We start from the raw sequence: 288358 nt of genomic DNA on the forward strand, positions 1-288358 counted from the left end.
CTATCGGCCAACACCATCCCAGCAAGACTTCATTGTCATTGCCAGTGGGAGGACGGAGCCCAGCCACTGCTCCCTTCCTTTTGAGCTAGGGAGATTAGCCATCCCAGGCCTTCCCTGCTATGGGCCTGGCTTTTCAGCTGCTCCCAGCCACCCCAGGAGAGCACAGAGAGCTGGGGTACAGTGTCTCAAGAATTTCACTCCTTTTTAAAAAGTTATTGCAAAAAACCAAGAGAAGGCTTTGGCTTGCTTCTGGCGTTCCTTTGAATGAAACTGGTATTTTGGAGGGATGGCAATATGCAAAGAACTAACACCCAGACAAGATGCAGTATGAAACTCTGATGTGCTTTCTCTGATGGAAATAAAACCTTGCCAAAGACTGAGTTGCCAAGTGAAACTCTTTCAAAAGACTAATGACCAGCCTGCATACTGTTACCCCTGACAATACAGTAGGACATCCATCCAGAGATTTTTCAGGGGGCTGAGGAGCATACCAGGATCTGACAAACTCAGCAAGCCTAAAGAAATTCTCCTTGCACATAGTTTTGGAAACAGGGACTAGGTATTTGGTGTATATACCAAAAAAACCCACATGAAAGCTGACATTAGAGCAGACAGGATTTCGGGAGTGAGTATCTGATGGGAGAAATGACCTGTGGCCCCAGGTCACTGGTTACTGCTGAGGCCAGTAGGCAGAGGGGACATGACTGAATAGCTCTGCACACATGGAACCACTATTCCCATACCCCCATCTAGCTGAGTTAAAAGAATTTACCCTTTCAAAACCATCTAATAGAAACAGCTCATTAGCAGCACCCAACTGCAGCCTCAGCTCCCAGCAGCCACATAAAGGACAAAACCCCGAATTTTAACAGAGAGGTTGGTTTGTTCTCCCATCAGCAAATCAGATCCGTCAAGGATTCACACTTGGCAAGAAAGGCGGGACCACTGTGAGCCCCATCTCTGCGGCATGGAGAGGACAAAGGAAAAAACGTCATGCTGTGGCAAAATATATTTATTTTGACATATTCCCGAAAGGAACATGCATTTTACATTGTTAAATCACATGCTATAACCAGTAGTTACCTGGCAGCTGGATGGATGATGACCAGGCAAAGACCATCAGTGTGAAAGATAAGAATTTGTTAATGTGAATGGGGCAGAAAGTGGAGGGAAACTTGAGAAATTAATTGAAGCACTCAAAACTCTGCTAAAACATCACTTCACATTCCCAAAACATCTGGCTGAGCACGACCTATGGTTTTTTTGCCTTGTTGTTGCAGTGTCAGGTTTCTCCCATTATTCTCACTCACCCTGAGCAGAGGCACAATGCTCCTACATTTCAGCAGGTGGAGGAGGAGAGCCACACAGTCTCACCAGCGGCCACTCTGTACTGAAGGGTCATGGAAACCTTCTCACAGACAGGATGTGGCTGGAACACTTTAAAAACACTTTGGATACAGCTATGGCTCCTCACCAGCATTTCTTCCTTGAAAGCAGCAGAGGTTTCTCTCTTCTCTTCCTGGAGCTCTATATACAACAATTCATGTTGCTTAGCAACAGGGATTCCTTTTAAGATGCTCTTTTGTCATTTCAAAGCCTCCATGCCAGAAGTTCTTTAAATAGTCTGAACTCACACCAGCTTCCTCAGCTTGGCTCTTTTCCTTTATCTCTGCCTAGTTTCCTTCCACTGCAAGGTTAGCATCTGTCCAGCCAAATCAAATCCAACAAAAATGCAACTTCCAGTGATCAGTCCAGCCTCACTGTGCAAGGGCTAAGAATTCACTTTCCCCAAAGCCACATCAAGCAACACCCAAGAGAGCCCAGTGAGGAAAAGGGAAGCTTAAAAGGGTTTTAGCTCCGATTTTTTGCTTGCTAGTCAAGTCAGAACTGTTGCAATTAATAGATTTATCTATTGTTTGTTTAAAATCTAGGATTTAATACTTGTGCAGCTCAGTTTGTCAGATTTCGTATCGTTTGGAGAGAAGAATAATGGCTTGTTAATAATCATTGAAATCTGCATTTTATCTTGGCTTTATAGTGCTTATACAGTACTACAAAATACTCATTCCCATGGGGAGCAAGAACACTGAGTATTTTGCTTGCTTAGCAAGGAACAGAGGCTGAATTTTTTGAGACAGAGAAAAGTCTTACAACTGTTTCACAGAGTAACAGGGAACACAAGCACTGCGATCCTCAAGACATCTTTTGAATTTTTGAAAAAACACAAGCTACTCAAGGAGGGTAACACAGCAGCATTAGCTATACAGAAGCAGTGTCTGCAGGGAGAGCATAGGAGTTATTTCCCCTTTGAAGAGGAAGCATGGATGAACACAACACCAGTAATTAATCTGTTGCCAATTAATCTTGTCAGCAATTTCCTTCCTACTTAGTGCCTTTGTCCTGGACATTTTCAGTCTGCATTTGATAGGACTCCATGCAGCTCCACATGCCCCAGCCATGGCCAACTTGCCCTGCTGGCCAGCAGCAGGGTTCAGGATGAAGAAACGGGGTCCAGGAAGCCCTGTGTTCCTTGGCCTCTAGCAAGCTGCAGTCATCATGTGGAAGTTTGTTAATCCTGTCTGCTAAAAGAATAGTCCTGCCGCCCCCTCTGGAGCCAGGGGTTCCCGGGCATGGCTCAGCAGTAGAACCCTGGCTAAGCACCTGCACCATCAATCCTTTTGGAAGTTACCACAAGTAAAATCCACTAGAGAACAATCCTTCAATAGAGCGGCAACCAGAGGAGTGCTCACTCTATTTGTTTGGAATATTTCTACACAAAGTGCTCACATCATGTCCCTGGTCACACTGTCCCTTTCTTCCAAGGGGCATCCAGGTCACTTTCTATGCAAATGGTTTTCTTAAGTCAGGGAAATTTTGGATTGAAGCTGTGGCATGTCTTCAGCACTAACCTCAACCATCAGTACCAGAGAAAGAAGCTGGTGTGTTGTAGTCTCCAGGTTTAGTTTAGCGAGCTGCAGCTTTCCTGAGAGCTCAGCGGGGATGCTTAGGGCAGTGAGACCATTGTCGCCCTCCCACAGCCCATTTCGGATGGCTCTGCGGTTTTGCTCCAGCTAGCTATCAGCCTTACAACACAGTGATGGCGAAGGAGGCGAGAAGGGTCTCTACATGAGGATTTGAGAGGACTTCAATCACATCTCGTCCCAGTGATCCCCAGAGGCAGAGAGACCTCGTGATCCAGTCACAGGGAGCTTTTCTCAGGGGCTCAGGGGCGGTCCATGGGCAGGGTTGGGGTACAGGAACCAATAGGGAGAACCCAAGGGAGTGGCCAGGACTAAGGGCAGGGGAGAGCTGGGTAGGGAACATGGCATCAGAAAAGCAGTCGGTAAACAGATCACCACACTGGTGGTTTGGTCACCCACCAAGGAGTGGTGGCAACCAGAGGAAGAGGAATCCCTGGGGAAGGGGCATACTGCAGCCTGGTCCCTGGTTGCCTGAAAGAACCACTGGGCAAACTGATGTGCAGCTGGGAGGGCATCACCGGTGCAGTCCTGCACCTCTTGTCCCACTTGTGTCCCTACCACCCTCAAGGCCAGGTAAAGGGACGTTGCTGGAGAGCACATCTGGCTGTTATCTCCTTCCCTTGTTTAGGATTTCAGAAAGATCAATTGCTGCAGGATGAAGCAAAGGAATTTCACATAAAGTCTGGTAAAGTCTGACATGTTTTACCGCAGCTGTCTGTTCTTGACAGTGATTTATGCTCATGCTTCATCACTTTGTTTTAGGCTTTTCCTTAGAGTGCAGCCTGCAGCCTGAGCCTGCAGCACCTGCTGCACTGGCAGCAGAGCCCGTGCAGGTTTTCCTGCTGGGAAATGCAGGTTTGAGTTAGGGCAGGTGGTCCTGGTCCTCCCCAGCTGCTTTGTTTCACCCTTTTGTGGTACCATACGGCCACAGCAGGGAAGCAGTCACAGCCCAAATCCCACAGCTCCAAGGCAAATCCTGAGTTCTTAACATCCAGCATTCAATCATTTGGATTCCTATCTCATTTGCAATACCAAAGAAAACAACAAATGAGGAAAATCTTGAAAGCCATATGGGAAGGAAATAGCTGAAAACTATTTTAATCCTTTGATCCTGTATAGGATTTACAGGTATTTGGAAGCCTTGCTGTATTGGGTTGCCAATCCCTTTCTCTTCAGAGCTATGGAAGGCCCAGAGATCGACATGATTTATCTTTTTAAAAAGAAAAAATTAACATCTCCTAGGGATTCTGAAGGTACTAAAGTCTTTTTAATATATATACACAATTCAATGCACTTTTTTTTTTTTTTTTTAACTTCTTAGATTGATTCTCACTTATTCCTACAGCCATAACACACTTTTTTCAGGTTCATTCCACTTGGAGCATCCCTCGGTGCCTAGGTTTTTTGGAGGTGTGGCACTCAGTGATCTGGGAGCCCTTCCTTACATAAGGGCCAGGCTAGCCACAGGGTCAGCCAGGTGGATTTGACTTTACGCAGGATTCCCCTTCAACACTGCCAGCCATACCCCTACTCGGAGAGACTTCTGCAGGACACAGGATCCCACCAGAAATAGGACCCACCTTTCTCTGCTGGGGGTGGGAATTGGCACACTGTGTCTCCGACATTGTGCCAGCAGCCCACACGATTCCTGAGTCTGTGCCCTGGGCTGAGCTGAGGGACATCCCAGCACTCCACAGCCACAGCCTCTGCTCGGAGTGACACTGTATCCCTGACGGTTTTCAGGAGGGGGAAGATCCATCACCTGTGGGCAGACACTGTGTGTGACTCACTGCATTTTGGTGACTTTTGTGAGTTGTTCCTCCTGTCCAGTTCAGGATATCAGCTTAGAATAGGGAACCCTGGGGTGTACCACCCTCTCTGGGGGACTCTCTGACTGCAGGGCAGACTGGGGTGCCACAGCACTGGACGGGCAGTGTGGAGGGAGCAGTGTGCTCTGCAGCATGCAGCATCTCACGAGCATTCATTGGCAAGTACCGAGGTCAATTATTACTCCTGGTGTTTGCATGCTCCTAAATTTTCCCCATCATCAATAGTGGAAAGAGTTTTAACCAAGCACAGAGGAAGTTAAATTAGGAGCAGCAACTTACTTTTGAAGGGACTGTCCCAGCAACCCCTGTGGTCTGACAGCCACCCTGAATGCAGTGGTGGAAAAAAAATCTACCCAGCACTTTGGAACAGCTAACAGCATCATGCAGAAGAGGAGCAATACTGAGCATGTGAAGTGAATCAGCCTGCAACAGTCCTGACTGTGGCTGTCACAGAGGGTCTGCAACCTGCCTGAGACCATGGTGAGTATCCATAGCAAAGCCCCCTGCCAACACCAAAACCCACTCCCACTAACTACTACCATAAGTTCTTACCCCTCCCCATTTTGCTTAAAAGCACAAAGATCCAAATTAATCTGACAAGCACACATAATGAATAATTCAAATATCCATAATCATTAGATAGTTTTACTAAGCTCAACAATTACTTGAACACATGGCCAAGAAGAGGAACTTCAGCCACCCAATACTAATAGTTTTGGGAGCCTCAACATAAGATGTAAAGCCACTAGAGAGTGTGCAAAGCAGGGCAACAAAAATGGTGAAGGGCCTTGAAGGGAGGCCATATGAGGAGCAGCTGAGGTCACTTGGTCTGTTCAGCCTGGAGGAGACTGAGGGGAGACCTCACTGCAGTTACAACTGCCTTGAGAGGGGAAGAGAACGGACAAACATTGATTTCTTATCTCTGGTGAGCAGTGACAGGACTGAGGGAATGGCCTGAACTTGTGTCAGGGGAGATTTAGGTTGGATATCAGGAAAAGTTTCTTCACCCAAGGGTGAAGAAGTCTTCCCAGGGACGTTGTCACAGCACTAAGCCTGACAGAGCTCAGGAAGTGTTCAGACAACACTGTCAGGCACATGGTGTGATTCTTGGGGTGTCCTGTGCATGGCCAAGAGTTGGGCTTTAAGATGCTTTTGCATCACTTTCCACTGAGGTTATTCTCTGATTCTATGAAATTGAGTTAGGCCCCAGAATTCATTATTTAAATAGTAAATCCTCCCATTTTCTCAACAAGCCCTCACCTTCTCCCCCCTGCCCCCCCCAACAAAAAAAAAAAACAAACAACAAAACCAAAACTAACTAAAAAAAACCCCCATCTCTGGAGTTATTCCTGCTTTTTTTTTATATGACACATAAGTTCCATGACACATAATAGGCTTCACTGGACTGCAGAATGAGACAGGATTAGCTTTGGCTGATGCCCCTCTTGATTCAGAGGACTTTTCTTACAAAATACCTCATTCATTTTAAATTTGAGGGTTTTGGTATGGGTGGTTTGAGGAAGTATCTGTGCCACCAGGGCTCACAGTCTGCAAAAAATTAAGTCATGGGGTGCAAGCATGAGTCCAAGCTGCTGCACTCCAGAAGAGGACAGCAGGGATTGCAGGGTGTAGAGGTTTGACCCTGGATTCCAGGCACCCATCACTCCCTCTATCACTCCCTTCCCCAGCTGGACAGGGGGAAGAAAAGATGACAAATGTTCATGAGCTGAGATAAGGACAGAGAGAGACTGCTCAACAAATACCATTATGGCCTAGACAGACTGAACATGGGGATATTAACTAAATTTATTACCAACTAAATCAGAATGGATAATAAGAAGTAAAATATATCTTAAAAACATCTTCCCCCTACCACTCCCTCCTTCTCAGACTCTACTTCCTCCCCCTCAGTGGTGCAGGGAGTGGGGGTTATGGTCAGTTCATCACAGATTGTTCTTGCAGCTGCTCAGGGAGGGGAGTCCTTCTCCTGCTCCAGCGTGGGATTCCTCCCACAGGAGACAGTTCTTCATTAACTTCTCCAATGTAAGTCCAACCCACAAACACAGTTCTCCATGAACTGCTGCAACATGGGTTATTCTTCCATGGGGAGCAATCCTTCAGGCACAGCCTGCTCCAGTGTGGGTTCCCCACGGGGTCACAACTCCTATCAGGAAACTTGCTCCACCATGGGCTCCTCTCTCCATGGGTCTGCAGGTCCCTGCCAAGACCCTGCTCCAGCACAGGCCTCCCATGGGATCACAGCCTCCTCGCAGGCCTCCACCTGCTCCAGCGTGGGTCTGCTTCAGGGGCTGCGGGTGGATCTCTGCATCCTTGTGGATCTCCGTGGGCTCAGGGGCACAGCTGCCTCACCATGGTCTGCTCCAGGGGCTGCAGGGGAACCTCATCTCCAGTGCCTGGAGCACCTCCTGCCCCTCCTTCTGCACTGACCTTGGTGTCTGCAGGGCTGTTCCTTGCACATATTCTCACCCAGCTCTTCTCTGGTTGCAATTATATATGAATGGTAATTTTTTTTTCCTTCTTAAATCTGTTATCACAGAGGTGTTACCACCCTTTCTAATTGGCTTAGCTTTGGCCAGCAGCACCTCCATTCTGGAGCCTGCCCTGGATCTGCTGGGCATGGAGGAAGCTTCTGGCAGCTTCTCACAGAAGCCACCCCATAGCACCCCCACTAGCAAAACCAGACCATACAAATCCAATACACAGGGATACACCAAACCTTAGCTTTTGAGTGTTAACACAGAAAATGGCACATAAACAAGGAGCAAACATGCCAATCAAATTCCTCAGACCTTTTTGTGACCTGCTGTAGGGTTTCCAGCAAACACAGAAATGGCTGCAGAAGAGGCAGAGCTGTTAGTAGAATGTGGAGTGTTTTTCAGCTTGTATTGAGAGAATTTATTTTCTTTTGTACACTATAAATTAAAGAGGAGGAGAAAAGCCCCAGCCAATCAGTTCAGCACAGAAGCATCCTAGTAGCAGACAAATACAGCAGCAGGGCACTGGTTCTATGGCCTCTTGGTGCCTGCCAGCCCCAACAGTCCACCCAACAGGTTTAGGCAAGCATGCACAGCGGAGTGAACTCTGCACTTCTGGCAGCTTCCCTCCTGCATTGTTGACTCCTCCCCTCTCCCCACCTGCCTGCAGGAATGAGCACATCACAGCTCAGGTGAACCCTGAAATCAGCTCCAGCTGCTGTGGCCGTCATTCACTGTTTCAGAGCCAAAGCCACTGATTTCATGTGTGTCCTTAGCACCAGAGAAGTTCAGGTGTCTTCTTCCTGGGTGCTGACCTTCATGCACTCCAAATGGCATCTTGATTACTTGAAGCTTCCCCAATTGAGTAGAGGGTCTGTATCTGCTCCATCGGGCTGAGACACGTTTGCTGAGCCCAGTAAAATTTCATCATGCCTTTTTCTCCTAGGTGATGAAGAAAGAGTGCCACTTAAGGCAACAAATGTCAAGCAAATAACTCAGTCATTTAAGAAAGGAAAGAAAATGACAGGTTGAGCTTTTGGCTAGAGTTAGTACTCAGCTCTGCCCTGGGCAGTCAGAACCTGACACCTCTGGCTGGCTGGCACAAGAACCCCTCCTGCCTGCAGCTGCCACACACACACTCATCTTAGAGATGGCTAGAAATACTGTCCCCCTCCAAAAAAGTGATCGTTCTTTGTAATTCAAATACAAGAGGAAGAGTGTTAATTTTTCAGATTGAAATACTGCTTTCTAGCTTTACTGTTTCTATTGCAATAGTCATGCATCAGCAACACAATCCTTTTTGCAAAAGTGTAGGCAGAGATCTTAGAGCTGTGGAGTGGTTTAAGCTCGATCTGTAAGATCGAGTCCTCTGTAAAACTAACACTGCTAAGTCCACCACTGCCACCAGCCCCCAAAGCACAGCTCTGACTTCCAGCTGGTTTACAAGATTTTGTGTGTTTTCTAAGTGATGTATCAAATTTTGTTCAACCCAAACTTCCCATTGCATTCAATTCCCCTTTGGTAGGGTGCTACGGTTTCATCTGTACTATCCTGTATTTAGCAGAGACATTTCAGTCCACATGAGCATGAAGACCAATTTTGCTCAGTTTCCACTTTTTAAAAGTCTGTTCTGCCTCAGAAAAGCATCAGTGCACAGTAACCTGACTATATTTAAAGCAGGCAAGTTCCTCTTTCACTCTGAAACTCCTGTGTTGCTCACACTGAGTTCAGTTGCAACCTTTTCCTTGCAACCTGCTTTCCAGCCAACTCCCCCAGTTTGTCTGACCTCTCTGCTCAGTCTCACTTTCATTCAGAGAAGACAGCACAAGATCATCCACTGCAGCAGCCTGCCTCTCTCCATAATGGCCTGTGATTCATATCTTCTGGTTTTCACAGCGGTCACCTGTGCCAGCTGCAGAGCACCCAGCACCACAGAGACGATGTGCGTGGAGGGGAGTGACAGCCACCATCCCTCTGGATGGGCAGACATATGGGGTAAACACTTGCCTGCTAATGTCTGAATGTTTCCAGTTCCCACGGAATTTATCCTAGGGCAATCTGAATAAATAAGACAGGTGTCTCAATACATGCTTAGGGACATCAGCCACTGTCCCTCTTCCTCCTCCTCCTCCTCACACCTGTGCATCTGTGCACCCTCACACCCTGTCCTACCACTGATGGGGACTTTGGGGCCCATCAATCCATGGGCATGATAAAGTTTCCCAGGGGTGTTTAAAAGGTATGAGAGTTAGACAGAGGAGAGGTATAAGGATTTTACCTCTTGTACTGTGCTCTTCATAGAGGAATTTGTACACAGTATGATGATATCTCTATTTGCTATTTGGTTGGTGTGCAATACCACATGAGAATAGTAAGAAAGTACCAGGGCTTTTCCAGGGGCAGGAGAAAAGACTGACCCAATAAGCTTTTCCTTTTACTTGATATTTTCTTTTATCTTTGCTTTTCTTCTCTTTTTTTCTTTTCTTTTATCTTCCCCCCCCCCAACCCCCCCCTTCCAAGTGGGAGACAACAGAAAAAAAGGCAAGGTTTTTGATTCAGGGAAGAAGCACAATGGAAAAGCAGCCCTGTGCAGTGCATACCTGGGGCCAATAGCAAATTCTTCATTGAATTAAATCTACAAATCTCTGAGCACTCAAGAGCTGCACAACAGGATTCCCCTAGGGATAGTTTCTCCTCAGTTCATTGTGAAAGCCACTCCATGCCCTGAAGCATATGGAGAGAGCTTACTTACTGTTTTATTTGAATGGCAAAACATAGGCACTCTTCTCATTTACAGTGACAGTTAAATTATTGTTATCTGTCTAAACTACACATGGTATCAGTTGGTTCCACAGGTTCTCCTTTTCTTACCAGTATTGAAAGCATCAACTTTTCTCAGTCAGTATTTTGTCATTTTTGTAGATACTAACACTGTATCAGTGCTTCTAGGCTGGGCCCGAGTCCCTGTGCTATCACAAGAGTTATCACAGCAGGTACTGGGCTGGCTTTCTGCCCCCCACATCATGTCAAGCACCTACAGGTGGGGGGCTCAGCCATGGCCAGCCCTGGTTCAACCCTCCCTGCTGATGCTGTCCCTGGGTGCTGGCACTGAACTCCAGCTGGGACCCTGCATGCCAGAGGGAGCTGGGCAGTGGAGGAGCTGTGCTCCCCACCCAGATTGGGAATTTTGCAATGAGAGCCCCTCTCTACTTTCTCCCACTCCACCACGCTACTGCCAACATCCCTCTGCCCCTGCATGCCTATCTGCAGCAGTGGAGGCCTGTGTTGCTTCCCTGATACTCCCTGGCATCCTTCAGTTAGAGGATTTGTGCTTCAAGGAAATAAAGAAAAGTGTTCAACAAACCCAGCCTGTGGTTTGCATCAAACACTACTGCTCTTCCCCTTCTCCTGAGGCTACTGAGTGCAGACACAGCCCACCTACCTCTTCTAAGCCAGAAACGGGCAGAGATGTGGTTTAGGCTCAAATACTCATGGCTGTGTCAACAGAAAGACCTGAGCCCCATGCACCACTCCCCAGGGCCCAACACGTGCACCTCAACAAACCCTGACACAGCCCGTGCTCCCACCCAGAGGGCACACACCTGCACTGTCCTCTACCTGTCACGGGTTCCAGCGCATTTCTCTATGGACACACAACTGCTGCCTGCGCCTATTTTCTTCCACTGGCACAATAGCTTTGTGTCAAATTAAAGTGCTCATGTTGGCCAACTGTGCCATACTTGTGTTTACTTCCCCACAAGCTGAACGTCTGCAAGGCTACTAGGCAGGGAACTGCCAGAGCTGCAGCTCTCACACAGCCCTGGGTACCCCACCTCTCTGAGGCTGGCCCTGGGACCACCCAGGACAGGCCATTCCTCTGTCCTTTGGGAGGGGAAGTGGCTGTGGAGGAGGCTGGTGCTCCCCATTGCAGTTGGCAGCTGGGATGAGTGCAATGCTCTGAGCATTCCCACACCTCGACAGCACAGCAGGCTATTTCGGGGTGCCCGTAACCTAGGTCTGGTTGACTTTCATGTAGTCAGCAGGCAAAGGCAGGTCAGGCATGCTCAACTGTAGAGGGATTCCTTGTGGAACAGGGGCATATGATACCCCAGGACAGTCCGGGCAACCCAGGGCTGCTAGGGAAGAACCCCTGAAGGGGCCTCAGGCTGCAGACAGGTTTGAAAGACACCTGGCAGCAGGCAGCCTTGAACATCCTTGGCAAAGTTATACACTGGTCGGCTCCCCCATGGATTAGAGGCTGTCTTGTAGGAATAGGGTGTGAATCTGTAAAGTAGATGTAAGTTGGTGTAAGTAAACAATAAAGCGGAGCACAATGCTCAAATCGTATCAGTGTTCATGTTGTTACTCTGGCCGGCTCCCCTGCACTCGGGACCCCCCCCCCCCCCCCCGCTAAACCTGGCACCTGAGCAGGGACCCGAGTGATTGTTTTGCTTACATGCAGTGTGTTTTTCACTTAAATGCGGCATCGCTTGAATGCGGCAAGACTCCGAATCATCGCATCGGTGTTGGAGCCTTTGGGAGCCAGATGTGGGAAAGGTCTCAAAGCGGAGTGATGCTATGGGGTATGAGGCTGGAACTTGCCTCCTAGCCAGTATCCTCTCTAAGAGAGGCGAGACTATAAAAGATGGAGATCTTAATGCCCTCGTTATGCGGGCCCAGGAACAAGGGTGTTTGAAATGCACTTCGCTTTTGTTTTCGACCAAAGCGTGGTGGGAAGTTGGGAACAAGCTGTGGCTGTCCACGATTGAGGGTGGAAGGGAAGGTAAAGAAGCTAAAACTCTCAGATTAACTTGGAGAGCCCTGATTAACACCCTCGCAGAAATGAAAGCTGAGAGGAAGGTGGCTGTGGCAGCCATGGAAGCTTTAGGGGGTGGTGGCTCTGGGAAGGAAACAGACAGGGTTCTTACGGAGTGGTGGCCGGAGACCAGGGCGGAGTCCAGGGTTGCGCGATTCTTCGGGCTGACCGCGGGCAGACCGATTAAGGGAACAGCAGCACCCGTGCGTTCCCTGCGAGAGTTGCTGGACGCGGCGGGGAAGGAAGTTACCCCTCCGAAGTCTGAGGGAGAAATGGCTGCGAACGCGGAAGCAGAGCCGCCCGACTCAGGGGGCGGGGCACAGGCAGGCGAACGAGAAACAAGCAGTCCTAATGCCCAGCCGAAAGCGGCAGAGCGCAACCCCCCTCTGCCAGACAGCGGAGCAAGGTCTGACGGCGAAGGAGCTTCTGCGGTTTTGTCACCTGCAGAGCCAGCGCCAGCGCCAGCCAGGGCTGCCGGGGGTCAACCCCTAGAGGAGGAGAAGCACTGAGAGATGATGCATGAATTAATGAAGAAGCTTGCTGAATTGTCTACACGTCAGGACGCGCTGGAGTCTAGGGCTTGCGAAACCACACCATCAGCACCGTGGCGTCCCGTGGACCCACCGGTCAAAACAGCCCCCAGAACTCCTGCGTTCCCGTCAGGAGAACTGGGCACAGTGCCTACAGCCCCTCCCTTCCCGCGAGGGGAGGTGCAGCCGTCGCCTCCATCAGCCCCGACAGTGAGGACTGACCCATTGCCAGATGTCCTGTGTCCTAATGATTGCATCAGCATCGCACAATTGTTGTTAACCCCTTCACAGTTCCTGCTTTGGGAGCTAACATTAGAAAGTGGGTGGTGTACGTGCCTGCCTTGTGTGGACCGTGATTAAAGGCAGAATCAAGAAAGGGAGTTGCGTAAATTCTTGGGTATAGCACCAGACACAGAGGTAGAGTGGGGAATTGTTTTTGACTGTCTTGAGACAAGGGCATTGGCAGATATCTTCACTTGGCTGTCCGCCCATTTAGATCGAGTGAAGGCAGTAGGGAGTGTGGCAGTGTTAGGGTGAGAGAGTAGCAACACTGGTTTGTGTCCCACGGCAGCATGTGGTGGTCCCTGAGCGCTGGGAAGTGACAAAGCAGCGCTGGGTCCACAAACATTCTGAGAGATTTGCTTCTCATAAGCATCCTAACCGGGTCCCATGCAATGTTGACAGCAATCCAAAAGAGACAAAACATGTGGGTCACCCTAGCTGAATTAACGGGGCAAGACTCCATGTGTCTAAGCCTGGTCGCGCCAGGGGACCCATTTCGCACCTGCTTAATTGGGGTCCCATATTTTAACCCGCAAGACTTCCGAGGGATGCTAGACAACAGCTCACTGATAGGGAACGCCACAAACAATGGCAATTGTTCAGGGCTGATCGGACTCAAGCCTGTGCAGCAGCGTGCCTGCTGGCAAGGTGCGTTCTTGAAAAGCATCAATGTCACCATGGGACCACCAGAAGAGCTAGATCTAGTGGGTTCCACAAACCAAACTGGGGATGGTTATGTGACATTCGAGCCGCCCACTACTAGTCAGTTAAATGTTAATAGGTGCCTGGGCCACTGTTGACCCTCTTGCAGACTGGTTTCTGAGAAACTACGAGTCCGAAGCAATGTACTACCGAATCAACCTCACGGGTCAAGCCCCGAAACACCTCCCCAGTGGTACGTTCTTAATATGCAGGGACCACGCATGGAAAGGGGTTCCAGCCAGCCCACATGGGGGACCATGCTACTTAGGGAAACTCACCCTGTTCCACCCAAACCTGCATCAACTCTTAAATATCACCCACCGCACTGAAACCAGGGTGCGACGTTCAGTCCATGAACTCAAATGTGAAAGGACTGAAGAGCCTGTCTTTTGGAGTCATAGTACAATTTGGCTAGCATCTATGTTCTTATCTGGTGCTTCAGCAGCCAGGGCACACGCAACATTACACAAACTTGCTTGCTGGGCGAGGGATGAACTAAACATAACTTCGCAGATGCTTGATGTGCTAAGCACAGATGTTACTAGTGTTAGGCATGCAGTATTACAAAATCGGGCAGCCATTGATTTTCTACTACTAGCCCGTGGCCACGGCTGTGAAGAGTTCCAGGGTATGTGCTGTATGAATCTTTCTGACCACTCTGTCTCAATTCACAAGCACCTCTCTGACCTCCAGAGGGGCCTACACAACCTTCAGGAGACAGATGACCCTATAGGAGATTGGTTTAAGGGTCTGGGTATCACCAGATAGCTATGTACCTTGGTAGTAGAAGGCTGCCAATTGCTATTTGTAGTTATATTAGGCTTAATAGTATATGGGTGCATTTTTTCTTGCATTAAAGCGGGGCTGCGAAAGATCATCGGCCAGGCCTGGGTTGCCCAAAAAGAAAACGGGGGATGTGTAGAGGGATTCCTTGTGGAACAGGGGCATATGATACCCCAGGACAGTCTGGGCAACCCAGGGCTGCTAGGGAAGAACCCCTGAAGGGGCCTCAGGCTGCAGACAGGCTTGAAAGACACCTGGCAGCAGGCAGCCTTGAACATCCTTGGCAAAGTTATACACTGGTCGGCTCCCCCATGGATTAGAGGCTGTCTTGTGGGAATAGGGTGTGAATCTTTGTAAAGTAGATGTAAGTTGGTGTAAGTAAACAGTAAAGTGGAGAACGATGCTCAAATCGTATCGGTGTTCGTATTGTGACTCTGGCCGGCTCCCCTGCACTCGGAACCCCCTCCCCCGCTAAACTCAACAAATTTCCCTGGTATCCACAAAGTTGACTTCCCTATGTAATAGATGGATTTATTTTCACTTAAAACTGAAAAGCCTTTTAAAGACTTAGTGTATCAGGCATGATCTTTGTCTAGTCTGAACTGAACATTCCTGCTGTCTCTTGACTTCAGTGTGTAACTGAAGTTCATATCCAATTAATTTGGCCACATTCCTCCTAGGAACATTTTCCAGACCTGCTCTTTTTTACTTCCCCTCTGTAAGGTTTACTTAAGACTTCTCTTAGATTAAGTTTTGTGACAAGACTCATGACATTCACAATTTAAAACTACCTTGTGGGGATCCTTTTTTAAGGATCGATGGTTCATCCAGAAGAGTAAACAATCCTCACATGTGCTAAGTTTGACAAGAAAGTACTGCAGATGAGACACTTCAAATTAATACAAGAGAGATTCAAGGCATTTGTTTTAAAAACACACTCCCCAAAACCCCAGAGCTATGCAGTGCAAGCCTGTGCTGAGGCTGTCTAGAGTTCTGGCTGCTGCATTTTAAATAATTCAAAATTCTCCTTGGGTTATTTTGTGGGTTGTGTTAGTTTGGGGAGGGATTTTCCAAGTGCCATGTTTTCCCATGTATATTCACAGTACATAACTCTTTCAGCTTCACTGTGTATTTCCCACAGATTACAGAAAATAAAAGCTACAGCTGGGACGGTTTAGGACTAAGATTCCTGTGACTACTTGCCACAACAGAAATCTTTGATTTCAGCTTCAATGTGCTCCCCTCCCTCCAGAATTCAACCTTCTCTGATCTGAATTCTCTTCTCTACTTGGACTTAACGAGGTATGGAAGGAGCATCCTCACTTCTGCTCATCACATTCACAGGGGTGAAACCCCCTGCCCCTGTCAGAGACAGAGACTTCTGGAGCACACCACTGCAGCATCTTCCTGGCTTCACAGGGAAACCACTACCAGCACCTTCAGACAGCTGCTGAATTTTTTTGCTAAGCAGAGATTGATCCACTTGGGCAATATTGAGACTTCCTTCTAAGGACAATCATTTACAGTACAGTGGGTGAAATATGCATTTTCCAGTGGTAGCAAAGTCACTACGGCAGTTATTAATTTTTCAGTATTGTTCCCTAAAAACTGAAGAAAGACATGTTTGGCCCTTGGAAATGACCAGGTTTTTTTATAGGAAAAGAGATTTTCCTGTTAAGTTAGACATTAAATACCTCATGTCTCCTGACTCCCACAAATGCCTCCTCACACCCATCATTTCAGGACAGGTTTTTCTTCTCAGGAATACCCTGTAATTAAATGTGAACTTAAAAAGTACCAGGCAAGTATCACTGGAAAAGACAGACACTTCTATCTTGGTGAAGGCAAGAGATCATGGGTTTTTACAGATATGAGGTGCAGTTTGAGTAATCACATTACTAGGAGTTTGTGAGACTGGCCACAGATGCTGTTTTCTATTGTTTTCTCAAGGTGTCAGATCAGCTGGGTGTATGATGGTGCCTTTTACAGCAACAGGCAGCAGAAGAGAGTCATGCTGATGGTAAACCTGCTCATATTTCTGTCTGACACAGCATTTGCTGGCCCACGTTTGCTGGAGCATCTCAACACAGACAGGAATAACAAGTACATCCTTCATTCCAGTGATAAATGTTGACAGCTTAGATATCCTCATCTTGGGCAACCACATCTCTTTACTGCAGCTTCCCTGCAACTTTCCCACTCAAAACCTCAAATGCCTCAATTTTCAAATGAACAACATACGAGCAGTCACAGCAGAAGATGCCCAAGCTCTGCAGGAGACCAGCAATGTAACTCTCATCCTTAAAGGCAATGACATTACATACACTGAACCTGGAGCCTTTCAATCCCATTTCTACAGTTTGGACTTGGTGAGCTATGCTGACATCCCTGGGGTCCTGGAGGGGATACAGAACTCCACAGCCATGACACTTTGGCTGGGAACATTTTACGGCATGGAAAAGGAGCCCTACATAAGCCCAGATGTTTTACAAGGCCTCTGTAGCATCTCTGTCAAGGATCTCTATCTGCAGTTACAGCACTTTAGAAATCTAAATGCTGACACATTTCAGTGCTTAACCAGGCTCCGAAAGCTGGACCTAACCCAAACCCACATCCATTCACTGGCCCGTGGCATCAGTGGCATGAGCTCACTAGAGGAGATGGTTCTCAATGCAAACTGCTTTGAGACAGCAACACCAGCTCTGCTGCCTTCCCATCCCTCACCCGCCTCCACATCAAGGGTAACCCACAGGTTCTGCAGCTGGGCTCTGGCTGTTTGGAGAAACTGGCAAAGCTCCAACATCTTGATTTAAGTCAGAGTCACATTGAAAGCTCTGACTGCTGTAGCAAAGCACTGAGAGCTTTGAGCAGATTTTGTTACCTGAATCTGAGCCACAATACACACCTCCATCTCCAGGATGTGCTCATTTGGGACAGTACTAGCCTAGAGCTGCTGAACTTACCCTTCACTCCCATCCACATCAACACATCACAGAACCCTTTCCAAAATCTGCATCTCTTGCAAGTGCTGAATCTTTCGTCCTCCAACATTAATACTAGCATTCAGCATCTCTTTCAAGGTTTGAAAAACCTCATGTTCTTGGACCTTAGTCAAAATAACTTTGAGTTGGGAATCATGCCAAAGGACAAATGGTTCCCTATCCAATTTAGAGGTGCTAATATTGTCATCCTGTGAACAGACAGCAATAGGTAACCAAGTATTTCACAACCTCAGGAAGCTACAGCATGTTGATCCAAGTTACAACAAATTTACTGCATTCAGCAGAGATGCATTTTCAAATCTCAAGAGCATCTATCTCAGTTGTGCCCATAACATGGGTAAATCCATGTTGTACCAGGTGACCGGCTAGTGCCCCCAGATGGCCAGTGTATAATCAATTTATGCTACAGCCTTCTGGACTGCACCTGCTCTAATATTGGTTTAATCACCTGATACAAGCAAAATCTGGATAAAAAGACCCTGAAGGAACAAGGTGCTCTGAACCCAAATTACTAACTGGGTTCACCTGGCCACCTTCTCACTCTCCTGTGGGAAGAACACATCAGGAATCATTGCCGTTGTCCTGGCTGGTTTATCCTGTAGTGCCATCTTCACTTGGGGTGCTCACTATTTCAAGCAAAATTACCAATGACTGTAAGTCCAGGATGGGGACACAGAAAATACCTACAGCAACTGTATTAAGTTGAAAGGTATCTCACTGTTTTTATTTGTGACAAGTATTTTCTTAACTTTTGTAATATTCTCTCTACCTCTCAATTACAACTTCTAGAAAAATAATGAAAAAATTAAGAGTTGAAAAAAACCTATGACCTGAATCTTGAAAATATTTAAATAACTTACAGAGAAATCCCAATTTAACTCAATGGTAGCCCTGTTATACTAGTACTATGGCTAATGTACTCGTAAAGGGAAAATCCAACAGCCAAAATACAAACTTCCTTCTCTTTAAAAAAGAAAACCTAACCACCACCACTTCCAAAAAGGAAACAATAAACCAACCAAACAACCCAACCAAAACTCAACCAAACAAAAAAAAAAACCCAACAAAAACCCCCAACCAAATTCCACCCTCTATCAAATACCCTTATAAAGCAATGTTTTTTAAGAGCTGGCAGTAGTGTACCCCACTCTGCTAAAGAGAAAAAAACTACCTGTGAAGAACAGACACATTTACAGTCGCATAAGAAACAGCATGTATCACCTCTGTGATTTTTAAAAATTACTTCTTTTAAATACTTTTGATCCTTAGAGAACTTCTGGCCACTGAAATTCTGTCTACCCATCTTTCAGCCTGGGGCAGGCCCTGCTCCTGTGCTATTTTCTAGATTCCACAGCAAGTAAAGACAGTATCTTTTACTATGAAATTGTAGATTTGGTCAAGAATCTGTGGGTGCAATACTCTGCTTGCTTGCACAGGGCAAAACCCCTCAATGCTGACAGATATGAGCCATTCCTTTTCCAGCCTGGAGTGGCCTGTTCCTTTCAGCCACAGCCCAGGTGAGAAAACCAGAGGCTGCAAAGGGGGCAGCACTGTGGACAACCTCATCCCACAGGAGCTCCTGGTGTCAACAGCTACTTCACGCTGCTTCTGGTGTGCATCCCTGGAGTAAAATCAGAGATGATGATCCCTGCTTCAGTTGGATATGCAACGGTAGGCAGGAATAAAGACTTATTATTTATGTAACACCGAATTGTCTTCTCTGCCATCACATGTGAATAAACCCAGCGCAAGGCAGAGTATGGGCATTTGACCAAGGATCTAATGGGAGCTTGTCAGGCCTACTCATCTGCCTTGGATCACCATAAAGTCACTTATGTTTATTTAGCGCTTTAATAACAGGCTTACCCTGATGGATAGACACAACTCTCCTGGTGGTATGACCCTCCTGTCTCCTGGAGCATGCACCATGGGGAAGCTTGCCCAGTACCACTCCCTGCCATGTTAGGCTGGAGCTGTGGTTGCTCTCCGAGATGTGGAAGGCCAACTCTCAACCCTTCCCACGCAGGACTCCACATTCAGCTTCAGCTCCTGTCCAAAGCATTTCCTCAACATTTTCCTCTCTAACACGCTGACTAGCTAAACTTTCAAAGATTCAAAGATTCCCGCTGGATCAGAAAGTTTTTGCTCATTTCTGACAAGAACCCGGTTGATCTTCTCCAGTAAGAAATACCTCTCATTTGGAAAGCCGCTTTTACCATCTGTTAGCAGACCAGACTCATGCAATGTGTATTTTTGCAGCTTTCATCTGCCTTTACATCATATACGTCACTGCCCTACCCCCCAGCTTCTCCTCCTCCTGCCTTTGTAGCCATGTGCTGCCTAAGGGCAAGCAGGGAGAGATGTTTGACATTCCTCCTCCAGCTGCCCACAAACACTCCCAGATCTTGCACCCTACAGTGTTGCCTCTCTGTATTGCTGGTCCATGTTCCCTGTTCCTGTGGCTGCTGAAGGCTCCTCCTGATGCCATTGGCAGGCACTGTGCTCCAGCTGCTCAACACTGAAGCTGCATGGGCTGCCTGCCCTTCTGCAAGGGCTCGGCTACAGGAGAGAACTGTCCCCGAGCAAACCACGCTGCCCAAGCTGAGCACACCCTGGCTTGTCCTTGGGAGCAAGGCAGGGACATTCCTGAACTCAGCTCAAAGTTCAAGGTACATTTTCCTCTCACTCTGCAAATCCAATTGGTTAAATGAGCAACCTCCAATATCTTAACAATCCAGGATGATTGCCAGTGTGTGTACCACCTAAGAAAGACTTGCTTCTTCCATCGTTTCACTCTTGAAATTGTGGGTTCAGGAAGGTGTTACACAAATACTGACATCAAAAGGGAGCATAACACACTCCACAGACACCAAAAAAACCTGCTGCAAGTATCATAGTAACAGATCCACTATAGTAGTGACTGGAGGGAAAACTGCATGTTAGGCTGAAAGATATTCTGAAATGCCCTTTTATTTGGAGAGAATACCACAGGATTTCACCACCACCAGTTTCTGAAATGCTATCCTGTGTCACGGTGTAGACTCAGGTGTAAACTTCACTTGGTGAAAACTCAAAGATGTTTGAGAAGGTGAAATGTGTTTTGCACACCAAGTATTAAAGCTTTCTTGCAATCCATCCCTTTCCCCCTACACAACTTGTTCTAGGTGACCATACCTGCAAGTGTTCTAATTTTACTCTTTGATTTTCTTTACAGTGTCATCTCTGCTCTATTTGCCTGCAAAAATGCCATTCCTGAGACACTGCAAACCATGCTGGAACAGCATACGCTGTATGTTTCAGGATACACAAACCCTAAATACAGGGACTGACTATTCTGAAGGAAATTAATCTCTGGATATAATACACTAAAATGTCCAGATTATGTATTAAGACTTTGTTAAGTGCAAAGATTTAGTCTTCTGGGATTACTTAGTAAAGATATACATGGAAAGAGGCAACAGGTTCTTACAGAATTGTGTACCTAGTCAAGCTCTAATATGATACACTCTTTCAGCTTCCAGTCAGGCCTTTTAGCTCTCATTTTTTCAAATATGGCTATGAAGCCAGCACACAGAGAGAACAAGGGAATTGCCTGAGGTGAATGGTGCCTAACAAGATTTAGCTCACACCACCCTAGCTCCTGGACTCCGCGTTCCTGAAGTCCCAATACAACTCAACACCACAACACAGAATTTAGCAGTGTTTACAGAGAGAAGGAACTTGAGCGTATCTTCATTATTTCACAGATCGGTAAGCACTTAGCTTTATTTCACCAGGACAAACAAAAACTCAGAGCCAAGTTCTTCTTTCCTTAACTGTGCTTAAGCAAGGTCTCTCAGTAAGATCCAAGTCAATTTTCGGAGGAGGATTTTACCCTGAACAAGATGGTTAAATGGGCCAATTTCTATGTATCTTGACTTCAAAAAACACACCCTGATGTCAATGAAACATCTTTTAAGAACTTTCATTCACCAGTCTTGTCTGTACCTGGATAAAGAGCAGGAGAGGTCCCTCCCAAACAATCTATACTATACCTCCCTGATCAGACAAAACCAATGGTAATTCTTCTCCCCCACTAGAAGACATCCTTCCCTACCAAGTCCCTTGGACATCCTCTTCCCCTTCACACCTGCATTTTTTAGGGCTTGATGTCTACTAGAACACAACTACACCATTACTGTCTTCTTACTCTGCAGTCATCTCAGCTCCTCCTGATGCTCACAACTTTTTGCCTCTTGAACTATAACCTCTAGCATTGCTTCCTACCCATGGTGGTTGGAACTTCAGGTCCCTTCCAGCCCAAACCATTCTATGATTCCTAAACTCAGTTCATTCAAATACATCCTTGGCAGATATCTGGGAGATTGATCTAGTCAGTTCTAGTCAGCTACTATACTACAGATACAGTCAGTGGAAAGAAAAACTGTTGCTAACCTAAAGCATGCAGTGGGACATGCATCCATACACCCTCCAGTATCCTCCTGTCCTGTGATCTTTTCCTTCTGATCTGCCTGCTGAGTTCTGATCCAAATCAAGCTGGATGTCCCTACAAAGTCTTGCATGCTACGTAAGACTACAATAAGGAGCAAACGGGGGTTTAGCAAACTGAGAGTTCAGTGCTGAGGAAGGGAGCTCACAGTCCCTTTCATACCACAGAAGCATTCCCATCTCAGGTAAGAAGCAAAATGAAGGTGACAGACCATGCCAGATATAACAGTGATAACCCATCTCTCCCAACTTCCTCCTAAACACAAACTCCACATACCACCCCCTTCCTCTGGCCCACAACACTCTGGAGGCTCACTCTGGGCATGCAGGTTTCTATGCCTCCCCTGGCAGAGATGACTGTGCTGTCCACAGCCAGGGACAGCACAGCAGAAGAGGCATGAGACTCAGTCAACTCTCAACTCTTGTAATTTCCTTTGCCTCAGCTGCTGGATCCTGCTCTTCTCTCCTCAACACATCACCCCTCATCAGCACACCAGATTTGCAAGACTATCTGCCTTCTGGTGGGCTGCAGCAAATTGGAAAATTTGGGGGTGAACTGCAGCTTCCCCTCTCCTGTATTTTTCACACAGAGAGAAAAGCAGCAAAAGTGATGCTATAACACTGCTCCACTTAGTTCTGTACAGAGGAAAAATGCAGAGAAAACAATGCAATAATAAAAGGTGAACACAAATTCCCACCTGCTGGGCAGCTCTGCAGTTACAAGCAGGGGAACAGTAAAGAGGTGTGTACTTCAATATATCCTGCTCCTGTAGTAATGCATGATGATACATGTTTTGCAGAAAGTATTTAAATGTCACATTCCAGGCTACTGCCCATAGAAGCAGCAGTCAGGCTGTGTCATCCACCACCACACCACACCACACCACACCCATCTATCCAGTACAGAGCAGAGGTTCCAGACATAGCTTGAGATGAGATGCTCAGCCATGCACACCTTCTCTGTCCCCAGACCAAATTGCATTCCCTCATGCAAAACCCTCCACCAGCACATGCCTTAAGGGGTGCACTGAGCTAGCCCCAAAAAACCCCAAAACTGCCAACCTCTGAGTACAGCAGAGATGTGCCTTACATTACAGCACTGAAAGCAGTCCAAGAAAAAATGCTAACACAACAGTTTCATGCTAATTTTTATTTCAATGTTATGCAACTGCATAAGTATAAATAATCATGTTCAATATATAACAATTATGACATCCATAAGGAGTTTCTCAGAGAAAATAAGACTGCAAACACTTTATTGCACAGACCCTAACATTTTTTTTTTAAATTTTTTTTTGTAAGCTGAGAAATCTACTGCAGGAAGTCTACAAAAGAACACATCAGATCTACAATCACATTAAGACTGACCAAGAAGAACACAGGCAGGAGGATCTCTAACAGCTCACTGATAAGGTAAACACCAACAAACAGGTACTACATAAACACAAGCTTATGCACTGTTACACTTCCAAAATGCAAAGAACTTATTTGTCAGAAGTGATAATACAAAATATTCATAAAGGTATACTGTAAACAAAAGCTAGATGTGTTTTAAAGGAAACAGAGCATAGTCGAAAAAATGCAGAGACTGTAAACTAGGAAGTATCTCCCAGACAGAAATGTTATTTTGAAGTGCATTAGCATTCATTTGTATTAACTGCCAAAGCACAGATGAACTGTAAATGTCGAGACCATTTTATTTTTAAAACTTCTCAAAAATTATTATCCACTGCTTACTAGCTCCTTTCTGAATGCATCAAAGGCAGTATGAATGTACTAGTGCCACATGAAAAATCAGGAGTTGTTTGTGATATTGGCTTTTCCTTACAGGTTTGCTGTAATTCAACTCAATCAGTGTAATAAAGTTTTCAGCAGAGGGAAATTAATTCTGCACACTGTCTGTTGTCACACAAGTCTCCAAGTCAAGATTACACTGTGCTTTTATGAAAAATTTTCTAGCTTTTGAGACAGAAAAACAAACCATAAGCATTGGTGAAAAAGGTAGGGGCCTAGCTCTACTGTGGTTACAGAAAACAGAAATAAGCAAAACGACCATTCTATTGATCCCCAATTATTAAAACCCATGCGCCTGCAAGGGTATTTCGTAGTGCTTCTGTACATGTTTCAAATTTTACCTTTCATCCCTCAAAACAAGCTAAATACACCACACAAAAATGATCAAAGTCTACATGTTCCACAGTATATAAAATTTAAATAAGGCTTAGCAAAAGTAAAAAGACAGTAACATTCTAGCACCAAATAGCTCCAACAAGTTCCTTTGTTAAAAAATGCTTCTTTTGTAATTACAGTATTGAACTTTTTTTTGCATACAAATAAAAAGATTATGTTATGAAATGTATGGAGCTACTCAATGCATTTCAAAATGAATATGAAACCCAGGATTACCTGCTAAAAACAGCAAGTTAAGTCTACAACATAAGGCCCCAGCTAGGTATTAAAATGAGTCAGATAGCCTAAACTTTTTTGAAGATACGATACTGAAGTGTTTTTTTCCTTTTTACCTTATTTGTCATAAAGTAGAAAAGAGCTACCAGCTGTATGACACTAGTTAAACAGACCGATATGCCGTAATATGTATTCTCTAAATGTATTAAGAAGAGGGATGAACATACTAGTACTACAAGTCATGTGCTTATACTTGTGCCTCACGCTGTAAGGGCCTGAATTTAAAAAAGCTCAAGGAACTCTGAGGATTGCAGCAAAAACTAAGCACATGGCATGTGCTTCAGAATTTCAGCCTTGTCTGAGGTTAAAGTCACAGAATACACTCCCAAGAGACAGGACAAGAACCATCATTTCACCAGAGAACACGGCTCTTGCTGGTATGCCCTGGTAATTAAGTGGTTTTCCCATAGCCTTAAGGACATCTATTCTAATCAGACTTCGCGCAGTAGGGAGATGCAGTTATGTCTTGTGTTAGATCTGGTGAAGCAGTCAGCCAAGTACAGTACTATCAAAATCAGATTATTAAAAATACATGTAAAAACTCACAATAGGTCATCGTATTATTCTGTACTAGTATTTTTTAGCCTCTATCTAGGATTTTTAGTAAGTAAAAATGTGGCCTGTTTTTTTTTTTTTCCAGTCAGACCAGTGCTTGTGCATGTCCATGCCAGGTCTGAATTTTAATAATTTGGTTTCATATTCGAGTATGGCAAATACGTGGCAAAGCAACTATCTTAAAAAGGGAAAGAGTAAACAACGCAACCAGCAGCAAAGTATATATGCTACATTCAAACCCCAAACACATTGCTAAGTATTTACAGAAGAAATATTTTCAACAGCTCTTGGCTGTAAAGGTATTTTTGTACAAATACTATATGGTAACAGTTTTACCGGTTACAATTGGAAAGGCATTTTGAAAAAAAGTCCTCTCTTTACATATCCCCTTGTATTGTTTCTTCAGTGACATGAAAGCTTTGCCGCACAAAGACACGACACAGTGCTGGTTTAAAGGCAGTACAACATTTTGAAATTGTTTCAGCTAGTGTTGAATTCACACTTGCCAGGTCTTAGAGTTAACACATTTTTTTGTGAGCACTGCTCCGTGAAACTTCCTTTCCTCGACGCTGCCGAGCTGAGTCTTTGTCATCTGAAAGTGCGTTAGGGCGGTCAGGTGTGGCTGCTGACCTAGATACATCTTTACCTACATTCTGTTTTCTTGAAGCAGACTGCTGAGTCAGAACAGCGTCTTTTCCCTTTACATCCACAGTGTTAACGAAAAGAGGCTTTTCTTGACTTCCAGGCTTCCCCCCAAGGTTTGAAGCAGGGTGGTGGGCTTCTGCTACAATAGTGGCACTGTGCAAGGCCACCAGTGAAACACTCTTAGTCATTTCTGCCTTACTGCTCCCTGTGGAAGAGGTGCTTTTCTTATTTAGTTCCTTGCAAGTTGCAGGAAGCTCTGATGAGCCTGGTTTAACCTTTGCTGAAGATGCATCACTTTTGGCTGAAGATAAAACAGATACCTCCTGTCTACATTCAGAGAAAGTGGATGAACAAGTCAGTGGCTTTCCTGGTGTTGCAGCCACACGACAAGAACTTTGCCCACCGGCAGCTGGCAGATGTTTTACTGCAGTCTGCTTGTTTGCATCCTCTGGCTGTTTCTGATTAACTTGTCCCTTCCCTTTTGTATCTTGACAGGTTTTGCTACTTGCGGTCGGTTTTTCTGCTCCCTTCCCTCTGACATCACAGTTTGTGAGACAAAGGGTAGGCTCCACTTTCCCACTGTCAAGCTGAACATAAAGTGCGTCAGTGCATATTTTTCCTTCAGGTCTTTTGTCTGCAGAGATCATCTCATTACTAGGACTTCTGTCTGCCTCTTTGTTAAGCAAGAGACAGTCTTTCACAGCGGAAAACTTTGGAGCAGTGGTTTGTTTTTCACTGAAGCGAAGTTGCTTTTGATCAGTAGATTCCCCCAAGCCCACTGCATCTTGCCTCTGCATTTGCTTAGAACTCTCTGGACCTGCTGGTAGTGGGCCCACAGCAGAGGATTTGGGTTTAGTGTCAGGGGCTGTGCTGCTCATTTGGAGGGTGGTGACTGAGCCATGATCCAAATTCACAGGCCTTTCAGCCTGCACATTTTCATTGTTTGTTCTTCTTGAAGAGCCTGGAACAGGCGAAAAGTAATCTAGGACACTTCTACTGGCATGCTTTCCGTCCTTTCGGGAGCTGGTAGACAAATGAGTAACAGTTTCTTTTTCTTTTATGGTTGGAGTATATGGTTTTTGTGACAATGTCTGTTTATCCATGGACTTAGCCTTGGAGGAACTTGTATCAGAGGCTGGCCTGGGTCTATTACTGATGCTTTCCACACAGGTGGCAGCAGGCTTCACATGTTCTTGAACCCCCACATGAACTTCTGCAGTGCTGTGTCTGCTTACTGTGTCTTTCACAGCAGGGGAGCCTGAAGCACTAAGCTGCTGCCGAGGAACTTGGCTGGCCTGCTCTCTCTCAGTAGTTTGAAGTTTTGTATCAGTTAGTGATTTCTGATCTTTCTTTCCCGTATCTTTAGCACTGTCCTTCTGCACAGAGGAAACCGGTGCAGACTTCTCAGTTTTATGATCACAATCTCTTGAGGGTTGCACGGGCCATTTGGATGGAAAAGCTTCACTCTTTGCCTCTGTGGCAACTTTCTTAGACTCAGCTTTCTGCTTGGTTATGTCCCTTTCCACAAAACTTTTAGAAACACCACTGTCATCTTTGCCTAGCTGTTTCAGTGATTCGCTACCATCCTTAGATTGTGCCTTGGGGCCAGCTGACTGCATTTTTCCTTGCATCTGAGGTGGAATGGCAAAATCAGCACAATTTTTTTCACTGCTCTTGGAGCAGGCTGTTATCAGGACGTCTGAGACAGATACCTTCAGAGATGACTCCCGGATCACTTCCACCTTTGCAGGGATAGGCTCACAACCTTTCTGGGCTACTGGCTGTTTGACAAGCAACTCTTTTTGTATTTGTTTCTCTTTTCCTACAACTTTTTCAGGAGTGCTTTGGCCAGCGGAAGGCTTGGAATATGTTTGAGTAGTTTTAACACTCTGACTTTGAGTAACACAAGACTTTGCCTCCACTGAATTGTCCTTTTGTTTTGAAGGGGAGGTATCTTTCTTCTGAACAGCTTCAATAACAGAAATACTGCCTTTAGTAGCTGGACTAGAAACCTTTTTCTCTGTCACTGCTTCTGCAGCCATAGAGATGAGTGGCGGATTTGGAGAACTCTTGCCTACTTGTAGAACCTGAGGGTCTGCTATGTTGACTTTGCCAGATTTTGGGTAGCTTAATAACTGCTCTTTCTGAGAGACCATTTCTACCTTCCCACCACTCCCTTGTGGCACTGGGGGTTTAGGAGATCCCCCATCACTGCTGGTGCTCTGTGCTTCTGGCACCACACACAAAGGCAGTTCAGTCTTCGAAGCCTGTGGCCCAGAAAGTAACGCAATGTCTAGTGTGCCTTCTATAGGCTTCAGACAGGAAACAGACCTCCCATCAAGTTTATATTCTGATGGACTTTTTCTGACAGGAGACTCAGTGGAAATAAGGGCTGATTTTTCCACACTCATGTCCGTTCGGCCACTCAGGGTCTTGAGAGGAACAAAAGAAACTGAGTTAATCTGAGCAGCATGTGCATTGCCAAGAAATGCTCTACTATCTGCAGCTGCAGTGGAGTCCTGCTGTATGTTTACGGGTCTGCCTGCACTAAGTTGAAGGCATTCGTGAACATTAGACATCATCTTAGGTTTTAGGACTGGACAGACACTGTCATCTTTTTCGTCAATAGACATTTTCTTTCTGAGATAATCAATATTTGCAATTTTACCATCTAATCTTTCAAATTTGACAAATTCTTTTGTTGGTACAATTTTATCTGTGTTTTCTCCCTTTCCATTTAGCATCCTGTCAGAGGACTGAGGTAGTACATCTTGCAGGGTACATGAAGGGGAAACTCTTTTGAAATCATAAGAAATATGACTGAGTTCATTAGGGGGAGGGCCATGACACAACATCTGTACATCTAAAGCAACACCATCATTTGATCTCAAGTTTGCATTTTTTTGAAGGGTGTCTTTGAGTATGCCACCAGCTGATTGGGTCTCCACAGTAACAATTTTCGTTTCAAACTGGTTTGATCTTTCTAAAACCTTCTGGAATGCTTTTTTGTCTCTTTCTTCCAATCTTAAGGTATTGGGATTTTCTGTTTCACTGCTAGGTTCATGTATAGCAGGATTCGCTTTTTCAGCAAAATCTTGCTTTTTCATAACTACCTTGACCTTCAGCTTCTCTCTGTCTAGCTCATCAATGGATTCTTGTCTACCTAATTTTCGGGAGATGGGTCTTTTCAAGCAGCCCTGCTCTGCAGGCCTGACTCGTGTGAGCGATGGCACATCACATACATTCTCCTCCAAGCTCTGAAGAGTTACTTCTCTTTGAGACAGTTCTCTATTCACTTCTTCCTGGGTCACTTCCAGACTGTGTTTTCGTGAACATAGGTGTTTTTTATCACTGCCATAAGAAGGTGCAAGTTTCTCTTCAGACTGGACTCTCTTTAACAGTGGAGATCTTGGTGGCTCGGCACTCTTTGGCCTGACAATATGCCTTACAATAGTTGGAGGTGAGTGCATTTTGCTAGGAAAAGACTGAGCTATTTTTGTATTTCCAATTGAATGTCCCAGCAATGGTGATGGAGACCGCTGAGGAGATGTTGGCTGGGGTGTCGGAGAAGGTGTCCGTGCTAGAGGAGAGAGGGGAATGCTGCCAGCGGATTTGCGTCTTCCTGATCTGTATCTTTGCCCACCAAGCTTTGGACCCAAGCCATGAAGAGTGCTGGGTCTTATGTGTCCTGAACCAGCTGGAGAATTGGGAGCACTTGAACTAGGGGAGCTACTTTGGGAAGAGTTAGTACCTACAAAAAGAACAAAAACCCCAAGCAAACAAACGTGAGATTAGCAAGACTTTTTCAATTTGTCTAAATGTTCAGTGAGAAACAGAACAAAAGCCCTATGCTGTCTCCCACCACAATGTTTCAAAATCTGGAACGTTTTAAGTGCAAAAGGTTACAGGCTGCATAACCTGCACCATTCCAATTACATTTGCTGTTTCTCCCATTCTCTCTCTTCCGTCATCCCCTTTAAGTTATCTCTTGCTCCTACTTAAACAGAATAACTAATGCTTTCTGACACTTCAAAGCAACGAGTAAGGCTTTCCAGATAATTTACCTTGCCACAGGATTGTACAACAGCAGTCAAGTCTAGTACACGCTACAATTGTGACAGAAGTAAAAGAGGAAAAAGGAGCAGGGTTTTAGAAGTCAGAAAGATGCGTATTTCAGCACTCGGCTAATCTTTTCAGCAGTAAATCTGCATTCATAAGTGCCATGATAGTTCCATTATACAGCAACTTTTACCTCAGTTTCACTCTTTTATCATGTGGCATCTTCTAGGCAAAATTCTCTCTTTTGCTGCAAATTGGGACTGTTTATTACTCAACTTACAGCCACTGGACTGAGATTTAAACACTCGGACAAACTTTACAGACAACTGCTTTTTAGGTGCTTTTGTATCATAAAAACACTTTTTGTTTTGCATCAGGAATCTGTTTCCCTATTCCAGACAGAAAACAGCTGTTCTGTGATTACGCTTGTCAGAGCTGACTGTTCTTAGCAGTGTTATCAGATCTGTGCGGGCTCACAAAAAGTAGAGTACCCTTCAAGTCCTTTTCCTCTGCCCTCCACTGCTTCACACTCACCTGATGGAAAATCAGGAGTGGAACGGTAGCTTGGGGTAGGAGATCTAGGAGATAAGCTGTGGGTCGGAGACCCAGGCAAGCTCTCCCCTGAAGAAAGTGATCGGTTCAGGCACGAAAAACTTCTGCTTGTATGAAGAAGAGGCGAGGGTTGCTTTGCCAGCTTTTTAAAGAGAGATCTTCTCCTTGTGTGAGAAAAGCACAGCATTAATCATAAATTAAAATGCACAGAAGATACTACTACCACAGGCAAAACTCTTGCAAGTTGATATTACGAGAATAGTAAATCAATCTTTTCATGAAAGCAAACTACACTGCACATCACGAAGTTTAGAAAACATCCTGATTTGTTAGCAGGTGTGATAGACACTGTAGCTGATTTTATTCACACTAAAATTACTCACTGTATTTCAGAAGAACAATTACCTCCTTATGAGTATAAATCTTTTATTTTCTTAATTTAGCAACCCATCAAAACTGAAGAAGTATCTATAAAGTATTAGCAACATATTTACAAATGAACTTATCAAATCATATCATATTTATCATAACTTATCATATCATATTTACATGAACTTATCCAATTAAAAGTGCTCATAAGCATAAGCAGTCAGAAGTTTAATTAACAAGTGCAAAAAGATATAGTTAAGCCAAATTAAGGTGCAACCTCAGTTATTCACTATTTTTAGAGGTTATTTTAGCAGATTTAGTTTAGGCAAAACAAGATTTGGAAGGCCACAGAATCCCAGAAAAGAAGGCAGAAATACAGAAGATGGGAGAAAACTGTATTAACTTCCTATTTTAAATTTATTGCTGTGTATACACACACACACACACAAACAAGGAAATGCCTTGACTATGAAAGCAAAGCATTATTTACCTCTCTAAACTCTCTTTCTTCTTGGTCTTCTTACTGCGCCTAACCATTCGGCTCCTGTAGCTGTTTCGCCTGGCAGGTCCTGTCTTGATGGAAGTGTTTTCAAAAGGAGTTGTCATTACTGAGACTTTGTTGCCACTCTGCCAAAATGAAGGAAGATGCATTAAGTGTGCATAATGCAAGTAACACAAGACGACTTTGCCTTAAACTGAATCTACACCATTAAAGCAAACACAATGAGAAAGAACTCCAAAATAAGAGGTGTTTCTGCAGGGAACCCTATGCAGACATTCCCAGGCATGGTAAGTAAATAAGGATTGGGAAGTTCTCAAACTCTGCCTTATTTCCTAACTTCCTCCATTCAAGCTCCAGGACAAGGAGTAATTCCAGTAATTGTAGCTAGGCAGGAGGACACCAAGAATTAACAGCAAATTTCAGGATAAAAGCATCTACAGAAACACCTGATTTTCCCATAAAGAACAGCTGTAACTGCACAGTGGTCCACCCACATCTCAGGACATCAACTGTTACAATGATGAAACAGAGGAGAAAAATGGAATCTTTGTTGTCAATCCCAAAACATCTTTTTAACTTGTTCAAAAGGGTTAACAAGTATAACTAACGTAAGTTCTTTAGCACTGATTGCACAAAGATGACTCAATAAAATAAACAGGTATTTCCTGCTGATTTTATGTTTTAAAAATCTATACCTCCTGCTCAGCACTGTATACCACTACAGTGAACTTCCTTTCAAAGAAGTTGCAATAGCCCAAATTAATTTATGATACAGCCCAACAAATTAAGCTATAGGATAAACAATAATATCTTGTTTTGAGTTTACTCTTGTAAGTAGTGAGCAGGGTTGTCATGTTTGTCTTTTTCTGACCTAGAAAAGGAGTGCACAGCTGACTGCCTTAAGTCACAGAATTTTCTCTTACATGTTTCTTGAAAACTTGGAGAACTTGGAAGTTCCTCCTGATTTCAGAGAAAGAAAATAAAGACTTAAGAAAAGTATATTTTGTGTCTTTCTTAAGCTTTTATATGCTTAAGAAAGAAATGCTTTTTATATTTCCCAATTACCTCACTGCTTGCCAGTGCTCTTTTTTGACTTCTTTTATAACTGACTACTCACTCTCACAAGCAGAGCTCTGCATGTAACACCATAAATTGTTAATAATACAGGAAGTAAATATACTGCTGTCTAAAGTAATTCTGACCTAGATTAGCTACATTAAAAAGATTACATGAAAAATGACATAAGATGAGCTACAGAGAAAACAAAAGTTGGGGGATTTTTGTTTGTTTTCAAGGAAAAACATTAATTTTCTAATAGGAGAGACTTCAGAAAACTCCGCAAGCAAAATATGTGACAAATTATTCATAAAAGTCCAGCTGCAGGATGAGAATTTCATTAATCAAAGAAGTTCTGTCAGACATGCCTGGCTATACATGAGACAAAAACCTTTTGGGCTCTAATATGAAAGGCAAGCTCCTGTACAGTAGGCAAAGAAATATTTCACATTCTTTTTTACTTTTCCTCACTGATTTCACTTTTAATGAAGAAAAATGAGAAGTATCATCATCGTCAAAAGCCATAATTATCTGATGAAGATGTAGGCATTAGAGAAGGTACTGGAAAATGTCAATTTTCTTGAGACACAGAGACATCTCTTTGTGTCATTGCCTCGAATCTACTTCAGCTATCTCTGCATCAGTGCCAGTTTATGGCAGAGAAACTAAAATCATAGCAGGATAGATGAAAGCCATTGGCCTTTCTCCATATCTGTGGCAATAGCAGCTTAGAGTTTGTACTTCTAACAACAATAAAATCTAGTAACTAATCTCAAGAAACAAACATAACCCCATCATCATTGGTGAAAACAGCAATCACTTTTGTATTCCAACTGTCCAAGAGTTACCTTTAACAACAATTCAATTACTTCTGTATGAACAAGACCGTGCACTGGCTCTCCATTGATATGAGTAATCAGGTCTCCAGCTTTTAAACCTGCTTGGTAAGCTGCACCTCCTTCTTCCACGTTCTGAAAAAGACAGAGGAAGAGAATATACACAAAATAAACTCCAAATCAGTTGGCAATGAAGAAACTTACAGATACTAAGTTACATAAAGGAAGGAAAGAAGCAAAATATGTCCAGCTCTTTCACCATCCTCTACTTACTAAAACCTTATATTTAGGTGGGGCCTGGAATGGTTTCAAAGCTCACTGAAACACTGCTGGTTGCTACTGGTAGTAAGATAGCTCTGTAAAACAGGGAGTTTTCATGCATGATAAGAAGGAGTGGTTCACTATCCACTGCAAAATTCCAGAACTGAGTGAAGATTTTTAGTGTCTGACAATGAGAAACACTAATGTAATTAAGGTAATGGTCACATGCAGTACTCTAATCACAATAAAAATTAACTCTACCATATGGTTAAGGATTGTTTCCGTTTGGCTCAAATTCACCAGGCTTCCCATTAGAGGGGCTGGTGCAGCACAAGAGTGACAAAGGACCAAAACAAACTGAACTGAAAAGTATTTTGAAGGTGATTTAAATAATTTATTATATTTTTAATGAGTTTTTTAAGTCATGCAGACACTACTGAAGCCTACATTGCTAACAGAGCTAAACAACAAACCTACAGTACTTTGAAAAAAACCCCAAGGTTTTACTGCAAGGTACCATTTTTTCCCTTCCTTTCACTGGTGTGATGTTCCGCCAGTGGCAAGAAATCTTTTTTTTTTAAATTTATTCCATTACCCACCAAATGTACCCAATTTTCCAGATTCAATGTTCTTGATGGATTAATAGGTCTAAACAGTAAACAATACCAATATAAAATGAGAAACACACTACATTAGCACTACTACTTCAGAATCTACAATACATATTTAAAGCAGTGGCCGAAACTTAGTCTTTTGATAAATTTGTAGTAATTTTTTAGGGTAGTTGAAATAATTTATATACACATACTATTTATGTATGTGTAATTTATAAAATATATAAAATCGTAAGTTTTATCAACATAAATGATGAAATAAATGCATATATATGTACATAAGTATATAATTATTTTACAATTAAGGAGGCTGACAACCAAAGAAATGCAAAAGCTGCTGTCTTTTCCTTTAGCCTCTCTCCCACTGTGTAGTGCAGAGAGGATGAAAAATACATTATTTATTCAAGACACTCAATCTTCTTCCTGTGCCATACAAACTTCAAAGGTATTCCAAATGATCTGCACATTTCTACACAACAGAAAGTCAGTGCTTGAGATCAGCTTACTTGTGTCTAGTAAAATACTGCTGACTTTCATGAATCCCTTAATTGATGCAGTTTAATAAACTCCACCTATTTTTCAACAACATCTGTTTACAGTCTCCTAGATTTGCAGATCCTGGCCCCAATCAAAGAAGGTCTGCACCAACCCTTTGGTTTGCTAAGCCACAGTACTCTGAACTCGAGACACTATTTTTCAAAACTGACAAACTTGCCAGAAGTCAAAGTGAAGTTGCAGAAGTTCAACATCACATGTAGGTAATGCTTCTACCAAAGATGGCTTGTTGTAGTCCCTACAGGCAACACTGCTCTTGAAACTGCTTAGCATATCATTGTAATTTACACAGTAACTGTCAACAGAGAGATACCACGGGTACAAAAAAGCAAATCCATCATTACAGTACTCTGTGGCCATGTATCAGCAAGAAAACATGTATTATCTTACCCAAACAATGTGGTGCACAGTGTAGATATCGCTGTCACCCACGTAAACCCTGATTGCTCGAATGGTGAAGCCGTACTTTTTTCCTGAACTGTGAATTACAATCGGCTGATGAGGACTTGCAGCAGCAATTGATGAATCACGACTGGGAGATGAATCTCGGGATGATGACAGGTCAGATGATAGGGAATGAGGAGACATAGGACTTCCCAAAGGAGAGACACCAAACACATCTGGAAAAAAAAATCTGCCTATTAGAGTACATTCTGAGCACACACAAATTTTGTTTAGCTTGATGATATCTTGGTGCTAAAACATATCATTGTCTTTGTATAAACAACTTCTCCTCCTCCTCCTCCCCTGGTGTGCATACTAGTGAATAAGAACTTCAACAACCAGATACTAGAACTTAATTCTTTTCCCTGGAGTGTAAACTGTATTGTTTAATGCAAGGGTTAATTTGTTAGATATAAACTGCTTTTCCTTGTGCACAGGAAACACACTCATTGCAAACTTTTCCAGAACAATTCTCAGCCTTTACGTAACAAAACACTGATGAAAAGAAAATTAGAGTAGGGGAGTAGGGTAGCAGATGTTATTATGAGTACACCCAAAAATCATTCCCCAAGACATCCAGCAGTGCTTAATAAATTGATAGCTGTTTTCTTGGTTTCATTTATACATAGAAACAGATAAAGACTACTGCAATTAAATCACAATATCTACTTGGTACCTAGGGCAGTAACTCAATGTTTGTACCAAGGCTGCATTGCTACATTCTGCTACATCACGTAAGACAACAAGAGTTTCTTGCAACAATACCAATTCCAACTTCATTTTATTTTATTGTTTTGAATGCACTATGTGCTCATGCTTGTACAAATGTGAATACAATTGCAGCAGTTTGGACTTCAGTTCTGAACGCCAAGAAAGCAAAGTACCAATCCTTCATGTGAAAACACTCAGTATTACTGTTACACATCCATTTACTTACAGCATTATTTCTAGCTCCAAATTTTGAGCACTTGATACAAGTCAGTGTAGTACAAGTAGGAGCCTACATGCTATTTCTATTTTGTGACACTGCTGTCCTGTTTATCAGCTTTTCTTATGGGGGATGAGAGGGAACTAGCCATGTGCTGCTTTAACAAACATCTGTTTTTGTGAGCTAGTTTAATCTGCAACCCTACTGTCAGATGGACCAAGGATTGAAGTCGCATCCTGCTGTGCATGCACAAGGTCAAACAAAGTAGTCACCACTATGTTACATTTTTGCCTGTCATAGAAGGGCCCTCAGCTGTAGTGTGAGCACTATAACTTGCTGACAAGATTGCACCATCTAGTCATGCAAGAGAAACAAAAGAGAGTGACACAGAATCTATTCTGGACTATACTAAATCTTGCATTTGTGTTATAAGCCCTTCATAACATTACATAAATCATTAACATTTCAACTGAAAGTATTTACCTCCTGGGATCATGAGGGACAAAGCACTTGCAGAAAGGGACTTTGTGACTTTTCCAGAGATCTTCTTTTTCTCTGTGCTTTCCAATCGCTGTCGAGCCATGTGAGATGGAACTTCACCAGCTGGCTTTGAGGAGTTATCTGTACTGTCCACACTCTCACTTCTTCCATTTACTTGATCCAAGTGTTCTGAGAAACTGCCAACTGTACAAAGAAGGGATAAAGACAATGAGGGAAAACTGAATATCCTTTTGCTAATGGACCAGAGAAAAAAATAAATTACTCTTAAGTGTAACTGGTTAAGTGTAAGAAGAGGATCACATGGTCTGAGTTATCACTGCAACTGCTGTGTTAATGCCAGCACCACTACATGGGGCCTGGGGGATATTAAGCAAGACTCGGGATATAGCACAATCAGTGTCAAGGTTTTAGACAAGGTAAGGAGACGGATGACCCTGAGGAAAATTTTTTCTCTCCAGAAACAGAAAGGACGGAGGGGGAGGAAAATGTGGACTACATGGGAAATCAAGGGTTTGGGAATAGAAGGGTGACTACTGAAAAAACTCAGTGACGTACAAAAGAGAAATAAGCTGAAGATTGGTAGATGTGTAGATTAAGACACTATGGCCCTGGAGCCTACTGAAATGCAACAAGTACTTCAGCAGGTAGATGATGCATAAAGCAAATAAATTAATTAAATAGAGAATGGTTTGCAACACTTCCTCCTAGATTTGTAATGACCAAAGTGACTTCCACAAGTCAAAGAAAATCCTCTCAACTCTGAAAGGTGTACATCATAGATATGTCTTATATAAAAACATACAATGCATAGTACAGAGTGTTAGAAAGCAACAGAATCCATGATGATCAAACATCACAAACCTCAGTGAGGAAAGATGCACAGGTGCTCAAGGGATCTATCACAGGAGAATGCTGCAAAATCCTGGTCAACTGTTTGTAGAGGGATTCCTTGTGGAACAGGGGCATATGATACCCCTGGAAAGATTGGACAACCCAGGGTTGCTGAGGAAAAACCCCTGAACTGGCCCCTGGCTGCAGGCAAGCCTCGAAAGCACCTGGCTGCAGGCAGCCCTGAAAGTCCTTGTCGAAGTTTTACACTGGTCGGCTCCCCCGCGGATTAGAGGCCGTCTAGAGGGACTGGGAGGGAATCTTTGCAAAAGTAGATATAAGCTTGTATAGGTAAACAATAAAGGGGAGAACGATGCTCAAATCGTATCGGTGCATGGGTCGTTACTCTGCCAGCTCTTCAGCACTCAGTCCCTAAAACTGTTTTATTCACTTGCCTAGCAACTCTCTAGAGTCAGTGGGGCAACACCAAATCATGGTGTTTCCAAAGACGTTGACATTTTCCCGTATTTTCATGGAATTTTATTAGCTTAAGCCTGATCTCAAACCAGATCCCTGTTGCGATATCTGTTTTTAAAACCAGTTCTGAAATACATGTCTTCTAAATCTATGAATGCTACTGCCAAAAGAAGGTGGTCTGCAACTGTTTGTAGTATCATCAGTCAAGACACCCCCTGCAAATTACCTGATAGTGTGGAGCTGCTGATTGTACTTGCTGGAGTGGTTACTTCAGGTTCATCTTGCACTATTTCATCGCTCACAAATGCAGACTTTTCCTGTTCCTCCTGGGGCCCCCCTGAGCTGGTGGAATCATCGTGTTCTCCTTCGGCTGACACGGACAATTTTGGAAGCAAACCAGAACTGCGTTGCTGCCGGCTACTCTCAGTCTCAGACGAGATGGACGTAGATATTTGTTGTCTGCATGAAAAATAAGCAAACTTCATGCAGTTACTGAAATGAGGAGGCCTGCTATCTGGCAAGCAGGATTTAGACAACTTGCAGTACATCCTTCTACTTACATTTCGGAATATTCTGAACTCCAGCTTAAAGATTCCACAGAAGGCAATGTTACAGTTTTTGTTTTGTCTCCTGCATCTTCCTTTTCTTCACCTTGAATTTGAGTAACTCGATCTATACTACTAAAAACCTATTATAGAAAAGACCCCCCCCCAAAAAATTGAGTCATCACTGACATATTTGATATAAAAATATGATATGCAGGATCTACAGTTCCACAATTCTAAATGCTTATATAGTATTTCAGATTGCAAACTTCAAACCTCTTGAACCTTTTCAAATTTCCAGTAGTTTGTGTTCTTAAAATGATTTATTGGTTCCTTATGTAGGGGTACACAAATACAGCCTGTTCTCATTATGAATGTATCAGTTTTCTCCTCATTTCACAGTGTGAACCAAGACAGTAAAAACTAAACCAATAGCTCTGGGTGTTCTCCTCCATTATTTCCTGCCAATTCATCCTCCACTGTATTTCCTGAGCACATCCACTCTGCTCCTACTACAGCTCTCTGATCAGCAATAATTAGCTCTCATCTCTACCAGAGTATACTACCTTTTGGGCAGTTTTACCTTCAATTCAGAGCATGCAGATCACTCCCTCAGATCTGCATTTCTCCATGACTGGAACACATGCTAACTATTACCTTGCTTTTTCCTTTAGTCTAATGTCATTAAATTAATAGCTAGCACATGGTAGTACCAGAATCTTTGTTATGCTATCACCTGCAAGATACCCAGGACACAACTGGAGCCACATGAAAACCATATATAAGGAAACCAATTTAAAGAAGATGTATTAGCATTTAACAGAACACTTCCCTGACACTTTCTGTTATGCTGTCATGGGTCTTCTACAACATAATATTTATATAATTTTCCATTAGTATCTTAGAGATTCAAGAAGTAACTTTTCTACACAATCTTCCCATATTTTGATTTAATGGTATTCATTGTATTCTTGCTCAATTTCAGTTAACTTCATAGTTTCTTGAGAAAACGAGGCCCTATATATCTGTTCTTTATTTAACACTTCCAAAATTTGCAGAAGTAGAACAATACATACTAAGATTACAGAACTTTTTACTTACTTTTGAAAATCTGTGTGAACATGAGGAAAACTGTCTTATCTCTAAATTAAAATCTTCATCATTGGTATCATCTTCTTCCTCAGTTTCCATATGGTGGTATTTCTCAGAACGAGCTACAGACAAGGGAAATAAAGATCTGAACTGATCAGGAAGAATGGATACCACGCTTTAACATTATATAAAAATCTAGTTTTATTCTTAAGATTATTTCTGCTGAAATGTCAATTCACCAAACTGCAAGCTGCCAGCAATTCTGATAAAGGAGATTTTAAAAGCAGAAAGCAAGAGTCACAGACAGTGATTATTTAAACAAGGTGTTTGTCACTTTTATTTAATACCGTAAAACACCTACTGTCAAAATAACTTGTGTCATCTTCAGACTCCAACTGTGGAATAAATTCTGCTTTCTGCCTCAGCAGACTATTCCAGTCAAGGCTCCTGAAGAACTGATGCTGCTTTACTTCATAGGCACCACCTGGAGGAGCCAGAGAAAAACACTGAGCAAACTGTATCAAATCCTCTGACATTAAATGAAGTAAACCCCGAGCCAATAATGTAAATAATCATGGAAAGGCATAGTCATTGGTGTACACATGAACACCTACTACCCATTCCCATTAGAATATCCTAAACCTGTCAGAGAGATACTCCCTGCCCCTGTTTTGTTGTGGCCATTTCTTTTAACAGTTTATTGCTTTATCATCTCCCCCTTGTAAGATTTTTCTGCATCTACTAATTATAATTTGTTAGCTACACATTAGTCAGAATCATCATATGTAGTTATGAAATACAAACGTGCACTAGGTAAGTACAAGTTATCAAGTAATGCAGAATGATTCTTAATAGTTCCTCAATAGAAATCTGATTGCTGACTTAAGAGATCCTTTCAGTATTTTATGGCAGTAATACAAAGTTCTATAGGAAATACCCTATCATTTATCTTATTTATTACTACCTGCTTGTTTAATGTGTGTTAAATGATTACACTAGTTTCAAGTTAAAAAACAACTATAAGAACAAAATTAAATACTGGAAATTTTGTCCTGGAAAGGTGGACGATGATGTCATTAATAAACATACATCTAACTCTAAAACCTGAACAAGTAACCGGCAGCAACAAGACCTGCTGCCAGCTTGGTTGTATTGGGTTTATGTGGCATGGTTTTGGCAGTGGGAAGGCTACAGGGGTGGCTTCTGTGAGAAGCTGTCAGAAAGTTCCTCTATATTCAGCAGAGCTAATGCCAGCTGGCTCCAAGATGGACTCACTGTCAACCCATCAGCATTATCTGGAATAATGTATTTAAGAAGGGGAAAGACTGCTGCTCAACAGCAGCCAGAAGAGAGGAGTGAGAACAGGTGAGAACAACTCTGCAGATATCGAAGTCAGTGCAGAAGGAGCTCCAGGCACCAGAGCTGAGGTTCCCCTGCAGCCCATGGTGCAGACCATGGTGAGGCAGCTGTGCCCCTGCAGCCCATGGAGAATCACGGTGGAGCAGGGATCCACCTGCAGCCCATGGAGGACCCCACAGTGGAGCAGGTGGAGGCCTGAAGGAGACTGTGATCCCATGCAAAAGCCTGTGCTGGAGCAGGCCCTGACAGGACCTGTGGCCCTGTGCAGAGAGGAGCCCAAGATGGAGAAGGTTTGCTGGCAGAACTTGTGACTCCACAGGGGATCCATGCTGGAGCACTCTGTTCCTGAAGACTGCACCCCATGGAAGGGACCCACACAGGACCAGGGCAAGAGCATGGGCAGGAAGGAGCAGCAGGGGCAGCATGTGATGCACTGACGACAAACTGCATTTCCCACCCTCCCATGCTGCTTGGAAGGAGGAAGTAAAGCAGTAGTGTTAATTAGTAATAAATCAACTTCCTTGAGTCTAGTATGCTTTGCCACGATGGCAGCTCCCTGTCCTTATCTCAACCCAAGAGCCTTTGGCATATTTTTGCCTCCCATCCAGCTGAGGAGGGAGGTACAGAGCATTTGATGGGTACCTAGTGGTCAGCCAAGGCCAACTCAGCACACGGATACAGCATATATACTTCTCTGTATCAAGGCTACAGAGAGAAAAAAATGGTATCTCCGGGACTGGTTTCTAAGTTGGTGTTAAGATTTCTTGACTTGGTTCTTTGCTTTTCATACTGCACCAGGGAAAAATTCAAAGAAGCCAAATCTTCCCAAAGGAGACCAAAATCACATCTCATCATAAGTCACCAGCTAAGCAGTGAATATTTCTCTGAGCACAGTAATGGGATATCACATCAGAATTGTATAATTCTTGATTGGTATCAGACACTTCAAACCCAAGAAATGCTTTTTACTGCTTTTTTCCTTCTTCAAAGTAAGTATAGTACCTATCTCTCTTCTTTCAACTTGCCTTTGCCCCTCAGGTCTTCTGAGCAAATAAGCAATTATGATTTTCATGAAGTGTTATGCAGTTTGCTAATATATATTAAACAGATAGGACTGTCATTTGAAATGGATGGTGAAGCCTGGGATAAACCGTGGTATTTTTCAGTGCCTATGTGGGACCTGTCACACTGCAGCCTCCATTTCTGTTTGCTGACTCTAATAAAGATCCTACAACTTTGTTGTGGTTTCTGAACCCCCTGCTTCAAAGAATCAGTTGTCTTATTTCCTTCTTCAGACTGCCAACTCTTAAAGAGACCAGAGGCTTTAGAGATGTCAGTTCTTAAATGAGCACCACAGGTGCTTCATGTTATGGCACGGACCATTCAGTAGTTAAGCCAGCCTCATTCCACCCAATTCACATTCTCCACCAGCTGTAGAGCAACAGACACAGAATTTGGAATCCACTTCTGATCCAGCCTCTGACAGGGCAACAGTCTTGAATTAACACTGTGTTTCACCAGGAAAAAGCATCCTGGCAATGAAACACTAATGCCTGGAAAGAGTGTACTTAAAACAAGGGAATAAAACTAGTTGCAGATTTTCATTTTGCCTTCAGCAGTGGTGCCCTCTGCAGCAGATGAAGCAGGCAACAAGTGGAGAAGCTACTGGGACATGACATCTTCCTCACTCGTAACTTGTTCAACATGGAGCAAGGGACAGCAATGAACTCTGCTGGATGCCACTTAGTCCAGACCATCAGTTACACCGAAGTCTAAGGGTTACTCACACAGATCCCAGACATTCAGGCTGTGAGGGACATACAGTTCATTAATATCAGTCACATCATCGTGCCTTGAAGGAAGCTGAGGGAAGACATGTCATTTGGGACCATGTCAGTAGTGCTCAGGGTTTGGGTTATAAGCACATTTCTCCCGAGCAGCTGTGATAAGGTCAGTTATGAACTGATTCCTAAAGCTTCTTTTAATTAGACCTAAAAATATGTAGCACAATTAGACTCAGTTCTGTGAGGAGTTTTCCAAACACTCTCATGCTGACTCAACCTGCCACTTGGTTTCCTCAGCATCCCTAATGTGTTTCTGTCCATGGCATATGAGGTTCACTGTAAATAAGACTGTACCTTTATATTTGGGCTCTTTTATGTAGGAGGCTTTTTTTAGCTGTGTTTACCCAGTGGTTTGCCTAAAGGGATAGCAGACAGTGACTAGGGCTCCCATACACTAACACTTAAAAATCATATGCAATATTCTTCATTACCCCCTCTCACAGAAACTCCCAAATAAATCCCGGTCCATCAATCAACAAAAAAACTCTTACTACATAAATGCACATAAGTGCTTTCATTAGCCTATGCAGGCTCACTGGTCTTAATACTTCCTTAACATTCACAGTTTTAAATCTCTTTCATACAAGGCAGTAGCGCTTGATGAATGAGAATGACTTTTCACCACACAACCTCAGACAGTCATTTCTAAATAAGCAGTTTGAGTACTCATCACCCACCCTAACACCTGGAGGAAATTATCTGCCAGGCTAAGATACTTCTGAAAAACTAAGTTGTGTCTTGATTCCCCTTCTAGACTTCTGTATTTAGTCATTTAATACTGCATTCATGAAGAAACCCCATTCACTGGCTAACAGGGTATTTGAGAAATTTCTGTTATATTTATCAAATTAGGAGAAAAGTAAATGCAAATGAGCACATGTAAGTCTCACAAAAAGCCAGGACAGACATCAACATATTAAGTTCATATTACTGGTCTGAATCTATAAATTATCATGACATGCTGTCATACTGTGTGTCATGACAGATGTTTCCCAAGCAAAACAAATAGGTGAACAAAAGCTCCCAATGCTGAATAAAGAAGCTATTTCTAAAACATTAACAATTTAAAATTACTGCCTCCTAACCTGTTCCCAGTCTTTCCAAAGGATTCTGCCTAAGTAGCAGAGTAATCAGATCCTGGGCATCTGGAGGTGGTGCTTCATCCTTTTCAGGCCAGTTGATTTCATCTGAAAAAAGAAAAAAAAAAAAAAGTTGTTTGATGTTGCTGAAGTCTGATCCCAGCACAAACTGTGTGAATGCTCTTACAGTGACCTACCAGCAAAGCAGAGTTAAAGCAACTTTTTCAACTTACTCTTCTGCATACCAATTACTTCCAATTTTTATACTCTCTATACAGACTACATAAACATATTATGTTCCCATTTCCTTCAGAAGTCCTCTTTAACACAAAACTGTGCTTAGCAGCAGAATACAGAATGCTTGCCTCATGGAAAACTTTCAAAATACTAGCACAACTTCTATGCTCTCTCTTCTCTCTTTCCCCACCAAATCATGGTTTAAATTGTAGTTATGTTCCATGGAAACTATTGTTAAGATGGACACTGCTGACCTGAGCCGGCAGGTGCTGCTCACATCTGTGTTCCTTCTCTACTGCCAGTAGACGCCCTGAAGTCACTACTCCCATGACTAAGGGTCAAGGTGTCACTGTGCTCTGGAGACATACATGACAACGGAGCTTTTCTCCAAGAGTCTCATACTTCCATACTGCCTCACTTTACTGACTCTTAAGCTACTATGGCTTTAGCACTTCATGGCAAGCCAGACTTAAACCATGCAATCAAGACAGGATACGTTGTGCATGAACATGAACTTTCTAACAGCCTACACACAGAAAGTTTTGCCTGATTTTTAGTGGAAGCTGCCTCCACAGATGTAATACAGTGCAGGTTTAGACAAAACTCTGCCAAAGTTTCTTGGGAGGTACAAGGATGTGGGCATCAAGAAAAAGAACACTTGGAGCTCCGGAAATACAGAAAGCTGTTAAGGATTTTATTGTCATTTTATGATCTAGACTTCTTCAACAAAATAATTGTAACTGGAGAAATAATCATCAGAAGCTTCACACAGGTTTAACCTTTGTATTTCAGAGTTTAAGGAAACTTACTGATACAAACAGACACGAAGTGTAACCTGGTTCTGGAGCAGTATTTTAAATTCTTATGACTTTAGGTATCTAAGTTTACACTGAGGCCTCTCACAGCTGTCCTTGCAGCTTGAGGGCAGGAAATGCAACCTACAACGAAGAAGGAGGCAGCAAGATTTTAAAGTAAAATTTTAAGGAGAATGTTGATTCTGCTCACGGAAACTAGTGAAAGATCTAGGCTACAGTTTGGTTCTTTAATATGGCTTTTACAGTCAAATACAAGGGGATAATTTATTTTAGCATAGGAAACATCCAACTAGAGTTCTTCTAGAGATACTAAGAATTATTTCAGTAAGTAAAGATATTTAAAATAGAAGAGAAGCAACTGACAAATCAAGATCAAAACATGAAATTGAGCTGACCAATGGTCATGAAAGGTGAGTGGGAATAGATCAGGTTTACAAATAGACTTCTATAAATAATTTCTGTAAGAAAAATTGACACATTCAAACAGATAATTACAAAAGTATCAGCTAGATTGTAACACATGACAACATGTTTTACAAAAGGTAAAATTAATGCCACATGCAAAATAAAGCCTGAAGTACAAATTTTGTCATTAGGACTATTCCCTCCTCTTCTCCCAGTCAGAGAGTATAAGGATAAAAACAGGTGCATGTGTCTGGAAATGCAATAAAAATATGAGTTATTTCCATGTTTGCCTGCCTACAGCTTCCACTGCAGTTTAAATCTGATTTGGAAAATAAAGCATGAATATGCATTACAGCCATGAGGCACCCAGAAAACAGACAGCATTTTGCTGCTTGTGTTAATTAAACAGTTGATTCTTCTTGCCACTCGGGCATCAGTATCACATCAGAAAACAACATGGTTAAAAATCCATGAACACACAGAATGTTACAAGCATTTTAATACAGTTTACAAACAAGTCTGGCTTTTGGCTTCAGAGACAGATGATGACAGAGTGTCTCCTTAAGTACAAAAGGGGATTTCTTGCATTCTCAGAGAATGAGGAACCAGAAGTGCGTTCTTAGCTACTGGACCTTTTAAGCAGACCATAAAACAGACTGGGAAATACTTAGTAACAGAGGTGCCGTTTTGTTAACCTTGTGTCATAAATAGAGATTCTCTACATCTATGCACCTGGGAAATTTATGGAAACAGCAGGTAGGATAGTAAACAATTCTGTTTAATTATTATTCAGTTTTGTCACAAGATACATAACAATACTTAGGGTCAGTTTGCAGGTTAAGATCTAAAAGGTTATTGAATTTTGAATGGAAGAAGAACAGCTGCTACAGAAATAACATTACACTCCAACAATCACCAATGAAATCATTAACAATCTGTGAATTGAACTAGTTTCCTTCTTTTTCTCATTATTTATTATTTGGGAGACATTTGTTTTAGAGTTTTATTACATCTTTGTAATTTCTTTTTTGTGCCATGAGGCATTTTCCCATTTACACAATTTTATTTTAACTGTTTCTTCTCTGGTATAATTTCTTTACCAAAGACAGAAAACACTATTGCATAGTGGCACTACTTTTTTAGTAACATGGCTTCTCTCTTCCAAACAGTGCAGCTTAACTCCTCTAGTCTGTATCAATGAATTTCTGTACTTAGCAACAATATACAGTAAGTTCAGTTTTTAATCTAAATTTATTGTTACTGCTTTGATAGCAAATTGTGCAGTCTATCAGTGAAGTTGTAATATATTTACTGTTAACAGAAATAGAATCCTTTTTGGTTTTTTTTAGTGATGTTCCTCACCACTGATTACTTGTCCAAAGAGCTCTTCTGGTGTATCTCCAAAGAATGGCACACATCCAACAAGAAATTCATACAGAATAATTCCCATAGCCCACCAGTCCACTGGTTTTCCATAACCCTGTCTCAGTATCACTTCAGGAGCTATGTATTCAGGTGTACCACAGACCTGAAAGAAAGAAAACACGCACAATGGTAAAACAAGTCTTACTGAGCTATGTCACATTATTTATAATTCCTGAAATGTAAATGAAAGTGAAAACATGGAAAAAAATGGAATTCAGTTGGGTTTAATCTGCTGAGTATGCATAACAACTAATGTTTTTAGAACAACCTACCTACATTAAGAGGCATCATAATAAACATTTGGGTATCTCTCATGCAAAGGACAGTTTGTGCTTTGTACACAGGAGTCCAGCATGGCAAGTATTTTATTTAACTTAAAACGTATCATTATCTTTATATGAAAGTTGTGATGGTTTTATCTTAAGTAACTTTTACAGTGAACAGATTGTGAGCAACGGTAATGAGGCATGCTTAAAGGGAAATGGGCCATAGCACAGATTTTAGCACCCTTGGTTGTGCAACACATAATGAGCTCCACAAGTACTCTGCTGAGATTTCTGAATTCTTCATAAAACAGTATTCCATTTGTCTCTCTCACACATTCACTTGCACACAATTAGGTTGTTCATCTTACTAACAGATCCTAATGTAGAAAGGAAAAAGCCTAGAATAATCTTCGAAGTACTTGACATACTCCATTGGAACACCAATGCAGAAATAAGTACACTTTATTCAGTATTATAGTATGCTCTCCTGGCAAAACATTACTTCATGTGAACACTCAATGTAGAAATGAAAAATGCTGTTTCTTACTTGTTTGTCGAGGAATTCTCTGGCATCTTTCTCAATGTGACCCTCGTACAGATTGGTAGTCAAACTCATAAGCCCCACTTTTGACAGGCCGAAGTCTGTAAGCTTTATATGGCCCATGGATGTTACCAACAGACTGAAAAATAGAAAGATTTTAAGTCACTGTGATATAATTCAACATTATGTGCTTATCATTGTTAGTACTATTACAACTATAATATTTAGAGGAAAATGGTTCATTAGCACTGTAAAATTATAAATACAGCTTAAAAAGTAACTGGTACAGAATAAACAGGTTAAAAATCTTGTATTTGTTACTATTATTATCAGAAGTAAACAAACTTTTTATGTGCAACTGCACAACATCTCATAGAACTATACAAGTCTTGAGAGCTGAGCACTAGAAGCTTTGAAGAAACAATTATCATCTGAAAGACCTAAAACAGAATACATATCATTTTTGAAGTGAGGTGAGCATTTTCAGTCTGTAACAAGCTGGATCAGTCTTGCATTTGGAAAAAATCTCAGGGTATTAAGTTAGTAACTAATACTACACTGTCCTAAGGTATCATGCTATGAAGGTATTGTCAATTAACACCCATGACTTAAATTATTCTTCTTTTTTCTTATTGTGAAACAGGAAGAAGATGAATGGAGTTGCAACAGCCATACTTTGTATTTCAGCACCTTGCTGTAATGTTAATTTACTTATATAAGAGCAACACTGTATTTTCAAATATTGAAATTAAAAACCCTAACCCCCTCAAAAAACAAAATAACCCCCAAAAATCATGCAACAGGAGATATTTCCACATCTGGTCAATCTTGTCTTCAAACATGCAAGTATCTGCAAGTTGATGATATTTTGTATTTAACAGTGGTTTAAGTATGTAAACCACTTACATATACACTTCAAAAAAAACTTTTGAAAAAACTTTTCCTTAATGACTAAAATGTGTTCCCCTTCATTCTAACCAGAAGAGTAAATACTTTTTCCTTTTTAGCTACTCTGATAGCCTGTTCCATCTTAAACAGAAGCTGAAAATTCTTAACAGCTCTTTTAGGAAAAAAAATGCATTTTCTGTAACCGCAAGTAATGAAAATCCAAATATTGTGAAGGAATTGCGACTCTACGTAACATTTACCAAAAAAAAAAAATTCCAAGAAGTTTAAACCTTCCACACTTTATCTAAAAATTTCAAACTCCTCTTTCAGTTATATTCTTTGTACATACTTGTCAGGTTTCAAATCCCTATGTACAATTCCATAATTATGAAGGTATTCCAAGGCCAGAACAGTCTCTGCAAAGTACATCCTTGCCATGTCTACAGGTAAGGGACCCATATTCTTCATCAAAGTAGCACAGTCTCCACCTGTGAAACAGGACAAATGTTACAGATGACTCTATAAGTTGTGAGGTGTATCAGTATAATCCATACATGATGCAGAAAGGGACAGAAACTGCAGTAATAAATTTTTATTTTCTAGTCAGATGATTCAACTGAACATGTAACCCCCTCAAATACTATACCGGAAGTAGTGTAAAGCAGGGAGAGAGCACTACAAGGATTCAATTGAAAACCAATAAAGTATGTACTGCTACCTAAGCAGAAAACAAACAAACAATAAAATAAACTGGGGGACTAGGGGGTGGTGGAAGCCCACAGAACCATACCTGGGTATCTCTTTAGTACTGCTTCTGTCCACTGTTCTCCTTCAGCATCAGCACCTTTTGAAAACTGTCTCCTCTCTCCTCTTTCTTCGTAAACAACTACTACAAATCCCCCAGCACTTGCTAATGAAAATTTCAGCTCCAGAAAAAAGCAAACATTTCCACATGAACTTTGAATGCTAGCACACTTTCGATTACGATCTATAAGGAATTTACTCTAAGAGCAGTTATTTCCCATTATAGCTGGAACACAAGTGTTTTACAAGCTGTTTACTGGGAGATAATGACTGGTGAAAAAAAAGAACCACCTTGCTGTTGGATCTGGTTCCTAAATCTGAATTGCCAGAGTATGGAGGAGACACAGGGGGCCCCTTCTAATTCAAGTACCATATGGGTTATTTTTCTTTGGTGGTGTAAGGAAATTCTCTTCTTCCTCTATAAAACAGAAGAGCAATTTTACCTTCTACATATTCCATGACCATGCATAAATGACGTCTTGTTTCAAAGGAGCAGTACATGCTGACAACAAAAGGATTTTCTGCAAATGTCAGGATATCACGCTCAACAAAGGCCTGTTGGATCTGGTTTCGGAGGATGAGATTCTGCTTATTAATTTTCTTCATGGCAAATCTTTGTCTGGTTTCTTTGTGTCTCACAAAATAAACCGCACTGAAAGTTCAAACGGGAGAGAAAAAGAAAGAAGTCTGATTAACTGCTAAAAATGCATTTTTTAAAAAACTGTATATATGTTATACAAAAGACTTGTTTTCAATTCAATGTAGTCCTTCACATTAAAGAATGGTTACAAATCTCATTTTGTTTAAAAACCAGGATGAATCTCAGTCAACATGAATTAGTACTCAAACTAAAACAAACAACTCTCCTGCCCTTCCCTCTCCCTCCTTCCCAATCAAACAACAGATATAACAGCAAATGCTTTCAGCCCAGGCAGATTTCAGGCATCCCATCAACAAAGGATTACATACAAAATCCAGCTATGGCACAGTGTTATAAATCATTGTGACAAATGCTTATTCTTTAGGTGTGCTGTAAGGAAATTATGACTCAGACTCAGTCCAGGATATCTTAAAACATATCCTAGGTTTTGTATGAAGGTTGCTTAGAAGTTGCTCCAAGGGGTGGCTCCCTCATAACCAGGTGCGAAATCTCCCGCTCCTGTTCAGTCCCTGACATCAGCACTGATCCGCATCAGAGGAAGGTCACCAGTTGGTAACCCGAAACAAAGATCACTGTGTTAACTACGTAGTAGTATGCGACTATGGTGTATCTTGACATGCAGAATTTCCACTGGGGTGTTGGGTACAAGGTTTCCTGTAAATTTGGTTAGGTAAAGTCAAGGCAGCGAGGGAAGCAAAGGAAAAGAAAACCTCACTTGGGCAAGTCTTCTCTCTTTCAGGGCTAAGGAGAAGGAATTACCCTGCTGTGAAACACTGACAAGGACTTTAAAGGACTTTACTGCTGCATTTCTCAAAATCCCTTGAGGCAAATCCTGAAAATTTTTGCCTTGTTTGAAATCTCCTTTGTACCATTTAATGCTTATACCTTCTCCAGTACATACTTATCACACTGTTTATGGAAAGAAAGCACTTACAGGAGAATTGGGGGGACAGAGGGGGAAATGGGATTCAATTATGAAGTTTTTTTCATTCAATTAATTGGCCCATCAGGTCCAACTATCAGCATACACTTGTTTATATAAACACAAAAAGTAACACTTGCCTTACTATTTCTATAAACATCTTCACACAGCTACCAAAGTTATAGGCACTGAAAAAAGTCAGTACTTCTTTCTTTTGTGAAGGAAATCTTTCTAGACAGCACAGTTTCTCTTACTGATTCTGAAAGCTTTCATTAATCCCTCATTCTTGTCTGAGCATGGGGCAGATAAAAGACATTACACAATTATGAAAGTAGGTAAAAACTACCTTGGGGCAAAACCCCATGACAAACCCCACCCTTTGTGCCTCCTAAGTCTCACTCCCTTCTGCCCCTCCCAAGCTGGAACACAGACTGAGTTACTCACCTCCAGTACTCCTCCCTGCTGACTTTATGCCTTTTGTCCTGTACCTCTTCCTACTGCTCCCCTCATAGTCACTTCTCTCTCCAACTCTTACTCTTATAACCCTTTCCCTTGTTTTTCTTTCCCTTGCATTTTGGTTTTCCTCTCTCATTTGTTGCTTTCTTCTGTCAGTTTCATAATCTCCTGTAATATCTTTTCTTTTACCTGTTTAAGTCTCTTTCTGCATTCCTGGAATGTAAAAAATTAAAGCCTGAAGCCTCCATCCTTCAAAAAAAACCTAGTTACTTGAATGAACTAAGGACTGACTGAGGATTTGGCGTACAAATATTTCTCTAGTTTTAAAATGGACAGTGTGCCAAGATGGACTCTTAAAAGGCAAACAGAAACCAGAGCGTATTAATAAATCCTCCTTTCAGATCATACACATCTGTAATATCATTACTAACATATTTGAAAATGATTAGACTGTAAGTTCCAAGGACTATCTAGTCCAGTAAATATCTGGGACATGCTGCTATGTTTTCCCAGCTGTCTAAATTGCACCTTCAGTCTTAAAATCACAAGCAGGTAACTTTCCACTAGGATTCTGTTATTTCTCAGAAAAAAAGCTGTTTAGATCAAATGTACCAGACTCACGAGACAGCTGCAACACAACAGTCTCTCCTGCTTTTACAACTACATACACTGTTTATGCTATACGATGTGCTTTCAAATGATCTTCAACGTACAAAAACGTCTTAACATCCCTCACATCCTCATGTCACAATAACCCCAGCGAGCAACATTTATGCTTTATGAAGAAAACTATACCCCAGCCAGCAGCATGTCGATCATCAAATGGTGCCCATGATCTTCACTATATTATAAAGACAATTTCAAATTTAAGGATTCTGTGACACAAAAGCAGGATAGGAAGAGAACCCAGACTGTCCTGCCGATCCACTGAATGACAGCAGCATGCCCTGTCACCCTGCAAAGCCACAACCAGAGTGGTACTGTTGCATCCTCCTATTGTCTGAAATGAAGAATTTGATTTCCTATCTCCCCTCAGCTTTCTGTTCTCATAACAGAGCAACAAGAGTTTCCAAAGCATCCTCTGATTTCACTATGCGAATTTCAACAGGTATGCAAGCGCTCTGCATTTTACTAACGCTGTAGCGCAACACAGCAAAAAAGCTTACTTTTCAAGGAAAGTAAGAACATTCATAAAAAACAAAGAACATTCATTTGGCAATGTCCAAACATTATCTTATTTCACTTACAACATGAATCTCAGTCTGAAAAGGTATCTCTGTAATACCTGTAGTTAGGCACAATTATAAAACACTGCAAAAGCGGTAAGATGACAAAAGCATGCTAAAGTATTTAACTGGGCTCCTGAATTAGTCCAACCTAAATATCATGCCATCTATCACTTCAATCGTACAGTCATGATTCCTGTTTTTTCTCTAAACTGAAAGATCTCTGATTACCAAAATAATCCACATAGAATGGTTTCAGGCCTGGTTTACAGCTCTCCAATAACTCCAACTTTTAGAGCATTTTACAATCTAATCTACATTCAGGGCTTAAGGCTGACCTGATTTTCTCATCTGTCAAAGGACCTTGAACTCCTTGTGGAGACACAGGTATTGTACTCACTGCTTTAAAATTGTACCTGCAGACCAGGAACTTTGTTTCATTTTTACAAGCCATTTCCTGAGAAGAGACTGCTAAATTCTGTTCTGCGCTGAAATTATGTCTGATGTTGTCTCCAGTGAAGAGAAGCTACTGGTGAGGCTGTGGCTTATATTATTTGGTAAAATTTATAGACCGTTACTTAAGATTAGAATTTAAAAGCAGCACTGCACCACCTCCGAATGAGGCAATGCCTGTGACCAGATCAGTTACTTGGTTAAAGCACTGAAGCTCTTGGACAATGCACCCAGACTTCTCCCTGCAGTATTTCAGACTTATCCTAGTGTGCCTAGAAGGAAATGAGAAGCTGGCCACATGACAAAGAGAACATGATGACTTTGATGCTTCTCTCACAACTGGTACTAGTCCTGCTTGTTCTAGTATGTCATCAATTTTGAATAATAAAACCACCTCTCCATACCTAACAGCACCAATACCTTCTATCTTTACAGCAGCTAGTAAACACAGATTCAAAGTGACAAAACTGCAGTCCAAAATTCTGATGGGTAAACTGTCTTTTGCTACTTTAGTGAACCTAGAAAGTCACACTTCTGCATGTCCCCCTCCACTTCTGAATCAGTGGCCACTAGGCTGATGATGAATTAACCTGATAGATGGTGTTTTATTCTACAGCTGGTAACTTTCTTAATCCTGTTCCAAATACAACTATACATGAGCAAGTACTGTCAACAGAGTGGAGATGGGACAGAATGAGTATTCGCAAGTTACATGCAGCAGCTGCTCAAGACACACTGCTTCCAAGTTTTTAAATTTATCAAGCAACACCATTGGCCAGTATGTCATGTACGTACTGACATTACCATCCCTGCAAAAAGTAAAAGCATTCCAGGCATGAGCAAAAGTCGTATCATGTATTTGCTTTAAACTGATACAGTTATACATTGAAGAGACAGTGAACCAACATCACTTGCTTCCCTGAAATTAAATGTAATTTTTATTTTCTTGAGCTGTTTCAGGAAACCAAGCTGATGCTTACTTGAAAAGACTATTACCTGTTACCCACATCTCACAAGCTGGAATATGGAAAAAATGTTGTGACTGCAGTAAAAATTTAAAATTTGGAAAATACGAAAAGTTTGGTCTGGCTGAAAAAAGTCAGATAGCTTGTGAAAACATTAATGACTTGGCCAGAATCCTACATATTTACTGATTCACAGCTTGTTTAACTTCCTGTATATTCCCAGCCATTCCCAAAAGCCTCATTTACTCATCTACTACACCTCATGTACTATACAGTCATTTAATTGCACTACAAATGAGTTTACCCAATCAATTAAAAGCAGAGAACTGCTAAGATATTTACTCAAACCTTCACAAAACCAATAGTTTATATTTAAACTCATCAAATTTAACATATATGACAAATCTCTGCTACAGCATGCCAAGACCAACAACTAACCTGTCAAGTAATCAAAGCTTTTCATTTCACTGATAAAGGCAAAAACACCACAGCAAAGGAAAAGAATGATACAGGGTTTTCTTTAATTAGTTCAGATTTAAACCCTCCATTACAGCCTCAGAATAAGCAAAATAATACAACAGCATACTGCAGCTTTAGTAAGCCAGAGCATAAAATATGCCCAGTGACATATTTTAGAGAATCAATCAACAAAGCACAGGCAGAATTCACATATACTTAAGATTATTCTAAAAAATTAATGGCCTGGAAAAACAAAGGAAGGAAAATACAATCGTTGTAGCATAACAACGATAACTTTTGTTTCAGCTACATAGACTCGTAAATAAACTGCAATAAATGCCTTCAGGATAGTTTCTTGCTTTATATTCACAAGAAATCGGTATTATTGGTTTATTACACTCCATTTCATAGATGGGTTACACAGCATTTAGGTTATCTTGATGCATTCCCCTTTAAACTTGACCATAACTTTTGAGTAAATTAACCATCAACTGTATTGATGCCAACAGAAAAAAGAAAAACCCACTTTAATAAAGACTAGAAAAATGGTTTGTTGATTTTACAGTCTCTCCCACTTATCTGACATAGTAAAAATTTTCAAGCAGATAGTTTTGAAAAAGTGATATCCTAGAGAATTTAGGAGCGCAAGCCTCCTCAATTTACAGTATTGAATAGGTGCTAAAACCACTTTTAAAGGTGAGTAAATACTTTTAGAAGTTTATTGTCTCACATTTCACTATGTTCCTTTCGCTCTCTATGTATTGAGTTTGTATAGCAAGGTGTTACAGGAGCCCACACTGGAGGAGGTTTCCTGGCAGGACTTGTGACCCTGGCGGGGGCCCACACCAGAATGGGCTGTGTGTGAAGAACTGCACACCGTGGAAGAGTGACCTGTGGCTGCAGCACTCTGGGGAGGTCTGTTGCTCATGGGATGGACTCACTTTGGAGGAGTTCATGGAGAACCGTCTCCCGTGGGAAGGACCCCACACTGCGGCAGAGGAAAGACTCCTCCCCCTGAGCAGCAGCAGGAACCAGGTGTGACGAACTGATCACAATCCCCATTCCCTGTCTCCCTGCTCCTGGGGGGAGGAGGCAGACCTGGGAAGAATGGAGTGGTGGAGGAAGGGGTTTTTTTAAGGTCTCATTTTACTTCTCATTATCCTGCTCCGATTTTGTTAGCGATACATTCAATTAATATCCTCAATTCAAATCTGTTTTGCCCGTGATGGTATTCAATGACTGATCTCTCCCAGTCCTTATCTCAACTCATGAAGCCTTCATTGTATTTTCTCTCCCCCATCCAGTTGTGGTGGGGAGCCATAGAGTAGCGTTGGTGAGTGCTGGGAATGGAGCTAGAGTCAACCCACTACAGGCCGTTTTGTTTTCTCACTTTCAGTTTTTCTTCTAAAAAGTAACCATTTAAAAGAAAAACCCAAACCAACAAAATCTACTTTGTTATTACTTCCTTAAAGATGGAAGTAATATCACTCTACTAAAGTGATGAGCTTTTCATACACTTGCTAAAGAAAATGATTCATGAAGAATCTGGATATACTCCAAGCTGTTACTCTCTAGCACCTCTTCTTTTCTTCACATATTTGTAAGGGTCTCATCCAATTTTTACAGCATTACATTGCTAATTTTTTTGTATTATTGGCATTGAAGAGATATTAAGTAAGTCTTGGTTTTCCCTGACACAAACATGAGGAAAAAAAATAGTGTGTGCTATAGAAGGGCATGGCTTTTCATCCGTTCTTTTCCAGCTTTGTAGATCCCTATTTGACTCTGGTTTCAGGGACAGTTGTCTCCAGTCTGCATTTCTTAATGGCTCTCTGAGGCTCCTTCTGGCTGTAACACCTATGGAGCAAGAGGCACAGGTAGGTCTACTGAACCTCTGACTTCAGGAGCCAGGCCTCACTCTGCTGACCACAGCATGCCGTGCTGCTGCTCCTTCCTCTCCCCATCCCTCAGCATCTGAAAATTGCTTGGAAGTGGGAAAGGTTCAGTGACTCCTGACACCCCTTTCTCCAACAGAGGCCTACCCCACACAGTTCCTTTTATCCTCCTCCAGTAAGAAAAACAGGTGAAAGGAGGAATGGAGGGGACTTAACATATGCCAGGGAGAGGAGAAGGGGGTGCAGCTAGGGAGGGGAGCAGCATCTACTGCTAACTGCTGAGAGGCAGGCAGGCTTTTGAGGTACTGGGGTAATTGGGAGAAGGTGAGATATGGCAAGCAGCAAGTTTGTCTATGAAGAAATTCTGAGAAAATTAATTTAACAGAGATTGACTAGTCAGAAATTGTATTTGAATATTTATGTAACTTTAATGCAAATTATACTATTTCGATTAGGATTTTACTGAGTTATGAAAAAATGTCTGGACACAAGTAGCCTCCACACAAGCTACCATGGCCAACAGTCTTAGGCAGTACTAAATGTCCCCTGTTCCAGAACTCACAGATACCTTTAATTAAATTTCATCAGAGAGAGCCCACCAGCCTCAAGCCATCCAGCAGGCATACAAAACTCCAGTGGGTAGACTGCAGGTGCTTTTTGTCCTATGTCCAAGATCCCCTCACTGAGTGCTCAGTCCTGTCAGCTCACTGCCACTTCCCACCTCAAGCAGAGTCAGTCTAATGGGGTCTATGCTGGAAAGAAGCACAGCCCTCCTCCTCTGCCAGGCTGTGACATTGGCTCATTCAGCAGTGGGCTCCTCACCTCAAGATGGAAACCTCTCTTTTCTGAGCCATTTTACATCACTCCTGCTCCTGCAAGTTACACAGACCAACACTTCATGTCTTGATACATTTCAGTGCAGAGGAGGAGCCAAACAAGGGTCTAACAGTACAGGATCAGAAGAGGGGACTGAAGACAGACACCATCACTGCACAGTACTTTCAGAAAATATTTTGTGTTCGTTTAGAGGCTCAGGTTACCAAAATTTTCTCTTGGTCTTCTAGGATATCTTCAGATGACTTATATATCACTAGGCAGTAAGTTGTGCACTCTCCAATTACCCAGAAACAAAGCAAGAAATAGCAATTCCTTAAAAGCTAATTGGTTAAAATCTGAGAATCAGAACAGCATCCACAAAGTAACAAAGCACTGCTGCCCTACTTCAGGGAATTTGTTCCTATTGCAACAATATTTTTAGGTCAAGTAAGCACTCATTTTTATCAATCTGTCTCCATATAGACGACATATAATTCTCTCTCACATCTGCATAAACACAGACTTTTTGCAGTATTATAAAGGTGAGCTTAAATCTGCCCTCTGATTTATTCAGATTTCATCTCTGGCATGCTATCTGCTTCTAAAAAATCCTTCTGATGTAATATTCAGTATTTTAATATACTGCAGCACAGACTAATTCATTATCACCTAGCAAACTTTCCAAAACCTTGTGAACTTAAAATATTAGTAACGAAACAAAAATGCAAAATGAAAAAAGCAGGGTGCAAGCTACTCCCTCACATTAAGACCCCTGAAATAAGAAATAATGGGAAATTAAGCAAAAATAAAATGCGAAAGAGCTGTCACAGTCAAGGATTACTCACCCATAAGCTCCATTACTAATCAGTTTAATTGTTTCAAAATCACTTTCCCGAGGTTTCCTCTGCAGCTTCAGTGAGGTATTAGAGCTCTTCAAAGTAAGAGATGAAAATAAACAAAGTGAATACAATACTTTTTTTCAGAATCAGGGGGGGGAAAAAAAACGGAACAAAAACCCAACTATCACCAAGCTGTCACACTGATGAACCAGGTGAAAGCTCTGGACAGCGAGACAGACAGTCAGCACAGAGAGGGACCAAGGGGCTCCTGAAACAAAGCTGCTTTTTCATCTAACTGGTATCTACTGCACCACAGCAAACAGTCCGCTTCTCTCCACACACAGGTTACAGCCACAAAAGCTTCTGGTAAAGTAGTTACTGGCAATTCTTATCTGGAGTCACGGACTTCTGTGAATTCCACATGGCACTCGCTGGACACTGCCTTCCCATTTTACTAAATCTGACTTTCGTATTACAGCCTGGTAGTAACAAACTATTGATGAGCCCTTCTTCACTCAAATAAACTTTGGCACACTTCAAATTAATGTTAGGGTAGAGTGTGATATAACAGGGAGGACAATGAAAAGAGACAAAATGAAAGAGAAAAAGATGGAAAATAAAAATGCATTCATTCTACCTCTGGAGTGGTGACTTTTATTGACTTCTTTGTCAGAACTTTTTGAAAACCAAGTTGCCTTGAGTATGGCAAAATCTTTTTTCTAGTTTGAATTTTTAGTTAATTTTAAAGATGTGTGAGTTAGAATTGGGGTACAGGGAGAAAAGATGAAGGCACAGGACTCCAAATTCAGACTTCTAAACCCATAAGATCTTTTTCAAATGTCTTCTGAATCTCTAAGAAATTCCATGACCCCTATCCAGGCAGTTTGGAAATAGTTAAAATTTGAAAGTAGACCTGGCTGAAATATTTTCAATTAAATGCTTGCTGAAGAAAATTCAGTGCAAGACCAGTGAAAATGTTAATATAATGAACTACACAGGAGCTGACAGAGAGGACTTACTAAATTGTTCAGGCCACTTGTCTGCCAGTACAGGATTCTTCCTAACTGCCATTTATGATGACTGTGAGCAGTCCTGTACTTGAAAGTTATGCTTCCTGTCACTTCCCATGTGTGTTTTTTCCACAGCTACATTTTGAGATGTTTCCAAATATTCCCTCCATATTTTTATTTACTGATTTCATCATCTCCCCTATTTAAATTCCTTTATTACACTACATTATCCTTTCTGTACTTCTTCAGCATTTGCACAACATAAATAACTTTACAGTTTCAATTGCTTAGCTAATGCTAAGCCACTTTGCACCTTAGATTCAGTTAAGTACTTCAGCACTTTCTTCTAATTATTCTGTCTTTTCTCCAATTTGTCAGTACTACTTTTCTCCAATTTGTCCTTCCACTAAATGCTACTCAGGTCTAATACAGTACTTTAAATGCAGAGAATGAAAGCAGAAGAATAAGAAACACCTTTTCTGTCAATTACAGAATCCTTTGTAAGTGGCACTTCGCTAAATGTTAGAAAATACCCCAATATAACACAACATGTACCAGAGAATGATGTCTTTTCTGTTATGTATCAGAACTAGTATAACAGATAATCCATGCCTGCTAAGATTTGTAAATACTTGTAAAGTACCACTGAATTATCTAGACATCCCCTAAAACTGCTCTTTTTCGCCATCCACTTGCATTGAAAATCAAGGCCAAATTGTTAGAACTTCATCTGCCCTGCTGACTGAAATCCAAGGTGTAAGAACCAACTTCTAAAAACAAGACCTTAAAATAGGAGCATTTAAGCCCACAACATTCAGCCCAATCAACATGTCCAACTTGCTTTTCTTTTTCCATCCTGTGCAAACATCTCACAAAATATTACTGTAAGATACCCATTGCTGTAGGCACATATTTTCAAACAGGTTCGGAAGAATTATGCACAACCTTTCAAACTGTAAACTAACTTTCTGACTCCAGGCTATTTGCTAACTTACTCATTTCTTCCTTGTCTCTTCACTGGATCTGTTCAGGATCTGAACAGAAACCAAAATTTGATCATGAGCTGCCTCTGTGAATGGACTGTTTTAAAATCTCTTTAAAATACTCTGTTTTATTAAACAGTTTATCAATACTTCTAAAAGAAAAAGAAATACATTGACTGAATAGAAAAAAGGATGGTAGTGGTGGATTTTGTGGTAAAGTTATAGCCACATGGTATACACCACCTTGGTGGAAGATGAAGACACTGAAATGTCTAGGAAAATAGGTGGAAAGCTTGGTTATACATTTTGAAAGACGTCTGCCTGCAGAGCTTCACAGTTAGTGTTCTTAGTATTAACCAATGTTTATTCAATCTGTTTACACATACCAGGAGAAAACAGAACAGGCAGGGTTGCGGGAACATACCAGAATTTCCTTGCTCACATTCAGCAAAAGCAGCAACATAACAGGAAAACTTACACTTATTGATTCATCCGTTTCCAGAGTTTCTGCTGTCCCACTGTCACAATTAGCTAGCTGAGCTATTTCTGAAAAGAAGAATTAAGAACTTCATTTTAAACTATGGAACATACAAAACTAAATTAAGCACAGAAAACATGAGAAGTGACACCTTAATGGAATACTTAATAGAAAATGGTGTCCTACCTGTAGCACTTGACAAGCAACCTTCAGGGCATCTCCAAGCATATAGGAAAAAATCCACCCAGAAAATGAAGACTTGCTATTCAGTGCCTATGTAATAATCTTCCACTGAAGCAATGAAGATTAGCCATGAAGCAATGAAGAGCAATACTGTTTTCACTGCTGAGACCTGGGAATTCCAAGAGCTGTGTGCAAACTGAGTACTAGGGGAAAGACAGCACTAATCTGCTAAAACTCCTGAGGATCGCAGCCCCTGTGGAGTTAACAGTAGGCCCCATCCTTCTTGGGCTCCTTCACAGTTACAGCAGAAGTTTCTAGTTTAGACCTAAGATGGACTCCAAATAGTTTGCTCCTTCTACACAGAAATGCTGATAAGCCTAGCAGAATAACCTAAAAGTCATTTTTGTAGAAGCTTATAATTTACAGAGTCACTAAGACAGGTGACTTCTCTGGGAAAGTAAGATTTTGGGAGACTACAACTTGATCAGATTGTCCCTGCCAGGGTCAACCTATGCTGCAGAGGTCCTAAGCCCAGCCTGTTCTTCAGCAGGCGTAGTAACCAAGAATTCTTCTGGGTAAAAAAAGCTAAACAGGACAGCCAGTAGCTAAAAGACTCCAGCAATCATATACAAATTCAATTATATATTCTACACAGCCAAAGATGCAAATCTTATCACAATTATGTGCTGGGAATCAGAAATAAGACCACCTAAAATTTGCAAGACGCATTTTTATCTCAGGACTGTTAACTGAATTTATGACTACAAAATGTAACTGAATATTCACAGAGAATATCTAAACTGGATTCTTCTATATAAAAATAAGTGATTATTACAACTGAAATGCTGCACAATACTTACTGCAATTTTTAAAGGCAAATTAACCACATAGATTAATTTTCTGTTGGAACAGATAAAGATTTAAGGAGTAATTCTCATCTGTAACCACTATGCAAACCAAAATATGTGTTAAGTGTAAGAAACAGAAGAAATCAGAATATAAAATATGTCACTTCAAAAGCCAAAGAGATCTTTCAAGTGTTAAAGAAGCTAAAAGCATTCCAAAAATGGAGTCAATATACACTGAAAAATACCCCCACTGAGAACAAACAAAATCTTAAAGAAAAGAAAATCATATAGGCTGAACCTGAAGCAGATTTTCCAGGCAAAAGTCACAGTTTTGGAACATGGGGGTTTTAGAATAGAAGTGTTGATGAAACCTTTACTCTATGGGCAAGAACCAAGCTAGCTGGAGTAATATACTTTGACAGCCTTCTCAACTGAAATTACTTTCATAAATAGCAAATTAAAACAATCCTTTCTGGAACAAAACTTTTGCAAAATAACCATTATCTGAGAAATCCATATTATTTGCAAGCAGTAGCTACTAATGGAATGGAACCAAAAGTCAGCTTTCAAAACAGGGAGCTATGGAACCATTTTGCAATGCCTGAAGAGATTTTTCAAACTCATCTAAATACCATTAAACATCTGTCCTTTTTCTCTCATTGATTTAAACCATTTCTGAAGACTCATGACTCAAAAAGGTAAAGATGGTAATTTAAAAAACATGGGGAAAAATTCCTCCCCAGGGAACTCTTCAGAAATGCAGCCACCAGTCTCTGCTAAGTGATGAATTTGTTGTGGTAATGCTTTGAGTACAGTATAAACTTATCTAGCATTATCTCCAAATAATGCAAGAGTCATTTCACTCAAAGAAAGGACACTACAGTTAGGCACCAAACAAAGGAGGTAGGTAGAGAAAGGTCTAAAGTAGGTTGCTTTTCTCTGCAGATGAAATAAAATCCTTTGCATGAACATTTATGAACATTGAAGACATAAATTAACATCTTGGTTGAAAATACAATTCTGTGTTACGGGATGAGTAGTGCTACTGAGGTGCACTTCGTTTGTTTTGAAGAACTTGGTTCTGCGTTTTGAAAATTTTCTGGTTTTACATAAAAGGGCTTTAAACTTCTTGAGGATGATCTTCCCATAATATTTATATAGTAATGAATACAGTGCTCCCAATAGCTCTCTCTGTAAACCATTAATTCCAGGGCATAAACCCATAGTGCCCTTCTTTTATTTTTGCTCAAGAAGAGTCCCTGTATACAGAGACACCAATTAACATCAAAACCAGACCACTTAAGAAGTCATTGCACAGTGATTTATACTGCTTATAAATATTATTTTTCTTGGAGCTTGGGAGGAAAGCATTAACACAAATCAGATGGCCTAAATTACCTATTACAATTACACATACACATTAATCTGTAAAACAAAACACTAAATAATCAATTGCTCAAATCTCCAACTGAACCAAGAATCAGTAATCCATATATCATACACCCCTCAGTATTTACTGACAAACCACGTGTCCATTTTCTCCTTCAGAAAAAAACCCCAAACCCCAACATTTCAATTATCCTTTGAATGCTTCAAAGTTTGTTATATTAATTTTCAGCTTATGAAATACAGTAAGATGCATCCTAGATGATGTACACTCCCATAAAACAAATATTTAGTTAAAGAAAACAGTATTCCTTATTTGTATATAGGCATTTGTTTCTAGACCTCTCTCACAATAAACTGTTCCAAAAAAATTCAAAGATGTTATTAAACTTAGTTAGTGACAGATTTTTGACTCCTGCTGAAGAACACTTTTATCCAAATGGCCAGGAAGAGTCAATGAGAAAGATAAGGTTCAACTGGAAGAACCAGGGTCAATGATACAAAACCCTCAACCCACACTCCAAATTAAATCTTGCATACTTGTTCAGTGAAGAATTGGTGAATTGTCAGTTTAGGACAGACCAACAGCTCACGAAATCTAGAAGACAATGCTTTATCTTGAAGAGAATTTCAATACTTCTTGATCTTTTCCAAAACCAAAGAGAAAGAAATACTTATGTATATTTTCCCAATTTGTCTGGCTTCCTTGCTGCACTCCAAATACAAACAAAAAGCATCAAAGCTGTTAATCTGTATCTCTGACAGAAAAGAATACTAAATTTGGATGAGGAAGTCCTGTGAAGATAGGAAGGATAGGAAGTGGAAATAATAGGCTTGACTTTCTTTAGATCTGTTAATATAACATTAATGTCATCTGTAACAATACTCAATCTAACTGAATTAGAACTAACCAAACAGCTGACACAACTGGCAGCACTGAACTTCACAAACTGCTTTAGTTCAGCAAAAAGGTTTTAACACACAATATACTACTTCTTTGATTTAACAACATGTGATCCTTCATAATGGAAAAAAAGGTTTATCATAGTTTTTTCCTATTATTTTGTGTTATCAAGCCCTCTCCTAGTCCTGGTTAGTAACACAGTAGACAAACTAATTGGCATCAGCTAGATTCATTTTTCCATGACGGCACTTCTGCCGATTTCTTCCAAATTGCAGAACTAGCACTGAACACAATGAACCAATTTCTATTTGTCACCAGTGATAGAACTTGGTCTCAGGGCAGCAAAGATGATGATCTGGCTAGGACAGAGAAGAAATTTTAGTTTTTTCAAGATGTCCTTAAAAGGACCATAGAATGCCTTGAGCTAGAAAGGACATTGAAGATCATCCTGTTCTAAACCTTCTACCATGGGCTGGGACACAGAATGACAGAATACACTGAGTTGGAACAGACCCAAAAGGATCATAAAGTCCAACTCCTTCAGATCCTGTCACTGGTCACCACAGAGAAGAGAGTGGTGTCTGCCCCTCTCTCTGCTTCCCCTTGTGAGGAAGTTGCAGACTGCAGTGAGATCTCCCCTCCAGTCTCTTCTTCTCCAGGGTGAACAGACCAAGTGACCTCAGCTTCCCCTCAAGGAGCTTCACCATCTTTGTTACCCTCCTTGGGATGCTGTCTAGAGTTTAATGTCTTTCTTATACTGTGGCACCCAAAACTGCCCCCAGCACTGGAGGTGAAGCTGCCCCAATGCAGAGCAGAGCAGGACAATCCCCTCCCCTGCCCCGCTGGCGATGCTGTGCCTGATGCCCCCCCAGGCCCTCCTGGCTGCCAGGGCACTGCTGACTTGCATTCAACTTGCCATCCACCAGGACCCCCAGCTCCCTTTCCATGGCACTGCTCTCCAGCCTCTCATTCCCCAGTCTGTCTGTACATCCAGGGTTGCTCCATCCCAGGCACAGAACCCAGCACTTTCCCTTGCTGAACTTCACATGGCTGGTGATTGCCCGGTCCTCTAATTTGTCAAGGTCTCCCTGCAGGGCTGCCCGGCCTGGAGAGAGTCAACAGCTCCTCACAGTTTTGTATATCTGCAAACTTGTTTCATATCCCTTTAAGTTCTGCACCCAAGTCACCTATGAAGATGTTGAAGAGCACAGGGCCAAGGATGGAGCCCTGGGGAACCCCTCCAGTGACAGGTCCCCAGTCTGATGTCACCCCATTCACTGTAACCCTTTGTGCCTGACCCATGAGCCAGTTGCTCACCCATCACATGATGCGTTTATCCAGCTGTGGGCTGGACATTTTGTCCAGAATGATGCTGTGAGAGACAGTATTGAAAGCTTTACTGAAATCCAAAAAGATGACATCAACTGGCTTCCCTTGACCAGCTAGGTGGGCTACCTCGCCACCTCCCACTAGACCAGGTTGCTCAGAGCCCCATTCTGTCTGGTCTTAAACACTTCCAAGGATGGCACCCATCACTTCTTTGGGCAACATGTTCCAGTGCCTCGCACTCTCACAGTAAAGACGACTTCTGCAGTGACAATACCTCCCCTAGAACCTAAGTTCTCCCTACAGAAGTTCTAAACATGGACTGAAATTACAGAGAAAAATTAATGGGCTGGAAGACAGTCTTCTCAGAGACTCCAAGATGCAGGAACCTGGGGGCACTGAAAGGCAAACAAAAGCTCAATCAAGTTGCCTTTGTAACTGTGCTTAGATAACCGTTACCATCAAATTATCCCAGGAAATTTCATTTAGAGCTGAAATGAGAAAGTTGCATTGTCAGGATGAAAGATGATGAGTGGTATCATGGATACGGTGTATTTGTGAATGATAAATTTTGCAACAAAAAAAATCCTATTCACAAGAGATGGCCCTTTTAATGTGTTTGAAGTTGTGAGAGTACTGTAAGAGTCAGCGAACACTTGCTCTGCTACCATCTTCACCTTGACCCTTTTCAGGTACACACAGATTATAAGGATGATAAAACACATTGAGAAGAAAGAACCTAGGAACCTATAGCTATACCAGGAGATTCACTTACCTTCCAGAGGATCCTTATTTAAGCCCAGCTGGCTAATAATGTATCGAGGGATGTCTGTTTTAATGCCCTGCCCCTCTTTAGCATGGCCTTCAGCTGCTTCCAAAAGATAGTAAAACTCTTCAGGATCAAATTCCTAGAGGAAAAATAACCACCATCATTTTCTCTGTTGAAACTGGTTCCTTAGGGTCTAACATAAAGACTTACTTTGCTCCTTCTAACTCCACATATATGGCATTTTCCTACTAAAAACAGTACCTCTTTATTCTACTACTAATAGTCTATTAATCTATTCCAATTCTTATACAGTGTAACATGATGCAAACAATGGAATTGCATGCCATTATTTCAGAGCACCACTTTATATGAGTAGTATGTTCTTTGCCCTCAAAACTTTACGTAATACTGAGTGAAATGACTTATACCCAGCAAAAATAAGATTTCAAATAAGAGAAGATATCTCCCTGCATGTGCTTGATTATAAAAATCCACTACAACTATATAAATATATTGCACTACAATCTTTACTTCTGAAGTATTTGTAATCAATATATATGCACTGTTTTATGGAAAATACAATTAAATAAATCACTAACTTTAGAATGACGATAAAACTGAAACTTGATTTAAAAAATTTGAGTTTCATTGATCCAATTGTTTCAAATCCAGAAATGAAATATTCTCCTGTGGGAACTAACTATATTGCAACTATCAAGTATAATGTACCAAAAACGCAAGCCTCAACAAGGAACAAAAAGGAACAGAAAGAATAGAAACTCAAAACTCTACCTATTCCCAAGTCCCTTGGAAATACATTTATTTTACTACCTTTATGGACTATAAAAGGAGAAATACATTGAAAGAAGCAAAGGAAGATTATTAAAACAATGCTTGGGGGTTTTTTTAATGCAATTTCTCTCTCTACTGGCATGAATTCATACCAAAACATCTGTCCATGGTTACTGCATTCTCCAAGGCACTTGTGGCTATAGGTGCAATGCTTAACAAAGTGATAGCCATTAGTCATTAATGTAACAAAATACATTTTTTCCTCAAGTAGGTCAGCTCTGTCACAAACACCTGTAGAAGCCAAGCAGACTGCTGAGCTAGCTAATTTCCCGACTGTTTTGCGGCCCAACATAACTCCATGGGGTTTTACTCTACATGTTGAGTCACAAGGGTCCTGTCCTAGATCCTCAGGCTACTCAGGACTTGGGAAGTCAACATCCCAACCCAGAAGGCAGCTTCAGAAATTCAGTATCATGCTTCCTTTTGGAAGCATCAAAACTGCAGCAGCTAACAGGAGGAGCTGCAGCATGTCTGAAATAAAGTATCTTTGGAATTTTCAGTCTTATGGAAACAATCTTGGTTTTACATTTGTCATGAAACAATTTGCATCATGTACAGCCTACTGCAAAGGACTTACCACAAACCAATGAACTGTCCAAGCGGTCTTAGTTTAGCTCCAGGTCTCAGGATGCTGCTAACCTGCCCAAAAATCTGAACCGATAACTAAACAGTACATGCTGTCTCAGACTTACTCTCCTCATCTTACATGCCATCCCCAGCAGTTATTTCTTACGTGCTACTTCTTGGTACTAAAGAAGTCAACAGCATGATGTTGTGTTCCAAGATTTCTATCTACTTTTGTCATGAAAATGTTATCATATCCTTACCTGCTGCAGTGGCAGATATACAGCTTCTCCTCCACTTACCAGCAAGACAAGACAATTTCAAAACAGGTAATTTTAATCATATGAATGTGTGTGTGTACATCTATCACAACACACACATAATGCATATACAGGTGTGAATAACGAGAAGCAATGAATTTATTTTCTGATCTTCACTTCCAACTCTGCATTTCATTTTACATGTACAAATGGAGAAATATCTTTAAATAATTGGCAGTAGCTCTTATCACATATGAAACCATAAAACCTTTATTCATATGATTATCAAGTAAACTAAAATAGGAATTCACATGCTATGAATACCCAAGACAAGACTACCATCAGATAACTGACAGCTTTACTGCATGGTATCTGAAATGTCTCATGACCACGAAGCTGGATTTACAATTTTATGAACTTTCTTACAGAGGGTGAAGTTTTCCAGATCTAGTATGTATTTCAGACAGATATTCTAAAATATCAGCCAGTAATATTAAAAATCTTCCAGAGGGATACTACAGAAAAAGAATACTGTTTCTGTAAGTTTACAATTATGTTTACGGTCTAGGCTTAACACCTTCTTGCATGAAAAATGTATTGTTTTATGACTGTACACCTAAATTTGTTCAAGCTACTGTATCCGTAAAAATGTATGTTGCAGGACTGTTGCAATCCAGTTTAAACCTCCTGAAGGTCCTTGTCTGAAGTGAGAACACTTGAAACAAGCTGTGCTGGCTTTCCCTGCCACTGCTGCTCTTGAAACTCAACTACAAGACACAGTCACACCGGCCTTTGCACCACTGTTCTTCCACTCCAGCAGGCCCAGCAGAAGGAGGGGTGCAGGATGCACATCACTCTGCTTGAAGGATAAGGCAGAGAAAGCAGCCTAGGATAAAATCCCAGAGGCAGAAAGTGGGAACTAAGTGAATAGAGATTTGGACCAGATCCCACTAAAACTTTGCACTTAGGGGGAATGAACTAATGGGCAAATAGACCACCAGGAGAGAACTTGAATTAGAACCACAGAATCATCATGGTTCCAAGAGACCTTTAAGATCATTCAGTCCAACCATCCATCCAGCACCACCACTGCAACCACTAAACCATCACCCAGCACAAGATCAAAACACCTCTTGAACACCTCCAGGTAACTCCACCACCTCCCTGGGCAACCTGTTCCAATGCCTGACCACCCTAACAGTGAGAATAATTTTTCAAATATGTAATCTGAATCTCTCCTGTCTCTGGCACTTTCCTTTCAGGGAGCTGTAAGAGAGATAAGGTCCCCCCTGAGCCTCCTCTTCTTGAGACTGAACAATCCCAGCTCCCTCAGCTGCCCCCAGCCACATTTTCTAGACCCTCCATGAGTCTTGTTGCCCTTCACTGGACACACTCCAGCTCAATTAGAAAGTTAATAGAAAATGATGATGATGGGGGCAAGGGTTGGCAGAAGAAAGGCAGCAAGCCTGTAAAGGAAGGATATAAAGTATCATTAACAAGTCTTGGTCTGACTGCCTACAGGACGTGCTTAAGAGCATTTTTGGATGTGTGATAATAGAGAAGGATGCAAAATAGAGAGGGAAAAAATGAGGATATGAGAAACTGGATGATGTGGAGAAAGATAATATGAACCCTCTGAACAGAGCAGGGAACATCACACTAGACATGGAATGAGCTTCTTGGCAAGAAGGAATAAATCAAGTTTGGATTTAATGGCAGAAGCAGGACATGCTAAGGTGTTCTTCTCTCTAAAGCCTTCCTTTTTGTTTTGATTGTTTTTTTAAACATCTCTTTCATGCTGATTCAGAGCACATATCTTATTTTTAGATTCCTTCTGAACTGCAAATCATGAACAAAAAGCAACTGGGAACACTGAGACTCGATATTTCTAAAACAAAATAGAGGCAGCTCTCAAAATGCCCATGGCAGAATGAGCCAGGGTGTGTATTAACTGTGCCACAGATGAAGGGACACAGCACAGAGCCAGAGTCAGACTGGAAAGACTGACTAGCTCAGATTTAGTACCATGCAAATGCAGTTATGACAATTTCAGGCATAACTTGAGTCTAGCAGCAGGCTGGCTCCCACATAAGCCCTGCCAGCCTCAAATAGCTGTATACAGCATCAACACTGATCTTGGTACTGGCAAGCAGAGTGGCTCAAAGTCAGCTCAGGCTGCCTGCCAGGCCTTTTGGACTCAGGCTGGCTCTGGCATGGTATTTGGGTGTCTACACCAACCTCCTGTGTACACTGTGTTCCACAAGTGTTTATTAGTTCCACTGAACAACTGAAGCACACTGGCTCTGTATGTAGGAGCAACTTCCTGCACCTGAGCCATCCCAGCTCCTACAGCACGGGTAAGAAAAGCAGAAACACGCCCACACAGGCTCGCACAAACTAACCCAGTCTGGCAACATTGCTGCTATGCTCATGCATAAATGAATTAACTCTTCTGCTCCTTCTGGTCCCCAGTATAATGCCAACTGCCTGTGTATCTGGACAGCCTAATCCTTGTGCTGCTCCTATCATCAGATCAGGTACTGCAGAGCTGACCTCAAACTGTTTATAGTTCTGGCAGCTGTTGAGTGCAATAAAATTATGAAACTGTTAAGAAATGAGAAAACCACCAAGCAATTACAATTCCGGAACAGTCTTCCCAAGAAATGGAAAGTCAACAAAACAACAGAAAAAGCCAACTGGTTTTAAAAAGCAGCTTCCTCAGCTGATGGAAAGGATTCTATACCATAGTACCTGCAACAGCAGGGAACCAAACAAAACTGCAGGAGGGTCCTGCCAGTATACTACATTCAATAATAGAAGTGGAAAGGATCCCACTAACAATGAAGCTCTACCACACTGTTTGACATGTTCCAAGAATCAATTGTAAAGAGCCTTGAATACTAAATTGGAGAATTTCCTACACTACACTAAGTGAAAAGCACTACTCAGAGTAAGCATGACCTTACCAGGCATTCCAGTAAGCGAGCAGGACGAGCAATAACTATCAGGATTTTTCGAACAAGTTGTTTAATAAATGCCATTTCTCCACTCTCTGACCGCTCTTGTGCCTAAAAGATAAAAATAATGTCATATCAAACAAAATCACATTCAATGCACTGCTTAGGAAAGTACGTATGATATTTAGGACACCTTTGGGGTTTGAAGTGTGTACTTGATACAAATGGCACATCAATTTCATGATCCCAGCAGAGATAACAAAGATCTGAGCAACACTTCTGATTCAAGTAATTCCAGTTTTAAAATTCTAACACTGTAACAACAAAAGTGCCTACCTTTTTTTTTCTGCTTGTTTCTTAAGCTTACACAGTATTATTAACACCAGTTTTGCAAAAGGATACAACATATCAACACAGATCTATACATGCACGTTGTTCCTCAATTTATTAATAATGTTAGGCTGAAATGAAAACTAACGTAACTAATAGTAATAGATACAAGCAACATCCATCCCAAATTCATACTGATGTCTTTTGGTCAGTCATAGTAAAATGACAACTTATACACAGATATACACATAAAAAACCTATACTTGCAGAGAGGCCTCATAAAAAGGAACATGTAGAAGGGAAGATAATGAAAATTTGAGTTCTACAAGCATTACAATAGAGAGGAGGAAACGCTATAGAAGAATACATATGGAAAAAAAACTTCTAGAAGGTCTGATAACATCTGCACAATGGTCTGAGCTGTATTTCAAATTCCTTTTTAATGTTCCCCTCTAAGAACAAATTATGTGATTTAAGGATGTTAGTGAATGCAAAGAAACTGTGTAATTCTCCTTCTGATTAAAATATACGAATAGCCCTTCACTCAAATATCAAAGCATTTCCTTGTTCTGAACAGTAGAACTCACAGACTGAAGTTTCTCAGTGTGTTGGTTCATCATCTCTTGCTTATTCAAAACCACAAAATTAAAGTAAGAAACTAAAAAAATTATTACTATGGACAAGTAAGTACTTCTCCTATAGCATGTTATATTTTTGAAAAAGGACTCTATGAAAACAGGAAGCTATGCATATTGCTCTTAATGTAAGCACCACCATTTTAAAAATCGTCAAATATATGAGAGGAATTAATTTGTGGAGTTTAAAAAAGGAAAAAAAAAAAGAAAAAGGCACAAATATCATCTAGCAGTCTGCAACAGGTTTCAGAAGAACCTTAACTGGACAGAAGCTTAATTCTGAACATTATCAACTAAGCCCAAGTAAAACTTTTGTAAACCAAACACCTCCCTATTTTAACCACCACCAGAATTTAAAACACCTTTGCAGAGTTTCGTGAACACTCAGCTGCCTAAGTGAACAAAAGATTCAGTACACATCACATTTAAGGGTGATGAAGCAGGAAAGCATTCAGGCCCACTTGAACTTAAAATTACAAAAATTTTGGCTGAACCAAGCCTCAACCCTCAAGGGAGTCTTCCCCTAGTTAGAGTAACTGCACAGTGCCAAGTAGCAGCAGGGAATGCAGCTTTCTACTGAAGATTGCAGCTGGGAATTGACAACAAATGAATTATGTGAATCCAAAATACAACTAAGTTCCCATAATCGAGCTGTGGAAAGAAAGTGTTTTCATGCTGCCATATCATGGTATTAACAAGAAGTAAGCAGTGGTCTCAAAAGTTAAGTCTGAATTTTTTAAGGTATAATGTCTTTGCAGAACAGGAATCTTTTTCATAATAAAGAATTAGCATCATAGAACATGACAAAATTAGTGTTGTGATTTTTTAAACAAAGCATTGCTTTACATGCAGATTGAAGAATAATTTTCTGGCATAGTTTTTTAGCGGGTTTTGGAAGAGGTGTTAGTCAGTGAACACATCGTCTAAACTCTACTTAATGTATAGCCATTTTAAGGTATATATTGTAAACAGTGTTAACTGCGGTTCAGTGAGTCCTGGCTCAGACATGTTTTCTTGTATTTTGACGTTATCAACTAGCCAATTCTGCCTGCACTTTGGCATGGTAGAACCATCATAATTTCATAAGAAGGTTACTGGTTCAAAACTTCCTCCTGACCAGCAAGCAAACTCTTAAGTATTTTCAATGTTTAAAAAACAGGATTTCAACAATCCAGAGTAAATTTACTCATGTCTTAAGTTTTGCATTGCTGTATGAAGAGAAAACGTTCAAAAAACAGTAGTGTCAGACATCCTACTTGCTGAACAGAAATAAACAAAAAAGCAGCACAGCAAAAACAAATTAAAAAAAAAACCCAACCAAAACTGCTTGTGCATTCAAAAGAAAGCAGAAGACAAATTAAGACAGGCATAGCAATGTAACAAATCAGCTGGAAAAAATTTCAAATTAATTTCAGATCTGCTGCTTTATCAGTTTACTTTTGACTCATAATGTACTATCAAATACCACACAAATAAATGAGTACATTACATGCTGCATTCATTCTTTTAAAAATTATACATTAATAAACTACGGCAACTTATGTAACAGCGTGTTTATTTGTCAACTTTCAAGTTCTTCTTAATTATTTTAGCTGATTATTTATGAAACTTTTGACACATTTAGAATAGACATTATTTCTGTTAATGAATATTTCAGCTATGAGGGGAACGTTACAAATAAAGAAATAATAAATAATCTCTCATTAATGGAAAGCTAAAGGTTGCTGTCTGCTTTCTCAACACAGTAGGGTTGATAAAAGGGAAGTGCATGCGTTACTTCATTTATTTAAAGTAAATGGAATAGCCAGCCCTGTCTGGGGCTTACGCACACACTTCTGTAAACAATCTGTAACTTGAACTGCAGGACATAATGCTGTTGTTTCTGAAATCTTTACTACCCGTCCATTCCAGACCAATATGTTAGTGTGCCTTATAGTTTTTGTAGGGGTCATTATGTAGACTAAAGCATCTTATGAATATCATTTGACAATTACTTGAGTAAACAGTCATAATTTGAGACAACATTCAAGACAACTCTTAGGCAAACAAATTTAAACAATTTTTCAGGCAAACACACAGTCTCACGGCTCATACCTCCTGTAGCAATTTGTCCAATTTCTGCTGTAATTCAAGGAAGTATCGTGATGTGATGAGGCCCTGGTGAGATTTATCCAAACAATCTCGAGCCAGTTCTGTGATCTGATGGTGGGTAAAACTGAGCACTCCATCTGCCAGAGGAAGGATGTTCTCTGGAGAATGATTTGTTATAATGTCCTGAAGCCTCTCTTCCATCTGAGCTGTGGCCTACAGAAAAGTAGTCATTCAACACATTAAATCAGCTCTACATGAAACTAACAGCCTCAAAGTTATTTCTGACTCCAGAACATTTCTAAGAATTTACCTAGCTGGAATGGATGAAATGACTGAAGCCAAAAGGCAAGTTCACATAGGCGAAGTGGCAGATGTCATTTCCCCACACTACCAGTACAGAAAAGCAATAGCCTTAACAGCTATTGCACAGCTCCCTCCACCTTGTCTGCCACTGGTGATTAACTGTGCACTAATCTTGTGATAATCACTAAACAGAACTAAAACGCTTTTAAGTCAAAGCCAAAGTGGAAATAAATAAAAATAAAAAAGAGAACTCGTGGGGGTCTGCTTTGTTCTGCTAAAACTGCAGATACTACAAAGCAGAATATAGTCATTGCTTTCGCAAAGGTTATTCCATAAAAATGTTTCACTGGGCAGAGTTTGAATGAGGCTCATTTGACTAATTAAAAGCACCACAGGCTCACAGGTCCTGCCAAACGTGTCTGCAGGTTTCGAGATGAATTTGTTTTACAGAACCACCTGTCTGGTTCTCACAGAACTGCAGATGCTTAAAAAAACCCTTGGAGATACTCTTATTATTAAAAGTAATCCCACACATCTTAGTTCACATCTCAAACACTAAGATAAGTGAGTTCTTCACACTTCATATTGTTGCTCGATTGCTCTGCAAATCCTGACAAATCTTTCTTCATATTTATATGAAGAAATGCAATGAAATTTCTCCCTTCTTTACCCACTTTTTAGGAACAGTACCTTGTTTTGTTTTCCAAGGGTAACCAAAATCCTAGAAGCAACCAAGAACATAGTGCTTCAAGCTGTACACACACACCTGCACCTAGGAACTGACCCATGTCTCAAGATCTGTGGACAGGAGAGCAAAATGTCCTCATATCTCACAGTCAAACCCCACCTCTGTGTACTGATCCTCACCATTAAATCAGTGCATGTAATATATATGTATGTGAAGTATATAATGAAGAAATGGCACTAAATGAAGGAATCTGCTGCTATATCACAGCAGATGCCACTCGAGACTTAGCACTAGAAACTGGTTTTGATTTACTAATTCAGTATGCATTTGCCCCAAGTACACACCACCTATTGAAATCCAATGTATCATCAGATTCCAATCAGCAGAGTGTATTACCAGCATGATTCATGTCAAAACCAGTCTGGCAGCTTTGGCAAATGAATGTCCAGTTCTCAGCCACAATTTTCTTTATTGTGATTTTATCGTTACAGTAGGAGCTTGGTGATGCTTTATGGTAGCCATTACAGGGCTGGATCATTACTTCCCATAACAAAAGCACCGCTTACTTAGAACCTATGTTGCCTATCAGTTTAGATACTGGGTATCTTAAATATAATTCATTACCTTTGGGAACCTTTCTTTGTAGACATGGTTCATCATAATTATTTCATTGTCACAGCAGGCAGGAGAACGTCCAGGGCTGCAAGCAAAGCAAATTATCCCTTTACACTTGTCCCAGCATGAACTACAGTTAGTTATTATATTTTTGTATGACTTATTTGCAACAAAAAGTCAGCACAGACTTCACTGGAAAGGTACAGTCTGTCATCAGTGGTACACTTGGTTCCCTTCTGCTATATTCTGTTTAAGTCCTCATGATTATTTAATGTACTTGACATCTAACTGCTAACCATGTTATTCTCCTAGTTTGCACCTACATTTCAAGGCAGATGAAGCCTTGTGAACATTATCTTTTTCTCAGAAGGGCAATGGAGATCTGTGTAACTGCTACTTAAGGTTATACCCATACCTTTGAAGATTAGATACAATCAAAACAGCAAGATCTGATCAATAACTCTGGTAGCTGCAAGTGAAAAAGTAAAAAATGAGTTTGTTTGAGTTTTGTTTGTTCTTCTAAATGGATAATTGGAAAAAAGGTATCAAAACAACGTTTTCAATCTGACCAGCAGAAAAAGGCAGTAACTTCCTACAAATAATGTCATATCTATGCATGTGCCAAACAAAACTGGAGCACTGTGTCTGTAAAAAAAAGCACCAGACTTTGAGGAAAAGAATTCATAAAAGATACCCACAGACCTTACAAAACTACCAAACTACTTTCTGCTATCATGAGCCTCACTGTCCACTACAAAGCCCTTAAAAAAAATCTCAATATGAATTTCCTGTGTTGGTGATTCTGGTCCATTCAATCTGTCTAAAAGACCTGGACTAGGAAAGACTCCATACAGGGGGTAATCCTCTAAGACCATCTTTATCGCGTGTATAGAAGTTTCCTGCATTAGCAGGAAAACAAAAGTTTTGCGTGAAGATGAACATCAATCCACCCCACTTCTATTGGTCTAATACCAGGGCCAGCAAGAGATGCCCAGAACCTGAAGAGAGATCACAAGTCAGCAAGAGAGCACATGAATAGCAGCAAAAAGAACTCTAGCCACTTCAAGCAGTACCTAAGTTTCATAAAGGCTCAACTTCAATTCCTCTGTGCAAATGCACACAGCACAGCAAATAAACCACAGGTATTAAAGACATACGTACACACCTGCAGGGCTATGGTCTTCTTGACATCATGGAGGTGTGGTGAAATGCCTCCTATGACTGGAGGGTTGGAATGGAAGGATACAGGTTCTTTTGAAAGGACAAGCAGGGGAGATGAGGAGGGAATGTTGCCTACAAAGTCAGTTGGACTCTAACTGGTTGCACTCCATGCACTCTAACCCCTTGCAGTGCATAGAGCTCTGCCTGTGGACAAATGAGGAGCTGACGAAGAGCTCTCGAGCACACAGCAGGAAACAATCCAAGATGTTTCTGGAATGTGTTGATGATAATTTCCTTCTCCAAGTAATAGAAGGGTCAATGAGGAGAGGTGCTATGCTGGACACCATTCTCACCAACGAAGAGGGACTGCTGAGGAATGTGAAGCTCAGGGGCAGCCTGGCCTGCTGTGACTATGGAGAGTGGAGTTTGCGATCCTTAGGGCAGCAAGGAGGGTGCAGAGACAGCTCACAGCTCACGGCTTCAGGACCAGGCTTTTGTCTCTTCAGGAATCTGCTTTGTAGAGTACCTTGGGATGAAAAACTGGACAAAAGAGGGGCCCAAGAGAGCTGGATTATATTCAGGGGTCAACTCCTCCACACTCAGGAGTTATGTACCCCAACGAAGAGGAATTCAGGCAGAAATGCCATGAGGCCCGCATGGATGTACAAGGAACTCCTGGACAAATTCAAACATGAAAAAGGAAACCTACAGAGGATGGAAGCAAGGACTGGTAGCCTGGGAGGAATGCAGGAAGAATGTCTGAGCAGCCAGGGATCAGGTTAGGAAGTCTAAAGACCTGACAGAATTAAATCTGACCAGAGAAGTCAACAGCAACAAGAAAAGCTCTATAGCTACATCAGTGACAGAAGACTAACGAAAATGTGGGCCCTTTGGAAGGAAACGGGAGACCTGATTACTGGAACATGAAGAAGTCTGAGGTACACTGTGACCTCCTTGCCTCGTTCTTCACTGACAAGTGCTCCAGCCACATCACCCAAATTACAAAAGGCAAAGGCAGGGACTGGGAGAATGTAAAATCACCAGCTTTAAAAGATCAGGTTCAGGTTAAGGAACTTGAAGGTGCACAGGTCTATGGGACCCGGTATAATACATCCACAGGTTGTGAGAAAACTGGTGGAGGAAGTGGCTGAGCTATTATCCATCATATTTGAGAAGCTGTGGCAGTTGAGTGAAGTTACAGTGACTGGAGAAGGGAAAACATAACCTTCATTTTTAAAAAGAGATATAAGGAAGACTTGGGGAACTACAAGCTGTTCATTCTCACCTCCGTGCCTGGTAAGATCAAGGAGCAAATGCTCCTGAAAACTGTGCTGAGTTACATGGAAAATAAGGAGGCCATCAGTGAAAAGACAACTGCCTTCACTAAGGGCAAACTGTGCTGGACCAATCTGGTGGTCCTCTATAGTGGATTGCAGTGTGGGTGAAGAAGGAAAGAGAGACTGAGGTCATTTACCTAGACTTGTGCAAAGCATTTGGCGCTGTTCCACATGACTCCCTTGTCTATAAACAGGGGAGACACGGATTTGATGGACAGACCACTGGGTGGATAAGGAACTAGCTGGATGGTGACATTCAAACAGTTGTGAACAGCTCAATGTCCAAGTGGAGACCAGTGACAAGTGGCATTCCTCAGGGGTCAGTATTGGGACTGGCACTCTGTAACATCTTTGGCAGGGACATGGACAGAAGAATCAAGGGCACCCTCAGCAAGTTCACTGACAGCACCAGGCTGTGTGGGGCAGTCGACAGACTGGAGGGAAGCGATGGCATCCAGAGGGACCTAGAAATGGTGAGGAGATTGAGAGGTGGGCCAGTGCAAACCTCATGGAGCTCAACAAGGCAGTGTGTAAGGTCCTACACCTAGGCCGGGGCAATCCTAAACACATATATAGGCTGGGCAAACAACAGACTGAGAGCAGCCCTGAAGAAAAGGACTTGGGTGTGTTGATGGGTGAGAAGTTCTACGAGACCTGGCAACGTGCACTCACAGCCCACGAAGCCAACCAAATCATGGCGGCATCAGAAGAAGCACAGCCAGCAGTTGATTCTTCTCCTGTATTCTGATCTCAAAAGACACCATGTAAAGTTTTGTTTCCAGCCTCTGGAGTCCTCAACACAGGAAAAACATGGACCTGCTGGAGCAAAGTCCAGAACACAGCCACAAAGATGATCAGAGGGATGTAAGGCCTCTCCCTATGATGACAGGCTGGGAGAGTTGGGGTTGTTTATCCTGGAGAAGAGAATACTTTAGGGAAACCTTATAGTAGCCTTCCAGTACCTACAAGGTAAGACACAAGTGGGCCTACAAGAAAGCAGGAGAGGTACTTTTACAAGAGTGGGCAGTAAGAGGACAAAGGGTAATGCTTCAAACTGAAAGAAATGAGGTTTAGATTAGATATTAGGAAGACAATCTTTACTGTAGGGGTGGTGAGACACTGGAACAGGTTGCCCAGAGAAGTTGTAGATGCCCCATACCTTGGAAGTGTTTAGGGCTAGGCCAGATGGAGCTCTTAACAACTTCATCTAGTGGAACTGTCCCTGCCCACACCAGGGGAGTGGAAATGAGATGATATTTAAGGTCCCTTCCATCTTAAACCATTCTGTGATTCTAAATGTGGCTTCTGTCTTTCTTAAAGGTCAAAACTGAATACTAAACTTTGTCTCAAGACATCACAATGGCGAGTCCTTGAACTGATACAGACAATTCACAGGCTAATACAGACGTTCACAGGCTAATCTACCAAAGACGGAGGAGGTACATAGATTCAGAAAGGGAATACTGCAATTAGATCATTAATGACTAGGTCCTCAAGACAGCATCTGGAGGTTATTTGCCTTCACAATAAGGCAACATTCACTTACCACTGAAGTAAGTCGTGATCAGAACCAGAACAAGTATTTAAAAGGACTATTCTTAATTCAGCCTCAGTTGTGTACCTCTTGCACTATATTTCAGCCATTTCAAAACCAGTACCCATCCCCAATGTACACCACCATGATTCTCCCCAAAGTATGTGTAATTTAGATCCAAGCCCTGTTTTCAGATACATAAACTCACCTGAGACTTCGGGACCGAGGGCGCATTGCAGTGGTCCTGCACCTGCTATCACTGGCAATGCTCTCAGTGGTACAGAAATGTTTAGACAAAAAATGTAGTTCATCAGGTGTTGGTTGGTACGGTAACTGGTGTAGCTTCTCTTGGGATGAGCAGGATGACTACAAGAGCACAAGAGAACGCACAAGCTTCCATCAGAATGAAAAAAAACATTTTCAAGACCATGTTTGGTGCTCATGAATAGTGATTCAAATTAAAAATTATAGTTACTGTGTCTCATGCCTGAATTCCAATTTAAAGAAGAAAATAAATAATTAGTCTCAAACCCATGAGCTAAGTATAGAGTAAATATTAAAAAAAAGAACCCCTTCAGTTCCCGAAGACACACTGCATTTCAAAAATTTGAATTTCCTAAGGCAAAAGTACTGTCTGTACGTCAACAGTACATAAGAATAGCTAAAATGGAATCTGCTGAAAATTAATTATTGGAGAAGGATGGCCTAAGTATGGTAACTGTAAAGTACAACTTACTGTCACAATGCCAGCTATAAATCGTCATAAGAAAGGTACTTCATTATCTATATTTATGACACTAGTAATGCTCTTAAAATTAAATACTATCTAAAATCTTGCTGAAAAAAATAATATGCTAATCTCTTATAAAAACTGTACATTGAAAATAAAGTGAGAGAACTCAATACATTTATCAGGACAGGTTATACGGCTGACAAAAAGTGAAAGGAATTACACTCAAACCATCCACTTAGTATAGAACTGGAAGATACAGACAGGTATGAAATTGAAAGTGCTACCATGATAACTACCCTTGCAAGATTTTGTGTATAGAGCTGCATTACAAAAGCTGTGCAAATGACCATACTATCATATTTTACGGGCTTTTATGCAGCTCTACCTGAGCCATGCTAGGTGCTTGAAGGTAGAACTTTGAACTTTTCCGTGAGCCTAGATCTTTTACCCTTTTTAAAGAACACATACATAGTTCAAAGTATTAACAACCAGCCTTGCTAATGTGGTCTGACAAACATAGAGAAATGCTCTACCGTTTCTGGTACCAAAACTGTTTTCAAGTTAGATGATTCATAAATATTCTTGTATAATTGCACAAAGCTGCTTGGTACCATGCAGACATTCTTTATATTTTATCTGCAGAAGGGAAGAAGTTGAAAAACTTGGATGTCTTTCTGGAGCTCTTCAGTTTCTAGCTGGATTTCTCAATAAAATGAATTTCTTCTGTGTATCAATTTACATGTGCACATTACTGTTATTATCTGGCTTATATTGAACACCAAAGGCCCCCACCTGGGTGCTCTTTTAATGGAGGCAAACACAGTAAAGAGTTTCTTTATTACGTAATTTCTAGCAAGGCAAATCAGTAAACTTTTGTACTGTACAAATATCGGCCCTGCATTGCTAAGGTCAGCAGACAATAACCAGAAACTAAGAAGTCTTTTTAACCTCCTGGCAACTTGTGTGGTAAAGGCTAATATCCTAACTCTTAGAAGCTCAAGAAAAGCTTTCTTATCGCACTAGATCTCATGAAGTCATCTCCTAAAAGCAAAGAAGAAGAAAACCCACTGGCAGAAAAGGCTAAGAAGGACTGGTCTACATGGGAATGCTGCACCACATCAGAACAAGCTGAAGTTAGCAAGACTGTGTTACCTTGCTTTGCTGTGGGCTAGGAGGCATGCACACCAAGAATTTACCACAGTTCACATGATAGGTAGTAACTTGTTGAGCTACAATAACTCACGCATGGAATTCTGCCTTAGCACATTACCATGCATGATTCAGCATACAGCATAGGTAAGTTCTTTCTTACCTCACACTATAGCAGCTAGCTGCTGTTAACCTCACAGTGTATTTCCTACAGCCATGCTCTGTAAAATAAAAGATACTCTAGCCCAGGAGAATTTCCCAATACAGAGCATCACAGATGGCTATTCCTATAAAATCATTCTCTACCTCTTTCTTCAGTTTCAGGGGACTATGGGATCAGTGGTGAAATAACTCATGTCACACTTCTCCTCATATAAGGTGTCACAGAGTTTAGATTCAACACAACTGAAGTGAGCATTTTCCTAATGGTAACCACTCTCAGCTCTATCAGGATCATCACAGGCACAAACTACATTTTTTTGGTGATCTAAATTCTGATTTCAGTGGAAATCTGAAAATTCTCACAACAAAATTCCTAAAAAAAATTAGTTCTCCTGACATTCTAGAATTAATTCTCCAGAAATCACACAAGAGTTAAAGTACTTTTAATATGTTCAACCATAGTGCATTATGGAAATGCAAATGGTTCTTCGGAGACAGAAAAGCAGATTTGAAAAATATGCAGCTGTGTATTATCTCACTTCATCATTTTTATAAGGCCTGCTCTCCTAGAAGACACAATCATGTCAACTGCATCTTCTAACTGCCAAGATCTGATCCAGCTGTGCTAAAATACGACACACCAAGAGCTTCTTTACAACTGAATAATCTAGCAGAAGGTATTTTAATTTTGATTTTGTTGTGAGAACAACAAAGGTATATGTGGTACTTACACCGCTTCTAAACCCATGAGCTTCCATTAAATAGGTAATTCCATCACTTTCAATATTAAAAAACAAATGAACAAAAAAACCCCAGGCTAACAAGAAACAGCGAGCTGTGCTCGCCTCAGTGTAACTGTGGTAACTACAGACACTTCAGCCTCGGCTTTGACTTTCAGTTGCTTGTAAGGCCAAAGTTGTGCTCTATTGTGATGTATAAAAACTCTTTCTGCTTGCTGGTTGATACACGTCTGGATTAATGTGAATTTTATTTATCCATCACTGAAAAGGGAGTGCTCCATATGTACATTTAGGGTGTTGTATGAACTGGTCTCACACTGCCTCTAACAATTAGTAATAATGTGGAGGAGGAGGCTGCACTGTGCTAGCTCTTTCAGATTCTGAAAAAGTACATGAAATCAATTAGATGCCTACACTCCTAGTTTTGGTTTTGTGATTCACATGTATTATCCAGTGGGTGAAAGAAGAAAGTGAAAAACACCCCTACTAGGAAGTGAAGAAACAGTGATTAGATTTAGAATTCAAAGGCTGTCCAACTGCTTTTGCAGGGCTGATCAGCAATAGCAAATTCCTTGGCAAAACAGAACAAGAAACTAACAATGGGATACTGCAGAAGCCAAGATGGTAAAGGCTGACATGTCTCAAAACACCAACAGCAGGGTGTCTGTGGCACCAACCAAGGACTGCAGGTAACAACAGACAAGGACTGTTGGCAGTGATACCCTGTGAGAAAGAACAAGATGTGACTGGACCAGGGGCCATAAGGAGGTAGGACAGCACTTTTCTGGGACAAAGGTCTTTTCTCTACCTCTTGGAGATAAGCACAACTCAGTACACCAAACACAAAAATTAGGTGGAGAAGCAGGCATAGACTGTAGAACGGGAGGGAATCAAGACCACCAAAGACCCCTGAAGCCCTCTGACCCATTTCCAGAAAGGCCTGGAAGAATGGACTGTGAGTGATAACTAATTTGCATAGAAAATGAGAAACCCACCTTCAGGATGGGACAACTTCTATATAAAATGGTACCTCCCTTGCAAGCCTGGGGCACTCCCAGGACCCTAGAAACCCCCTCAGCTGGACTAATGCTGGAACCAGGACTGGTGACCTCCTTCCCCTCTTTTTTTTTCTTTTTGTCTTTCCTTCTCACCCCACCCCTTTATCCAAAACCCACTGGAGTGTGCTTATATAGCAGGTCAGAGACTAACATACTGTATTGGGTTGACCCTGAGTTGATGGACAGTCTTTAAGACCGATTACGCTTCTCACAATTTACATATTTAAACTGCACAGACAGGCGGGACTTCCCCTTTTGTCGGAGCTCACCTGCTGGAAGGTGGGGGGGGGCTCTGAGCCTCCCGGCCCCGCCGGGCCGGGGCCACTGCCCCTTTCCCCCTTTCCCAACGCTGCGGCACAGACCCTGGGTGGCTGGGGGGGACTGTCCCAGAGCCGCAGGCAGCTCAAACCAGCCATGGACTGCTCACAGCTAAACCCATCCAGCGCGGCTTCTGGGGACCGGCGGGTCCCTCTCCTCTCCATGCGGAGCCGGCGGAGCCAACGGGAGCCAGCAGAGCCTCCTGTCTGCAGCCAGCACACTTCGTGCTGAACTGAAGAAGACACCACGCAGCCAGCAGCACAAAGGGAGCGAGGCTTTCCCCACCGTAAAGCCTGAACAAGAACACCCTTCAGCATGGCGGCGTCAGAGTCAGAGAGAAAGAGAAGTGAGTCCCGTGGGACGGAGCTGGAAATGGCGGTGGGAGAAAAGAGGGCGGTGCCGCGATTCTGGCGCGCAGCTTAAAAGAAACCTTCTTGCATGCTGTGGTAAGAAACTGTAATACCACAAACTGTTTGTCTCTTTAATCCATTTGAAGAACATGGGGGGATGGAGAATTCATGTGTGGCCCATGAAGATTGTGAAGAGTGCCTATGCCAGGCTATATAGAAGTAGTAAGAGGCTGTTAGAGACTTGTGGCAAAGAAGAGCCTTCGTGTGCAGGCCAAAATAACTTATCTTTAAAAAGATGAATAACCCCATGTGATGGCCCATGTTTTGTAGTGTGAAGGAACTGTGAGATTTTTCATGGAAGAGATGTTCTACACACAGCAGATTGTTTGTTTCCGGGGGGGTCTGCTGTTGGTGGCAGTTTGGGAACCATGTGCAACTGAAGGAAAACTTTTTTTTTTCCTTAAGCGTAAGAGAGAGACTCTTCAAGAACTGGAACACTGACTAACATCCCATGTTCTGTTATCCTTGTGTGAGCTGGGTAAAAGGAGAGAAGTGCTGGAAAGAGGGGGGTGGGGGGGGAAATTTGCTTTAATTTTGTTTTGTTATTTTCTCTTTACTTTTAATTCTATTAGTAATAAAGCTCTTTCATTGTACTGCAACTGTTTAAGGTTTGTGCCTGCTTTGCTTTTTCGCCTAATTCTTATCTCACAGAAGGAAAATAAGTAAGTAATGAATATTTTGAACCAAACCCACTACATTTAATTGGTGTTTCCGCCCGGTTTCGAACTCAACCCGCTACACATACCAATTGCTATGCCAGGTGTGTAATTTACTAATAAAACTCAGTGAGTTTTTGTGGATTGTCTGACTTCTGTCACTTCTTTCGACCACAAGTATTCACCAATCCTGGATGCTCCCTTACTCTTAAGTGGGACACCACAGATATTTATGACATGAATTCTCTACCGATATTTTCTTCAACAAAATTAAAATGTATTTATTGGAAAAACAGGTTTATTTCCACAAGAAAGAAACTGTTTACTCAGTGCTAGGGAAGACATAGAAATATTTTAATATTTATGCATTCTAGTCAGAAATAATCATGGGGTAAGTCAATAATGGTCTATTACAGAAGTTAAGACATCTAAGTCCATAAGTATATGGACAGCATATGCAAATACCATGTAAAACTTCTCACATTCCAGAATGCCTAGAGTAGCTAGTGAACCTAAATGGGAAAAAAGTATATGAATTAGAATTACCATTTTAAAATTGAAGATATCAAAGAAATGAATATGGACAGAAAATTAAAACTGTGTTTTGATCTGTTTTGGACACAGCATTTAATCTCCTTTCTAGCACAAGCCTGTTTCTTGTAACAGTGACGGTGTTTCTATGGCAATTACTTCTATCTGATATAAACTCCTTATGTCAATATATTTCAGGTGATGAGCAAAGCATATTTGATCTAGCTCCAGTAAGAGGTATACGAACATGCCCTATGGAAAAGTGCTTAGGGAATTAATGTGAAACCAAGGAATTTACTTGGCAAAAGTAACATCTACACAGAAAAGAAAGCAGAGGTCAAAATTAGTGCTTTAGAAGAAAAGTTCTTAAGATACATGAAATTGCTCAACATGGTTTAAGACACATAGAACTGCCCTTCCAGAAGTCTTTGTGGACAAAAATAAAGAGTTGATTATAACACAAAATGGTCGTATTTCATTATTGTACAGAATGTGAAACTCAGTTGTTTCACAAGAAAAACCGAACAAACCCACTGGAAGAGAAAGCCTACTTTATTTGTAAAAGAAACAGCTTAAAAAAATCAGTTATCACCCTGATATCACTAAAATGTGTTACTCACAAAAGGTAAAAAACCTGTTACAGGCATGTAAGGCATACAACATTGAAGAGCCATAGTTGGGTCTACAGACCAAGTCCTTTGCTGCAGCAGATGTGCTCTAACTGTCAAGGTGTCAACTATCTGCTATTTCCAAAGCAGGCTTCCTCTACAACTCTATCTCTGCAGCCTCTCAGGTGTGACCATTGCAACCAAGAGCTTTGTCCCAGGTTGTAATGCGAGACAGTCCTTCCTCTCCAGTATGGAGATGTGCAAGATGTACGAAGTAGAGGCTGGTATTTCTCCCACTGCCCTGCTCCCAAGTCCTGGAGCAGGATTTACGGCCCTGCTGTGGCACACGAGTCAGATGTACATGTATGGCAGGGGGCCTGACACAAGAGCAGCAGAGGCGAGCCCGAGTGGAGCGGAGCCGAGCCCAGCAGTCTGGCAGCAGACAGCGCAACATGGACAATCCAGCTTTTTCGGGGGTTTGTCCGTCATTGTTTCTTGTTATGGGCTCAGGGACAGGGAACGCAAGCCGCAGAGAGCAAACGTCATCTTGTCTTTGTCTCAGCAGTCACACAGAACTGTGCTGAGATGCTGAGCGCCTTTTGTGTGTAAAGAACCTTCTCTTTTGTAACTTTTGTTATTAATATTGTTACCATTAATGTGCGTTTCTTATTCCTTAGCTGTTGGTTTTCAGTATGTTGTTATCTCAACCCATAGTCTCTGCCTTTATCCCTCTCTCACAGGAGTGGGGTGGGAAAATGGGGGTGGCTTATTTGGAGTTTAATTCCCAGCTGTTTTTTAAAACCACCACAATCACATCGAAACAATTTATCTAAAACGTAAAAATTAGTAAGTTTGACTTACTCTCTTATGCACCCCAAATGATTCTTCCATTCTGATTACAGCCATCTGAAATGCTAGGTATCTAAACTACTATCATGCACTAACACCTATCAATTGCCAAAGGAAAAGAAAGGCAAATGTGTGATTCATCCCATCCTAAGACAGCAGTCTAACCCAGCACAGATGAATCACGTCATACAATTTCTCGTTCTTCTTGTTATCAAGGCAGCCTCACTTATGACTTGATACCTAACTACTATTTGGTTAAAATAAGGCAGATCAAAAGGGGGCAGTTAAACACTATTCACTGCCAGAAAGTATCTCTGAGCAAAGTACACACTGCATAAAGTGTTCTTTCATTTCAGTGAAGTAAAGCAGTTTCTTATCACATGTTAGTTCCAAATCTACCAACCCTAACAAAACCTACGTTGTCTTCTCCTAAGAGAAGCATGCTACATTTGAGAAGCTAGAGCACGCAAAAGAAATCTATCAGCACAGCAAAATGGATACTTACAGAAACAGTTGAGCTGGGTGTATTTGTACCATAGCCAGAAGAAGGGAGAGAAGCCAAAGACCAGCGGCGACCATCAGTCCTGAGAGTTATGGAACGGAAGTTAGTCAAATGAGCACTGCAGTATCCTAGCACAGAAACATCTGTGAAAGTATTACTGTGTAAAATTGCATTCCAAAAGCATGATACAAACAGGGGTTCTAATAAACAGTATACTTTCACAGGGGACCACAATAAACCAGCATTCACCAAGGATGAATTTTTTTACTGTGTTTTTCTAGTTAAAAATCTATGAGATGAAACAACCACAAAGAGAATGAACAGCTCCACAGAACTGATGTCTAACTAATACAAACAGAAATGCACCACAGAAGTTCACAAGTCTTAGGTCCATCAGATGAAAATTAATGAGAAGCAAATTTAAAAAATTGTGAACAAATGCAAACCACAATGCTCGGAGCCACAGAATAACCACCACAGTCTGACTGATATAAAATGGTAGTGCATTCTTCTGCAGCATCAGTACAGGATACCAGCAAACTAGCAGGCTAATGATTAGGTAAAACCAAACCTAAATGTTAAATGTTACATACATAAATCAGGAAAAACAAATCTTCAGGAAAAATCATGCTCACTCGGAATAAAAAATAAAATAAATATATAAATTATAACCAAAACCCGATTTATGTTCCTCACTGTCTGAGGTGATCTACACAAAGACAACATGGAACTTGAATATTCAAAGTGGAAAACTAAAAAAGTGTTTGGATATTTGAGAAGGTAGAATTTACCTGTCATTTCGATGCCCATGACTGCAATACAATTGAATCAAATGTGTTAAAAAAAGGCAAAATAATATATAAATAACAAAACAGGAGACATTTTTATTAACAAATGGTAAGGAAAGGAGAATTGAAGATCTGTTTTACAAAGACCATCTCCCAAGTCTCATTGACACAAAAGGTGAAATTCTGAAGAACTGAAGATTAATTGAAGTGTAATTTCAAAAAACTGAAGTCATGTCAAATCAGGAACCTTAAACCTACTGATGCAGAGGTTTAAGAGGTCCCTTCCTTCAAGCTAACTGTCTAAAAAGCCCCTTGTTTCTTTCCAATATATCCATTTATTCATCCACAAATTACAATCAAAGCTCTGGGACTTTGTATAAATAAAGTGTGAGAAAAGAAAGTACAGTACATTATTAATATTAAAATATGAACAGCACATGTGCTAGAGACTGCTGATTGTGTCAAATACTGAACTGTGCAAAAATCTTCCATCTCTGCCATAATCCTGTTGTTAATTCATTCTTTTAGGTTCTCTTCTTCACTCAGGTATGTAAGTGATACTTCCAGATGAATGCACCATTCCCAAAGTAGTTTTCTCTTAATTTGGCTTGGCTGTTGACAGCTGAAACAAGAACTTAAGACAGCATTTAAACATGGGTGAGACCCATGTATTCTGCATCTGAGAGGAAGTACTTCCTAACTGAGCCACTCAGAGTGAACAGGGTACCTGCATCACACAGAAAGGCCATGAAGGGTGGGAACAGGCTGTCACAGGAAGTTATCTGGGAGGCAAAGTTGGGAGAATAGGAGACATCCCTAACAGATTATGGGAAAAACAGGGGAGCAAACCCCTACAGCATTTTCCCCTGGACTCTGATACACCACTTGCCTCTGTCATACAGTATGGTTTTATTCACTTTCCAGCAGCTCTAGAAAAAGTACAGTCTATCACCTACCCATGGGTTCATAGATACTGGACTTTTATGTACAGCAGAAGTGGTGAGCTTCAGAGGCACAGGCTATTCCTGGGCACTGGTCACCCTGCCAGAAACAGGCAGAGGAAGGTGACCCTCCAGCTTGGTGCCGAGGTGCTGGGGAAGGCTGCCTCCAACCCTGTCCACCGGCTGGCAGCATGGCAGAGGGCCACCTCCCTGAGGAAGCCCCTTTGCTGTGGCTGCTCCATAGCATGGCCAGCACCTGATGAGAAATGGCTACACTAGGGAACGGCTTCACAGGAGGCTTCAAAGCCTTTGCCTCTCTCTGACATCCTCATACTTTCCCAGCTTTTTGCTACCCCCACGGACTGGGTGGCAGTGGATAAAAAAGGAATATCCATACTCCTACACCACTGCCTCTGCTTCTTCAACCTGCTTTACCACGCTTGTCCTTCCCTCCCTTTGTATATCCATTAAATATACAAAATGTAATAGAAAAGGCAGGAAGTCAGAAGTCTGCTCTCATTAACCACCGTGCATTTTACTATGAAAATTCATCCTAGCACAGGTTATAGGAAAACAACCACAACAGACACACCAAATTCAGAAGAAAAAGTTGTATTAATGCAGTTTTAAACTTCATTGTCATCAAGCATTTTCAATATAAACACAGAACAAAATTGGTTTCCACAGATAATTGCTCTAAAGGTTTCTTGAATCCCACAGAAGTGGTGAGATATTTTTAAAACAGAGAAATGTCCTTCAGTTAAAGAATCTATTTAAAGCTCCTTGCAGGGCTCTAGAGAGGTCAAAATCCAAATGAAACATTGGTAAACAAGTCCTTTTTTTTAAATTAATTCTGAATTTTAAGGTTTGCAAAAGTATAATGTTTTAAACTTTCTGTTTATTATGGGTGGGGAAGGAAAACTATTTCCTGACTGCTGTATTTCTGCTCAATCTTTCGCATCTGCTTTTTCCGTTATAACCTATTTCTGGATTTAATGAATCTTTTGAAAAATATGCTCACATACAAATGTAATCTCTGAAGAGGTAGTATCCCTGACAAAAGGAAAACTATCAAGAGGAAGTAAATTCAAAAGAAATACTCAGGTTTCCTAAGGAGTTGATTAAGAAAGTAACATCACAAGCTATTAGAAAGATTCACAAGATCTACTGTCACAAATGAATTAGATTCAGGTTTTAAAAATGCAAATTTTCACCCCTTTGCAGCTTTAAAAAAAAAAAAAAAAAAAAAAAGCCATTTCCTTGCACTTACTTTTGAGAACTTGTGTGTGCTACTTTAGTGATCTCCCAAAATAAAGTAACTAAAACTTTACAGGCAAGTTATAGCTCACTGCAAACCCAACAGTTACATGCCTGACACTACTTAAGCACTCCGATTTCATTTTTTATATATATACTCTTGGGTAAACATACAAACTCTGCCTACCTTCACAGACTTAGGAGTTAATGAACACACAAATGGAAGTAGCGTGACAAGGTGTTAAGTGATAGGGAACCACACTGGCATGAATATGTAGTCTCCCATGACATGCTATCAACTTTGGTTATGGTTTATTTAGTAATGATTTACTTCACACATCATTTCAAATTCACTTTAGATCTTCAAAAATTCTACTGACATTAATTAATCCTCACAACACTTCTGTGACAACGCTGATTGTCTCAGTGATACAGATACTGAAACAGGTCAATGACAGGTATTCAAGGCATGGTAGTGGTATTGCTGCTGTCAGTAAAACCAAATCCTGAAATCAAGACCTCTATTATAGTGCTCTTAAAAGCAATGCACTTCTTAAATAGTTAGAAAAATATAAGAAGAAACCTTCAAGTAGTTTAAAGTTCCCCCAGATCTCAGGAGGTAAGATGATAATGCCTGAATCAGATTCATTACAATTAAATCATTAATCTATTATTTTAAATTCAAAAATACATGTTTGCACTGCATCACACATTCAGTAATTTGTTGCTGCTGAGGTTTAAAAGAGTTTACATAAGTGAGCTAATACTTACTATTCTACGTGATAGACCTGACAGATGTATTTGCAATCACTTTTTACATCTGGGTCCAACAATATCTCCTCTATGTAAAATGTGTGTTGAATACTACCAACAACCTCTTACCTTCGTGCAAAAGAAAAGTGGGCTGAGGCACTGGGAGAGAAATTCCTAGGGCTATCTTGAGGACTGTTTCCTGTTAGAGATGATACGCAAAAAAATTATTATTAGAGGGTGGGGTGAAGACAACTCACTAAAAAACATTCAGACATATTAATCCACACATTTCCAGCAGGTTAAAAATGAATTTCAGAATTTCTTCTCTCCCAGTCTCTCTGAAAATAAATTCTGAAATAGAATCTTATTTCAACTCATGTTTCATTTATACTGGATTTTAGTGACTGGATTTTCTAACTCATAGGGAACTGTTCATTTAGCTCTTTAATTTGAAAATTCTCAAAACAATTTGTTAACTATGTTTAAAGAAACCAGTATATTAGTTTGAAAGAACATATTTTTAATGTCAGAAAAAAAGGTTGCTTTCTTAAATCATACCAAACATTGAAAGATAGAAAGATCATAATCAAACATATTTAGCCCTTATACAAAGTCTCTACAGCATTTCCACGGGTGCTTTATTGTAATTTTTTTTTTCATTGCTCATTTTTTTCTATCTCGAAAACAAACAAGCTCACAAAACACACTGGACTGAGTTTTTTTACCCTTAACTTCACTTTGTGAACAGGTTTTAACTTTAGGGTCTGTTACTTCTTCCTATTAGAACTCCTGACCTCCTGCGGACCAGAAACCTTATTTGAAGATAGAATAAAAATGACCCATAAAAACACCCAAAAAACCCACAGAATATATAAAAAAAACCCCAAACAACCAGATGCACACAAAAAAAATTTCCAAACCCGAAATAAAAAAACCAAACACCACCTCCCCAAAAAAATGGCAACAAACCCCCACAAAAAGCCAAAAGGATCAACTTTAAAGTAGCACTGGAATACATCTAACCATCAATCTTTCCTTAAACTTTTCTTTAAAATGACAGCAGCAATACATTAAAAAAAATAATATATTTGTTGTAGCATTTTATTTTTGGACATAAATGAGATTGCAACAAAAGCAACTGATAAAAAAATAGCTCCTCTGTAGCCAGCTAGAAACAACGCAAAATGTTTGAGGGGAAAACTACTACCTGTGTGTGAAAAGGCCAGCACAATAGATTAAGTCCTTAGAGGGCTTCAAGTGGCCTTGACTTCTACTCAAATGTTTTAATTAACATCGCATTTATCACAGTGATGCCCATAATAGACTGCATTAATGCCATATGAGAAAGCGTAATCGTTGAGCAATTAGGTACCAAACAGAGATCAACACACATCCCCTCACTATCTCCCTCTTCTTCTGTCTAGAAGCAGATGCAAGATGCTTTTTGAGTTGTGTTTAAATCACATCTTTGCAGCTGCTCTTCCCATAGCCCCAAGAGACATGGATTCCACTCTCACTCGCCAATACTGCCAACGCTTTTTTGCCCATTTATCTGTTGCGCCAGAATTATGTCCTTCCTACATTCTCTCCATCCCCTCAAGACTCCAGCTTCTTCATTACCCTTCAAACACTTCTGAGGGCCTCAATAATTCCACGGTGGCAAGGATTTTCATTCCCTGAAGGGGGCTGGAGCAGAGGAAATCTGAAGCCACAGATTCCAATCTTTACTTGCAGACCAACAAAATTTATTCTTATCCTGCATCAACTGTAAACACCAAATTACTGACAGCAACAGTTCATTTAATTTAACAGCTAACTGGATTTCTTTTGCTGCTACCAAAGCTTACTTAACAAAGATAAGCTAAAAAAATACATACTGTAACACTGTGCAGATAAAACATGGTCACAAACTTTAACTGCTGCACTAGAAAAAAATCGGCTGTAATTTGGAGTATGTTGTGGACTTAGATAAGTAAAAAAGACAAAGAAGCTAACTTGAACCCTGGTAGAAGAGCACATAATTAGGCTAAATATAGTGAAACAGAAACAGCTTCTGACAGGAAACAGTCTTAAAAATCAGAATATGGAACTTTGTAAACCAATTCCTTTTCTTTGCTAGCTAAAGTTATATATGGATATAAATATGTTTCTAACACAAATCAAGGACATGCCTTACTGTCCATGAGTTAAAATATATGCAAAAATTTCATATAGAAGAAAAAAATATTATTCAACAATGCAGCAATTTTATAGCTATTGCAGTGGATTTGGATTTGTGGAGACAATGCTGCAAAACTATGTTGCTAGAATCAACAAAGATCACTTCCTTACAGACAAAACCTGAAGAAGTCAAAGTCTTACTCAGGAAGAGCATCAGATCCTGTTATTAGGAAAATCAACTTGCAAGCATAACTTTCAATAGCAAATCAGCTTTTAAAATAACAAGACTGGTGACGCCATACACATAATACCTGGATACTAAATCCTGAAGGTTTATCTAAAAGTCATAAGAACTCACACAAACCTGGAAACAAAGAATACAAATTCAAACCCCTAGTGACTGGAGAAACAGCACGTGCTAGCTATTACAGGTTTAAGGTGTGCAGGTCCAGAGCAGCAAGACAGGTTGGAAGCAGAGTCTTATATGTGACCTCCATCCATCATAGCATTCATCCACCCATGTGCAAGTCAATACCTGGGAGACTTTCAAATAAAACCCAGTGCCAGTTAACTCTGTCCATATGCACAGTGCTTGCTTATGAGTCAAACCCGCTGTTCTTTGGGATTGCTTGTATTGTATGTTTTAGTCCTACAGTATCTCTATGTGACTGAGATTACTGTCTGTGTTTCTGATCTGGTAAAGTAAACTGGACTGGTGGTCAGACATTAGATAATTAACTCCAGCATCCTCTGGGAGACACGATGAATAGGCAATCAACATACCAAAACAATACTCTGCTTCATGACAACACACAGGGTAGCTCACTTTGCAAGCACCTATTGTTAAGAAAACTGTATCAATTCAACTGTGATTGTTTTGCAAGTAGCTTCAAGAAATCCTGTGTCTTTGCCACAGAGGGAAGATGTTTCAAATCTTTTAAAAAAGCATATTACAGTCACTGTATATTTTTATGTATTTTTAATAGCTGTCTACTTAAAAACTAAAGCGTTTCAGATGCTATGAATTTCTGTTAGTACTGAGGGAATACTAGATTAATGATAATTGTTATCCCAAATTCCTGATGGATCAAAAGACAAATCGAGTTTGAAGTTTGTTAAAATGTGCCACGGTACATCAGAGCCACATTAATACAATATAACCATGAGTCCTATGTTCCTCTGTGTTAGTTTACGTGGTAATGAGACCATACTGTTAAATGAACAACACACAAAAAGGTATCACCCACCTGCAGTTACAGGTCTGGCTTTCTTACCGTAACAAACAGCATCAGTCAGCAAAACGTACAGCTGGGCAGTAGAATAATTTTGAGTACTTCTGCAGGTGCTTTCCAAAGAGGTTCACTCACGTGAGGAGCTCAGGCTATTTAAAAATCTGGATTAACTATGCCTGAAATCAGCAACTGACTTTCCCCAGCTATGGCAAGGAAGGTCTCCATGATCCTTAAATCCATTTGCAAGAAAGCTCTACATGTTCCGACCACTATTTAAATACTGGCAGTGCTATATTTTTATGGGATTTCATTTCTATCTGCATGTCACACACCACTTAGATTTTCTTCTCCTGTCCTAAAACTAGTAGAAGATGACTTGAAATATCCATAACCATTTTACTTCACCCAAAAGCAAGACGAAATAAACAGTTTTGTTCTAGCAAAACTGTTTTTGTAATTCTACATGTGACAGTAGTCAGAGTAATTGATATACTGTATTATTTTCCTTTCTGTTTTCTTTTAAAATCTGAAATTCAGAACCCTGCTTTAAACCCCAGCTTTTAGCATTTCCATACTTCACCACAAAAACACACTAAGGGGCCTCATTTATTTACATAGTCTTTCTTTCCCTTAAAGTATATGGTGCAAACAGCTTTATTCATTACTACGCTTCAATGCTGCTAACTAAAGTACATCTCTCAAACAGAATTATCTGATGCAAGCAGTAAGTCCTGACATAGTAAGAGAAGAGTATGAACAGCCAGGACTCTACCAGTGTCCATGAAGAAAGCTCTACACAAGCCTGAAAAATCCTAGAAAAAGGATTACAAGTGGAGGTAAAACCTTCTTGAACTTTAATTTTGATTTAGGCAATTGCATCATGTAATCCAGTTGTGAGAGACTGGAAAGACTAATGTCTTTCCAAACAAAAATCAAACAAGACAAAATGTCTCAAAGCATTTTGGGGTGCATGTGTGCTGAGGAAAGGAGCAGGTCGGGCCTGACCCTGATAAGGCAGTGCCCTGCCCTGAACACCCCCAGCCCCCTAGAGCCTGTATCCCAGCCCAACAGAGATGCCAGTCATTGGCACAGCAGAGGCAATGCCCCATACTCCAACTCTGGAGCCCCTAACCCAGCTGCTGAGTGGCCAAATGACTGGAAGTCCCACCTGGGGAAAAGGGCCAGGAAGGCCAGGGGTATTTAAGGCCAAACACAAGGCCATCACATTGTCTAGACCCTGCCTCCTCGGGGAAGTTCTATCCGAACACTGCTGGAACCCAGCAGTTAGTAACTGGGCATGGGCTCTTCTGTATCTTTACTGTCTTTCCCTCTTTCTCCTTCTTCTAATTCCCTCTTCTTAGGATTTCTGAATAACTTAAAACCAAACAGGCTTAGTGTTTGCTAAGTTGAATGGACCAAGTCAGCGCTTTGAGAAGTGTTTCATGCTGACTGAATGTTGCACTAAACCTTTTGCCCAAGTTCTTTGATTTTTTAAAGTTGCCAGTGAAGTTGTTGTTTTGACCTCTTGAGAATATCTTGTCGGTATTTCTCCCATGTGTCCAACTCGGGGTACATGAAAAACCCTACGCCCTTTTAAAAAACCTCACTGAGCGAGTTGTTTGGGGCCTTACATTTTAAATGGATTTATTTAATCCCATAGAAAAAGTCAGGTTCATCCCTGCTATACCTGGTAGACAATTCTTTAAGACCCCTCATGTTCCAGTATATATGGCCAGCATGTGTTTCACTTCCTATTCTATGAAGGGGGAAAAAAAAAAAACGCAGCTCTGACTGGTTTAGATGACAATACCATCTTCCAGTCTTCTATTTCTAAGGAAAGCAAGCAGTATCTTTCAGTATTCTATAGAAATCTCCCACATTCTCTCCTACCAGCCCTTCTTCCCACATGATCCCACCTGAACATTTATGACCATAAACGTATGCAGTGTTCCAGATGAAATCTAACCAGGACATTGTACGGTGGCATGAAATCTTCCCAAATTAAATTGAAAATTACTTCCTTTATACATCATCTGAGACTTCATTTTCAAATGCATTAGACTGGTCCTTGCAAACATCATCTTATCCAGAAAATGCAGACAGATCCTTACCTAAACTCCTTATAATAGGTGAGTTCACAGTTCATCATACGACATTTCTGTTACAGGTCTTCCCAGTACAAAATGCTGCATATTGCAATATAATTTCATACTTTTTTTATTCCAGTCCTTGAGATCACTCACTTATTTCAACACAGTTCCCCAATGCTATTTCATACTGGATGTCTGCCAAATTTGTATCAGCTACAGAAATTTTATGCCAATGTCACTTATGAGAAGAATAAAAAGGTTTGGTCACAAAAACAAAACCTGAGGACTCTACTGATAACCTCCGCTCCCACTTTATAATATTCCTCATTTTAGCACAAGCCCTGTCTTTATCCCCTTAAACAATTTCCTACTTACAATTCTTGTCCTAGGCATCTCAGTAGCACTACATGGAATATTATTAAAATACAGACAAATAAAATTTACAGCATTGCTACTAACAGCTAAATCTTGCTCTTTCAGCAGATACAATTAAAAAGCACCACATGTGACTATTAATCATTAGGGGTTAGTATCACCCACATGAACAAGCTCCTGTGACTGCTGAGGTGGGGACATCTGAATGCCCTGACTTGCTGAGATTATAATCATTCACTTTGCAGGCTGGGTGGTGCAGATGACCTGCCTACACAGCACCAGACAGTCAGCTAGAAAAGCCCATTAATGACATGGGTACCAGGTACCATCCAAGTTAATGCTCCAACTCAGTTTCCCACAATTCTCAATGTATTCAACAGCTCATGGAAAAATTAGAAGTACTTTTCAGCAGGTTCCACCAGCTTCCAGTCCAAATGCTAAAGGTAAAGGATGTCCAGACAACTAACCTAAGACAGCTGCTAATAATTATGAAGGTTTGAGCCTAAAGACATTACCTGGCATGTTTTCCATTTTTGCAAGAAACAGAAACACTTTATGTAGTGAAAGCTGATACTGTGTGATCTTTACATGTATGCATAAGGCATAGCAAGAGACTTCAGCTGCAAACTAAAGTCTGACTTTCCAGACACAAATTATCTCTGCAAGTAGCTACAGGTTGGGCATAGAGCAAAATGGAATTGCATATATTGTATTAGCAATTAACATACACAACAGAGATATGTATTACCTGCTGTACACACTGTCTTTTTCCAGTCCCCTTTATTATCCTCTCCACACAAAGACCTTACAACTCTCTCTGTGCTCCCAAGCCTTGGACTACTTACTGCTCTAATAACTCTTTACTGTAGCCCAGGAGCTTTTATGGTCACTGTTGCTTACAAGCAAATCTGCCCCTTCCCTGACAAGTGCTACTCATGCACTACTTCTACTCTGCTCAATCTACTTACTTCATCAGTGTGGTGCTGTCTCACTGCCTCTCCTATCCGACGTGAATCTGAGTATGACTGGGATGGTTAGGGTTACAGTTAAAAAATTCCACGTAAGTATTCAGTGTTTCTCCAAATCACCTTGCATCTGTTAACAACAAACTCCCTAGGAACAATCTTCTATTACCTCCAGAGCAAACAATGAGCACTGGGGGGAGGGGGAGGAATTTGCCGGACATCTCTATATTAGACTTTCTCATATAGGACAATTATTATTACCCTAAAACTGGGCCACTGGTCATCCTCAAAGAAGTCCATCTAAACTAAGGAATAGCTGGTGCCGCCAGTTCAGACTGCATCTGGAAGAAAAACAGGACTACAAAGAAGAACATGGGTATAAAATGCACCTTGAAGAAGTATGATTACATCCAAGATGCTCTTCCTCTAAAATAGAAAAATCCTATTCACATCCAATCTATTTTGGCTAACTTGAATCCAGTTTATATTAAACAGGAGCTACCTGAGCTCTTCAGGAGATCTGAAGTAATGGCAAATTGTTTCCAAAGGTGTAGCCAGACCTCTAAATGACTGCTCTGCAGATATCAAAGATGAAAATACTCTTGAGCAAAGCCACAGACACTGGCAGAAGTGCTTATGCAGTGCACTCTAAGAGAGCTCCAACTTGAGATTCTGGAATATACCGTCACTCACTTTGCTACACTTGACACAGAGGACTCATAGCACTTTTTTGCCCTCAGAGATGGGAGGTCACGGGGGAAAAATACCCAAGTAGCTTAAACTAGTGGTCCAAATAAAACCATCTCAAGTAAGACTTGCCAACAGAGGTAACTAACTACGTATTTTGCTTGCTCTCGATAAGCAATGAATTAATGTCAAAGGGAAAAAAGGTTGTTAGGGAATTCAAGGGTGTCCTTACAAGAAATGAAAATACTCGCTTCAGATACCTCTGGGGCAATGTATTCCCAAGCAATGCCAACAATCTCATCAGGATTATACAGAAAGCTGAGGGTAACACTAAAAACTATCAAGATGATACATAAACTAAGTTGATCCTGGGTGGATTTTCAAGGATGTGACAATTTTGATTCCATTTGACTATAGTCAAATAGTCTAGAGTAAAGGGCATACTGATTTTGGCTGAGATAAGAATTTTTTTTGTCGTCACTGGTACAGTACTGTGTTTTAGGTTCAGCACAAGAGTAATGCTGGTAGCACACTGATGTTTTAGTTGTTGCTGAGCAGTGCTCACCCTAAGCCAAGGACCTCTCAGTGTCCCATTCCCTGTCAGTGAACACATGCGAGAGACACTGGGAGGGAGCATGGCCAGGAGAGCTGACCTGAACAGGCCACAGGGATGTTCCACACCACAGAACATCATGGCCAGAACGTAAACTGGAGGGAGGTGGTCAGGAGTGGCTGGCTGCTGCTGGGGGTTGGGCTGGGCACTGGTCAGGTGGTGAGCAATTGTACTGCGGATTACTTGTTTTTCTTGGGCATTATAGACACACTCTCCTTTTCATTACAATTATTGTTGTTGTTATTATTATCTTCAGTAGTAATATTATATTTTAATTTGTTTTGTTTCAATTATTAAACTGTTCTAGTCTCAACTCAGGAGTTTTACTTTTCAGTTTTTTTCTAATTTGTTCGTCTGCTGTAGCAGGATGCTGTGAGTGGGTGAGCAGCTGCATGGTACTTAGTTGTTACTGCAGGTCCTTATCCCTTTGTTGTGCTTTAACTCCAGCTGGCAACTAAGAATACAAACTTAGTACAAACACTAAGAATCTAGTCCACTTTAATAACGGCAATTAACGGAACTCTTTTCAGTAAAGGCAACAGCAGACTCTCCCCAGAGACGGATGGAGCTCCTGAGAGTAGGGAGTACAATAGTGGGATCCAGTACCCCAAGAAAAACAGATCTGTCAGAAAAAAGTATTGATGGTATGAAACAAGAAGCCAAAATGGTTTTAAAAGAGCATGAACAATAAGGGTCATGCATAATCTATCCATCTTTCCATCTGAATGACTCAAATCATAGCAGATGACGTCTTCCATTTTCCTGTTCCATGGAATCAGGGAAGTGCCCAACAAGAAACCTCTGGGCACTTCCTTTCCACAATCAAAGGAAAGTGACTTCAGAGTATGTCCAGACCTTGAAAGCAGCCTCAGAGACCTCCCTTCCAGTTTCTCACCTTAAAGCAAATGTGATTGTTCTTAAAACTATGTCAGAAGATAGGCCATGGCAGGGCCATCTGATGCCAGTCTGACATACCAAGCCCAGTTAAATTTCCAAGACATGAAAAGACAGTAAAATGTAATCTTGCAGCATATGAACAGAAATAATGGAGTATCATAATTTCTGTCCTAAAATGATATTAAGTACACATCACGGTTTCCAAGCATATTTCCAAGGGAATACATGTTTCTAATCACATTTAAATGAGAAGTGCCGGACAGAATTCTACTTGACCCAGGACTCAGCTGGCTGACATGAATGTTCTGACTCTGTAGGTTCAAAATAGCTCCTGTTCCTACTACAGAGGACCTATAAAACACTACCTCTCCTTGCTCCAGAAGAAGAAAATTCTGTGTTTTAAATGATGCCCTTGAGAACCCCAAGGAATGGGAAGGTAGGATGAAGAGACTAGAACCTTGTAAAGTGGCCACACATCTCCACCGGTGCTTTTGATTTAACTCAAGGAAGCAAGTTAAGGTTTTTCTACAGCAGGAAGCAAAGTAACAAAAACAGACACAATAGAAGTAAGAGAAAAGACGACCAAGAATAATTCCCAATGCATGTTTACAGATGTTGAGAAGGTGAAACAGGAATTAAGCAGCCAGGAAAGTTGACAGGACAGTTGGTAGGTTTGTTGCTGCACAGAACTGAGTTAGAAAAGAGTGACCCAGCAAAAGATGCAATGTGACGAAGCTAAATGTTTCTAGGATAGGTGGTACTGGAAGAGTCCTCAATGGCTGAAGTTCCTAGCTTTCTCATCAGTTAAACTGAGTCCTGTAAAAGGTAGATACAAGAACCACCAGTATTTTCCTTTGACAACCCAGCAACAAGAAATTGTGCAATGGTGTCACAAAGTTACATCAGCCGTTAGCATCCACGCAGCCTGCTCCTGAGCTGACACTCACCTGGGTAGATTGCTTGAATGAAACTGAACTCTGAAAGCACGCAAGAAAAATTCCTTCAGAGCAGGTGCTCTCCAAAGTCCTCCAAATTCTTCATAATCTCACAAGAACATATTTGTCAAAAATGTTATTACCACACTTCAGCCAAGAACAGGCTGATGAATAAACCTGTTTTCAGTAAATGCAACCACTGACACCTTGCTGCACATTCAGCTTACTACATGCTCCTCAAGGACTAGAAACTCTTTTGTTTGTCTCTCCCTCTTCTGTTGTTTCCTCCTCCAACAGCAAACATTAGTAAGAAATACATGAAGGTTTTAGAGGATCATCTCCAGTCTCTCAGAGACTTATAGCTTGAGGTACATGTTCCCGGTAGATGATCTGGCTGTAAAGTAGCAGGCTGTAAAGTAAAAACTTTCAATTTAAGGAACTTTTCTAGGAGAATCTCAGATTCAAAAAAGACCCTACAATCACATATAGCTGGATAGGAGATATACCAGGTTCTCTCAGTGGAGTCAAGGAGGCCTCTCTGACTTGGAGTAATCCCTCTCAGCCAAGGAGGGGCAAGAAGAATAAACCCAGCAAGCGGTACAGCACACACACCCTCTACCACACTTTGCAAGGAAACAGGCCTTCAGTACAGGCCACCAGAGAGAGCAGCAGGAAGTGCAGTTTACATCTGGCAGCTCTGACAACACACAAATAGCAGTATCAATATAAATCCAGCCTCTTAAATCTGACATTACCATGGATTTATAGACATCAAACACTTGAAACACGTAACTCCTACTGCATACATAGACGAAAATTTTTAACTAAGGACATTTGCATCTTTTTTTATTTGCGTGGCTTACGATGACATTCACAGGGATTTGATGTACAGACTTGTCTAGGCACACTAGCTAGATGAGCTAGGAGCCAACGCTTGTGTGAATATTTACTATATTTAGCCATTCACAGAAGCAAGCTAATAAGAGAGCTGGCCACACAGATGCAAATTCTCATCACATATATAATATTTACTGGTGCTGCTCAAGTGTCTAGCACACCTACCTTCAGAAGTATCCAAATAAGAGAACCTACTGTATTGCTGTCAAATTTCTGTATTACGTTTTTGAATACACAGTACATACTGCTGAGTTGATGCAAAAGAACCATTTACACTTGATCTGTCTTTACTTACAGAATTGGTTTTCAAATTTCAGAGCCACTTGACAGTAGTTGTGACATAGCAATATTATTTCTCTTTTATTGTTTGAGAAATCAATTCAAAAGATGAAGCAACTGGCTGAAAGCCTAAGTCCACTGACAGACAGGAACTTTCCAGCGTTTATAAAATAAACAACCTATATGCAGATCCCAGGTGACATGTGCTGGCCAGTCCATACTTCTGAGTTTATTAGGCATCATTGGTCCAAGCTTCCCATTTCCAATCAGGTGGTATAGTCACTTATCTCAGCAGACACACTAGAGCAAGCATAGTTATTGCTTTCCTCAAGGCAGCACAGCACAACCAGACAGTTTTTATGGTGGCCACAATCTCCTCTTATAAATGGAAATTTCTGCATTTGGGAGACCCGAAACAGCATTCCAAGATTTAATTTTTCACTTCCAAAACAGTCGGCACCATGTTTTCCTTTGTTTGTTTTAAATGCTCTGCTGCCTTGAACTCTTCACAAATTTTCACATTGCCTGGATTCCTAGTTGTGACAGCTGCTTCTGAGAGTGAAAATCACCACCATATTTTCTCTAACAATGCTGGCTTCCACAAGAAAACTGGAGACGCCTTAATATACTTCAAAAATTCATGTGAAGCTCTGCATCTCATCTTGTTTCACATCTACCTGAGAGCAGTCCTTCAAAGCATTCAGTGTCATTGATCACACAAGGATTAGTGTGGGGCTTTCATTTTGGCCTGCAGTTAAAGCCAATGCACCCTCAAAAATAAAAAGACAACAAACCTTTGTGGAAATGTGATTTGATATGCTAAAAATGTTCCTTTTTAAAAATTAAGACCATTATTATAAATAAAATATTTCTTTATGGGCATTCATTCAAGCTTTAAGTGTTTCAGGTGCTACAGAAGACAAACAAAATTATCATCAATTCATTGCCATGTAAACTGAAGCACAGCAACTACCAGCAAAGTACCCAACGCTAAAAATCCTGGGGAGCAGAAGTACCAGGAACACAATGTAATGTGGACTCTACTACCTTTCCTACATTGTGCAAGCTACAGGAAGGGAAATGGTGGCGGGGGGAGAGAAAATCTATCAGAACGCAAGGTGGGGAAATAAAAAATAGCTACATGATATTTTTGGACTGCTCCTGATCATAGCACAGGATTTACGGATCTAAACAGAAAACAGAAATTTGGATGGAACGACGTGCAACTTTTTGCTATTACAAACAGTGAAAAGAACCATAGAGTGTGTTTTCCTTCAGTTATAGAGACATCCTAAGAATTTCATAACAGCAGTAGTAGCATAGTTATAAAATCACCTGTATGAGCTGAGAGTGGTGAATGAGGCCGAGGAAGAGCTGGAGACTGGCTACTGCCCATCAAACTCTTCCTGTTACTTGTTCTACAGCTGTGGGCAAAAAGAGAGAAAAGAAGACATTAGCATCAGAAATACAGCATGTAGCATTTTGAGATTCTGCTACTGAGTTCCCTGACTTCCCAGTTTCCTATTAAAAATCAGAGCTATTGTTGGTTTTGTAGGCATGTCCAGGAAGTCAACGATCATAACAGATAATGGCAAAAACAGAAGTCTCCAAAGAAAATGCACCATGGATACTTTTCAGGCTTGCACGTTTGCTGTTCTCTGCGATGACCAGCATTTCCCTGTACAGTCATTTACAAAATATTCTTCTTTGGCTACAGCTTATTTCTCTGCCATATGCTTTTTACAAAATATAAAAATAAATACAATGTGAAACACATTCTCGAGTTTACAGTCACCATTCAATGACTAAACCTATTTCTGTTGCATGAACTGTAGCTTGAAATCACAACTAATGTTAAATCTTGCTCTCTCTTGCCAGAGAGAGCAAGATTTATCAATCTGAGAATGATATAATAATTATAAATCTAATTATTGAGATAAATTTCACATCTGTGCCTTCTGTCAATGGAACAGATGATAACTAAGATGATGAATGCATTTTTTAACTCATACATTTTTAATCTGCAAAGCCACTAATTTCCCATACCACAAGATCATTAAACAAGATAAAGAGTAAATTAACACATCTATTAAACATGGGAAAGGAGCTGTTTTTCTTAAATACATCATACAGTTTTTACATATTTGTTGGCAAATTTGTTTTCTTTTTCACCTCATTCTGCTACAAAGAATATTCTCACAAACATAAATCCCCGACACTCCAAACATTCATGCAGAAGGAAAATATTATCCTGAACTAAGAGACCTGAGCTGTGTATAAACTGCAGTACATATGCTAATGTTTACAGCACTGCAATCAAAATTTTTCTGTAAAGACTTAGAAAAACTCCAAATTACTAAAATGAGATAAATTTATATGCAAAAGCATTTAATTATCAAAGCAGATTCCAAGAGAAGCAGATTCATATCTTGTTTGTAGATGTCTCAAAAGAATGGATGGAGTTTAATAGCATAAATAGTTTAAGAAATACAGATGCAGAAGTACTCCAAAGTAATACAGAAGGGGGAAAAAAAAAAAAGTCGAGGAAAAGCTAAGTATCAAATCAGTATAGAATATACCCACAACAGGGGAAAAAAAGTCCAACACTAAGACCACCCTCCCCTTGAAAAATGCTTCGTGAAGCAGCAAGAGTGCCACTCCCAAATCTCTAATAGGTTAATGCAAAGTCCATTTGCACATTACACTAAGTTGTGCCATATTATTTAATTATTATATTCAGTGATTTAACCCATGAGTGCATCATGACCTTTTTAAGAATGTACAAAATTATTGCAAGTTTCACATTTAGAGTACTGGAAAAGTCAAAATTTATTTAAAACATACACATGCATTTTTAAGCCAAACAAAAAGGAATAACTTTTTAAATGTGAAATTATATACCTATGGTTTTTACTAATCTGTCTAGATAAATTTCTACTTTTTTAATCATGGAACCTAGCAAATATTCCATATTCCATTAGACAACAAAGTTGTATTGTTTTCCTCCTTCTCTAAATTTTGTCCAGCTGAAGAGTCATTTAGTTCCTCTCTTATCTAAGGAAGCCAAAATTTTCCTTCCGGCTTCATGCAACATCACCATATTTTTGGTAACTTTCCTCCCTTTATCTGCTACTCTTGTTTTAAAAGCTTGATAACTGTTTCTTTGCAATTCCCCAATCTAAAAGTGAATCCAGGAGAAACTTCTGGTATTCATTCGACATTCATTAAAAGACACACAGATTGCATCTATCCATGATGATGTGATGGTATCACTACCAACATCTGTGGTGCAGACTGGGAGAACCCATTATGTGACTTGAAAGCAGTTTTGCATGGCAAAAGTTTGGGATTTAAAGGACCACCACAACTCCTGTCACAAGAACGAAACACATTTGAAGAACAAAAATTTTAGATACCCTTCAGATTTTGCTCTTACTTATCACTCGCCCTTGTAGAAATGGAGACTTCTATAACTTTTGCCAGAATTTCCTATGTAAATAAACAAATGCCCTGTATTCACTTTTACATTAATGTCCAAACTTTACATTATGCAGGTGAATATGCAACGTTTTTCACAAATCATTATCAAAGACATCTAATTAAACTTATCTTTGGGCGGTTTTTTTGAAGGCTTTGTATTTTTAATACTCTGGGGAGTATGATGCTATTACCCTCAATATCAAGATCTTACATAATGAGAAATCTTTCCCCCATGCTGCCATTTCAAAAAAATCTTTGCTATTTGATGCGATATGGCTGCAGAGAGAATTCATCTTCTGTCACACTCAAATGAAATGTTCCACTGAGAAATAAAAAATAAAAGTTATGAAGTCTCCTCTATTTGCCTTACTAGTAAGGTAAGATGCAACTCACTGCACTGAAGGACAAATCCATGCTAGAGCTCTCACTGTAAGCTTTGTTTTTTCAGTTGTGCTTCACAAAGATTTTGAAACAATGTAATCCATCCCATATAATCTGTGAAACACAATTCCTTCCCCAAAATAATGCTATTAAAAGAGGCATTTTGTGGATGAAAAAAAAAAAAAACTTCAGAGAACCTTGAAAGATGATCTAAGCTGCCAGAACACCGCAAATGGGAAGCAGGGTGGCACAAAGGAAGTATCAAAGCATTACTTACTGAACTGTATTTAGCCTTGAAACAGCAATCTTCCTTATACAAAAGAATCTCAGAAGCTAAAACCATTCTGCAGACAAAATTGTTTCTTCTAGATCTCTGCACACATCGAGTAACTTTCCCCTTCTATTGTCTTCATAAAACTATTCTTCTTCATTCAAATGTGACAAGATAAACCAACTGATATGAGGCAGCCCTGAAATAAAGCCTCTTTGTCTGCAGGAAAGTTACAGCCATGCAGGAACACTCTACAGGGATTGTAACTTAGGGAAACATAAACCTTGGTAAACCACAGAGCCCTAACCCTCAAAGTGCAATTCTCTAAGCCTTGAATTTCATGTTGTGATCAGGTTGCACACCAAGAAGAGACCTGCATGCCAGGCAGCAGTTAAGACGCAAAGCTTAGAACACATTTAAAAAAATTAAAAAAAATTTAAAAAGAGAAAACCTTTTTACAAGAAGAAAAAGAGCAAGGGAGAACAAAAGAAAAAAAAAATCAAGTCACATTTAATAATAAGTAAACTTTGGGGTGCGCACAAAACTTGAACAGGACAGAAACTTTACATTTGTTTGCCCTTTGCCTTCTTCTCTGCCCCACATAGATCCTTCCTGGACTTTATTCCTCCCGGGTGACTACGTACCTGGAAGTCATTGACTTTGCACTGTATCAGCACTCCCCTGGACAAATGGCACTGCTCCTTATCTTAGAATGAAATTCATAATTTCCTACTTGTTTCCCGAATCCACCCCCCCCAGACAGGTTCTGTCTTACCTCCTGCTCTCCGTCACTGACACTCCTGCCCACTCACTCTTCTCCTCCCTATGCTGACACTTCTCACTATGTCTCACTGTGGGGGAATTCCTCCTTCACTCCAGCTCCAGTATCATTTCCAACGCATTAACTCCAAGTCACTGCTCCAGCTGCTACAGACAATCAATGCTTCTGATGAGAAGCACTCAGGATAAAACAAACAGAAGACACCACACAGAAAGTGCTTTTGCTGAACTTCTTTTGCAACAAAGCTAGGGTGAAGAGCAGCTGCTGAAAGATGCAATCCAGTTGAGAAAATCTTGATTACTTTGCTCCTTAAATAGCCACAATTCTTCCCTTATCAGGCAAAAGCTATTTGGGTATAAATGAGGGGAACTGTTAGACTGAAATCAGCAAAGCACAAGACCCAAGTACTAGTACGGCTGTTAAAATAGAGCTGCATTCCACGATCTCCTGGAAACACTAAACAGAATAAAAAGCCGAAGCAGAAATGCAGTGCTTCTAGGACAGACAATACTGCATCCAAAACTGAAATGCAGGTTTCCCAACACAGTAATCAATAAATGGCAATAGTCGTGGAAGATACGCACTGAAATGGAAATTTTTGCCTCTGAATGTGGGCTAATAGATGAGCAAATTACTGGCAGTGAAGGTTAATCACTTTCATTTATTCAAAAAAAGTAGGGAAAGCAGACTATTTTGTCAGATTACCACTTGCCATGCTTTTCATGGGAAATATGGCATCAGCCTCAATAATTTATAATTATTTCATTCCACCATCCTCAATTATTAATATTTACACTTGCAATGAAGATGGATTTGAACTGTAAGCTATTACAACAGTTCACCACCTCTCACAGGCTATGCTGAGCACAACACTACTCCACAATGCACCATCTTAATTCTGGTATTAGTGTAATCTATAGTGGTTTAGCTGGAGGCAAAGATTAAAAGAGGATTTCTCCCATTCTAAGAAGAAGCTGTTACAAACAAATGGTTTTACTTGCTAATACAAGTGCAAAGAAATGAAGCTACTGCCATACCCAGAATGCAAGGCCTAACCAGGTACACAAAAGACACTAATAATGCAAGATCAGCCCTCCCATAAAAGCTCTAGGGATAGAAAAGGTGGCTGTAATTTCTCTGGTGTTAAAATTGCATACCCCAGCAGGAACATGCTGTCCCTAGCAAGACCTGAGATGTCGTGACTTTGTTTATACAGGAAAGTTAAATTTAAGTTATATTCCAATTATAATTTAACTTGTTATGAAAGTAGCTAAGCTACGACTTCATAGTTATTATCTTCAGCAACACCAACATTGAAGAGTCATTGAAAAGCACACACAGCAGTTACAAAAACCCAGAATTTTTAAAGTGAGGAATTTAGTTTGGTTTGTTTTGGCTTTTTGTCTGGTTGGTTTGGTTTACTTTGTTTTTAAAGAAGAACCCTTCTGCATTAAAGAGCAGTTCAGTAAGTACTTCCAAGTGCTCCAGAATCCAGACAAGTTCTGTGGGATATTAACTGGAACAAATGCAAAAAGCAGCTGCCCTGAAAAGATGACGCGCACCGATACTGCAGCAGCTTCCTTGTCAAAAGCAGCCTTTAAGCTTGTATTTGATGAAGCATCTGTAGACCTAGAAAGCCAAACTAACACACGGCCCACACTTAATGCCAGTTCACACCTAGACTGCTTTATGAAAGAAAATAAACTGACCAAGACTGTTCCACACTGAATACTGCAGAATTAGAGTTACACTGGGACAGTCAACAGACTCCATCCCATGGTAATCATTGCTACCCTGTTCCAACTTACAGGTACGAAAGACTAAAGAATAAGGAAGGAAAGGTTTACAATTTTGAGAGATATTTCCCAGATTTAAGTAGTTAAATTTTCAAGGTGATACAATAATTGAGAGAAGTGTGCAAACCACCTGAATGCAAGTAAAATATAGCATCAGTAACACCCAGAAAATTTCATTTTATTCTTTTAAAGGCTGTCAGTATTTCACGCTCATATCAATTTATTATCATCTAGCAGTATTTTCTGATATATTTTGACTATATGTCTGCATATACACTCTCCAAATCTGGTATGGGTATACAGACAAGTATATAAGCACATACACTAATACTTACATGCATAAAATACATGCATATATTTATATAAATATGTATCTCTAAATTCCTACATTTACAACATTGCACATACAGCCAAATGTTCTACTTACTTATACATCCCCTCTCTGTGAGGAATTATTCTACATCAGTCTGTAACGAGCTGTGAAAAATGGGCTATTGGGATTTAAATTTTAAGTGTTATAATGGAGGGATTCAGATTTTCTTCTTTTGTATGTAAGGTTTAGTCAATTTAAGTAAGGCAAGCTTTAGTCTGAAGAAACAAGAGCGCTGTCAAAACATAATGAACACGGCACGGCAAGATGAAGTGTGCAGCTGCTGGGCAGCCCTAGTTTGGTGGTCTGTCTCGAACCTTTGCAACACTGCATTGAGTGCTTCAGTTCTGGCTATTGGCCAGGTAAACATGGGCAGTAAGCTACAGATAGATCCTCTCTAGGTACTCAAAAATGTGCATGCAACACCCTACTCCTTACCATTAATACCAATTACCAGCATGCCACCATGTCATCAGAACTTCACCTTTCCTCAACCATACAAGAGAAGAGACTTCAGTATTTTTCTTCATATTTCTAAACAATAAAAATCTACAGGGAAAATAAAACATAAAATGCAATCAACTAGATGTATGATCACCCTTTCCATGGACTGCCTAAAGGATTCAAACACATGCAAGACAGCATCACTGCAAAAACAGACACCAGGAAAAAGCACAGAATTGCGAAAACATCTGCCAAATCTCTAACGGTCAGACCTGAGGGAGACTGTCACAAAGACTTCTTATACTGTAGAGGGCTTCTCAGTCTCATTTAACCCAGAGTATTACAATACAAATAAGCAGATCCTTAATTATGCCTTCTCAACTGAACTTGCTAGTTGGATGTGTTCAGTGTATTCAGTTTCAGTGACTGCTCTCACTTTTACTCTAGTCAATTTTGATCCATAATTTTTCTTCTTCTTGCATAGGAGAATAATCAGTAGTTACAAGAAATCAGAATTTCTTCTACTGAATTAGAATGGTGTACTTCTGTCTGTCCTGACCCTTCCTAAACTTACATAATTAAATATTCATCTCTATAGTAACAAAAAGAGTACTAAGCTAACTACTAACTTCACAGTCATACAAAATTAATAAATTAGCTGCACACAAGTTAAAGTCTGTAATACAGTCAAAGTGAACAGGCAGAAGAGTGCTGTCAAAAAGAATGCTCAGGACCATAAACCAGCAGGTCACTGGGCAATTCTGTGTGTACAGTTCTGCTTTATTATACATAAAATGACATTTTTGCATCTTCACATCATACAACCCATTGAGAACATGATATCAGGATCATTTAAAACCCACTGCTTCTTGAATTTATAGCTTATTTAGTATTCTGAGAAGGGAAATAAACCAAGTTATTAGGTGAACACCATGTTTGCTATCATACTGAGAAATTTAACTAAATTCCTTGATACATAAATGTTATCCAAAATAGAAAAGTAATTAGGAAGCTAGCACCAGATTTAGCGGAAAAACATGTGGGGCTGGCCTAAATTACTGCTAAGTATGGTTATCTGTATGCTACATAATTCAGAACATGCAAAAAAAAAAAAAAAAAAAAAAAAAAAAGGAAAAAAAAGTAACAACAAACACCCAAACCGAAAACAAAAAACCCCAAAAAACCCAAAACAAACAAAAAAACCACCAAGAAAACAAAACAAAAAACCGAAACCAAAACACATCCGCACAACAACAACAACAACAACAAAAAAAGGCTAAGTGGAAAAACCCCAAATCAGTAGCCACTGTGATGGGTTTATAATATTTAACACGTGCTATCTTAAAAAAAAGTGTCATACATCACACCTATTAAGACCACAGCACCACTAGTTTGGAGGTGTTAACCAAACGCAGGGCATAGCAGATAACCCTGCAGAAACTGTTTGCATTAGACAGGAAACACCCTATTTACCAGAGGGCGCGCCTATCCAGGCTGCAGACAGGAGGTTCAAGAAAGAGGCCTCCTTGTGCTTTTGGGCCATCCCCTGCAGTTTACATCAACCCGTATCACACCAGATTCTGACTACGGCCTCCTGGCACATCTCTTGAGCTGACAGAATGCAGCCAGACATTTCCTACCAAGTTGCGGAGGCCAGGCTGGGGGCACGATGCTTCTCGCTCTGAACTGCTGCTGGTTGTTCACAGCTTGGGAGAAACTGAGGGAGCACATGGAGGAGAGTCAGGATGTAGGATGCCATTTCCTCCGGAGCCTCCACTCCACCTCAGGCTGGTGTGCTGTCTGCCAGGCTGTAGTACAGACACTGTCACAGGAGATGCTTGCCACTGGCTCTATCCCTTGCTCAGGAGCTAGGCTGGGGCCCTGTTGCTGCTGCTCACAACACAAGCAGTCAGACTCGGCGGCAGCTGAGGGACCTCCTCCTCACCCTTCCATTCCCCCTGATGAGAACAACAATCTTTTCCACTTTTACACTGAACAGAGCAGTCAATACAACGGCAACTTTTACCCAGCCAGTGCCTTCAAAAAAAAAACCCCAAACAAAACCAATAAACAAACGGGTCCTGTCCCAGCCATATTTCCTTTCAACAACATCCATATCCAGATTCAAGGACTAACCACAGCCAGTTCCCAGGACACTTCAGTACTGCCAGGGAGCCAAGCACATATCCTGAGCTTTCTCTAACTCCAGTTGAAACTGAGGACGGCAGAGTTCAGAATTTAGATAAAACATGGGAGTGTCGCCAAATTACAGACCAAAGACCTGTTTGTCCAGTTACCTACCACAGTGAAACCTTGTTCACCTTCTCTCCTGCTTTCTCATTCTGTTTTCCCCTTAGACCTACCTCCTCTTGGGCTTCTTTGCTTCTTACTTGCTTGGAGCACCACTGTTCCTAACTTACCATGCATCTAGGGATCGGCAGGTCAGGATGATAAGCCATACAGGCCTCTCCATAGCAGTGAGCACATTCCCCAAAATGCATGGAGAGGAACTTTAAGGAGTGCTTCTCTTGGCTAAAAGCGTCAGCATGGTGTCAGTACTCAATGGATTAAAGTCTGCCACGTTAGCCAGCTTAAAAGGCCTACTTCCTTGGTAGATGTCTAAGACACCTCAAAAATGACAAATTCATTTCCAGTTGGGGGAAGAAAACAAGAAACTATTTAGTTTGCTCTGGTTCTTGCTATGGAAGTTGTGCTTCATCTTCCTTTCAACCTCCTCTGCTCATTTGTACCCATTAAAAAAATGTATACTGCCAAGGCTACTTTCACACAGAAGTCTACACAGCACCCTTTATCACACAAAACACTGTTGGCTATGCACCGTACTCCAGAGACGTGCCCCAGGAGAAAAGCCACTAAAAGACAAGGTCCTAGAAATACTTTTTTCCTACATTATTTTACAATATTTTTAGGACAGTTTTAAGGGCTTTTTTCCCCTTTGTTTTCCACATCCCTTCCCCACTCTTTTTTTCCCCTAATAATCTTTAAGTAGCAGAACTTAAGTAATACTAAAATTCAAGGGTAGAAGATTAGGAGCTGCTTAAACGAGATAGATTTTACATGGGTTTATGTTCTAATTCAGTAGTTCTCTTCTAGTTTAATCCCTAAAATAATTTTAATTATACCTGACTACTTTCTCCTATAATTCAGTAGAAATAATTTATTTTTACTCAAAAGAGTAGTAAGTCCAGACTCCTTCTTTCCTTCTTTGATAAATCTGGTAGCTCCAATTCTCTCAAAACCATGAGGGGCAGCACACGATGAATTAAATGTGTTGTCTTCAAAACTTTAGCAAATACTATCAAAGATCTAAGGAATGAACAGGTAAGGCATGTGACTGAAAGAAAACTATATAGTGGATCAAACACAGTAGTAGAAGAGTCTGAATTCTTTTATTATCACACCCAGTAGGACAAGAGTCTGAATTCTTCTATTCCTACTTGCACAGGATTCCCACTTGGGCAGGGAGAAAAACAAAGGAGGGAAAAGCATTTTAAAAGAGCACAGTCTCCAGAAGACACACACTCCTACTAAGATAAAGTTACTATTTAACCTCTTGAGAACCAGAAGTGGGGATACACATCTACAGACTGGAAAGCACTTCAGTGATAAAGCACATTGCCTACTGAGCATTTGACATGTAAAGGAAATGAGCTTCATCCCTTCAGCAGCACTTTCACACTAATTGCTATTGTTTATCTTCTTCCTTCATACAAATAGGACAGTTGCAAAATATTTGCAATAAATGCCTTATTTTAAACAATGCAACATAAATTTGCATGTTGTCTTTAAGGGAATCAATGCAATTAACAGGAAAAGTGGTCCTATTCCTTTTCCCTTCTCAGTTTTTAAAAAATGCCAGAGGCAATATTATATAACTGTCACATTTTCTATACAAGAAATATAAAAACTTAGCAATTAATATTCTGTCCTGCCTTTTGTTTGGACGTAAATAGTCAGTAACGCTTAAGCAGTTAATGCACTCGACTTAAGGAAAAAAGAAAAAAACTTCAAAAAAATTAAAGCCATTATTTAGGGCAAAATGTGGGTGTTTGAAAACGATGCCCTTTACTGGTTAGGAGACTGAATATGAACAATTAAGTGGAAGCCATTCAACCTCAAAACTAAGTCTGTTCCCACAAGACCTCTGGCAACACCATCAGTGTCCCACATTTGAGCATGCACACATTGACTGCAGCTCAGAAATTCAGTATGCAAACAAAAGACACTCCTCTCTTTACTGAGACCCACATTCTCCTTCCCTCCCACTGACAGCTGACCAAATTTTTTTTAATTAATCATAATTAAGCATCTAGAAGCACTACTTTCCCAGGGGAACATGAAAAAAAAAAAATCCATTCACTGTGCCCATTCAGCTGTTGGTCTCCGTCGAGCCTGCGGCAGAGGGCATCAATTAATGCCAGCTATGGCGGCTTTCATGAAGCGGGTGCTTGTTCTGTAGCAACCAGACGTCTGCAAAGTTATGCTAAAATGTAAGCGACCAAACACTCTACAGTCATAATGTTAAGACACCACTACACATATACCTGCAGCCAGCAAAGTGGCATTCCCCACAGTCATATGGAGCAGTAACAAATTAGAATCTGTTTGTACTGGAGTTCCCAAGCACAGCTATATCCCTTCAGCAGCAAAACAACAAATAATGGTTATAAAAAATGGCTATGTCTGATCTAGCATTTTTCCACATTAAAACTGAGCTTATGTAACAGACATAACTACTGATCATTATTTTTTATTTAACAAAGTTTAATGAGAAATTTAACAGAAAAAAAATTAAGTATGTGCTGGCATATATCTGACACCATTTACAAATGTACATTGATCTTTCTTCTCCCCACAAATTTTTATTAGATATTCAGAATCCACACTTAAGAGTCAGCTGTGTATCTAAACTGGTATAGTCACATAAGCATATCTTCCTTCTAAACACGAAGTTACACCACAGGATAAAAGTCTTTTACTGGTTCAGAATTTCCCCAGAAGGAAATAAAAACAAATCATGAGAATACAAAGTGCCTTTTTCAACTGCAATTGTGTACTTAGGAAGCTGTGTCAGCAAAATTAACTTGATACTACGGCTCAAATTATCACCCCTGTATAAAACCCAGCATGCAGACTAAGTCTAGGAGCAAACTTCAGCTCCACATGGCAATACACCTACTGAGGAAGGCAACCTATTACACACGCAGATCATCACACTGCAAAGTCACAGTGAGGTAATTGCAAACATCTGAATAATCTCTAGTGAAGCAATTCAAACATCTCCGGGAATAGTCATGAGTGGGGATGACAACACAAGGCCTCTGACATCCACTCACTATATATATATTTTTTTTTATGGTAATACTTAATCATCAAGCACCACACAAGCCAGGGAAGATCAGATGATTTATGTGTTTCAGTGTGCTGCCACAGACCTGCACTATATATACATGCACATTTATAGTATTAAAAACAGTATGGCACGGTACTGAAAAAAAGTTTCAGTGCTATATGCTTCATGTTTCAAGTGACTCAGTGAGGTCAGAAACAAATTATCCAGGCCACTACAAATAAAGTACTGATAAAGCATTCATGTTATGTCATCAAACATCCCTTCCTTCTGACATGCTATGCCACTTTAGTAATCCAAGTCTCTGAACCACAAACACTGTTCAACTTTAGAACCCCTTTAGCCTGTCCAAGATATGTTTTCTGCAGATCAGAACACCATAGTGCTGGATCATACAGGCTCTGAGAAGAAACAATGCATGACCCAGGGAAAGGCAAATCCTTCTCTGCAATGGTATACTTCTAGCTCCCTCCCACAGCTGCTGACCCAGCATGACTAGAACACAGTATGACTTTAAATTTATTCACATGGTTATGCCTAATGAAAATCCCCTGAGTGAGACTAGAAGATTAGTAGCATCCTTCTAGCAAAACCAGTACACGTTCAGCAGTACAAGTTTCCAAGCAGAGCTGTAATGAAGTGAAACATACTTCCATGAATTAATCTGGCCCACAAAATCAACTTATAGTATGTCTTTACCAAGATTTCTTACTGTGAGTACAGTTTTACAAAGAACAATAGAATTTCCACAATCAAGTAAAAATTATTTCTCATTTACATCTCTCCTAACCACTTCAGTGGTCAATAACACCTTATTCTCTCCTGAAAATCCAAAAACACAGAAACAAGACCCAAAAAAAAAAATTAAAATTACCTTGTATACTTCATATACTTTCTATACCAGACTTAAATCTATGTATCTATACATATCCTACAAGAATACAGGGAAAAGGCTAGGTCCATCTTAAACACAGTACAGATTATACAAGCAATTTATGAAAAAAATCTTTTGCATGTACTTTGCCCTGTAAGAACACTCATACCAGTAAAGGACTATTTTACCACCAAAGTAATGTACTAATTGCTCACAAATAGAAGTAGGTCACAGAAGATTCATGAAAGCAATTGCCAGTGACTCAGTGTAGAAGGAAGAAGAAAAGAAAGAAAATGAAGCAAGGATATGATTTATAGTGTGTAAATAGGTATGAGCTAACAGTGTGAGGAGGAACAATTTCACAATGAAGATTTGTTTAATTCACCCTGATGTGTCGAGAATGAAGTATTACATAAAATGACTAGTAAAGTAACATCCACCATAGAGACAAAAATGCAAGCAGTGGTAATTATAGTAAACATTCTAATTTTGAACACATCAGTTAACTTACTGTCCACAGCCACGACAGCCCACAGCCCTTGTGACACAACAGCAGCAATAGCTCAGTGTCAGATCTAGCAGTGCTGCTGGCACTAACAAGAACCACCTGAGATGCTACAGCAAATACTGCTTGTCAAACCACGCAACACAAGACAGTTAACATCTGTTTTTTAACTTAACTGATTAAACAATATCTGTTTCAATACAAGGAGAACTGCCAACAAATTTAAAGGAGAGGAAACCAAAGTGAGTACATTGCTGTCAAGCTTTAAATTGTATAATGTAGTACATGCTGTCTTCAAGATCCATCTTCTGGATTCAGTGACTCAAATACTCCAAGTTTTCAGTGTTTGAGGGTAAGGGTTTATTATTGTTGAGTTTGGTTTTTTGCTTTGTGGTCTGACAGTTTTTCTTAAAAGTTCATGTTTCAAGCCCTATTTTGGCAATGGAGAGATTTAAGATGAGCAGTAAGTATCTAAAACCAGACAAAATTAACTTCTGCTAAAGTCAATTGCAAAATTAACTTCTTTATACAGCAGTAATTAATTCCAAATAAAAAGGAACACTGGCTTGGATGCATACAAAGTCGAACAGTGCAATCCAGTGTACAATCTTTCTTCTTTATACATCAATCTTTTCAAGAATTTTAGTATCCATAGTTAAAAATATCTCAAGGTTTCATAATCCTCCAAGAACAGATCTGTCTTTTGGCTGTCTATTGGCTTTCAAACTTCCGCTAAAACTCCACATTGAAGCAGCAATGTCTAGGACTGCAGCAGTATGACAGAGGGAGAAGTAAACTGGAAAGGGAAATTTGTCTCAAAGTTGCCAATGAGGAGAGCTGAAATCCTCCTACAAAAGGTGATTTTATATTAAGTCTTGCTGTTCATAAGCAGTTCATTACACAAAAGCTGTTAACTTGAACAAGAACCGTGAAACTTACATGAAAAACTTGAAAAAAAATCACACATGCTTCAATGGGTACATTAAAAAAATTAAAATGGGATCCATAATGACCAAATCTACATCACATCACATTTCACAAATTCTCTAAGACATATTACTATGCTGACAAGTAACTGTTACATGGACCAAGCAAAAAATCAAAGAGCTTTCACACATTCTGTAAGCTGTACTGCCACGAAGTTAGTGTCATCATTAATATTCTAAGATTCACATCGATGATTTCACCACAGAAAACGGTCTTGCAGATTACCTGTCATCTCAATCAGCATGGCTGAAGAGAACAGAAAGCTGAATCTACAGTTCAGGATAAATTCAGTAATTTTCATAAAGGAATACCCTGTTCCACCAGAAACGTGCTTTGGCGTAACTTCCACACACTGTCTGACATAATGGAGACAGGTTCAAGTAGAACTACAACACTTGGCATTTTGTGATCTTCTGACCCTCTCAGGAGTAAGGAAGAATGCACTGAGAGGTTGAACACTAATTCCTTATTTCCTGTTTTTTGTAAAAGAGAAGCCCTGAACCTCTAATTTGGTTCAGTGATTGAATCAAACATTAGATTTTCTATTAGCATAAGCTCTAGCTCAGCTTTTCAAATAATCATTAGAAATTACCTCAGACTACATTCAGCTTGAAAACCAAATATAGGTGTACCTCTGAAACACAAATTATTGTCAGCAAAAGCCATTTTCTCAAATGTCTTAAGTATTAACGAATCAATACATTTGTTGGTATTATCCTTTCTTCAAATCATAACCACAAAAATCACGACTTTGAAGACATGAATTTAATGATAAAGCATAAACATGAGACAATTTTAACATATCATATGCTTTTTAATCATCTCCCTTCTATAAATCCATAACTAAACATTAAACCAAAATGATTTTTCAATCCTTCAAAAGCCTTGAGAAAGTCTGTGCAGGTAGGTAATGGTAACATACAGTTCAGGAGGGCTAGACAACTAGTTGAATGTATATATGGGTGTGTAACCAATTAAAAAGTGACTGATCATTTTCTCAACCCAGCTTACAGAGCTCTGACTTGTTTTTATGGGGATATATAATCTCTTGCCTCACTGTGACTAGCATAAATTTAGCTGATACAGAAAAACAATGACAACGGAATATTAAAAAATGACGAATAAAAAAACCAAACCCAAGATTCTAACTGGCAAACTGGCATACAACAATATGGTGAAAAACAAATGCAATCTCATAATCTCTTCCTTCCAAAGTGCTTCATTAGGTTCCACAGAACCACGGAGAGCTTATTGAGTGACACAGATTCTTTTTTTCTTCCTATTTTATAGAGAAATATCATATCTCACACTCCTAACTTTTCTTTATTGTTTCTTTTTTTCCAATAAAGAAACCCAAACACAAGAATAGCAGCTTCACACCTGTTTAACACAGGAAAGGTACAGTATCATTCTGCAAAAATCGTCTGAACTCCCAAGAGTTTCTGTAAGACTGAAGCTGGACTAACATTACATTACTGATAGTTCTAAATTTGGTATTACATCTGAGCTACTGAAGCATTTCCAACTCAGAGCTCTAAAAAGAAGTTATAGTAATAATAATACCAGAAAATAATATTCTGCTTTTAAATTCTGACTACTCAGTATGTTATACCAGCCTTATTTTTGAAACAGATAACATAGTCACTCTCTCCAAAGGGCAAATTCTGATCTTCCTATTCACTAATGTCTCCCAGCACACTTTACCACAAGTAAAAAAGTAGAAACATGTCATTCACCAGTGTTGGAGACAGGAATCATACTGCAATGTGATACAAAGCTACACGTCACATCCTTTACCAGCCTAGCTTTAATAGCCCAATGCCTGCAGCCACACTGCCTCACGCTGCGATTTTTTCACATCTTGGGCTATGCAGCACTGGGCTAACTAGCTGCTGCAGGAAATTATGATCACCTCCGAGTCAGAGCTAAGCACACACCCTAGCACTGTGCTGCAGGGCACAGTGCTGTTTTGCAGATGAATCTGGGCTGACAGTCACATGAGGTCATCAGAGATCATTGCTTTGAGTAAGCTAAATGCAGTCAAGCGCATACTTGTGAAGAAACTTACTGAACATTCTGAAACCAAATCAACTGAATGTCTTCAGTCCTGAGTTGCTCTTCAAGATCTCAACAAGATTAAAGAAAAAGTCCAATTATTTAGACAGCATATTTGTGTTAAGCAAACCCCTGATTACCTTAAACTTTTGTCCACCAATGCTGATTTAAAACCAACTTTTCTTTTGATGGAATCAAACAAAAAACCTTCCCAAACTGATAAAAATAAGTCTGTAACACACTATGTATGTACAATCCACCAATCAAGAGAACTTAGCATCTCTGACAATAAAGTGTGATGAGGATGATTTCAGATTAAATTTAGCAATACACAGCTATCAAATCATGGGCCAAGCAAGTATAAAAAGTAGGCAAATTATACTGATAATCTTGTTAAAAGGTTACCACCACTGATGATGCAAAGAGAAGCATAGAAGTTCACTCTGTTTGTTAAGGCGAACAAGTGGTGTGTGGCCACAGTAAAGATTAGAAGTCAATTTTTCACATTCAAGCAACTACATCACACCCTCAAGACACATACAAATATTTTAAATTTTAAAAAGTACTCAGTATAGTTCAATACGGTCATTTTATAAATTCAGTGTGCTAGCAGAAGGGAAGGAAAAAAAACCAATAAGCCTTAAGCATAGAGACTACTGCCTTACAGTGTTACAGGAAGGTACTTTCCAGCTTTGTTCAAACACATCAAATCAATTGAAATTAATCATACATTATGTTTGAAATCACACATGCTTGAAAACCTTGGAAACCACTAAACTCACCAACTACAGTAACACTATAGCACATTTTCTATTCCACAATTAACATGCAGCAAATGTGTGAAAAAAATAATCTGCAGTTTTGTTTTCTACATATCTTTTATTTTCTACAAGGACATATGAAAACAGAAAATTGTAGGTGCACCAATGTATGTCCCTATAGCCATGTGGTTATTACTCACAGACAAAAAAAATCAACTATGCTACTCTAGGTAGAAATAATGGTGCTTTTTGGTTGAAAAGTCTTTGGAACAAATGATTATGTGCTGCAGATGCTTTTACTCAAGATTTTACCTAAAAATAGTAACTGGATTTTTCTCTTTGTTCTCCAACACTGTACAATGATTTCAGACTGCAGCCTTCCTCCTTTAGGCTGCAATTGACTGAATTTTCAGAAACTCTGAAAAAATAGACAGCTTTGTCCCAAGACTTCTAAAAGAAAAGTATTTTGAGAGAAAATCTGTCATAACTGAGGAAACCCCACATTTTTGACTTTCAAGAACAAAACCACTTGGGTCCATCATGCAACAGAGCCCAGTGGAGAGAAGCATTATTACTTCTTATATATGCAGTAGTGCTAAGAGTCCTCATTGTTCTCCACATCACAGGAACACAACAAATGACAGCCTCCACTCCAAAGAGCTTACACAAGCCCAAAAATCCAGGCCCAACACATAGACAAGACAAACATCTCCAACAGGTTAGAATAGGGTGTGGATGAAGTAAGGTGACAGAAAAGGGTGTGCTACAATTTTTGGCCATCAGGAAGAGTAATCAACTCACTACTCATCCGGCCCATTAGCCCATTAGCTAATTTAAGGTTTCTATTTGCATCACAGCAGAAGGATGCCTGAAGAAGTGATGTTCATAAAATGTTCATAAAGCATAAAACCACCATTTCTGCAGCCTTTGTTTTTGTTTGGAAAATGCCTTAGGTCTTACGAACACCATAGTCAGAGGGTTTGAGAAAAAGGAAAAAATGTGACACTGGTAAAAAACTACTTTAGTACCCTCATAGTCACAGTCAAGACACAAAGACAGGAATAAATTCACATTCTACATGAGTCTCCTTTGTTCTCTACCTTTTTTATGAGGCAACAGTAGCTCTTACTTTTGACAGGACGTAGAAGAATACATTGCCTAATAAAGGTAGAAGCTAGTAAATTAATAGGAGTTGTTAACATAAAAAAGGCAATTAAAAAGCAAATGCCTTAAAAGCAAAAATCTGATACTGCACATGTCTTATCCTAAGAACATGAAGCACCACATTCCTTCCACATCATATTGTAATGAATTGTCTTTTAACTACTTGTACTTCAAGTCCTATACTCACTTGTCTTCACTTATCTTTAGTAAGTGTATTGATAATATTTTCTGCCTTTGCCCTAAGCATGGTTAATGTCAAGTGAAATCATCAACTCATGCTTTATGAGTTTTATATTTACAGAATCTTGGTATCTATTACAAAAGTGGTTTTATAAAAGAATACAAATTTTGTAGGAAAATAACCCTACAGCACAAACTATTCAGGTGAAATGTCTATAAATGTATGAAAACTATTTCTATTGTTGCTTTTAGTTGTGCAGCATTATGTGCATTCCTGCTGTCACTTAAAAGAGGCCACTATGTAATACAGAACAATGAGCCAGTTCTCAAACTCCAATCCTTCTCTAACATTAAAAATGCCAGTAACTAAAAAATGGGATTTTTTTCATACTATCTTTTCCATGAAATTGGGCAACACACTTTCATAATTCTGTATCTTCTGTTCCATGCGTGTTTAATATACCTATTAAAAAAAAGAGCTTAAACTGTAACTTCAAATCATCTGAAACTTGGCAGATACTCTTATTCTACAGGCATATGCTACCCCCATACTAAAACAATGTCCAGCAACAAGTCATTGCATTAGGGTGCTGGATTTCTAACACGCACTGGGTGTTCCCGCCACATGTCCCTGTCCATACTGCTTGTGCTTTACTTCATTCCTGTATTTTTTTTTTTTGCAATGATCTAGCTGATTTACCTACAAGATAAACCAGGGAGCAGCTCTACAAATAACTTAAGAGTCTCCATCAACACGACCAATGGCACGCTTTTGCCTCCCACTGCACTACAGTCTTCCAACACCACCTCAGCAGGACACATTCCTTCATACAACTCCCACACCCTTCCATCTTTTCAGACAGTCTGTCACACCTAAGAGAGAAAAGCAGCACACAGCTTCCTCCCACCAAGTCCTTATACACATCCTACACTCCCACAGGGACCCGAGCCAAGCACTCCCACCACACAAAGAGGCCAGACCATGCTGTCAGCTCATCAGCCAGCTTCCTGGGGCAGGTGTCTTTTAGAGAACACAATGCTATTGTTCCCTCAGTATGACTTGAAGGGAAAATTAATTTTTCCATACCAACTGAGGCAGAAAATGCCGACAGTCTTTTGGACCTCTCTTAGATTGTTTTCTTCTATCATTATCCATGTGGTGGCCCTTATACTGATTTAGGCAGCCACAGTCACAAAGAACATACTGAACACTTTCTGTGTTTATAAAGAGACTGGCCCAATGTCTCTGAGGCTATTACTAAGGTTAGTGTGAGAGACAATAGCATCAGCAATAAATTATTAGTGGTAAAACACAGCTCACTTAAGGAGCAACGAGAAACAAAATAAAGTTGCCCTGAACAGTGTCAAATTTTTCAGATTTTGCTAACTCATCAATGATTAAACAAACATCTCACAGTGTCTGGGAGGGCCAAACTACTAAACCTCTAACACTGTTACTCTGTGTCTTGCTTCCTGTAGAGTGTCAGAAGGCGATCCTACTGGTTTCTTCTTGCCTTATAATTTATGAATCAGAAGAAGGAAACATATGATCGCTAAAAGGTATTAATTTGTAGATAATGCTGAATGTTTAGGTCTGACCCACACAAACAATTTGCATATTTTAAAAAGTAACCTAGTATATTAATATACACAAGTATGTTTTGTATTTCCTTTACAGAAAAAAAGGGAAAAAAAGAGAAAAAAAATCCTGCTCTTCTAAGATTTGAAGAAGACACAGAAGAAATAATGTGAAGATACAATTTTCAAACTTAAAAAAACCAAAAAAAACCAACCAAAAAAAACCCGAACCAAACAGGAAGAAGTTTCATTTTTCTGTTTTGAAATTTTTCCCACAGATCGAAATCAAAGCCTTACAAAAGATTATAATATTTTGACATTTGACAAGACAGAATAACACATCTGAGACACAACCAAGCAGTAACGAAAAACTAGACAGAAGTGTATTTCCCAACAGAGCTGTACTCCAGTTACTCATAGGTCACAGATGGGGAGCAAATGCCTCCAAACACAACAGTTCAATCATCCAAACATGGCAAAAAGGCCAGGGATAAAGCCCAATCACCCAGCCTCAGGTAAGAAAAAATATACAATGCAAACTTCCTTTAAAAAAGTGTTATATATTTTCTCTGTTTGTTATGTGGGTAATGCAAAAGGAAGATGCTGTGGTAGGACTTGATGGTTCAGGGAACTGACATAATCATCCGTTTGCGTGGGGTGTTAGTAGACAAGGTGAATAGAGCATATTGGACTTGTCTGACTGCTTTTCCTTCTCCTATTACAGCACTTATGGAAATTCCCTTGACATACCCATGAGTAGGAATGAGCTAAACAGGCCTAGAGTCACTGAAAAGGCTAATCTATAAAACAAACGTACACAATCTACTTTTTATAAGTTAACTCCCAGCAGGGTTAACAGTATTAATACAAAGGATATTTGTTAATGACAGCTTCTCACTGAACAGCACTCTGATGAAGGAGATACTAATCAAACATCCTCCTTCCAGTTTCCCAAAAAGGGAACCAAACAAAGCCATGTATAGATTTACATTATGAAAACCATCCTGAAGACAAATTCTGGTAAACACCAAGACAGCTGTTGAGAGAAACATGTCTGATTTATCCTTATCATCAGTATATAACTTCTGTGTCATCAAGGACTGGATTGTTTGGTTCATGTCGGAACTATGCAGAATCTGTAAAGGTATCTTTATCAACTGAAAATTCTAATCACCATTTTTGCTTTTTCTCAGTCAGCACGGACTGCAATCAACAGGGAACACCCATGACGCAAGGCAGAGCTTCACTCTGGATGGTTAGGTTCATTGATATTAACCAATACACTGTTTTATTAAATGACATATCTGTTACAAATTTTTCTGTCAAGAGAATAACCAGGGAATCTACATATTATGGGGATCCACGTCCTGTGACTGAATCACAGCACTTTCTCTTCTACAATCCTCCCATCAAACTTTCATCTCTCATACTCCATTTGCTCTCCAAACTCCCTTTGGGGCCAGCTTCCCTCACTGTTGTTTAGCTATCCATAGTGCAAATGATGCTTCATGGAGCCACTGATAAGCCATCTCTGGGAGGCATTGATAGCATCTCTAGTCAAAATATCACGACTTGGCTGGAAGAAGGTCCTGGCTTCCAGTTACACAAACCTCTCTGTGTGCATGAGGCACACCTCTTAAGTTCTCACTCCATTAGACTTCAGCTTGAGTTTTAAGAGGGAGGTTTCAGGGTTAAAGTACATACTTCAAAAATACAGTACTCTTAGGACTACCTTCCTTTTGTTTTCCATTGTTGAGGTTTCTGTATACTTTTACTTAGGAAGACCTTTCCAGAACATTCTAGCATCTCATCCAATAAGTGATAACAGTAGCTCCAAAAGGATTTTAAGAGTAGGAAGAACTTAAATTAGAAGCCAATTCATTATACTGAGATTTATTAAAGGAAGTTCAGGTAGTTCAAACCACTATACCCATCTTCCCTGTAAGAACTTCAGGACTTATAATTCATGCCTAGAAACATCATATTTAAGTGTATTTCAAAAACAAAGTAAACACTTCTTACAGAAATCCGTATCTGATTAATAGCTTTAATGAAACAATTATCATATAAACTCCTCTCTTCCAAGGATGCATGAAAAAAAACCACCAACAAACCCAACAAAAAATGCAGTGCATTTTTTTCACATATCAAATCTATCTCCTGTGAGAAGTGGGACTCTGTTCATAAGCCTATGACAAGTTTCATGCAGGATGGGGGCCCAGCAACCCAGAGAGGGAAGACTGACAAGGCACTGTTCCCAAAAGCATGCAAGAAAGCAACCAGGGAAAAGAAGTCTATCTACTACTTCTCCAGTTACGCATATCCTGAATGCCTCTTAAAACAATCACAGGTGACAAGTACCAACATTCAAACAAAGTAACTTTCAATTTATTAGCTTCTTAAGGTGAGCTCCAGACCAAACTAATATCCACAGAATTACCTCAAAAAACAAAAAAAACCCACCCAAAACAAAAAACACCAACAACAAACAAACAAACCAAACAAAAAACCCCAAACCAAAACCTAACAAAATGCACACATATAAAGCCATTTCCTTACCTGCAAGTAGTGCCTCATTTTACATAATTTTCAACTTTTTTTTGAGGGGAGAAAACAAAATTCACAGTGGGTAGCCTTTTAAATTTTTTTCTTTGATACATTATTTTAAACACAGGTTAAAGGCAAATGATAGAGATCAAAAGCTTTAAAATTTGACAATGACCATAGTTAGTGAATTTGCAAAAGTTCAAAGGAAAAATATCCTCTGAAAGGTTCTCAAGAGAAAATCCAGGAGCCATCACTGAATGTGACACAGCCTGTTGAATAAGGCTGAATCAAAGATATGTGAATTTTCTGATTCTCCTCAAATATGCGTATTTCCTGGTGCCATTCCAGCATTTCTCCAAACAAATCTAGTTCCTACTAAACCTCTTCTAATGACATGCAACATGACAGCCCGATCTACGTCTACAGCCTATAGATAATGTGACAGTATACACAGAACTACTGCATGCAACAATCAGTTTTACAAAATTTTCAGTGTGGTCCATTTAATAAACTTCATTTCAAACGTCCAACTTAAATCAGTTAGCAGTATCTTCACATTCTAAACACAGTGGCTCAAAATATTGAGTGATTTAATGTCCATAACTAACAAAATCATTACCATTCCTGCACTACGACATATAACAAATTCATAGAATCACAGAATGGGTAAAGACCACAGTGGGTCATCTGGTCCAACCTTCCTGCTCAGGCAGGGTCATCCTAGAGCACATGGCACAGGATTGTGTCCAGGCAGTCCTTGAACATCTCCTGTGAGGGAAACTCCACAACCTCTCTGGTCAATCTGTTCCAGTGCACGGTCACCTGCACAGTGAAGTTCCTCCTCATGTTCAGGTAGAACTTCTTGGGCATCAGCTTCTGCCCATTACCTCTTGTCCTACTGCTCAGCACCTCTGAGAAGAGCCTGGTCCATCCCCTTGAAACCCACCCTTTAGATACTTATACACATTAATGAGGTCCCCCTCTCAGTTGTATCTCTTTGAGGCTGAACAGGCCCAGCTCCCTCAGCCTTTCCTCATAAGAGATGCTCCAGACCCCTCATCACCTTTGTAGCCTCCACTGGACTGGCTCAGGAGTTCCACGTCTCTCTTGTCCTGAGGAGCCCAGAACTGGACACAGCTCTCCAGGTGAGGCCTCACCAGAGCTGAGTACAGGGGCAGGATCACCTTCCATGACCTGCTGGCAATGCCCTTCCTAATGCCCCCCCTAATGCCCCCCAGGATACCATTGGCCACCAGGACACTCTGCTGGCTCATGGACAGCTGGGTGTCCACCAGGACCCGCAGGTCCTTCTCTGCAGAGCTGCCCCCCAGCAGGTCAGCCCCAGCCTGTGCTGGTGCCTGGGCTTGTTCCTCCCCAGGTGCAGGACCTGGCATTTGCCTTTGCTGAAATTTCAGTTGGCTCCTCTCTGCCCCAATTCATCAGAAATCTCCCCTGAAATCCACTTTTCTGACCACCATTTCCAGCTTTGACAAAGAGCTACTAGAGGCAAGCCCATCAATCGGTATGTGCAGCCACACAAGTTGGTACACAGCTTATCACTGACAAGTTTGAAGCTCTCTGACAAGAGGTGCATCAGAAGAGGCAACTATTAATCAGTGCATGGGTGAGTTCCTGTGTGATTAAAGAAACATTTGAGAAGGATGAGCCAAAGACTAATACAGCAAGAACTGTAATGACTGCAGAACATCAGTAGCAGATGTAAGCAAAATACAACAGACTGAATTTCTCTGCGCTGAGCCTAGACCATGTCCGAACAACCACAGCTCATGAAGGGATGTCTGAGCTACTGTCCTTTAAATTCTCTGTGTAAGAAAAACAAAGATTGTCTCCTAACGTGTCACAGCAGACATTAACCATGACAGTGGGAAAAAAAAAAAAAACAATTACAGCTTCTTTCAGCATTTACCTATGGGTTTTTTTATTTTGCTCATGTTTCAGCTTTCCTCAGGCTTTCTACAGTAAGATCCTTTGGTGACTTCCTAATGATCTTGACATAATTCTAAAAGAATAACATTTTATCAGAGTGAAAACAAAGCAAAAAATAGGAACATGACCAGATGAATCCCTACCAGTCTGGCTGAAGCTAAAAAACAATGTTGGCTCATTCAGACTGTAACAGAACTTGAAATACATTAACTACCTGAAGAAAAAGACCGGTCAGTTAAACAAACCAGAATAAAAACAACACATTCAATTTGACAGTGAGACTGTAAAACTATCCCCCAAACACACAGCCTTTATTGTGAATGAAAGGAAATACAACTACCAAGATACATTAACACTCCACTAGGTAGTAGAGAAAGCAATGGGATCATTAGTCCAGCAGATTAACTTCTAACAAAACATATTCAATGACTGTGTTTGGAAGCAAAGATAGTCTGCACAAATGTACTTCTTAATCCCCCCAGTTTTAGGGATAACAATCTTCTTTGAACTTACTCAACATCTGTTAGAATAATAGCTCATCTCTCTTGCATGTAGGAACTAAGGTGAATGAAGAGAGTTGAAAGTAAAGAAATGGTGAAGCTCTTCAAATTACCACACTCCCAAACATACATTAAAAACAATACAAATGCATCAAAAAGAAACACTTTGTTAAAAAAGTCTGAACTGATGGTTACTGTTATGTAACAGGAGTAAAATAACTCAATTGGAATACATCTTCAGCTGACAGCAACATAATTAAACACTTTTGTGGCTGTTTTTATGTAAGTGTTGGTTGGTTTTCTTGTATTATCAACAGGACCACTTTTAACACCTGTTATTAAATAAAACAATCCATTTATAATATAGTTAGTTATAGTATACTGTGTCGACAAAGTTAAAAAGAAAGGTCTACATAAAAACCAACAGCAAGAGTTTACATCATCATTTTAACATCACTGTACCTATTCAAACTACCAAAGTAGAGACATTCAAAAAACCTGCTCTTCCAGGAAGCATGCTGTCCCAAAACTAATACAACTACAACAAAGTTTGACTACTCTGTTCTCTTTCCAATAAAAATGATAACTTTCAGCTGTTTTTAAGGTTTCAGAAAGGTTATGAACTGTCAGAACACATACTTGATGATGGATGAATATTTTAATCTCGTATCATGAAAGACTCACTAATACTTCAGTGACTGTACACAAATAAAATGAAGTTTCAACACTAATCATCTATGAGTCTACTTTGGCTCAGAGACAACTGGGCAAGCATTCATGAATTTCACACCTTTGGGAAAAAAAATCCCACTCTGACTCAAAGGAAGAACAATTGTACTAACATTGTTTAAGTGCAACTACCATAAAGAAGCAAGAGAAGAGGACACCCACAAAAATGATCACTGGTTTGTTGGTTTTGTAGAAGATATGCAGACAAGATCAGACACAAAGAGTGAAAATGTCAGAGAGAACCAAACAAGTATCATAAAACAAAGCAGAAAGTAGTGATTTTTCCATGTAAAAAGAAGTGTATCTGCACACATTTATCCATTTGTCAATCTACACAGCAATTTCTATAAATAGATGTCTACACATAGAGCCTCCCACTCTCACTCTAGTTCTCTTTATGGTGGCACACGTATTTCTTCAGTGTAAGAGCACATGGTATAATCCATGGCATTTACAGTCTCAGGGATTTTGAATAACAAATGCCTCCAATTTATAATTGAAGATAGTTTTTCTACCTGCCAGTCCTGAAAACCTACTCCAAGACTTGAAAGTCAGGCTGTGATATTTCTTATTCAGGTATCACTTCCCAAAGAGCTGCTGCAACTAACAGCTAAGCCTACTGTTGGAAAGCTGCTCCTGAAGGAGGCTATCTCTTCACTGTTTACTTCTTAGAACCTCAAAGAGAGATAAATGATTACATCAAATAAATCTGTACAAAGAAACAAAATTCATTCAGTACTAGCAGACAAGTTTCATCCCAAGTATCAAGAAAGTAGGGTAGTGCTTACAGAAACAATAGGGTCTAGCAGGCCACAATAATCTGGTAGCATAGGTAAAAATAACTGAACAGCCAAAAGGAACATAACTGAGAGGCAAAATTCCCAACCAAACCATAGAATTACTGCTCTTAAATTGACAAGCAGTCCCAAAGCCAACTGTGGATACAACCAGAAAAAAACACTTCTTCAGAAGTTTTCATGAAGCACCTAGGCATGCACCAGGCTAGACAAGTTTCATAGGCAGTCTAACTATTAAGAAAAAACCTCTCTTGAATCAGTGGACCCAAAACTTTCACTTAAGCCCAGCAGGAGATTCAAACGACAGGAACTAGACTCCCTTCAAGTCCTACTCCGTAACCTACTCTTTAGGCATCTAAAATGCCTGGGAAGCTACAAGACATGAGTGGCGACCAGCAGCACTCTTAGAAAGAAAGGGAAGGCATCCTGTGGCAAGTTAAGCAAAGTAAGCAGCTATGCTTCCAGTCTTCACATGCAGCTACAGCTACAGCTGACTGAGCCTGTGAAGACAGTGCAGGAGAGATACAGCATAGAACACATAAACCCAGCTAGTACCTTAATTAATCCAAACCCATTTCTACAGCAGAGCTAGGAGAATCTGCGCTGTCCATGCTGGGTTTTATTTTTCTGACAGTTTTATTGCTCTGTAAGTTTTATACGTTACATTAGTAAATGAATTATGAGTATAGGGGGGCAGAGGGCAGGTCCACCTTTAAGAAGAGAGCTGAACGAGTGTGTGGACAGCGTTTCCCAAGAGACATCAACACAGCAGATTCTGAGTTCCCACCACTCAGAAGATAAAACTAACCTGACAACGGAGGGTTATCTGGGCCCATTAAGACTAAGTAAGCAGCCTTGAAATCCCACTGCCAGCTTTTTCATTTCACAGTGCTGTGACACACTGATTTGGCTACACAGAGGGAACTAAATACTGAATATCTCTATAATACATGAAACATAACTGCATATATGGCATGTACTATTCGCTGATATACCATACACGTGATACACTGAGACAATATTCAATGCTGCTTTAAAAAGTCTTTCAAATATTTCAACAAACCCAGTATTGCATTAAATATGTTTGAAAAGCAGGACAGCATCCAAATATATAAAACAAAGAAACCAGTGGTACACATTTATTTCAAGTTTCCTGTGAAAACTATGAAGTCTCTCTCCTCCTCAACCTGCCACACAGCCATACATTTATAAAAGTCTTCACACAGTTACAAACCCAATATGAGTAAGAACAGTGAAGACAACTTAAAAAAACCCCAACATGTCTCAGCAGAAAAATGTATATAAGGTGTATCTGGATTCTCAGTTAGTGCTGTGTAAGAACAAAAAAATATTTACAAGAGAGGGATAATAATTGTAATATAACTCAGCATTTTCAGCTACCCAAAGTAGGAGACACAAGGAATAGATATTTACTGAAGAAACAGTTTTTTCATTGATGTAAAACAGGCCATTTGTTTTTCCTATTTTAAACTTTCTGACATTAAACAGATAGTCATTTTCTTCCTTTTGAAAAAAAAAATCAGACCATAAATGCCTCAGGCTTAAGAAAAAGCAACTTTGCTGAGCCTCTATCCTGCTTGCTTTGTGCCAGCTTTTTAGCCAGAAGAAGAAACATTTTCGCACGTCCTCCAAAGATAACACATAAGCCAGTACTCAAGGTAGTTTCACAGTCAGAAGCATATCATAATTTACCACCACACCTGGTACGTCTCAAAATGGCATACGAGGTACTAGTGTACAAAGTTACAAACTTCTATACATTTTTTCTTTTCCTTGTGATAAGGACATATACTTATCCAAAAGGACCACCACAGCACAAAAAATGACCATGATGTGAAAGCTTGTGAGTCTTCTGCCATGATGGCACAACCCTTTAACTTTTACTCAGCATTTACTATTTCCAAGCCTTTTTTCCTCCTTCTGACAATAATGAAAATGCTACAAAAATAAAAAAGGCCATTCCTGGACTAACAAATGTCAAGCTAGCCTGTTTAAAAAAAAGTACTTATGCAAACCTGTCCCTTTAAGAACACCGAACAAAGCAGGCTATCTTGAGTTGCCCATATAAAGAATATCTGCTCCCAGTAAAAGGTCGAACACTTAAGAGTGAATACTGAAAGTGTCTTTAAGGGGGGAAAAAAGGAGGATGGTAGAAGGGCTGGACAAAAGAAAACATAAATGGAGGTAGAGTAATATGCAGCGTCTGGTTTAAAAAAACCACCACCAACGGCCTCGCAAGGAGAGGCTCTCACCGCTGGCAGCTCCAGACCAGGAGAAGTCAGGAGGCCGCGGGTCCCGACGCCTTCCCAGGGCCCTTCTGCCGGGGAGCAGGAAATCCAGCGCCCACTCCCGCGCACCTGGAGCGGCCGGCCTGCCTTACCTCTGAGTCCGCCGGAGCCGGCTGCCTCGCCGCAGGTGGGGCAGCGTGAAGTTGGAAAGGAGCGTCCAAAAACTGGGATCCGACATATCCATTTCTCCGCGTTGGAAAGCTTAAAAAGTCAGTGCCATAGTACGACGAGTAAGAGGAGGAAGGGACAGCAACCCTGAGAGAGAGAGGGGGAAGCCAACCAGCCTCCGAGGGGGCGGAAGGAGAGCAGAAATAGGAGCAACTCGAACCAAGAGAAACTTTTCCGTGCGGCTGCTCCGCGGGTGCCGCCCCGCCCCGGCCATTGGCGGCCGCGCAGAGGCCGCGCCGCTCCGCCCGCCCACCGCGGGTCAGCCGGCACCCGGCACAGCCCCTGCGGGCCGCCCGCCCCCACAGAGCCCCGCGGGTCGGAGCCGCCCGTCGGATGCGCTCGGACCTGCTGGGAACTGTAAGCTAAAGACGGACCAGTACGCTCGCTGCAGTGCACAGTGTACGTGTGTCACTGCCGTGGCTTCTGCCTCTCCCGGGAGAACTGACGGTACAGGTACTTAATTACCGCTTGTCACACTGGCTACCTGCCACTCCAGACATCAGGCGTTTGCCACGGAAAGCTGGGACACCTGCCTCCCTCCATTGCCAGCTACCTCTTTTGAGAAAGCTACCCTGAAGCACAGGTTGGCAAAAGAAGGGTACAGAAAGGCTCTGAGTACCTTTCCTACTCATAACAATGACCTAATCCCTCAGGTACTTCGACTCATTTCCTCCATTTCCTCCTTCCAGCTTTCTTCCTTTGCTTTCCGCTTTACCCTTCCCCAGCTGCCTCCCAGCTCAGCTGGTTTGCTTTCTTGACTCCCACCACCCAACGTTCCACCTTCACTCCTCGTTTTAGCCTCACTGCTGACTACTGTCCTCAGTTTTTTTATACTTAATTCCAGCACCACTCTCCAGCTCTCTTCTCTCTCCCTCTGCAGCTGTCTAGACTAGCATTTTTCCTCACATCTCTGCAGTATGCAAATAAATGTGTTTCTAAAATTACTACTCTACTACCTCGTCATTCTGTAATGTCTTAACTCCAGCTGCTGAAAGCAATGATGGTCAGGTATAGAAAGACATAGTGTGGATTCAGAAACTAGGAGGTTTCTTTTAATGTACTTAAAAATTTCCATTTTGTTTATCTGAGGGTCACAGAGCAGAGCGGGAAGGGTTCATATGACACTTGGGATGACACAGCACTCATTAAACAGCTCTCACTCTAGGTTAGCACCAAAGGCCTTACTATAAATCCCCAGCAGACACCATTTACTGACATGCCACAGTAAATGTCAGTTTAACATTGATCAAACATAAAAGAATCATCAAACACTTACTTAAAGACATCTTAATTTTAGAAGAGACCATTTCCATGTAAGAAGGTAAAACAGCCTCATCTAGGTCTCAGGTCAGATTTTCTTGAACAAGGAAGGCTGAAATAGCTGCAGAAGCTGGTATGTGGGCTGTTGTCCATTTGTGCCCCACAGGAGGGCACTTCCCAGCATGACTGCTCTTTTTATACCTCTCCCTTAAGACTGAGTATTCACCTCTACTGCAGCCAGTAAAAGAAAAACTCTCATCCATTTATTTTCACTTTGAGGCATGCCTGAGCATACTGAGCATGAAGTTTTAAAGGTTCAAATGAGGGCAAGCATGGCTGACAACACTCCTTTCTTAAAACTGTTTAAGAAGGAAATTCTCAAAGATCTACAAAACTACCAAGAAACACCTCCCCCACAAACTCCGTAACTTCATCATCTCTGCTACATACACAAGTTTTTGCCTGTAATCAGCGTGTTTGGAGACAGAACAGTACACAATCCTGAAACCAGGGAATTTCACATAACTGATACTGAACAGCACCAGCTAAATATTAAAACAAAGTCTTCCACCTATCACACAGGAGAAGTTTCAGTGTCCTCACTGCCCTGCAAGTTCTCCCCTGGCCTTATTACTCTACCTAAGGGGCAGTTAAGAGTTACAAAAGCAGTTCATTTTCTATAACTCAGTCAAGCACATCATTTGTGGGGTGATCATGTAACATGGAGGTCAAACTTCATTTCACATTAAGGCAAAAAATTACCAGTCTTTTCTGTTTCAAGCCCAGGACAGTAACTGAACTCATGATTTCTTTGTGAAAATCTCTACCACTTTATCAGAATGATGTGAAGCCTCCAATTCTGAAAGAGACCCTAAAAGCTTTTAAAAATTAAGCAAGACTAGCCTATCATAATGTTGGCAAAGACCCACCAGAAAAAAAGATGATTGCTGCATGAAAGTTGACAAATTCTGGTGGAAGAAAAGCTTAACCCTTCTGTGTACAACCAGACGAGATTACAACAGCCGTTACACTGATTTCATTATCTGAAAAGCTGGATTTTTGCAAAAGCAGAAAGGATAAAAAATAGGATAAAAGAAAGGATAAATTCTAGGCAACTGTTTCTGTCCACATATATAGCAACAGAGGATATCATAATGTCATGGTTTTAGGAACGGTGTTCCCCAATTTAGTACTCCTGCTGAGACTCTACAAAGCATATCACACTCACTTCCCTCTCCCCCTCCCCCTCCATTCCCCTTCAGCAGGATGGAGAAGAGAATAGAAGACACAAAGCATAAAGATCACAGGTTCAGATAATAATAACTTACTGGAAACAAGTTTAAAAAAAGAACAGTAACAGCAACAATTCTCACACCCCCAAGAATACCTGACTACTTCTTCCACCATGCTACCCAACCTAAAAGAGAGCCTTTTCCCCCATCCCCAGAAAGTCACATGAGATGGCATAGAATAACCTCCACGTCCTAGCCATGCCCCCTTCTGGCTACTGCAAAATTTAACCCTGGCCAGAACCAGGACACATAATAACAATCAATCGTGAACACTGTTCACTTCAAACAGTGGTTTGATGGTCAAATCCCTTGCAATTCTGTCTCTAGATCCTGCACAGACTATTCACAAGCAATAGCTCCCCAAATTCCATGACCTGTAGATCCAAACATAACTTCACCTTGGCTTTCTGTGCACAATTATAAGTACGCACAGTCCTGCTAATCAGTCATGCTGTTTGTAGCATGGGCTTGAAAGCAAGGAGACTCGAATAATTATTTTTCTGAAGTGCTTGCTGGACATACACATATTAAGGCACTACAGAGACTTTGACAAAGGCATGAAAATGAAGGGGGTAGCTCTAAGAAGTCCATCATTGTCCCACAACAACCCTAGAAAAATTACATGTTTCATAAAGCAAAGCATAGGCTTTATCCTTTAAGAGCACAACATGTAAATGGTGGTGAAGACTTTGCAATGCCTGTCAATAAACAACATAGCTTCCAAAGCGGTGCCTGCAGTTTGTGAGTTTCCATGACACAGAAATGCCTAATTTCAAAGCAAACACCTCAAGGGTGAGTGAAGTTTTGCATCTTATTAGTACTACATAGATGCTAAGAGGACATCTTCTCTCCCCATTTAGTGAGCTCAATCAGCTCAAGGAAGGACAATCCCAGGACCAGACCCAGTACGAGGGACGCAGACAGGTCATACAGAGAGGCAGGGGCAGCAGGACCACTTCTTTTGCAGTGTCTGTCCATAAAATTGAAGCCTCTTTGACTGTCGATACTGATAATGCTGCTCAACCTTTAAAACACAGGTTCAACAGATGTATTTTGTCGTGTTCCTTCAGGCACCGCAATCTACTTACCTCTGCCATGTAGAAAAGGCAAAAAAAAATTAAACAATAAAGATGATAATGTCTTAAAAGTATCAAAATCTGAAATTATTAGGAACAGATCTATGTCATACTGATAAATGCATAGTTGACAATTACCTACAGTTTTCCTGCAACAAAATATTATTGATATGTTCAGCAACTTTACCCCAGTATCCAACTAAAACAGAATTCTGCAGTTGTCAAAAAGAAATAAAAAAACAAAGTTAAGAACCTGCAAACATCCTTAACAGCATATGTTGCTTAAGTTATTGTCTATACAGCCACTTGCAAAACAACAAGCAACTCAAACTTCATCTCTTAGGAGACGCTTTACTGTAGAACTTGGGTAATGACTTTTATTTATCACGAAGAGTTACATAAGCCAGCACGTAACAAAACAAGTGATAAGGATCATTAAGTTTTCTCTTTTATATTCACTTGAAGATAAAAAACATCACATCACTCAAGTCAGAAAAAGTGCCTGATCTACCCTTGCTTTGAAGATTACATTTTCAAAAACAAACGTACAAAAGGCATCCTTAGAAAAGCCTCATTCAATATGAGAGGAAAAAAATTCAAAATGTCAACATTTACTTCAGTAATTAACATCAATAAAAATTCTTCACCAGTAACTTTCTAATTGTGTAACACTGATTACTGATTTTAAGTACCACCATGAAATACTACTTAAGGAAGTTGAAAGTGCGTCTTTAAAAACCACAATGCCATACCAATGCTAAATCAATATTTTGCACATAATATTCCAATACAAAAGTTATCTAATCTACCATCTTCATGCTGATAATTACATTAATAAACACTGGAATTTTTAAAAAAATATTAAAATATTGAAAGTCACTGCCCAAGGGCATTACAGAATGCTCAATCTCACCAGTTTTATAGGAAGATGTACATTGAATGCAGTTCACCAGCAGCAATACAGACAATAAAAAGGTCCTTAGAGATACTAAGACTAGTAAAATCTTAAAAGCATAGGCCTCATACTGAAAAAGATGAGTAAATTTGTGAACCAGGAAAGAAAAAATGTTGCCTTAAGGCACCTTCTCTGTTTTCATGGGCTAGGAAGATTATGAAATCGCATCTTTTAGCAACACAGAAATGCTTCTCATTTCATCAACATCTTGGAAGAACAATAAATTAGAACTGAGCTAACTCATCCCTTGAGAGGAGTTTGTTTTGGTTTAGTTGAGTCTTTTTAGTCAGATAATTATTATCCAATGAGTAACAAAGGAACCGGTGAAGCTGCTCATTCAATTGTTGCTATTTTCGAAGTGTCTTGGAATAGCTGGAAGTTTTACAACGGTTGAACTAAGCTGCCATAACACTCCTTTAAAAGGACAAACAGGATATTGCTGCTGCCAGTACTGAGTTGAGGTATGGTAACTTACTTAGTGTCACATGAAACAGTCTGCCCAAAAAGTGTTTCAAGAGAGATTTCAAGTCTGGTCAATAACCATCTCAGCTGACAATACATCAAGACATTTGTAAAATATTCCACCTGGTTCCTAACAATGTTGTAATAGGTTCACTATTACAGCAGAAAAATTTATGCATTAGGGCAACATTAAAACTCACCTATAGGTTTGAAAAAGTAACTGCACATTAAACATTTCTAGTAGATCATACCGGATTATGTTTTTCATTTAACACAAGTAAATACTGCTATCAATGAGGTGGAAAGAAATATGATACCCTTTCTAGCAAACAAGACATAAGAGGTAAGTAACCACAGGAAGAAGCTAATTTATCATTGGATAAAGCAGCCTTATTTGAACAACACGCATTATAGTCTTGCTAGCCAAGAAGTCATATCAAAGGACAAAAACACCCCCCAGTCATAAAATACATACATATCGCAGAATCTGGAAGGCAGATTATCAGGCAAACAAGTTAGGTACTATCATAGATAAATAGCTAAGTAAGAGCTTTTTGTGTGATGTATAGATGAAAGAATAAATGTCCCTCAGTTCTACAAGCAGGAAAATCTCTCATGGGATCAAGGAGATGACACAACTGAGCACTGAGGTACTAAAATGCAGCTAGTTGTGGCATTTCCCAAAGGCTGCAAAAAAGTCATGAGGAGTTCAAGGAAAAAAAATTATAATCTGAATTACATTGTGCAGCTTGAAAAAAACTCATTTATTTCACTTGGTCAAGTCTATCAGAGAACCTTGGACATTTAGTATGCGTTTCCCCAGCAGGAAGAGATTTTCATGAGGAAACAGAGTGTAAGAATAGCAAACTCCATCATGTCTTCCCCTCACACACAAAGTTAGGGGTTCCATCTGCAGGAGTCAGACAAAAAACCAGTTTTAAATTCTTTTCTCTTATCCATTTTAACACAGGGATTTTCCATCACTGTAAATTTTGTATGTCATATGCCTTTCTAACTAAAAAAATAATCACACTTGAAACAAGCACTAGAGGATGGGTAAAAAATCCCAAAGCTCTTGACAAAGTCTACAGTCTATTTTATAAAGGTTGTCAAACTAAAAGATCTCACTGGTATATTCAGTCCTTAAGATGTACTAATTAATTATTATTACCACATTTAATTACAATAATTGAAATCTTGCTCCCCCTAGTGGTAGACGTTGATGTGTATTACCTTCTAGCGACTGCACAGGATTTCACTGTGGGATGTTCAGTGTAAAAATAAGTCGAAGAAATCACAGTACAGAAGAATATTTTGTGGGTGTACAATGTATGTCTGCCAAATGTCTAAATTTTCTTAGCTATGTTTATAAATACACATAAACACTATTACTTTAACAAGTTTTGAAGTAATGTGCAAAATACAAAAAAATCTCCCACTGCTCTAGTTTATTATAGCTCATCTAATACAAACACATTTAGGAAAAGCAATGGCCCCAGCACCTCCCCCCATTTCTGAAAGACTCTAAAATTATGCACAATATATTTGGAAGTTAAATACATTGTCTATCCATCTGCATCAGGCATCAGAATTCACATCAGGCAACACTATTTTTAATCCAGCATTTTGCTGTCTGTAGTGGAATGAGCCAACCATGCTAAGAACTGTGCTGCCGATTTACTCTGGCCTAGAGATTAGCTTCTCCTTCTGAGCTAGTTTAGCAAACCAACTAATGAGAAAGTATGAAAGAACCATTTCCCATTTTTATCACTGAATTTTCATTTATCTTGGCAAGTAGAGCAGCATTGCTACATTTCAGAAGTGCTGCTTTATGTGGTAAGCAAGTCCAGAGAGAGTCAGAAAACATCTAATAAAAATGTCATAATTTTCCAGATACCATGACGCTTGGACCTTGACTTCATTACCACAAATGCCAGGGGGTGGGAAAAGGAATACCGTATTACAAAGTATTAGTATTACTCTATCCTCCTTTGTTTGTTCTTCAAGTATCTTTTTGCCAGCACTTAACAGCATCCTAAGAGGATCACATCTTTTTTCAAATCATTAATTAACCTTTTTTGTGACTGCAGTACCACTGATATAAATGTGAAGGTACCCGTTATCCAACAGATATCTAAAAAGCCATAATGAAGTTTTCCAGTTCTGGGCATTCATGTGAAACAATCACCACTTATTTCATTGCACTGGTTTAGACCACTGTACACACTTAGACGTCCTCCTGATGTCACACACGCAGCCATATTTTATCAAGCATCTTTTTAAATCAACAGCCATAACCTATGTGGCAAAGAGCATTATTAAGGGTCAAGGCGCAATTCCTAAAAAATGTCTTAAGAAATTGTGGATACCATCATTCTTCTGAAATAATTACGTACTTAGATATTGCCATCCATTCCACATCACATCTGCAGTCAACTAAACCATATTTTTTGAGAAAAAAGTATTTATTAATTCAATTGTAGAAAACATTTTTTTTAAGAGAAGCTTTTTATGGTTTCTACACTGCAAAGTTAGTAATTGTGTTTTTAACATTTTGTAATGGCATAAATCTGATAGTCTGTATAAAACAGACTTACAGCATACAATCTTTCTCTACTTTTTAAAGATGAAAATGTTCATATCTGACTTTTCATTAAAGGAAATAGACTATATAAAATGGAGTTTGGAACACATATGTATAAAAAAGACTGTTCAGCATTTTTAAGTTTATCTGAGTCTGTTTCATTTTAATAACTTTCTAATTATGGAAAGCAAAGTCCAAAACCCACAATCCTCAAAAGGCACTTTAGTGGAGCATTTTGTCCTGCCACCACAGCATTCTGGTTTGAAGAATCCCAAACAACGTACTCGTCTGAGAGGAATGCTACCCCTCATACAGAGCCATTTTCTTTAGTTCAGTTCTGCCCCAGAACATCCCAGTGCCATACTCACAGATTTGAGTAACAGACTTCACAGATTCTCTGTTTTTCGTCAAATGAACTAGCTAAAGAAATCAAGCTCAAGTTCTGTTTGATAGCTTTTAATCCTGATAGGTTTGGGAAAGATATCATCATGAGTTGTAACCTTCCTCATTCTTAAAATACTTTTTGGGGTACAGGGGAGGTTTAATGGAGGTCAGCACGGTGAAGGTCTCAAGTCTGTAAATCAAAGTCTAAACAGATCAAATCCTGTGATACAGAATTGAAACGCACTTATTCATTATAAATGCTGTCTTCAGTGAGACAGAAAACTTCATCAGCTGTAATATTTACACACTGAATTTCCTAAATTAATTACCCAATCAGCACAAGTCTATAGTTACAGACCCATTATAGGTCTCTGTCAGAGCAAGAACATTACAGGCTCCTCCCCAGAACTGGCAAGTACTCTGTTTACTTCATGTATTTTAAACACACAATTTTCTTTGAAGTCATTACTTAAATGACAGTGAATAAAAATCAGGTGCCAAGAATTCAGAGCTTTGCCATATATATACACCCAGGTACTTGCATTTCCTGAGCTTTCCCTGCACTCATCTGGCTTCATGCTTCAGTTAATCCATGTGATGGATCTGTTGTCAGCAGAACGGTGTGAGATGGAGCACCCCATGCAGTGCAAGCTGGCAAATTGGAACTCAGGTACACAGGAAGTTTAAAGGGAAAACATTATGTTTAGAAAAATATTATGCAGATCGCCCATTAACGTTACCCTTGGTATTTCAAACAATGACCTGAGCACACAGCACTGCAAGTTGATAATATCCCTAAAACATTTTACAGGTCACCCTTAACGCTCTCCTCCTCAAAAGACTAAATAATAAACAATCATAGGTGTGCTTCAGCACACACCTCCAGTTTAAATCTGAATTTCTGAACAACCATAATTACACTCAGCACATACTCTTATGTCTGTGCGGTTTACTAAACAGTTAACTATCAGACATGCAGATGATATGGCTGCCAAACAGACCACTGGAAGGAGTAGAATTAACTACATAGAAAAAAGGTAACTTTACAGAAACAAAATTAAAAGCAAGCATTTACAATTGCAAGACTAGAAAAGATTATTTTAATTAGTTATGCTTATCAAAATATGACAGAAAATTCTCAAAATTAAGGACAAAATACTAAAAATTACCTCATGGCTAAGGTGCCTCAGGGTCTAAGACCTGATGTCATCTAGTTATTTAATCTGTTTGCACTTCAGGTCTCCACCTGTAAAGCAAAGGTATTTCTACTTCTTGGGAGGGCTGTGAAGATAATTACAGAAACACCTGCATCAAATGTTCAGATACTAAAAAAAAAAGAGGGAAGAAAGAAGTAGACAGTAATAGGGAGATCTTCTTTGGGCTGACCACTCTACAGAATCATAGGTACTTAATGATTTATACAATTCCTACCTACCTATAAGCAAAGACCATAGAGGTATAAGTTGAAAGGGATTCAAATGAGTCAAGAAACAGTCTTAAATCCCTCTGATATGTACATCAGGGAGAATGACAGGAGTCAGGGAGGAAACTACGATAAGTCACAGAATTTCACCCTCCACTTCCTAAGACAGGCAAACACATTTTGGTATCATTTTGTAGGACTGAGAGTCCACATCAGCTCTCTCTAACAAGCACCTGAATTGTCACCAAGACTGTCAAAACTTTTGAAGAAGCAGAGGATCAGCATAACCCACAATAGCTGTTCTAGGCCTCCAGCATCCTGAAAAACTCTTATCATAGTAGCAATGAGGTGACAACTGTTTAGCTTTCAAATAACAGTTCAAACCACTAAGTGTCCTAATTTCTCTGATACCAGACCACCTTATTATTCCATTCATGTAACTACAGAGCATAAAAGTTTATGGAAATATCAATATCCTGATACAAAAGAGATTTATAAGCATTTAGCACTGTAAATATACACCACCAATAAAAAAAGCCCCAAACCTATCTCAAAACCCCTTCACCATTCAATCAGCCTCTCCTCTGACCATCTCCAGTTACATCTGGACATGACTTAACATGAATTTTAATATGCCTGAACTATGCAAATGTATATAGTTTGTTTCTTTTAAATCACCATACTCATTTATCTCAGTATTTTGCTTTTTCCTGGTAGACGGCTTGGTTCTTTTAAAAATTATGCAACAATTTAATTCTGCAAAATTAAGTAATAACCATGCTGAATGTTGACAATGGATTATCTCAGCCTATTCTCTATGCTGCTGTTCCTCAGCATCCACACTTGCACACTTCTACATACACACAAGAGGAGCGGATTTCATCAATCCAGTGGCAGACTGCATCTGGAGAGCCTAAATGTTCTCTTGGCAAAGAAACAGCAGAATGAAGGTGAAAGGAAGAACATGCCAGGCTGCTCATAATGAAAGACCGGCTTCAGCTGATAAATACGTACAACAGCACTTGCCATGATCCCCTTCTCTCAGGTACCACATCAACTTTTGGAAGTATTTCTAGGTTTTATCAGCTGGGCAAGTTACACAGCATCATCAGCCTTCCCAAACTCAACAGCATGTGTTTCTATGTACTTGCCAACAAAACTACAGCAACCAGTCTATAACTTCTAAAACATGACTGAAGGCAGTTTTTCAAAGCATTTTCTCTGCTGGAGTAGTGTGTAGGGAACGCTGATGCACACAGCGCTGGTTTCTGTTCTGTATCTATTTTTATCAAGGTGCGATAAAATGATGCAGATGCAACATAATGCCACAGCGTTGGCACTGAGCAAGGTTGAGAACTTCATCTCAAGAATATAGCTGCAGAACTTTTTCTCTGGCAACTCACACAAGGACCAGCTGAAATTTGTCACTGCACTGCAAAAAGGCTGCAGAATTTGTGATTTTGGGTAACATCAGTGGAATTACCATAGGAAATTCTTCCCCTCGAAGTGAACCACTGGCATCCCTATCAGACTAAACTTTCCAAGAAAAATACAGGACAATGGGCAGGTTAACCTAGCAGTTTCTCCATATCTGCAAGAACTATGTGATTGGCAACACATTACAGACAGTCACATCTTGGACAGTAAGTAGACCTTGAATTCAAGGTGTACTAAAAGCATTCTTATCAAACCAGATTAAGCCAATCATGAAGCCATACTACAAAAGTCTGAATTTACATGCAGGCTGAGGCCAGGTGAGGCTCAGCACACTTCAGTCATTACTAACAGATACGTCACCTGACAGGCAAAGCAAAGAGGTCAACAGAACAGTCCCACAGTGACTTATGATGGCTGCTAGCAGGTCACTTGCATGGACATGCAACTCAGTAGTATGACAGCACAGGAGGAGACCAGACTGTCCATTTTCCAGCACATTTCAAGACCCATCTTAAGAGTTATTTCTGTATATAAAATGTGGATCAACTGTTCAAATTTTAACCACCTCCTTGAATTGCAGTGATTTCCTAATACCATAGTGTGCAGTACTCAACTCACCAGGTCTCTGGGTGGCCCCAAATAGAACTCCCTGTCATCCTCCTTCCTTTCCCACAATTTCTGATTTAGGTGTGGTATATTTTTTGTAGATATTAACAACTTAAGCTGTGAGGTTTTTTTAATTAAAAAATGTGGGGAAAAAAATCTACAGAGTAATGTCAGGTTTTGATTGCAAAATGGGGCTATACCAGGTCATTTTTCTTTAAGACTTGTATGGCGAAAACATTCATGAATTAGCCAATGAACACTTTACTAAGTAATCTGAGCAGCACATCAAATTATGGCAAAAGTAAGCATTATTATGAGGGAATATCGCAGTGGGAAATACTTCTAGAATATTTTAATTCTGTTTTAGAAAGTATTAGAAAGTAGTAGCAGTTCAAGAAATCTCCATTCAGGTCATTCCTATGGCTGCATAGCCTTTAAAACTGTAAGAAAGACACTTTTTCAAACAGTATTTTGAATAAAAAATAATAACTGCCTTCAGATTCAGCATTCTCCTGTTACAGCACCACTCCACAATTACTGTAATTTTCAAATTCAAATTCAAATTCATGTTGTATGTTGTTCATACTTCTTCAAAATGCTTTAAAGGCCTAACATGCTAAATTTAAAATTTAACATTCAAGAGTAAACACCAAATACAACCTAAAAGGCCAGAAGATTTAATAAAACTAGCACACAAGTACTTTGGGATGATTTTTATGAGAGTTTAGGGAGAGGAGGATCAACAAACTGGCATTTAAAATTATTCAGATGAGCTCTGTGTCTGTAGCTTTCAGTCTACCACAAAAAATAACTGTCACAAGAACTTCCTTGATTTCTTAAGATGCACCTTAAACATGAACTAAAAAAAAAAAATTAAAAAAAAACAACCAAACCACAAAAAAAACCCAAAAACTAACAAACAACAAAAAAACCAACACTGGATTAAAGCAAAGATCTCTGTTTCTGGTAAGCCTTCTAGAATTCTGTCATCTGTCCCTGTAAGTTAGAGGGAAGATCCTGTTCTTTCTTTACTTGATCTAAAAAATATATACCTAAATCTTTCTGCAGAACAATATCTACTAGTACAAGCCACAAATTAAATTGAAAAGTTATGTGAATTAAGACAAAGTAATATAGAAGAATTCAGTTTGTCCAGGGAGCCTTTAAAAATGTACTTAAAGCCTAATCTTTATGATATGAGAAATCAAGTTTGATACTCCAGAAGCTTTACAAAACATTATCTTAGCAATACAGCCTTAGCCTCTCTGATTTTGGATCAGTGTGGGGCAAGTAAAACCACACCTTCTTTAGCACCAGCCCAAAAAAACCACATGGAATCAGAAATTCGCATCCCTATATCCCTCTTGGATGAAAACCTGTAGTGAAGATCCTCCAGGGACCCCATGCTCACCGATGACAGCTGTGCAGCTCCTGCAGTTCTCAGCTGGACCCATCTACCATGGTGCAATGCCATTAAGACACTAACAGGCTTATGCACATGTACCAGACTAGCACTCAGCAAAATGCTGATGACTCACAAGCAAAAATCTCCTCTGCTATGACTCTAAAGAGCTCAGAAAACAGAATAATTTATTTAGAGTATTTCAAAAGCTGAAGCTAGAATAGCACACTTGAGCGCAAAAGAGATCACGTGCTGAGTAAGGGGCTGCTTTTACTTAACCAATCCTCAAAACTCACTTCTACATCACAAAAAAACTTACACATGCAAGGAAATTGTTTCTCATTTCCCATTTTCAAGTTCCAATGGAAACAGCTCTCCCTTTGACCTGTCACAGTCTTAATATGGGAGAGTACAGGAAATAGCTGAGAAAGTGTTTTGTAAGGTTAAATAAGTAGTCCCAAAAAGAGTTAAGAGAACAGCAGGGACGTAAAAATAACTTCAGAGGAGACAAACTACTTTTGGAGGACAAAGCCAAAGATTAATCTATTTCACCTTGATGAACTCGTGCTTCATGGCTGACATTCATGAATACTAATCAGATTACCCTGAGAGATGAAACAGCAGGTTTTCCTCATTTTAAAGAAAAATTTGAGAAAGAAATGGCGCTAAGTGATTCTTTACCTCATCCACATCAGCCCTTCCCAAGACCTTCCCCTTTCAGGACAACAAATCAACAGCTTCATCTTTCAGCATAACCTTAAGGTCAGTGTACTTTGTACTGGTATCAGAAAACAAAAGTGTAAATAAATTTTAAAGAAAAATGTCTGCTTGAGAATGCCTGGGTATGGCAGCTATGTCACTGAGGAAAGGAGGGAAAGGAGGCATCCTCTGACGTGTCCTCCTCACGTGTTTCTTATAAAACCTTATGAATCCAAGAAGTAGCAGTTCCATAGGAAAATTACATAGAAGTAAAACTACTCTGAGATCAGAAAAGTCCAAATTCAATAGCTAACTCCTCTATGACAATTTTGCTCTACCTTGAGAGAACCATGTCATGATGTCCTGCACAAGTCCCTCCTCATCAGGGAGTGAATACTAGCACTTTTTTTCTGCAGTATTCCCTGTCTACCTAGACTGTATACTTGCATCAGATTTAATCATTAACCAGTGTGTATAACAGCTGTCACCTTGGCTGTTGCTCAGGTCTGAGTGGGCAGCTAGTGCCGCCAAGTACACACTGCCACTGCGTCCCCCATGCTGAAAAATGCTCCCCCACTCCCTCCTCGCTCCTAAGACTGGCCTGCTCTCACTCACGGTGGAGATTCAGCTTGGTGCAGCCACACAATCACAGGAGCTAACAGAGAAGAGGGCAGGAACATGGTTGTGGCAACAGGGTCAAGTAGAGTACTCGCAGGGCCTTTGGTCACTGGTCTGTGAGTCATCGGTGTGCAAGTGCCTGAGGCAGTTCTGCCCCAACAGCTGCACAGCCACCCCAAGTGCCCCAGCCCAGCCAGCCTGCACAGGCAGCAGAACACACCAGCACTGTCCACGCCACTTTCCTCACAGGAATATTGCTAAGTTTAAAAACAAACTATTGCCTTCAGTGATAAACCGAACAGTGAACGGTTCCTACTGTCCATTACATCTTTCACATGGGTGTATATTCCCCACATGCCCATACAGCATCATACAGAGCTAGAAGACATTTAAAAGCTCTTTAAACAAGCTGACTTTCAAAACAACAATAAAAAAATCACTAGAAACTTTACTGTTCATTTTTCTACAGAAGCCATCCATTTCATTGATGGTTTCATAATACAGACCAACAATACAGTTGTTAGAAAGTAGCTATTTTAAGCTTTTTGTCTTTATGTGATTCTGGGATGCAGAATGTCATGGGGAAAAAAAGGGGATGCAGACAGAGAAAGTGGACAAATAGGAGCACACTGACTAGATTTTTATCTCTGTATTCAACAATTTGGTATATGAATTTAGACAGTTTAAATAAAGTTTCATATAAAATTAAATATTTGAATTTTTTATTTGTGTAAAATTATATTTAAAAGTCTCACTCTCCCTTTGTTTGGTAATGATTACTCATTCATATTATAGATTTGGTTTACATTTAAAGAAAATGCAAGTGTCAACATTTTTTGACAATTTCCAGATATAAAAACTTAATACTAAATACCAACAAGTGGCTAAGCTATCTGTGACACTGACATTTGCTTTTCTTACAATTCAGTGCCATAAGATGAGGTTTAATCCATGCCAGTTATACTTCTAATTGCTGCTCTTAGTAACACATACGTAATCATTTGACAACATGACCCCATGTAAAATGCAGTGTTTACAGTGGCATCCTCACAAACTTCCAAAAGAGCAGATTACATTACTGAAAGGTAGAGATAATAATCCTCATTTGCCTTCCTGCCAACTCAGCTGTAGATACAGTGAGGTGAACTGGATTTTCCTCCTGAAATTTTTCCTGAAATAGTTGATAAAAAAATTTAACCGTTAAAAAAAAAAAAAGTATATGGGCTTTTTTTGCTTGCCACTTTCATTTTCCAAGCTTCTCCTGTCAACCCATTCATCAGTCTTAGCCAGGTAGTAACATTTGTGTCTGTACAGTGCCTGACACGCATGCAATCCTCACGCTCCTGAGTAAAGTCTTTCTGGAAAATTCACTACAATCTTTTCTTTTTTTGTAGAAACTAAGAGCTTTCTATCAACTGGCTTAGAGATTTGTTTTCCCCCAGCCTAGTATCAGTGACATCAGTAAAGCAAAAGGTTGAGTAAAAAGATTTTTTTGTTGACAATCACCATTCTCTACTCTTCAAGTTCAAATGCATGCTGTTCTATATATTTTTAATTAACCATTTCCATTTTCCTTATTGCTCTTATTAGAAGCTACTACAACTTCTAGCACTTCGTGTTTCCTCCTAGTCTTTTTCAAATACTTTCCCCACCCCACTCCCCATTACTGTGACAAAGGACTCCAAATTATCCACAGCAAAGAAAAACACTAAAATTATATTAGAAGCATGAGGATCTTAAATATCTCAGTAGCTGTGCTCAGTTATTTACATTATCTCCATCTTCTCCCTTTCCCTGCAAATCTGCTGGTTATAATTATTAGTACAAAAATTGCACATACTTTTTCCCCCAACAGCAGTTGGAAGTGTTCAGGTGACTCAAAGAGAAGATAAAAATATAATGGTAAATGTATGCCTATCCTCCTGAGATTTGAAATACCTCTTCATCCCCCACCCTCTCTCAGAAGTAAAGTATGGAGAGCTTCACACTGTACCAGCAGGCAGGTATTTCCATTCACAGGATGTTACTGTTTATTTTGAAAAGATCTTCATCATCTAGCTGGCAAAAGGTTCCCTTTAGACTACTACTGTATGTGACAACTGCTATAAGCAGAGCTTCAACAGGAACAACCGCCTAAGGAGCAGCTGTGGAAGTCAAAGGCCATGAGGGAGATGAGCCAGCATGTTAGAGAGAGAGAGAGAAATACCACAGGAAAACCCTATCCATTCATTCTGGTAAGGCTCCCATGCTAACATTTCTGAATATAAGCAAAAATAGTGCCACTGAAGTAATTCCTCCCACATATGGGAGTACTCTGAGCTAATGGAACAGGAAGTGCTAATTATTTATATATCCTACAAACCAACACATTTCTTCTTTCCACTAAGCTAGGTCAAGCTTGAACAGTAACTAATAACTAAAACATTTGATGTTCAATACACCAGCAGTCCTCTACAGCTATAGATACATACAGCATTCCATTTCAGATTTAATCAAACATTAAACATTTCCATTCCAGGGAAAAAGTAACCATTCTGGCAGAGCCTTACATAAATTTCAGGACAAAAGAACCTAAGAGAAATCCCAATGAACTTTGACATTTTTCAGCCATATCACAGGATGAGGCTTCACATTAGGCAGTATCAATAATTTCCACTCTATTTCTCCAAAAAGCATCTGAAAATTCTGCTCCCAACATCCTCCATCATAGGATGAAAAGTTCAAACTTGGCACGGCTGGAGTCTCTACACCCCAGAGGGGTAAACAAGGTCTGAGCTCTAAAAGCACTGAGGGCTATGTCTATAGCAGAGTTTGCACAGCAGCACATCCATGCATCTGCAGAAGCTGTTCAGCAGGTCATCCAGGTCATACAAAATACAAAATTTGTATACTGCTTTTTGATTCCACAAAACTGAAATTTTGAAAAAGAACACTTTCTTAAACACAAAGGGAAGTGATTTGTTCTGGCTGTATAAAATAAAGACCCATTTAGAAAATGCTAATTTTACCAAGCATTCTATACCAGCAAAATAAACTCCACAGAATATACTCATTTTGCTGATAATTTATTAAACAAACATCATGAAAGTGTTTTCACTGAGGAAAAAAGTGTCTATTGAAATCATATTGAAAACTGCACAAGTAAAGAATTCTCATACCATCTCTTCCCTAATAAAACAAAATATATAAAAAACAATATTTCTTCAGAAACACATAGCAAAACTTTAAGTTATTGCTCCATTTTTCAGTGTCATGTAAAGCCTTGATAGAAAGGCTCTCACCTATTAATTTGGTTTTAACTTTAAAGTACACTGAAGCAGATTAATACATCCAAGCAATTCTCTCCTCTGCCACACCATGTTCAAGAGGTGGCACCAAAAAAGCACAAATCTATTTTATTTTGTCACTTATCAACATGGTAGTTCTTATTCTCACAGTAACAAGTGAGATCTCTGACCAAAATTAGAAGTGGTTTGATTTTCTTTTTTTTTTAATCCATGAAGCATTGATAATTTATTAGTAACTCATTTTAAAAACTACTTTCCCTATGGAGCAGAATCTCAGTGACTGACACCTATGAGATCCCTGACAAGCAATTTAACTTTCTGCATTAAAAAGAAAATAAGGAAGAAAAAAAAGTCTTTCTGTATCAGAAATATCCATCAATTATTATTTATTAAAATTTTACATAAAAGGAAGGATTACAAAGTATTTTTTATCACTTAATGATTTTCTGATCTCGTGAAGGTAACTACCTTTCTGACAAGTACCAAAAAAAATTATTCTTATGAAAAAACTTGGGAGAAGAAAGAAGAGGGTGAAAAGGATGTTTTATGTGGCTGTAAGGGCTTATCTAGAACATTACTGAAATAGAAGTATAGCTTAAAATCCTCCTAGTCCTGAGGACAAAACAGTCCTACCAATGTACTGTATATGACTTCGTGTTCTTCTGAACCACTCAACTCACTAAGCACACTATTAACCCTCAGTTAAGGAAAAAATAACCACGTGTTTCATGAATCACCCTCACTTCTGAACTCACCTTAAACTTCTCACACAACAGAATGCAATCTGAGGTATGATCACAGGAAGCAAACTATAAAATTTCAGATACACTCCTAAGCAGTCAAAGCAACACAGAATTACACATCAATATCTCAAGTCTCTGTACTAGGTCTCAAAATATGGATTATCCTGGGTTTTTTTCCATAAAATACTTACCTTCAGAACAGCAGCTGGTCAAGTAAAATGTATTTTGGATTGCAGAGACATACTTAATTTTTTTTTTCAATTTTCCTTTTGCAATATGTTTTGATCATTAGGTTTTGGATGCAGAAGAAAACAACAATGGAAGTTTACTTGCTTACCTCCAAAAATGAAAAGCGAACAGAGGACTGCATGGACTGCAGGGGCTTGTTGGGGTTGGGCTCAGGCTCCTTGGGGTGAGACTGCAAGTTAAAATAATGTCATCTCCAGTGAACAGAAGGTTTAGCAAGAGTCGCATGTTTTAGTGTAGGAATTATGAAAGAAGTTTTGGTTAGAACCAAAACATGACCATCCTCCTGAATGAAGTGATTGACAGTAGCCACACAGGTTTTGACTTAAGATGAAATTGATATAAATAAAAATAAATATGAGAACTGGTGTTGATGTATATGCTTGACTACATTAGACCTCCTCCAGGAACAATACTTGTGTATAAAGTCCCAAGAGTGGTGAAAAATGGTAACTTGTTTTAGAAATGTAACCAAACAGAATATGTAACTGGGGTGCTTTTTTCCTCTTAAAAAATCTTGGGGGGGGAGGGGTTTAAGGTTTTTATATGCAAACAAGATTTATTAAAACAAAAGGAAAACTAAAATGGATGATAAACTTTCATCAGCAATATGAAAATTTTAATAAAAAATTTCCGGTTTGAGAGCCTAAAATTCGCACACTTGCTGAAAATTACAAGCGCTCCAGTTAGCAGCAATTTCATTATGAAATGTTTCCTCACAAATGCCAAGTTCTTCTTCTAGGTAATCAAATATGGATATAAACGATTCATCCATAAAACCCTTACTTGAGCATTTGACTTCAAAGGTGTCTTCAAGAAGTTGCCTCAAGTGCATCTCCAGTCAAAAGGTTTCTCAATAAAACAGCTGGCCACTGCCAGATTTCAGAGATGCTATTTTAAAATATACTCATGCTATCATATGCACATTTCCCCATAAAACTCGCAGGAAAGCTTCTTTTAAAAAGCATGCTTATAGCATGCCTCTCACTGCAATTTCCTTAGCTACCTGTCAAAAACAAAAAATACCCTGTGCAGACTGAGCACGGCAGAAGCTTGTGGGGAACTTTTTTCAGCTCATCTTCATAAAGATTTGTTCTGCTTTGTACCAGACCCTTGCAGCCAGCCAATGCTAGCACTCCTGTCTTGTGGAGATGCAGATGGCCAATATGCTAAGCACAGCTAGGTCCAGTTCATATTTTCAACTGTGTAACACTGCCAAATTTTAATACATTGCCTTCAAAATCTTTCAAGCTGGGTACCGGATTCAGGTTTTTTCCGAACATTTCAGCAGGAGAGCACTACTGCTTCTAGAAGAGATTAGGAATACAGTTTTGGGATTGCACATTTTTGCAACTTTTCCTTTTTGAGATGCCTTGGAGAGGGCACAAAGTTTGGCAGGGAACATGCACACTGAGACAAGGATGTGCCTGCTGGTAATTTCTGACAAGGCTACTGCATATGAGTGAATTCCTCTGGCTGCTGGCTGTGCCTTCATGATGTCTGAATTAGGCACACAGAAGAGCACCAGTAGCTGAGAACACACTAGTTTGTTTTAAGCTGCAGACTACCTGTGGTACCACGACTGTACCTTTAAGCTGAAAAGATCCATTAAGAGCCAATGGCTCAATATATCACTCTGAAAATGGCTAAACTGAACCCAGGTTAATACCAGTCAGCCCATGCAGGCCTGCAAAAAAAGGTGTGGACGAACAGATTTCTGCTGTTCCACTGGGGCAATCTGTACTACACTGCACTAACCTGCCACAACATGCACTGGAAGGATCATTGTTTCTGTACGATCGGTAAAGTACAGACTTATAAAAAGTGTTTTTGTACTTCTACGCTTTATCTGCACTATCTTTCCATCTCCACTGCCGGTTGGTCTGGTGCAGCAGAGCTGGTAGTTTGTCCCCAGTTGTCCCCCTTTTGTCCACGTGTCAGTTTGGCCCTCACTGACTGTAGGCTGGGAAACGATCCTGTGCTGCACTGTCAGTGTTTGCACTGCTGTTCCAGGGAGCACTGCAAGGTTAAGATGTGGACAGAGGCAGGTGATGCAGACCACCACCAGCTTCCATCAGGACCAGAAGCAGCAAGGGGAAGCTGGAACTGATCCAAAGATAGTCCAGGTGGAAGAAGAAGAGAACTGGCACCAGCTAGCCAAAAGCCATGGGCTGCAGCAAAGAGAGAGCAAGGGGACTGCTACCGAGTAACAACTGGGGACAAGAAATCTCCTAAAGCCAGAATAGTTAAAAGTAGATGAAGAAAGCAACTCTGGAATTGAGTAAGAAGAATATAATAACTTCAAACCCCATATTGAGATCCCTAATTCACTCTGCTGTGAACAAACCCTACAGATACCCGATGGCAAAGGACATCGCCCTTCCTCTAGTGGATGACTCACAAACAGCAAGTGGAAGTCCTGTACTGGCTAGTAGCTACTCATATTCTTCCTCATTTTCACTACTGTAACACATCAGAGTCTCAGTAATAGCACAGACTCTGAGGGCATCCAGTATCAGATGTGCTAGTACTACGGATCTAAAAATTCCTACCAAGCGATGATACTGGTGTGTCAATTCAGTTCTTCTACAGAACTTGCTCTTCAGCTTTGCTTTTTTAAGACCTACAAAAACCTGTTAAAACAAATTATCACAGTGCATGACAGGCAGCCTTACTTCTTACACTTACTAAATTTGGAATGCTTTATTTTGGATTTAATATTCTTTCAAACAGCTTTTTGCAAGTAATGAATATAAAGTAGACAGACTGTACTTGTTTCTCAGGGAGACAACATAATTCTAGTCCCAACATTTAAACTTTACTGAAAGAAAATTCATGAGACTCAGGGTGCAAGGAACAAATTGGATTTTTTTTCCGCCCAGATATGCTCTTCTTTAAATGTTTGCAATTAACAATTTGGGAGACATGACTTAAGTCTGCATTGACTCAACTCTGGCAAATCATGAGAGAATGACTCTATGGAAATCATTATGTGCCAGCAACCAAAATATGATATTTTCTTTTCTCTACAAGTAAATCAAGTTCAAAAAGTAGCAAGAGTGATGGCAAAAGAAATTCTAATATATGGAAAAAGTAAATATATCCAGACAACATTTTAGCAAAACAATGATCAATATTAAATTTAAAATGTAACTATTAATTTTGTAAGTTTTAAGTATTTTAAAAATATGGCAAAGCAAGTGTAATTATGTTGGGTTAGTGTGAAAAAGGAGGAAGAAGTAAGCCATTACCTCATATTACAAAAACATACACATACGTTAAAAAAACATGAATCCTTTTTCGTCCTTTGCAGCTAGTGATGTTATTCTCACATGATGATTACATAATTCAGTGAAGATTGATTTTAAAATATTTAAATTGCCACATCTCAAAAAAAGTATAATTATCAATTATTCATGGCAACCATTTTAATGAGATCTCTGATAAGACCCCTCCTCCAAAACTCATGAGAAATTAGTAATGCTGTCTTTTTCAGAAAAATATCTAGAGGTTAGCCTGCCCACAGCTAACACACACTGCTCTTACCAGAGGATGCCTGACTGAAATGCAGAATTTCTGAGACATTTCACAAATGTAGTTCTGGGGAACCAGTATGACATCTACATTTGTTCCTTGGAATAAAGTGCTCTGTCACCTTCATTTGATTATTAGAATAAATTATTTGCTACGCTGCACACTTACCTACAGCCCTCTCTTTAACACATGGCAAATGCTGAGGTAATACCTTTCATAGCTAAATAACTTTACCGCATGCATCTGCAGCATTCAGGGTTTTGTTGTATTTTTTTTTTTTAATCCAGCAAGAATGGGGCAGTCCCAGGGAATACTAAAGGATCTGACGTAACCATATCTATTTACCTAGATAAAATTAGCAAGTTCCCATGGTGGCTGTAACATGCATACATACATACCTGACATGTTAGTGTAGACTACAGGTAGGTATGTATGTATGTATGTATGTATAGAAATAAAAACTTGGTTTTGACTAACATATCTTGGATAAACATATGCTGGCATTCATGAAGAAAAGCCTATACTTACTATCACTATACATCAAAATTACACGTTTTCATTTAGCTACTCTCTAAATAGCTGAAAGCACACAAATTAGTTAATCAGTTTTAAGCAAGTACAAGTAAACACATTGCTAAATTAGGTAAACATACTTACTGCAGAAACTATCAGGAATCCTCCAGAATGTCAATACAGGTCATTAGTGCAGTTACGTATGTAAAATACGCCTTGCTCCTGATGAATTTTCACAAACAGCATTTTTATAATGCTTCAATTTCTTGCAGTGCTCTCTATTATTCAGCACAGAAAGAGGCCTTTCTAAAAGGCAGCACCAGGATAAACAAAAAGCAACAGAGAGCTGAAGAGAAAGACAGACACCATGGCCTACTGACAGATTCTTCCCCTACAAACTGACAGGATGCTTCATGCACTGAGATTCAGTAACTTTAAATATGCAGAAAGGCTTTTTTTCCAAACACACTGCAATATCCTGGCTCCAGGCTCACACATTTGCTGAAACCAACTGCAATGCATTGAAAACATGTTCCTTCAACCTGGAGCTGCAGTGCTCCCAGGCTGTCAGCACAAACGTATGTTAAAAGCTCCTGACTGCACAAAAGCCAGCATCATGCAGAAACCATCAAGATATTAAAGACAGACAATACTTACTCCAAGGTCAGCCCTGGAATTTGTAGCCTCTCCCGCTGGGCTTTCATTGCTGTTATGTGTTACCACACTCTATTGAAATCATGACACACATTCACGGGCAGCATTCTGGCGATGACAGAGAGCCAAATGAACCACTATAAAGGAATGGACTAAGGATCCCTTGGGAGAGGGGGGGAGGACCGCAAGTTGGGGTCCTTCCACCTCGAGCTGTCACGAAGAGCTGCAGGCTGCCTCTCTCAGGTTAGTGGCAGCACACGCCGCACCGCTTTAGTGGAGCGAACGGCACCTTCAGTTGTGCACATCAAGTAATTCATCCCCGGAATTCCGCAGCAGCAACCACTGCGCCGGCACACACACACACACACACACAGAGACACACACACGCTGCACCTCAGAGGATGGAGTGGTCCCCGTGGCTACGCCAGCCCACCGCGCAAAACAGACGCTATGCTTAACACAGTTTCTCTCGGCAAATGTCCAACATCCTCCACCCCCTCCGATAGTGCCAAATAGGATTGAGCCATCTTCTTTAAGTCACATTATCCCTTTCTGTGGTAAACAGTTTCTGCAGTAATAGAACAGCAAACTGCTGAATGAAAAATAGGCGCTTCTCCTTTAATGGAGAAAATTAATTGCCAAGGCTTTTGAGAACAAATACATTCATGTAACACAAAGGTTAATACAAAAGGAGAAGTCATCATTCAGTTCTCTGTCACATCTACACCTGAATTTTAAAGGGAAATCATTTATAGTTAATATTGAGGGTGAGAGCCAAACCTAGAAATTGCAGAAAAGTGTATTAATTTCAGCATTACAGGTAGCATCATTTAAAAGTAAACGACTACACAACACTTTATACAGTTTTAGATCAGTGCTGCTATGTGGGATTTTGGGTATAACTGAATTATATTCCTCTTTTATGTACTCTCTCTTATTCTGAGATCACAATTCTAAAAAGCAAATACTGTGAATTGTTTCATGAGGATTAGCAATTTTTCAATGCTCTATACAAGACCAGGAAAAGCAAAGTGCAAGTACTTATTTTTAGTACTTTAGGAGCTAGAATCTTTTATCTCACCCACCTACATTTCCTGTAAACAATATAATAAAGTCAACCACATTATTTTATTTTTTGCCAGAGCTCTGGACCTGCTCTGTGCAATTTCTACAGATGAGTCAAAATACAGGACCAGATGAAGCTGCTGCTTTTTGGGTCCTTGGCTTAATTTTGGAAGAAATTAGTGAGCTCACAGGTACTAGGTTTCAGACACAGAGGGAAATCTTCTAGTTATGGAAACTGCTGAACTGGATTTGGTGAACCTGACTGCTCTTTCAACCACACATTAAAAAAGAATAATTAAATTCTCAATTACATCTCTTATGTCTCCTACATATTTCTACTAAAGGTATTTTAAATTTATGTTATGTATTACCTGGAGCCTTCATTTAAGACACTGAAAACAAACCTAAAGGATAAACAGAACTATGCATTTGAATTTTTAAAACATAACAGACACCTAGATTCTGAATATTAACTTGAGGTCCCAGCAAGTATCCTGTAAGCAATCTCGGTAATTCTATATTCTCCTACCTCCCAAAAGAAAGAGAAAGAATGAAATCAAAGAAGTTAAATTCAGACTCGCTGACCACAATGGGTGAATGCAGGATGTGCAAGGGCACAAAGATCAGCTGGGTGCCCAACTCTGAACAGCACTTTCAGACAGGTTTTTCACATTTTACTCAGAACACAAGCAAAACATCAATTTTTGAAGATATTCTCAAAATTGAAAAACACAGTAGAAGAATCAACTGTCTAACAATCAAACAACTCTGACACTCAAACTATCCGGTGAAGCTGCCCATGCCTACAGGTTTTTTCATTGTGAGTTTGGAGACAACCTTTTAAGAACAAAAATTCAACATGAGAGTAACAGAGTATGGGATAGTACAGACACAGGTTCCTGGCCCTCCCCCTGCTACCAAGAACAGGCAGCTCCCTATTCCCATTGCTCAGCACCTCTCAAACCAAGATCTGTTCTCATAAAAATCCTGTGATAAAAATATCTTTTGTACATAATACTTCCTCAGTTGCTGAAAAGTTCTGTTTCTGATGGAGATAGAAAAATTTGACGGGTTAACTGTGACTGTGTGCACACCAGCTATGTACAGTTTAAGTTAAGCCTTAAATGATGTTCAAGGGGTTAACTTTGTGCATACTAACCTTTAGTTTAGTGCTCCATTCTGTTAGCTATGTAAGCACATGCACATGTAACACCAAAGTACTATTTGTTGTTCTATAAAACTGTTAGATTTTCATTGAAGGCACAAAGAATAGGAGGCAGCATTAACACGTTGAGGAGGACAGCCAACTCCACTTAATCAGGATGGCACCAAAAGTATTTCTGTAAACAAAACAGCAAAAGAACAAGCTCTGGAGGTGAAGGCATGCCTCCATCAAAATTGCAATACAAATTTTACACACTACTTCTATAAGGCCAATTTTAATGCTGAGGTGAACAGAAGTCCACAACAAAGGCCTTTTTTTTTGTTTGTCTTTTCCTCCACATGCAAAGGAGTAGTCTGTCACTAAACAATACTTTGTGAAACGTAACAGTTGGGCATTTAGTTCATTTTACCTGCAGAAGATAAGACTAACAGCTTGTCTTGTCTAAAAGGAAACTGAGTGGGACTGGCAGTCGGGTATGGGCACTTAAACAATTGCATCTAAGGGCTCTTTTGTGACCATGATAAATCTTTCCTGAGCTGACTCATGCAAGCACCTCACATTACATAAAAGGTAAATTATTCTAAACTGAGATTGAGCTATAGCCTGAGTTTGAAAATTCTTCTCCTGTACATTTTGCCTGATCCAGACAGAAGTTTAGAAAATTGTGATTTACTGAAAAAGAGAGATGAATCCAGAGTACAAGACCAAATTTTTCTCACTGTTGCAGTCTTACAGTTCTTGCAGGATCTGCTTCATGCATCTGGGGGTAAAAAACTGCAGCAATTTAACTAGATAAAGCCTTGCAAGTAAAAGCTGACTTCAACTTTGATCAAAACATCTGTTTGCTCTTAATTTTGCACTTCTTAGATTTCGTCTCACCAACACAAGAGTTGAGGAAGGAAGCAGAAGTTAAAAAGAAGGCTTATTGTACTACAAAAGCTTAGTGTAGATTAACCTGAAAATTCTGGCAGATGCTGCCTATGTTGACACAACTTCTGTTAAAGAAAATTTCTCATCTGAAAAGACTTCCAAACAAAAAGTCACTAACAGAACTGAAGGACTGTAAGCATTGTATTCCTTCGCAAATGCAAACCCTGGTCTCCTCTTAGCTAGTTTAAGAGCTTGAAAAGCAATTTTTAAAGTACCATATAAGAAAACATGGCTCACATTATTCATTTACATCTTTAGTGAGGTCTTTCTGGTTTGGTAATCTCAGACACCTGATTAAAACCCAGCAAAACCAGAAAAGCACAGAGGAATATTTATTTTCTTGAAACACAAACCAGAAAGATAGCACAGTTGTTAATATTATATGCTTTCAAGGCCCCTCTCTTCCGCAGAGGTTGACTATTCTTGCTTTTTCCCCTTAAATAATGGTAACAGAATAATACCATTAACAGTGCAGATGCCACTGGTTTTCATTATTCTGTAACATTTAACAACAATTACACTAAGATAATTAACAAGTCAGTGCATCCTTTGGTTCTTGCATACCCTCTTGGCTAATGTTTTCCAAAGGTATTCAAGGGTTAGTAATCAACTCTCAAAGAATAATGACACCTTTCTGTCATAGTCCTTAAAAAAAAGATCATTTCACCTGAATTTCTGTCATCTAATCTGTTTAGCACATCCATTCAGACATTCATGGATTTCCAGCAAGCACAGCTGCTTCACTTTGAGCACCATAGTTTATAAAGAAGTTCTAGCAGGAATGATGCAGAAGCAGTTGAGTGCAACACTGCCTCTTGGCATCAGTGAGACACAAAACACAGCACAAGATAAATGGGGTAAAAAACACACACCCAACCTCTTTTCGCATTCTATCAACACAGCATGGCTGGGCGTATTACAACTACACACAAAAATGTCTGAAATACAAATCTTCCCATTTGTTACCTTTGCCTCAGTCAATAGACTGACCAACCCAACGTGTATAAAGCAAACCTCATCCTTTAGCTATCTGCCAGAAAGCACCAGAAAGTGTTCTTCATATTGATCTAACTGGCCAGTTTATTCAGGGTTATTTGGCTACTTCCTACTTTCCCCACAAGTATTTGAGAGAGGTCACAGCTAAGGAAGCAATACCAGATGGTGAAAGCAATCCTTTTCCTTAGATCCCTGTCTGGTATGTCTTGTTCATATGGTCTAACTCACAATAATTGCCCAATTTGCAATTGCAAGGAATATTTCATCTTGGTCAGATTACATCACGAGGAGGAGGCTGGCTGTCCTGTTGGTTTCCCTGGGGAAGGGAGGAAGTGGATGTGAATGACAGAAAGTCATTTGCTCACACCCAAAAGCTCAGTTTGCACAATGGGCTCAGCATGGCATGCAGAAATAAATTCCTTGTCACTGCAGGGCAATGGGCAGACTTTGGTAGAACCTGCATGTCCCTGGGTTATCTGTGTTCAATACATGCCAGCACATAGCACTATGAGCTCCCAGGGTAGGGGCATGACTGGTACACCACGACAGAATGACATACTAGACAAACCCATACAGCCCTAAGTCCTGTTAAGTTTCAACATCATGGATCTATTGACATTTACAGGCATATCCATAAATCTGACACCAGTAAGCGATTTACAGTAACACATTTTACTAATGTGTCACTGGAATACACAGTAAAAGACTAAGTGGTCTTGCAAAACATGCCAGTGTCTGCTCAGAGCTCTAACTCTCACTATTCTGCAAGGGACTTGTTTTAAAATTATACTTCCAAAAAGCCGTCTATTAAACTCAAATATGCTTTAATAACTTTTTATAAATTAATTGTATATTCTGCTGATATCTCTATGGTATTGTCTGTATTTAAAAACAGAATGGATCAAAAGAATGTGTTTATTAGCAATGTTAATTAAACATTAGAAATAATGGAACTGCTGTGTAGACCTCCTTAGTAAGTTAAGCCAGCAACGGGTTGTCACATTGAAAATCCTAACTAAAACCATTGATCCAAAAATATTGCAGACAAAAGGAATCAATAAAGATCCAACAGCCAAGATCCAGCAAAATCTGTCTGCAACATCACTCACTTCCATTCTTCCACAGTGAGTTTCAACAGGTTAAAGTCTTAAACTTTCCTTACAGCCAGGATAGCCTCCTTGTGTGTAGAATAGATGCATTTTAGTTAAAACAGGACTCATACTGACTGGTCCTGCAACTTTTGAGAGCTCAGAAGACACATAAAAATAATGAAGGTACCTGCCAAAAAACGAGAGGAAAAGTTCCCTATTCTTTGTCTAAATATCACCTGAACTATTACCATAGATGACACCAGCAAGAGGTGCCATCTAAATCAATCTGTTAAAGTAGCCTTCCTCGTATTCCACCAGTCTCCCATCTCCCTCAACAAGGCAGCATCACTTTTGCACCTGCCTCTGAAAGCTCAAAAATAACATTCCATACAAAATCAATACAATGGCACAGCACACCCTTTGCATTCTTTTTTTTTTTTTTAATGGAAAACTCCCAGAGCAGTGTTGGGGTTTTAGGAGCTCTCCTGGGTTTTTTTCTCCTTTAAAGGAATTTTCCCCATACATGTTGCTAGGGGGACAAATGGCTGGGTACTTAAGAAAAACAAAAGAGGTGGCTACGGGGTGGGGCGCATCTGGCTACTCTTTTGTTTCACCTGGGTGTGTGGGCAGTCGGTCTCCAGCATCTGGACAGAGAGGGAGGCTACTTTTCCTTCTGCTAGAGAAGCCCCAGGATCCCCAGCCCGCCTTCCCTGCCCTGCTGGCAGCCGGGCCGTGCCCGCCCTGCCCCGCCGTTGCTTCGAGCCTTTGCTGCGTTGTAGCCCTGCTCGCCCTGCCTGCCCAGACCTCCGGGGGGTTCTCCATTTGGATACATCACGTCTGCCACCCGGGATTTGTGCTCTCCCTGCCGTTCCATCCTGCTGTTCCCAAGGGTCCGGCCGGACACCGGGATCGGCTGCCCAGGGGTTTGTGGAGCCTTTGTCCCATCCCTTCCCGGGATCCCAGGCCGCCAGTGCCGCGTGCTCCCCGAGCTCGCTCCGGAGCGCCCCCTGCAGCCGCGGGGGAACCATCGCACCTGCCCTGCTCACCGGGAGCCGCCAGCGCCCCTGCCGGCTGCGAGCGGAACTGCACCCGAGGGGAAAGGGCCCGACAGCCGAGAAGGCTGGCACTGGGTGTGTGATTGTTTGCTGGTACTGCCAGAGTTATTGCTGTTTGTTTGACTGGTTATACACATATAGATATATAATAGTAAAGAACTGTTATTCCTGTTCCTCATATCTTTGCCTAAAAGCCCCTGGATTTCAAAATTATAATAACTCGGAGAGAAGGGGGGGGTTGCATCTACCATTCCAAGGGGGGCCCCTGCCGTTCCTTAGCAGACAACTGTCTTTCAAACCAAGACAAGTGGCTACTTCGGATTTGGACTATCTCCTAGCATATTTCACATGCTGTAAGAATAAAAAAAAAATTAAAACAAAAATTAGGAAGCAATAAAAATAGCTTAACTAATGCTCATGTCAAAGGACTTTAAGCTAACACTAAAACTGTAAAAAGCTTGAGAAATTAGATGTTAGTAGTAATTATGGTCTCAATCTGCACTGCCTTTCAAGGAAAAAAAAAAGCATTAAAAAAGTAGAGGCAAAAATGGATCTGCTTTCTGAAGAGTTCTACATTACACAAGGTTTAAACAGTTGTTCTTTTTAAAGTCAAGACCCTTATTACACAGGGATAAGCCAAACCCAGGCTTCTAATGAGCATTTGTTTATCTAGTCTTCATTTAAGCTATATTTCAGTGCTAATTGATGCCATTTAACTTTTCTGTATGTACTTTTTCATCCAAAGAATGAAAATGTAAAAAACCTCGAAAACATAAAAACCATCTATTGAATAATTTTTAAAGATCATGAAGGTATCTGAATATCTCCTTCAAAAAGTTAAGCACAAACAGGAAATTTCATGATTCCATAGTCCAGTCTGCAGCTGGATTCTCCCAAAACCTTACACCCATCTCTCAACAACTAATATGTACCTACACAGTTACCAAGCTCTGTTTTGGCTGGTTGATAACTGATTCCTTATCAAGGCCCTATCATGCACACGAACACATATATATATGCCTGCAGAAGAGTCTCCCCAACAATTCTGTAAGGCTACCCCATGTATGCTTCAATTTTTAGGGGTTTTTTTTTAGTTCACCTTCTGGTTCTCTTTTTGGTTCTCTTTTTGTCTTGCCATTAGACAAACAGCAGCAGGCAAGTGCTCCAAATGGAGGTGAGCAGCTGAAAGAGTCTTTCCCAAAAAATAAACCTCAAGAAGTTTGAAGTTTGTGTCCTTTTTGTTGATCTGTCTTATGCTTACGTAAAGCTGTTTAAACATTTCTACAGGGAATTCTGTCATTACAGAAGAGTACAAATGATTAATGTTGTCTGTCATGAGACAGTATTTTCTTCCATGAAAGCAGACACTTAATATATGGAATCAAGTTTCAGCAGAAAGTTTGGGCAAATAATCCCACGGACGTAATGACAATTTATAAAGAGAGCTAGAAAAGTCAAGTGATCCTATTTTCCTTCCCCAAGAGAGGTACATTATACCTGTAATATCCCTATTGCTCCAGTCAGATGTTTGTCTCATCTGTTCTTAAAAACTGATAGCGATTTCACAACACTCCCAGGTACAGACTCCTCTGCTTCACTGTTCAGACACTGCTTCAACTGTGTCTGAGATGAATCCCCCTCGTTCCAATTTAAACACACTACCTCTAGCTGTACACCCCAATAACACAGAAAACACTTTTACTTCCCACTCATGGCAGATATCCACACACTGGAAGACTTTCATGAACAACCCTCAGCTTTCCCTTCTCAAAAATAAATAACCCCAGCATGGTAAATATTTTTCCATATACGACGTCACATATTCAAAGCAGCTAATAGTTGTCATCTGTTTCCAGCTGATCCACCTCAACACACAGCACTCCAATATAAGGCCTTGTAAGTTCCTTGTGGGATAGAATAATGCTGCATGCTTTACAGCTCAAAATATCAGCTTCCCAGCACAAGATACCCACTGCCCCCCAACAGCAACTGTCGTACATTAAACCTCACAGATCTCTTCTGCAAACTAACACCTATTCAACTACCTTGCATTTGAAAAGCAGAGTATTTTCTGTAGGAGTAAGAAGTTCTATTTTACTTGGTATATTTTTTCCAGGTTGTCAGAAAGATTTTGGAACCCCATACTGTTCTTCAATATACTTGCATTCTTCCCAGCTTGTTGTCTGCTGCAAACTTCATAAACACCATCTGTTCTATCACCTAGGTCACTAATGAAAAATAATGACTAAAGCCAGTCAACCAGGTTCATTACACCTGCAGCCCAGTGTAATTTCCTGCTTAGTGTTTCTACCCTACAAGCAACACAGCAAAAAGCTCTCAAAAGTGGCAATGTCTCACATGTTTTCACCCCACCAAGACACATTTGCTGGTATGGCTTACTGGTGAAACTTGGCTTTAAAAAAAGCCAGCAAAGTTGTGATTTATAGAGCAAGAATCTAAAAGCTTTCTGAATATATGTGGGTATATTCTTGGTACTTCTGACAGGTATGTCAACTGTAAAAACAGCCATATTTTTAAATGCAAATTAAAACATTTTACATGTCTCCAAGGAGAATCTAGGAAACAAGAATTCACAAAATACTACAATGATCTGTAAAAGCTCATTTTCAGCAGCATCTCAATGATACTCAAGAAGAATCACAGAACAGATGAGGCTGGGTCTCAAGGCCATACCTGCGCATGAACGTAAACATGGCTGATTTAATCCTGTTTCCACCACATGCTGTGTTGAAGTGGGGTATGTGTCCAGTCACCTGACAGCAAAGTAGTATCATGTAGCAGAGGGGAAAAAAGCATTCCCAATGTCTATGCTCCCTGCACAACTTTTACAAAGGCTAAAGAGAACTTTTCCATTCAGGCTAGAACAGCAGGAAGTTGCTTGCTTCCAGCAACACACTCATCCCCATGTTAGGAGCACCTGCGGTAGCATGTTTGTATCAAACAGCATGCTTGCCTTCACTGCTCAGGGGCATGACCACACTAAACATTCATGAGTGAAGCCACTGGGATTTGAGGAAATGTGATTATATGCAATTACACTGCCTTTTGCACTGTGGCAGTCAACACACAATGAATATAAAGTAAGAAACTCCCTGTGTCAGCCTTTTAAGATCCACTTGCTCCCTGTGGCAGTTATCTGCTACCCTTTTCAGGCAAGCACGGCAATAATGCGGATCCACTCATCCCCAGCACCCTTTCTAAACTTTTCACATGCCTGTGAGATCTGTTTAAACACACCTCACAGGTCTAAGCCTGACTGGCTTGCTAGGCAAAAATGTGACAGAGAAGCAGAAACCCTACAATATTTGGGAGATAAGACAAGAGGACAGAGATAGCAGAGAAGAGCACATAAAAGGAAGGAATGTGTGCTAATGCCAGGTTGGCTGCTGTCTTGTCTCAGTGAGCAAAGACTGGTTAAAGACTACACAGAGGCAGAGCTCATTGATTAGCCCTGGTGGAACAGAACGGTATCACGCCAATTCAATATTTTCCTTCTCCAAAGCTACAAAAGAAGAGCTCTGTCGTGCTGCCATCCATCTCCCTCTTTCCTCTTCAGGCTGCTGCAGAAGCCACCCACCTTCCTGTTGTCCATGCTTTTGGCTAAAGTGAGCTATTCAGTTTCTGCAAGCTCCAGCCTTACAGTGAGCCATCAACCCCTCTGCAAGAACTGTACGTGCTGCCTGCCCCTCAGTTTACTCCCAGGAGCCATCGCCCATCCTCCCATACACAAACCATTTGGCAACCAGGGTCTTGGCATGCCTATCCCCATATGAAAACTATGACCACAGAGTGAGTTCTGCAAGCCTAAACCTGATTCAGGACCTCTGCCCCAGCTCTCCACTGTTCTATCCCAGAGAACACACCTGCAGGGAAGGCACTTGGCTTTACACACAGGCTGGAAAGCCAAATGGAAAACTTCCAGCAAAACAGAGCATGCAAAGGACTGCATTCAGTCAACAAAACTTCCTAAGAGAGTAAGCATGACCCGTAGCTCCCATGGGGAAGGGAGGCAGCAGAGAGTAAGGTGGAAAGAATCTAACAGGATTCACAAGTTTTAGATAGAGACAGGAGTGCTGGTAGGGGCAAAAATGGCCACAGCCACAAACATTATGCTATATGCTCACAAAATATAAAAGACACAGCCAGTACAACCTAACAGTAGAGTGGGCTACACTCCCAGCTATGGCCAACAGAGGCCCTGCTGCCACACTGTCATCTGGCTGCTCTAAAACTTAAAAGTCTGTCTATGACAGTAACAAATACACTAATGTCCTTTATGATAAGCAACAGTACTGGTTTAGAATACTAACAGTAATAAAAAATGCTCAAGTCTGTATTTCACAGGAAAGAGTGAGGAGAAAAAATACTTCCCTCCTCCTCTGAGACAAAACAGAAGTGGCTCACTGGGATTTTATGATTGTGATTCGTGACATCTGTAGAAAGTCAGCCTATACTTTACATAATGGAATGGCAGTAATACTGAAAAATTTCAAGAGAAAATGTGTAATGGCAGAATGCCTAACTGAAAATGCAAGGCAGGCAGATTCCTTATGTTCAGCAACTGCCTCTTTTTTTCTGAGAGCAGATACTTAGAATACAGGTGATACTACTGGCACCAGAGGAAAAAACATATTGTGCAGAAAAATCTGAGTGCTTCTTTTCTTAACGTAAAACCAAACATTTATTTGTAGTCGATACCTCACCTTTAAACTCCATTAAAAAAACCACAAACCAACCAACCAACCAAAAAAAAAACAAAACACCAACATAAAACCAAACCCTCACCTCTCATTACAATTCTTTAAGCACAGCACAGGTTCATCAAGCCATCATGCACTCTCTTCTCAAAGCCCAATCCAAGGTTCCAATCCTACAGAGGCTAAATATGTGTGCACACTAGGAACTGCACAGCCTCAGGAAGCTCTCTCTGTAGATTAAGAGATTATTCAAACTTTGCACCATCAGTGCAAAAAAACCCCTCAATTCATCAGTGCAGCATACAGCAGCCTAGATCATGCAATTCATCAGGACAATTCCTCTCAGACAAACAATTCTTTTTAACAAATTTCAGACATTCGTTAACTGAAGAAAACAGAACTTCCTGAAATTAATGACACTGGGGAAAAAAATGGTGAACAAGAAGCTGCTTCAGTAAGTCAGGTTTTCAAGGTTTACTATTAGAAATTCAAGCTGTGCTGACTAGCAGTGATTACCCACATAATGTTCTTCTGCCAGCTTCCTCAATGCATAAGTACTTTCTCAGGCAGCGGAATAAAACAGGTGGTTATATGGTCATTTGTTCTTTTTGTGTATGTGATACAATTTAAAAATTTTACTGGAACAAAATCAAAGACATAATTCTACTTGCTAAGAATGCAACTTCTGTTCACAAAACAAACAAGAAGACACAGGCAATGCTGATTTTAAAATGCATATATCCATCTATCACATTTGCCACTGACAGACAGAATTTAATCACACAATTACTGCACTCACACACTAAGTTACTCCTAGACCCCACCCTGATGCTCAGACATCACTGCTCCCTTGCTTCAGCAGCTCACATTTCCAGCCATTAAATTCCCCTAGTGTTTTCTGTACACTCTTACTGTAAGCTTTACTGCTTCAAAGTATACAGAAACACTGCAAAAACCACCTGAAACACCACCAAAACCCAGGAGTTCCTGGTTCAACAGGTAAAGCAGGATACAAGGGCAGAACCCAGACAGAGAGTGAGCAGTTCAGTGATAAAGACTGCAAGCAGAAGTGGCTGCTCAGGGACGAAGACTGTCACATGGGACAATCAAGAACATCAGGATAGCCAATCTGTCAGGCCTCCATCCCATTACTCTCTTGTGTTTCATCAGGTTGACTATTCAAGTTTTAGCAGTGAACTTATGAGATCTTTACTGCAATTTCTTTGTAGAAATTCAATTATTTTAGCACCTTGGCACCTGCTTTCACATCACCAGTAACCCATTAGCCACAAGATCTGGCCCTCAAACCAGGTTGAACCTCATGCGTTATAAAATAATTATTTGCATGTATAAAAGTATTTTAAACTATCCTACTGTTCAAACATTTTTTACTGTAGGCAAAGCACCCAGATACTTGATTTTCTTTGCTTCCACCAAGAATCATGTGACTCTCCTATCCTGAAATTGTGCAGCATGCCTACAAAACCATAGCTTGACCCTAGAGGCTGATTTAATTTTGCTTTCTCCCTGTGGCTTAAGTTTGATCGTATTTTGATAAAGAACTACTTAAAATTATTTTTCATTCTTGACCCTGTCCTGTCCTTGACTAAGTAGCTGAAACAAAATTCCAACAGGGCACAGCACACTCAGCACACTGTGGAGAAACATGCTACCTGGTCACTTTACATTACTTAGACACCACAGCTGTCACAGAACAACAGTAGATAAATGACACATTACACAATTAGGCTTTAAAGCCTGACCACTTCAACTTCATTTTCTGGGCATTATTTCTCCAGGGAAGCAGGTTATTTTTAAGAATATTGTTGTGTATCTGAATAGTTTTTAAATACACAAAAAAAGTCATCACCATCACTATTTAACATTTTTTCCCATGTAGATAAAAGTTGTGTATATGTATGCACACACACAAGTAGGTGAGCATGAATTTACCGCTAAAAAGGTGTTAACAGCAGGGATACTGTAACACGATGTATCAAACCAGGAGTCCCATGGAAAAGAAATGTATATCGACAGATTCCTGATAACTGTTTCAGAGATGTTTATTTCCCCAGCCGCATGGCCGGGGCTCTGCCCAGGAACTGCTCAGTCACGGGACCCGAGGGTCCTTCTGCCCGCGCAGGGAACACAAACCAACCCATGGGAACGAGGCTGAGCAGGGGCAGGGAAACCCCGTGTCTGTGCCCTCAGGGCCCCTCTGCCAGGGCTACACGGCAGGGGGGAGGAGAGCCCGACAAAAAGGTATTTTTACAAAGCTTTAAAATACCCTCACATAGTATACATAATTTTTCACTGAAAAGAGACATGATGAATTACTTTAAAACAGATCATTCCTTTCTCTAATATGTGATGTGATAAATCATAAAAAGAGGATATAACTCAATAAAATCCACACATATACAAGTAAAATCTGAGTCCAAGACAACTGCAGAGATACATAATTTTTTTAATACTGGTGTAAATGAAGCAGGGATGCAAAATTGTGTGTGCAAGGACCAAAAAACCCAACGGAACAACATTAAACAGAGTGGCCTGTACTGTTAGCCAAGGACACAGCCAACCGCAATAGAACACCAAGGGACGTGTTGTGTACAAATAAATCAGGCCTGTGCTCTCCACAGCACAAAGGACTTGTTTGCAGAAGACCGTGCACTGACAACAGGAAGGTGACAACAAGGCTACCCAGCACACTGCACATGCCACAACTCTCCCCGTTGGCCCAGCACAACTTTAATAGAAGGAAACACAGACAATGGGCAGCACACTTGCACAGGATTTAAGGAGGCTGAAGTAAGCACGATTGTGAGGGAAAAGGGTCATGTTACAGTAACTAAATCATACAAAAGACAAAACGGAGTTTTTCAATGTCAATCTCAAGGGATCCAAGAGATGCTGGGGAAAGAAAATTCCTCTCAGTGACAGCAGTAGAAAACCCTTGAAAGTTGAGGACAGAAACAATGTTAGTAATGACACTAAAGAATATGCAATTTAAGATTCAAACACAGGCTATGGAGCATATCTACTGGAGCACAATGTATCTATACTAGAATTGAGAAATTCATTACCTGTCAACAAAAATTAATCTACTCCACTCTCCAAATTTAAGATGCCAGGTTACCTGTGAATATAGCCAATTTTTTATGATGTAAATGTCTATGTGCACACAGAAACTGTTAATCAAATTCCAGTTTTGTCTACCTACATGACATGTGACTCAGAGCTTTTTTTCCTTTTTTTTCCACACTATGAATCATTCCCACTTTTTCCCTAAAGGTAACTGACAGTCCATATTTTTCATTTTTCGTATTTTTCAAAAAAACTTTCTTACAAAATTGTTTCTACCTTTCTTGAAACTTACTTAAGCACCTAAGCAAGCAGTGGTTTTAACTACTGTTTCTCTTGAATGAAAAATTCAAGAGAAACAGTAGTTAAAACCTGGTCACAACCTTATGTTGCTGTTATCCAAGGATATCAGCTGCTTCACTGAAATGCATAAATTACTTTTATGAAAATTCCATGAGCAACTTTGACGCTTCCACAGGTGCAAGCAGATTATATAATTGCTGGTACTGAACTTGAGTCCCTATTTTATAATTACTGAAATTAGTTTCAGAACTGTAAGGAGAAGGACAGACACAGCAAAAATAAACACATCAAAGCAATATATCTCCAAATTAAATGGAAATTGAAAAATTGAAAAGAAGGCAGAAGGAGAACAGATTTAATCTATCAAAAGTCAGGAATTTTACTTCTAGGGCAGGTACTTTAAGCACTGAGGCACAACAAAAGGAGAAACTGCCTCTACTTACTTCTTCTCATGTATTGCTGTTCTTGAAGGCTCCTCTCCACCTCAGAGAAGCCTGTTGTAAATATTCTTTTAAGGAGAAGGGTATTTTAAACCAGAATGTACCTACTCAAAGCTAAGTCTGATTTTTGTGCCACAACCTTAGAGTTCATGCCCTTTGTCTACCTCTCATTTTTCTGAACTCTGCCACTATGTAAGGAAACAAACCAGGATAAGGATACTCACACCTTAAATTCAGTGATGGAAATTCAACTGTTTAACACACACTGAGAAATGATCAGTGGCTACCTACTTCAGCTAGACACACTATGAATGTCTAATGGATAGGGATGTGTAGATGCTATCAGGCATTCCCTGGTTCATAATAGGACCTGTACGCTTCACAGACACACAGCAACATTTAATTCTGATCAAATTAAATCTGAATTTCTGAGTCTGGCTTAACACTAAGCACAAGTATCTTCCTTGATATTACAGAATCACAGAACAGTTTGAGCTAGACAGGACCCACAAGGATTATCAAGTCAACTCTTAAGTGAATGGCCCATATAGAGATCAAACCCATAACCTTGGTGTTACTAGCACCATGATAAACAAACTGAGTCAGGGTTGGAACTGTTTGGTGAAAATAAATAAATCAATTAAAATATCCTACCAAGATATAAATAACCAATCCCCATTGTAGCAGTGTGCAAAAATATACTTCAATATTATTTTCCAATGGACTGGCAAAGTGGGACACTAACAGCCATGCAGATTTACAATCATGTTAATCTTAAAAAGTCAGTTTTGCTGCTGGAGTCAGCCTGAGAGAAAACTCCCATCTATTCATCCTGACTCCAAGCCACCACACCCTGCTGCCAGAAAGAAAGGCATTTGTGCAGTTGGGCATGATGAAAAACATGCATGAAAAACATGATGAAAAACCTGCATGAACCTAGCTGCAACCTGGATCAATTCTGCCTGTGTCCACAGAAGGAGTTGTGCCAGCACAGCCAGGGGGTGCTCCAAGCATGGAAAAGCTCACTCCTTAGTAAACCAGCACTCTTTATCTCAGTTTATGCCAACTACGCTAAGGTTGCTCACCCCTGAAATAGCTCTTCCTGTCCTGCTTAAAGCCGCGTCCTTGGCATGACATTGGGTCTGAAGCTCTGAAAGATGGTGTGATGTGCCTACCTGGAACTGTTCAGTACCTCTAGATGCCTACACCAACGAAAACATAGGACCTTTCAAATTTTGAAATTCAGTTTTCATGTCGACATGGATATAATATACAAATACAGCAGCCAACACAGCCCATGCACACAACCTGATGCCACAGCCATAGCTAACCTCAGTAGTATGAGCCCTTTTAATTAAGCACTAGTAAAGTTATTTTAAAATACTGTTGTATTGGGTTTGCATGGTCAGATTTTAGTAGCAGGGGAGAGCTACAAGGTGGCTTCTGTGAGAAGCTGCCAGAAGCTTCCTCCATGCCCAGCAGATCCAACATCAGCCAACTCCAAGACAGACCTGCCACTGGCCAAGGGTGGACCAATGAAATTATGTTAATACGTCTGTGATAACAGATTTAAGAAGGGGAAAAAAAAGTTATTGTGTAAATGTAATTGCAGCCAGAAAAGAGCTGGGTGAGAATATGTGCAAGGAACAGCCCTGCAGACACCAAGGTCAGTGCAGAAGGAGGGGCAGGAGGTGCTCCAGGCACTGGAGATGAGGTTCCCCTGCAGCCCCTGGAGCAGACCATGGTGAGGCAGCTGTGCCCCTGAGCCCACGGAGATCCACAAGGATGCAGAGATCCACCCGCAGCCCCTGAAGCAGACCCACGCTGGAGCAGGTGGAGGCCTGCGAGGAGGCTGTGATCCCATGGGAGGCCTGTGCTGGAACAGGGTCTTGGCAGGGACCTGCAGACCCATGGAGAGAGGAGCCCATGGTGGAGCAAGTTTCCTGGTAGGAGTTGTGACCCCGTGGGGAACCCACACTGGAGCAGGCTGTGCCTGAAGGATGGCACCTTGTGGAAAGAGACCCCACTGGAGCAGTTCACTCAGAACTGTAGCCCATGAGATGGACTCACACTGGAAAAGTTCATGGAGAACTGTCTCCTGTGGGAGAGACCCCATACTGGAGCAGGGGAAGGACTCCTCTCCCTGAGCAGTGGTAGAAACAGCATGTGATGAACTGATCTCCACTCCCCTGACTCCCTGTGCCACTGAGAGAGAAAAGGTAGAGCCTGGGAAGGATGGAGTGGTATGAGAAGGTGTTCTTAATATTTATTTTACTTCTCATCATCATGCTCTGTTTTTTTAGTAGTAACTTCAATCAGTATACCCAATTCAAGTCTGTTTTGCCTGTGACAGTATTTGGTGAAGAGATCTGGTGATCTCTTCCCATCCTCATCCCAACCCATGAACCCTTCATTGCATTTTCTCACTTCCGTCCAGTTGCGGAGGGGAGTGACAGAGAAGCTTTGGTGGGTACCTGGGCCTACTACAACCACTTGCAGAAGCCTAGGACTTTAATAACTAGATATGATTATGCTGACAAGGTGCTATTCTTTACTACACTTTATTAAAGCCTCAGCAACATTACAGAAAGTGCACTTATATCTCAGTGATCAGCTAAAACAGTATGTATGTGAATGCAACTGAGGTGATTGCACATTCCTCAAATTTGGACTAATATAACTAATAACATTCAATGTCAAACACCCTAGCAAGAGTAAGCAAGGTCAAGTTCCAAGAGCTACTTTCTGCTCTGGCTGAAGTGAACAGCAGTTTAGCCATTAACAGAGGCAGTCTTCTACCCACACAACAGTTTCAGGTTAATATAAAGTGCCAAGGACACCAAAAGAATGTAGCAGAAGTAATTTTCTTTAACTATTTCTCTCTCTGTCCCTGAAATGCTTAAATAATGAAATACTTGACAGGAAATTAGTTTTCTATTTCCTTGACTTTTCTTACTTAATGGGTTTGCTTACTGTCTAGCGTAACACTTCTCATGCGTCAGAACCCAAAACGAGTTTCTTCCAAGACAGCAGATATCCTATGAAGTACAGACTTCCGATACGCCTTTTGAGTCAGAACAGGGCACTTCACTGCACTTTCCCAGCAGTTACTGTTTCAGTTATTCACATATCTCACCTTCTATCACCAAAAGCTACACAGCACTATCAAGCTGAAACCAAGTAACTGGCCTCTTGTGAAAGGGCACAGGGTTTTACTCACAATGTGTTGTCACCTATAATCCATAGGCCATCTTATAGTATTAAAGCATTTTTGAAAGAAAGCAGTAAGTGAACAGAGTTTGTTTCTTAAGACATTTTGTGATGTTCTCATCCCAATACTTTCTCAATAAATTACTAATACAGAATAAGAAATTAGACAGATGCAAATAAAAAATACAAATCTTAAAACCAAACAGCTCAAAACCACTGGAAAGTCAAAGCCAAGGTACAGAAATCTGAGCAAAGGATAAATAAACTCAGTATCTGAGTACATATTATTGTAAGTAAGCAACAATTTATACAAGAATATGTGGTCTTTATAATCAAAATAGTAGCTTAACGATCCTACACATTTAGTAGAACACATCTATTCTTTTTTCCCACCTTTAGATCCACAGGACTGTTTACAGAATTTCATAAGCATGACAAGTTTCTTTTATACCATTCACAAAGAAATCAGATTTCTTCCTTGATTTTTAACAGGAAAAATATTTAATACGAAACAAAAACTTGAACATAAGAACTTTTTTATCCTTTTGGAAATCCATCACAATAGCTTCTCTAAAAGATGGGAATAAAAATGGTGACTGCAGAACCCAAAAGTTTTCATTTACAGTTCTCATTTCTTTGTATGTATTCTAAGGCAGATCAACTGCCACACTTAACCTCCATTCTAACTTACCTGAAAACAAGACTAGCCTACTCTAAAACCGTCAAAAATACATACTACAATCTAAGAGCAATAGAGAAACACTTCATGTACTTACAAACTTCCTCTTCTTGGAAGGCTCAACTCTTTCTGCAACAGAAAAAAGTTACAGTGTATTAGCAATAAAATATTTTAATTGGAAGTGGTCTTTTTGAGACAAGTACTGTAATCCGCTCATCCCATCAGTAGCAGAGAGACAGAAGTGGTGTATCGGGACAGTAGAAGATATAACAGATTTTACCTGTACCACCTTACTTTATTTGAAATATTAACATTAGCAATTGGAAAAGTCTAGACCTTTTTGTAGCAGCAATATTAAAATATTTCAAGCAATACACAGATCTGACGGAAAAGCCTTACAGTCAGCTATGATGCACTGGCAACACTATTAAAATTTGCAAGAGTCAGTGACAAACTAAGTTCTTTCCAATACCTGTCATTTGCAAAAGCTGTTAGTAACAGGATCATGAGCTGAACAGGTGACCACTGCGAACAAGCTTTCTACACTATATTCTTAAACCCAAAAAAGATTACGTACATAATAATTTGGTCCATGATAAATAACTACAATTTATTACAATCCTCTACAAAGTACTAGCATAACAACAGAAACACCGTTGTTAAGCTTTTCTACATCTTTTGCTGGGAACAGTTAAATAGTCAAACTATAGTTTAACCATTAAACAACTTTCTATGGGATTGACAAGACAACCTGCTAGACAAATGGAAACTGCAAAACAAACATTTTACTGTTATTTTAGTGTAAAGAAAGCCACAAGATCCGTAAAGGTTTGGCCATCACAAACAAGCAAAATACATATACCCACAAGTATATATTATCATCTGTTGTGTAAATCACAGAATAGCTGAGGCTGGAAGGCATCTCTGGAGATCCTCTGGTCCAACCTACTCATGGCAGAGCCAATTGCAACAGATTACTCAAAACTAGATCCAGTTGGCTTTTGAACATAATTTTGAACATTTTGCAAAGATGGACACCCACAACCTCTCACACAATCTGTTCAGTGTTCAACTGCCCTCATTTCATTTCTCACATGAACCTGAATGCTACATTAGTTAAGTCTTCTTTGCAATCATGCCCAGCAGGGAGATCAACTGCATTCAAATAAAAGGACAACTTGTCTCACCTAGAGGATATACAGTCAAAATACAATTGAAGGGCATCAGGAAAGACAAGGCTGCATTTGCGAATGGTTCAACTTACGTGGCTGGATGCATTTAGTAATTTAATTGCGCTCTTTTAAGTCTACTAACAATGACCTCACAAAAGGCTGTTTTAAAGTATATAACAGACACTCAGTTTCCATTCTAGAAGTTATCAAAGGGAGTACATGAAAAATTCTTTTTCAAAAGTAAATAAACTATATATATGCACTCTGTGTATATGCATACACATTTATTTCACACAGAAAAGAAAGTAAAAATCTAGGTATTGCCCAGAAAACACATACGAGAATACAATCAAATGGACAAAAATAGTTCAACTAGGCATCTTAGATAAAAGGCCATAAGGGAATGAATAATTATGTATTCTTTAGAGAGTTTTAAATGGTGTGTAGTAAATAAAGCCTGGGCTGCTAACTGAATGATAAGGACTAAAATATCAAGTAACAGTTCAATTCCTGAGCACCGCCCATCCTGTTCACTTGAATGAGGAAGGAAAAAATAGTGTGAAACAATGCAATTAGACATCGTAATGCAAAGGCATAGGAGAGCAGAATTACAGGCCTTGGTAACAAATTCTGGTACTTCCTAGGAAGTTCCAGCAACTGTTCAGAACTTGCATTTTGAAACAACATCTTTTAGCATAACATGTGCTTACATACAAAAGAACAGTTACACCTGCACACAATATTGCATTATGAAGCTGAGTAATTCCCCTAAATTTAAAATGTCACATTCATCATGAACAAAATGTAACTGCAAGTTAGAGCCCACGTACTTCCCTTTGTATTTTATTTCTTTAATATTTACAATGTCATTGTGTTCTATTTCTAACATATAATTTTACTTGCAATGGTAGACACTGTCATAGTGTAATAGACAATGCTTGTGGGAAAGCTGCCAAACAGTACAAGCAAGAATCATATGTGGGCTTGAGTTGCAACCTGTACTTTGAATTCGTTTCCTATGAACCTGATTTGTTTTGTTGTTGTATTCAATTGGAGTGTTTGGGTTGTAGTTTATCTTTATTACAGCACAGCAAATGAGAGACACTGGCTTCTGTAGACACCTGAAGTCACATCAATCTCTTGGCACATTGTCATGTGTGCCATCCTGAAGCACTGCTTTCGACTAATAAAGTTAGAAGAATGAAGTTCCAAAAAAATAACAGCTCACTGATGAAGATGTTAAAAACTGCCAAGACCACCCCATACAATGGAAAAAATAAAGCAAAACCTTAGGTACATAATTCATACAGAAATATGAAATGCATTTCTAAGGCTGAATTTTAAAACAATCTACATATAAACAGAAGAAGGACTGAAATAAAACAAATATCCTTTCTGGATAATATCTCTATTCTCATTTTTCCTATCTATTACAGAAATGAAAGGTCACTTCTCTCATGCTTCTCCAGCTGGAGTACCTCCAAGAAAAAAAAAGTAACCTAAAATATAGTAAACCGAAGGATGCTTTTCTCTCTCAGATCAGACTAAATTATTACAGCTCCTACATGATTTTTTTAGTGTTACTTAGGACTCACCTGCCCCAAAGACTTTTTCACAGCCTGAAGGAATTCATAGATTATTGGCTGTGTCACTACAGACTTTCTTTCTCCAGAGAAGGCTCACCAACATGATGCTAGCTTTACAATAGTACAGCACAGCTCCACAATTGGCTCTACACAAAACAGGTGGGAAAAGCATAAACATGCTCTACATCTGGCTTACATCTATTTTATAGCTGAGATTAGAGAAATCATTTATTTCCTAGGTATATAAAACACTTTTCATACTAAAAAGCTAAAGACGACACTTTTACCCTGCCTCTTCCATCTGTTTTAGTCACAGCCACTGAAACAGGGACAAATGATACCAAACCAAAATCACTCAATTCTTCAGGCTTGCAACGCTCCAGCCCAGATCTCAGTTAAACTCCAAATGACCTGCAACAACTTCAGTTTTCTGGCAGTACACTGTTTCCTTTCTAAAAGCCTCAGTAGAAGACCCAGAAGACCTGTCTGCCCTAGTTCCACTGCTCAGCACTCAATACACACAGACTGCTGAAGGTAAAACTTAGCAGGGTCAAGACCTTCAGATCACATACTTATAGCAGGCAAGCACCTGGGGCATTAAAAAGAGAAAAAGATGCCTTCACTACAACTCTGCATGGTTCTCAGTCACCAGCTCTGCCCTGGACAATCACACTGTGCTCTTTTGCCCTTGTCCTACATGGAATCCTCCTCTGGCCAGTTCAAGTTGGGCTGGTTTTAGGGCTGTTTCATTCCACTGCAATAACACGAAGCAGATTTAATGCACCAGACTCTCTTGCCCTTGAGGCCCTGTGTGTCTCAAAAACTACTGTCACAAAATATAATGAACCTTGCCTCAAGTTTAAGAGATCTGTGTAAGCCGTGCCAAATTGCTGTGATGCAGCATTAAGAACCAGGTATATTGAATGTAATTGCAGCTGTCACTAATAAGTTCATACTCTTTACTCTGCGCATTTTACTATCAATAACATGTTTTTACAAGAACAATGCTTTTTGATTATTTCAATAATTATGATTGTTCCTCTGGTCCTACACGCCTCTAAGACACTTCAGTATGGACAAGTTCAGCATATTCACCACAGTGCAGATATTCAGCCTTATAAAAAAAACCCCAATGACCAAATAAAACACAGTCACCTTTATTCTGGGTCAAAGCCTTCACCCTACTAACTAGAAATATGGTTTCAAAACCAAAACTATATTAATAGATTTGAATGAAAGAAGCTACTTAGAAAACACTAACTTCATCACATTTCTTGTGAAGATTGCCAGCAAGTTACAGGAAATTTAAAATAGTGAATTTCATCCCCTATATGCAAGGATGAAAAGATGTCATTAACTTATTGCTTGTTACTGGGTTCAGTTTTAAACAACCAATAAAAAGTTTCTACATTCATCAATTACCAAAGACATAGCTAATATTGCTAATACAATGTTGGTTTTACAACCATCTTCCAACAATTGTGATGTTCAAATATACAAGAAGACTTTCAGAGTTTCTAGTTGTTCATAAAAGTAGTCTGGAAAAGTGCACCTTTTCAAAACAAATTTTGGTTATGCATTCTTCAGCTGGTGAGGTGTTAAGTATAATAAGATTAATATGAGGAGCTTTTTTTTTCTTAACACTGTTGCTCTACCTATCCATCATAAAGTATAAACATCTGACAGCTTTCTGGCAATCTGTGTTAGATCTTAACAAGTTAAAATTGTAACATTATCACTGCATTAATAACAGTAGAAAGAAAAAAAATCAGCAATGACACACAATTCACCTTTTTATCATCATCAATGACAGCAAGACTACTGCTTTGAGGAACAAATTTGAAGGATTTCTTCTTAAGTAATTACTATGTTTTTGCTGAAGATAAGCTAGGGGATGACAGCAGATCTTGCATTTGGATGAGGGAATAAGGAAAGAAAGCAGTGCAAATAACAAAGCAAAGTACTGTTTCGATCTATCAGAGAAAGGTATTACAGAAGTGCAAGAGCTTTTTACAAGCTAATCTTGACCTCTTTATAATATATCAAGTCATTGCACTAATCCATTCTAAATACCTTCTAAGCAAGGCAGTGGAAGGTTATGCTTTTTATTTTATTGCTTCCAACTTTGCCAACATTTGGTTCTTTTGAATCACAGAGCAGTGAACTCTGTGTGGAGACAGATCAACCACAACAAATGACAAGTTTTAGTGTCTCACACCAAATGTGCAACTTCTGCTCTAAGTTTGTTTCTCTGGCAAAGCTGTCTTACGTTTCTGTGACAACTTAAGAGTGTTTCCTGGTTCCAGGAACTTAAGTAAGCCTTTGCCTCAGAAATGGTATTCTATTAACATCAAGGTGGAATTTCAGGAGTGGCTATTGACCCTAAAAACTCCAGTTCAATACAGGATTAACCAATTTTCAAAAAGAGGCAGAAAATACGTTGAGGTCTTTTCTTTGTCAGTCAAGGTGTTCTCACTTGGTTCTGATTTCTTTCAAAGCAGGTGTAACTATAAAACTTTTCTTCTTTTCAGATGACCCAAGTGAGTTTGTGTTTGCACCACTTCCTTCTCAGCAGTCTGAGTTCTAGTCTTGTCCAAGATGCAATTCTAGATTCAATTTTCTCAGGAAAACTGCACCAATATGTCCTTCACTGGTAATGTAAGTCAAGATCATTATGTTTCCTTTTACACACTTGCTGCCAAAGAGTCAGGCATTATTGATGCCCCACAGTAAAGTCTGATATTCTGCCTTTCAGCTGAAGGCTTACAGATTCTTTCTACTCATTCAGATGGAGCCATCAGTTTACCAGGGCTTTTGCTTGCTTATTGTGTACTCTCACCACCTGATCTCACTGATCAATTGTGACGATCATGTCTTCACAAGCATTTCCATGAACAAAAATTGCCACTTCTGCACTGGCAAGCTCTGGAAGGTAGTTACCACTACTCAAGGAAGATTCCACTCACAGTTGTCCTCTGTCAGCAGAACACTCCTCGAGACAAAACACAATGCTTCTTAATTCTGCACATTCTTAATGGTGCATTTCAAAATTTAAAGATATTATTCTGTATGATAACGTATTCTCCTCACATCCCCAAAAATAGCAAATGGTGTTGCAAATTAGCAACATCACCACAGACTGTAATGGGACTATACTGTAGAAGTGAAGAGGCACTTAAGCTTAGACTTGGCCAAAAAAAGCCGCATTTTACCTAATTCGATATTGTGTATTCTATGCAATTCATTTTTATCTCCTTAGTTAACTTTCCCTGCTTTTGTTACAGGCACTGCTGACTGTATCCTTCAAAGGAGAAACATACCTTTGTTTCAGTTCTGTGTTCTGAGATGCGATGCAAGGAATATTCAGGTGCCAGGTATTATAAATTTAAATGCAAATTAACTGGATCAAGAAGAATGACAAACTGGCTACATATAAAAACCATATAATAAAAACTTAATCACGTACAAGAGCAATTTAAATAATCTATTTTCTTACAGATGAACCAGATACAACATTAAGATTTATAATAGACTAGCCTCAACTAAGTAAACAGCAGTTAAATGTGTTTTGCTTTGCATAGTATTCTAGAAATTCTCATGTAGCAGTAAGACCGCTGATCTGTATGGAAAAACATGAAACATTTCAGATGGATTCCATGAGTTAACAGTAAGGATTTTCCTATGAAATACACTATAGTCTGAAAACCCTTCAATTGCAGGATTGGTAATAATATTTAGTAAGCAAAACAACTTTGTTTACCTTGTAAAACATTGTTTAAGGATACAAAACAGCAACACTCCCAACTAAATTTTGAAATTACACCTGGGTTGGTTTTTTTTTGTACAGAAGACAAAGAAGTACAACAGTCTCTTCAGAGAAAGTATCAAGAACTTGAAAAGACAAGTCACTTGAAGTAGTTTTGTGTATCATTTTTATATGTTGGAAACAGAAAAAATAACCAAACTGATATGCCCAGAGGAAAAAAAAAAGAAAGCTAGTAAATAAATAAGTAAATCAAAAGTGCTACAAACATACCATTTATGGAAATAAAATTCATCAGCATAGAAAATGAGGCATGCCTAGTTTATCCCAATGGAGTCCATAATACTCAATGCTTCAGGGACATACCAAACCATCATTAAAAAACCCCTCTCAAACTATATCAGTAACCTACTGCTCAAGTGAGAAGCAGGAATGTGGTTAAGAACTATTCAGACTATGCTTAACAACATTATCTCTGCTGGATCTCACGTTCTCCACGAACAGCAGCAGAGGCAGAACACATCAACTCCACTACCTTATCACAATAATGCAGGATATCTTATTTGGAGAGTAGCTACCTACTTTAATTAGTAAAAGGCAAAAACCCTCTTTTAATGAGAAGCATGTACCCTTCTGAAAAGAGAGCAATTTGACTGTTGCCAACATTACCTCTGTAAATCTTTGCATTTATTTTCTAGTGGTGTGATCTTCCCTTATTTCAAATAATTCACAGTAAAATATAGTAGAAAAATATTACTTAACAGATTATTGCCCACTATGTTGCACTCTTAGCGGAATTTTTTTAAAAAAAACAATAAATAACCATGTTTCTTTAAGAAAAAAGTGTGAAAACTCTGAACTCTCCACCTCCAAGTACACAAAAAAATTTCATCTAACACAGTGTTTGAAAATCTGTGCTTCATTCTGATCTGCTGTCCTTTTATTTCACCCCTTGGCAAAGTACATCAGCACATGACTAATGGAGAAAATGCATGGACTGCAAAGTGTTTGAAACACCAACACTCAACAGATTCCAGCTGCCAAGTTCACATGAATATTCCCATCACCAGAGTTTAAAAGTGTTATCATATATTAAGGCAAAAGGATAAGAAAAAGAAAAAAATGTCATACGAAACATAAATGCCAGCTAATGGTACAACTGTTCACCTGAACAAATATAACTAACTATACAGTTAACCAGAACTAGAAAACCCTAAATCCATGGTTTAACTAAAGCCAGTGATTTCTCTGTCTGAATCTGTAGGTTCTTTCATCAAACAGAAAGCAGTGAATTTTATATGGGCATACCTACAAAAGATTTTGTGTACCATTAAAAAGCAAAACAAAAAAACACTACCATGGCACACAGTGGCCAGTATCAATGCTTCTTTAGCAGTGTAGTTGCTAAAGACCATTATGCCCACAAGAATCTAGATGTCTCCCTTCCCCCAGATGCAAATCATGTTTTGTGTTATACATTCAGAAGCTGCTGCTGACTTTTGTTGAAATCAGTAACAAGAAAATAAAATCATTAAGCTTGCCTTCAGCATGAGAGACTTGCCTACACTCAGGTTTTGACTGCAACAGTTACTGTTAGCCATTTTGAACAGGAGAGAAGGGACAAAAAAGTCCAAACACATTTGTTCTTTCTTCCAGGACTGATTAGCACTAGCAAAATACAGGCCTTCCTCTACCTTCACATGTTCACAATCATCAGCTGGAGGAGACCAAGCCAGAAGGGCAAAGTTCACTGGAACTAAGTTTTAAGCTCAGTGGAATTGAGTCACAGAGTCTGGTCAAAGCATTACTGTGCCCACAATGCCCACTCTCAGATCTGCGGAGCTGAGCTCTGCAGCTGCTCTTCACACATAAGGGGAATACTTGGTGAAAACCAGAAACAAAGGGCACAAATAACTCACTTTTTCACCCAGGAAAATCACATGGACAGCAATGAAAAAACACTACATTTTCCCTTTCAACAGATATACCTCTTTTGCAGAAAAAGGATACTTTATATTTGCTGTTTATGATTCCAGATCTTCTGCCCCTTATGCAATTAAAGGTCTCAAAATTAGAGATTTTGCTTAATGTTGACATTTTAATCAGTTTTTATAAATTCACATTTGATCAGTTCAACTGATCCCACATAACCTACTAGTAATATACTCCATTGATGTGAAAGAAAGTTTCAAGTTCTCAAAGAAGGGTTCCACTGGAAAAGGTGAGACTGTCTACAGGTAAATAACTAGGTAAATACTAATCCCATTTCTGAATACCACTTAGTCAAAATGCACACTTCATTTTTTCACTTCAAAACTCTAGTTACGTGTTTCTCCCAACATTTGATTCTTTAGCTTGTTCAATTTCAGCTGAAGCTTGGTTTCTTACAGGGCTTTAAATGCCTTGAAAAATTTGAAGATGCCCTAAACTCAATTAATCTAAACATAGTTGTTCATGGGCCTTTTCTACACATCCTACCTTGTCCTGCCTGTTTGCCACATTTGTTTGCTGCTGAACTGCAGAAGGCTATTGTCACGGTTCCTCTTCCTATATGGTAGGCAAGAGGACACCCCCAGCATGAACTTTTTCATGAATATTCAGTTACTAGTCAACACACACTCCAAAAGCAAGAAAAATTGATTTCAACCTCTCCAAAGATAATATGACAAAAATCCCATTTCTCATATTGATACTACACTGCTCTCCCTGCTGATGTTACCCAGGTTCTCTAATTCGCTGCAAGCTCAATTTTGAGTATCCTCTCCAGGAAGACAGGAAAAAATGTTATTTGGTAATTTCAATGCTCTGTTTAAGTCTTCCTTTCCCTATGAGAAGGGGAACAAAACCCAAACCCTGTCAGTCTGCTGTTTTTATTTTCATCTGAAAACATCAAAATGTGTGCAACGACACACATATCTACTGTATCAATCTCAGGTTTAAAATCTCTGATGCAGAGAGGAAGTTGATATCTAGGAACAACTACCTTGAGGCACAACGCCATCTTCCTAATAGTGACAATTTCACTGGAATAATTTGTGATAAAAATACAAATTACTGGACCAGTGCTGTACCACTGTGTGTAAGAATTTCTGAACTCTTGACATAAAGCACTGCTTCAGCCTAGACAAGGTTTTCAGCTAAAAAACACAGTGGACAGACAATCTTTCTTACATACAAAAAGCAAACATGTAACTGTGATAAATCTTTTTCCACAATTTGTATCGTTACCTGGTCCTTCTGTATGTGCTAGCAATAAAGTCAGGTATATTTTATATTTTTTATTCGAACTACTAACACTCTAGATCAAATGAGATTAGGACCGAGACCGTCTTTTCAGTTTATTGCCATTTTATAGACAGTTTCATTCCCCTCCTTGTCCAATATGGCAAAATAATTGTTTCAAGTGAAACTACAGTAAATCACATCAGCAGCTGTATTAAGTTTTGCAAGCATTACATTTCTTAAATTTCCTTTTACCTTTGACTGATAATCCTATTTATACTAGCTTAATAAGGTCTAACAGGATCAGTGAAGGTTACTGAAATTTATACCTCTGTCTAGTATGTTTGTGTGCAAGTTTCTGTCATGAAATATCTGCTAATTAATGGGAAGAACATTCCAAAGGCACAGAGATTTCTTGTGCGACTAGTCTAAAAGACCCTCACAAAATAAAAAGATAAAAGAATAATAGAAGATACACCTTCAGATTTTTATCTATTCAACATGAAACAAAAGTAAAAGAAAGCCAACAATAGTTTTTTCTCTACACTTCCTAGCTGGTTTTAAACCCGAAGGAGACAAGCCAGTCCTAAACTGAGTCTGCAAGAGGGAATAGTATAAAAAATTCCTCCCAGTTCCTATATTGATTTATATGATTAAACTGGCAGGCTAATGTATCAGCTTTCACCTTTTCTGCAGTCATGCCACCAAGATATTTGAGTCAGGGAAAGCACCAGTGTCTCTTCCATGTTAATTTCATTAGCGAAGATGACAGAATCACAGAATAGTTAGGGCTGGGTGGCCTCTGGAGATCATCTGGTCCAATCCCCCTGCTAAGGCAGGGTCACCTAGAGCAGGTTGCACAGGAACACATCCAGCTGAGCTTTGAATGTCTCCAGATAGGGAGATTCCAGGACCTTCCTGGGCAGCCTGTTCTAGTGTTCTGCTACCCTCAAGATAAAGAAGTCCTGCCTCATGTTGAGGTGAAACTGCTTGTGTCATTGGTCCTTGTCCTATCACTGGGCACCACTGAAAAGAATCTGGCACCAACATATTGGTACGCATCTTTGACATATTTATATGCATTGATGAGATTCCCTCTCAGTCTTCTGTAGCCTAAACAGGCCCAGCTCTCTCAGTCTCTCCTCATAAGAGAGATGTTGCAGACCCCTCATCATCTTTGTGACCCTTTGCTGGACACTCTCCAGGAGCTCCTTGTCTCTTTTGTACTGAGGAGCCCAGAACTGGACACAGCACTCCAGATGTGACCTCACCAGGGCCCAGTAGAGGTGGAGGATCAGCTCCCTTGACCTGCTGGCCACACTCTTCCCTATGCACCCCAGGATCCTGCTGGGCCTTGTGGCCACAAGGACACACTGCTGGCTCATTGTCACCTTGTGATCCCCCAGAACTCCCAGGTCCTTCTCTGCTAGAGCTGCTCTTTAGTGGGGCAGCCCCAGCCTGTGCTGGTACTTGGGGTTATTCCTCCCTGGGGCAGGACCCTGCTCTTCCCTTGTTGAACCTCACTGGGGTTCTCTCCATCCAACTCTCCAGCTTACCACGGTCCAGCTGGAGGGCAGCAGAGCCTTCAGGTGGATCAGCCAACCCCCCCAGTTTGTATCATCAGCAAACCTGCTGAGGGAACCTTGTATCCCTTCATCCAGGTCAGTGAGAAACAAGTAGAGTGAGACTGGACCCAGCATTGATCCCTGGGGAACACCACTGACTGCAGGCCTCCAACTGGATTCTACTCCCCTGACCCTCTGAGCTCTGCCATTCAGCCAGTCCTTGATCCGACTCACTGTCCATTCATCCAAACCACATTTCCTGAGCTTACCTACAATAAGTACATAGTGATGTATCCAGTACCCAGGAAGGTTATCAGATGACTTGAGTGTGATCACACAGCACGTACAGGACATCCAAGACATCAGGCTCAGCCAGCATAGGTTTAGGAACGGTAGCTCCTGCCTGGTCAACCTGATCTCTTATGATCAGGTGACCCACCTGGGGGGATGACGGAAAGTCTGTGGATATAGTCTACCTTCAGCAAAGCCTTTGATACTGTCTCCCAAATCATTCTGCTGGAGACACTGTCAGCCCACGCCTTGGACAAAGTGCACTCTTTACTGGGTTAAAAACCAGCTGGGGGGCTGGGCCCAGAGAGTGGTGATGAATGGTGCTGTTATCTCAGGGGTCAGAAATAATGCTTCACCCAGAGATACAAGGAATGAGAAGAGGGCTGTGAAACAGGTCTTGGCTTACCCCTGAAAAAGGCCTCATAGCCTCAAGGGAAGGACCCTGAACAAAGGACCACCTGGGCTTTTATACCCTGTGCAAGTCTGGGGCCTTTCTGCTGAGTCATCAGCTCCTGCTGTTCTCTGTTGTCATCTGGCTGGTGCCACAGAGCCTCGTGCACTTTGTAGTGCAAGGGATCGGTGCCAGTTCACGGCCTCTTGGCCTCAGGCTCCCGGAGCTCAATCAGCAGCTGCACAACGAGACAATTGGTTAAAAGGCAATTCGGCAGGGGGGATTGTGACCTTCGACTCATGGAACAAGAAACCCACTGACTCAAAAGAAGAGCAGGACTGAGCATGCAGACTAATTAGAATGAGAATCAAGAGAATCATTAAACCAATAGAATGTAGAATACTAATTAATAAGAGAACAAGATAACTTGTAGCCAATATGCCTATATTTGTTTGCTAAAGTGGATATATAGTGTAAAGTTTCAAGAACGGGTGTTAGCTTTGCAGATTTACCACACAGCTCTGATCTATGCATAAATATGAAATAAACAAATACGGCAGCTCTGTGTGTGAGACTGGCTTACTGCACACCAGCTGACAACAATTTTAGGGACAACAGTGCCACAACCAATTGGCAGACGGTCACTAGTGAGGTGCCCAAAGGCTCAGTACTGGGCCCAATGCTGTTTAAATCTTTACTTGATTTGGATGAGGGGACCGAGTGTACCCTCAATTAATTCATGGATAAGACTATGTTAAATCAGAGTGCTGTTCTGCTGGAGGGCAGGAAGGCTCTGCAGAGGGATCTGGACAGGCTGGATCATGGGCTGAGGCCAATGATGGTTCAGTAAGGCCAAGCTGCTGGGTCCAGCCCTTGGGTCACAATAACCCCAGGCAGCTCCACAGGCTGGGGCAGAGTGGCTTGCAAGGAAACACTGGGGAGCAGCTGAACATGAGCCAGGGTGTGCCCAGTGGCCAAGAAGGCCAATGGCATCCTGACTTGGACCAGCAATGGGGTGGCCAGTAGGACCAGGGCAGTGATTGTCCCCCTGTATTTGGCACAAGTGAGGCTGCATCTTGAATCCTGTGCTGTTCTGAGCCCCTCAATTCAAGAAAGACATTGAGGTACTGGAGTGTATCCAGGGAAGAGCAACAAAGCTAACAAATCTGGTGAAGGGCCTAGAGAGTGGATCCTATGAGGAGCATCTGAGGGAGTTGGGATTGTTTATCCTGGAGAAGAGGAGGCTCAGGGGTGACCTTATCAATCTCCACAACTGCCTTTTGTCAGGAGGATGTAGCAAGTGGGGGTCAGCCTCTCCTCCCAGGCAACAAGAGACAGGATGAGAGGAAATGGCCTCAAGCTCCACCAGAGGAGGTTCAAGTAGGACATCAGAAAGAAACGCGTTGTTAAGCACTGGAATGGGCTGCCCAGGGAGACGGTGGAGGTGTTTAAGAAGTGACTGGACATAGCACTAGCCGGTCAGGAGGTGGTGATCAGTCAAAGATTGCACTTAGGATCTTAAAAGTCTTTTCTAAACAACACGATTCTGTGAATAACATAGTTCTCAGTGGAAAAAAAGAACACCTGACTTTTTGAAGGCACAAACCTTATCTCAGTATGAGATACTTCACAATACTGGTATGACCGGACACTTCCCCCACCCCAGTTCTTAGTAGACATTTCAAAATCACAATTTGGTCCCACTCCACTGCTTTTTTTGTGTCCATACTGTGCAGCCATTCCACGCCTAACTGAGGATGCATGCTGACTAATTTAACTATATTTTAAGACTGATTTTACATTTCTGTAATATTCTTCTGCATACATACTAGCATTTATCCTAGCCAAATTATTTATAATACAATTTCTGCACAGCTACTTCTATTTTTAATCGACTGGGAAGCATGCAAGCAACACTGAGATAGAGACCACACATCAGAAGTAGCAGCTGAAAACATCTAATTATAGCTTGGTATTGCCTTGTACAGAACTAAAGTTTTAGTAAGGAGAAAAGGGAGTACTGTGGATTTTTCTTCCCCAGTTTGGGGTAGAAACTTACAAAACTTACCTAGTGCAATGAATATCACACTAGTGACAGACTGACTTGTTCAGGACAATAATTTTATAAGGAACACAATCTTAGCTTGCTAGGGAGGGTACATCCATAATATTTGACTGTAACATGTCTTCTGCTTCTATTTATACATCTGCCAGACGCTCTAACCTTTGGTAAACATAACTTTCTAGCAATCAATTGGTCATCAAATCAACCTTCTGTCAGCTGTTGCCAGAGAGGAGTGCTAGGGAATAGTGCTTCGTTCTCTGTGCTCCCCTACCTACTAGATGATTTCTTTTTTATGAGCAGATCCTGTGATGAACAAGTTACACTAGTATCCTACTCTTACGTTAAGACTCTCTGATTTGTGTTGATTTTACGGTAAATAGCAGTAAAATTTTAGGAGTGTAGATTTAAAATTTATTTAAGGTGGAGCCTAGAAAGATATAAAATAGCAGCTGATCCATCCAGCCATTTATTATCAATATGCATAAATAAGTTATTCTTTTTAATGAGACCTCTCAACTATTTAAAACCTTCAGCCTAGGTTTAACAGGTAGAGACATGGTCCTCAACTATTAACAGCAAACTATTTCTTTATAATTACAAATCAAGAGCCACTAACATAGAGAAAACAGTTACAGAAAAATTTTATCACCTCAAAAAGTAAAATGAATTACTATTTTAAATTCAGAAATTACTTCATAAGTAAGAAAGCATCAGATTTTTTTAAAAACTTCTGCAGGAATTGTCAGTGTGAGTTGCAGAAAGACTACTTTGCTCTGTAATTAACTGATAGGGTACTCACACCAGAATGTGTGTGAAAGCTAACAAACTATCTGAGCTGAACTGTCTTCTCACAACCAGTCTGGAGTTTATTTAATTTATTCTTCTACAGCGTTTTTTTCCAAGCTAACAAAATTCTGAGTAATCTTCATAATTGTTACAGACAGATGTTTGTAATTTATACCTGCAGCCTAACCAGAATACAGCTTTATTTACGCACTGAAACACAAAAAAAGCTTGAAAATTACCGAAACGCTTTCCCTTGTAACTTTCTCAATTCCATGTTCCCATATCAAACTGATTTTTATTCAACTGTTCACTTTCATGGCTTTATAAATGCATGTTTTATTTTGTCTTTCAGATCACTACTCCTGGAGCACTTTCTTTAACTTTGTCTACCTGTGTCCACATTTGTTACCCACTAAAAAGTTCCAGCAAACAAATTAACCAACAATCCTTTATACTAAGGCACCACCAACTAATGTAAATACATTAATGCAATGTAATACAGCAAAAGCTATGTATAGACTACATCTATATTGCTTCCACATATATCTGAGAACCAACTCTGCTTTGCAGGTGTCTTGGGGTGACTTGATGTTGTATTCCCTATCACTGCACTATGCCCAGAAATTAGTATATATGCCTTTCTATGCCTTTAAACTGAGCCTGAGAGGGGAGAGACAAAAGTGTACTTTTTCAAAGCAGCTTGTTTTCATGTTCCAAGGACAGAGAGATAAAACCTGTCTGCTTCTGCAGCGGTGGGAGCAGGAGGAAGCAGCTTGCTCTCCAGCCAGTTTTCAGCTTGCTTTTTCACCGGAGAGACAGAGACGAAGAGCTGAACTTTTGTTTCCTGGGATTCATTATTTCCCTTTTTCTCTGCTGGACTGTTTCAACATCAGAATACATCGAAAGGAATTTCCACCGACGCCTTGGCCCTGGAGGTGAGCCCACCACCCCGTCCCAGCTCCAAGGAGGGGGAGAGAGAGATCTACGGAAGGAACCTGAAATTTTCCCAGGTTTTCTCTCTACAGCGAGAGGTTTCATTATTTAACATTAGTATCTTTTTTCCCTGTGTGTTTGTTAAATAAATTGGTTTTATCTCTTTCACTTTCCTTCGAGGAAAAAGTTTTTCTTCCCAAACCTGGTGGGGGGAGGGGTGGTTTGTAACCTGCCTTCTCTCAGAGAATATATTTCTAAATTTGGCCAAACCAGCACAGCAGGTCAAGCAGAGAAGTCAGAATCCCCTGTGTCTCAGTGTCTTCTATACATCACATTGTCTTAATGGCATGACTACTTCAGCAGACCAGAGCAGGGTTACCAGTATCATTTATCTGCACTTCTCTAAGGCCTTCAACACAGTCCCCCACAACATCCATCTCTCTAAACTGGAGACAGATGGATTTAATGGGTGCAGTGGGTAGACTGTTACGTGGATAAGGAACTGGTTGGGACAGTCACATGCAGAAGGTGGTGATCAGTGGCTCAGAATCCCAATGGACAGTGACAAGCAGTGTCCCTCAGGGATCCTTAAGCATTATTTAATATCGTCATTACTGACAAGAGACAAAGGGATCAAGTGAACTCTCAGCAAATTTGCAAATGACCCCAAGCTGAGTGGTGCAGTTGACACACCTGAAGAATAGGATGCCATCAAGACAGACCTGGACAGGCTAGAGAAGTGGGACCATGGGAACCTCATGAGGTTTAACTCATGAGGTCTTGCACCTGAGTTAGGGCAACCTCCAGTACCAAGCTTCAGGATGAGCACACTGAGAGAAGCCCTGTTGAAAAGAACTTGGGGGTGCTGGTGGGTGAGAGATTGGACAAGACTCAGCCATGGGCACTCACAGAGACCCAAACGTGTCCTGGGCTGCATCCAAAGCAGCGCGGCCAGCAGGGCCAGGGAGGGGATTCTGCCCCTCTGCTCTGCTCTGGTGAGACCCCACCTGGAATACTGTGTTCCATTCTGAGGTCCTCAGCACAGTAAGGATATTGACCTGCTGGAGTGAGTCCAGAGGAGGCCATCAAAATTACGAGAATGATGGAGCACGTCTCCTGTGAAATAAAGGCGGAGAGAATTGAGATTGTTCAGCTTCAAGAACAGAAGATTTCAAGGTGACCTGCAGGTGGACTGTAGCCACCCAGTACCTGAAGGGAGTCTAAGAAACATGGAGAAAGCTTTTTACAAGGGCATGTAGTGAGAGGACAAAGGGTAATGGCTTCAAACTGAAAGAGGGCAGGTTTAGATTGAGTTATTAGGAAAAAATTCTTTCCTGTGAGGTTGGTGAGGCACTGGAACAGGCTGGCCAGAGAACTTGCAGATGTCCCATCCCTGGACTTGTTCAAGGCTGAATGGACCTCTGGTCTAGCAGAAGATATCCTTGCCTATGGCAGGAAGATTGGAACTAGTGATCTTTAAGGTCCCTTCCAATCCAAATCCCACTATGATTGTGTAATTGTTTGAAGTTTAGCTTTCCCTGATTTGTTTCAGAACAAACATGAGCTCACGTTCTTTTGACAGGGCAGGCCAAGATCCTCTCCCCTCAGGAAACATCAGTCTCACTAAGTCAACACAGCATGTCCCTTGCTGCTTTGGGTCACCCAAGTCACTGACCCAGAAATACACTTCATCAGGGTCTAGGACAAGCAGACACAAGTAAATCATTATAGTCAGCTGACCACAGGTGAAGGATCTTCTGGGCAATTTGTACCTCACTGTCCTCTGACTCACTCAGCACTGCTGGTGCTCTCATGAGACACACTGCTTTGCTTCCAAGTGTCCCAAATACAACCATTCTCCCATAATCATGAGGTTAGGAGGCAGATGCAGGAAACCCAGGACATGCAGAATGAAATGCCAGGACAAAGCCCAGCAGAATGCAGGCACAAAAACAGTACTCCTTTACGAGTTTGTGATGGTCTTCCCCCAAGCCCAAATAGCATCCCTGATACAGGCAACAGTCCCTGCAAACTGTGAGCCTGATCTTCCATTACATCCTGCCACCTGGGCAAACAGTTGCTGCACAGGAAGGCAAAACGAATAAAAGGGATCCTACCAGTCTTTACAGTGCCAAGACACAAAACAACATTTTCAAAGTAACAAGGTTGTTTGATTTGGATTTTTGTTTGGTTTTTGTGGGGATTTTTTTTATGTATGTGTGTGTTTATGTGTGGTGTGGTTTTTTAAACTAGGAAGAGCTGAATTAGCAAGCTTATAGAAAAGCATGTGAGATTTGTTGATGGCAATTTGCCATCTTTGGTCTAAAAGCAAGCAAAGTAGTCCTTGTTTTAGCATACCCACAAGACCATGAGGCTTCTGTGCACCTGTACCAGCAGGAACAACTGGCGGCTCTTTCTGAGGCAACGAATGAGTGTGACAAAACAAGCAGCTGGAGAAGTTCTGCCAGTCTTGCCCTTCTACAGCTTCCTACTCTGGAATTACCTACATAACTGACTCTCACCCATGTTCCTAGTCTTGATCAGGAGAGCATTCTCACTCCCCCACAGCCCAAGAATGAATTATCAATGATCTGTAGGCCCAAGTGGCAGCGGAGGCTGTCAAAAGGCACTGCAGCAGGTATGTCTGCAGAGGGACAAGTAGTATGCAGCTTAAGTCTTTGGCAGGACTGGGAGACAACTGCTTTTTGAGATGACTGGAGTTCAACTTTCCCAGGCAGATTACAACTCCGTGAGAGAAAGTCACAGGCTTTCTTCATCAGCTGCTTTGCAAATGGATTCCTTCAAGCAGAGTGCTTGTTGGTCAGATTGTCACAGCAACTACTGGTAAGGGTGGTCATGACGCACAACAGGAAAGACGGATCCTGATGACACTCCTACTGACTTGAAGCAGACTGCAGGTGACTGACAGAAAACAATAGTTCTTCAAGTGCAAGCAGGAATACAAAGGAAAGATGCAGTTTGTCTCTCAGAGGCTCTGTGCTAACAGCACTTCCCTACTGTCACGGGTTAGGTTTGTAACCGGGCAGAAACACCAATTTAGTGTAGTGGTTTGGTCCAAAATACTCATTACTGTTTATCTGCTGTGAGATAAGAATTAGGAGAAATGCAAAGCAGGCACCAAACTTGAAAGAATATAAAGAAGTTTATTAACAGACCTAAAAGAAGGAAAAGAAAAAAAAATTATACCACCTTCAGAACTCTCCTCCTCCCACCACCTTCCTCCCTTCTCCCACTGACAATGTAAAAAGACAACCCTTAAGATGTTCAGTCTGTTACCACTTCCATAATAACCTTGTTCAGTCCATTTAGAAAGAGGAGACTCTTCTTGCTCATGCTATGAAAACATTATCACAACGAGACAGCCGCCCACTTCCAAATATTGTTCAGTCCATTTAGGAAGAGGAGTCTCTCTGCCTGCGTGTGAGTCCCTTCCCCCGACTTGCAGCTTTTCCCGCAACTGCGTTCGAGGGGCCACTCTTGAAGTTTTTTGGGGTACAATTTTAAGGTTGAGCCGTTCAGAAACAAAAACAGAGGCCCTTCTCCTTCCCTGGGAGCAAAGGGTCTTCCTCATCTTCATCTTTAGAACTATCTCTGGGAGCATCTCTAGGGACTGAGGTTTTCTCCTTTCCCATTTGGAGCAAAAGTCCTCATCTGGTTCATCTCTCCCTGTCCAAACTTCTCATGAAGTTACAGCTGCATCAGCATCTGCCTATCTCAGTGCAGGTGCTTTTGCTCACAAGTTGAACACTCCACCCCCCAGATCTTCATGAAATTACAACGGGTACTCTGATATATCATAGCTTCACAACAGAATTTCAGCTTTAAGCATCTCCTCTCTCTCTTCCCTCAGGTTTTCAGCTCTTCACAGCAGTAAAAGGGTTAATCTCACCTCAGCCTTGCAGCTTTGCAGCTGGAATGTTGAATTTTTCTTATCGCAGTGGAGAGGGGGGAGAGCCGAGCCGCTCCGGCTGCCCACAGCAAGGCAGTGGGGGGGTTCCATGGCTGGAACAGGTCCATGGCTCCAGGATGGCCGTGGCCCGGCCCTGCCTGGCCCAAGCAGGGCCTGGCCGGGCCCGCTGGCCCCCACACGGGACCCGCAGCCACCTGTGCCAGCGGCAGAAACGAGAGAGATTGGGGGGGGAGTTTGCCTATTCTTAAATGTGGATCACAGAGGTGTTCACAACTTTAAGTGGCTTAGAGAATTGTCCATATTCAAACTGGCCAGCTGATAGGTTCTATCAGTTCCCAGAGGAAACTGTAAGCACCCCTTAGCAAGGACATCCCTTCCGGGACTATGCTTGCTAACCTATGACACCTACTCTATTTTCAGAGTGATCTGAGTGGCAAATACTGATAATTTCACACTGCCTGAAGCATGTCCCTGGAACACAGATGAGCCTTTGAAGAACACAGTGCTGCCCCCACCTTTGTTAAACAGTGCACTGTGCCATACTTCTCCCCAAATCTGCTCAGGGTTCCTCCTCCAACCAGCACACAATCAGCTGTAGCACCTGCTTCAGGACAGATCTGCCTTCCTTCCTTTTATTGAGTAGTTTCAGTCCATGGAGCAGTACTCCAGTACAGCCCCAACATCCCTGAGAAAAGATGATGAAAACCACCTTCTTACACCTCTTATGTTCACTTTCAGGATATGGCCCATGTAGAACAGCAAACTATGCCACCTTGTCCTATAATCACCAGCCAATATGCCTACTCCAAAACTTTCTGCTGAGGTGCCAAGGCCAAATCCAGATTCTACATTCCATCAGCTGGGCCAACCTGAGTGGGATCTGACCACAGGTTAACATGACATTTCGCAGACTTGAAACCCAGAAAGGTATTAGACACAAGTTGTGTCACTGGAGGTTTAGACTTAGTATTATGAACAATTTCCCCACTGAAAGGGTGGTCTGGCATTGGAACAAGGTTCTTAGGGAAGTGGCAGAATCACCATCCCTGGAAGTGCAGAAGACGTGCAGATATGGCACTAGGGGACAAGGTTTAATGGTGAATACGATGCTGGGTAAACAGCTAAACCTGATGATCTTTGAGACCTTTTCCAACTCTTACAATTCCATGATTGTGTGAGCCCAAAGCACATCATCCAAGTCCCTGCATTTGACCCACACACAAAAGAAGGGAAAAGGCATGTAGGAAGAGGCAGGAAACAAACAGAAATTAATACTTCAAATCATCTCAATCAAACCAGGGAGGTACAGTTCTTCCAGATGTACAAGAACACAGCAAGGGTGGTGATAAGAAAAGGCATATATACCTAGGACATAAAGCATGGCATCTGTTCTTCACTGAGAAATGTGTACCAGAGAAAAGGAAGAGAAGGCATGGCTGTCTTCTCTTGGGTACAGCTACCTGTTAGTTTTATAGGCTTGCCATGTGTGAGTACTGTCCACTCAGGGAAATGTTACCAAAGAACAAGACTCAGAAGACTACTGTTCCAGATTTTCACCAGGACAGCGAGGGAGGAGATTACGTGAATGACCTGCAGATCACAGAGAACTATGAACTTGCAGTTTTTCTCTTCTTTCCCACCAGCACTGAAGAAGTGCTTCTTATTTCCCTTCTCTCTTCTCTTCCCTCCCCTCCCTTCTCTTCCCTCTTCTCTCTTTTCTCTTCAGACACATTTTAATCAAAACGAAACACTAAACCAGAACAATGTTCTTACTATGTAATGAAAAGTCTTTTCTAAGCAGATGGTCATTCTGAAACTGCTGGCAGTCATTGTAGGGGGAGAGGTGGAGCATCATGTGGTCTCTGGTAACAGCCCCTCTCTGGATGCTGGGCTGGTATCCAGCAGTGCTGAGCTGCTGACTTACTCCCAATGCATCAGGATGTTCCCCCAGCAGCAAAGACACTAAAGGACAGTGGCTTAGGACTCTAGAAACCAGTCAAGACTCTTTCTGGTCCTTCTGTCCCAAACAAAACAGAAGAGCAAACACTAAGGTTACTCTGCAGCTACCACACTGATGTTTTGACAGCACACCTACCTTTGACAAAGTATATCCAGAGGCACAGCAGGGCACTGGGCACAGTGAAAAAATGCAGGAAAACTAGGCAAGAGGAGGGAGCAAAACCTAGTGCACTTATGTCCACAGAACTGCATTTCAGTAGACATGCTGCCTTTACACATTGAGGCTCTACACATTGAGGTAATTACTTGGAGTGATTCCAGTAAAAAGCAATGCACACAGAAAGCGGCTGGTCAAGAGAACGGGCTGACATATATATATTGATATATATGTATGTGTGTATGTATGCATGTGTGTGTTTCACTTACTCTTGCTTATTTAAACCCCAAAATGCCCTTCCCCAGATCCCCAAAAGGATATCTTAGTACTGATAATGTTGTTACATGCTGAAAGAAACAATAAAAGTCAACATTACTAATACCTAATGAATGAACACATATAGCAACAGAAAGAATCAGTCTGACAACAGTGCTTGGAATTCTAATTAGAAGGTAAGGCAAAATATAAAACTGGGGCCTTTCTTTCATGACTAGGACAGCTACTGTAGACCTACTTCAACCTGTATCAAAAGTTGTATGTAAATACTGCAATCAATCCTGCAATATCTCAAATAAAGTAAAAAACAGGATTTCCAGGCAGTGGTAGTAATAGATACATAGTTTCATTTTTCCTGGACTCTCACAAAAAAGTAGCACAAAATAAACACAGATGAACACCAATGCTCTAAAATATGCACTACAGTACGTTTTATTAAAAGTTCCATAATAACATCACCCTCACTGAGCCTATCAAGTTTTCCGAGTACATCTTTAAAAAGGTGGAACAGCGTTACAAACTAGCAAGAACTGCTATTGTATCTGCACATATCATCTTTTGATGACAGTCTATTTTTTTACTCTGAAACTTCTTTTTGCATCATAACGCTTGGTAATAAAGTGTCTGATTATTTTTCATATCCCTGCCAAATTTTTTACTCAATTAAAGCCTTTTGTTTAAGAATGAGACAAATTAACTGCACATGGATTTACAAAAAGACATCACACAAACTGATAAAAGCAAAGTGGAACTTTTCATACAGTTTCTATTACACTTTGCAGATACAAAAAAAAAATCTCCCCCCAACTTTTTAAAGTTAAACAACAACTGCTGCACTTGAGTAGGAATCAATTCAGTGCCGAAGTTCAGCTTCAGAGATAGTGATTATATCACTTGCAGATGAGTAAAAATAACTAAATTCCCCACCAAGCACATAGAAGAGCTTCTCTTTAGCAACAAATCCTCTGCTGACACAACATTCAATTTTAGAAATGGTCCTTCAATAAAAGCACTCACTTTTGTAGCTGATGGTTCCACTAGTCTCTGACGGTGGCGTGCTGAGCTGAAATGACTCTTCTGAGGCATCCCTTCCTGACAGTGAATGAAGAAAGGGGCAGAAAAACAGAGAAAAGGGGGGCAATGGATCGTGGAGGGGATGGAATGGAGGATGTTGGAGAAGGGAAAGGGAGAGTATTTAACTGAACTGTATTTTCACTAACTTTGAAAAAGCTTTATTAAATCAATTTCAGTAATATCACTCTACAAATATCAGAAAGAAAATGAAGCATTTGCTTTAAAAGACAGCCTCTCAAGGCTTTTATATATGTATTATTCACAAGCATTTGATGATGTTGTCTCCTATAAATCCACATATACACACATGTATACATGACCACTTCTAAATACACACATTAAAGTTAAACATTCATTTCACTTTTCCAAAGTATAAATATTATCTTACATTTTCTGTATCAACTTACAAAGTTACACACAAAAGCCCCAACCCACTAGCCATCCACCCAACTGGATTTATGCTTTAACATAAACATCAGAATCTCCTGTAGGAAAATACAATTTTTCTAGATTCACATTCTCCACCCAGACCTTCATTAATCACCTTATATTCTAGAGACTTTTACCTAACAGAGATTAATGTCCTTGCCTGAGAAAACAGAAAGACCAGGCTCACACGGGTAAAAGGTAAGTATTTTCTCTTAGAAAGCAAAACCTGAAAGAGCATTCAGCTGAAAAAAAACCTGAAACATGACAGTCTTCATTACATGTGCAACACAACGAGAGATTTTTCCAGTATATGAGATACTGCTTCAAAACCATCTACCTGCTTAATATCCAGGAGACAGAAGACCTACATTTAGTTTCTTCCCCAAGACACTCTGAATACTCTGTCTTAATCTCTCCACAAACTTTCCAATTTGGAAAGCCCCTCATTGCTGTAGCAAGTATGAACTCTACAGTCTGCTATTTCAGGTATGCGTCTGAAGGGGAGAAGATATGGGTGAAATGCCTGCCCCAAATCACAGGAGTCAGAGGATGAAAATTTCTAAGACTCTTTTTTTCTTTCTTACTTTCTATTTTTTTCTTTTTTCTTTCAGAACCAATAAACAATTCTCATAAGAGTCTTCTCTGAAAAAGAAGTCACAATATTTCACAAATATAAGACAGACCTGCTCCTATTTCTGAAAAGATACTCACAGGTTACTTTAAATGAAAATAACAATGCTACTCAACTCAGCAAGTACTTTTCAAGATCTCAAGACTTGTTTTTCAAAAAGTGTTTTTATAAAAGTAGTTTTTATACTTCCGTAACAAAAAAGCTTCTACTTTTAGCATGACACCATGCAAACAGAACCAGCCCTGTAACTCAAAAAGATCTGGTGGAAATAATCAAAGATTACAGCCACCTTTGGAAGATTACATCATAATTCACCAAATCCAAAACTAGTAGTGCTAACTAGCTCTAATTAATAGAACCAGCATTACAGAAGAAGCAGTTATCCAACAGAGGATTATTAAACAGAGGGCTTTTCTGCTGATGGTAATGTCATTTGGTAACACACCATTAAATTACTGGTGTAACGGACTAAAATTAGCAGTAAGTACTAGGGCTGGGTGACCTTATAATTTCTCCTTTAACGATTTCTTCTTAAAATTTCTCAATGCCCTTCCTATTATAATCTAACATAAAATTTAATATTAACAATGGATGCTTGAAAAGGGTCTCCTTTCTATCACAGCTTGGAAACAATGGTAGTCAGAATAATCAGGACATTAGCTAGCAAAAGAAAGTGCTGATCTTCAGAGGCCCTACCTTCTCCCATATTATTAACCAATTTAACATGGGATCCTTTAGTTAACTGAGAAACTTGGAATTCTTCTTCTCTTACTGGCATTTTTCTTTCTTTCCTGTCTCTCCTTCAGAATACATTTCAGACGCAATTGAGAGCTGGGACAAACACAGCTAACACATGGAAAAATCCCAATACAAATCCTCCATTTCAGGAGCAAAAATGTATACCTATATTGATGTGATTACTCCTATGACAAAGGAAAGTCAGAGTTCAGACTATTAAACGTTTATGTGGGTTGTGCCTTCAATGACACCACCCAAGCTGATGCACCAGTACAACATCCTAAATCAGGATATATTAACAGTTCATTTTCTAGCCCAAAATATCAGATGGGTAGACTTGATGAAATACTGTCCTACCACGTAGAGATGAAAGTTTACCATCAGGACATGTGAAGGTTCAACTGAGATCAATAAGAGATTGAAAAAGCTGCAAAGAACCCAGTTCTGTCACTGTGGGAAAGTTCAATAGAGAGTATTTTAAGCCTTTAGAGACATTAGACTGTATGTATACAGGTTTTGCACCAGACCATCATGTTCCTCAGTATTGCATTTCAGCTGATAAAAACAGAAACCTTCTGCCAACGTCAGCTGTAGGTACTGTTCCATACAGGACTGTCTATTAAGGGCAGACAAACCAAGGTCAATGTCACAGAGAAACAGCAATCTCTCACTTGAAAAGCAAAAAATAAAAAGAAAAAAAATTTAAAAAATCATCTACACACTGAAAAGACTATGCATTCAGAGTGGATGCAGCTATTACCAGTAAAGCACATACAGTGGATCCATGATACCCTTGAAGGCTGAATGCCCTTGAGAGAGGAATCGGTTAGTTGCAACTATAAGTTGATATAATAAAACTACAGTCAGAAAACTATCTCCTTGCAAAGGCCAACATGATTCATATCAACAAGGACAGCTAAAGGAAAAACTGAAGGATCCTAAATAATTCTGTGGTAAGGTATTTTAGTTAGATGGCATGCAGAAAATTGGCATGAGAGCAGAGACAGAAATTTATTTCATTTAACAGGTGTCATGGGTTAGCTAGCATAGTCTCGGAAGGGATGTTCTTGCAAAGGGGTGCTTACAGCTTCCTCTGTGACCTGACAGAACCTATCAGCTGGCCAGTTTGAATATGGACAATTCTTTGAGCCACTTAAAGTTGTGACCGCCTCTGTGATGCACACTTAAGAATAGGGAACTCGGAGGCAGAGCCTCTCTGTCTCGTTTCCAGCGCTGGCACAGGTGGCTGCGGGCCCCGTGCAGGGGCCAGGGGGTCCAGCCCACGCCCTGCTTGGGCCAGGCTGGGCCGGGCCACGGCCATCCTGGAGCTGATGGGCCCTGTTCCACCCGCGGAACCCCCCCACAGCCCTGCTCTGGGCAGCCAGAGCAGCTCGGCTCCCCCCCTCTCAAGTGTGGCCAAGATCAGCTAAACCTGCACCACTGTCCGGCAGAGGTCATGTGACCGACAGTGATAAGCAACATTCCAGCTGCAAGGCCAAGGTGAGATTAACCCTTTTAGTGCTGTGAAGAGCTGAAAACCTGAGGGAAGAGAAAGAGGAGATGCTTAAAGCTGAAATTCTGTTGTGAAGCTATGATATATCAGAGTACCCATTATAATTTCATGAAGATATGGGGGGTGGAGTGTTCAACTCATGAGCAAAAGCACCTGCGCTGAGATAGGCAGATGCTGATGCAGCTGTAATTTCATGAGAAGTTTGAACAGGGAGAGATGGACCAGATGAGGACTTTTGCTCCAAATGGAAAAGGAAAAAACCTCAGTTCCTAGAGATGCTCCTAGAGATAGTCCTAAAGATGAAGATGGGGTTACAAACCCAACCCGCTACAACAGGCAAGTAATCCAAGAAATAATCTTGTGGGAAACACACACCTTGGGGGGGGGAAAAAAAAAAAACAAACACATAAAACCAAAAACACATGCCCCACAAAAAAAAAAAAAAGCATCACAGACAAGGCAATAAGTATTGTGTGTATTACATAGTTTATTTCTGAAGTCACAGAAGCCTGAAAACAGCTGTGAGGAGAAAATATGTTTTTTTGGCTTCAGAGGCTGGTAGCTAATTCAACAATGTACAAGCTTTAATACTGATACCAAAAGCCCCATAAAGAGTAGCTACCATTTACTGTTTGGCTGTTCTCATGCAAATGGCAGTATCAAGAGACAAGCAAGTGAGAACAACAAGTGACACAAGCATGTGGTCTTATCTGAAGAGATTTCTACCTCCAGACTGAAGTGGCCACAGAGCCCTTTTTTTCCCTCTCCATTTTTATTAGCTGCCAGACCAGGATCTGAAAAAAATGGCAGAAATTCCACACAGAGGAGTTGAATTCACCACAGCTGGTCCCTGACAGATCTGCAAATATTTAGCACTGACGGAAAAATAATTCACAGCAACAACTCCATCCACATCAAGCTGGGCAAATCCTAATGCCGATGAGGCTATTTCAATGCTTTTACTTTAATGAGTGTCATACTGAAGAATACCTCCTTACACACACCCTCAAACCATGATCTATCTAAACGTGCTTCCTCCCCCAAGACTAGCCCTTGGCTATCTCAAAATACATCTGCACCCAAGACTCAAGTCCCTGCCACATCCTTAAGTGTCCAACAGCACAGCCTGAGTACCCTGGCATCTGAGTTTAGCAAAAGCTACAGCAAAGCTTGTGGCCAAGGCCTGCTGTCATAGCTAAGACTGTATCTTAACTTTTTGTTACTTTTCTTTACACGTGGCAATCTACCTCCTGTTCCACAGTCTCACTCTAGATGCAGCTGTTCTATTCAAGTACCAAACCACTACACTGTATATGTTTTAATGTTCTGAAGATTCCTTTCTTTTTTCTTTTTACTGCAATGTAAAACAAAGTTAAAATGCTACTCTGCTATCATTCATCTATTTAGGAGGGCTATGTAAATACAGCTGTGAGTACAGCAAAAATACAACAAAGGACAAAGCAAATAAGAAAATTAGAAACAAAAATGATGGTTTAGAATGTGATGTGTTTGGTCTGATTTTTCTCTTTCTTTCTTGCCTCAAAGGGGCCAAGACACCACCAACAAAAAACACCATTCAATTTCCGATTGCTCAATAGTTTTAGGATGTAGCAAAGGAAGCAGTAAATATTGTGGGATAGCTACAGAATCAAGTCATTTCACATTACTAAAACCTTCAATAGCATAATTGCAACACTAATTCACCATATTACGCAGCTACGTTTTTATTAATTATATGACACCATTCTGAAAGTCAGCATGCTACATCAGCATTAGCATTTCTTCCTATGCACAGCTTCCTGGCACTGGTTACCTGCTGAACAGATCTGTGAGGCCATCTCTATCAGATATCTGCTTGGTAGAAGCTACTGGTGATTAGACAAGGTCCGTCCAGATGTTACAATCATTTCATACTTTGTGCTTGAACTGTATTAGTAGATAAAACTTTGACATCTTTGTTTTATTCTATTACGTTCTATCTGTTATATGGTTATGAGTTCATGGTAACAAGACCCAATCAGTAAATTTAAGGTCACCAGTGGCCTTGCAGTCTTGTACAAATAAACTCCTCTGTGTTTCAACTTACCAAAGAGATAATGAAATGCTATTCCTGTTTCAATGATAATATGACACTAGGAAGGAGGAAAAAACAAAAGATCTAGGGAGACTCAAAAGGTAAATTAGTTTCAAATTTTCAGTATTACAGGTGCAGATTGGTTAATCAGCTTTTCATAATTAAGAAGAAGGGAAAAAAGTAGTCTTTGCAGGCACTGGGGGCCTTTTTCTCATAAAGATTAATTTAACTGATTAAAATAATTTTATACTTCATAAGAGATAGAGGTAGCAGAGATGTGCAGAGAGGGAGGGAGGTTGCACACATTCTGTTCCCACAAAAACTCACAAAACTAGACAGCAAAACCTACTCTGCTTACATGATGTGATACTGAAAACTCACCAACACTTGAAGGATATACAGTGTGGAAAAACTGAATCACTCAAGGTGACATGCAAATAATGCAACAGATTGATGACAAAACTATGAGGATCAATTTAGGCACAGACGAACAACTCCAGCAAATGTTCAGAAGCTTGGAACTTACCTTTCTGACAATACAGTGTAAGCCAAAAATGTATGCAAGCCCTTGTGCTGGTGCAAGAGGTAACAAACAACGTAGCATATTCCTGCATCATAGTCTCCATGACTTCAAAGTACACTGAATTCAAATTACTTATTTTTGTAAAACTGAGCAATTGACAGTAGGCAATTCAGTGTGCCAAGTGTGGGGGCAGGACCAAGTTATAAATTGTAATACACAGTTCTTCCCTCTCAGCTTTAGATTCAAGGAAGTGTGAAATGTTTTGGGATTTGGGGCGGGGGGGGGGTGTTGGTTTGGCTTGGTTTTTAACTAGTAAGATGTTCATTTCTTGCCGATCCCCACCACCCCAAATTTAGAATTTCAGTGTAATACTTAACTAGGCTCTGCGCCAAGCTCTACAGGCTGATCAGGAAAGCTCTTTCTGCTTCAGAGGCATCTCACAGCAAAGAAAAAGCATAGTTAAGCAACAAAGATTTCTACGTAGTTACGGAATTTTTAAAAAAAGTTGCAAGTTGTCAGTTATTTGACAAACAATGTCACATCATGGTACATCTGACAATCCTTACCGCCAAGGCAAAAAATCACGTCAATAAAAAGCAACACATGTGTAGTTTCAATTTTTGAACAGTAAGAAAACAAACCCTTGAAAGTTATCTCCTAAACAGAACACAAACCAAAGGCCAGGACTGCATCTTGCATCAATTAAGCTGTTAGCAACAGAAAGTACTGGCAGAGGAAATACTCATCTCAGGCAACTTCCTGTATCCCATTCTTGCAGCACAGCCATAGATGTTAAATTCTGGGTAACAAAAATGTGTAACTACCATGTGTGCTGAAATTGCTTGGCAGTCTAACACATCAGTGTGCCAGACACTCTCCCATTAACACTCCTAGTTACGGCACTACCCTCTTCTCCCTAAGCACATCTGCTTCTACGCAGACAATCATTACAGCATTTAAACAAACAACACTGGGCCATTTTGCAGGAGAAAAGGGCAAGAACTAATTTCTGACAGGATCCTCATTGATTACTTCCTCAATGGTACTAGAGAGAAGACACATGAAAAATGGGCGCTTTAAATAAGATCTTTTTTCTAGAATAGTTCCTTTGCAGAAACTCATCCATTTAAAAGTGACTGAATCTTCTCCATGTATCTCCTGAGAGCCTTAAGACAGGAAAACACACATCATGAACCTGTAAGCCGGACCAGCATTACTAGATTCAGCATCAGAAGAGGTTAGTATTGATTTGTCAGATAGACTCCACATCAAAAAGAAATTATATTGAAATAATTGAAGGTGTCTTTAGGGTGAACAGGCAATCAAAAAGCATACACTACTGTGTTTTGCAGCAGTGTTAAAACACTAACTGGAAGGTTCCATTCTTATTGTTAAAATAAAGGAAGGGGCATAACGTGCTACAGAAACTACTAAAAGACATCAGCTCTAAACACACACAAATAAATACACAGGAACAGAAATGGAGAAAACAAAATGCACACACAAAAAAGGTGGTTGTTCTCTTGTGATTCTATTCTAAAACCCCTGAACACCATAAAAAATGAGACAGAATCAGTTTTTCCAAAGTCTTGTCACAAATGCTCAAAAATATGCAAGTCCTGAGCTGAAATCTCAATCAGATAAGACTAGCATTTTGCTGCGATCATAAGGAGAATGTAAGAAAGCCGGAACATAAAAAGGAGAAAAACAAAGTTGGCATTAGTGGTAAGGCAAATTGCATGCAACATAAAACAATTCCAAAGACTCATGAAAAAAATCTATGTGGAAATATGAGGGGTAAAGCTATGCAGGGTCCTAAGAGCATGGACAAGAAAGACAACTACTATTTGGGAAACTAAACTGAAACAACAGTCAGTCAAGATGCTGCTCCAGTTTATCAAGCACTGGTCTCTTCAGATGATCAGGGTCAAATACAATGAGGTCTTTGCAGCCATCTCTTACAAATACATTTGTTAACGACTAAATGTCTTATCACAATCACAAAACAAAGCATGTAAATGCAGTAACAGCCCCTCCTCAAGTCATAAACATGATACTCCCTTCCTCAGATCTTCTCTGCTGCCAACCAACCCAAAAAATTTGTAGATTTTGGCCACCCTGACCTAAGAACAATTTTGAACTGTTGCTTCCACACAGGAGCAAATACTCATGGCAAAAGTGACAAATATGAAAACACTATAAATGTTTGAATGTTAAAGCCTTCTATTTATCATTGTCAGTATAATAATACACCATACTTGATACTGATCAAGTATGGTGCATTATTAGACTTTGCTTACACCATATAAACTGTGATAATCTTTTATGTTCAAACACAAACACACTAGTCTGTCTTGAAATACTGCAAGAGAACGGCACATGAATATAGAATCAGAGTAACATGAAATGTAGCTCTAACCCTCATCATAAACATTTGCTCTAATTTTTCATTTATACTATTCCTTCCTTTATTGCACTTCTCAACATTTACTAAAATCTCAAAAAATTTGAAGTAATTTAAAACTAGAAAGCTGTGTTCCCAAGTGGCACTGAAGTCCTAAAATCAATTTTCCACTCATAACCTAAATTTTCCAGTTGTGCCTGTGAGTGTTGTATTCAGAAAACATGAGTTTGGGGAATACTTCCAGGTTCTTCTGCACACAAATTCTGACTGCTAAATTCCCCTAATGTATCTGCACAACTTGTGTACAACTGGGCTTTTTTAGAGCAACTGAAATGGTATTCTTCTTGTGGCATAATTTAAAGCCAAGTGGTAAAATATGTAAAAAAAAAAACCTTTTCACATCAAAAGAACTCAGAACAGAAGTTAAAGCCAGCACACACTTCATACACTTTTTAGCATGTCTTCCTTACTTTTCACATAGAGAAAGTTACACTGTGGACAAGAGAGGAATCTACACTAGCTGAAAAACATCTTCAGATATGTTTCTGTATTTGATATAGCATTACTTATCTATAGAGAATACCAAGAATATTCAAATACAAAAAACATGTGCAAAAACATGCACACTTCAAGGTGTAGCATTCTAGGGCTAAAATACACAATCAGAAGAATTGTAACATGACGTTATCTCCACAAAACATATCTATGCACTTCAGTCAATTCTGCAGTGAAGATATTCTGAACTATTTCCAGGCTCCAGACAGCTGAAAGTGAAATTCAGAAAAACACATATTGTTTCCTAACAGGAACTACCAACCACCACGAGACCATCTTCTAACCAAGGGCCATCTATTAGTTTAATTACACTGTAACTTTGATTACTAAAACATTTTCTTCAAATTTGATCACTTACAACATTTTCTGTTACAACACCTAGACAAGGATGGAATTTTTTATATACTGCTGCTAAATTGGATCTCCTACTTCTGATAGCAATGCTTAAAAAATCATCCATTTTGTAATAGTTTTCAATGCGCACCTTCCATTGCTTTGAAATAGTGTCTTGGTTGGGGAGGATAACCAGATGTCATAGAAGTGTTATGAAACTAAGCCAAGCATATATATACAACACAAAGGAATTTCAAAAAGGACAAAGCACTCCAAACAAAACATGCACTGTAAAAACCTGGAGTTTAGTTGCTAAAGTCTCTGAAGAGCTTGATTTTTCTCAAGGGCACAGACACTGAGTGCAAGTATCCTTTTTGTCTCTAATCCCAGCTGTTGTATGCCACTGAGAAGCACTAAACTTTAGACCTAAAATCAAGGGGGACTTGAATGAAGAGGCACAGGGAATCCAAGAGGAACACAAGTTAGAAACTGAGACAAAGTCATTGAATAAGATTACAGAAAGCCTGAGTTGCTGACAGGAAACAATGTTGTTCTGATTTACACTGGCTGAAGTAAGGATCCTACAGAGAATACGGTTAGGGTTGCAGAAGTTAGTGCTACACATATAGGCGAAAAAGTAAAGCCAAGAAAACAAGACCAAAAACAATTACAAAATTGCAGTATCGAGTGTTCTGCTTTGAGATCATAACAATAACTTATGGATTTTTACATAATTTTAATGTTCAAATGAATAACTGGTACTATTACAAGCAATTTGAAGCAAGTATTGCTTGAATCTAATAGAACGAATTAATAGCATCTCAAAGCCTGTGGGCAATTTTGAGAAAACCACTAACTTAACAAATGTAAAACTTTTGACTTTTAAAGCAAATGTAGTGTATCAGTTGGTGAAAACAAACCTAAAATCATTGCAAGAAATATGACACATGAAGAAGCATCACAGTCAAAACTGCATCAAACTCAAAGGAAGCATCTTACAAAAAAATTTGAAAAGAAAATACAGACAATTACTGGTTTCATTAGTTGTGACAAAGTAAGTAAAACCATTTGTCAACCCAAGGACATTTCACAAACTTTAAAACAAAAATCCTGGTTTAATAAGCTACTGTCCTTCACGCAGCTATTATTCCTACTGTTACCAACAAAACAGGCAAAGAAAAAAATAAAAAAAAAACCCCACACGAATAGATTTTGGAAATAAGCCAAGTGACTCAGAAACAGGAGCTAACGAGTACACAGAGGATGCCAAAGCTGCTTTATTTTATGACCCTTAGAACACAACTGAGATCAGTTCAAATCATTACAGATTCTACCACTGAGCTTACTAAAGGATTTGACACAAAGAAATGTTAAGTTTATGTTTTGTCTTCCAAATCCAATATAAAACAAGATTTGTGACATATTGTAGACATTATCAAGAAATGTTGCTACAATTATCAGAAGGTATTTGTAAGAACTGTGATATGGGCTACCGACACCAAGTTCGGCCCCTTGCCAAATATTTTAGCTCTGAATGCAGAACGGGGCTCTCCTTTCATTTTTTTTCTTTTTTTGATATTGGACTCCAGGATAAGTGTCCACAACATATAGAAAAGACAGAGGGGAAAAAAAAAAATCCTTTCAGAAAAGCTTTCACAGCTCAAATAATAGCAAAATATGTCTGACACAAAGCATTTTAGAGGACCTGACAAACATGCAACAATGCATGAATGTCTGGAAAATAGAGGTGAATTAACTGATCAAGAGATTGTACACTCTATTAGGCCTGCACAAGTGACAGCTAAGAAGGAGAGGAAAAATGTTCCTTATCTCAGTGTCTCTTCTCTTGGAAGGCTGGTCTTTTGCTTTCTAAAGGTAGCTATCACTGCCTATCACTATTTAAGCCAAGAAAACATCTATTCTAACTTGCACACCTTTTTACCTAAAATGCCCTGTTTTCTATAACAGTGTATAGAATGACTCAAAAATAAATATGGCTCTATACAGGAAAAAAAAAAATTACCACGGTTATACAAAATTTGGGGGGGTTTTTGCATTTTACATCTATGTATTTTGCTCATGTAAAAAACTCATAAAATGACAGAGCAAGTATCACAATTTAAGTAGCTCTGAGTACCTCAATCACTTCAATTTTTTTTAGGTTTTAGTAAATGTAGAGAAGTTTAGCTTGCAAGTGTGGTACGATTTAGGCAGGACTGGGCACAACTGCTAAGCAGCGGATGAATGCAGCCTGCAGACACACAGCTGTTCCCATACAACACCCGGAAGACTTATATCCTGTCTACTTCTTAACTGATTAATCTGAATCTACTGGAACCTGCAAACTGCAAATATTTTTTTTTTAATCTTCTCTGGTTCCATGCCCTCCACAAACTTTTTCTTCCACACACCCATTGAGAGGCAGAGAGATACATCAGACCTGATACATAACTACACAACTCCCCTTTGATACTGTAAAACCATTTCCACCAATACAGAAACACCAGCAGAAACAATAGATTAGGTCTCTCTTGCCTAGAGATCACCGATGTACACATACGGTATTCAAAACAATGAAAATTAAGAACCTTTCCAAAACCAGATCTGTAAGATTGACTTTTCCACCCTTTTTTCTTCACTTTGCAACAGACACCAGGCCAAATTCCAACTAATATTCTCCAACTTTTATCATTTTTTCCTCAGCAGACCACCCAACAAACACATTCCCAAACATGAACTGTATTTAGAAAAGAGATGGTTACAGTGTACTTCTTTCCTTTCCTCTGCTGTAAAGTGTGGCTTCCAAGATGACCCTTTTACTTCACAGGTCAATTTTCATTTTTTCAGAAAGATTTCATTAAACCTTCTACTCCAAAGAAATGTCACCTGCTTAGGAGCTGCAAATAAGGCCGTTTTTTCCATGAAGTTCTTTCCTTTCTTTCTGATTTCTAAGAATGCATTTTCAGTTGAGCCAATAAGCAAGGACTTAGAAAAATCTGTAAGGTTTGAGTTTTTACCAAATTTCAAAACATTTATCTACAAAAAGAAATGTTTTTCTGTACTGAAGAGAGAAGAAAGGAGTAGTCAAGGTTACAGTGCCCCTTGCCATGTTTTCTAGAAACACATGGAATTGGTATAAACTGATTTCCTCAATTCCACAAAAATATCACCTCTCCATTTACACCACATTTCCCTTTACACTGTCTACTTCCATTTCTACAGTAATAAGTCTGAATTTTGTGATTAAATTATTTTTACCTCACACCCTTCCCCCCTCAAATCAATGCATGTATGAGATTTTCAAGTGGAATTTTCCATGTTGGCTCTAATTATATAGCTGTAAACAATGCAGCGCAGTCATCCTGAATTTAAAGGATTAGATTCCCTACGAAATTTTCCAGCATTGAAAAAAAACTGTGTATATATACCTAGAGACAAGAAATAAACACAGCATTTTCTTTGACATTTGAGAGGTTTCACGTATAGCTGGTTTCCCTGCTGTTGGTCAATTTGTCTGTAAGTCTAATTAAGAAACTCATGTAATTACCCGAAGATTTACAAGACACTGTTTACCAGCCACTCAGAGGCAAAGTGAAATTAGCAAAAGGAAAAGTGAAGGCCCAAAGCATCTGTTTGACAAAGTGAATGCTTAATCGGCAGTGGAAGCATCACTGAAGCTGGCTGCATCTGGCAGAAAGGTTTCTCCTACACTCCCACATCCTTCTTACAGATTCAGGGAAATGCATGCTACCTTTGCCCACCATCGTGTGGGTTCAGAGCTGTTGGTTTAAGGCAGTATGAAGTACACTGCTTGGTCAAGCAACTACAAACACAGGCTGTTAGCAGACTGCAATTAAGAATGTAATTAAAATGTGCAAGAAGTAATTAGCTGTTTTCACCTTTTTCAAACTTATTTTCAAGAAATTGTTATTTCAATCCATACTAAATTGCGCTTTAAAAACTTAGAAGTTGAAAGAAGTGGTCAATTTTATCCTGATGTTTCTTACCAAAAAAAGTGTTCTTCGCAATTAAACCTTCAGAATCTCATCACTGAAAAGGAGCACATACTACAGATTCAGATGCTTTTTTCTTCTATGAATACAAACAACGTAAGTAACTGGACACAAGAAAGAGGTTGTAGTAAGATCCAATAAATGTATGTATTCAGGTTGCAACAAGTTAAAGGCTCATTTTCTCTCAGAAGCCTGAGCAACAGAAAAATCTTTTACATATCAAGCCAAAACAAGATTTATCCAAGTCTACATATTTACTTAAGGCTTATATTTTGAGATTCAATTCAAGCTGCTTCCTGGCTTTTTTTAAACACAGCACGATGGTACAAGGCACTAAACACAACTACATCAGGTTCCCGTCTAAAAGGAAATGGTTTGTGTGTCCTGTAAATCAAGCTTTGAAGCAAATTGTGTACAGAGAAAAAAAAAAAAACCCAGAAGTTACACCAACTTGGCTTTTCATTTACACATATGCTATTTATCATTATGTCTTCGGTTTAATTTAAATGCACCTTTGCCTGAGAAAGCACACAGCTTTTAAGCAGATTTACCTGCTTTTATCATTTCTACTTCTAACCAAGAGAACTGAAAAAGTCATATGAAATTATCTGACTTTATATTGAAGATCACAGGTATTTCAGAACAGTCTTCACTCAGAAAATGTCCTTTTCCTTTTCCCCATTGTTTTTTTGGAGGTAGTTGTTTTGCTATTGGGGTGGGGGTGGGGGGTGTTTTGCTGTGGGGGGTTCTGTTTGGGGCTTTTTTGATGGTGAGGTTTTTTGGGGTGTTCTGATTTTTTGATTTTTTGGGGGTTTTTTGTTAATCCCTTTCAGAATATAATCAATAACCTTTACAAGAGAGTATCAATAACATACGAAAAAGAAGAAGAGACAAAATACATGGATTACTCCCACAGAAAACAAAGACAGTAAGAGTTATTTAATTTTTTAGTAAAAACATATACTACCACTATAAAATAACCAAGTCACTATTTTGGAAGGTACTATAAAATCAAAAGGTCAGCAAAGCACACAACTCAGACACTTGATATTTATTAACAGAACTTAAACAGCAGCTACACCCCTTGTCACAAAATGTGCTTTCTAGCTCACAAGTTCATCATACCAGTCTCTCTTCTGCAGATGAAGATAGAAACAATGCAATGGAAGAACATAAGGGGAGCAAAAGAACTATATGAAGATGGATTCACTTTAAAGGTCTAATGAATACAACTTGAGTATAAACAGCATTTCTCCCCCTCCCATCTTCTTTTTCTTCTAAATGATAGCATGTCAACTTGAACACTTCTGACCACTGGCTGATTTTCTCCACTCTAGGACCAGATTCTAAGGACAACCATGAAGTACACATCTCCAAAAACTGCATGCACTTCAAGTGTGAATATGCCTCTCTGGTACTGGAATTATTTACTGTATAGCTTCCAGTACTCTTAGGTGACTGTAAGCAGTTCTGTGAAATATTTTTGGTATTAATTCAAAGTTGCTTTGTTAAAGTTATAGAAAATAAAATAACATCTGCAGAACTCAACACACCTCTTTAACACAGAGGCTTAAGTTATCCCTTAATCAGACCAGACTGCTGTTCAATTCTTGTCAAAAGGCAGAAATCCAGTTTACACTGCTAAATGCATTAGAGCAGGTTTAAGAGAAGGAAATCCGGTTTCACTATGAAGATCTACCTCTTGGAACTTTTATATCCTTTAAAAGCTGTCATCCACAGTCTCAGCCTGCAACAGAGATTCTCCTTCCTACTTGGCAATCAATTAATAGAAAATATTTAGGATTTAAGGACCAACTAAAGTATCAAAATCTTTTTATGAAAGTTATTCGCTTTCCACAGGCACGTGTTATCACACAAGGAGTAGAAGAAAAGCTACCGGATTCTTTAAGAGGCCCAAGAGAATTCCAGGACTTCTATATGCTCCATAACAACATGTGCTATAGATTCTACTTGTGTATATCTGTCTAACAGAAATTGTCACACTGGATCAGCACCAAGTTGAAAGCACTGATCAGAAAGGGTGTCGTCCCAAAAAGTTCAGAACTGTGCAAGTTCAGTGCATGTTAACTGCTTTGTCGGGGTTTACATTACTTAAGAATAACGATCCCAAATGTATGGAGGCTTTCTTTTTCACCCTCCTCCCATTGAAACTGCAGATGTGGAGGAAAACAAAAGAAAGGAAGTACATTCATTGCTGAGAGCTACTTGAGCAAAGGGGCTTTCTGAACAATGGGCCGTAATGATGTAGTTTGAGGTGGTGCTCCATTTTGGTGAAATATTAAAAAAGTAACTACACCCTCTATTCGGCTCTAGTCACACGTTTTTAACTGATACACTCTCCACCAATATACATATGTATACAAATATGTACATATGTAATTATTTGAGCGGTTCATGCATTATCCTAAGAGGGCATACGGTTCGAGTCTTGGGTTCAAACAACATACGGTACCAACACTGTGCAATAACCCGCACTCCCTTTGGGATACGGTGTTTTCTAGAGTTTAGGGACGCTAGCCGAAAAGTCAGCCCAAAGCCGCCCGGGAAAGGAAGACGCGCCCGCTCCGCCGTTCAGCAAAGTGCGCCGCAGCCGCCCGAAGCGCCGAGCGCCGGCCAAACTTCCACCCTCCCGGTAATGCCCGTCCACTGCCCGGCCGGGACCGCAGCTGGCGGGGAAAACCGCGCCGCCGCCGCTGCTCCCGCCTCGGCGGCTCGCCGGGAAGCGCCCGGGAACGGGCTGCACCGCCGGCTCCGCGGACGAGCCCGCCGCCCGCCCCTGCGCCGGGCAGCTCGGTCGCCGCCGCGCCCCGCCCGCCCACAGGTGTCCCCCCGCGGCCGTGCCCGCCGGCACCGCGCCCCGCCGCAGGTGAGGAGGGCAACTTCCCAACTGCGGGGAGCGCGGGCCGCCCCGCGGGCGCCGCGCCCCGCCCCGCCCCTACCTGCAGCCCGCGCCGCCGCAGGATGCCCGGCTCGTCCATGCCGGCGCTCCGCCGCCCTCACGCCGCGCGGCGCCGCCTGGCCATGCCGGACCGCCCGGACCCCGCTCCGCATCCCCGCAGCAGCCGAGCGCTGACATCACGCCCGCGCCGATTGGCGCCGCCGCCGCACGTGACCGCGCGAGGTGCGCGCCCCGGCAACTTCGGGGCGCAGTCCGGCGGCCGCTCCCGCAGCGCCCGCGCCGCCGCCGCGCCCCGGCTGCGATCCGGGCTATTCGGGGCGCGAAATCCACGAACAACGAGTTTTCGTTTACTTGCAGAGTGGAACTGCAGTAGTGCTATAACGGCACCGCGTAAGAAGCCGCGCCCCACGGGATTCCCATGTGAGGCTGCGGAGAACCCGCGGAGAGAGGACGGGTTGTCTCAGGGGTGCAGGCACCGCAGGTCCGGCTGTGACCTTGGGCTTGTCGCCCGAGGGCCTCTCATCAGCTCAGCTGATCCGAATGGTGCAAGGAAAACCCGTCTCCGTCAAAAACTAGGTGCTAGATCCTTAAAGGTTATGTCTGAAAGCACAGATTCTAACTAAGGAGCGAAACGGTAGTGGAGTTTTCATATCTGCCAAGCTGCTGGTTAAACAAGCCATTGATTTTTTTTTTCCCCCCAAAAAGCTGTCACCATACTATTAGCTATTCACCCATTAACAGTCTTAAGATGAGAACTATGACAATCACACCCTTAAATCTAGTATGAAAAAGAAATATTGATTTCCTGTCAGACTGCATCATTTTGAGAAGCAGTCCATGTACATTCCATAGTAGTAAAACCTGCCAGGAGCAAAAGCATTTAGAATCAAAAAAAAAAAAAAAAAGGATTGCAGAAAGGATAACACTGAGCAGTAACAGCTTATCTGAAGAACAGAGAAGAAAAGGCTGCTGAATTCCCTGCCCCCAACCCTCAACTCTTCTTCATATGACTGAAATGCATTAACATTATTGTTTTACACTTGTTACAATCAAAAAAATATTATTTCAGCACTCCCATTAAGCTACATTTCTCTGGTACTCCCAACTGTATTATTATAAAAAAACAGTTTTTATCTGAGTTACCCAGTGACATTAACTAAACATGTTTCCCCTTCCCTATCCCTCTGTGTCTCCAGCTCCACTTGCATCCATCACATTCGGTCAACGGCTTAAAACTTAGCCATCACAGACTCCAGTGACAGGATTAGAGCTGTATTTTAGTTAAGAAAGGAGATGCTCATACTGACCAAAATTCCAGTTCCACAAGAGGGAGACAAGGAATATCAAACACGCTGATAGATTTACAAATTTGTAGGCCAGAAGGGGGTTTGCAACCATCCTGACTTCCCCTGTAACAAACATTACTCATCCGTCCTGAATTAACTTTTCAAGAGTAACATCTCTTCAAGCAGCATGCTGACCCCAGTGAAAACTTTTTTGCTTTACAGAATTAAACTGAAAAGTGACTAGATCTCTCACCTGCTTGAAACGAAGGGAAAAATGTTACATTATCTCCTACGGGTTCCTCCCAATATTCCTGTTTTCCCTTTTCCATTTCGAAGTGCCATCTTCTTTCTTCTTGTAACACTTTAAAACTCTATCCCAATCATTCACATCCATGTGTCCTCACATCCTATCTCTTCTGTGTTTCTGTTTCCAAAAATGACACAGGCAAATGAATGACAATTTAAATACTGCTGTTACACACTCCAGTAAGGGTGGCAAAAACTAATTAACCAAAGACTGACACATTTCAAGGGTCAGAGGCAACACCTTACCATTCGTCTCTCACAATACACTTTCAGGTTTCAGCTGCAAAGTTGTCTGCATTTTTTACACCCAATCTAAATACATAATTGCACAAGTTTTATTTTAATCACTGAAATACAAAATCTCTCAATGCTCAATTTATCAATTTCATTAAAGGAAGTAATACTGAGGTGTAGTTAGCTTTGGTCCAACCATCATTTCAACCTAACTATATATAACTGTATGTGTATGAATTAAAAGTACCCTATGCCATCTAGGTCAGAGGCATTTACTGGAACAACAGCACAAGAAAGTTGTACCATCAAGAAATGTGTCACTGACAGACACAGATGCGCGAAGTTCACGATCTAACAAAACACCTCAAGTATCACAGCAGCTATAATTTCACAGGAGGACAACTTACAGAAAGGATTATAGGCAGAGAAAGCACAGATGTACATGCATGAAGAAACTATCAACTACAGACAGAGTGCAAGTATCACAAGTTTTGCAATATGCTGAAGATCTTTGGTACAGCTACTAAATAATACTGGAAGGCAGAAGAATGAAACAAAGAGAAGACTGCCTTCCAGTGGAAGATGAGATAAATCCCAAATAGAAAAGTATAAAACTATCTTTCAGTGAGAAGTGCGTTCACAGTCAATTCTAGAAGTGGCATTTTCCTAGGCTTGTGCTGCATTTTATAAAGGTGTATTGAAAGGATCTGAAAGGCAGAGGTTTGCATAAAAGAAAGCAAGCATCCACTGAATTCTCTCACAATTTATGAATCCCTTTATTTATTGCCAAAAGTGCATCTTCGTGTTTAAAAATGGGTAAAGCCTGCTGGTTTTTTTCTGGAGGCTTTCATTATTTTCAGATTATTATTTCAGTTATATTCACTATCAAAACCATGGTAGATAAGACCATGGTATGGAAGAATTTGTGTTTGAGAAGGAAAATCCATGCTCTTCGAAATATTTTATATGTAACTATCCTTATATTTATATATACAAAATACAGCAAAATGCCTCACAGATTCCTTCACGTCACTTGTAGCAGAAAGGCACAGTCCAGTTGTACATGCACCACAAAATAAAATATGTGTGTAGTGTATGAAAAAGAAACTGTTTTTTCCTCCCCCCCATCAGGGAAGGCAAAATTATTTTAGGACTACAGTAATCAACCTCAAATTTTGCCAAAAATTTTCCTCCCCTATAAATGAAGCATTTGACCTGATTAAATGCGAAGGATGCTTCAGAATCAATTTAGACATATACTGCTAAGTCCATGTTTATTTAAAGCTGCAAAGAAACATGGTAGAAGATAGTTTTCAGGACAATTACACAAATTTAGGAAGTTTTTATTCTCTTTCAACTGCCATTTTTCTGCATGAATCATATAACTTGACTTAGAAAATAATATTGATTGACAAAACCAAGAAAATTTAGAAATCACTGTAATTACGGAAATCAGCCAATCAACCAGATAAAACCTAAGCATGCAAAACTATATATGAATATGTAACTAGAGTTTTACAATGCAGATTTAATTTAAATTTAATTTTATGCATACACATATCCCATGTGTGGCTGCAACTCTCATACTACACATGGTGGTAGCATATGATAAATCATATTAATTATGCACCATGAAAAAACTCATTTGTACTCTGCCCCTAAATCTATCTCTGTCAGGGCTATTTCCTATACCTTAAATACTCTACAGTGTCCAGCCACCATCACTGAATTTTAAAAATAATTATTTTCCTCCTAAATGTGAAAATTCATATGCTTAGAATAGATAACAAGCAGTGAAATAATTGCCTTATATTCTGATAACTTGTAATCCAAAATAACAGGAACTTTTTCCCAGCACAGGTAAAAAGGGAGCTTTTAATCTTGTAAAAAAATCGTATTTTTGTCCACTGATAAAGTGTTCAACTAACTTACGAGAAAAATTAAAATATTTCAACTGCCATAATTTCAGAAGTCAAGGTAAGTGGACAAACTCTAACTACAAATACCTGGAAGTGTTTAACATTAATTCTTATGCAGCCTTTCTCTAAGCATATTAGAGAAGAGAGAACAATTAGAGCATACCAGAGCATGTCCCCTTGGATGTTGTAGGTATAACAGTTTTGAAACAAACTCCTGCAAACAGTGCTTTTGTGGTTTTGAATGCGGAGCAGTCCTACAGTAAAGGACCTGGGGGTCCTGGTGGATGGCAAGTTGAACATGAGTCAGCAGTGCCCTGGCAGGCAGGAGGCCCACCCATGTCCTGGGGGCATCAGGCACAGCATCGCCAGCCGGGCAAGGGAGGGGACTGTCCTGCTCTGCACTGGGGCAGCCTCACCTCCAGGGCTGGGGGCAGCTTTGGGCGTCAGAGTTTAAAAAAGACAAAGTATTACAGGGTGTCCAAAGGAGGGCAACAAAGATGGCAATGGATCTGTAGGGGAAGCCAGAGCAGCTGAGGTCACTTGGTCTGTTCAGCCTGGAGACTGAGTGGAAAGTCTACAATGTCCTCAAAAGAGGAAGCTGTGGGGCAAGTACCAATCTCTTCAGTCTCATGACCAGTGACAGGACTTGAGGAAAAGGCATGAAGATGTGTTAGGGAGGTTTAGGTTGGATATTAGAGAAAAAGTTTCTTCACCCAGAGGGTGGTTGGACACTGGAAGAGGCTCCCCAGGGAAGTGGTCACAGCATCAAGCCTGGCAGAGTTCAAGAAGTATTTGGACAATGCTGTCAGGCACACAGTGTGAATTTTGGGGTGTCCTGCACAGGACCAGGAGTTGGATTCAATGATCCTTTTGACTCCCTTCCCAGCCAGGTTATTCTGTGCTTGTGTAATAGTTTAAAGAATAAACTGTCAAGGGAAGACAGCATTACGATTCCACAAAGGAGCTCAAGGTTATTTTTCTGAATGGTCATAAAAGAAATTGAGCCACCTTTATGTTCCACACCAAAACAATTATACTCTGCATATGATCAAGAAATAATATAGATCACATTCTTGTTCTGCAGTATCCTGAAAATGTTTTCAGTTCCTAAAGGAATTTGCCCCCAATATTTCACACTGAGTTTCAAACACCCTATGCAGACACAGCACATTTTCTTTCTATTACATACACACACAAAAAAAATCTCTAAAAACAGCTGTATCACCCAGAAGTTTTCAACTGTCCCATACATATATATGCACACCAAACGATCCATACTGTCATCCCACAATGTTGTGGGGGAAAGGGACTTCATCAAAATCTAAATGGATACCAGATCATCATCACATAATGTCATAGAAGCATGAAAGCAAAAGCTACGTATGGTGCGGGTGATGCCTTTTCCTGGTCCTGAAATCAAGAGTCATATATGGTTAGAAGGGGAAAAGGGATTTTACCTTGGTATTTATTTTAAGGATCCTCAGGTGCACACATCCAGGTCATATGCATCGAAATGCACTCTGCCAAATATGCCCCAAAAGATCAGGTATAACATTATAGGTTTTACTAATTAGCATATCTATCAATGATTCCCCAATGAGAGGCTCGAGTGAGACCCCCTCCCTAAGGAGCCCTCCCCTGGATGGTTCTATTTTAGTTTACAGAATGTGTTCTGGAGAGGACCTTGGGGTCTGGGGCACACTGATCCCTGGCTACGAAGCTCCTAAACTCTTTAGTCTCTTAGCTTGACAAACAAGTCCAAGAATGTAGGCAAAAAGCACTAGGAATACAGAAGTTGTAAAAAGGTGTAACGGGTATAAAAGAAAAGGCAAAAATCTTCATAGCATCACGGGGAGATGGAAGATGTGATTCTATCAATCATTCTGGAAGTGAATCAAAATGAAGATTATCTTCGAAGAATTTTATACAGATCAACATCTAACCATCTTAAGTAAGTCAAAACCTTATAGTATCACTCTGTACTGTTACACTACTCAAGAGTTTTCTTTAATGAAATGGTTTTAATGTTATCTGAGGAAAAAAAGGTTACAGAAACAACTCTATCCATCTGCCTCTTGTTCCTTCAAGTTCTGGAAGCTCTATTATCTGTGAACTGTTGCCGCAGCAGTCTCTAAGGAGAATGCCCGCTGTTTCTGGGCTCAAACTGTCACTGAAATTAGCTACAGCATTGGAAGGGAGATGTTTCATCAAAATTAGCAGCAAAAATTGACACAGCAACACTTAACACTATCACCAAGATAAGGGATACTGAAATCCACCCAAAGCAGCAGATACCTTTTCAGTCTGTACATCTAGACTAGCAGACAGAGCTGTAACTTTGCAAAATATTTTGCAAGAATTTTCTCATACAACCACAGGAGAGGTTGTTGTTTCAGTATTAACAGGAAAGCATATTTAAGATATTCAGTCAATGAGGGAATATAGGCCAGCTTTATCACAAACTACTTGAATGGGGTAATGACAATCCACCACTCAGTTTTCATGATTTATTTTCTAAGACTTAATTTACCCATAGAATCTATGCAGTGATACCATATGAACTTGCACATCAGTTTAAGAAACAGGCAAAGTAATTCTCACAATTTAGAGCGTTAGAAGCTAAAGTTGCCTTGTCTAAAATTGAGATTGATAAAGCCAATTTATTAATAATTATTAACATACAAATTCTGAGAAACTAATGAATTTAACAGAATCAAGTTAACTACACAACATCATCATTAACTACTAACAAGCACAGTAATTCATATACAATTTTAGACACTGTGAGCAATACATATTGTATTATTCAAAGTGAAAAGGATACAGTATTTCATCTATACAGCCATTTATGCTCCTGTATATATTTGCCTAATTTCCCTTCTAAGAGCTTAGAAAAAGTATGGAATAAGTGTTCCATGTGAAACCAACACCTCCCTTTCAGGGTGCAACACGATAACTACCACTCCTCAGAAGAAAACAGACATGTTCCACCAGCCGAGCGTTTTCAAAGCACCTCTGAGTCCCCAGCTACAGCACTGAGAAGGCATTGTTAGCCTGACAATAAAACCATGAGTTCTCACCAGTTTTACCCTCTATCTTCCTTCAGTATTACAATCCTACCCACACACACACAGAGAAAAGTGCATTTCTCCATTTACATCTCTTCTGTGCTTCAGAAGTAAAGACTTTTGGGCAATAATCACTGCATGGATTGATAGAGAGCACCACTGAATTTGCGTTCCACTTTAGCACATTACACAAATACACATTCAGATAATCCAGGCTGGCTTGCTGTGTGTCCAAGATGCACTCTAACTACCAGGTCCAAGAATGCATTAAGAGATTATTATTCTCACTGTATATTACTCAAAAACACAGATCACAAGCAGAGAAAGCTCAAGATTCCTCAGTTAGCGAAACTCTAATTCTCTTTTTCTGGAGCTGATAAACCTACACAAATGGCAAACCATAGGTTAGCAGACAGATGCAACAATTTATTACACTTAGGGAAGTAGGGTTGACTGTTGCTGTTTCTTAATAAAAGAAAATATTACTGATTCTGTTAATTATATTTTAATGTTCTTGAAAATAAACTACTTTTTCCCATGAAAGCGCATGTACCTTGCCAACAGTCACAATTACACATGCAGGCATGGCCACATTCCATGAAGAGCACAGGGACACACTGGGTCTTCATGCCACCTGCCGGACAAAATCCTGTTTTGCACCAACTTGTTTCTGGGTTCACCACTAATTTGGAGGGTGAATTTATTACCTTAGGTAATAAATCAGTCATGAAAATATTAGAAGAAAAATAACTGCTGCAGAGGCAAACCAATTTTTCAAATAATTTTTAAGTAAGTTTATCAACTTCTCTTTCAGTGACAGAACATATACGAGAGGATGATTCACAACAGATATGCCAGCTTCATCCATTTTGCCTTTTCCATCAAACACTGTGTTTCTTACTCCATCAAAAGGCATAGCTGGATCATCGATTCAAACAAGGCAGTCAGCCCTCCAATTTTCTAAGTTTTCCATAATTACACAATAGCATGAAAGAAATTTCCTTCTGAAAAGACAGGCACATCATGAATACAGTTTGTATCTCATATGGGTCTCCTTTCAACAAGAACTGAGGTAACATACCAAAATGTTCTTCCTTTTTTCAAAAGTTGCTGAACTCTTTGTCTCAATATCTCCCCAAAGAAAGCCTGACATCAAACATACAGGAGCGATGCCATTTTTAGTCTTAGAATTTGAAGTGCCACACTATGTTTTCAGAGAACAAATAAAAACCCTCTGAATTGAAGCTTTGCTAACAATCAGCTCAGTGGAATATTTCAGATTCTGTATATGAAAAAGGAAACAAATTCTTAAAAAAAATTTCTCATGGCAAAACAGTAATAGCAATTACATTCTGAATAATCCCTGTTAGACATTTAAAAGTTTCATTCTCAAGCGAGATCAGTAAAGGCAAGCTCCATTCCAACCACAATGGCTAGGTTTAAGTTCTTGTTTTGAGATCACTCTGAACAATGATGCATCTAGTCTCCTTTATTTTGATGCCCCGTTTTCCTTTTAGAAGCACTGAATCTCAACACTTGCAATAATGCACTATCTTCTCAACGAGACAATATATTAATGTACTTTCTCTTAAGGACGCATAGTTCTTCTTAATGTGTTTTGGCTGTTTCTTCCACTCTAAGATTCAATACTTTCCGCTACACATGGTCCAGCTGCTTCACATAAACACCCTCCTTCAGTAGGGAGCAACAGTTAAGCTTTTCAACATCTAAATTAATTCAGAAGATAGTTTACCTCACTGAAGTCTTGGATCTCTATGGACAGAAGTTCCATTACAAATCAACAAAATAAGGAAGTCTGGAGTAAAAGGCAATGTTCTCCTAATGATCACCAGTTGCAATCCCATATTTAGTAGGTAGAGGACACGTAACAGGCATTCCAAAAACATTTATTCACAGTTACAGGTTTCTGGAGAAACAGCATCATCCTAGGAAAGTTTGTTCAAGATATGCTTTTATTGGAACGTTTTTATGAGAATAATGAAATACACTGAGATCCAACTCCAGATGTAGGTTAGTTCTCTTACTTAACTTGAACTCACTATTTTTTCTCCCTCATTTACAGCAGGCAATCTCATAATTCAATTTTGTTTCTTACTACACCTTCATCCTTGCTCAAATAGACAGCCTAACAGATAGAAAAAGGAATCTGTCATCAGCCAAGTGTGTATTATTACTATGAAATTATTCCATGCATTACAAAGCCAACCATCACTTCTGAATTTAACTGACCAAATACTGAGTACCTTCCATTGTACCACATAATTGCAGATATTCCACACTGATCAAGAGGTTAAATGTATTCATGAGAGAGTAGCAGTTAACCAATTTCCGGCTGATTATTACATCTTTTACTCAAGTGACATTAGGTCAACTTGAGCACTTACCTAGTTTCTTAATCTCCACAACACCATGAAAGAAATCCTTAATAGATGCCAATGACCTTACTGTACTATTGCATTATTAAAAATCTGACAGAACTGGATATAGACATATGCACCATAAGTGGGCATACTGTGATAAAAGAAGAAAAAAACCCACAACAGTGCTTTCTAGTTTTACTGAGATGACAACAGAGGTGATGCTAAAAGTCATCAGTCCATTGTGGCAGGGTACAGAAGAGGGAAACAAACACAATGACTCCATCACACCAGTGAAGCCAGAACAATTTAAATCACTGTATATCAGAACAAGAGAGAGACTGCAAGAATGCTAAAAGGCAAGGTATGGTAAAAAATATCAAAGTCCACATTCCCACCTGCCTCCACAGGACAAAAGTGCATTTTACAGTAACACATCTGGTTTCACATGAATGTACAAGAAAGTCTGACTGAAAACTAGAGGTACAAATACCCAGCAGCATGTGTCAAAACCAACTATGGCAGTCAACCCACTTAAAATTTCAGGTCAGTAAAACAGCAATTGCTTTTAAACCTAAAACTGTAGGAGATTAGAAGTAGCCATGCACCATCCAACACAAACGTACTCTGCTGTATGTTCAGAAAAATTCTTGCCAGATACCTTTACTTTGTGGAACTTAAAAAAAAAAAAAAAAAAAAAAAAAGAAATCAATGAGGAGGAATGTTCATTCCCACCAGAGATCTGGAAAAACTACATTTCCCCTCCCTGCTCCAGTGCTTTCAAGTCAGCAGTGTCATTCAACCCAGTTTGAGTCTCTTTGTTTTGAAAGTTACAGCTATCATCAGAACCATGGGAGTACTTCAGCTTGAGGAATGAGAGCTATAGTTTCCACACTGTCTGCTTCCATCCTCTGCTACATTACAGTCACTTTGCAAGTACCACAGGCACAAGAACATGTTGGCTTACAGGAAGTAAAATAAAAATGTTACTTCCTCAATTCAGAATTGTGCCCTATTTAGTTGTCCTTTAACATAAGGATGCTACCCCACAGCAAAAAAAAAAAAGAACAGAAAGAAATATGCCTCATCAGCTTCCAAACAATCCCATCATTTTAGGCTAAACTTTACTAGGAAGCTCAAAGAATTTCAGTATTTGCATTTTTGTCAACTGAAACTGCCAAAGCAGTGATCAAGTTTTCTATAGCGATAGCAACACTGGGAAGGAAGTTTCTACAATGCTAAAAACTAAGTTTCTTGACAAAATAGAGTATCACTATTAAAATTCAGGTCAGTGCAACAGTATCTTGTCCTGTACAGCATTTTTTTTAAAGTAATCAACCTATCCTAATTAGGCATGAGTACCAAATTCCTAAGACAGCAAAGAAATTTTAACTGCCTTTTGAGAACACCAAGCAACACCCTAAGCTACTACTGCTCACCTACGGCACACAGGGAGCACTCACTTTGAGGTTATCCACACCTCTCACTTCAGATCCTGAATGCAGACAGAAGTATAGACAATAGTTTTCCTACACTCATCCTGTCAATCCCCATGCCCACTTTATCTCAGTTTATTTTAAAGCCAGAGCTGGGATTGAAATTAGTTTAAACTTCCATTACATACTTCTGAGACTAGAAATCAGACCAATCAAATTAGATTTGTACATGAGCACACACTCCTCAAGCAAAGGAGAATCTCCTTGCAACTTATCATTTACTATTTTCTCATTAAATGTTAAAAACTGTAGATGAATCAGTGTTTCAATTAGTATGTTAACTGATAGACAATGAATTCACAGTAGTCTGCTTTTTGTGACCAGGGGGAACAGGAGACAGCATTATGGTTAAATTTTACGAGATTCTTCCAAATGTCAGCCATTTCTCCAGTTTCTTCCTGCTCTTCATGTCCTTTCTAACCTCTTTATCCCCCTTCCATTTCCACACCTATAAATCATTTAAGGAGTTGCAGAAGCTTTTGACCTAAGGCCAAAGAAGTCTATCACTATATTCCTGAGTTATATCCCTTGTTAATTAAAGATTATAATTTTATGCAGTCATCCTCTAAGTAAAGTCTAACAACAAGCTGAGAAATTTTTATTCCCAGAAAGCCATCTAAACTTCGACCACTATAAATGATAGCACATTGATTTCTTCTGGTTATACAGTTTACTGCCAAACACCACTACTCCTTTGTTTCTCACATGGACAATACTACCTGGATGAAAAGTTCATGGCCTCACTTTTTTAACACTTTCCACTTTTCCCACTTTTTGAGTGATACTGGCAATACAATTCTAGATGACATTTTAGGATAACCATCACTAACACCACACACAGACAACCCAAACATCACAGCAGACAAGAATAAGCCCTTATTCAGAGCCACTCCTAACACACAGTCAGAAGCTTCAGTTCCAGAGGTGAAGGACTACATTTAACCTAGCTCACTGATCTTAACCATGTGGGTCCTACAAACCAAACAAAAATCTAGAAGAACAAACATATACTCAGCTGACAAAAATTTTAACAGCCTAATGGAAGCTATTTTAACAGCCCTAGATTCTTGATTATCTAGAACTAGAAACTGGTCCTAGTGAGCCTTTTCACTGTTGAGGGTAAGCCTGTCATGAAGGAAGACGACTATTATATGGGACACCTGGAAAAACATAAGCATCGTGCAAAACAGGGATATATTGCTTAGCTCCTACATACATTTGATATCTACTCATTCTGTACCATTAATAGGATACAGAAGAGGGTTATATCTACATTCAGCTCTAATAAACTGTGCAGTATCTCCTTTCCATTCTCTCTCATGCTCAGAGCATCCTGACAGCTGGAAGCTAACTGATGCGGATGGGAAGTGACCTACTTCACACAAAGGGGGTATTTTTGAAAAACACACTGTATACGCTCACAGGGCTTTTTAACCTAGGTTAATCTTCTCTGAGAGGTTATTATTTTACCTACTTTTCCCATTATTCTTTAACTAATGATAATTTGCAGCACAAGCTGTGTTCTCAATCTGAGAAATTACAAACTCTCTCTGGAAGAAGTGTTAATCCCAGCCATCACCATGTCTGTATTTTTTCCATATCCAAGAATGAGCAAGAAAAGTGTAAGAATAAAGCCACTAGTTTTAATCAGATGACTTAGGAAAGGAGTCAATATCTAGACTTCTGTCAAGCAACTGAATCTACAGTTTTGTTTTAAACTCAAGTATGCCATGACTATTTTGAAAATAATGATAGGGACAAATAGAGATATATTTATGAAAGAGAGCACCCAGTCACCAACTTCTTGCATCAGCTTGTCAAAGTATTACAGTTTCACAGCTCTGGACCAGGTCGACTCCAGCCTTTTTGCTGTGTACAAATGCAGAGCATATAGGCATGTCTACGAAGATGGATGTTCACCTCCTTCTTGCTACTACTAAATTAGACCTATCTATTATTAGATCTAATTCTACTGGATTAGAACTGCAATTAAGTATTTGTTAAAAGGCAAATACAGACAAAGAAATATGAATGCAAATACATATTCATGGGTAAGGAATTAATGAAATAAAATACACAAGGGAGAATAACTCTCTAGTCTTAGAAGCAATTGAAGCACAGAAAACCTGCTATCATTACTTGACAATTTTAGCATTTCATAGGAATAAAAAAGCCTCACATTTTAAAAAGATTTTCAGTAATTACTCTTAGATGTTAAACTCATTTTAAGTTAAACAAGAATATGGTTTTCAACTTTAATACAGTGGTTTAGCACTCAAGCAATGTCCTCAATTCAGATTCAGGGTTTCTGATGTCTAGCTAACTATTTTGGGGAGATACCAGATAACAGGCCAAGAGCAGCTACTTTGGCAATTTCTATTATATGGTTTTTGTGCTTCTCGCAAGTGCCATCCTTGTACTTGCTCTGCATAAACTTTCAGAGTATTAATTAGCTGCTCACATTTAAGCATTGAAAACCTGAATCCCTGGACATAAAGAACTAAAACTTAAAGCAACCCAAGTTTCAGATGCAGGTTCCTCTTGCTTTCAAGGAAGTTTACTCAAAAATAAATTCAGCTACACCTGATATTCATTAGATAAAACTGAACACAGACAATTAATGATTGGAAAAATGCCCTACAATTTCAAAATAAAACATTTAAATAAAGGCCTTTTTAAAATAATTTAGGTTGGCTAAGCACAACTGATGTCATTTGCTTATCCAACCAATTAGTGCTTCTAAAGAATGTATTTTATTTGTTCGCAATCATTTATTATCTATGGTGTAATTTTGCAGCTTCTCAGACAACAAATGGCTGTCTTACATCTGGGGAATAAAACACACAAAAGGGTGTTGGTGTGCTGTTTGAATACATGCAATTACTGGTAGTTAAGTTCTAATTAGCATCATTAGTTTTGAAACAGTTCTCATAATAACTGTCAACATTATGTCAATTTAGCTGAAGTTAATGGCATATTTAACAAAGACACTCTTACTCATTTTCAGTATTATACTATTTAAAAGAAAGGAAGATGCAAAGCCCTTTCTGAAGAAGTAGAACTGCTTTTCATAGACACTGAATATTTCTTATGTTTTTTCCTTTCAGCACTCCAACTTGTAAACCAGTGCTTCATATAATTAGCCCCCTCCGGTTTTTTTAAGACCATTCTTAAAAATTAACACTGATAAAGTGGCAATAAAAAGCAACCAAAGTACAGATGTTTGTAAATTCAGTCTTCTGTAGTTTTGGGAAAGGCAGTTTGCAGGGGGATAAGTGGTTTGGAGGGGGAAGAAAGCTAGAGGTAAATCCTGCAAAAAATAAAGTAGTATGCTAAAAAGTAGCAAATGTTCCCAGTCATACCTAGACAAAACATCCCTTCCCTGCTTAATAGGAAAGGACATAAGCCATTCACAAAGGACAGTTTTACTTCTTTTCTAGTTTTGATGTTACTAGAAGCTATTTCCAAGTACTAAAAGATGATGCATTATTAAACTAAGTAAAAATTTAGTCATTTCACTGACATCTTTCACATCTCCAAGAAGAAACAACATGTCTCTCAGGGATTTACTTCGTGCTGTATACTCACCTCATGCAACAGGAGGAATAGCCAACCTAAGCTCAATACTTCCCATAAAGCTGAAATCACACATCCAGTCTTGACTGAATTTAAAAGCCAAGTGTATTACAATCTACGTGTTTCATTTCAGGATCTTGTTTATAGTGTAGTTTTATTATGTGAATAGTTCATAGAGCAAGTTACCATAAAGTAGTCATGAAATATGCCGTCTCAGGAAGCTCTCTGGACTGTGAGAAATCTTTCTTGCGGCACAGAGGGGTTTTTTATTTACATAAACAGATAAACAAAATGAAAGACTTCTCGCTCCTTAAAGTAAGAGATTACTTAATTTTCATTAGGGAAAAAAACACCAGACAGCCAAACAAGCAATAAATCAATAAATCCTGTAACAGGAGTTTGACAAAGCCAAATCTGAAGAAATTTTACCCAATTAATTTGGCCAAATTCTTTTCCTTTCATCTACACATTATGTATCATAAAGACACTTTATGTTTAGGTTTCCATTGTTTTCATATATGTAGCTAACGAGAAAATGTTAAATCAAGGATTTTTTTCAATCTGTGTCACGCAAAATTTTTCTGTGTATAAAACAGTAAGTAATTGCTCAGTTTCAGACTTGTTATCATGAATTCAAGCATATCAGCTCATTACAATGAGAAATTTTAAAAAACTGGCTGTATTTCAATTTATTTTGAAGTATTTTCCAAAAATTCTGCTCACAGTAATAAATGGAAAAGTCAAAACAGTAAGTTTACAAATGGTATTTGAAAATACTTCTGGAGTGGCAGGGGTCTGGTAGAGGAGAATGACTCCCAAACTTCGGACACTGAATGAGGCAGCAACTCCAAGTTAACTCCCAAACCAACCAACCCTGAAAAGATGCCTGAAGTCAAGTGAGGTAACTGTCAGCTTACAGTGCAAGGAATCAGATAAACTACCAGTTTCCCTACACTCCTGCAAAACCTAGCACTGAAACACACTGAGTTGCCTTCCGGGAGCACATCTTACTGACTGTGGAGAGGAAGAGACTGACCAGACCAACACAACCCATAAAAACATCCTAAAGCAGAACCACTCCTCAACTCAGCTTTCCCTTTCTATTCAGTGTTGAAGACATTCTGCATCATTTTCTTCATGCTTTTAAGTCTTCATTAATTCTCTGTGCAGACTCCCATTGTCTGTTTCATCACCACAGAATCTGTCTGTCATGGATGGTTTGAAATGCTCGTGACAGAAAATGAAGAGTAACACGACTATCACGTAGCTGCGTCTGAACTGTGGGGGGACCTCACTGCAGGCTATAACCTCCTCATGAGGGGAAAAGGAGGAGCAGGCACTGATCTCTTCTCTGTGGTGGCCAGTGACAGGACCCAAGAGAATGGAGTGAAATTGTAACTTCAGGGGGAGGTTTAGGTTGGGTATCAGGAAAAGGTTCTTCACCCAGAGGGTGTTTGGACACTGGGACAGGCTCCTCAGGGAAGTGGTCACAGCACTAGCCTGACAGCTCAAGAAGCATCTGGACAATGCTCTCAGGCACGTGGTGTGATTTATGGGGTTGTCCTCTGCAGGGACAAGAGCTGGACTTTATGATCCTTCTGGGTCCCTTCCAACTCAGATTATTCTGTGATTCTGTGAATTAAGGCTCCACATCAAATCCAATATACTGCCCAGTCATCACAAAATCAGCCTTCTCCTATACATCTTTAACACAGTTCTGTGGGTCTACATGGAAGCCGTATTTTTAATTTATAGTCCAGCTGCCTATACTACAGGAATGAATCATGCATAGCTATTGAACTCTACCTAAAGCAACACCTGCAGCCCATTTTTAATCAATATTCCGTAAAAAAATCTATAGCTTCCCACAGAAAGGTTTTACACCTGTGAACCAGTAAGAGATTTTGTGAATTTTTAATAATTTATTGACAGAACAAGGAAGAAAAAATATGTCTTTTGTACCAGGTTTGCAATTGCACTAAACACTAGCATGTATCTTTGACCTGTTCACTTGTCATTCTTGTCTATATTGGCTCATAATCATTGCTCAGTCAGATCCATATCAGCTGAGAATCAACCCAAGCGAGAATTATCAGTCCTAGTAAAAGAATTAATAACAGCCTAACCATTTTTCAGATGAGTGAGACAATACATTTAAAGTAATTTCAACTCAGACTGTGAACAGCTACATGAAAATTCTTCATACAAATCTTTTCTGCGTAAGAGTAAACCGTTTCCTAAATATGATTAAAAGCTCCAATTACTAGAATCTAGCAATAAGCCTCCCGAATTCAACTCTGCCAAATCACGGAATCAAGGGGAAAAGAAAAATATGCAAGGAGGGGGAGTGATCCCTAACTTATGCCCCCTTTTAAGCAAAGACCAGAGTCATTCAAAAGCCTGACAGCAAAGTATTTGTCAAAGAAGGCTTGAAAAGAGCTCTGCCTATGTGACACTAACATTAACCTCCTTAGGAGGCAAGTCTGATCAGCAGGTCCAGATAAAAAATAAATACTTCTGAGGAACCCACACCTCCACCCTCTGCTCAGATCTCCTTATATGGCTCTTGCCTGCTTTTACACCAGCATGAAAGAAACTGCAGTCAGGCACACGTAAAAGACGTGGAGAGACAGGAAGGAAGAAGTCTGTAGCAGACAGATATGCCATAAAACTATATAGGTGATGAGTGAAAGGCCCTTAAGGAAGCAAGGCTCACTGAATTTTTCATTAGTCTGTTGTTTTATGACCATTTATGACTATTTAAAGTACTTTTTGTCAAAACGGTGTTGCATCTTCCAACAGTTTCAGCATCACAGGGAAACAAAGGCACAGTATTGCTATCAGCATGCCACCTAACAGCTGTGCAAATAGGAAGAGAGCATCAAACAGCAACACAGCCCTTTTTAAACTTAGCTAATTTGGAAGAAGTAATTTTTTATTCACAAATATAGAAAAGAAGAAAAAATGTGGGCTTAATACAATTTAAATCCATTTCTGACCAGTATCTACTTTCTTTTTAATTTCAATTATACATAATCCAAATATTTCATTCATAATTAACAAAATACATAGGTTGACACTTAGTTCCCCAGAAAATATTAGGGTTCAATAAAATCAAGTGTTTCTAGTAAATGTGGAGTCCAAAAAGCCATATCTGCCCTAAAGGGCCACAAACAGCACCACCACCAAGCAGAAGCCAGGATTTATAGGTGAAGATTTGTTGCATTTGAAGTGAAATCCTACTTCAGACAGATCATGGAGCCATCTACCTATCAATATGATATGAAAAAGTGTCATGGTGATATTTGTTCAACATTGTTTAAAAAAAATCCAAAACAAATCACAAAATAAGCTTTGCCTAGAAAGTAGATAGGGATCAACAAAGTTTTAATGGCCAGTCAAAAGGCAGGAAAGGGAGCAGGCAAAGCACTAATAATTTTTGTCTTTCTTTAAACAAGAAATATATTACCGTAACTCTTTGAGGAAAAGCATAGGCTAGTATACAGGGCCCTGCATTAAATTTCAACACTTCTTAAGATATTAATGTACAAAAACACGAAACAGTAAAATGGACACTTGAAAACAAATAGCTGAAAATTCAAGTGTCTGATGCATCTCTGCCCCTTCCTCTTCCCTTATCATTTTATCCAAAAGACTCCATTATACTCATGCTTCATACAACTACGTCCTCATGAGGACAAAGTACTTCAGGAAGTGGAAATAGATATTGATAGAAAAGAATGCTCAGGAGAAAGGACACCTGCCTTCTATTGCATGCCTTTTTTAAGGAAATAAATAAGGAAATAAACCATTTAAATGCAAACAGCTGTATTAATGCAACATTCAGCTCAGGCTTTATGCAAAATCCAGTAACCCAATTCAGAGTTAATGCTACCATAACTGTTATTCAGCTGCACTCAACACAGTAAGTAATGTACTGTGCACGCATGCATTAGGTACTTTTAAAAAGTAGCTGAAGGAGGAGAGATTCGCCTGGAAATAGACTCGGGTTTGATCCCCATCCTCCCACCAATAGATACAGATACAATTTTTTTACTACATTTCTAGCTTTGAAAAAAATTACTCACCAAACTAGCAGTCAGTGAAGGTGCTGACTGTCCAAATGTTTGGTAGTGCATCCGAACAAGATTAGTGGTCTCTATAGGTTGCCACAGCTGCTGTCCAGTTGCACTGGGAAGCAAATATTTGCCTGTCAAGTTAAGAAAGAGTGAGTTAAAATACGAGATGTTGCAGATGAGGCAATGCAATGGACAGTTTACTATAACACTCTTGCCACTGTGAAACAGCTTTCACTGCAGCCCTGACCAGAGCTGATCCCAACAGAATTCCTGCTATTCACTTGCTAGTCCTTCACATCATTCTCCCACAAGATACCAAGCAAATTAATTTTTTCACTGTTCTTACAACTGTACCTTTTTCCTACAGAGAAACACACTTAAAGCAACAACAGTTTCAAACACCCAGACTGCTAGTTCTGAACCAAAAGAAACTCAAACTCTAAAAGCCAGTCAAAAATGAAAATTTAAAAAATGTATTAAAAAATAGTCCTCTATTTACCACTTAAAGGAATAAGGTTTTCAGTCCAAGGGACAAAGTGAGATTCATTAGAAGAAGACGCTTACCATGTGTGTGATTATACCATTTTGTGGGTGAGAACTATTCTGCTTCTGTTCCAAAATTCCTCACAATCTACCTACTATGTATCACTCAATTCCAAGAATCTTTATCCAGTGTCCCAGGTAAGGGGAGACTACCAAGGTGCAGGCCAGCCATTCCTTAGGAGCACCCACATGGGGCTCTCAGTGCTATGCTCTCCACTCAGTGGTGTCACTTTGCTGTGGAGCAGGAAACCTCGAGCCCAGGGCCACACAGGATCACGCCCCCCCATCACACTGGGATGCCACTCAGTCTGGACTGTCTCCCCACAGGTACTAATTAGGCAGACCACACTTCCAGCCCATGAAATCTGAGCTACAAACTAGCAGCAAGGAGAATATTCAGGGAAGTATACTAAGATCACAAGCATGTATCGACACTGTTCATTTCTGCTTACTTTCTAGCCAGTGCCAAGAAACAGGACAACAGGCTATATACTTGTCTCGGCAATATGTCCACCTTAAGTTCTTACTTATCTCTGAAAACTATGCAAAAGTGAGACAATCATGTTACTAAAGCAACTGACGTCTCTTGGAAGACCAACAGGCTGATGCAAAGCAACAATTCAGAAGAATTTTAATCAAATCTCATTTCAAAAACGCAATGCAAGATCTTGACTGAACAGATCAAATGAAAAACATCTCCAAACCACATGGCCTAAACATTTCCTTCCTGAAATTACTAATTCCCACCTCATTAATCTGGTCATCTCAGACAGCTGTGCAGTGGGTATGCGCATGACCACTGACACAGTATTTGTACCCTAGTAAATCTGCACAGGTTTGCCAAGAAATCAAAAGCCTTAGCTTCATAACCTTATTTTAACAGTAGATCCACAGAGAGCTGCTGAGGTCTCTGCGAAGGGACTGTCTTGGAAGCTAGAAGTTCCCAAGCAGCAGCACATGATAGTCTTTTAACACTTTCCAATTAATCTTCCAAATGTGCTATTGTTCTTTGCTACATTGGTAAAGCAGAACCCATAAATATTTTTTCACCCAATTTGTTAACAGCCTGCCCGAGACTAGAAGAAAAATGTACAACAAAGCTGTGGTTTCTTGCTCAATTATCTAGGATAACATTTCCCAGAACAGGAAAACCTGAATTAGTTTCCCATCTGGTCTCTCTGCCTGTCTCTATCGAATTCTGGTTCCTTTTTGCATAGGCTCCCATCACCCTCAACTAAAGGGGTGCCATAAAAAGCTTAAGGCATTGATTGCAATATACATATCTTTGATATTCCATTGATGTTAACCCTGAAATATACCAGTGATATATGCAGTCAGAGAGAGCTTTGTATCTATCACCTCAAAAGGTTAATTCCTTCTCATCTGGACCGGAAAAAGAGAATTAAGAAATGAATGCAAAAAACTAAGTTATACAAACCTTCCATTTAAATAGGTACGTTTTACTTCTTTTATGCATTCTACATCAGAAGAAGTCTATGCCTTTTCCTTCCTTCCTTTTTTCCTCAGACACCGGTAAGATCAAGTTCTCAGAGAAGAGTGAAACCAAACATTTCCTAGTGCTGGGATCCCTGATTACAAAAATCTATCAGGCTAGAATGCAGACTACAAACACTGTTATGAAACTGCAAGGTTTCCAGACTTCCAGCAACATCCAGACAGCTCCAAACAAGCCACCAACAAAATGCTTCAGCAATACCTATTTTGTCAAGCAGACATACAATATGCACAACTCTTTTAGAAACTCTATATTAATTCACTCTAGAAGCTATCAGGAAAATTATGTTAAATAATTTTCAACTTCATCACTGTAGCATAATATTAGGGCATTTTATCATCCTAGGAATCAATATTTGAAAAGCAGTAAGTCTTGCCCTGCTCCTTAGAATAAAAGAGAATTCAAGAAACAAAAAGGTTCATTCTATTGAAGTTTGTTCTAAAACTGAGAACATCATCACTCTTGGGTTAAGAAGTGCACTTTCTCATAGGGTACTGTGGTTTAGGAACGGTATTCCCCGACTTAGTATTCCCAGTAAAAAAGAAAATCTTAAAATGCTCCCTTCCCACTCGGGTGGGACACAAAAAAGGCAGAGATCAAGGATTGAGATAAGGACATTTACTGGAAACAGCAATGAGATAAGACAATGAACAGCAACAGCAACAACACTAAATACAAAACTGTTCAAAGAGAGGGTTACTTACATGCAAAAATGCTCAGCAAGTCCAGGACAATGAAAAACAATGGTGGACAGACCCTCCATCCCCAACGCTTTCCCCAGGACCAGAAAGAAACCCTTTTCTTCTCAGTAACAAGAGAAAGAGACCCTTTCCCTCACCTCCCCAGCAATGAGGTAAGACAGTAATGAGTAACATTTGGGTCTTGGCCATGCCCCCTCAGCACAGCACAGGGCAGCCCAGAACTCCTGGGCTCAGCCATCCAACCAGCCGGCTCAGCTTCCCTGGCAGCCAGGACTACAGCATACACCACCACACCTGGTACCGTAACAAAAATTAACTCTGTCCTGGCCAGCACTAGGACACAAGGGGTTAAATCCAGTCTCAAAATCCACTGTCAGACACTAGGCCCTTCCCAGACTGCACTAATTTTCATTTCAGATGAATCCCACTTGAGCTTCCCAAGAAAAAAATGGAAGGCAATCATTTGCAATTAGTACACAAATTAATGCTGGTTTAAGTTTGGATCCCAAGCCAAAAACACTTAAATAATAATACAATTTAGTCTAGTAGGAGAAAGATAAGAGAGAATTAACTGCTATTATTAATGCTTGTACCTTCTTTTTGTTGTAAATGTGCACCAGATCCAAAACACGTAGAGCTAATATTGTCTGTACCTTACCATGTGCAGGGCATTCTAACAGCCACCTTTACTATTTTTCCTTTATAGTAATCTATATTTTACTCTGGTTTTATCTTGTTCAGACATCTGAAAGGAAGTCTAAGATATCTTGATACAGACGCTAGAGGAGATGAAATCCTACTGTTTTCAACAACAGAATCTTGTACTAAGCCCTTCCTTGAACTATAGTAGTTGGTCTGACTGACAAGAAAGCAGAGTGGATTTACTCAGTATTATGGTCAGTATCTCCACTGTAAGAATTCACTTAATATTTCATTATTTTTCTTGCATGATTAACATCAAGAAATATTTTAAATAATGTTGGGTGTGTCTGTTGAAAAGCTAAATTAGGCAGTAAACACTTTCAAAATTGACAATGAAATCATGAGCATATGTGATGCTAGAATGATCCTTCCTCCTATCCTTACTCCCAACAGAAGCCTTAAAGGCATTACAGTTTTCACAAAATACTGGAATTAAGGCAAGCAGACTGTCTAGAACAACAATTCTTCTTTTCAAAGTACATACGCTTTTAAACACAGAAAAGGCATACAAGAAATATGCTTTCTATTAGAAGCAAAAACAGCCAGGCCTTAGACAAACAAATGGTAGCAGATACATCTCTCATCTGAGAATAGGACTAACCTACTGCATTAAACTACCACACAATAAAACAGTCCCAGCCCACAGTGAGTTAATCTGCAACTCTCCCTCAATTCCTCCAGTAATAATAAAAAAAGTAAATAAAAAATCCCCTCATACTGTCCACTCTCCCTTTCCCTTGACATTATAGCACTCCTACACTTTTCTTGCTATAGTTTCACTCATAAATGTATGCATTCTACTGCTTTTACATTTTCTTTAATAATCCTTGAATTTATACATATCCACACTTCCTCTTGTTAAGTGATTTAAATGCCAGTATTATACAAAAACTGAAATACATTATTATTTTCACACTGCATTCACGTCTGCCTTCAAGTTTAATGCTCCAACCAGCTACTTTCCTTTTTAAGTTAACTGATTCATGAGGAACTGAGAGGAAGGCTTCAACTCCCCCTCAACCATCTTAATTAGGTATTCTGGCCCATGTAAGACCACCAGCATCCAGACCACTGACACACGGGTAGTAATGTTCATATTACTTTCATGAGCTATTGATATTGAGTCATCTACTGATAGAGGTCCCCTACCTCAGTCTTCTTCAATTCCAAAATTGTCATTGTTGACTTCTTCCCCCAGTTCCTCTGCAGAAGCATTGCTGGTATCATTACTTCCCTTCCTGTGCCTGAAACTACCAGGACAGCCTAAAGTAGCAACACTGAAACCAACACCATCTCTTCCCATACCTGAATGCAATCCTTGGTAGTCCAGCACATTTATCAAAACACACTTCAATGAAGGGTGATTTAAGTTGACTATGTAATGGCAATAATTTAACATTATTTAATAGTATTACCTCATCGTTGCTGAACATAGGTAATACATTACTGCAGTTCAGTGTCATCTTCCCCTTGAACATGCCTTCTTGTATATCTACATTCATTTGTAATGAATATTTGTCAAAGGTCCAAATAGAATTGTTCTAAATTCTTACTTCTATTGCATTCAGCATGTGCTTATTTGTTGTATGACTTACTGTATAAGGACAAAATGACTTGTATAAGAACAAAGAGACTAAAATCACATTTCCACAAAAATCAGCCACAAAAAGCAGGCCTTGCTTTATTCTAAACAGAAAAGTCTTTCTTACTGCTGAAGCACTACTCTCCTTCCTCTGTCCCTCTCAAATGCATATCATAATAGGACAGCTGAGAATTACTAAATGAGCTCAAATTTAATACTTATAAGTCTTTCCTTTTCAGTTAGAATTTAGAAATAACTTTGGCTCTGATAATTAAACAATTGCATATCATTAAGAAAATGTTTTGGCATCCAAGTAAGATTTTACCTTTACAAAAGTACTGAGGAGAATGTAGATGGCATTGCTAGAAAGTCTAATTTGTAATCAGTCAAAATGCAAAAATAAATACAGAGGAAGCATCTTGAAACTTTTTGATAGAAATATTTTTTGTTAAAATATTAGAAGTAGGTTTTTATTAAACTACTGCAAATGGAAGACAGGCATGTACTTTGCTAAAATGGAAGAATCTGAATTTGGGCTGACAGTAACTACAGACAGAATTAGTCCAAAGTGAAGTTGCGCATATGATTACAGTGTACCACAGACTTACCAGAAGCTAGCATCAATGTGTTTGTGTTAGCTGCTGTGAAATAGCAGCCTTCAAAATAGCCTCTTGACATCTTTAAGGCAAGGGTCAAGAAATACTTATTTCAATTAATTATCTTGTTAAATCAATTACAGATATTTATAAGTGAAGAATACTTTTTAAAAATACAGAAAGATAGATACTTCTCCCTCACTGATTCACTTAAGTAAAAACTTAACTGATCTTATCTCAAGAACCGATGCTCTGGACAAGTCAGACATGCCAAGCATAGTTTCAAGTGCATTGCTCACTCCACACCACTTTTTGGGGAGCCTTAGGAACATCAGCTACCTCAGAGCAACAGCAACAAGCCACAGTGGAAAAGAAAACTGGACTCTACTGCAGATTGCTCTGGGTCATAAAAATGTTCTGAAAAGAAACACAGATGGGTACTGCTCCCTCCTCTTACCCCTGGCATATTTCCAAACACAAAAAAAAAGCCCAGAAGAGCTGGGTTCATTGACAGGCCTTGATGTGAACAGAAGAAAGACTGAAGCCACCACGTCACCACAGCAGCAATGGCAGTCCCAGTACATCCAGAGCAGCCACTGTTACCAGATGATAAATTGTCTACACCTGTGAGCTAACACAAGCCTTGGTCTCCAAAAGCTACTGGCCTCTGGAACTGCACAATGCCTATTGTGTAAGAAGGAGAACTGCAAGTTCACCAGCCCCTGTGCTCTGCCAACTCAGCCAGGTCACCTGGAACACCTATGACCACCAGGGACCACCAGAGAGAGCCCCAAGACTGCACAACACATGCATAAAGGGGAGGAGAAATATGTTAATGATTTCAGGGAAATTATTATCATATTCTGGGACAATCAATCAATATTTATGTAAAATATAGTATATAACTTCCCTGCACTGACTATGCACAGCTTTGGGAGGAGCTACCCCCCTGCGTCCAGCCAAATAAACAATACCTGCTTCTTAATGCTACATTGATATTAAGAACTTTTTTATTTTTCCGAGTTTTGGTAAACACCAGTGCCACTCTCAAACTGCCTGAGCAGCATGAAGTGAAGACCAAATCTGGAAGCAACATACCACCACTTTTATCCCCACAAATAAGTGAACCATCACTCCAGGTTCAGACACCTGCCAGGTGAAAGGTGGAGCCTCCCACCTTAGTATTTCCTAGGTTCAAGTTAGGGCACTTAGCTTTATTGCCTCAAATTGAACTCCTGCAGACATCCCAGCTGTAGGAAATGATGGCAACACTGCAAATTTTAGGGTCTATTTTCACATCTGGGGGCAGGAAGGAGGGGTGGAATTAAAGCCCATCATTCCCATTAGCTGTTAACCAGAAAGTAAAAGAAGAGTGGATGGATTTGAAGTCATCACTAGGAAACTTTTTTAATGTTTTGCCTTATTCTATTGTAGCTACATCAACAAGCTTTACTTAAATTTCAAATGACCACCAACATTTAAAAAAAAAAAAAAATTACCATTTTATTAATGTCTCGCTTATTGCCCAGAATCTAAAGGAGCATGTTTTGCATATTACTCAGCTACACATCGTTGAAGTTAATGAACAATGCCACTTTCCCAGTCTGATGCAGTGGTGAAATTTTCAGCCAATCTGTCCCCTAAACATAACATTATTCAGGTAAGCCTATAATTACAACTGACTCAATTACAATTTCTTTTGTAACTGTAAGAAGCCTTCATAAAAAATCCTTCATAAAAAAATTACACTCACTATAGTTCTTTCACTTTTTGATGTACTACAAATCTCCTAAAATGCTCTATATTTGTTTCACTTTCTAAAGTCAGATGAAGCAGTGGCACTCTCAGTCACATGGGTTGTCCTGCACAGGGCCAGGAGTTGGACTCATTGATCCTTGTGGGTCCCTCCCAACTCAAGATATTCTATGATTCTATGATTCTGGCTGGCAATGCATGAAATAAATGTGGCCCACTGAAGGCAAAAATTTGGGGTGAGATTAGGAATTAAAAAAAAAATATTAAAAAAAAAAAAAAAAAAAAAAACCACCACAAAAAACCCCACAGTAGATCTACCTTAAAATTTCACCAATATTGGCAGAACTGGAACTGGAAAAGAACATATCCAGTTTTGGACAACAAACTAGTAGGATTGTAGTGGTTTGGTCCAAAATACTCATTACTGTTTATCTGCTGTGAGATAAGAATTAGGAGAAATGCAAAGCAGGCACCAAACTTGAAAGAATATAAAGAAGTTTATTAACAGACCTAAAAGAGGAAAGAAAAAAATTATACCACCTTCAGAACTCTCCTCCTCCCACCACCTTCCTCCCTTCTCCCACTGACAATGTAAAAAGACAACCCTTAAGATGTTCAGTCTGTTACCACTTCCATAATAACCTTGTTCAGTCCATTTAGAAAGAGAAGTCTCTTCTTGCTCATGCTATGAAAACATTATCACAACGAGACAGCCGCCCACTTCCAAATATTGTTCAGTCCATTTAGGAAGAGGAGTCTCTCTGCCTGCGTGTGAGTCCCTTCCCCCGACTTGCAGCTTTTCCCGCAACTGCGTTCGAGGGGCCACTCTTGAAGTTTTTTGGGGTACAATTTTAAGGTTGAGCCGTTCAGAAACAAAAACAGAGGCCCTTCTCCTTCCCTGGGAGCAAAGGGTCTTCCTCATCTTCATCTTTAGAACTATCTCTGGGAGCATCTCTAGGGACTGAGGTTTTCTCCTTTCCCGTTTGGAGCAAAAGTCCTCATCTGGTCCATCTCTCCCTGTCCAAACTTCTCATGAAATTACAGCTGCATCAGCATCTGCCTATCTCAGTGCAGGTGCTTTTGCTTACGAGTTGAACACTCCACCCCCCATGCCTTCATGAAATTACAACAGGATACTCTGATATATCATAGCTTCACAACAGAATTTCAGCTTTAAGCATCTCCTCTCTCTCTTCCCTCAGGTTTTCAGCTCTTCACAGCAGTAAAAAGGGTTAATCTCACCTCGGCCTTGCAGCTGGAATGTTGAATTTTTCTTATCGCAGTGGAGAGGGGGGAGAGCCGAGCCGCTCCGGCTGCCCACGGCAAGGCAGTGGGGGGGGTTCCACGGGTGGAACAGGTCCATGGCTCCAGGATGGCCATGGCCCGGCCCAGCCTGGCCCAAGCAGGGCCTGGCCGGGCCTGCTGGCCCCCACACGGGGCCCGCAGCCACCTGTGCCAGCGCCGGAAACGAGAGAGAGATTGGGGGGGAGTTTGCCTATTCTTAAATGTGAATCACAGAGGTGGTCACAACTTTAAGTGGCTTAGAGAATTGTCCATATTCAAACTGGCCAGCTGATAGGTTCTATCAGTTCCCAGAGGAAACTGTAAGCACCCCTTAGCAAGGACGTCCCTTCCGGGACTATGCCTGCTAACCTATGACAAGGATGAAGGCGTAGATCTGTATCCAAAAATACATATATATAAAAATAAAATCAAGCCTCCATTAATTACAAAGGGATGCAGAATCAAAACTGTTTATAAATCAATTACCAGAAATAAGTCATCACATCCAAAAATAGTGGTTCATGCTTGAAATAAAATTCTCTCACTGAAAGTCATTTAAAAGACAATACAAAATTTTGCTGATAAGGAAATTACTCAGAGTTCCTTTGCTGATAGATACTCGCTGAAGTTACATTTCTATATTGACTATTTGCAATCTGTTATTGAAGTACTGTGACAGCACTATAGTATCTGAAAGGCATTTGAGATCACCAGCAATCTCCCTAACCTTTGATTAGATTTGGAGGATAAGATAGGTTTGGGGTTTTCAGTTTGGTTTATTTGCTTGGGTTTTTTAAGTTTTCCCTACCAAAAATACCTAACTCAATAGCACTATTAGCCAACCAGTGACAACGATAACTACATGATAAAAACACCCTACAGCCTGAAGCTGTCATTCATGACACTACTTCCTTACCTCACAACTCTACTGAAATGCAACTCAACAAAATAATTAGTTGGCAATATCTATCAGTGAGCTCAGAGATAGAACACTTTGCTGCTTCTTTTTTCTTTATCTTAACAACAAATAGGTCCTTTTCCCATAATTCTAACATGTAGCTCCAAAACTTATAAATTGCCAGTCCATTCTATAACACAAACCTAATATACAGGTATTACTGTATCCCTTTCACCCTTTTTCCAGTTTACACCTGCTCTAGAGAATCAAAGTCCAGTTCTATAACTCTGATAACAGTAGGAAAAACAGATATTTAAGATTCACACTGAACACATGATGCTACCAAAAGCACACTAAACTACATATAAGTGATAATGAGACAGAGTTCCTTTTCATATATAGTCAATTTTGCAAAAACAAGAATCCTGCACACCAAAAGGTCAGAGGTAGCCAATACTGGCCGAGTTACAACAGAACTGTGCCAAGAACACACATTTTAAGGACCTAAAAAATTCACTATTGCTCAGTTCAAACATTATGTGAACAACTACTTCAATCAGTGGCCAATACTCTTGGCGTGTAACTCTCCACTGGCCCAACATTTGGGTTTCTGCTGACACAATTTATGGTAAGAAGCAAACAACTCCCACTGCACTACGAAAATCAAGCCCAGAAACTCATAAATGACATTAAGACAAATGAACATGAAATGATGTGTTAACATGCTATTTTCTCTACAGTACCCAGCATGACCCCTTTTTTTGTCTCATGTATATGTTGTTATGCCACATAATTAAATCACTATATGCTTATAGTAATTTTTCAAAAGGTAAATTTTCCCAATAGAAAATACTGCTCCTGTTTTCACTGGAAAACACCTATAAACTTTTCCACTCAAATTGTCAACCTTCATTCTAAGGATTAGGCACATTGTTTTTTCACTCTTCTCAAATATTTCACCATCGGTACATCCAATTTATATTAAAGCAAGAGACTTGGGAGAAAGCAAGTATGTAGTCAAATCATTTGCTTTACAACATCCAGTAGAGAGAGACCACAGGGAAAAAAACAGGAAAAAAACTCCTTAAGCCTCTAGGAGTATAGATCATGTATTCTTGATACGCAATTATACTGTATTTATAAATATGCTGCAAGCAGTTTTGCACTAATGAGCTCAGGTACAAGCAACAACAGGACTGGAGCCTCACAGACCTCAGATTTAGTTAATGATCTGACTAAATACATGCATTTAGCTAAGTCCAAGCAAGTTCTTTCATCTGTGCTTCTATAGTTAGGCTGCTAAGCATGCTTGAGCCAGCTAATTCAACAGTTCTTAGGGTATTTTTAAGGAGCTACAACTCAAACTTCAGAAATTTAACATACATATTAATTTTTTCCACTTTTTATTTTTCCAGTATGACAAATGACTCTTAACTTTCAAGCTGCTTCTGTAAGTGTCCCAAAGAGGGTTAAACTCTGTTTCTTCCTCCTTCAAAACTGGCAGCTTGCAAACATATCTGCTAATTAGGCACTCTACTGCTACAGTTTGCTTTGATCTCAACAACAATCAGCTTCTCATGTTCTGATGATACAAGCACGATTAAGCAGCAATCGAGGAGTTAAAGGCAAAATAATGAGACAGGAATACAATATCTTCTGTTCTCATCTCAGACTATTACATGGTGCAGACTCAAGACATGTCAAAGAATATGGAAATTATCTTGCTATGCGCACAGGGAAGTAAAAATCAACTCCACTACGCAGGCTGATGGAAGCCTTAAATAATGAAGGTAACTGACAATGACAAATACAACCTAATGTCATCTCAAACACCAGCACACCAAGAACCATCTAAAAATGCATATTTCATAGCAGAATAAATTTACTTCATCTGGAGAAGACAGCTTTGTGCTGAATGCATTAAAAAAACAAACAAAAAACCCTACACGCCACATTTCCTCAGCTGTGTAATTATAGAATAGATTGCTTCTATCTCTTTCTACTAATTCTGGAATAAATTTAACACATGGCATAGTGCTTTAAGGAAACCTTTGAGGAAGGCAATGGAAAAGACTGCCAGATACACTCTGGGTAGGCAGTGAATGAAGCATATTGTGCTTGTGATCATGCACACATGGCAGCTGAACCGTCCCACCTCTGTAGCCCAGAGCCCAGTGGTGTTAGTACTTGTGCTGGGCTGCTACTCTCCCTCTGCTGCTGTCGGGGAGAGCCCTCAGGCAGCTGCAGCTGAAAAGGCTTTCTGAACTGGGTACATCTGTTGCAGTGGGGATCCTGCAACATACATATATCAAACCAGGAGTCCCATGGAAAGGAAATATATATGGACACACAGATTCCTGATAGCTGTTTCAGAGATGTTTATTTCTCCAGCCGCATGGCTGGGGCTCTGCCCAGGAACTGCTCAGTCACGGGACCCGAGGGTCCTTCTGCCCGCGCAGGGAACACAAACCAACCCATGGGAACGAGGCTGAGCAGGGGCAGGGAAACCCCGTGTCTGTGCCCTCAGGGCCCCTCTGCCAGGGCTACACGGCAGGGGAGGAGATCCCAACACCTCACCTGTTTTATTTTAATAAAAGGAGAATGAAAACAACTGGATAAACATAACAAGAACAGTTTCAAAACAAAACAAGCCACCCTCCTGAGCCTTTAAATGTCTAAACGGATTCTGTGGAACATCTTAGGGCTGACAGAAGGGCGACAGAACTCTCTGAGCATGCTTTGTGGGGAAACTGAGGCAGGAGAGGGTTTAATTTCTTCCCTCCCCCTTTTCATCCCCCACTCGGCATTGGAAAGGGATTTTGGGGAAACAATTGGCAAAAGCATGGTTTTGTGAGGGAAACCATGGATAAAAAAACGGATTGGGAATACACTGGGGGTAATAGGACATAGGGTAAAAGGGAAAAGTGGGATTAGGAAAGGGAGACTGTAGGGGGGACTTACAATGGAGATACTGTCTAACATGACTACGATTTTTTGCATATACACTGCCTTTTACAGGAACACCATCAGGCCCAGTGACCTGCGATGCTTGTAATGCTTTTCTACCTCGTATAATTTTGAATTCCACCACCTCTCCATCTCCCAAGCTTGGGATGCATTTTTCAGGGTTATTCTTTTTAATAGCAGTTCTATGCACGAATATGTCTTGCTGGTTGTTACACCTTGTTATAAAACCGTAATTTTGCTTAACATTATACCATTTTACTATCCCTAAGATCTTAGCTGCCATGATCTTTTCCTTTTTCTGAGTGGCTCCTGTTTTCTGTCTCGCTGTGTCTTTGCTCTCTCTTTCGGTCGCTCCCGTGTTGGAATTGTCGGGGCTGCTGGTGCCTGCGCGCTCTTCCCGGGGTCGCGTTCGGGGCCGCATAGGCCGGGCCGGGCCGCGCCGCTCAGTTCTCCGTGCGTCGCCTCCTCTGGTCGCAGCTTCGCTGCCGCTGCCAGGCGCTGCACCCACGTCTCGGCCGGGCCCCCGAGCGATGACTCCCCCGCGCTCCGCTCCAGCGCGCGTCTCGGCTGGGCTCGGCTCCATTCCACCGCCATCTCCGCCAGCCGCTGCCCGCGCGCTGCCCCTCTCGGCCGGGCGTTCACGGGGCTCGCTCCACCACGCGCTGCACGGGGCCGGGCGGGCACTGCCAGGTCCCACTGCTCCCGCCGCGCCTCGCTCCGCCACCGACACTGCGGCTCGCGTGGCTCTGCCCGCACGCGGGAACTGCCTCGCTGCTGCTCGCAGAGCGCTCGGTGCACGTGGCCTGGGCCGCACGGTCCCTGCGCCAGGCTTCCCTTCGCCAGGACACAGCTGACATTGCTCAACAGCCTCAGTAATTAAATAATATTCACGAAAATATTCTTCCATCGGCACAGATTTTGACTCAAATTTTAACTGGGTCCAAACGGCCTTCCAAAACTCCTTGGTAAGAATTAAATCCCAAGAAACATAGAAAAAGTTCTTAAACAACCATGCCAGGAAGTGTTTCAGTTCTTTCTGAGCTTGAATCAAGCTAAAGTTTACAAATCATTGCTCAAGAATCATTTTAAGTTTAAGATAAATGTCCATATGCGTCTCTGAAAGCCAAGAGTCTTCCCACGGTTCTTCCATAGTTTAGATATGGAATAGCAAAACAAAACCAAGAAGAGGAATCCAAAGTTTCCAGGGTTTACTCACACAAATCAGTCGCTTAGGGATCGGGGATCATTCTGCTCACAATTCTCCACCATCATGTTGCAGTGGGGATCCTGCAACATACATATATCAAACCAGGAGTCCCGTGGAAAGGAAATATATATGGACACACAGATTCCTGACAGCTGTTTCAGAGAGATGTTTATTTCCCCAGCCGCATGGCCGGGGCTCTGCCGAGGAACTGCTCAGTCACGGGACCCGAGGGTCCTTCTGCCCGCGCAGGGAACACAAACCAACCCATGGGAACGAGGCTGAGCAGGGGCAGGGAAACCCCGTGCCTGTGGCCTCAGGGCCCCTCTGCCAGGGCTCCGTGGCAGGGGGAAGGACCCCAACATACATCCAGTCCTGACATGCATCACAACGAAAACCATTTTGAAACATACTTCTGCTCTGATCTAAGAGGGGAAGAAAATGCAGGAAGTAAAATTTCATATTAAAAGGTGAACCTGATAGAGCTTTGGCACTGGCAGTCATTCTTATCCCACATCCTACAGCACCCCAGCTTCTGGGGCTGGGGGCAGGCCAACGGAGTGCACCCAGACACAGGGCTTTTCATGGAGTGGTGTAATCATGTATTGTAGTCATACATTCCTGGTGTAAATATGTATAATTTCTTCCACAACAGGAAGAAATTTTGGTTATGTACACAGGAAATACGGAACGCTTCCTCTTATCTATACCAAGCGGCCATCATTAATAGAAATAATCCTTTTTTTAAATCACATCATCATTATAATAAGCAGTTGTACATAATGGGAAGGTCCCATTCCCAAAGAGGTTTCAAGGTACAAATCACATGATTGTACAAGTTCAGCTTTCCCCATTCACCAAGACAACTTGGTTGTCAACCAGTTGACATTGTAAGACTTAATGAGCTAATCTCCATTTTCAACAATATTCATAATTTATACAGCCCAATGTTTGTGAAAATTCTGCTAGTGCCAACTGCTTCCCTCTATGAATGGGGAAAATCTCCTCTTCCAAGTCCTGCCAGCACATGCCAACCCATGGATAAGACAACAGCTTGTTTTTCATGGACCATAAAGCTGTTGATCTTTCTGCTAATTAGCGTTAGCAGAGTGATGAATCTCTGAAGCAAAAAACAGACTGAGAACCCCCAAATTCATTTCAAATCAAACACAGATTAATTATATGGGAATAACAACAATTGTTGAGTATATTTGGATGACTGATGACTCAGAGGTGGAAAGCTGACCAAAGCAAGAATATTAAAAACGTATAAATCACAAGATTTTTTTGGTTTTAGCTCTTTGTGATCTGTAGACAATACGTGATCAGAAGAACATGAAGCAATTTTACAAAAGTAAAGTGCTTTAGGATCCTTGGACTAAAGATTCTATAAAATGAAATTTGTATGTATTATGTTACCTGTACTTGTGTAAGATCAATATAAACCTAGCCGGTAACAGCCCTACCACAGTTAGACACAATTACCCCAGCAGGAATTCTTTCCCAAGTAGTTACTGATGAGATAACAGTAGGCAAGACAAGAAGTTCAAACCATAGGTAACAAAGTGTATTTTTTTCATTGTATATAATGGCAGAGCTTATCAGTACAGTATAGAAACAATGGAGTTAGCTGCAGCACTCTCCAAAATATGAATTCTTCCCAGAAATATGTTCTCATATCTTTCAGAAGTAGAAAGGGAGAAAGCAATCTCCAAATGCTGCACAGCAGCTGAGAAGACAGAACAGGGCTGCACTGCCCACCACGGGGCAAAGCGAGGAGCAGCAGCAGGACATGAAAGTAAGGGCCATTTGTTTTGCTTGTCCCAGTGATTTGCCAGGTTAACCCTCTCCATGGTAAAAACTCACTTAATTTCTCATCCTTTCACATTACCTTCTGCTATGGATTCTATAAGCATCTCTAATACAGCAAACTAAAATCTGTAGACAATTTAAGTCAAAAACCCTCTGACTATAGACAGCCCTTTGAAGTTTGTGGAGATCAAGAAAACCAGCCACCACAGAAAAGCAGCTTTTTAATTAAACATCTTTTCTCCTAATTCAAAACAAGTTTTAAAGTCCCAGTCTGTGCACCACTAGGAATCCTTAAGAAGGCAATCTACGGCTACAGCAAGAGGCATTTAAATACAAGTGTATTAAACAGATGTCTATTGTCCCAAGAATAACAGAGCTGATCTCACCTAACCATACTTTCCTCTCAAATTTGTCTAGCATGCCTCCAATGCCCCCGCACCCAGAGGGCACCAGCATCCCTCTCAAGCAATCCTCTTTTCCCTCTGTATCTGACCTAGGGCTATGAAACAAGCAGTTACACCTCAGCTTTGTGATAGGGCTTATCCTGCAGTTCAACAACATGTGCGAGGATTGTGTTTTACACTGTCTGTGGCACAAGCAGAACTTCTAAAGATCCAGTTTACTTTCCCAGACAGAGGGTGTGGCAAGCACTGTTATGGGCATGTGTTCATGCAGGGAAGGGGGAATCTGGAGCAGAGAGAAGTTGGGACACAGCAGAAGAGAAAAAGGCAAATACTGATTATAGTGTGATTATGTTACCCAAAACTTTTTAACTTGTTGGAAACATGACCTTTTAAATTAAAAGATGAATTGGTCATAAATTACATTCAAATCCTTTTACTCTGAGATTGTTTCAGCTCATGAAAGTTTATGTTTAGCAACCACAGTTATGAAATACTATTTTTCATCTTGTCTTTCTATTAAACAGGACTGTTAGCACTTCACAACAAGAACTATTAAGGCAGATTTGCTAGACTAATAGCAGGCCACATACTATACACTCCATCCCAAACTCAGTCTCTGTTTTTCCAGAAGTCTTCCTTCGTGGCAATGAAGATTAAAGAAAGCAATACTGTTGCAACAATTGTATTAACGAGACTTTTCCAAAATACAGGAGCACGGTATCTCCAGGAACCAGTATTCATTTCTTTTATTGGACAAACTTTAATTAGTGACTGTGTAGCAATTTTCACCACAAAGCAATAGTAGATTTAGTCTCAAAAACATTGATTTAATTTTCCTTCTACTTTGAAAAGCATTCTTTGCTTGTCACTGAAAACACGTGGTTGCTGGATTGCTTAAAACTATGCAACTCAGGGGAAAAAATTTGGCTCCAGTCTCCCTGAAGCTGTGTCAAAAATAATTTCAGTTTCTATCTCACCTCTGCAGGTTTCCAACCCTCTTCTCCCTTGTGTTGATTTCCCGCTGGAAAGACCCAGTACATCATTCTCAATTTTTCTCATATTCATATGAAATTTACTTCAGCCAATTCAGTGTAGTAGGTTCTCAGTAACTGTAATCCTTCAGGTTTTGCAAGTCTCATTCAATATATTGCAACAATACAGATTTTATTTCTTCTCATATGTCCTGCATAACATTATTCCCTCCTGTAAAGCCCAATAAAATCATTTATTTGGGATCTATTCCCAGAGATAAAACCCCTATCTATTTACCTCTATTAGTATTCAGCCCTACAGGAATTAACTATCCTATTTTATATAAACAAATAAATTTTGGTTTGTTTGTTTTCATTGTTAATACTGCTTATGCTCTATGGCTCAACAATACTATGTTTTTAACAGCCAAAGAAAGGGAAAGTAACATACACAGTACAATTCACTTTTCTAACATTTGGAGTGAGCAACACACACCAGCGTAAAAATATTCCACAAATTTGCAAGCTAGGAGTCTTCTCTCTTGCTTCACTTACTCCCACCTTAAGTATTTTAGGAGTTGAACATTTTTAAAAGCAGAGGCAGAGACTGAACTGTAAATAATTTCAAAGATACTCTTCTGGACTATTTTCCAATGAACTGATACCCACTGTTAAGATAGCACTTAGAGGGGTATTAAAAGTAACAAAAGAGAAGAAAGAATAAAGGAAGACAGTAATCAATGCACAGTGATATTAAAGATCAAGTACTTTCTCAAATTACAGGCCTCCAAATATTTTTCCCCCTTTAAGGACAAGAGTATGTTTCCAGAAACAGTAAAACAGAAACTTGAGAGGGAATGTGTGAGCACAGAAGTAATCCCTTACAAAGCACGTGTCAGCTCACCTTAAAAGCAAGATTTCTTGTGCCCCACTTCTTCCTTTTATTTTTTTTTTAATGACACTGTGATTCCTGTAGTTTCAAACCAGAGCAGCAAATCACTCTTAATCCTTAAAGAAATGTAAAAAAACCCCAAAACTTCAGTATGCAAGAAAAGGTATGTAAGCACACGACCAAAGCAACACTGAAATTATTAACTTCAGATTACTGAACATTTGAAACAACTTTAGGAATTAGTTCCCTATCTGTAGTGGTTTCTTTAAAACATTTGAAAAAAAAAAAAACCAAAGAATATAAAGAACTTTCTGTCATCACAATGAGTTTGATTAATTGAATCAGTATCATGAAAGCTGTTAAGATATTTAAACTATTCTAAGATACCAAAGCCCAAGGGTATTCAGGTTCATTTAAAGTGCATTGGTAATAAAGCAGTTTAACATCATTGCACACTATATTCCTAAACCCTGACATGAGACCCTGTACAACATATTGGATGCAGACAAAAAGCATATCCATTTCCCTTTATAAAGGCCTCAAGCAATAATTCAAGCACAGAGATAAAGACTACGGCAGCAGAGCACAATTGCTACATTTGTTTTTGATTAGGCTGTCTTCTTCCGCTTTATCTGCATGGCTTAAATGGCAAAGATCTATTTTTAAAGACCACCACTCCACTTTAAAGTTAAACAGAAACAAAATTTAAAAACCACACCACAGCTCCTGCTGAAATAATAAGTATGCTGGCAGTTTTAGTTTCAGTAAAACTGTAGTTTGATTTACACTCCAAGCTTTCAGAGCTGTAACACCCCAGAGCTGCCGGGAGAGTTTACTGAAATGGCTACCAAAATTGACACTTGTCTGCTGCAGGTCACTTATCTTTCACGAAAACCCATATGTGTTGGGGTTCTCCCCCTGCCATGGATCACAAACACTCTTCCACTGTTTCTGAAAGCTTCATAACAACTTTTGAAAAAAATTAAGTTGCAAGGGAAATGACGGATCTTACCCTAGTGACACTAAAAATCAGAGCAACGATTATGTGATGACATGATACAAGAAATTCTGGTAGTAGCATATGTTTTTCCATCAAATAAAGAGTGAGACAGTTCAATTTTTTAAGTACTTTAGGTTTCTAAGGACAAAATTATTGGTCTTTTACCAGAAGCCTTGTAGGTGATTTTAAGCTGGTGAATACAAAGAGAGGTATTGCTATATTCTTGGAGCTTCTTCCAGGGAAATGTTAAGGAAAGGGTTAGGAGGGAAGTGAGAAAAGCCAATACTCTAAAAGTACTCTTCAGACATTTACAGCGGAAGAGTCAGCTCTATCCACTGTGGAACCATTTTTCATGCCCAGGTGAAAACAGCTCTGAACAATGCACAGAATTTAGAGACAGAGAACAGTCCTATCTCAAGTAAACACCTTTTCAACTTCCTCTAACCTGAATTTCATGTGCTTGATTCTAATATCAATTGACAGCACTTTGACACACAAAACAACTTCCTCATGAAGGGAAGTGGAGGGGCAAACACTGACTTCTTATCTCTGGTGAGCAGTGACAGGACTGAGGGAATGGAGTGAAGCTGAAATGGGAGGTTTAGGTTGGGTATCAGGAAAAGGTTCTTCACCCAAGGGAGGTCAGGCACTGGGACAGGCTCCCCAGGGAACTGGCCATGGCACCAGCCTGACACAGTTCAAGAAGCATTTGGACAATGCTCTCAGGCACATGGTGTGACTCTCGGGGATGTCCTGTGCAGGGCCAGGAGTTGGACTTCATGATCCTTGTGGGTCCCTTCCAACTCAGCATATTCTGTTATTCTGTGAAATTTCTATCTTCCAGTAAATTTACTAAAATCTACTGTCCCTCTTGCCAAGTACAACAAATTCTTCAAACTGGTAACCATTAGGTATTTAGGAACACCCTTAACTAAAATTCTAGTGAATTTAAAATTTATTTTTCTTGAAATACACCAAGTCCCTATTTTTTTATATTCAATTTGCTCCATAATCAAAATCAATCAGTCTTCAGTGACCATCACAGCCACAGAGCTCTCAGTAAACAGTCACAATACCAGCACCTAGTATCTAGGAAGATGCTACTGGGGCAGGGAGGGCCTGAGCCCCCCTCCAGCATCCTGCTACCTCTGCATGGCTCCACAGAGGAGAAGCTGCAGTCCACAGCCTGCGGCTAGCTGGTAATCCTGTTCCTCCCCTTTGAGTATTCCACCACATAAATGAGGCTAAACTGCTTTTTCTTTAATGAAATCAAGTCTGAAGGGACCATACAGTCTTAGGCTGCGCCAGGAGAAGTTTAGGTCAGAGGCCAGGAAAAAATTCTTCACTGAAAGAGTGATTGGACACTGGAATCATCTGCCCAGGCAGATGGTGCAGTCACCATCCCTGGATATGTTTAAAAAAAAAACTGGACATGGTACTCAGTGCCATGGTTTACTTGATGAGGAGGTGTTAGGTCATAGGATGTACTTGATGATCTCAAAGGTCTGTTCCAACCTAGTTCATTCTGTGATTCTGTAATCCGTGCACTTCAACTCCTTGAGGAAACAAGATATACGTGATCCCATGGATGGATGCACATGAGTCAGCAAAATAAATGCCACAATCATGAAAATCTCAAGATAGGGGTCATTTTCAGGCTGTGCTTGGCCACCTATCCACAGCCCATAGAGGCAGAACCTCAAACACAACTCATCTCGCTAACTGTCAGGGAACCCACGTGGAAGAGACTTACGGAAACTCCAGGTGGAGCTCACATCTACCCTAAGGAGTTCAGCCACAAGGCAAACACCAGGGGTCAAGCTGCCATCAGCTCTGCAAGTGCTAAATCTCGAGGTGACATTACTTACCAGTCAAAGCTCCTCCAAGGCTTCCTCTTCTGAGCTGTCTCCCATCTTCACTCAACTGCCTCTTAAATTTAGGAGACTTTCCAAGGCCAGAAGACACCTCAGGACTGCTGGATTTTCGAAAAGGCATAGGTGGGGGTGATAATATGTGATCAAGCTGCAAAGAAATAGAAAAAAAAATGTAACTGTACTGTTTAAAATGCTTATCTTCATTGAAAGAAAAACATATTCAACTAAAGATTATGACAACATTTGGGAAAAAAAAGATCCCAAAGATCTTAAGGTAACTAATTCGCTAATTAAAAAGAAGTATTTTGCATGTGCCAGATTTGTGTCTGGCTGTGCAAGAAAGCCATCCTCCTCTTGAACAGCTCACACCACCTCCAATCACTCTCACACAAGAAGTAGTTTTTATAGAGGTCTCCTCTCAAGGTGCAAGGGATCATACTTAAGCTTACTCAACCTTCCATAATGCAGCCTCTTTCTGCAGTTGCGAACCACCTGATCTGGAAACCTACTCCAGGCAGCGACCTGCTCCTTGAACGTTTTTCTTTGACGATTTTTCCCTACATCCATGTCAGCAGTCACTAGATGGCACTGCACTATCAACAAACTGAAAACGACTGCCCAGTCCGGGGAAATAATAATAAACAGATTTATCAAAGCTGGTGAGAAAAAAATTAAATTACTCTGTTTATAAAAGAAGCATTCATTTACACTGACTTTGAAGTTAAGTGGAAATATAGATTCTTGTTCTTCAAACTGGGTTCCTGTCATCATTCCCACACAACATTTTAGCTGCCTGGTCTTTACAATGCATCTAATGTCTCAACATTTGATTAAATCCACAAAAAGAACACAAAATGCATGTGAGCAAATACAAAGAAAGTACAAAAAAGTAGGATATACAAGTATACAAAGTAGAAAAAAGTTTAACAACCATCATTCTCCTCAAAGTGCTGCAGTAGCATGGTGTCATTATTTTGAAAAACACTTCAAAATTTTTTTCTGCAATATTTAAACCCTAATTCTCACTACAATTTTTTAGGAAGCCAAGCACATCTAAGTCTTAGATTTTTACAGTTCGTGTACCAAGACTTACCAGCCAGAAAATCTACACATCACCTGCATACCTGACTCCTTCATCCTCTTTGTCCACTGAAAGGAAGGAGTCAAGGTCACCAGAAACATTGATGAAGCTGCACAGCAAAGCCCATTTTTGCTTACAGTTAATCCCACAGCAATGTACTGTCTTCCCTACAAAGCATTTTGAATCCCATGTTTAGTTTCCTATGTATTTAATACTTCAGGTTAGTTATTGTTTTGGGGTTTGTTTTAAAGGTTTCCTTAATCAAATCTGCAGTTAATTGGAAGTGTACATACACTCCAAAGCATTGAGAAATGCAATTAATTTCTGATTCTGCTTCTTCAGTATATTAAGGCTCATTCATGTTCATAACAGACATTGAAGTATTTGACTAACTCACAGCCCATGCCTTTAGCAATTTCCTAAAATGAGTGGTTTTGGGGTCACAAAGAATATTTACTTAACCATTGTTACTATTTATCTTTCACAAACACAGACATATCACAAATATTTGTATTTACAACTTCTAAGATACCTCACAAGGTGAATTTACAAATTAAATACAAACTACTCTTTTAAAAAGGAGGCAACTGACAACAGCTGACTTCTAAAAAAAACACCATTTTCAGAGTCTTTCATGTAAGTCCAAAAGCAAATACTCAAACTGCTTATGGATGGATGGATCCCCGAGATTCTTTAGTTCTAGACTCCAAATTAGTGCAAGCATCTGAAGATGACATGATCCCATCAAGGTTTTAGGTGAGTTACTGGCAAAAATTCATGCTCTTTCTTAAAACAGATTCACATTTCAAAGTAACCAACCACATTTTAAATCTCTTTTTCCCTGAACTAGGATTCATCAAACTTTTAAATGACAGAAGGGGAGAAAAAAAAATCAATACATGCACTAAGCTCCCTACATATGAGCACTTAAGCCAACATAACAGAATTTTGCATCTTCCATCCTCTCATCTTTTCCCATTTTAACCAGGTATTCAACCTTTATGTTTGTTCAAGTGACTCCCACAATGAATAGACTTGTACATTCCACAACATGCAGTCTGATTTAAAGTCATTATTTCCAATTAAGCTGTGCACTATTTTCACAGCTTTCAGGGTTTCAGAAGAAATTTTAAGACAGCACTGTAGTACAAACCAGCACAGTACCATCTAGGTCTTAATTCATCATTTAAGATGCTTTCCCAGCTTCAGAAAAATATGTTTGAGAGCTAAGACAGTTTAAATATTAGCCCCCATTAGCTCATAGTTTTAACACCAATGCCCTGCCAGCATTCTCTTGCCCCCTTGTTGCTAAGTGACTCTATCACACCAAAAGACATTTATAAAGTCTAACACTACAAAGAAACAACCTGGAACTACAAGATTTAGTATTTTCGTATTGATGGCCAACTCCTGCTTCACAGGAACAATTATACATGTATCAACAAAGCATATCTGGAAGCTATCCAAAGACTCATTTCTGCTTCCAAAGGGCCAAAATAACCTAAGAGCATGTAAAACGTGTATTTGACAGGAGTCTGTACATTCTAACTGATACTGCAGTAAACCAAGAAGAGTAGACAAGGATATAGCCTTTAATAGCCTTGACATAACAGCTCTGGACGCCCGGGAAATAGGAGAGAAATGGACTGCAGAAAGTATCCAGGCTTACAAGCTCCCTTCCTGTGCTATTCTCAAAGGATAGACAGCAACATGTACCAGAACTAGAGGGGTTTTATAGCCCCCAGTCAAACCTCACATCAAGCAAAGGTCTTTGCAGCAGATGAGAGGCTTTCTGCCCTCAATGGAACTGCCTTCCCATCCTACCAGGCAGAGCACTCAAGTCCAAGGAAACAAACAGAAAACATTAGATCCTACTTCCTTGGACCACAATCTGATTCTAAAGATGCGTAACATGTTACATATTCAAATTTTACAAAGTGGTTAATTCAGTAAAAAAGACACGACCATCATTCAATAAGAAGATTATATCAAATTCAAGTAAATAACTAGCAAGACCTATTCAAACTTGTTACATTTATTTGAAACACCTCCTGGGAACCTGAACACTGTGAGAGTTCAGGTTGTGCATCTTACCAGGTACAGATTAGACACTGCTGTCCACAGGACAGCATTAAAGCAACTAGAGGACAGCTGAAATTCTACCAGAGATATTTTAAGTAATTTTACCTAAGCTGCTTCTACTCAGCACTCAGTTTTGCCCATCCACAATTAGCACTCTACTGATATTTACTTCAGACTTACTAGCTATACGGACATGTGCTGATAACCAGGGCTTGGTTGGCACCCCTATTTCATCTGTCAAATTTGCTTGACCCCAACTTGCAAGGAATACAATAGCTGTATCCCTGCAGGCAGTTTCCAACAGACACACATTCATGTTACACCTTGAGGATCTGGCTATCCCATGCTCTGCCCACTGTCTTATTACTGCACTCAGGCTGCAGCCATACCCTTCTCTCAACACCCTTTGAAAAGAAATGCTAGTGACCTCAGGAGCACTGGGATAACAGAGGGCAGGTTTCTTCAGCCAGAAAATGGTAACAGTGAAAAATGAAAGCTGTGAAAACAAGTGTATTTGAGTACCCTGTATCTAAAGTACAAGGAGGGGTTAAGTTAGCCTTAGAGCGTATACAGGCTGCTTAGAGAGGGATTTTTAATCAGTGCACATCTCGCCACCAGCCTCTGCTGTTAATATTCACAATGCATGGATAGTTAACTTATTTAAAAGCTTCCCTCCCCCAACATTAAGTAACACCTTCCCAACAAAGGCACTTTAGAAGACAGAAAACACACAGCAAACTCCAACCTCTGAAGAACATTTACTTCTTCCAATCCATTTTTACATACATTTAATAAAATAATCTGCCTATGTTATGTCATAGGTATGAAGAATTTCTACAGAAGCACTGCAAAATTTAGGAGATAGAAGCTTTAACAAAACCCTACTTGCTTCCTTCATGCCTATGAAACTTACAAAAAGGAACAATGAGTATTATTAGAGGAGAAAGGTTTAAAAACTCCATAGAACAGAGTATCAAAATATCCTTACCATCGACTTCTACACGTAGATTTAGAGATCCTATAGAAACATGGATGGAATTTGAGTGATAGTCTCCTTGAGTTATACAAGAACCAATTTGTTCTCAAACAATTTTTTTCTGTATTTTCAAGCTATTAATTTTCTGTGTAAATAGAATCAGATACATTCTTCTGAAGAAAATTATTCCCATACTGTACTATGGACTTTTAACAGCTCACCTACTCAAAAAGGATTATATTAATATTTTTTAAAACCTCAGAAGCATTAAATCCACCTATCTACCATCACGTATTTATTCTAAAGCTAGAATGAATTCTCTGCTTGATAATTGTATCATCAAATAGTCCCATCAAGTACATCAGCTCACATGTCCTTATGAAAATTAAGGACATGACAACTGATTCAAAATAAGACCTTGCATCAGTGTTCAGGAGCACAATTTGAGCCGAGTACATAATGAGGAGTGAGGCAGTCAGAAGGAAAATGCATTTCAGGAGAGAAAATTCATGTTACAAGGTGAATGAAGCTAAGAGAACACAATCACACTGATAAGACCAGGATAAGGAAAATAAACTGTTCTGGGCTGATGAGATCTGTTGCAACATGGAGTGCCGTTTCTCAATAAAAATTAAATTGAAATGAGAACTGAACTCATCTGATCAGCTCCACTTTTTTTTGCAACACCCACTACGGTTTCACTGTCCAAAATATTTCACTTCCAACCTCCCCCAATTGCTCCATAGGCAATACTTCTACTTCCCACAGAAACTGGGAAATAGTGGTCAAGTATTCAGTCTTAAAAATATGAACAAAGATGTTCTATTAAGCAATTCCATTTCTTCCTCCTGAATGCAGCACAACTTCTCTCTACCTCAGATCATGCTCTGTATGCATATTCAGTCCTAAAGTTTCCATAAAAGGGCTGTGCACCATCACCCATTTTACATCTCCCCCAGTCAGGCACCAATCCAAAAAAGAGATGCATTACCTGGAAACTCTCACATATAGCGTATCAAAAGTAGAAAATATCCAGTGTAGTTTTACTGTTTAGGGTTTTTTCCATTATCAACCCAAAGTCCTGAAAGAAAATTACTCTATTAAGTATGTTGTCAAGAAATATGACAAATCACAGATGTTTAAAGAAGTGAGAAAGCATCAGGCTCCAGTCCTATGCAGACAAAAGTACAGAAGCCTCCCTGGTGTTGAAGAGAGATTCAGTCATTCAGTAAAAACTCTCATTGTAAAGTTAAATGCTTAACAGGAGCATGGCTTCACAAACCTTACAAATCCCTACTGTCTCTTGCATCTTCAAACATAAGCTATGCCAGAAGCAAGCTAGCTAAGACCCACCACTAGTTCAATAGTGATTAACCCCTTACACTCCTAGTAGTCTGCTTTGATATAAATCAATCTGTTTCTTCATGTTATTTACACTGGGTTCCTCTCAGCACGCTGTCTCTCTGTCCAGCTTCTTCGCAAGCATTTTAAGCACAGTTGCTGGAAGACAATAGCCCAGCAAAGTATTTTTTTGAGGCAAGCTATACAAACTTACTTCAGCTGGGCATGGGGGAGAGGTATGTTCTTATCATTTAAATACTCTCCCTAAGTCTAATTACATTTGGCACAGATACGTGAGTTTTGATTAGCTGCACTGACACAGAGAGCAACACTGAATATAATCTTATTTACAGATAGGATCGTACCTTCCAAAAGCATCTTAGAACTCATTTTAAAATACATTTTAGTCAATTAAGAGCATACTGCAGTTTAGTTACTCCAGATACTTGACAAGAATGCAGTAGAGCCAAATTAGACTTGAAGAAGAAATGCTACAGTGGTGTAGTATAGGTATCAGAGAACTCTGTCTTATAGTACCATCACAAGCAGAGGTGCAACCAAATTTCCACAGATGTCCCACAGTAACTCATGTCTGCAACACACAAGTCCACTGCTTTTGGTCACAACGACGTCAGCTTTTGAAGGATTCTGCTTGTGGGTGCAATCTGAGCAATCTAGGGCTATGAGTGTCCACAAACCTGTATCAAACACATCAGCCGAACAAGACTGTCAGCAGCTCCAATTATATCAGCTGATGGTTGAAATACTCTACATTCCCTTTACCCACAAGCAATAATTCACCTTAGTTTTGAGTACGGTTTGGAGAACTATGCAATTATTCTGAATATTCACAGCTCTCAGAGCAGCCTCTGTAGAACACAGAACCACAAATAACTTACCACACAGAGATAAAAGGAAACTTCTCCAAAAACCAGCACCACTTCCAAGAAGCCATGGATAATGAAGGCAAAGAGTGGATACAAAGGAAGACTCAACAGGCTACAAGGATTTCAATGGACAGGAAAGATCCCATTTCTTGCCCCGCTTCCTACCACAATTCCTCAAAAACAAGCAGATATTTTTTTCCACCACCATAGATCAAGAAGGAAGGTGACTATTTATCCCACATCTCTCCACGGGAAAGGTCTTGTTCAGCTTGGGCTAGTAGTTCTCCAGCCTAGTGGCATCTGCCATTCTAGTCCTAGACTGCAAGCCTTGGATTATCCCACTTCCCCCCGTGACCTCCAGCTTCCTTCTCAGGACAGCAACACCAGTCTGTCAGCTACGGCACAGACAGAAAGTAAGATCCTAGGCTCAATGTGGATTGAAAAGGATAAGAGACAGAAAAGGTCTTGTTTACAGGCAAATTTGCTAATCATTCATACAGTAACACTTGATTTACACGACTGCAACGTGCAACTGGCACTGCAAACATGCCCTTAGCACAGTAAAGCTCTGCGATTCACAAAGCATCACTTCTTACCATTGTATTTATTGATTTTACACCCCACATATATGCAGAAACACAGTGCTTATAATTAAAGTCACTATTCAAAATTGTCCAGTTTATTATACTGAACACATGATGTTGCATAAATAAAGAGAAGCAGCAAACAAAGTCATGATGTTTTTCCATAGCATCTTACCTATCATATCCTAGGTAGTAAAGAAACATTTTAAGAATTCTGCTAAGGATCAATAGAGACATAACCACATTATCTTGCTACCCACTCCCCACTCATTCTAGAAATGCAAATCCACACTTAAAACAATTGTATTTTTTCTTGAAAACATATCTGATGTCTGGTCAATTAAAAGAAAATAAATACAACTCAGACAAATTTGAAGTATTAGCTACAGCTATGTTAAAAAAAATCAGCTTGCATCCAAAGCTTTTTCAGAAACATATTTACACACAATTCCACAGAAAAGGAAGCACAGCATTTACAGTATTCTACAAGGCCAAAAAGTGGCCTATAAATATGCATGCACACTGCTGTCTGAGCCAATTATTACTTTACCCTTGTTAAGATTGAACAGTTTTGTTACAATACGACAGAGTCCTTCAGTTCTTGAAAGCCTCCTGTGTGCTCCATTGGTACATACAGACTCAGAGAAAGACTGCTCCCTTTCGAGGAAACAAAGGAAGCAACAGTATTTGCATTGAAGACACTGCCTCCAATAACTCAGCCTGCCCTCAGTCTCCTTGGATTTACACACCCAGCTTTAACAAACATCAAAAGATTAACAAATAGCAGGTTCTGCAGACATCGTATCAGGATCTAAAAACAAGAGCAAAAACCAGAGCAGAGTTCTAAATAAATATAGTTCAACACATGGTTAAAAGGGATCACATAGAGCACTTTACTTATGGGTAACATCAACCCTTTTTCATGTTATTCTGACAGTCATACAGGTACCTTCTCAAGAATGCACATGATGTGCTAAGGCCTTTTGCTTCTGACAAAAAATATCATTTCCAAACTAGGAAAAACTGTCAGCACTCCCAAAAAAGTGAAATCAAAGCATCACAAACAGGCTGCCAGCCAGCATGAAGCTGCAGCAGCTCAACAGGTCAGCCCTACTAGGAAGCACACAGAGGGACCAGATCCAGCACAGCAGATTCTGTGAGGAAGTCTGTTTGAGAAGTGAACTAAAAAAGAGCGTGAAAACAGAGAGCAGTGTCCCAGAGGTCTGACAAACCCACTCAGCTCTGCTGCAAGGGTACCATCTGGAAAAAAAAAAATCCCACTTTCTGCAGTGCTACAGCTCCTCTAAGCACTGCCCAGGCATCAGAAAACATGCTCATGTACATTCACCTTTGCTTCCACAGCTTTTAAAAGGGATCTGACAAAAGTAGATAAAAAAAGAAAACCCACCCTTAGCTGCCCAGATGTGCAGCAGTGCGTGCCACTGCTATGCAGCAGGAAGGATACTCCCTTCCTGCCCCTGTCCTGATGGCCATCTTGTCAGGAAAAAGCATTCCATGGTGGCGAAATTTGCTGTGACTACTGCCACATCTGCCTGTTGCAAAAGACCCAGAGAGAAGCCAGGAGGCAGCAAGACAAAGCTGGCAGAAGCACCCTATTCAGTCTGGGGGGAAATCAAGGACACAACACAACCACAATCCTGGTGGGTAGCTCCTGGGATCTGGGAAACACCTTTGCTGGGGCAAAGGGACAAGAGCTGGAAACCTGCAGAAGAAACCGCCCCCCCCCCCCCCCCCCCACTATTTCAGACGTAACAAGACACTGAAGGTTTAAGGAGCAGGCATCAACACAGCAGTCCTGATCCTTTCCAGCAGGCCCATGGACACTAAGGAGCAGCAGTGGCTGACCCCCGCTGTGTCCCCACAAAGAAACTACTTGGCAGGGCAGGGAAGAGCCAGTTGCAAAAAATCACGTCTTCCTAACACTAAGCACACACTTCAGAGGGTTGTTTTGTTTTCACTGGTTTATCTACTTTGAGAAGTGGGAGAGAACAAAGACAACAAAGTTTTCAGCTAGAACGGTAGGAACCAGCAAGTTTAAACAAAAGTTATTAATACTGTGACAAAGTACTATTTTCTTACCTTCTCCTGGACAAAGCCACCTCTTTGGCAGCTTTTTGTTCTTCAGTTTGCTATGGCTGTATTCATTTTCTTATTATCATATGCAGAGCCATTAGTAGCATTAGCTATGCACTGTGCTCTGCTCTAGATAAAGACATTAAACTAGCCACATTGAGTATTTCCTTAATTTCTCAATGAAAGCAGGAATTAGCTACACAGCAAACTGAAAAGAACTTTGATATTTTAGACACTATAGGCAAAATTTTCATCCTTAATTATTTTAATAATCCTTTTTACAGGTCAACAAATCCATGACAAATGCATGGAAATATGTATTTATGCTCTGTGCATATGAAGGCATCCCCACACACACCGTTTTCAAACCACTCTAGTGCTTTGGCTCTTTAACTAGCAGGATGAAAATTTAGAAAAACTAACCTTCAAAGTCACTTTCAAAAGAAAAAAAAATAATTGAAATACACAAGAAAGAAGCCTATTCATCTTAATCAGCTGTTGACACTATAATCATTTGTCTCATGGAAAAAAAAAATTCAGAGGAGAATATATATACTCTGAAAAGAGGTGGTGTGTTGTAGGTTTTTTGTTATACCATGAATACTAATGAAGGAAAAGCAGTTTAGTTCTTTATGAAATCTATTTCCATTCACATTCTCCAATGAGCTCCTAGACTACCTATAAAGGTTTCATTTATTCCACCACACTGGAAGCCTCAGAAAACTAATCGTTTATTCAAGTCTATCTGCCCCATCCATGCTCAATTAGGTCTCACTTTTCCCTCAGTTACAGCAAAATTAAAAATAAAAATGCAAGCTGAAACATTCCTGGTTCAACTGACTAGCTCCCCGTAACAAACCACTCTGAAAAACTATTGTTTCAAGCACAGCGAGAGCTTCTTGACCATAATGCAGCATTTGAGGGACCGTCTCAGCAATTTACAAAATTCCTACTCATTAACTTACTCCTCTGACTAATGGAAAACACATCTGAAATGCAGCTTTCTAGTAAGAATTGTGTTAAGAACTAGTAAGCGATGTTAAGTATAACTGGGCATTCCAGCCACAGGAAATCACAAGTACCTCACTGTCAGAGACTGAAATGTAATAGTGTATGACTTGAACATTTTCATGAAGGACTTTTAAAACTGTATTACTGTTTAAAAAAAAAAAAAAAAAAGCTGCAGAGAAGACTACCACACCCTGAATGGGGCTCTGAGAGGCCTTGGACCACTCACTGATGAATATAAAATGAATTAACAGCTCAGGGCTGGGGACATTCAAAAAGCACAAGCTTAACACTTCAGGAGTGGAGATCATGGCTCCAGGCCTATCCCGCTGCCAGGCTCACACAGACCCTCGCACCAAAGGGTGGGGGGAGAAAGGCTCTAGATGTGTGTTGGAAAAGCCTCTGGTCAGGACCCCCCCAAAAGGGTCCCCGGACCCTACACCAGAGATGATGCAACAGACCCTCAGCGTGGAAAGGGACAGTGCCAAACTGGCCCCCTGCAAGGGAGGCACCTGGGGGTTCCCACCTGCCCACAGCGTGTATTAATCCGTGGGATTAATCTGTGGCCACGTGTGGCAGTGACGGGGGACCCTCACCACCAGCAGCCCAGATGGAGGGGAGCAACAAGACGTGGCTGGTACCCGCAGATGGGTGATCTGCTTCCACCTAACCCCTGTCACCTCTCCCTGTTCCCCAGCCCTTCACACACACTTCTTTCTCTATTTCTTTCTTTTCTCTTTCCTTCTCTTTGCCTCTTTTACTATTAAATAAAACGTATCAATTTTTTGGCACCAACATCTAACCTCATTTGGTTTTAATCTTGGTTTTGGGTTTATTTTGAACCTTCTAAGTTCCTTCTGGTTTATACATAGAGACTTAATTTTCTTTGCTCTTCCGGGTTTAAACTGGATCTCAACACTCATAAAAATGGGTAATAAAATCTTTACACATAATAAGTAAAAAAAAATATTTTCTATTTATTATTCTTTATTTAGACTATTAAAATACTAAATAATCCATTTTGCCACATAAAGCTTCAAATTCAGCATCACTTTCATTAGGAATAACATATCAAAGGGAATCACAACACATGTATGCAAGGCAGGTAGAAAACAAAAGAGAGAAACCCATGACGAAATGAGCTTGGAGTAAAAGGTTCTCAGCATGTAATGGACCTGAAGTTGATCCATAAATCAATGCAGGATGAAAGCAAGATTATTTATGTGAAGGGACTGCATTGTTAATTTACAGTCTGATTGAGAAAAGAAACGCTTTATTTGATCAATGTACCAGTGATGTGCATGTGTGAACTTGAGCACAAATTAGTGATAATTACCGGTAGGTGTATCTCCTTGTATTTTTTAATTAAGCTTAACAAGCAACAGAGACACATTCAGAAAATGCAGGTTTTTCCTGAGTTTGCCTTTAACATGCTCCTAAGTTTTTAAATAATGCAGCCTCGCCACAAGAGACTTTGCAGACAAGGGCTTTTTGATCTCTTTCTTCCCGTTCAGTGCTGAGAAAGACAGCACACACAGTTACCGAACAATAGCTACCATGAAAAACCCTTTTCCTGAACTCATTTGAAAGTGAACTAGAATAAGGCATTTATTTGATAGCTTTATAGTTTTGCCCTCATCATCTAACACAGAATTCAGAGATTGGGATGCTTCTCCTTTAGCCTCACCAGCAAAATTAGCAGAAAAAATATCAGAAAGGTAAGAATATCTGGGTGCAAGGGTGCACAATCCAATTCGCATTTGGCACAGATTTGTAGTTAAGGACAATACTCAAGAACCATGTTTGTAATTTTAAGTGCCTCCACTGCATTTCAAATCATCTCTAAGTTCCCATTTGTCAGTCTCAATTTACCCAGGTCTATCATTACCAGAACAGATTATTAACACTATTTATTATTAACAGATTTAACTATTTATTATTAACAGATTATTAACACTAATTATCCGGCCTAAGAAAGATTTTTATTCTTTTTCAGTCTGATGACTTTTAGTAGTACTACAATTAGGAAAAACCATGAAGACCATGTGAGAATGTAACCAGAGAGGTGACACTGGATCATTTTAAATACTCCACCCCTCTATTTAATTCTATGTATGATCTAAGCAAGTAACTGTCCATACATTCTAAACAGCCCCATTGCAAAACCTACACTTATTAAGTAGACTAACCCTTACTTGTCCTGTCTTTCTTATGCAGCCTTTTCCAATTAAAGAACCAGCTATTTAAAACAATTATATTGATGGCTGAGAGAAGAAAAGAACTCTACTTACATTAAAAAAACCCCCTATATTAAGTCCCATTAGGCAAGGAAATGATAGCAGAATGTATCACACATTTTATCCTAAAGAACAGACATTAGTATATATGCTGTAGGGAACCACAAAATGGACATGTAAAAAGCATCCAAATCTAAACAACTGCATTTTTTACTAATTGTTTAGAGCTGCTATGGTTTCTTCACCCTCATACAGAAAATCTAAAATCAGCAGCAAAAGACGCATGCCTTTTAGAGATTTATTTATAGATCATATCACCTCAGAGATTTACACACAATTCCTCAGAAGTTCACTATGACTTAAAACTCTCTAAATTACAAGGATTAGTCATATACTAAATTATAGCAGTTGATTGGTATCACCATGAATCTCATAAGTAATTTAATGCAAGTTTCGTTTAAATGTCTACATTGTAGGACTCAGCACAGAAGCACTACAATGTCTGCAGGATGATAGTAACCTCTCAATGAGAAGGGTTTTATAATAATATTTTCCTGAAGTAACCTGATTCAGTAAAAAATAAAGTACAATTCTTGATGTTTCACACTGTGTTAGGGTCTTTCTTTAACTTTCTTTGCACTTTCTACTAGTGGGAGTGCTGTCGATCACCTTCTGTTATCAGGGACACTCGATATCTCTTGCCTGTAAGGCAGCTGGACTTTTAATTGACTTGTAAATCAGCTTTGTGCACTCATTTCAAGTAAGCACCATACCTCATCCTGTATTCTCAGGGTTACACCTTCTTATTCTAAATAATGAAACCCTATGTCTTTCAAAAAACAAAACAAGTTGTCTAAGTCAATGTCAGAAATTTTAAATCACACATAGTCCTTTAATCTGTGTACAGTTACAGAGATTATCAACTAGAACAATTCCACACAGTGGCTTCAAAATACAGAAGCATTTTTACCATTTCAAAATCTGAAAACTAATTAAAGCTATTAGAGGGCAAAGATACTGTTTTTTCTATGGTTTAGAACTTAAAGTTTCTAAAACATGTAACGGCACAGATTTGAAAAATGAACATCTTATTTAAAAGTACTGAAACCCAGAATAAGGGATGAAAAGGCTAATAAAATGATGAGATACAGAGTCAAAGTTGTCTGGAAACCAACCATTTTTTCATTCAAATAGTTGACATGTTGGCACCAAACATGTCACACATACAAAGAAAGTCCAGGACAACTTCTTTCTTGAACCACACAATCTAATTTTTCAGGATCTCTCAAGTATAAGGAGAAGCAATTTGGAATAATTAAACATGACATCATGAACACTTCCTTAGTTTCACCTATATATACAGATAGAATCTCCTCTGGATATATCTTTATCACCTACAGTACAGTTTCACTTCATTTTATTTGGTTTCTTCGATTCTGATAGGTATCAGTAATTCACTAAACCATAGCCTGAAATTCAAATAAAACAATCTTGCTAAGTCATACTAATGAGATTCCACAAGGAAAAACATGCCGTGCTAAAAGCTTTGAAATTTATGACTTGTGTGACTACATATCACTGTGGGAGTTAACCCAGTTTTTTAGTGATGTTCAACTGCTGTATTAACTGGACATCTTTAATACTGCATTTAAAAGTTATTTAATAAAACTATTTCACAAAAAAGAAAAACACTGAATCATCTTAAGCCAAGATGAAGATTATTATTACTATATTTTATTTTATTTCAATTACTAAACTGTTCTTACCTCAACCCATGTGTTTTACTTTTCTCCAATTTTCCCCCCAATCCCACTAGGACAGTGCGGAGTGAGTGAGCAGCTGCGTGGTACTTAGTGATCAGCTGGGGTTAAACCATGACTGATGCATTCCCCTCTTGGAATTTAGAATAAAAATACACGTAAAACACAGCAACTGGGATACACAAATTGGTTTCTTAATGACCTCATCTTTATTTTCCTATCAACTTCAAAAAATTATTGGTAACAATAAATTGCTTATGGACAGGAGGGCAAACATCTTTGAATCTCAAAGCAATGCCACACTGATTCATACTTCAGCAATCATTAAACTTCCTCTGACTAATACTTGAATGTTACCTTACCTATTTGGGAAAGACAGACCATATTTAGCATGATAATAATAATAATAATAATGTTGTTTAAGTATCGAATTGATTTGGCAGAATATAGCTTTAATATTTGGTTTCCTGAAGACTACAAGCATCTAATCTATCGGCAGCATGCCCTATCAAAGTCCCTCAGGAGGGAGTAATTCCATGCAATATTTCTGCAGCACATTCCTCCCCAGGAAGGACAATACCAAACACTTCAAGGCCCTTTTTATGAATCCAACTGTGCCATAAACCAAGGTATCCAGATCTCATTTAGGGATCTACTCTGTAGGACTACTACCCCCACAGTCCTTTCCCATCCAGGAATATAGACTCCAGAATTCCTTCCTCGAACAAGTACACACTGTGCTGTCCAAAGACAATGAAATCAGCAACCTTCCAGCAATGAAAATGGATAGAAAACGCACATATGCCTATTCTTATTTCATAAAATCATGTAGGAACTAGCACAGATAGCGTATCTGTTTAGTAAGAAATGTAACCACTCTAAATTATCCTTTATATTTAGGCTGTTAACTCAGATTCCCAAGCCATACTCTCCCCGGTTATACTACCGGTTCATCTATTTTTGCAGATGCAAAGGTACAGAACTATATGCATGCAGCAAGATTTAGGGTGCTGTGCCACATTTGTTCATGGCCCATACAAAGACTATCAATTAAATGGCCTTTCCTACAATCTCACATCTTACATTGCCAGCAAGCCAGGAGGTCACACAAGATTAACATGAAACAATAGACTCTCCATGAATGACTGCTAAAGAATGTGAAGGACCGTAAATCTCTTCCAGGCTACTAGCATGCTGTAGCTTCAAACACACATTACAGCCTCATGAAGAAATACAGTACTGGTAGAAATCCTGACTTGAGCAGCAAACCAAAACTAACACATATATTTTCTCTGTAACAGCATTTCATGAACATAGTAATCTTTAGAAGTTCCTAACACCTTAGCTCAGGCTCCTGGTTCAGAGTTTCCATACTCATATCGTCCCCAAAGTGGCAGGCAGGGGAGAAACTTCCCAGATGTCTGAAGGAAGCAAAGAGGAATCTGCAAGAAGACAGAAAAGGCAATTCCATCCTCTACCTGCCTGCCTGACTCAAGCTCATCTGTCCCCCTTTACAGGCATCTTAGCTTCAGTCAGGATCCACTACTGCATCCAAGCTCTTTGGCACGTATCTTCACAAGTAGCCACTATGCTTCCACAGTGGATGCTATTTTCCGTAACTACAGAAGTTAAATTAATTTACTGGTCTAAGTACAAGAAAGGAAGCAGCTCAAGGCCACTGTTAGGCAAAGAAGAATCAGGAATGAAGCAATGCAAACCTCCTAATGTTTAACACTTTATACTTTCATATTACCATTTGAGTCTTCATTATTCTCTAGTTTGTATTGCAGATATGCTTCTCTACTGCTCCCATAAGATGACTGGCACTGCTGGGTGTTTTATCTCCAGAACAACGACCTCAGGGTATGCGGCTCATTATGCACTGCCTGTAAACCACTTATTTTTATAATGAAGCATAAAATAGAAATCTGATCTCAGATTTCTGTCCCATTCTCCTCATTTAGTTAAGGTTCTGCAAATATTCAGGAACAGACTGCTGAAAGATATCCTGAGATGTTCAGCATGTGAAGCTGCAGTCCTTGACAGCCAACAGATGGATGTGTGTCTTCACAACAGCAGTATGTGTAGTTAACATCACTACTAAGAGAATGGTCCTCTAGGACAGCCAATGGCCCAATCACAAAAATATTTAGATGAAACGTGATGATGCTGACAGAAAAATCTTGAAGTGCCTGACCAGCAGAATGTCTGCATTGAATTCAGCAGTATAACCTTTCTTAAACCAAGATCTTAAGGGTCCTAAGACTGTCTTCATTGATAGAATTCTCCTCTGACTCTACCTAAAAGACAACTGCCCAAACAGCAGCAAACTCTTCCAGCTGGCTCCATATTGGAAAGCCATCTGACTCCAGAGAAGGAAAAGATTCCAGCTTCTCCAGACGAGATGAAAGAGTAATGAAAAACAGGCAATTGGACATGAGCCTACTGGACACCTTACCAGTTGCTGAGCCTATACATGTTCACCAAGTCACTGAACAGCCTACCACAACTGAGGTTACGAGAGAAAGGCAGACCTTTCCCCCCTTCTAATAGTCTCAGAGCAGAGCAGCAAAACCAAACGACAGGACATTGACTGGACAGCTGCATCCCCCAAGATATACACACTTGAAGGAATGAAACAAACAAAGAATAAAACGCTCAATTTATCCACTCACTTCCTCCTCTCATTTCAAGTCAATATTTAACATTGGGAGAAAGGCTACATTGTATGCTGCATCAAAAAGCCAGCTCAAGGAAGCACATTTTCATCCCCAGGCTATGGATTACACTAGACTCTGTTCCACCAGATCTTTGCAGGATCTGTCTGTATCCCTCCCAAAGAGAAGACATGTCATGCAAACAGAAGGGAGACAGCAGTATTTCTATCAGGTCCCACCTCAACATCTCACCAAGAGTCTTCAGAAGATTGTGTAAGGGAAAACTCAGATCACAGGAAGTGAAAGATACTTAAGGATAGCATCAAAAGTAATGAGGGGGTTTGGTACATGAAAAGAAGACCCCTGAAATTCAGCAAGGTTCCTTTCCCGTATCTTGAAGGCATGCCCCTCTTACTTTCATTGGCAAAGTCCTAAATCCAACTCAGAAGCAGTTTGCAAGGTTTTAGGAAAAAAATTATTTCTTAAATCTTATTCTTACCCACTTTTTGGAGAGTTCCCCCCTGAAGCTTCTCTAGGGAAGAACTGTTGCACCTTCATAGTCCACAACAGCTGAAGACACCTTGGCGTTTAGACAGCAAATTCCATAGTCAATCTCTCCTACGTTCACAGCAGTTTAAAGGCCACAACACTTCATTTATTAAGAAACATCTCAGCCAGCATTTTTAGACAGCCATCAGGCATATAAAGATCAGCTCTCTGGACTGATCAAACTTTACTGTTACGGACTCCACCAAACAAAAAGTACAGTACACTTTGGGAGTTTCTACAACTTCTCATTACAGTCAAGAAGAGAAAAATCATACTGATCAAGTGTGCTGGTCTAGTAACATGACCTCATTTGTTTCACTATCATACAGGCTTAAGTAGTGCCAATGGTTTACCTCCACATATTCAGAGACCAGAAATAAACTTTAGCTAGCATAGAGCATAAAATAAATCACAATTGCTAAGCCATGGTGCAAACACTGCAAACTGAAGATCAGTATTCTACCTTTTAGCTGTGAAGTGTAAACACAGAAGTTTTACAGATCAACTTTAAATACTAAGAGTCAACTTTTTGATGAAATTGTTTGATCCCTCTTTTACAGTTTTGATGCACTGGATTTATGCACCAGAGTAAACCCTTCTGGGGGAAGATCTCCATGGCTCCCTCTTTTGCATTATGAAAAATGAATTCCCTAATAGCTCCTATCCTACCTTTAACAGTAGCTTGTCTAAAAGAGCAGAGAAGCTGAAAACTCTCTTTTGCTAACAACTGCAAGCTTGTTCATGAGTCAGGCCTAAGCTGTTTGCTTTCCAGGTGAATATGAAATTCACCTGCTCACATCAACCCCTGCTCAAAAATCTTAAGAGAGGAAAGTCTGTATTGTCCATACGACACAAAGCTCCTGAAATCTGTATATAGAAGTTCATACTGCAGATAATTTATCATAGTACCCAGAAACTTATTGGAATAGGCCACTAAAGCATCACTACCTCAAAACAACACTACCTTTTATTATCAGGACCCTAACTGACAGAATACAGTTCCCAGGCCTTACCATTTGACTTCAGTCTGATCTGATAAAAAACCAATTAGACAAGCAAATACGTAGGAATTCTACATCAGGACCTTATGCCAACATTTTTAGACAACAGGACTACTTCAAATGCCTGAGCTTAGGGCCACAGTTACTGGCTTACACAGCACTGCTGGGGTTACAAAGGTGGTTTACGATTTATAATCGTGACTCTTGCATCCATTGGCTTTTGTTTTAACCACCCACATTGTGAAATGTGCTGCCACACTGAGCAGGGCAAGCACCTGAACAGAATAGAGCATCAAAGACACAAAAAAAATGCTCCTCTTGAGAAAAGGGACTGGAATATTTAAAACAAAGAAAGTGAGAAGTGGAAGAAAACTGTAATTTGCATGGATAGTATTTTCTTCCATCCTTCAAAATCCCTCTCCCTTCATGCTGCAAAGAGCTGGGATTCTTTGACCATCACTCAAAGTTTTGAATTTAGCTGTTCAAAATTAAAGAGCCGATATAGAAAACCTGAAATGCCCAAGGTGAAAGGATTCTGACACAGATCTAAACACTTACAAATATATATTCCTATACTAAAAATCCAGTTGATATTGAAATCTCAAGCAAACAAACAAACAAAAGAATCCCACATTGCTCTCAGAATTACCAAAATAGCTTTTTGCTCAAGAAATTATACCCTGAAGTCTTACACAGAAACATGGAGGATTAGCACAGAAAGTATTATTTTTAAATCTTAAAAAAAAAAAAAAATCTGTACCCTTGTTGATGCACAGCATAAAGAAGATTTAAGCACAGAAATTTTATACAATATTTTTCTTCTACTTCAATCAGTATTTCCTCATTTCAGATCAAAGTCAAAGAAGAAACACAGCCCCTGGAAGCAGCTAATTTGCACACACACTGATAATCATTTACATCATAAACTCTCCTAAAATGGCCTAGATTTGTGCATGATGTTCAAGTACCTTTAGCACATCTTCACTATTACATCATCTGCTCTGAATTTTAATCATTGAAATGGCAAAATTATTCATTATCTGAAATCACGGCCACACTTTCAGATTAATGCAGTTAGTTAATCACCCCTTCCCTACTCCTTGATGTCTATATATCATGGGTAAAAGTGGACATTCTTCCGTTAACGAGGAATGGGGAGGGGGAGGGAGGGCAGGGGCTGGCCACCTCGGATTTTACTTACATATGTGTACACCTCAAATACACAGTAACACAAATAGACCCAGAAAGGGTTAAGAAGAAAAAAAAAAAAAAGACACCTTTGCAGATCACCTAAGACAATGACTCACAGAGAGAGAGTGGGTTTCCAATCACTGTTAGGAGCACAACTGAAGATAATGCGCATCTAGGGGATACGTTTTGCATTTCCCATTCTATAACATTATGGATTTATAATAGCAGAGCCTCAGAAAGAAAGATCAATGTATGACAGTTCTCTTTGATCTCTGGGTTTACTTACTTCTGCAAGTGAGATCAGATTTTAAAAGCCACAGGAATTTACCACTTTGAAGTATTTTAACTTTTCATTAACTGGAACAGTAGTACCCGATTACAAGACAAATTCAGAAGGTAGAGCTTATTTTATTTTTGCAGACTTAAGCTTGTTGCACAACTAATAGGAAATCCAGTACTTAATTTAATTTTCAGGAACGTGATTTCTTAGTACTTTTGGAGTTGTGGGAAAGAAAGAGGTATTTAAGAGAGTTGACCTATTTTGCTCTGGAATGAATAGTGCAACATCCCCACTCAAATTCCAAGAAAAGCCACTAGGAGATAAATATATTTTCCTTTTCATGTTTATTCAGCTGACAAGCATGACCCTGAGCACTGACCAAATTAATAAAGGCCACTTTGCCCTTTCTCAAACAAATTAAGATTTTATAATGATTACAGGAAAGGAAGACTGAACTGTTTAGTCTGATTAAAACTGCTGGGTTCTGATACTGGCATTCTTTAAGGTCCTTAAAATAACAGCTAAGGATAAATACAGTGGAAGTGCCTAACAAATGTGCAACTTTTTTTAAACAATTAATCTGGAAGTAGATCTATTACTTTGTAGATGATATGCTATCAACTCAGTTTCCTGAATGGAAAATATATATTTATATTAAGTGTCATTTTTGAATATTTATTTCGAAATATCTGAACTGTTACTCTGCGCCAAAGCATTATAAAGCAGCCTTTTTTGTTGTTGTTTACCACTTTGGAGGCATTCTATGTATGATTTATTATTCCTATGTAAGATTTGATCACAGTATCCAGAAGGCATGATGGCAGAGAAAGCTAAAGACTGAAAATTAACAAATATACTCTGGCTAAAAAAGTTTCTCTAAGAAAAGAAATTCAAGAACTTCACTGGATAACCACTAGTCTGGACAAGAAGGTTTTTCTTTCTTTCCTTTTTGGGGGGAAAAATATTGGAAATCCGAAGAATGAGAAGAACAAAAAATTATTTGCCATGTTGTTGCTTTTAAATAAGTAATCCTATAGTTCTGGTCTCAGACTGTTTCATCTTGTGTGCACAGTCTGAAGGGGAAGAAAACAAAATCACCAATGGAACATATTTGCTTGGGTTGATAACTAGAAAAATTGGAAAAAAAAAAAAAGGAAAACACAAATACCATAGTAGTTCTCTTCTCTGATTTTCTTATGAAAACAATCCACACACTGCAAGACTGCAAGACAAAACTGACAACTCACAGCAACAGCACTGGTGCTACAAGGATTAACTAGGGGAGTATGAAACCACTAAGAAGATCTACCAAGAAACGGCTCCACAACAACAGACAAATTATTATAAAATTGTCTTTGCCTATTTATGCAGAATTAGTTTCTAATTATATCCATGTAATCAATACGTGCATATGTTTATCAAAGAGGATACAAGATTTCAGTTTTATCATCTAGACACCCACACACATGCCAAGGAAAGGAACAGACATCACTATAAACTGGTCATTTCCTTCCTACAAAAACCAAATTTTTTTTTCACCAGATAAAATTTACTGTCCATTAAATTTAGTTTCTCCATGAAGAAGTTGGATCTGAAGTAATGGAGTCTCCTAAGAGGGAATAAGGAAACGTAGTACTAAAACAGGTTTCCAGAGAGAAAGCTTCCTGACTCACACATGATGAGCTTGAAAACAAAGCACCAGCTCATGGAAGAAGGAACTTTCTCGATGGAAAGACAGAAAAAACCAGTGCCACTGAAGGGCTTAACTAGAGTACCAAACTGCAAAGAAGCAGTGACTGAACCCTGGCAAATTCTGAAATTCCCAGAAGAAACAGTCAAAGCCAAGAGGGACACCAGGAACATCAAATGATGAAAGTCATGACAAGAGCAGGAATATTTATCTGGGGTGCCTCTACTAGAAGCAGCATGGGGAATCCAGCTGAAGTGACAAAAAAGTGGCAGGAGGCTCAGTTTGCATAAAAACACACAGGTGATACCAAAGCATATGACAATGAGTTTACTAAGTTTGTGTAGTTTAATCTTAGAAACACAACCCTGGTTTACAGATGGCTCCACCAAAACCCAGGAGTGATAAGACACATCTCCATGTGCCGAGGGCATTGATTTTCCCAGATTTTCACAATTTATTTGATTGATTTTCAAATACCTACATCATTAACAAGTGAACAGGATACAACTACATCCAAACTTTTAAGTGATGGCCACAAAGAATGTATAATCAGGTATTCCTTACATGCACTTATGATGCAAAGTCTGTATATACCACAATTACAAATATGTTTTGGGGAAAGTCCATTTTGTTCCCAGAGTCTCAAAAGAAAAACATTTATCATTATGTTTTAAAATTAACTGGCTTACTTGCGGGAGCTTTGGGAGCTTGGGGTTCAGTCTGGACCAGGCGTAGACGGATGGAGGGAGACGGTGACGGTGACGAGTGGAGACGAGAGATCTCTGTCATGGGCAGAGTGAGTTTGTCCCATTATCAGACCAGTATGATACTCACTTAGATGATGTCGTAGGAGCAGTGTCCTTACTTAGAGGTCCGTCGTGGGGGGCTGGCCAGGCACTCCACTCGGCGCTCAGGACGCTGCTTTTGGGTCCTTTCTCAGAGCTCCGGTTTTAGGCGTCGCTTGGCGACGGCTTTCCGTGCTCAGGACCTCACGGGTGGGTCACACTAAGAGCTCCAGTGCAGGCGGTGCTGAGCACTACTCGCCTGTGCTCGGGGCACACAGCAGGGTCCCTCCTTAGAGCTCCGGTCGGCACTGCTTAGCAGCGTGTCCGTGCTCGAGGGGTGCCACGGCAAACTTCCTCAAAGAGCTCCAGGGAGCCGCTGCGCAGCAGTGGCCGCCTGTGCTCGAGGACTGCCAGGCAATTCCCTCCAAGAGCTCCAGGTAATCCCCGTGCTCGAGGGCTGCCTCGGCAGAATTATAGAGCTCCGGCTTTTACAATGCGCAGCAACGGTATGCCGTGCTCACGACACGTTCTAGGTGGCTATAACTGGTCTTTTAGTTACCGTCCATGGAGAAGTCTCCCACAGATGGAGAAAGCTGAACCGGGCCTTCAATCACGTTGTGCGCCAGACTGACGGTTCTTGGGGGGTTCGGCAATCACGATGGGCGCCAGACTGTGGGAGCTTTGGGAGCTTGGGGTGCTCAGTGCGGGTTCGGATGGACGGTGACAGAGACGGACGGATATGGTGACGGTGACGAGAGATCTCTGAAGTCAGATCTTGGAACATGCGGTTTATTGCAAAGGGCGTGGGTACAGGGGCACTGCTTAGAGCTGCAGCTGGCAGCTCTGAGCAGGCCCAAGAGAGCAAGAGAGTAAGTGGGTAAGTAAAGAGAGAGAGGGAGAGAGAGGAATGAGAGTGAAGAAGTAGAAGTAGTAGTGAGAGAATGTCTGAAGTCTTCATTACAATACAATAAATCATCTTCTGTACTGAATATTCTAATTGTCACTAACCAATCTAATACAAGATACAGATCCTATAGCATTTACATACAGCCTATAAGAGTTCTTATATTACCATAGAGTGTTACATCTTAACTTCTAAAAACTACTCTTTGGACCCCTTCTGCTGAGCTAGTAGGGTCTGCTCTGACCCTTGGACCTGCCTGCAAGCAGAGGGTATTGTTCAATCAAGAGGGGATTACCTTCAGTCAGCCATACCATTGTTTTCCAGTTGTTCAGTAACTAAGACTTGGTATCTCAAAGGTGGCTTTCATTTCGATGTCGCCTGTAGTTTTCATATTCCCAAAATCTTTTGTCAGGCAATCATATTTATAAGGCTTTCCTGTTTCATCTTCCCCAGCACTTACTTTTGCACATTAATATTCATATTAGTGTAATTAATTATATATCACGGCTGTATTACTTTAAAGTATTTATTTCAACTTTCTGAATGGTGATCAGGTAGTACAGATTGAAATATCAGATGTTCTTTTGTATTATAAGGACTGCCCTTCCCTAGTTACTATGAAGTCTAATAGAAAATAACATCTTTTCCTGCCCCACCTTTAGAAGCAGAGGGTGGGGTGGTAAGGATGACCAAAACCTTTCTGCATGGATTATTTCTTCACCCCAACTCTGTCCTCTTCCTATTACTCGTAAGAAAACCTGCATTTCCTACCTGTGTTAAGGAAACATGAAGGCAGTGTGGCTGATGTGGTGCCAGAAAAGCATAGCACTGACAGCAGCAAGAAAAGACAAAATTACAAAGAAAAAAAAAAAAACCAACCAGGTCAGGAAGTAAATCTCAGTCATCCAGCCCAGCCTTCTGCTCCCACATCTTCACCATCACTCAACCATAGCTCAGCAAAAGCAATTAGCAAAAAAAAACACTCAAGACTGACTCAACTAAAATTGCCCATTGCCTTTTCCAGACTACACAGCAACTGCACATCTAAATGGCCCCTTAAGCAGAGAAATTCTTGAAGCTTCTGTGAACCAATTCCCCGAGGGCAATTTCCCATGTGCACAACACAGTTCACCCAGGGTGAAGGGCTACACCAGCCCCTGTTCCACAACCAGGGCTGGTGGGAGTCTTGAGGGACCCCTCCTCTGTCCACAGAGCCACCACAGTTCCCACTTCCGGGTTAAACAAGGCTCGGGACAAAGCCTTCAAATACTAACCTCAAATACACCACGGAAAACTTGCAGGTGACCAGGAAACTACAGCATGATGAATGTTTTGTTTTGAAGCTTAGTTGAGAGGGGACACAATGCAGAAGCATCTCCCCAAGCAGGCTCCCACCCACTGCTTACTGTTTTATGATAAGGTTTTTAAAACTTGAAAGTAGTTCTTCCAAACACACATTTAGTACAAAACTGAAATAACCACTGAAAATGTCAAAATTTGCCTCACGTCAGAAACTGAACTAAGTGCTGATGATTAACTTCTCACCAAGCTGGCCTTTAGAACAGCTATGGCAACATCTTAAATTACTTTCCCTCTCATAGTAGACTCCTGTAAACCAAACGATAGCACCAATAACTTCTGTTTTGATTTTCTGGGGCTTTCTTTTGTTTTTTTGTTTTGGTGGGGTTTGGTGTTCTGGGGGGTTTGGGAGGGGAATGAGGGTTGTTGGGTTTTGGGGCAGCAGGGGTGGTCTTGAGTTTGGGGGGTTTTGGTTGTTTTTTCTTCTGCAAGGCGTCAAAGCAGGAGGAAAGGAAATAAAGAAACTCACAAAATAAAGGTCAGCATGTCAGTAGGAAAAAAAATCCCTACTTTGATCAAAGAAAGCATTAAAAGCTACCATGACCTTCCAGCTAAAGGTTTTTTAAACTCTCTGGTTACATATATTTACTCAGATATCAACTACTTGTAAACAGACTGCTTCAGGCTAATCAGGAATGTTCCTTGATGTTAGCTAGTGACCCACTGCATTACCCTTCGCTAGTCTGTTTATTTTACAGAACAGAGACGCAGAATACAAGAGATGAGAAAAATACATTTTCTTCAAGTCATGCACTGTGTCTACATTGACTGAATCATTAGGAAAGGAATTTGCAAGACCTCTTTTCCTCAATAATGCACTAAAACTCAAGAAAACCTGGTACCAAGATAATACAGGCTACATTCAATAATTTTGTTTTTCTCCTTTCATGCAGTATTTAAAACTTTCCCATAGAAACAACAATCACGTTTAATGGCAGATAATTTGAGTTGTCTGAAGACACATAATATTCTCCAGAAAAACTACATTACTTACCAATGTTACCCAAGATGGAAAGCAAGGCCTAACAACACAAGCAGAAAGCATGACATGCTTGTAGCCAAGACATCAGAATACCTCCTGTGACAAAAATTTGAAGCTAGTTGCACTTTTACAGGTGAATTTATTTCTTAATAGACCCCGAGTGTATTGTGATTAAAAAAAAAAAAAAAATCCACTGACAGTTCAGCTTATGAACCCTATAAAAAATCCAGGTAATTTCATTAGTATAGCAGCAAGACAACTAGCTTGCCTGCACCTCTGCATACCAGAACCCACTATTTTCCTTGAATTTGCTACTAAGATGTCACATGAATGATGTGAATTTATCAGATGCAGCTTCCCAGCTCTCTTGAGCTCCAACCACAATAAAATAGCAGTTTCTGTTCTCTAATGTGTAACAAACTATGGCAAAATCGAAACTTAGAATTACTGTGAGACATATCAAATCAACACCCTGATTCAACTGTTATTTGCTTTTAATCACATACACAATTTGAAAGCCAACATGGGGAATGGTAAAAAATGCAGATATTACAACACTGAAAATTAATTTCTCCTCTCCTAATGTTTGGAAAATCAAACTGACTTCAAGCACAAATTCTCTGTCAGTATTCCAGGGCAAAGTATTGGGGTTTTTTTCCCAAGATCTCTGATGTTATAGTCCAATCTCTCTTTCAACTTGGTATTCCTTCCACCAAAGCAGCAGAACACAAATATTTAAAATTGTGTATGTGAACTTCCTCAATCTCATGGAATTATTATTTTTTACCAGGAGGATTGGACCAAAATATTTCTAAAATTTTACTGTGAAAAATAAAAATGTCATCTAAGCAAATTAATCAAGACTCTAACTGATGACAAAAGGAAGTATCCTCTGGTTAGATTTTATGTCCATTAACTGTAGGCCCTCAAAAGCAAGTTTATTACATACGATTAAATATTGAGAGCAAATCTTACAGAATTACAGAATCAAGTAGGTTGGAAAAGACCTTTGAGATTACAGAGACCAATCTATGACCTAACACCACCTTGTCAACAAGACCACAGCACTAAATTGTCACATCCAGTCTTTTCTCAAACACCTCCAGGGATGTTGACACCACCACATCCCTGGGCAGCTCATTCCAATGCCCAATCACTCTTTATGTGAAGAACTTCTCCCTGACATCCAACCTAAAACTCCCCTGGCGCAGCTCAAGGCTGTGTCCTCTTGTCCTGTCGCTGGTTGTCTGGGAGAAGAGACCCACCCCACCTGGCTACAGCCTCCTGTCAGGCACTTGTAGGGAGTGATAAGGTCTCCCCTGAGCCTCCTTTTTTCCAGGATGAATATGGCAGCTGGTGAGGGGTCAGTAGCTCTGACCAAGGAAGAGGTGACCAGTCCGGAGGGATGGTCCCAAAAGGAATCACCTTCCCAAGGCCCAGTGTCTTCCCTCAACTGCTGGCAGGAGGGCCCTTGCAGAGACTGTCAGCTCTTTAGTGATTATCAGCTCATGATTCCAGCTCAGCTCTGCAGGGCAGCCTCCAGGCCAGACCAGAGAGAGACGAGAAGCTCGTGTAGCTGTTCTGCACAAAGGTAGCTTTATTAGTCTGGCAAAGGGGGGAGCTAGGGACGAGCTCTCTCTCTCACAGGGGCAGAAGGCTAGCTCTTATAGGGATACAGGGGGTGGGTGCCAGAGGGTAAAGGCCAATAGGTTACAAAGGATCTGCATAGGGTCTCCCAGAGCATTCTGGGTCTGTCTTTTCTTGCCGTAACTGAAGAGTAGCTGCCTTCCCGGGGGGGTCCTGCTGGGAGATTGAGCAATCTCCTTATCTCAGCAGACATCCCTCCCGGGCAGTGGCTGGGCATACCCCACAGATGAACAACCCCAGATCCCTCAGCTGTTCCTCATAGGACTTGTGCTCCAGACCCTTCTCACCAGCCTTGTTGCCCTCCTCTGGATGCGTCTGAGCATCTCAACATCCGCCCTAAATTCAGGGGCCCAGAGCTGGACATAGGATTCGAGGTGTGACCTCACTAGTGCCAAGTACAGGGGGACAATCCCTGCCCTGGTCCGGCTGGCCACACCATTGCTGATCCAGGCCAGGATGCCATTTGCCCTCTTGACCACCCGGGCACACCCTGGTTCATGTTCAGCTGCTGTCACTGGCACTCCCAGGTCCTTTTCCACTGGGAAATGTCCAACCACTCTGCCCCATCCTGTGGCGCTGTCTGGGGTTGTTGTTACCCAGGGGCAGCAGCCAGCACTGGGCCTTGTTGAACCTCACACCATCAACCTCAGCCCATCGATCCAGCCTGTCCAGAGCCCTCTGCAGAGCCCTCCTACCCTCAAGCAGATCAACACTCACACCCAGCTTGGTGTCATCTGCTAATTTGCTGTGGTAGACTCAATCCCCTCATCCAGATCATCAGAAAATATACTAACCTGGACTGGGCCCAACACTGATTCCTGGGGGACACCGCTAGCAACTGGTCCCCAGTTGGACGCAACACCACTCCCTGGGCCTGGCCACCCAGCCAGTTCTTAACCCAGTGAAAAGTGCACCTGTCCAAGCAAAGCTGTAGGCCACCCAGCTTCTCCAGCAGAATGCTGTGGTAGACAGTGTCAAAGGCTTTGCTGAGGTTCTGGTAGACAGCACCCACATCCTTTCTCGCATCCACCAGGAAGGTCACCTGATCATTAAATGAGGTTGGTCAGGCAGGACCTGCCCCTCCTAAATCCATGCTGGCTGGGTCTGATCCCTTGGCCATCCTGTAGGTACTGTATGATCACACTCAAGATGATCTGTTCCACAACCTTGCTGAGCACTATGTTAGGCTGACAGGCCTAACCTCAGTTTCCTGAAGCCTCCTTCAAGCCCCTCTTACATGTCACACTGGCCTGCTTCCAGTCATCTGCAACCTCCCCGGTTAGCCAGGACTGATAACAGATGATGGAGAGTGGCTTGGCAAGCTCTTTGGCCACCTCCCCTCAGCACCCTTAGATGGATCCCAGCTGAAACTTAACAGGACATTTAGAAACCTGTATGTACAGACTGGCATTTAAAAGGCTATCACAAACTGGAACAAGTCCAACCATAGCAAAGGGGGCACATGCCAGAGACATAGATTTATTGAAGTCATGAAGCTACCTGCACCAGTCTATGGAATCCCTTAGGAAACATTCACCAGAAGCATCCAAGATTATTTAAAATATAAAGGAGGTCATGACTAACAAGCAAACATCTGCTGCTGGACGCCTCTGCTACAGTGCTGTTGCACTACTGTACAACCAGCAACACTTCATAGTATCACTCCTGATAGGAAAGAGACCCTGCAATGAGGCTGGGATCAAGATGTGTAAATGAAAGAAGAAGTCAAAAGTCCCTACTAGCATCAAAGTCAGACTCAGGAGAAAAAGCTCATCATAATCATCTCAACCTTGTTACAGCCTCCTAAGAATGAACATGGTTTAACTCAGATCTCTTTTTGCTGTTTTTAACATAGCCAACTTTGGTTTTGTTGCATTTTACTACCATAGGTGAGAAGTTCATTTCCTTCTAAAAACAAACAGATAAAATATTTCTTAATACTGTTCATTCACTGATCAGTATAGCTTTTCTGGAAAAAGAAGCTATTGTCTTATGAGAACTCTGTCAGAAAAGAGCAGTGCATGGTAACAAGATGTATCTTCTCATCAAAACAGGAAATTCTGCAAGCTGACATTTAGAAACAAGTATAATTTTTTCCCCTATAGAATGTGGCAAATAGCCATAATGTGACTCATATGTGATACTGATGCAGCCAATTATGGAACACAAATCAGTAGGAAAGAGTAAACCAAATCAACTCCAGTAATATGCATAACATGCAACGAAGGACTTTTTCTTGTTCTTTCATATTTTCTTGCAAGGGGTGTGGAAAGGAGTGACAAATCAAGGCACTCTAGAAGGAACGGATCCGCTTTCCATTCTTTGTGACTGAGCAAGAATTCCAACTTTCTTCATTTATATTTAATTACTTATATTTTGCTGTACACACAATCTACTATGCTATTTTACACTACACATTGCAGCTAAATATCTGATTTCTGACAAGGTTTGACAATGCTTTGTGAGGACTGTCATCAGTTTTATGCACTGAAACCAACTAAATAACATTTATTTCATCTTGAGTTGGCTTCATTTTTTTCTGGCTCTAATTCCAAAGTTTTAGAGTCTCAAAATGTTAAATTCCTCAGGAATGGTAATTAGCCATTGGTAATTTTTGCTCATGTAAAATAAAAATGTATAAAGAAGGGACTTTTTAAATAATTAAACTCCCTTCCTGAGCAATAAAAGAAATAACTGATTCCCAAATATATTTAATTGAACCTACTGCTGTTTCAAATTCAATTTTTCTTTAATTGGTAACTGTAGTACATGTGAATTATTAACCAGCAATCCCCAAGAACAGGATATAAAATAAAAAGAGAAAAGGCTTCCAATGTAGCTGGAAGATAAACTTGCTTTTTTCAAGATACTGTAGAATTCTCCTGCTGTGCTGCTTTTATTACCATTTACCAGAAATTCTGCTGGAAGGTTTCCTCTAAGGAGCCCAAGAAATCAGCTTGAGGATACTGGTATTACGGGACTTGCCTTCTCTGAAATGTTAAGGATTTTTAGAAGGGCTACAGGCACAAGAATCTGTTCTGTGACTTCTAAAGAAGCTAAAAAGTAAGCAAGAACTTTTTAGAGGCATCTTTTCTAACGTGTAACTGTGCAGCCAAGATCTGCTTTCCCATTAACCTGTTAAGACAAGAATGAGTCAGAGACAATTCCAAGGAGGCACATGGAAAACTGTTTAATGCCAGCTGTGCAAAGCACATTGTATGTCTGCAAATGCAACATTCTACAACAACAACCAACAACTATTCTCCTAGACTTTTATGGTATGTTCTTAAGATGCCTACAGATATTTCAGCTTTCTTGCGTTTAAACAAGGCTATTATCCCAATCACCAGCAAAACTATGTTAACTCCATTCACCACTATAGGCATTCAGTGCTATTCCAAATCTGATGCTGCTCATTATTCACCCAAAAATGCTGATGAACAGACACACTACTTTGGCAGTTGCCAGCCCTTGCTTCAGAAATACACCAGTCTTCTTTGTACAGCCTGAGCAGCAAGTGACCAAGGTACTTCTGATATCACTGGGTTAGGGGGTTTTTTTCCTGTTTTTCAAACTGAAGCCCACTGGGTAAGAAGAGCTGGCATTTCAGCTCTGCTGGCTGTGGATCACCTCAGCTGAGATTGCAAAAGTCTGTGAAGAACATGCAAAAAAGGATGTTAGTGGCAAAAGGACTGCTCCATAGGTCCAACAATATTCTAACTATCCTAAAACAACACAACAGACAGAACTTTACCCCACCGCCAGAAAGGTGTTTATTCTATTCTTTGGAAGAGTTCCTCGGGCAAAAAAATGCACAACTACAACTTAAGAAAGGCTGAGCCCCAGACGTATGCATAAACTTATTGTTCACCTCCGCATCAAACACACATCCTCAGAGCACCAATCCATCCTCTAAGCAGCAGTACTACCAGTACCTTCTGCTGCTGCTGCTACAGTTCCTCAGCAGTTCACTTGGTTAACACTGCATACCACACCAAAGAAGAAGGTATGCCACTTGGTACTACATGACAACGTGAACAAAAGATGCTTTTTCCTAGCTCTTCATTTAATAATACTACAGGAAAACTGTAGCAAAAAGACAAGCAGCAGAAGCAAAGGAGACAGGGATTGCCCTATAGAGGGTTATCACCTGCAGGGGACAGCTCACAACTGTTTCCCAGAGACACATGGGAGCTGTCATGTTAAGCTGAAGCATTCTGAGCCTGCCATGCTTGAGAGTTGCCTACCAGGGAGGAAGCCAAAACTCAGCCCTGGTCCAGGAAGGCAGCAGAGGCAGCCAAAACAGTTGCCAGCATTCCCAGCAATCACCAGCTGCAGAGCAGCAGAAGCAACCAAGGCAGTGTCTGAGCAGGAGGCACACCATGACATCACACTTCACTTACACCCACTCCCAGCACAGAAGAAAGTACCCACCATGCTAACACCTATTTTTAAAGCATATTTCTCGTAATGAGGAGAAAGAACTACAGTCATCTTGCATATCAAGTGAAAACATTTTTAATTAGATAAAATGTTGAAATGCCTAAGTTCAAGACATCAAATTGGCTTCCTATCTTAAGCAGCAAGTATCCTGTGAGGAGGTTCCTCTTCCTTTCCTATTTCCTCTGAGAAACATTCATCAACTTCTACTTAAAGCAACCGGAAATTGTTAAATATTTAGATACATCTAATCTAACCATTTCTTCTAGTTCAGATTGGACACAATTTGCGGGAATGCAGCAGTTACTGATGTACCACCGGAGAGCACTAATCTACGGAAGTTGTGCAGGAGCAGACCTTTTTAGTCAACATGGAACAGAGCAACTCATTTGATTAGTCATTAGTTCGTAAAATAACCATGTGAACACATGGCCCCACAAGCATAGTACTCTAAGGGATTTACGCACCAGCCTGTTCCCACTTTACCTCTCCACAAAAAGACGGCAAGTTTGAATGTCACTATGATCCCTGTTACAGGTCTTCTATGAAGACACAGAACACAAAAGCACATGAACCTGGGAGGGGGAGGACAGGACAGTCAATGCAGTGCCTTCAAGAAGAGGGACATGCTCTAAAACTGCTCTACTTTGAACAGAACTTTGGCAATTCAGTTACAGAAGTATCATTTGACTTTTAATCTAGAGGCATCCTCCAGTACAGGAGAAAATCACTTTATGTTTGACAGTAAAAAGCCACTCCACTGGAGAGTTTTGAATTTGGAAGAGAAGGGAAATATAATGAAAGCATGGCCACTCCACAGGAGACTGTTCCTACTTTTTCCATTCAGAAAACTACAATGTGATTTCTGAAGTTCTGAGACACAGGGGAAAAAGGATGTCTTCTGAGGGCAAATTCTTCAAACTCCCATATCTAAGCTTTTGATATGACTCCATATTCAGCTATAATCAGCACTAATATTTAGAGAGAACTAAATTTATACAGACTAATTTCTAATCTTTCCTAGGGATGGGAGTTAAAATTTTTCCTCTGTATTATGCTCATGTATGATAATATTTCTAAAGGGGCAATTTTCACTTTAACTGATAAACCCATAAAGTCTGGTAGCCTTCCTTTACAGAATGCCCACAAATATACTGTAAAACCAAAAAAAAAAAGGCATATACCTGCGTGAATCAGTGTGTCATTTTCCAGCCTGAATCACTGTGTTACAAAATTGCAACCAAATGTTTTCCTGAAATTCTGTCATCACATATGGATTAAACACTGGTCACTAAAGTACCTTTCATCTTAATATTATAACACTTGAGGGATACATAGAGAAAACCCTAACAACATTCTGCACGCTTTTTTCAGTTTCAGTTATTTAATGAGCATTGTGCCTTCAAGGTAAAAACCAGATGAATATTTTCACTGAGCACAGTAACCATCCTGTGATTTAATCTTCCTAGAGAAATTCTTTAACCTGCATTATTTACCCCAAGTTCTTCTTGTAAGTTACTAAGCATTGCTAAAAATTCAATAGGTTACCATTTAACTGCTGCACAGTATTCACTGAACAATATTTTGGCATGTGACCACTTACTGTGCCCAACTAAGCATCACAGAAATTGTCTTGCTTGATTCAATATAAAGTTGTAACTCGGACTGATTTTTTGCTAGCTATATTAAAACATGATGGGTTTAGAAACCTATTCAGTCAATCCTTGAAGAATAAAAAATGGCATGCCCAGTGCTAGAATAAGAGGCTGCAAAAAAATTAATCAGTATGAGCTCATAAAATTCAAGTTGTTTACAGACACCTAAATATGTTCAGACTAAAGACAGATACTCAAAAATTACTCTGTCATATAAGACACCTAAGATAAAAGAGTGGTGAAGACAGGGAAAGAAACGAATTGCTTTTTTACTGCATCACTTCAAGAGCTCTCAACTTTAAAATATGCCCATTGCCTACAGCAGTGTCTTAGTTACACAAAATAAAGCCTTATCATCAAGGTTTTTGTAAAGAATTTCCAAACTTTCTGAAATTTCTACAGTAACTAAACCAAATTTATAACATATTACTACGGCACAATATCACCTGGGGGATGGACCAGACTATTGGGCTGGTACAGTCACAATTTGAAGGGTGAAGCAATCTCATTTACCATCTATTCCTTCAACTAAGCAGTCACTGAAGCATAAAGTTCTTTTACAAGTTCTCACTTCTCTCTAGTTTAGACAGCACAGAGAATATATGGAAAATCCCTATTTGCATGTCCCTACTTTCTCCCAGTACTAAAGTTTTCTCCAGCATTTAGACTTCAAGAGACTTGAGGCTTCTTTCATTTTCCTCCTCTCCTTTTATATTTAGAGCACAGGTTTGATGTTTTCACTTTTCACTATGGTTTCTTCTTTTCCACATCTAGCACCACAGTAGAAGTCCACCTCTCTTGTCTCACTGTCATCTTCTTCGGGCTCTTCTCAAGAAAAGCAACCCAAGAAACACCTGCACAGCTGCCTAACTTCACTACGCCAGGAGCTGCCAACAGGCAGGCCACTTTCTCATTCTGCTTGTTCAATAACACATCAGTGCCTCAGTGACAAAGACTTTAATCTCAGAACATAGAGAGGAAGCTGACAGGTGAGACCACAATTCAGAGCAGTGAATGCATTTACATCAGACTCCCCGCACCTGACAGGACTCTTACACATAATCAACTCTTCAAATCACTCCACTCCTGTGTTTGTGCCACCACGTATAATGTTTCAGAAAAGACTGTATTCAGCTTCCCCTTCTATCTACAAGATTGATTCCAATTACAGGTGATCTTTGCTTGGCTTAGAGTTCTTTCAAATTAGAAAAATGGCAAGGGGTGAGGACACAGCCAGGTCTTCACAGATCATAGGTCATCTAAATACGCAGGAGACTCATGTTAGTTTACTAATACTGCTTGCAAATGAGCAGATGAACTCCTTGGTTTTACTTGTCTGAACAGAAAAACATGCCAAATCCCGTATCTGCTACACCTGAAACAAATTGTAGCAGTAACTCAAATGCTACACAACCAAACAGCACCTAAAGTTAACATGAAGTTCTGTACCTACATGGTGCTAGGACAGCTTGCAAAACTGAATGAGGAGGTAACTCATTAGGATCAACATCCCATGTTCACCTCAAACAAGACTGCTATTTAAAAATAAAATAATTTTACATAGTGTAACTCAAACCCACAGGAGTCCTGAGCATGAAAAGGTCCACCCAGAACACACTACCAACTGACAGAAGTCATCCTAAAGAAACACTTTCAGTTTCCTGAGTATTGGACATTAACTCTTCTACACTTTCCAAACACACAAGTTAAAATAGACTTTGCTGGCAAGATAAGGTCAATGCAACTTCAACACATAGTTGGAACCAGATGATCTTCACAGTCCCTTCCAATAAAAGTCTTTTTAGGATTCTATGCTTTCGTGTACCATATAATATATAAGTCAAACCTAAGTCACTGACTCTGAAGTTTTACCTCCTTTAAGCTACAGGCACCAAACTCAGCCCAGGCCTACCTCCTAACAAGTAGTAAGACTTTAATGGTTCCTTCATGCATCTGTATCCTACGAAAACATGGTCCTTTCTCTATATATGTCCACAAATTTCGCAAAGTCATACATATTTCCATCGGTAACATTTAAAACAGCCTCTCCTTTCAGTGTCACTAAACATGCACCAGGCTTTGCTGTTTGCCTTTTTACATGTTCACAGTATTAAGAAAATACCTTTATTACTGCAGTAACCACCATTTTATCTCTACAGATAAAGATGACAAAACAATTTGATCAGAATTTCTGGGTGTAGTTGAATTTCCGAGAGCTAATCTGAATGACAGCTTCAGTAAAATCCACATTAGAAACTTCAGAACCAAAGCAGGACTTTCTCCAGTTTCAGGGAAATGCTTAATCCTAATTATATCTTTAAACATTAAGCAATAAATAGATTAAAAGAATTTACTACAAACTTAATTCTTCACACTTTCTTTAACAAGTCTTTCCAAGAGATGGAATCAAAATCTTTTTCATTTCATTACCAGTAAGACAGAATTCACTTAAAAAGAAATTTAAAAAGAAAACCAGATATTTTCAGGGCTTATTTTCTCTTTACTGCTCAAAAATAATTTGCATTGATAATGCAAATCACTCTTTATGCTGTTATTTCACATTTAGCATGATGTGACAGCATCATATTGCAGCAAAGTATCTTGTCTTTCTCCCATTCCCCATCTCTCTATTTGCGTAGGGCAAATACTGTCTACAAAGAAAGAACTGAAATTAATACTCATTTTATAAAGGCAACTTAATTTCAGTACGCTGTTGTGAAGAATAACATTAAATCATAGTAGGTTTTGGTTTCACAATGAGACACCAACACACTTGAAAACGCTCTCAATACTAGCATAAAGTTTACTAAGGCAGCTTTTACTACTTCCTTGAGAAAATTCATATATACAACATTTCTGCAAGGAAGCTTTAGATTTTGCATACAAGCTACTTCATTAAAAAACTGAAAACCTAGTTCACAAAATTTAGTCTGCCCCAATCTTGACAATGGGCAAGCTACATAGAGCTTATACAGACAGGTTGGCCGTGGCAAAAGGTGCATGACCAAATGATGTCAAGAGATCCGTTTTCTGACCAGTTCTTTAAGACTTGTTTCTACATGGATTTTTCACAGAAGGAAGAGACCGACACAACAGAACTGAACAGATTCCTGACATAATATTAATTTGTCTAAATCAAGCAACTGACAGCACCAGAAACCCCACGATGGCAGTGACAGTAACTGCCATTTACTCCCCTCTGCAGTCTTAGCCTCATTCTTGGAAAAATGTAAAAAATATTTTTTTTCCCAATTATTGTATTAAACCAACAACTTGTTCTACTCTGAACATGCCCTAATCTAAATTATTAAGAGTCAGAGACAATAAATCAAGTACAGTATGAAGTGGGTTCAGAAGTACAGTTTCATTCACAATTCCAGTGAGGTTTTATCACTAGATTACAGTTTTATTCTGGTACAATCCCTTGATCTCATCCCCTTAGCCTGAAAGCAGAACATTTGATTAAAAAGGAAGATAACTGAATTCAATCATATAGAACAGAATTAAAGATGCCTGAAAGTTAACCTAGCTAGGAATTTTTTTTCATTAGTTTACATCAACAAGCGCC

General features: G+C 40.1%; 2 protein-coding genes across 3 annotated transcripts; one reads left to right on the forward strand and one right to left on the reverse strand.

Annotated features, from left to right (window-relative positions):
• Window positions 1–13776: 13776 nt before the first annotated feature.
• On the forward strand, window positions 13777–18071 carry CD180 (CD180 molecule; the record flags this gene model as incomplete). The annotated part of the gene is given in 10 exon segments (XM_082301691.1): window positions 13777–13828; window positions 15612–15720; window positions 16369–16494; window positions 16496–17103; window positions 17106–17574; window positions 17576–17760; window positions 17763–17869; window positions 17873–17891; window positions 17894–17938; window positions 17941–18071. Coding segments are annotated over 10 exon segments (1851 nt in total).
• Window positions 18072–23104: 5033 nt separating this feature from the next.
• On the reverse strand, window positions 23105–212702 carry MAST4 (microtubule associated serine/threonine kinase family member 4). Of its 2 annotated transcripts, XM_082301597.1 has the most exons (27): window positions 212598–212702; window positions 173351–173382; window positions 102683–102771; window positions 90347–90416; window positions 86482–86560; window positions 78971–79128; window positions 74740–74815; window positions 73128–73337; window positions 70078–70179; window positions 65442–65574; window positions 60020–60087; window positions 57555–57640; window positions 49300–49508; window positions 48402–48540; window positions 47171–47303; window positions 46295–46460; window positions 43482–43583; window positions 39555–39677; window positions 39203–39315; window positions 38117–38244; window positions 37783–38015; window positions 36234–36434; window positions 34769–34998; window positions 32961–33083; window positions 31045–31181; window positions 30168–30349; window positions 23105–29325 (listed from the first exon to the last, which is right to left on the reverse strand). In XM_082301597.1, the coding sequence occupies exons 1-27, from the start codon at window positions 212634–212636 to the stop codon at window positions 25448–25450; spliced, it is 7239 nt and encodes a 2412-aa protein (XP_082157723.1). In that variant the 5' UTR covers window positions 212637–212702; the 3' UTR covers window positions 23105–25447. The 2 variants fall into 2 exon arrangements, with proteins under 2 accessions (XP_082157723.1, XP_082157722.1); XM_082301596.1 differs by lacking the exons at window positions 173351–173382; window positions 212598–212702 and adding an exon at window positions 131267–131361.
• Window positions 212703–288358: the final 75656 nt, after the last annotated feature.

Source organism: Coloeus monedula (assembly GCF_965178545.1).
Source record: "Coloeus monedula genome assembly, chromosome: Z".
NCBI classification, from domain to species: Eukaryota; Metazoa; Chordata; class Aves; order Passeriformes; family Corvidae; genus Coloeus; species Coloeus monedula.

Coding starts and splice junctions, on each gene's coding strand:
- MAST4 (XM_082301596.1), bottom strand. CDS start 131,358: ATGGATATGTCGGATCCCAGTTTTTGGACGCTCCTTTCCAACTTCACG. Junction 73,338..74,739: donor ACAAAGAAAGGTTCCCAAAG/GTAATGAATTAT, acceptor ACTTTTCTGTAG/GCCACAGCTCAGATGGAAGA. Junction 65,575..70,077: donor CTCGCTTACTGGAATGCCTG/GTAAGGTCATGC, acceptor TTTTTCCTCTAG/GAATTTGATCCTGAAGAGTT.